Source organism: Anser cygnoides, chromosome 3 (assembly GCF_040182565.1).
Source record: "Anser cygnoides isolate HZ-2024a breed goose chromosome 3, Taihu_goose_T2T_genome, whole genome shotgun sequence".
In the NCBI taxonomy this organism is placed as follows: Eukaryota; Metazoa; Chordata; class Aves; order Anseriformes; family Anatidae; genus Anser; species Anser cygnoides.
Genome location: NC_089875.1, coordinates 106165425 through 106446461, shown reverse-complemented (window position 1 = coordinate 106446461; position 281037 = coordinate 106165425). Strand labels below are relative to the sequence as shown.

The window sequence follows — 281037 nt, the reverse complement described above, 5'->3', positions numbered from 1 at the left end:
GATTTGCTGAGATTACAAGTCCAGCACGAAACCTGGGACATTTCCAAAGGAAGGTACAGCAGCCTTGCAGTAAGGTGTATTTCTTAAGCAGAAAGATTTTGTTGCTGCTGTTGGAAGAACAGACATATCTATACAGTTGGCATGTACATGTTCCAACATAATCCCCCCTCGTCCGTGCGCTGCAGGTGCTGCTTCTTGGCTGCCCCTCGCAGTGAGCTGGGCGAGGGGCTCGCACCGAGCTGATACAGCAGCGCCTCGCCGCGCCTGCCTTCACCGAGGCAAGAGGCAGAACCGGCTCAGTACCTTATTTCTGAGATATCTGAGACTTATTCGTACTACTCAGGCGATAGTTCCTGTTTTATTTATGGCTATGCAGGGACTTTTACTCCAATCTCCCCTTCAGATCATTGGTTGGTAGTTATCTTTTTATTTTTGTTTTTTTAAGCTCACATATATTTTCAATATCCAAGAAAAATCTATTATCTGTTATAAAAAAAAATAAAAATCTCATCTTAAATGTACTAAAGATGCTTTTTGATTACTTTGCATTCTATGTGCTGAGCATTACAGTTTCAAAGGACAATTCTTCTTTAGTCCAGAATTTTATGCCTGCTAAACTGGCTGAAATTCCATGGACGCTTTTGATTTATTCCCAGGTACTGACGTTACAGTGCGGTATTTTCAAACAACTTTTACAACTTATTACATTTCAGTCTGACCAGATCTCTTAAAAACTGACAGAATGCAATGAAATGCAGCTCACTGGTATTGAAGGAAACTGGGATATGTGATCGACATAAGTTCACAAGACTCGGACAAAACTTACTTATTTTAATGCGAAAGTAAAAAACGGAGTACAAGAGCGGAAAGCACTAAGTGAAACAATTTTAACCTGATAGTTTACTATTATAAAGGTTGATGCTAAATTCTCAGTACAGATTATTTCAGTTAGCAGTAAAAAAAAAAAAAAAAAAAAAAAAAAAGATTTATTTTAAACTTACAAATGTAAATTTTTAAATATTTTTTAATTTTTAAAAAATATATTTTTTTAAGAACTGCTTGTCTAGCTATCTTTGGTTCTACTTACAGAATTTCTTCACTGTAAGGCAAATATATTTGACAAAAATGTCATGCAGCAGCAGGTCAGATGGGGTGCTACGTTTGCACAGCCCCAAAGTGGGGTCCCCGCTGCTTTGTAGGCAGCCCCCAGCTCCATGTTCAGAGCACAGGACAGGGACAACCCTCTTCAGAAAGGGTCACATCCCTTCTCCCTGCTCTTCCAAAGGCTCTACTTATATATAGTATTAATACACCCGCTGCATTTGGGGGCAAGGGGGGGGTCCGGGAACTTCTGGAGCTGCTGTCAGGCTGCAGCCACAGCAGGCAGAAGCCTTGGGGCTGTAAGGGGAAGCAGAAAGCAGGGCAAGGTGCGAGGTATCTGCCTTGTGGCACCTTTGGGCTCCGCCAGAGCTCCTCTCCCCCAGGCCTCGGTGGGAGCTGAGCCAGGCAGTTGCTGCTGAAGGCCTCCAGAGGGAGATCCTGCCCCTCGAAACCCTCGAAACCTCAGTTCCCCCAGCTCTTCAACTCCACCCCACAGCCCGGCAAGTTTCCCGAGGCGGGAAGGCCGTGGCCGGGAAGGGGAGGCCGAGGCAGGACCACCTGCAGCACGGGTCAGCTCTGTCCGCCATAGGAATGGGGAAAGCTGTGGCAGATGTGACCAAGCCCCCGGCTGAGCAGAACGAAACCTCAGAGCCTGTGGAGAGCAGAAAACAACAAAAAATGGTCCTGCCAAGCACCCTCAAGGGCCAGCATAACGTGACCCACACCCGCTTTCTGTCAGAGCAGCGCCAGAACCAAAGAGCCAATGCCGAAAGTCAAACTCCCTTCAAGACCTGCAAGAGCTGGTCAAATCTCACTGAAGAGTAGCTACGGGTTTGGGGGATTTGTTTTTTTTGTTTGTTTGTGTGGTAAATGGGGTTAATGTCTGGTGGCTGTCCACAGTTGTCACCAGGAAGGCGTGTGTGTCACCGTGTCCCTTGGAGCTGGTGAGCTGCAGCAGCTACTGGTCCCAGTTGAGGGGATTCCCGTTGCCACCCTTGCCACCAGGCTCAGCTGGTGAGGGAACCGAAAAATAGCACTTGAATCATTTGTCCTGACTGCTGGGTGGCAGGTGCACTGAGCTCATACCCCATCACTAAGGGAGATCTCATTAAATTTCGGCAGCTGAAGCCATCGACGATGCACCCCAAAGGGCTCTGCTCCTGCGTGGGGCCAGACTGACCTCAACTGCTGCATTTTTGGTCAAGTGTTTTAAGGACACTTTACTCCTAAATGAAAATATCCAGTTATTTAGCAAGCTTATATCCATGACTTCATGTGCTGGGTAACTCTGCCTTGTCTCTCTCTATTTGGTATTGCTGAGGCTCCATCTGAAATACAGCTTTCAGGGTGGTGTTTTTTTGTTTTGTTTTGTTTTTGTTTGTTTGTTCGTTTTTGGTTTTGTCCAGTTAGGATGGATGCTGAGAAAATGGAGGGGAGGGTGCTGGGACTGTTAGGGGCTCAGAACATGCCACCTACAGGCAAGAGAGCTGCACTTCTTTAGCCTGCTGAGAGGAAATTAGGGAGCGCCCTGCTGAAAAATGGAAAAAAGGGTAAGTTTAGTGGCAAAGAGAGAGAATTAATAGTAAAACTTTCATACGCTGATGCTAAAAATAAAATCTCCCTGAGGTTGCTTTATTTATTTCACCAGACACTGTTGCTGTGCTAGAGGGCTATAGGAGTAGGGATTGTAGAACTGGGTGCTCCATATAGTTTTATTTGTCTCGGATCTTTATTTATCAGATGCTTCTGCTGGGGTACTGGTGTACGTGTATTTGGACTCCGAATTTTGCCTTCTGTCAGGCTGCCGTATGCCCAGAAATCCCAAACAAAGGAACAGAATAAGGTACCTGGCTAAAAAGTGCATGTGAAATAAATCCTCTGTGGTCTACAGGCACACAGCACATCTGATGTCCAGCGGCAGTGTGCCTGAACAGGAAGACCAGCATGCTCCACAGGCTGCAGCATACCAACAGACCAGATTTTAGTGAGTTTCAGACCAAGTTCACTTGAGATTTCTGTATAAAAATGTCTAATGTATATGTAAGTTTGCAAGTACATCGGTAAAGTATTCCTTAGCCATGAGAAACTTCATATTGCTACACTGAATCAATTAAAAGTATTTAAATTAAAAACAGATTAAAAATAAAATCATTTATCTAGTAGATAAATGATTGTGAGGCTCTTATGTGTTGTAATGCAGCATATGCATATGTTGCATATGCATATGTTGTAAGGCAGCATATGACACTTCACACAGAAATAGAATTTTCAATTATCAAGTCAAAACAACATAGAAAACCTGCTAAATTCACAGGAAAAAAAAAGTAGAATGCGAAGTTTGATTAAGTAATTCTAACGTTGTGGTTGAAAATAGGAAATGTTTTAAGAAATTCCCACTTTGTGAAAAAATGTTTATTTTTCAATATTTTTACCATGAAAAATATTTGATGTGAACATTCTCCAGCAAATTACAGCTATGGTCTTGTAGTGCGAATGCCAAACTTCAAAACAAGGCTTTAGGCTTTTCCAGTCTCTGCAAAGGTTGAACATGTCAGGTGTGTTCTGCATGAGTTATTTTGTTTTACTAGTCTTGTCTCTGATCATCTGGTTTCAGGTAAAGTCAGGTTCATGTGAATTCCTTGGATAGTCCTCCATCTCACATTCTTCATTATCTGTATTTTTCCTTTTTAATTGGCATTCACCATCTTCATGTCAGCCAGGTGGCAGCTGGGTCTTTAGATGCTACAGAATAGTTACAAAGCTGTGGCTCCTTGCTTTGATACTTCCTTTTTTTTTTTTTTTCCCTGAGCATTTGATCCCGTACTCATGCTGACAGTCAAGACTGGTCTGAGTCACACTCTTGTGGGAATCTTTCTTGAAGATTTTGGTATTACTACAAGATCTGTCACAGTGTGAAACATAGCGTATCGTGTTCCTGTCTAGAAACGACTACCCAGAAAGCCGTGCCCTGATTGTGCATATGCAAACACACATGAGGACATCAGTACTTGAGTAACCCCCAAACCACTGTAAATATCTCATGCATAAAGCTGTTTGTATGAACATATGTTTGTAAGTTGCTGAATACTGCAGATACATGTGCTAAGATGATTATGATACAATCAAATACATAATTTGACACAATCTGGCTTTGGTTTAATAAGGTGAATACAAATAAATGAAGAAGGTTCTTTTATTCCTGAGCTCTTGAACACTGTTCTCAGCAGGTGTGAATTAGTTCAGGGTGGAGTGTCTGCCCCAAATATTTTATAGGATGGAAAAGGAAGTGAAGTACAGTAAAGAGGAGTGAAGTGCATCAGGGAACATCTGCAGCTGGCAGCATTTGTCCTCGGGAGCATTCACTGACACATTTCATTGCTTGGTGGAAGATGAACTCCAATCCTTTTCTTTATTTGCCGAAGAATAGAGGCTCAGTGAACACCACAATATCCAAGAAGTTAAATCCAGGAAAAACAGTGGCCCTCAAAGTGCAAGAAAGAATCTGATTTTCATTGTCAAAGGGTGGAGAAAGCACTAGAATTTTTAATTAAAAAACCATACAATATTCCTGCCTTAAAAAACAATCTTCTTGTATGAAGTATTTATTTTGCAGCTTTTATTTATAGCTGAGCCAGTTATAGTGATGCTCTTTAAGAAATGGAGATTTCTTCACTTGCAGGTAGATTGAGCTTCGATTTTACCCACCAGGGAAAGGTAGATGTTTTAATCTGCTAGAAAGATTTTAGATTCTGTTTGGAAACCCCACAGCATCCTCAAAAGGCCCAGGTCTGCTCCCTGTGATTATACCCATTGCCTTACAGTTTCTCTCTGGTTCACAAATCCTGATGTTCAGGAAGAGATGGGACTGAAGTATAGCAAGCACAGGGGACACTTTACTGAGGCTGTTAGGTGCAGGGAGGCAATATTTTTCTCAACTTCCCAGAGTAAAAAAATAGCCTGAACTGCGTGGATAAACACAGATGCTTGTCACTATCTCAGCCCAAGTAAGATGATCGCAGAATACATTAGATGTTCATTAAAATAGTACATAATTGATCTTTGAATCCTACATTTGTTACATTGGTAGACAAATAGGCAAAAACTATCTAAAGGAATAAAAACTACAAACTCCAAGAATTTAAAAATTATTGGGGCTGTAATTTCTGTATCTGGTTATGGAGAAATGTAGTCAGAGGCCACACCTGCCTGGTAAGGTCTGCAATTTGCAATGCCTTCTCGTGCCAGAGGTGGCAATAAATCAAGCTGAAGATTGACTGCTTTGGACAATTTATCTCCCAGTAGAGAGTGGTATATATCGAGTGTTTGGGCTTAATATTTCTAAACAATAAATCACTGCATTTAAGCTTACAGGAACAATCAAACACTGTGATTTTTTTAAACTTCATTAGTCTGATTTTTTTAATTACTCTACTGAGGTAAATTAAAAGTGTTAAATCCAATATTGAATTCCACCTCGGACTAAATAAATGTAGTTTTCTATGATGTAAGAAAACTGAGATGTGAAACCCATTCTGGTTTGCATCCAGGACCCTCCACCACCTGTTTCACCTCTTGCTGACCCAAATACAGTCACTAAGTTCGGGGCACTTCCTCTCATGAATGATGCAAGCCAAGCATCACACTCGAGTGAAACAGAAAATGAGGAAAGTGAGGAAAGGGGAATCTGTAGATAGGAAAATAAGAGGTAGTGGCCTGAATGTGTAAGCTTGAGTTAGTGAAACCTCAGCCAGTGACCTGGAGCTCATCCTGACAAACTTCATGCAGGGAGAACGGGGCTCCTCGGTGGCTGTAAGTAGTGTTGCACTGCAGGGTGCTGATGTTCTGCTCCTAAGGAGCGCTATCCTGGGCTTCGGTAAGCGAGGCATCCTGCTAGCACAGAGGCTGGTGGAGCTGAATTATGCATGGTGCTTCCAGTGCCCAGGCAGTGCTGCAGGAAGGGCTGTGCTCGGCCCCACAGTGCTGGGCTGCCTGGATGCCTCCTGCACCCAGCCACACACTCATACCTGTACCAGGACACACCTTGAGGAGCTCGTTCTGAAACTCCTTTGAAAAGTCTCAAGCCTGTACCTTTATCAGGTCAGGTAATGCAGTGCCAACCTCCATCCCAGAAACACAATGATGAATATAGCAATTAGTCTTCTCGGTGCAGTTTCTGATTGATACGGTAGATAAATTGAAGCAAACAGGCAAGTAATCGAAATGGATAATAAAAAAAAAACGTAAGAACTGATGCATCGAATCAGGCCAGAGGTTCATCTAGTTCATTAACCTCTCCCTGGCAGCGGCCAGGAAGCTCGCAGTGATTCTTCCCCACTTTGCCTCCCATCCTTCGCTGATCTGCAGTGGAACTGCTGAGAGGTGATAACTTTCTGTTTCAGAGCATTTGAGGTGTTTCTCTTCCATTAATCTAGTTATTTTCTGGACATGTAGAGATTATTACTGCCTAAAACATCCCGTGGAAGAGTTCTGTAACTTTTTACCTTGAAAGCTTGTTTAGTTTCCATTTTTTCCTCAACTTTATCATCCTTATTTTCTTCATAGTAGGCCTGATGTTTGTATTACATTCAGTGAGTTAATACACCAACAATTCATGGTGTGGAATTTAAGGAATGCAGAGGGGGTACTGAGGGGTTTAACAAGCAAATAAGTATTGGGAAAGGTGTAAACAGCAATGCAGCTGCAGAATGTTGTGCAGTAGTAAGAAAGGACATAAAGGGAGAAATCTGAGGAGAAACCTGATGTAGATGTGAAGGAAAATATTTTCCAGCACTGGAAATCTATTCCTATCTGAAACACCTTGTAAGAGATGGTGTGTATCTGAAAGGGAACTGGGCCAGAACCCTTCTGAGAGTGGGTGAGGATAACCCTGCACAGGCATTTGATAGCCACCAGAAGCTTTCTATCTTTGCAGTGAGGTCATTTACTTTCTTTCACCCATGGGAACCAAACAGTTTATTTCACGTTCGTGCCACTGCTCTTTGTGCTCTGGCATCTGACCTAGTTTGGATGTCGCTGCTTGGATCGTACGACGCCTCTGTCTAATCATCACCGTACGTTAGTGGAGGAAGTTATAAAGCCAGGTATCTGCGTGTCCATTTTATCTCCCAGCGTCTAATAAAGATACAGCTAGTTTAGGAAATAGGAGGAGTAAAATTTTCCAGTCGCAAGCTGCGGATTGTTAGCTGAATCCCACCGGGGGCAGGCAGTTCCCCTTCCTTGTGTCCCCTGGTCCTTCCAGGCCCTGGACACGGATGGCAGTGGTGTGGAATAACCCTCCCAGAGCTCCTGCTCCTGCGCTGCTGGGTTTTACATCTCCTCCACGCACCCTGCAGCACACAAGCTAACGTGAGAGAGAGAGAGAGCAGCCAGGGTTTGCATCTATGCGGATTTGCTGCTCATTAAACCTGGGAAGCAGAAAAACCACCCAGCATTTCTGGGGCTCGGCTGCCCAGACTGGAAATCTGACTAAGTTGATAAAAATAACCAGGGCAGGGAGAACTCGGTGCATTAGGTCTAATCCCAACGACAGCGTGGCATGGCCTCGTTTAATGCTGGGAACTGGCAGAGGCAGCAGATAAGGAGAGAGTGGTGACAGATGCCAGTTGGCACCACATAAGGAAGCTTGGTTTTATAGCCCACACTGTGAGTTAATAATGGATACAAAAGAGGACACACAGACCAAATTGTACGCTCTGGTGAAAAAGCTTCTTAAAAGTCAGCCCAGCCTAATGGAAGTGGAGGTTTTGTATGCTGCAGTGTGGCGACCGTGCCAAGAAGAATACATGTGCTGCTGCCAAGGTGATTGGCAAAAACTTTTTTCGAGGTTCCTTTAAACTTTCTCTTCTTTAAAAACAATTCAATAAAACAGATGTGGGGAAAAAAAAAAAAAAAAGGCAGGAACTTTTCGAATAACTGTGCCCTGTGAGTGCAACTTTGCGGTCCTTAATTGTAATGAGGAATGGTAAATGGAAATGGTAAATGGAAAAAGGGGCTGGGAGTCATGAATTTTTTAAGTAATTTTGAAAAGCAAGACTGTCTTTCTGAAATTACTTAAGCTGTATATGCATCACTTTATCAGCCCATAAAGAAGATGAGGTGAACTATATATCTGCTCCAGAAGTGTTATGCTTACAAATAACTGGGAGAAATTAAATGTCAGCATACACCTGGGTTTTTATTTCTGGATTATCAGAGTAAGCAGGGAAAAACTCAAAGTTTGCGTTACTTAACTTGCATGGAATGAGGCTGAAATCTTCATTTCCGTTGCTGTGTGTATCCCACCCTCTGCAGTGGTCTGGCACAAGGTGGGCACAGGTCTCATGTGGAGTTTACTGGAAAATAAACAGCTGAAGGTGAGATGTGGGACACAGCTGACATGCGAAGCTAATTGCTACACGATATTGTTAAAGAGAATCCATTATCAGGATTGTCAGAGATATAAAAGCATACATGTAAATAATTCGGGGTGAGATGTTGAGGAAATTATTTCATCTTATGATGGTTCAAAATGAGGATGATTATACCTATTGAGTAAACTAATTAGAGATCTAAACATAGAAAGCACAGTATGTTCCTTATGTGATTAAGACAGATAGCACCGAAGGGAAACAAAAGGGAACGCCAGCCCTTGCTCTGATGCTGGGGTGGCTGAAATGTCTCCACAGCATCAAGGTGAGGGGTGAGACGAGGAGTGCTGCAGGCACCTTTGCAGCTCTCTTTCTCCTTCATCAGCACAGATCCATACATCAGTGGTTGCTCAGGTGTAACTATCTAAATAGAAATGGCATCTTCTTCATTCTGGCCACTTGCTAACACCAGAATAAGTCAAACATTTCGATCTTTTGATCTGCTGTTCTTCATACGTTGCTGTGAAGACACAATTTGTCACTGATTTCAAATACAAGGCATGAGAGGAATATTTGATATATTTGATATCAGTAGTAAGTGTAAGCAGTATGTGGGGAGAAAGCTTAAGATGAAGTTCATGGTTTGTTTTTTTAAATAGCCTTCAAAATATTACACAATATCAATACAGTAAAGAGTGCGTGTTAATTGAATATGTTCAGCTAAAATTCAAGCTTGTTCAATAAAATTCAGCTGAAAGCTGAATATACCCCAATGAGATCTTGTAGCAGAGCTCAAATAGAAAAGCAGAGATCAAAAGAAGGCCAAAACCTGCAATCGCAGGCTAAAACACAATACCCTCCATGTTATTCTTTATTTCATTGTTGCAGATTGAAAAAGATTTAATCAAAGTCCATTATTTCTCCGTGCAGTGTGCAGCATACTGATCTCAAAAACGCTGAAAAGAATAGTAGCCTCTTGGTTTGGTTCTGAGTTTTCAGTTTAGGTAAGAAAAACTAAATGTAAGGTTTTGTAATTAATGTGTGTTTGTTTTTTGTTTGTTTCTTTGATTGGTTGTTTGTTGTAATTCATCTAATTAATTTGGAGGTAACGTAATATTACCTAATGAAAACCTACAGGGAAGGTCTGAACTGGGAAGGCATTACTAGTACAGCAATACTTGTAGTTCCTGTCCATAAAGTACTTGTGATATGTACCTGTCTTAGGCAGATAAAATTTCTTTCTAGTAACATGGCAGAATTTCATTTTTTCTCATGATTCTAGTGAAATAAATGATTTGGGAAACTGCCTCTGCAGTTGCCTGCAAAAAAGGAGACAAACCTCCGGGAAGGGAGATGTCTCCATTTCTGCACCCCCCTCAAAAGGACACCTTCAGGTCTTTGTCAGAATACACAGAAAAGGGTCCTAGCACTAAACCACTGCTTGCATTGTTTTGTGGTTCCAGGGTGAAAATCACAGCGCAATGTGTTATGAGAAAGAAATACGCTATTCTGGACGGATTTTTCCAAGTGGTGATAAACACCCTCAGACTGCTAAATCTAACGCTGGTGTATTTTCTTTTCTGCTTTCTTTAGTTTCAACAAGGTGGACAGGAGATTTGTTTTCAGAGGTTTCTTGGTAGCTGAAATCCCTTGCTTTTTATTTTATGTTTTACCAAAGGCATGCAATAATCCCCCTAGAATGCATTGCCTGTCATGTTCAATTGCTTAATTAAGTTACTGTGGTGAACTCATTAGGACTATAACAGTTTAAATCTATTATCCATAGCCAGCCAAACATTAGCAATAAAAAGTTAGTGTCTTATTCTGGAGTCTGGATTCTACCTTTCTGCTCGAGGGCAGAAATAATAAACTGACCGTGTAATTGAAAATATTGGCTCCTTTCTACAGCCCAGGGTCAGCCTCCTCGTTGTCTGTCCTTGCTTAACTGTTTAACAGTAACTGATTAAAAATAAACTAAGAAATAGTAAACAGTTCAGCAAGAGCCTGCGTATCATGGAGCACAAAAACAGATTGTCGGTGGTGAAGGCCAAGGAGTGCACCCATGGCTATGGATAGCTACGCAGATCACCACGTTTGCCAAGTATTGTTCCACGCCTGGTTGTGACTGTGTGGCTACGTTCTGGGCTGTATCTCAGTTCGGAATGAACAGAAAGAGAACAAAAAGGTTCACATAAAAATCTCAGTAGAGAAATCATCGATCAGATCATTAGTACCGGAGCAAGAATGATGCAGCTCAAGTGCTTTTGAGAGCTGAAGGGGACAAGAACTGGACATTGGTACTCGTAATTTAGCTCACCTATGGGAGAGGTGTCCAAACCCAGAAAAAAGTAACGAGACTTGCTGCCTTCTGTGGGCGTCACATCAAACTCTGCTGGCAGTGGTCACAGCACAGAGGATTCACTTAAAGAGCTGGGGCTGTGGTTTGGTGGTGAGAGGGGTTTTGGGGCCAGAAAGAGAGTACTCAGCACTTGGGTGGGCTTGCTATGTGTTTAAGAACCTCATTAAAATTGACACAAATAACTGTATATGTAGACGTCCTCATGAATACATCAGCTTTATCAAGTTAGTTTGGTGAAATAATGCTCTGGACAGCTTTTTTGTTTCTTGCCTTATCACAAAACTTTTTCTGCATGATATAAGGACCCTGCTACAGTGTTTATTCAATAAGGTCAGAGTCTCTCTGAAATAAGAGGGCATGATTACCAAATATAAGGAATAATTTCCTGAATGCTCTGGGCAGGCATAAAACCGATCTACAGCTTTCCATGTTGTGTACTCTCTGTGCTGGTCAGCCTGCATTCTACTTTTCTTGCTTCAGCTCAGCAGTATACTAATTTGAAGGAAAAAAAAATCAGTTTGTTAAATGGCAAGCCCTTGTAGTCCTTCAGGTGTGAAATTGGTGACCTTGTTCCACAGCACAGGCCCCATCCTGGTCAAGAGTTGCCCACTCTCATAAAGCACGGTAGAGAAAAGGAAGCTACATAATTGGGAAGAAATTTTATTTCAAAAACTAAAGAAAAAATACATTAAGTTTATCATCAAAATATGATTGTGGATGTATTTTGCAGGGTGGATTACATTAAGCTGAGTCTCTGAGGTAAATTCCATTTGTTTCAGTGGAGCTGCATAAGGGACGACAGTGACTGGTAGCTGCTAGCCAGGACTGGCACTGCCTCAGTGAATGGCTGTGCTAAATACAGGGGAGAAATGTCCCTCTAAAATATGTGCAAGTTATACTGGTGCTAGATAAATTCTAAGCAGAAACAAGGATCCCTTTTTAAAGGGTTCAAAGCATCGGGCATGGCCAATCATTGACCGTGTCGCTTGGAGAACACACCTTAAATGAAGAACCTACAGAAAACTTTTCTGTCCAGACTTCAGCAAAAAGCTTTTGCAGGCATAAAACACTGAGTTGGCTGAATTTGAATAGAGGCGAGGTAGAGACACCCACCCCTATTACTCAGATTGATAATTTAACTCCACTACAGAATTTATGTAGCTATACATTAACCTAAATTTTTAATCAGTCACCTTACAGACTATGTAAAATAGTTATAGCATATATCCCAAGTTGGACCACAAGGATCATCGAGTCTGTTAGTTGCTCCTAGGCTTTACAGAGAGGGGAAAGGTTACGGTCACACAGTGCAACGAAGTGTTGTAAGAAGCTTCCCCACACCTCTCTGACTCAGCTTCCTCAGCCAGCCCTACCAGCTGCACTTGCATGCCTCTTCAGTTATGACCAGCAGGTCATAAATTAAATAAATGCAAATAAATAAACCAAATTCCACTTCCCTATCTAGATCTGCTCCTTGCCGTTGATTGAACTGGCTGAGAAATTGTGTGCACTCCGGAGCTGGTGCGTGGCTGAAAGGAACCGGCCAGGCATGGGGACAGCAGGGAACATGGGTTTGTTCGTGAGCCTGTACCGAGCTCATCTGGAGCCAGCTGCAATATCCCTGTGTAGCACAGAGACTGACAGCATGGAAATTATGAATGCAAACCCGACATTTGTAGAAAAAGATCTGTATCACTTGATAGACAGAGAAGCATCCTGGATTTTAATATTGGCAAATAATTTAAGAGAATGAAAGGTCATGCTCATACAGTAGGGAGCAGTGGTCTTGAAAATGCTAACCTTGAAAGTGCCTGCAAAGCAGCAGTTATGGTGAATAACAGTTGAACATCCTCTCGCGATGTTCAGACACCGAAGGTATCAACAGCTGCTTGAACTGCCATGACGTTTGTCAGGCCATGCCTGGAATAACAGGCTAAGTACTTCTTCTTCACATCAGACTCCAAGTGTCTCATGTTATGTGCCTAAGAAATGAAAAGCAAAGACCATTTGCAGCTCGTGAAAACATTTGGCCTAACCATCCATGTACCCCAGGTTCTCCACCATTAAAGATTGGTAAAACATTTGCCTATATTGCCTAAATGGCTTTCTTCGTGTGCTTCAAGCCATGAAAGAAACAAGGGAGTACAAGTGATGAATAATTGATTTGATTTGATAATGTTCATTATGTTTTCCCCCAGAAAATATGTAGTAGGCTTCCTTTTGTGCCCTCTATATTTTTATTTTATCATCAAACTGTTCATGTTTACAAGATTGCTTTCTTCTTCAAGTATATTACACAGTGGTGATCTACAAATTCCATTAGTCACAATCTGAAACAAGCAAACAAGGAGCTGTTGCCCATCATTTATGGTGAGTATTAGCTTTACCTTTTGGTATCAACACCGATTGCCTTTACCTATTAATAAGCGATTTCAACAATTTGTGTTCACCTGATTGCCTTTCCAGGAACCTGCGAGCTTTTTCAAGTCTCTGCCTGTAACGGCCTCAAGCTAGCAGGTTTCAGCAACTCCACTCAAGTTAATTAGAAGATTCCTGTTTGAAATCACTTAAAATGCCAATGGATTTTGAAACATCTATGTAAGTACTGCAAAATTTGTAACTTTGTTCTCATGGAATTTGCAAGTTAAAAATTACTCCGAAGTATTAACGTAACCTATACTGCTCATCAGTGTTAGTGGACCTCTCTGTTTCATTGGAAGATAAAATTAAATTTTAACAATTAACTGGAAAAAGCTAACCTAAACGGTTGAACGATCAGTATTAAATAGTATTTCCCTTCTGTATCTATTATCATATTGCTATCCCCTGGACATCTGTGATGATTCAAGCATATGACATCTAAACAACTCTGTTTTATAATTGTACCAGAAATAAAGAGCTTGTGTTAATATATACTTTGAGAGAGTTTTCACACAAACAGAAACACACCCACAAGAGTTTTCCTTATTCTAAGAGACTAAGGCAGAAGTTCCTTTAAGTAGATGAATGGTTGCATTGCATTTGGAAAGATCATTTACCTGCATTTCACTAAACCCTAATCCTGCAAGCACACGGCGCTTCAGCCTGAATTAAGATGCCTGCTGACAAAGTTGCAATGTAGCATTGCAGGCACAATGGCAAAGTTGTAATATTAATCGCATTTATGTAACATCTGTTGCCTAAGTATCTCCGAGCACTTTACGAATGTTAACTAACAAGAAGCCTGCCCATGCCTTTTTGAAGTCAATGGCAGCCTTCCAGTTGTCCTCAAAGGGAGCAGGCACAGGCTCCGAGCCTCATAATAACGTAAAAGTAGGTTAAGGATCTCTATATTCACTGGAGAAGGGAGAGAAACAGAACCCAAAACGCCTGTCTCTAACTGTAGGGCTGCATTTCCCTGGAAGAAAAAGTAAAATCATTCACTAGTAAAACCACAAAATGAGCCGTGAAGAAGCAGTTGCTCACAAAGACTATTGTTGCCTTAGAATGTGACCTTTTTCTTACTCCAAAAGCAACAAAGGGAGACAAAGCTGGGCTTCTCCAGTGGCTGCAACTGCCCTGCAAATAGCTGCTCCTTGGAAAGGGATTTTGTTTTGCTTTCCCTCTCCTTCATTCTTTTCTACAGAGGTGTACAGCATTTCCAGATGTGTAGTTTCTTTGCCTTGAAGTTTTCTGTGTCTGTGACCGATGTGTTTTTAAATCAATGCTCTTGGCTTCTTGAGCCACGGTAAGTCATTTTAAGAGGAACAAAGTCAATACGGGTTTTCACCTTCACTCTGAAGTACTTTCCTGGTAGCAGCCCTCAGTGCCAACTCCCATTTCAAGCAAAGTCCTTTGGCATCTCATCTTCACTCCAGTTCTCACAGGCAGCCAGTGGAGCCCCTTCTGCATTGCATGGCTGTCTGCAGAGGTCCATGGGGAGGCAGGAGGGCCATGACGCTGTCAGAGGTTGGAGACTTCAATGTCTCTTGTGGAAAGATAAATAGAGTGCAGCTAAATAGCACCATTTCAACAGGAACTGGAACACAACTATAGAAGACATTATCAGTGCCAATAAAAGAAAGCAGAGGCTTTTCAGAGCCAATTCCAATGTTGTCCCAAAGCAAGAAAAGCCCCAACAGTGTCTCTGAAATTAAGGAACCTGGAAATAGCCTGTAGTAAATTTCCACTAGTCTGCCCATACTTTAGAAAATGTATTTATTTATTTTTTTGCAAATGATGCCACCATGGAACTTAAGACCTATGCACAGGTACCTACCATGAAGATGCACATGAAGACACTGGAAGTTCCTGTGATAACCCGTGTGGTTTATGGTCCACGTGCCTCAATGAGGAGAATTACTGCAGCAGGTAGGAGAAGCATGGTTAGGTTATCTGGACTTTACAGAAGACTGCTACATGAGCGTCCTCAGAGAAACTTGGTTCTGCTCAGCAGTGCTGCGGAGGGAAGGAATATTAGTCAGTATTACGCACCGCATTATGATTCATCTGCACAAGGGGATTTAAATCGGTGTGCTTTGTGGGTACAGACAGGTCCATCTTTCTGCCTTACCAGTCATATTACTCCTTTTCTTTTAATATACTTGAAATGGCATCAGCTTTAGAGATGTAAAAGCGTTACTTATCTCTGCAATATGAGCTTCCTCCATTTCTGGCCACGTTTTCTGCCTGCGTCTCACTTTGCATGCTGCTCACCATCCGTCTTCATTGACTTTCCCCCCACACCAACGCAAGATTAGAACACCACGGGAAATTAAACACACTGCATATAAATCATGTTTATTGTTGCCTCAGACACAGAAAGATAACAAGAATCAATAAGAAAGGCACGATGACTCACGGTTTTATTGGTATACTCATTTTTTCATGAAGCTGAGTCTTCATAAAGAAAACGGTTTAATTGGACCACTGAGATATTGAAGAATTCATACATTCCACGTAATCCAGGCTATTTATCTTCTGAAACCTCAGTTTCTGATTTTTCCATAGCACTTACAATCAGGAGGGAAAGAACTTTCCATCTTTCAGAGAACCAGATGGATTTCTAACAGATGGGGAGGTTTTGTGAAGGCCCAATCCACATCAGCTGCCATACCTGGAGCAGAGCGGTGGTGCTGCGGTCCCTGAACAGCCTTACCTGGAGAGGAAGCAAGCAGCCAAAACCACAGACACAACCGGTTGCATAAGGAACCCGTCACAGTGGGACTACCATTTCTCTTTGCCTAATTACAGGATCGATGGATCAGGAGAACCCTACTGGGCCTCTGACCAATCATGGGAGAAAACAGACTGCCGATACGAGGTTTTTGCAGCTGAGACTTTCTCCTGTCTGGCAGTGCTCCCCAAAAGAGGGTTCAGCTGGTGGAGAGAGCTGGACAGCTGGTGAAATGCCTCCTGTGAGGCCGAGCACTGGTGCAATGGATGAGGGGGCGAGCAAGCAAGAGGTGGGCAGTGCCTGGAGAATGGGAGACGAGAGAGACACCAACCGAGGCAACTCTGCGAAACAAAGACAAGTAATATTTTATAAGACATTGAACGGATGCGTGGAAGTGAGAGAGCTCACTACTTTTTCTGCACAATGCATGTGTCATTGGAAATGCAGAAGGCTCTGAACCAGATGTGAAAGGAGCACACTGGCAGCTTCTGGAAGGGCTGCTGTCTGTGCTAAAAATGTTCCAGGTTATTAGTGGGTATATGTCAGCTGAAGCTACAACAGTGCCATTCAATGTCTGTCTCTGTACGGCTTCTCAGTAGATGATTGATCACAAAACACAGTGACATGAGGTAAAACTTCTTTACTGTGAGGGTGACAGAGCACTGGAACACGCTGCCTGGAGAGGTGGCGGAGCCTCCTTCTCTGGAGATATTCACAACCCACCTGGAGGTGGTCCTGGGCACCCTGCTCTGGGTGACCCTGCTTGAGCAGGGGGGTTGGACCAGATGATCTCCAGAGGTCGCTGCCAAGCTCATCCATTCTGTGATTCTGTGATAACCCAGCAGTATGTAAGTTCAAAATAAATTTATCTACAGAATTACTTTTGGCTCAACATGAATGTTCCAAGCGTCTAACTTTTTATGTTCATTAAAGCTATTATGTTGGACCTAGTCCACAAACATAACCTTGTTTTCTACTTAGCTCAGGGAAAAGGGTTGTACAGCTTCATCCTCAATGTGTTCAAAGATGAGATTCAGCAGCCGGTCAGTTAGGAGAACATGTGCTGGAAAACAGCAGTCAGCGAAGGAATAAAAACACAAGAACTTGGAGGCATTAGCTTTTATTCTATAGCAAAGAGCTTTGGAGATTTTGGCCTATGCTTCACGCAACAGATTTTTAAAGTGCCCTGCAATGGTGGACTGGAACTAAACCATCCAAATTAGTGAGATACTCTCTTGCTGTTCTGGGGAGAAATGTTGTATATGACAGAATTTTCTACTGCTGTAACAAACCTATAAGCAACTATTTTGCCTGAAACATTTCATCTTTAATTGCACTTGAGAATAAAACCTTGATAAAATCACAATTGACTTGCAGTTCTTTATTTTCAGTATTTTTCAAGTTTTTGTGTTTTTTTTTTTTTTAGTATTTTGGCCAATTATTTCTAGCAAATTTTCTTATTTTTACACAACAAAGCTTACTGGCAACATCTAAAAGCAATTTCTTATTAGATTAATTTCTTGCAGTGCTTTGTATTCAGAACAATTTATCATAACTATAGCAACATAAGAAGGAGCCACCTAGCTGCACGGCAAAAGCTTTCCACCACACGTTTCTACCATATATTCTTGCTTAGTAAATACTAGAAAAAAATATTTCTACTACTGTAGTTATATTGAAAGATTTTGATAGGGGAAGATGTTAAAAAACACCTGGAGTGCATGATGCAAGCCTTGGAGTCTGCTAAAGGTGGGACTTACCTACCTAGTAGGCTGGAGTTGGTCACTGGCTGGTGAGAGGTTGTGATTTATGTCAGGTTGCACTGGAAACTCTTGTTTTGATTTTAATCACATTTTTACATTTGATTTTTAGTTGTAAGCCAAAATTGATAAGCCGCTCCAAATGCAAGTGCATCGTTTTCTTCTTAAGAATAGCAGAGCTCAGCAGGGGTTTTGCCAGGCTGTCTGACTGTGTTTTGAAAATGGCTTAAAATGGATTGAACAGCTCAAACTGCTCGAGATGTACAGTGTTTATTTAATGCCAGCAAGAGAAGCATACAGCTTTGTTAATCTGATCTCCATTCTTTCTTCTAAGAATCCATGAACATTGCCAAAGGAAAAGAAAAAAAATAATCCCATAATGCAGGGACAAGTGAACATGGGATTCTGGGCTGTCAATCCAGCATGCTAAGTAGCTAATTCAAAATAAGGCAGGAATGTATAAACAGAACAATTAAAGAAAAGACTTTAAACAAATACATCAAAGGGATAGCAAATGCACTTCACTGTAGTAAAATTGTTGCTCTTAGAGCAAATTACTTACACCGATATAACATCATTCTGCAGACAAAGTCACGTTCTGCTTTATTGTCATGTTCACTTTTTTTGTTTAAGCTTTTACAAAAGACTTTTTTAAATTTCATGTTAAGAACAAGTTCGTATCTGTAGGTCCAAATATCAACTACCAACATCAGTGGATTTTTTTAATAAAAGACGTAATAGAACCAGGCTATTGAGTAAGCTGGGTAATTTTGCAGTTTCTTCTTGCCATGTTTCCAATGGTTGCCTTTAAACTACACAATTAATAACTGGGGAGGGAGAGCAGGTGGCTAAAGCTTCTTTCTTCTTCCCATTCATGCCAGGCTGGCACAGTCTTTTTTTTTTTTTTTTTCCTTATTTTTTCTGTCTTTCTGTCTGGAATTATTTCAGGGCACCGGCACCGAGGGAAGAAATCAACACAGGGATGATTTAACACACCAAAAACAGCAACAACACCAGGTGCTCCCTAAGCACAGCTCTGAGTGCAGAGCTGTCAGTGGGAATGTGACTTTAAATTCAATTTTGACGTAAAGAAACACATGAAAGGAAGTATGCTTTTCAAACGCAAGTGCACAGCGGGTATTGAAGTACCCAAAGTGATTTTTAGTGACATTAGAACAAACTAGTGAGACTCCGAAAAAAAATTTCAAATGGGAATGATAAGGGCAAGCTGTAACAGTGCTTATAAATCAACTTGATTAATTTGCAACAAGAAATATGTAAGGACTGAGAGTGGCTGTGCTTATTTGATACTCCCTGCTCCTGTGTTGCACTTATACTCGGTGTTTCCCATTTCCCATCTCAAAGCAGATGCAACTCCAATGCGAACAGATGTCGAGCCCAACCTACTCGATGTCATATTCGATGTAATTCATCCCTTTCTGGAACCTGACAACCGTAAGAAAGAAATAAAGCGAGGAAATAAATCTCAGTTCAAACTTTCTGCCTTGCATTTACAGTGTCCCGCCCTAGCAACCTTCCAGGCGGTACAGTCTTTGCCCCTTGTCCCACACAGCCACTCCCCAGCTCCTTTAACCAGGTTTTGGTTACACAGTGAGTCAACGGCCTTAGGAAATCAGCGTAAACCATTACATGCTTACATCGTACACATGTATCACCAGACTTGTTTCACATCGAGTGCCAAAATCTGTGCTTAAATTTCCTTGGCACTGCAAGACTGACTCCATCAATATTTGTAAAGTGCTATGCACTTACTGGGTAAGAAAAACTCTACACATGCAATTAGTAGTAATTGCTATTGTTTATCTTTAAACACTAATTAGCATTTAAATCTGAGCTCCTGAGTAATCTTGCATTCAGTCTAGAGGGTTACTTCAGAACAGTGACAAGAAGAGAAATCAGAATACTACGGACAATAGTTTTATGGTAGAGTCACAAGTACTTAATTAGATCATATGTTAAATTAAGAAATCTCAGGCTTAAAGTCTGTGGGAAACAAGAGGGTAGTCACATAGTGATAATACATGCTGGATGAATCAGGATGATGTAGGTACTTCTGCCATGCATTTGCTGAGTTGCATGTTGAGAAGGCACCCAGTCTACTCTACAAAGCCTCCACTTGGTATAATGCCCCTCTTCCTGAGACTTCCAAAAACTGTACAAGTAAAGAAAATCCGTGTTGAATTTTGTCATGTTCAAAACCTTGTTTATGGACAAAGAAAAATTATACCCTATATATATATATAAGAGCAAAGACAAGAATTTATTATTAGTATGACACGGTTTAATTCAGGAATCATTAGTCTAGATCTAATTATTACAGAAAAAAATAATGATAATGCGGGTAGGATACTTAAATATACAGAATATTGCAGTAATAGCAATAATACAATTGAAATTGTAACACACTCTTAATTTCTACCCCTTTTCCTGGCATCATGCTCTCCTTTCCACTGTTCTTCTGGGTCCTAAGGGCAGTGAGTTCATGCAGGCGTTGGTGTAGGGGGATGTTACAGCAAGCTGGAGTACTTTGCCAGGAGGAATATGACGCTTATGCTGATGATATCCTCCTCCTTTCTCCTTTTCTCCTCCCTCTTCTTCCTTCTACTTAGGAACACAGATATTTGCTAACACACATTTACACCTTTATTATTGGTCTGCAGTTCCAGGTAACATCTGAATTTACGATATATGGTGCCATTTACTATTTCCTTGTTTTCTTTATTACTCCTAAACCCAGTCTTGTCCAGCTGCAGGCCTGCAGTCTCTCTTAGCTGGCCGTTATGGAGCTGTTTATAGCTGCAGGATCTCCAGTGCCTGCCTGTGCCTCATCTCTTATCTTCCTGCACCTGTGCTCCTCTACCTCGCACCCCACATCTCCGCTGCTCAGTGCCATCGTAGCAGCTCCCGCATTGCTGCGTGTGAATTCTGGCTGTTGCAAATCTCCCTGTCTAGAACAACCCCTTGTTACTGCTATCTACATAAAGCGATCAGGGCACCACACAAAGGCAAATGAGATACAGACACCTGGTCAACGAAAGAAATTGCTGTCCCAGCTGAACCAAGCAAAACAACGCTGCAGCCAGGACGAGAAAAGCTCAGGCAGAGCAGGCCTGGCAATGGCGAGGCCATCTTTCAGGGCTGTGTGGTTACACGTTTGCCTCCCAGTGTTCCAGATCCATCTCTCATGTGGTTTGCCCTCATGACCACACGGGGATAACTGCCTGCTCGGCTGGGCCTGGGTGTGCGCTCATGCCCACGCTTCTGCCCGGCTTGCTGAGCACCAGCCCTCCGTATCCCTATATTTGTTCTGTGGCGTAAGGGCGGCCTGACTCTGTAAGCTGGGATCAGATTGCACTTGTACACCTGCTTCAGCTGCTGTCTGCACTTGATCCTGCTAATTTGCACCGTGGCTGCAGCGAAACCGCAAGATGCTGGGATTTAAGCGCGTCCGTCCTTCTTTCACCATCCCCAGATCTCATATTGTTGTGCCTTTAGGACGAGCTGTCCCGTCCCACTACACTACACAGGCAGTATTTTACAACTCCGTCTGGCCTTCAGCCTGTCATCACCGAACTGGGCTGCCGGCCCAAATCGCGCGAGCAGGAAGGGCCCGGGCGAGTCCTGGCCGCAGCCTGACAGGGACACGCGAGGCCCCGCGCCTTCGGCTGGTAAATCCAGCACTCCGCAGCAGCTCCGTGCGGAGGCAGGCTGCTCACGGCATCCAAGGAGCGCAGCGGAGGCAGACCGACTTCCTGAGAGGCCCGAACCGTGCCTGGACGTGCCCAGGTTTCAAGCCCTGGCTACGTGGAGTCTGGTAAAGAGCTTACATGGCCCTGAGCACAGAGCTCTCTGCGATCCTGTATTTTTCACAAGTCACATTTTCGGAGGATCAGAGAAGAAAAAGAGTAGAAGGGTATATAACAAAGTACTACCAGGACACAGTCGTGGCCAGGTGTCATGAAGCAGTTGTCTGGAGCAACCTCCACAACAAACCGTTCCACCAGCAGTCAGAAAAATAATCCAAGGCCCCAGTGGACCCGGAGAGATCCCTCTGTGTCCTGAATGAGAGCCCCAAAGCAGCAAGCGCTGATTTACACCTCTGAGGGAAATTTCTGTGCAAAGGGGAAGAGATTTCTGGATAGATGACTGCAGGGAGCCACGCCGTCAGGAAGGATCCTGTTCTCCTGACAGACGGGCAGGCTTTGATCTGTGGAAGAAACCGAGCTATGGGTGCACGCCTGCTGCTTGCCTGGAGGACTGCCAGCCAGGGGTGTTTTTATATACATCAACTGAGCAATTGTACCACACAGAATTGCCATGGGGATTTTTTTTTTTATTATTATTATTTTTCTAAATTACGTAATCAAACAAGTCTCAGCAATTGTCACACAAAAGTTAAAATATTTTTATATATGCAGTTATGTGCATAAATCTTGAACTAGGGGAACAAGGCTGGTTTTGTACATTTTTAGGCAAGTGTGGTGAACTCATGTGGAAAGTAACTGTCGGAAGCAGCTGATGGCTTGTGCTGCATTGCTCGGTTTGACTGCTGCCTCCAGCCAGGTGTGGTGTGGTGATTTGCAAATGAAACTATAACTAGCCTGATGTCTTTTCCCTTAAATAAACTGTCTTGTATACTTGAGCAATTTTTTTTGCAGTGAGAGTTCTTGTATGGATCTGCTCTCTCAGAACCCATGAGAATGACAGGGCAGCTTCTCCAGCCCTGTCTCAAGGACCTTAACCAAAACCATGTAACAGCACCAATGCTGTAGAGCTTTTAAGTCAACCATCTGATGAATCTTCGTCCTCTTGGTGGGTTCATTTATGTTAATGTTATCTTTTTTTCACAGAAGGTTTGTCCCCTAGGTGAAGAGGGTTTACAGTGTGGGGAAATACTGCAGCTTGCGCTTCGCTGATAAAAACAATAATCTGCATAAGCACAGTGTTGGTGAACTAGTCTGAGGAAAAGTTTTACCAAAGCTAAGTTGTGATTTAGTTTTTCAGTTGTGAGGCTGCTTTGGTGGATGGCATTTGCTAAAGCTAAAAGTCACCAGAAGTCTGTACTGGTCTGTCTTACATGGAAGCTGTCCCAGGCAGCGCAGCAGCCAATGCTTTTTGGCAACGGTTCCTTTGAGCATTCAGTTTTCAGAGCTAAATCATGGAAGCTCCTGGTGATAAATAGCAACCCATTCACTTCTTCTCCCTCTGTGCCAGAGAAGCTGTGCTTGTGGGCGGGCTGCTCGGCAGGTATCACACAACAGGCAGGTACGTCGGCAGCCGATCGCTGCTCCTCCAGATCCATCCTGATGGCTGTGAAGTAACAGCTGCCGATATGTAAGGGAGAAGGCATGTTAGGAATGGATTTGGTCAATTAATAGTGTGCTTTGTGTTCAAGCTTCTGTGTAATTGAGAATGTATGTCCTTTCACTTACTCATTGTGTGTTCAGAAGGCTCTTAAAAAGCTTTGTGCAGGCTGGGAGACTGGCCGTGCTGGCCTTGAAGGTTTCCTCTTTTCCCCATTCAGGGATCTCTAGGACATCGTCTAACCCAGTGGCTTTTCCAGGTTGTGAGAAAGTCACACAGTGCCATGCCTGGGGCTCTCATCATCTGCTTAACCACATTAATGCTGAGAGGCACATCACTTTCCACTGGAAGTCAGTAAGCCTATAGAAGTGACTTAAACAAAGCGATAAATAAAAAAAACCCCTTCTCTTAATATGGTTTGTTGCTGCCTTGATACATTTTGCCAGAAACTGCTACAGACCGCTGAGATCAAAGATGAAATGACACAAAATAAAATCTGAAACCGTGATTCTGTATGTAGAAGTAAGTAATTCTCGTATTGAGAATCCATGTCTTGCTATCTGAAAAAGAATACAGAATGTGCTGTTTTTTCCTATTGCAGACATTACGAAAACAGAGGGACTAACCACCTAACCATCTAACTGAGGAGCATGAGCATGTGGTCACCATAGTGTCGGGCCAGAAGAAAATGCTCTTCTATATCCAAAGTGAGAGGCAAAAAAATAATTGCAAAAGTTATTGCAGGCATGTGATTCAGTGATGAAGGTCCATAAACACTCATGAAGGAATGAGGGTATGTGCAAGTCCCAGCACTGGCACTTTTGCCGGAGCTCTGAGAACCAGCCACTACGGACACAAAGACACACAATCCCTGTCTCATGGCTTTCCCTCCAAGTTCAGGGGCAGGCATCCAAAACTCTGAATCTTTGGTCTGTTTTTTCCCAGAGAATGAAAAAGACAAAGGCAAACATTTTAGGAGATGCTTGTGTGGTCTCACTTAATGGTCAGACGACCTCTTTAGTCCTTGCCAAATGAAGAAGTGTCAGGGAAAAGACCCTCAAATGCAGAAGAAATCACACCTCATACCCCAGTGCTGGCAATTCAGGTGCTTGAATTTTGACCTGTTTGCACACACTCCCACAGTTAGAAAGTACATTTACTTTTCCTTTAGCAATCTTACAGGGCCCCTTGAATATTTTCTTGTACACTCTGTGAATTTAGTACGCTTCTCTGTTTAAACATGTCATACTGCTCCCCATAGTAATTAAGCGCTTGCCTAATGAAGTCCAAAAATTAATCTGTGACAAAACACCGTAGGCAGAAGAACAGCCCTAGACACTAGAAGCTTAAGCAAATATAGACCACAAGGTCTGGAAGAAATGAGGGCAACGTGTTGCAAGGTATTTTGCAACTTAACACTGTACATGGTTGTAGGCAATTACTTATTAAAGTGGCTGTAAAAAGCAGGGAAGTAAACATGTTTGACATCAATTTCACTAGCCTCTCTTGGCCTAGGTCAACATTTCTTACATGATTGCTTTATGACTGTGGAACTCTGTTACCTTTGAGCAAGTAAGAACAAAATGTTTGGCACGTCCCATATTATCTGAGGATGCTTTCAGGCCACGTCAGGAGATGACAGGCTCACATCCCCATGAACTGTGATAGGGAGCAATACGCCTGGCAGGAGGTTTCAGCTGTCCAAGGAGGGCAGTGATCATTTGTTTCAGAACATGGGGAAGCAGAGCCTCATGAGGTGATTATGAACACTCCCCAACAGTCTCTTAATCCTGCAGGACAAAGTAATAATATTTATTGAGGTTAATGTGGCTCTTTCAAATGATGCAATCAAGTGGATATTTGTATTCTATTCCATTCTAGACCATTCTAAAAAAAAAAAAAAAGCTAATGTTTCAGATGTGTTCCTGGTAACATGGTTTACCCATTGTGTCTAATAGTGGACTTGCCAACGCCAGACACCACGCTGGGGTAGCCAGTCTCTACCATTTTCTGTCTCAGACATCGGAGATTTGAGGCAGGTTCCTCAGGCAAAGGTTCTGGGATCATTGGTATTGTTCTCTCCACAGGGAAAATATGAACAATGCAGGCAATGGCAGTTATCCTGCTCTGAAAAGCCCACTAGGTAGCCACGTATTCGATCTTCCACATCTGTACTGCATCCGCCCTTCCTGCTTTATCTCCTGCTTAGGACTGTACTGTCTTTGTGCAATGTGTCTGTGCATTGCTCCCAGATAAGGATACATGACTTGCAGACAAAGATCTATGCTTTTTTTCACTTCTTTTCTTTTTTATTTCTTTTCCACACATCAGTAAGCATGAAAGACTGAGTATTTTGCTAGGTCAGCAAAGTGCAGACTTGGGAGGATTAAAATAGTCTCTAGCTTTGGGTTAGTAAAGAAAGGCAAACCACTCTTTCCCAAAGGGAAATAGGCTGTTTTACTGGATCCTGTAGGAAACCTACAATGCTCCTCCCAGGATAACATAGCCCACAAGTTCCAAGCAGCACAGCATGCACATGGGTATTATGACCTGGGATGAATTCCAAAAAGCAGCATGGGATTTAAAATAAAAATAAAAATAAAAATAAAAATAAAAATAAAAATAAAAATAAAAATAAAAATAAAAATAAAAATAAAAATAAAAATAAAAATAAAAATAAAGCTTCGCACTTCCCAACTTGCAGGACAAACCAAAGTGTGTACATAAGCAAGGAGAATTGTGCAAGTAAGCATACACCATATAATCCCTTCAACACAAGCACGTCTGTCAGCAGGGTTTTTCATGTCAGGTATAAAACACATACCTATGCTTCTACTCTACAGTGCCGCAAAATTTAACATATGAGATTTTGACAGGTTTTTTAGAATCTATGGGAGGAACGGTACACAAGGTAAATAGTTATACATTGCCAAGATTGATGAATATTCTCTATCTTATGTGACCCAGCTTTACCTTTATTAAACTTGCTTACCTGTGCCAAGACTCAGTAATCTAACTGATTTTCATGACATGTCTCTCCTTTTAGTGTAAAATTTTAGAGCAAGAACCAAATCTTTTCATGTTTTTATATAGAACCATCATGCTGGAGACTCTGCTAGTCCTCTTCCATAACACAGTTTGAAGAAAGAGATCGTCAAGGAAGCAGATGGCTGAAAAATATAGGTCCAGTCTTTATCTTCTTTCCCATCCATGCAAGCACCCATCTGTTACTACAGAGAAAAGGGAAAGCCTTTGCAGTTGTTCTGGACAGGCTAGTTCACATTGACTTAAAAGAGACTATTGGAGACTATCAAGACAAAAAAAAGTAAGTTGTCGAATTTCTGTTAAGGCCTGCACAGATCACACAGACGATCCAAGAGAAAAGTCTGAATTGCTGAAGAACACGTAGAGGAAGAAAGGCTGTAGGATCTCTTACCCAAGGGAGAACCTGAAGTTTATGTGTGGTGTGCCTCTAGGTACATGCTGTGCCATGGCCCACAAGGAGATGGAAGGGGAAATGAAGGAAGAAAAAAAGAGAGAGAGAAAGAGAAAATGGAACTTAATCTTGAGTAGGTATAACCACGGCTAGGAATAAACTGCTCTTTTTCCATGGCAGGGAAAGGAGTGGTTTATCTGAGCAATACCCATAGCACTATCCGAGACATGGCACCAACCCAGACAATTCCAAAGGCCTGAAAGTATAAGTAGAGCTACTAAACAAGGATTCATTAAAAAGGTGGAGAAAAGCATCTTTGTGCTATTTCCCTTTTATTTACTGATATTGTTGTACATATACGTAAAAGCCACAGTTAGCGATTTCTTAAGTTAGGAGTTTAATCAGGTTCTTCAAATACATTAAAAATACAAGTCTATGCATGGTTGAATCATTGTTTCCCAGCAGGTTCCTTGAATTAACAGTTTTAAACAGAAATTAAGAAGGATTTTATATGACCTTTTCAGTCAAAAGCCTCCTTACCATTGGAAATTCCGATTTGGAGGTCATCTATTAGTGATTTAGCATAGCGTGCCAAAGGGAACTGTTGAAGTCTGCTCTTCAAGCATTTGTCTGTTTATATGTATTTCACTTCTGGTATGCACAAATCCTGGATTCTTGACTAGAAACTCCTGGCCAGCCATGAAACTTGAGGCTGTGCCTGGCTCCTTGTGCTGTTATGCTCCACTTGCAAAGAATGGAGTTTACCTCAAACCTTTGTGTTTACCCTGTTTAGGTAGAATCACAAAATAGTAGTATTTGAGGCTGGAAGGGACCCCATCAGACTGTCCAGTTCAAGCCCCACTGTGCTCAAAGCTGGATCAACTACAGAAGGTTGCTCAAGGCCTTATCCAGTTGGGTTTTGAGGATCTCCAAGGCTGAAGATTCCTCAACCCCTCTGGGAAACCTGCACCAGTGTCTGACTACCCTCACTGTAAAAAGGGTATTTCTTATATGTACGTGGAATTTGCTGTCTTTCAACTTGTGTCCATTGCCTCTTGTCTTTTGACTGGGCAACACTGAAAAGATGCTGGTTCTGCTGTCCTTTATTTTTGGTATTTCCACACATAGTTAAGATCTGACCGAGCCTTCCCTCCTTCGAGCTAAACATTTCCTGCTCTCTCAGCCTCTCCTTGTGTGACACATTCTCGTAAACCTTTGTGATCCTTCACTGAACTTGTTCTACTATGTGCATGCCTCTCTTGTGCTGGGGAGCCCAAAACTGGACCCAGCACTCACTAGAAAAGATGATTCCCAACCCTTGACCTGTTGGCCTTCTTTGCTGTTAGTTTACATTGCTGGTTCATGGTAAATTTTTTGTCCACCAGGAACCCTAGATCCTTTTCTGAAAAGCTGCTTTGCAGCCAGTCAGCCTTCAACATGTATTACGTGTGGGGTTGTTCCTCCCCGGGATCATTCTCGACATTTCCCTTTGTTGAACTGTGTGAGGTTCCTGCCTGTCCATTTCCCCAGCCTGTCCATGTCCCTCTGAGAGGCAGCACGCCCACCTAGTTTATCAACCGCTCCTCCCAGCTTTGTATCATCTGCCAACGTGCTGAGGGCGCACCCTGTCCCATCACCTGGTGCTTAATGAAGAGGTTAAACAAGTACTGGGCCCTGCGTCAGTCCCTGTGGTACTGCACGAGGGCCTGGTCTCCAGCTGGGCTTTGTGCCACTGATCACAACCCTTTGAGCCCAACAGTTCAGCCAGGTTTCAGTCCGCCTCACTGTCCATTTATCCAGTCTGTACTTCACTTGTTTGTCTGTGCAGATGTTATGGGAGACGATGTCAAAAGCCTTGCTAAAATAGGGATAAACGACATCCATCACTCTCCCCTTGTCTGCAAAGCCAGATTGGTCAGGCACAGTTTCCTCCACTTAAGTCCATGCTGACAACTCCCAACCATCTTGTCTGTATGCTTGGAAATATTTTCCAGGAGGATTTGCTCTATCACCATCCCAGAGACTGAGATAAGGCTGACAGGCTTATAGTTCCCTGGATTATTCTTCTTGCCCTTCTTGAAAACAGGCATGACTTTTGCTTTCTTACAGTCCCCAGGAACCTCCTCCAATTGCTATTACCTTTCATATATCACTGAGAGCAGCCTTGCACTCATGGATGAATCTCACCAGATCCTATGGACCTGTGTATGTTTTATTTGTTCCTACATTTCCTAACTCGATTTGCCTCTGCTGAGGTTAAGTCTTCAGAGCTCCAGTCTTTTCCACTGACCTCCACGGCCCTGAAAGCAAATCTTATCAGCAAAAAAACAAGGCAAATAATTTAGTTCTGCAATATAAATAATCCTGTTTTATTTAGCTGTAATATTTCTTGTATCTGTATAGAAGCAGCAAATGAACACAGGCAGTGGAAGAGGCTTACTTCTTGAGCAACCTGCACCTGAACAATGTGTGCCTAAAACTACTGTTCTCAGTGGTGAACCACACAGGGATATTAAAAGAAGAAAAGTACTTAGAAGTAGCCGAGTGCATTTTCCTGCCCAATCACACTGTGATATTGGCAATGTAAATTTAGTCGAGGGGAAAAAAGAAGAATGAGAAATCTCTAGCAAAAAGGGAATGACATTTTAGCAATCATAAAAAAGCCAGATTCCTCCTTGTAAAAAGAATATGAGGAAAAGCTGTTTTTTTTAAAACAAGAAGCACAGCTTTTATGCCTAATAACTGCAGATAATGCAAGAATGAAAGCAATCACCTTCATGCCTTCGAGAACTGAATTTTGAAGTTTCTGATCAAATTCCTGTTATTGTATTGTTAAGGAAGTGGCCTTGTTTGCTGAGCTGAAATGATACGAGAAGAGCTTCCTGTTTAAAGCAGCAGGGAGTGCAGCCCCTAGGACATCAATCATACGATTCACAGCATTAGCCCGACTGCAGCGTTACAGGAACAGTGCTCTAGTCAGCTTCAAGAGTCCCCTGTAATGCCACATACTGCAGGATCCCAACGTTAGGATTTCTCCACCGTGACACAATAACTCTGTAATAGAAATGGGTACAGTTAGGAAGAGGTGGAACACCTTCACAGTGCTAGGGAATCAGATCAGTGGTCTAGCATCCTCTCTGACGGTAGCTAAATATTTCAAAAGAAGTGCAAAAAATCTGAAAAGTGAACTCTGCAATAACATGCACACACATTTCTTCCTCAGAACAGATATCAGTTGCTTAGCTTGATAACTAAAAGCCCAGAGCTTAAAGATTTATATCCCTTGTAACTGTAAATGATATCTACTGTTGATGATACTTAAAATGCCCTTAAAACGGCTGTTATTTTCTGGCAGTGACTTTCACAGAACAACTATGTGTTTTTGAATTTATTGCCTGTTCTACATTTTCTCACAGGATTTCATTATAGCATGGTACTTTGAAATGGAAACTAAGAACAGTCAAGCTCTTCATTGTTCTCTCAATTTTTTAGTAATTGTACTTCATATTTAAATAAGAAAAGGAGATACAGCCAGTGTTCCTAAGAAATCTTTAGTACTCACAACCCCTTATTAAAAGTAATAAAGTCATAAGTCATAAAGTTCAATAAAAGTAATAAATTTCAATAAAAATATCAAAATTAAGAGCAGGAAGAAGTAAAACAAGCAGCAAGGTATCAGACAGATTTGCTCACTACACGAATGCTGTGTAGACAAAATGTTATGACATGCAGTTGGACTATTTTCATCTCCATAAGAGAGCAGAGCAAGCCGGTGTTATGAACTGTTTTTTTTTTACACACAGATATCTTACTTTTCACAGAAATGATGAAGTGGCTACCAAATTAAGAGATGGAATACTGCCTCTTAATTCAGGCTGTTTAAACTTTCACAGCCTTATTTCAAATATTCTCCACAAGTACAGTATATTTTAGGAACAGGTTAAATTTACTGTCACCACAAATATCAATTTCGGAAATCACGGAGGACATAGTCACCGAGCTCTGCTCTTACATACAGTCTAAGGCATCAAAAGAATGAAGCATGGTGCATGATATGTATTAAATATAATAAAATATATTTAATGTGATAATAATTTAACTGAGAAGGAAGAAAATTTGAATTTTTATATATGTATTAGTGTGATTAGTATGCTCAATTCACTAAAATGCTTCTTCAGTCTACTGGATAGGTTTTCTGCAAGGTAAATAAATAAATAAATATTATATCCTAGAGCATTTCAGGTTTGTGCACCGCAATTTTGGTGAGGCTGCTGTTTGACTGACAGGGTGGTCCAACAAACTCATGAATTTACTTATGCAAATAACACTGCACATATAAATAGAACATACATCCGAGCTTGTACATGACTTGAAGTAGCACTCAGAAACCTGAATACTAGCATGCATCTTTGGCTACAGTGCCCAGAATGTTATTCATTATAGCTTTGTGTGTTTTGTGGGGAGGACTACATTATTATAACTACATCTCACAAATTTGTGTTTGGACAAGGCCCATATGGTTGCAGAGGGCCACTTAACAGATGGGACATCGAGACACAAGTAACAAAATTAAATTGCAATGAAGTATTTTTATGCTCAGTGGCTGGCTGGTGCAAAGCTCCAGGACCATTTCTTCTCAGGTCTCCAAGCTGAGCAAGATTCCCTTACCCTGCTGCTCTGCACAGGGAAGGCTTCCCCACTAGGACATATGGCAACAGCTTCTTGCTTGTCACACAAAGCTGGAGAAAAGAACCGGGGAAGCAGGTGGGTCCTGGAACAAATGCAGAAACATTCAGGCTCTGACTCAAGTGACAAATTTAATTGCATTGGGCTGTTCCAGGCTGCGGCATCCCATCCCTAGTACCTCCTTTCCATTCACCAGCTGACACCCTATTGCTGCTCACACCATCAGTTTTGTCCACTGTGCAGCCTGACATGACTCACTGGCTGGCAAAAAGGAGGTACCTCGAGCTGCGCTGACTGCCGGAGCTAGAGGTAGCAAGGGAGGAATTTTAAGAGCAGGAGCTTCAAAACTCTGTGTGATGGAGACAGTGGGAATGATGACAGCAGTGGAAATGAAGTGTCATAGGACTAAACCCATCCTTTCCAATGTTGGTAGGTGCAGCTTTTAAACAGATTTTAAAATGAATGGCAGACAATAAAACTAGTAAGGTGTGTGGACTCTTAAGATGTCTTACGACAAAAACTTACAAAATCTTGCAAAAATAACAGCAACTTAAGCTCAAAAGAAAACACAAGGACTAACTTGAGAAAGCCCTCCAGGAGAACAGCAGTAGGATCAGGATTATGCACAAACACTCTTAAGAACAGAGAGGACCATCCTGAGCTAAGTAGCAATGGCCATAAGGACTCAGAAAGCTATTCAGGGCAAGCCAGTCCTGAGGGACAAAAAAAAAAAGTCTCACAGCTCTCCCTTTCTCCCTCTTAACTGTCAGCATGAAGCAACTGAAAGGAAAAAATATTTGGTAAGCATAATTTTAAATTGCATTTTTATTATATATTTCGCACCCTCTCCTACACTTCAACCTTTGCTCTTAGAGAAACCTTACTTTACTCTCTAAGCTTATCTTGGCATTAAAAGCAACTCTTAAGCAACTCTGGCAAGAAGAAAGTGCATTATTCTTTCAGAAACAATTAATCCATATAAAGAAGAGGCTTAGTCCTATCTTGTTGCACTCACCTAGGGCTAGTGGGAGTAACCCTGGGAACTGAACTCTCGAAATGGCAAGGATCAGTTTGAGAAGCTGTAACATCAGATATGAAGAAAAGTCAGGTCTCGCCTTTCAGCAAAGGAGACACAATACAAAGACAGCCCAGAAACCTGAGAAACCTGTTAAAAGCAGTTATTTCCATGGCCTGCTGTTGCAATATAATAGGAAAGTAAACTAAGTGATTTATCAATGGTACATTTATTGGTATGCATTTAATACAAATGTTTGCTTTGTTTTTTGTAGTTAAGGCCGTTAAACAGGTAGACTTGTCAGTTCTTTGCTATTGTTTTATAGACCGACAAGTAGATTCCTCTCCAGGTTACCACCAGCCTCTCCCATCTACCTTATGTCTCATAGCCTGGTACATACCTAACAAAGCCCTGAACGACTGCTCTTGAACTTGTAATTCAGCTTTGAAGCCCATTGCTTTTATTTCTGTTCTGAAAAAGGGCCTTTCCTCCCCAAACTTTTCAATCGCCAAAGTGACAACAATACCCCATTTGCACATGGCACTTCACCTATTACACTGTGAAATACTGTGCACTGTCTGTATTGCTTTCCCATAAACTATTTTATGAGTAGAGTTTGCTTTGAAAAGGCAACTCATTCCTAAGAGCAACTTCTTGTTGCTGAAGTCAGTTGTTTTGTCCTTGTCATGCAAGCATGAAGTTCCTTTAGTGAGAAAATTATCATTTCTAAGATCTGCACCTGAGAGCTGATATTTGCAGCAGTTGAAAAGGAAAGCGAGCTTTTCCTTGTCTGCCTTTACAAGCTCTGCTTGATTTTGTTAGCAGACAGTGTATAACTGAAACGTAAAATGGTCTGAGTGGAACAGGAGTTAATGTTCACGAGTGACACCAATGCATTTTCCTACCACAGAATTTAAGTACTTAGGTGAAAGAAAGTTGGCCCAAATCTGTTTTATGATAGAAACTGAATGCTGTCTTAAAAGCTGAGAAGCTTGTTTGCTTTCAGAACAGCTGTAGGAGTGAAACACAAGCACAAGTCAAAAATCTAAAGCCAAAAGTGTTCTGCTAAAAAAGTGAAAGGTACATTTGAGCTACTGACTGTAGAAAGGTACTTACAGGGTCACCTCCCACTACGTCAGGCTGCCCAAAGCCCCATCCAGCCTGGCCTTGAACACCTCCAGGGATGGGGCATCCACAGCTTCCCTGGGCAGCCTGTGCCAGTGCCTCACTGCTCTCACAGTGAAGGATTTCTTCCTTATATCTAATCTAAATCTACCTTTTTTTAGTTTAAAGCCATTACCCCCTGTGTCCTGTCCCTACGCTCCCCCACAATTAGTCCCTCCCCAGCTTTCCTGTAGCCCCCCTCTAGGCACTGGGAGGCCTCTGTAAGGTCTCCCTGGGGCCTTCTCTTCTCTAGGCCGAACAACCCCAACTCCCTCAGGCTGTCTTCGTAGGAGAAACTGACTTCATAGCAGAACTGACTAATTAGAGGTTATATTAGATTAGCAAACAGCCAATGCATGTGAAGCTTATTGTACTGGATTATTTGGAATATTCAAGCAGATGGCAAAAGACTGATTTGGAGGAAAGGTGAGACAAAGATACAGATGGCAAAATTTCGATAGCAAAATTTTTATGAAGAGTAATTCAGTTTGATTGGCATTAGCTTTTGCAGAAGTATTTTTCTCTTTGGAATTAAGTCTCAAATATTTTAGGCTAAGCAAAGCCAAGTAGGTAAAGCTAAAATAAGACTTTACTGTGGAAAAGTAATCAACTTGTAAGAAATGGTCCAGCAATTCGTGCCACTAAGGGGTTTTGAAGGGTTAACATTGAGGCCTGGGTTTAGGCGCGAAAAGAACAAGGGATTTCTTCGGAGAAAAACTACTGACTTTGCACGGATGTGCAGTAACTTCTGATAGCCGGCCAAGAGACCACCAGATAAGGAGGAAGAATGAGAGCCTTCCTGTCTTCCTGTCTCCCTGGACCACCAGATAAGGAGGAAGAATGAGGGCCTTCCTGTCTCCCTGTTCGAGCAGCCCCTGAGAAAGTAACAGAGACTGATAAGCAGGCGACATCGGATTCGGGAAACCAATTATAATAACCTTGCCTCTTTTAGAAGTAGTAATAAATATGTATTAGCCTAGGAGTATAAAAAAGTAGATGCCTTACGTAACGGGTGTGCGTCCCGGTGGAGCAGAGACTCCCGGCGCACCCAGCGCTGTTTGCTTGCCTCTATTCGTTTAATAAATTGTAAACTCTGATTGTAATCCTATTTGGGACTCAGTCATTTATAACAATTGGGGGCTCGTCCGGGATGGTCTTGGTTCCTGAATTCTGACTTGATCTAGGAGGGGCGCCCCCACCATTTGGTGGCTCCTGTTCGAGTCAGGTCGGGGCTAACACCATCCTGAACCTGAATAAGGGCAAGCAAAGATTTAGATTTTTTTATGAGCTCCCTTTGCCGGCTGCAGCACTATATTTTGCCCGTAATTCTGCGCGCGAAGATCCGAACGAAGACGACGGAGTCGTAAGTATTTAATGTGTATACCGTTCGGTTGGGTGGGATTCGGTTGCCTGTGTGTGTGAGAGTGTGATTGAGACGGAACGTAGTTCCGAAGCGATTGTGGAGGTCTTCTAACCGCGGTTCCAATCTCCCGCGAGGGACTTGGCCGGTGAAGGACCGAAGCGATTCCTATAGGATTCGTGGGTGGGTGATAGGTCCTAAACCCCCTGCAAGACACTCTCACTAAGGCAACCAAGGGCTGTAGGAATTGCCACAGTAAAATTCCTAGATGGGTCAGATTAAATCGAAGACCCGGGACCAGAGAAAAGGGAGCAAATTACCAGACATACCACCAGAAAGTCCATTAGGGATAATGATTAGAAATTGGAACGATAGGGGCCCCAGAAAAGGAAAAAGCAAAGTAAAAATGATTCAGTATTGTATGATAGAATGGCCAAAGGAGCCTTTAAGACCACATGTCTTTTGGCCTATTTTCGGATCTTTTGAAGACTGGGTTTGCCAGGCTTTAAATCTACATGTTAACTCAAAGGAACCTTTTAGCCAGGAGGAAAGTGATTATGCAGGATTATGGATCAGGATCTCACGTCCTTTTCCAGCCTCAATATTTACACTAAAAGCAGACGAGAAGTTTGACGAAGAAGAGAACAAAAAAATAAAAAATAAAAAAAAAAAAAAGGAAAAAGAAAAAGATGATGAATGGGAGTCATTGGATAACCTACCACCTCTATATCCTAACAATCCACCCCCGGTGGTGCATCTTGTAATCCTGTTTTGTTCTTAAATGTTTTGACTGTGTCAAGGAGGAAGGTGGGAGCATTATCTAAGTAACAGTTTAGAAGTTTGGGTATATTCGCGGTGGTGTTCGGTCAGTTTCCCAAGTATCGGGGGAGCGGGGCTGACTGATTATCAAAGTGGTAGAACGGAGAGTCACTTCTTTGGTGGTTCGGGCCTGAGCTCTGGGAATTTGGTAAGAAGGGGGAGAGCGAATTTATTTAGGCCTCAATACCTTTTTAAACCCCCATCTTGACGGATACACAGGAGTGATTCCTTGTTTTGTGTAGGCTTACTAACAAAGTGCATGAGAAAAATTAGCATTTGGCTTGAAATTCGGTCTTATTGAAATGTAAATTTTGTGGAAAAGGTGTTATTGTTTGTCTAGAAGACAGAAGGCTGAGTGCTTCAGGTGTTTTTCCGAAGTCCTGCGGATTTATGATTGGAATGGGGCTCATTAATAATCTGAAATAGTAAAGTTTGTATGTGGAAAGAAGAGTTTAATCCCAGAGAATTGGGACATTTGGGAAGAAGATTAGGAAAAGATAGTAAAAACCTGCAATAAAAAGGTTTGCGTGGAAATTGAAACAAGGGACAGTAACTAATATAAATAAATAAAAGGGAATGGGAAATCAAGGAAAAGGGGAAAATCCAAAAAAAAGGCGTCCTAAAAAAAAAAAAAAAAAAAAAAAGAAAAGCCTCCTTGGGTGCATAGTGGCACATTGGAAGGATATTGTTAGAAATGGGGGCACAGAAAGCAAGAGGACTTTCACTAAGTATTGCAATCAATGGTGGCCACTATATAAACTAAATGGCCACTTTATGGGTCAATCGACTATAACAGTGTCTTGCAATTAATGTTTTTGAGGAGAGAAGGAAAATAGGATGAAATGTTGTATAGTGATATGTTGTTTCAGCATGTTGGAGGGAAAAGGTTTGGAATTAAGTTGGCCCCTGACTGAGCCTTTGGTGTTGGCATTAGAAAAGTACGGGCTGGAGAAAGATAAAGGAAGTGTTAAAAGGATTGTTGAAGGTGTTAAAGGTTGTGTGGCATGTAGTATTTAACAGAGCTGTTTGAAGTTGAATGAGCAGGGAAAGAGGATGTAGGAATGTTAATAGTTCCGTCTCAACCCGAGGCTGAGATCTCTAAATCGCGGGTGTGAGCCCTCTGGGGCAGGGGGACCGTGATGGGTCCGAGAGAGTTGTCGTGGAAACAGAAAAGCAGCTAACTCTTGAAACAACCTGAGTTCCTGTGTGAGCTCAGGTTGCCAATGGGACCGCTCAGGGAACTTTCAACGATTGCATTCCCCTGACCGACCCCCTCACTGAGACCCTAATCACCCCGGAAATTATGTAAATACTAAAATCTGGTTAAATTGGCTATTGGGAATTGAGAATCTGTTCCAACAAGGTCCAAAAGAAACCCCTATGGAATTTATGGAATTTTTGAATTTCTGGACCAACTTTGAAATGCAATGAAAAAAAAAAAATAAAAAAAAAAAATGGACCTGGCTTAAAAAAAAAAAAAAAAAAAAAAAAAGAGAGAGAGAGGCAACTGGCTAGCCTCTTTCCAGGGCAATCAGCCCCTGATATCAGAAAGAAATTGTCTTAGGCTGCAGGACAAACTTACAACAGTCAGGAATGATGGGGACCTGGGGCATCTACCCTAGCAGGTCCACTAGTTGAGATAAAGCTAGGAAACGAAGACAGAGGCTTGAATTTTTTGTTGGTTATAGGAGCTTCTTTCTCTGTGTTAATTAGTCTGTAAATGTAATAGGAGCAACGTATTCAGTGTTAAATAGTTTAAAAGGACGATTAGGAACTAAGACAACTACAATAATTGGAGCCACAGGGAAAGAGGAAGAATGGTCATTCTTACGACCCCTTGATTTGCGTTTTGGGGGTGAGGAACTAACCCATAAATTTTAGTATGTACCAGAATGCCCGATGCCACTCTTGGGACGGGATTTATTAGCCAAATTAGATGCAACAATAACCTTTGAGGATGGAGAATTAATAATGAAGGTACCTGAGTCCAAAGTAGGCCAAATCCTAATGATCAAAGATAAACCCTTTGTTAATATTCCAAGAGAAGTAGAAAATGCAGTTATAGCAACAGTACGGGAAACAGATGTACCAGGGAAGTCGAAACTGGCACAACTGGTAAAGGTGGAATTAAAGGAAGGAGCCAAACCTGTTTGAATCAAACAATATCCACTTAAGATAGAAGCTAGGCACGGGAATAGTGAAAATTATTGACAAATTTCTCAAATATCAGATTCTGGAAGAATGTAAATCGGAATACAATACTCCAATTTTTCCAGTAAAGAAGCCGAATGGCGAGTATAGATCTGTACAAGATCTTAGAGCAGTAAATGAAATAACAAAGGATATTCACCCGGTAGTAGCTAATCCTTACACATTGTTAACATCTGTGAAAGAGAAATATAAATGGTTTACCGTGATAGATTTAAAGGATGCCTTCTTTTGCATACCTCTTGATAAAGATAGTAGAAAATTATTTGCCTTCAAATGGGAAAACGTATTGAAGTTTTTGGACCACATATGGTAACAACCGTTTTGGAACAAAGGGGGGGGGCACTCTTTATCACCCAGCCGGATGATGAAATATCAGGCAATCCTAACTGAACAAGATGACATAACCTTGAAAACGACTAACCTGTTATATCCAGCAGTATTTCTAGGAACCGTTCCAGAAGAAGGACCGTTGGAACACAATTGTGTGGAAATAATCGAACATAAGCCAGCCACAAAGATTTGAAGGATGTACCCCTTGAAAGGTATTCAGTGGGAATACCACACTCCGTGGCACCCACAAAGCTCAGGGAAAGTAGAAAGGATGAATCAAACAATAAAACAACAATTGGCTAAGTTAATGATCGAGACACAGCTGCCCTGGACGAAATGCTTACCATTGGCACTTTTAAACATAAGAACTAAACCACACAGTGAGACTGGATTATCATCATATGAAATGTTATATGGTATGCCTTATTCTCAAGGGATGCCCCTAGGGAACAATGTAGTTGAGGATCATAGTATCCAGAAATACATAATTACCATTGGAAGGAGATTACAGGAGATAAGAGAAATTGGGATGATGACTCAGACACCACCTTTAGGATTTGCTATTCATAAAATACAACCAGGAGACAAGGTCTTAATAAAAACCTGGAGAGAAGAATCATTGAACCCCGATGGGAGGGACTGTACCTTGTTTTACTTACTACTGAAACAGCTGTGAGAACAGCAGAAAGGGGTTGGACCCACGCATCCAGAATAAAAGGACCAATAACTACCGAAGCCTGGAGGGTTGAGTCCACTCCTGGGGAACTGAAACTGAGACTAAAGAGGAACTGATATCTCAGCAATGAGGTTCTGCATGAATTAAGGGCACTGGATAAAGAGGACAAGGCTGAAGGGAGGAAAGGGAGAAGGCAAGACCGGGGTAGGACCCTCCACTGCGGCGTGTATGGTCTACCGAGGGAGGCAACCCCTATGGGTATTGACCGCCGAGTGAGAGTGCCTCGACCGGACTTCTCCTACACCAAGATCAGTTTGTCCTGAGAAAAATAACATGAGAACCTTTTAAACCCATAATAAAATTGTGATTAGTTTTTCCAGGAGCTGGATCACCCTGAAGGGCTGAATGGTAACACAAGCTCTGAAAGCGGGCCCAACCTCATGATTGAAGGCGTTTCCCACACTCTCAAGATTGGACGGCGAAAAAGGCTTATAATATGACAGGTCGCCAAAGAGAACTGAATTGTGACTGTAAGTGGAAACCCAACGTGGGAGCTTGGAAGCGTGCATATACGAGTACAAACGGGGCAGACATTGTAACAGGACCACTCGGTAACAAGGACACTCTGTATTATCACGCCCCAAAGGGTAAAGATGGATGGGATGGTCATTTTCCAAACGGGACGTGGGCCCTAAAGAGACATTATTGGGTGTGTGGCAAACATGCTTACAAGAGGCTACCCGGAAACTGGTCGGGAATATGCTATGTGGGGTACATAAGACCCTTGTTCTTTTTATTGTCACAAACACAAGGAAATCATTTAGGAATAAGATTATATGATGACCTGAACAGAGTAAAACGATCTATTGATACTTCCTTATCCGGGGATAGTGCCCAAAAATGGGGAAAGGATGAATGGCCTCCTGAAAGAATCATACAGCATTATGGGCCAGCTACCTGGAACCCGAATGAGTTGGTATCAGGAGCCCGAGAACCTATTTATAATTTGAACCGAATAATTAGGTTGCAAGCTATCCTCGAAGTTGTAACAAATCAAACAGCGACAGCCTTGGATCTTTTGGCTGACCAATCCACTCAAATGAGAAATGCTATATTCCAACATAGAATGGTCTTAGACTATTTACTAGCAGAAGAAGGGGGAGTATGTGGAAAACTGAACGATTCTAATTGTTGTCTACAGATTGATGATAATGGAAAAGTGGTTAAGCAGATAACAAAAGAAATTAAAAAGCTAGCCCACGTCCCAGTACAAACTTGGAAGGGTATGGATTGGGATTTCTTTTCATGGTTGCCCGGTGGACCATGGGTTAAAAGGATGCTGTTTTTATTTTTATGTGGTGTAATGACATTATTGTTTATACCTTGTATGATACCTTGCTTTACGTTGTTGATACGGCGAGTAATAAATAGCACCCAATTTGTGATGACTTCAGTGGAGAGAAAAGGTGACGTGTCGATAATGATGCTTAAGAAGTGGACACCCCGAGAACTGACTGATGAAATCCAATTGTTACTGACAAAGGTTGAAGGAGAGACACGAATTGATGATTAAAAAAAAAAAAAAAGGAGGAATTGTAAGAAATGGTCCAGCAATTCGTGCCACTAAGGGGTTTTGAAGGGTTAACATTGAGGCCTGGGTTTAGGCGCGAAAAGAACAAGGGATTTCTTCGGAGAAAAACTACTGACTTTGCACGGATGTGCAGTAACTTCTGATAGCCGGCCAAGAGACCACCAGATAAGGAGGAAGAATGAGAGCCTTCCTGTCTTCCTGTCTCCCTGGACCACCAGATAAGGAGGAAGAATGAGGGCCTTCCTGTCTCCCTGTTCGAGCAGCCCCTGAGAAAGTAACAGAGACTGATAAGCAGGCGACATCGGATTCGGGAAACCAATTATAATAACCTTGCCTCTTTTAGAAGTAGTAATAAATATGTATTAGCCTAGGAGTATAAAAAAGTAGATGCCTTACGTAACGGGTGTGCGTCCCGGTGGAGCAGAGACTCCCGGCGCACCCAGCGCTGTTTGCTTGCCTCTATTCGTTTAATAAATTGTAAACTCTGATTGTAATCCTATTTGGGACTCAGTCATTTATAACAAACTTGATATAGCTAATGCTAAAAACTGTAGGAAAAAAAAAAGTGTACTACAAGGAGCATTTAATAACATTGTCCCACTGCCATTTCCTATCCTCTGCCGCAGACCTTCTCTGTTTGTTCTTCATGGGTTAGTGTCATCTGGTAGGACTAGTACTGTAAACAACTGACTCTCTTCAATGGTCATTCAACTAAACAGAGTTTATAGGAAGTGTTTGCTGCCTCAGTGTTACACTATTCTGACAGATCAAGTAACCTCTCTAGGGCTGAGAGATGCCTTTGTGCTCATTGTTAAACAAGAACTGTGAGCACTTATGGAACCATAAAAACTTAATCGCAGAACATCAAAAGTAGTTCATGCTATGCCAAGCCACTCTCCAGGGATTATTTAAATCAACACATCCCCTCCTGCACTTTGACTGACAGCTTTTGCTGGAATTTCCTCATGGAAGTTCTTGCTCATTACATGCAGATATTTCTAACAGCACGGAATTAAGTAAAACTGTCCCACTTATGCGATGACCAAGTTTTATAGGTTCACTACTCTGGGTACATTAGCTTCTTCGTCTCACTCTCTATAACCTTCTTTTTCATGGAATCATACAAAAGATTTTTGTATTTAACTTTTGGGACTAATTGCACTATCATCATGTCAGTACAATGTGGGATGCCACCTTTCTCCAGCCAATGCTTCATCTTCCCACAGGCAACACAATGTTTTCACAGAGGCAGGAAATTCTCTAAAAACAGATGAAAACATATGTAATGAATTAAAAAAAAAAAAAAAGCAGCAAGAGAGCTAGTTTTACTGCAATGCCTGTAAAAGTCCTCATCATACAATTTACAGCCAGTATCAAAGACAGGCTACATTTTCTACTGCAAAAGTTGCTTATTTTCCTGTTGCTTTCTTTCCAAGTGACATTTGCACGCTTCATTTCTGATTGCAAACTTCGGTTTCAAGCCCTGTGGGGCAGGATCCTTTTTCTTCTTGCACCTAACGTATCTGCCATGTCAGTACAAAGGGACTGTTATTTTCTGACTGTTTTAAAGATGATTTTTTCTGACATTGTCTTCCCCAATGCACACCTTCCTAAATAGCAGCGCAAGAGCATCTTCCCAAAAGACTGCATTTCTCCAATGGAAACTTGTGACAGATGAAATTATGTAACTTAAAGCCTTAGCTGCAAGCTGTTTATAATGATAATGTGGTTTACAGTATAGATATCATATCTTTCAAGTATGAACTCCTAAGATCCTGGGCATCATGTGAGGGAGCGTATTTTTGTATTTTCTCAGCACTGCAAGAACATGTACATTGAAAAAAGCGTGAAAATTAACGGAAAAATAAGGGTTATGTTTTGAAACCAACTGATATTTTATGCTGTGATATCACGAGCTTGTTTTCAGACAATTTGTTAATTGAAACCAAGATTTTCATTCAGTAGGTCAATTACTTGCTGGGAATATTTCATGAAACTCTCAGTAACACCACCTCCATGGATTTATATAAATGCACCAGAATCGTTCCTTGTGACTAGACTATGATTCAGAATTAGCTATCAGCCTTCTCTAAAGCAGCCCTTCTGCAGTTTTATGTGAGAATGTTTAGGTTAAGATTTCCAAAGATTTGTGTGTAGGTATATGTCTACTTATTAAACCAGGTACAATGAGCTTAGTCTTTATATGCATATATACATATGTATAGGCTAATGCAGACTGAGCCTAGTGGTACTGAACTCCCCTAAAGTTACTCACATGTATACACATTTGCAGGTTCAGATTTAAGGACCTGATTCAGAATTAATTGGGAGAAGGTGGGGGTTATTATTTTTTTTTTCCCTTTCTGAAAGCAACTCTCTTTCCTTTACTACAAAAACATCATGCAATTTCTTCTGAAGCTGCAGATGCTACCGCAATTGTAATTGCCTGTCACGCAGTGAAGAAATCTAATTAAAACCACTTATTTGTACCTATTAACCAGTCTCTTTAAATGCAGACAAAAGACCGTACCAGAAGCTAAAACATAAGTACAGAGTGTGGTCTTCAATTCAGTATGAGAAACACCGGATGTTTTCAGATAATTACACTTACCTCCATTTTCCAGCTACCACCAATTAGCATTAACTGTGAACTTAAATGGGTATGCAAATCACTCCACCTCGACGCTATTCCAGACTGGTTCAGGCTGTTGGCATGATATGGGACAAGGCATTTCATCTTTCACATACTTAAAATGAAATTCTCACTACTGGTTATAGCATAGCTTACAGATAAAATACACAATAATTGTAAAAAAGAATGTTTAATAAAGTGCAAGGAATAACCAGTTTTCTCTCAAGAGACTCAGGATTCTTGAGCGGTTATAGATAAGGGCAGTATGTTCCTTTGGGAGCTCCTTCTCCACATCATTTAGAACAAAAGTAATAGTTGATTTTATAAAACCTGAACACTAACGCAACAGAAAACTGTAATATAAAAGCAGGGCAGGGTACTAAACCAGAACCATTTAATTAATACCCTGCTGCACGACATCATCTGGCAGCGTTTGCTGCGTGTCCTCACGTCAAGTCACTGAAGACTTCTCTTTGTTTCATGTCACAGAGCATTCACTGGGCAGGAGGAAGAGCTGTGCTACACACACGTTTATTACTGCTGGTGTGATTCTTTAGGGAAACTACGGCTAGCCTGAACCTACTGGAAAAGCACTTGAGATTGTAGTGTTTCAGGTTTCTGTGTGTAAGAAACAGGCCCTTAATAAACTAAAAACTGTGGCTTATAGCCATGGTAGACAGCTCTCCTTAAATCAATGGGTGGTTGTAGGAACATTTTTGGATTTTTTCAAGAACTCTTTAGGATACTGTCAACTGGAGCAGGTCCTCTGTGAGGAGACGCTAAGAGAGCTGGGACTGCTCCCCGCCTGGAGAAGAGGAGGCCCAGGGTGATCTCATCAGGGTCTGTCAATACTTGAAGGAAGGCTGCAAAGATGGACCCAGCCTCTTCCCAGTGGTGCCCAGTGCCAGGACAAGAGGCAGTGGGCACAAACTGGAGCATGGGAGGTTTCGTTTGAACACCAGGAGCCCTTCTGTGCTGGGCGGGTGTGCCCTGGCGCAGAGAGGCGGTGGGGTCTCCTCCTTGGGGACATTCAGAAGCCGCCTGGACGTGGTGCTGGGCACCCTGCTCTGGGTGGCCCTGCTGGAGCAGGGGCTGGGCCGGGGGCCTCGGGAGGTCCCTGCCCGCCTGAAGCCCTCGCTGGACACGGGAAGCCGGACGGGGGCTGACACCCAGGGGCTGTCACCCCAGACCTGACGCCCTGAGGCAGCCGCCCCGGCCCTGCGCGCTACCTGCGCGCAGCGCGCAGCCCCACCTCAGCGTCCCGCAGCCAAGGCGGGGCCGCCCTGCGCTTCACCTCACCTCACCCACCCCATCCCCAAACCACCCCCATCCCAAACCCATCCCCACGACCCCCAAACACGTCGCCACCGCCCCCTCCCCGCGGCCACCTTCCGCGCGCACCTCCTCCCCTCACCCCCACCGCCGCCCCTCCCGCCTCCATCTCCCCCCTCCCCACAACCCCCTCCCGCCCAGCCGCTTCGCCCCTCCCGCGCCCCTCAGCGCCGCCTCGCGATTGGGCGGGCCCTCCCGTCACTCCGCCGCGGCTCCGCTCTGCGATTGGCCGGCGGCGCCGTCAGTCTGCGGCGGGGCCGCGCTCGGCCCCTTGTTGTCAGGGCTCCGTGCGGGGCCGCGGCCGCCGTTGTTGCCGTTAGCGGCGGGGAGGGCAGCGCTGCCTCCGGCCTCCTCTCGCGGGGAGCGGGGCTCCGCCGCCGCACCATGGCCACCAGCACCACGGGCTCCACGCTGCTGCAGCCCCTCAGCAACGCCGTGCGCCTGCCCGTCGACCAGGTGAGGCGGAGGGAAGCGCCCAGCCCCGCCGCTGATGCACCGGGGGGGGGCAACGCACCGAGCCCGGAGCCCCCTCATCGCCTCCCCCCCCCATCAGCCTCCCTTCCCACCCCGGGGCACGGCTGCTGTGGGGTGAAGGGGGGTGAGCGGGATCATAGAGTCGTTTTTTGGGGTCGGGGGGTGTGTGGGGTGACCCCCCCCCCGGAGCCACAGCCCCTGGTGGCTGGGCATTGTGTGATAGGAGGGGTCCTGGGGGTGCTTGGTAGGGCTGGGGAACGGGGGTTTGGGGTTTTTAGGGATTTTTTTGGTTTTTTTTGGGGGGCTGGGGTGGTGTGGGGTGGTTGTGGGGGGAGCGGTGTCGCCCCCCGGGATGTATGCGGGCTTATAAATGTGTGAGTAACTTGGAAGTGGCTCCTCTCTTACAGCACCGAGAAACTTCATATGAGGCATTCTTAGGGGCAAAAAAAAAATCTGTGTTAACGTGTGAATGAATGGAGCAGGTCAGGAGGCTCCCTCACGTAGAGGGAGGTGGTGGTTCCTCTCTATGAAATGCACCTCCTGAGTGGAAAAAAGCAATTGGATGCCGAACGCAGAGCAAGGAGCACGTTTAGTGACTTCTGGGAGTGCCCAAACTATGTTTTACTCTTTTCTTCCTTTTGTTCGAATGGAGGTGAGACAACCTGAGGTTAAGTACACCTACAGAAATGTCTCTTCTAGAAACCTGCCAAAAGCCGGTGAATTTGAGCCAAGCTGGTTGTGGAGGAGTGGATGTGGTGCACAGGTTGCAGTGCTGCCCGCATCCTGGGTCGGTGGCGCCACATGGCTCCGTGCCTCCGACGTGTGGACTGTGAGCCCTGCCAGGCAGGTGCCACACGTTTATTTCCTTTAAATGGGCAGCTCCATCAGGGTACCGTAAAAGAAATAATAAGAGATGACCGTCTCTTTGTGGCGTGATGCTGGTGTCGTGTAATTATCTATTCATAACAGCAGCCATAAATTTAATGGCTTCGTGACGTGGTGCTGCTTCTACCCAATTTATTTGAAGTACTGCTGATATGGCATTTTGATGGTAATGAAGTTACTTTTTATCAAAGCCTGGAAAACGTCCCTGTAGTGAATGTGTTGCAACAGATGCCTCTGGAAAGGCAAGATGGTTTTGTAAAGCGCTGTGCTTGAAGCTCTGAAGCTTTGGGGGATAATCACAATGGAGGGTGGCTAACCGCATGGTTTAAAAGACTTCCTGATAAGCAGCTAAAAATATACATGTTTTGTTTTTTCCACATCAGTGGACCATAGAAAATACAGGCCCAGGTGTGTACGAAGAGCCTTGTGACCGAAGCATGGAATGAAGAGTTATAGGATTATGCAGCACTGAGGGGAATGCACCTTTAAGTGATCACAAACAAGCGAAAAACCCAACACTCAAAGTCAGATTTCTGTAACCTCTCAGCTTAAGAGTCTGTCTTGATCGTAAGCTTGTAATACAGAAAGAATGTGAAATGTGTTCAGTGTAATCAAATCAAACGTGGGGGAGAATGAGGGCAGAGAAGAGAAAGTGCTGATACTCTGTGCTCAAAGGTTACGTGTGGCATTTAGTGATACTATACACATACCAGTATGAAAATGTAGCTGTGTGTGTGAGGAAAAAGAAATAAAGAAGAAAAAGGGGCTTCTGATTAGTAAGTAGGTTGTTTCTACTACCTCATCTGAACGCAGACTGTGGAGCAGGTACTTGAAATGGGTGCTCTAGAACGATGTGCTGCAGCAGCACTTGGAACCGATGGGTATAGATGGGTGAGATTTGTTTCTCCACTTGTATGTTTTGGTTTTGACCACAAGTAGATGCTAATTATATCTGAAATGCCATGATGGTGAGGTGATCTACAATTAAGCCGTTACTTTCTGTAATTATCCTGCTCTAAAGTTTTACTGAAGGCAGAGGTGTGTAACTCTGGGAGCCAAATCCAGATAGCGTGTGTCAGTGCTTCTCTGCTGCCCGGGTATTCAAACAAACGGACCGAGAAGCTCGCCTTTTTGGCAGTGAACGTAAGTGGAAACTTCAGTGAAAGGTGAAGCTTCTATCTCTAATTTCAATCTAATCAATCAGATTGGAATTCGTGTGGTGAGCATGAGGAATCAGTTACTTTTGGACTTCGTGTTTGGTGGAGCTGGAGGCACAGACCTGAGCCTCGTTACATGCTGGTTAGGGACCACTGTGGAAGATGCAGAGTGACAGCTCCACCAGAGCCCTTTGACATGCTTGTAAGAAGAAGAATCTCCTCTGTGCTCAGCTGTGTTGCCAGATAAAAGCTTTGTTTCTTTAAGATTGCTCTTCCTCGACTTTTCCTCTTGGTAGTGGAGTACCAGTTAGCTACTGGAATGGAGACAAACTCGTTTTCCTCTTCTGTGTGTATCCCCCAACAAGGTGTTACGCGATAACTTGCCCCTACCGTAACCCTTCCTTTAGCTGTTCTCTTGCACCAAGGTAACTGAAATGTCTGCTTGGAAAAGCTAATGCAATCCTCATGGGCTGCTTCGTTCATTGAAGAGGTTTTTTTTTCTTATTACTTCCAGTCCTTTGTAGCTAGGGAAGATGGTTGGTATGAGCAGCAACCTAGAACAGTCTCTGTAGGTTTGGGAAGGCAAACTTGCCTACTTTTTTTGGATTTTGTCATAGCAAAAAGTTTTTTGCACTCCATAGGGGTGAAAAGCCTAATCTAAGAACTGTCTCTTCACTTCTTGGAGCATCTAAGTTTGCTGCTCTTCGAAGGAAGCGTCCTGTTGATGACAACTGTCTTCTTTGGTCCTTAAAGTTAATGAAGAGTGAACGCACGTAATTGTACCGCTGTTCTCCTTCTGTCTTGTTGGAGGAGAGAGGGAATAAAAGTAATGTCCTTCCCACCCCTTACAGATAAAGAAGTGTGGCGAGAATTACCATGAAAGCGTGGCTGCGTGAGGATTGTATGTTGCATAATGCATCAGGGTTGCAACTCTAAGTGTTTTATTACTGTCTTGTTTCTCACCTGTGCCTCTAGTTTTCCTGGCTATACTCCTGTCATGTTTGTGTGTCTGCCACGTTTTTCTTTCTCCAAGGTGAAGCCTTGACAGGATAGCGTGCTGGGCTGTGGTCCACTTCTACTTCTGGCACTGTCTTGCTGAGTATGTGTTGGCAAATAGCTTCTATTGCTGATGTATCAGCTCATCTGCCGTTAAATTGGAGGCATTTAAATTTGTTCTGAAATGAGAATGGTCCTAGGAGAGCAGAGCTTTCTTGGCTTTGGGTCTCCTCAGGGTAAGTCAAGTTCAGAGCATAATCTCTGCTTTCGCTGCTCCCACCAGAGGGAGCAAAAAATTTTTCTTGTCTGAAAATTGGCAAAAATTAGTTGAAATATTCCTGCGGTTCATTTGCCATAGAAACAGCCAACTGTTATAAAGGAGTAGCTGGCAGGGGAGGTGGGAGGTCGGTTACCACAATACGTGAGCCTCAGCTGTCGGCGCGGTTGTCTGAGAGATGGATCTTGAGATATGGAGTTATGGGCTGGGGAACTGGATCAGCTAACTGTAGTGATCGTCTTCCAGATAAGAAAAGAAAGAGCGCAGCCGCAGCTACTGCGTGGAGAGTGTAGCCATGGTGTAACTACATGAAGATACGTGGATTGAATAAAATGTCGTGTGTGGTTATACGCTTCACGTAGGAAATAAAGATGAGCAACGTTTTTCAGCAGAAGTCACCAAATTTCCTTGCTATTTCTATACTTGTTTTTTCCCCCCACACTAATTTTAGCTTTTATTTGAATAATTTGCTTATTTATGTAGAATAGATGGAATTTTCTACATGAGCGCCACCAACATTCACAGAATCTAGTCTGACCTTTTTTTTTTTTAAGAAGAATAGGCATGGAAAGCTATGTGAACCATATAAACTTCCTTACTTCAGAGATTGCAGGCAAGCCTGCTGCATCTTTGCATCACTTGCAGCGTGCATTTCCCCGTGCAGATGATTTGCCTGAGTTCCTTTCAGCGTGCCCTGAATGCTTGGCGTGCAAGTGGTGAGCACTGACGTGCGTTGAGCCTTCACCTTTCTCCTTGCTCTCGTCAAGGAGAGTAGGCAAGATCTTATGCATATATGAAGGGAAAAAAAATGTTTGGCAAGATGTATCTGTTTTTTTGACTTTATTTGGATGCTTCGGAGATGAGCCGCAGCTGGAGCTTGTGTAGGAGACCAGGCTTGGAGCTGGTATCGGGAATCATTTTGCTTAGCAGCAGCATGCGCCTGGTTTGCCTGCAGGAAGCATCTGGACACACATCTCCTGTTATTTTCCAAAGTTTTAGGCATTTGTGATGCCTTAGTCTCCCTTGTTTTCTACCCGGGCAACCTAACATAGCCTCCTGAGGGCTGAAATGCCTTAGTCTAATGAAAGCCTTTTTGTTCAAATACAGAGGAGAAATTAAAAACTTTGTCTAGCCATCCAGAATTTGTGTTAGACCTCGTATTTGTGTTAAGAATTACATCCTGTGTGTGGCTGTGAAATATGAAGCAACGTATTGATTTCCCCCCCACCCCGATGTAACCCAGGAAACTTATGAGTAATGGAAGTGAGTAAGAGTAGTATTGATGGGTGTGTAAAATCCAAACACCGCAGATAAGGCAGCGGCAGGATGAGAAACCTGTGCCCCTACTTTGTGCTGGTCTTTCCTTATCTGCTGCTAGCAGCAGTCAGAAGAATGAAGGGTGTGAAGCGAAGCGAGATCTCCTGTGACAATCCACACAGGCTGCAGGGCGTGAAAAGAAGCTGAAGGAAGTGCCCATGTCCATTCTGTGCGTGCCGTGCCCAAGGAATGGATGGTTCAGATACTTTAGACTTGCTAGCAAAGCGCAGGGATGATATTTTTTACCAGTTTCTTAATTAACTTCCCTTGGACTAGTGGAAGGGAGGGAATATATCATCACGCAGGTCTGGTTTCTCTGCAGGGATGCCTTTCCTGGAATTTAGTGTTCAGGTGTTGACCTAACTCCTCTGGGTGTTGCTGGCTGAAATTGCTCTGTCGTGTGAGAGGTGTGGAGAAGGATGGAGTTGGAATAAAAGAAGAAAATCAATAGGAGAAGCGACTGCCTTGAAAAAAGGAGTGGGAGCTGCAACAGAACTGGAAAAGAAAAGACGACAAGACACTGGATACACTGCTGGAGAAGATGGATCAGTTGCTGGGTGGAGGAAAGTCTTGGTGCAAGAAAGGAGTACCTCTGATTTCACGTTTATAAATCTTGTTGCAAAGACTTAAACCATATGTCTACTTTAATTCTTAAATTTTTACAGAGACAGCAGTAAGTTTTCATTTTGGTACAGCCTTACTCACACTGAGAGTGGGGATTTCTCCCAGTTTTGGTGAAGTAGTGGAAACACTCAAATGCAATTCCAACCCAGGGTTTCTGCAGCAAGCATCTAAAATAAACAGGCTTTACCTGAACAGCCCGGAGTCACCTGCTTTGTTCTGTCAAACTGTTTTTCCCTTCCTTAGGCAATTCATTTAGCTGGTATTTAAAAAAAAAAAAAAAAGCTTCCTGACTTGGGTACAAGTCATTTCTGTCTTCAGAGTGCCGCTTCGAGATTGCCATAGGAACTCTGCAGTCCTGGGATGCTGAAAAGAAATACTGGGGTGGCCAGAGAACAGGCTAACAGAGAAAAAGCATTAAGGCACACTGAAGGTGACAAGAGGAACTTATTTTACTGCAAGCGCAGTTGCTACTGCGTGGCTTTGTGTTTATTTTTGAAGAGCTTCTGTTGTAAATCCCTTCCCTGCAGCTGTAGGGCTGGCTCTGCTCTGCAGGCTGGGGTGGGCACAGCGCTGATTTAAAGGGCGCTGTGAACATGGCTAAAGCTGAAACAAGTCCTCTTGGTCACTCACTAGCCTCAACGTTTGATTTTTTTTTTTAACTCCTGCCTGCCTGCTCCTGTTCTGACCTGATGAAGCTCTGCTTTACAGCCTTAATTATGGCATGTCTTTATTACGTTTCTCTTTTTTGGGTGATCTGTGCGTTTCATGAGGAACAGTTGCCTAGGTTTTCGCTCGTTTCCCAAGCTTTTGACCAAGGGAGTTTAGGCTGTGGGGCTTTGTTTTCTCTCAGAAGGTGGGGAAATTGCAGGTAGCCAGGTGAAAGCCTGTTTATTTAACGTGTGCATCGGTACAGTATTTCGTTTAAAAAGCACGTTGGTGCAGTTCTTCTGTTAGAGATATTTCACTTTCTTTACCTTGGAACATAGTTTAAGCTGGTGTGTGTGTGTATATATATATATTTTTTTTTGGTATTTTAGCATTCGTTGAAGTGAGCAGAGCTGTCTGGCTCTTTCGATTTGTCTGCTTATTGTAAATGGTTTCCAGCAGCTCAGCCCTCCTTGCAAGGGATCCATACCTCTGCCTTCTGTTCTGCAGTGATGCATCCAAAGGGGAAGGAGCTATTTCGGGTTGGCTGTAATAGTGCAATTTTACTGCCCTAGCTGGGATTTGAGTTTCCATTTACTTTGTAAGTGGCTTAAGCTGAAGACGAAGGTGCTGGTGTTTTGGTGCTTGTGGGCAGCCTGTTTGGTTGAATAGCTGCGGGGCTGTATTCTGCACTGCTAACGCTTCCGCTGTACAGAATTCCCGATCCTTCTGTCGTGGGGTTAAATATAAGAAGTTAGAGAAGGTATGTCAAGGTAGAGGCATAACTCTCATTGCTTAAGAGTTATTAGGTGTTACTTAATTCCATTTCCTTTTAAAACGCTTAAGTTGAAAAGCAATTACAGCTCTGGGTAGTGCCCATTGCTTCTGCAGGTTGTAGGGTGTATTGCAGGAGTGTATGGGGCTGTTCTGGCGCTTGGAGGCATTGGAGGTGGCTGACTTCCCACAAATGAAGATTTAGATTAGGTGTAAGGGAGAAATTTTCTCTGAAGGTGGTGAGGCACTGGCACAGGCTGCCTAGAGAAGCTGTGGATGCCCCATCCCTGGAGGTGTTCAAGGCCAGGCCACATGGGGCTTTGGGCAGCCTGGTGTGGTGGGAGGTGTCCCTGCCCATGGCAGGGGGTTGGAATTAGATGGGCTTTAAGGTCCCGTCCAACCCAAACCGTTCTGTGGTTCTAAATGATTCTGAATTGGGAGGAACAGAAGGAGAGTAGAAGCAGAGGGGAAAGGACTCTTAGAGGTGAACAGTGGTTGTTTAAGGGAGAGGGCACTGAAGTCTTTTTTTTTTTTTAATGGAGAACACCGAAGCTGAATTATGTTTTGGGGATGGGGAACGTTTGTTTCCCCTGCTAAGTAAAGGGACTAGTGCTGTTGCTGGATTTCTGCAGGCTTTATAAACAAGGGTCTTACTTTGTAAGCTTGTGTTGCTTGTTTTGAGCTGCATTTTGGTTTCAATTTCTCACATAGCAGAACACAACAGTACTGTCTGGTGAACGTGTCTGCTTCTGCTTATATCAGAAAAGGATACTCCCATAGATGGTAGTTTCTTGCTGTCTTTTTAAATAGCTAGAAAAATGAAATAAACTGAAAGTTTTTTTTAAAAAAATCAGGCTCTAAGTATTTAATACTGTGTTAAAAGCTTGTCATTCAAATACACCTTTGGATATGTTGTATGTTGCTGTGTCAGTAGAGGTTTTGGTGTTAGTCGTGATGTGCATGTGCGCTGTGTGCTTATGATAAAAAGGCACGCTTCCCAAAATTTAGTTGTAGACTTGGTCTTTGACAAAGTGTGCTTCCAAACAGTCCCAGGCTATTGTGTTTTGATGGTGCAAGCCTTTTTTCCTTGGTAATCTGCAATCTTTACCTGCCCAAACCAGTTTCTGCTCACCAGAAGTGTGAGGCTGCTACAGTTTTGAGGGGGAGACAGGGGGGGGAAAAAAAAAACACAACAAAAACCAGCATTCTTATTCCAATTTTCACCTTTGAAGCAAGCTTGCTTCCTAGATCTTGGCTATTGCTGTGAATATGTAGCTGTTCAAAGCTCAGTATCTATAATGCTAAGTCCTTATGAGCTGGTCAGAAAGCATACCCTTCAACGGTCCTCTTCCCATCCTTGATGAATGAGTGAGTGTTGGTTGTTTTTACTGTAAAACACATGCATGGTTTTACTGTAAGCCCTTAGTCCTACAGTTTTTCATACCTTGAGTGATGATTTAGTAAGCACTATTTTGAAAAGCTGGCTGGATTTGATGCTCATTTATTGTGTGAACCGGATTCATGGGGTCTCCATCATGTTTGTTCTTCAGGATGTTCTCCAGCACGCTGAAAAATTACATGCTAGAAATTGAAAGTTGATACTGGAAATAGAAATACTATTATTAACGTATGTCATGTCTGTCTTTTGTTTTGGACTAAAATCAGCTTGGGAAGACAGCATCCAGAATCTGAGTTAAGTCCTTCCAGCTGCCAGTAAATTTGTATGAAGTATATTAGTGTGATGTTGAAGAGTGCTTGCCAGTAGTGCTGAAGGTGGCTGACAATGGCTAGAGCACGGACTTAAAGCACGGGCTGCTAGAAGAGGAGCTGTGCTTGAAGGCCAGCCTGAAAATGACCATCCCTTCGCCTGGGGTGCTGTATGAACATGGAGTAACACAATCTTTGCTACAAAGAAGTGTCTCAACATTTTCCTATCCTGATACTACCCAAAATAACCACAGCTGCTTATCCTCCATTTCCTTGTATTTCACACATGAGGTGAGGTTGAGACGTCAATGCAGAGCGCTAATTAGTTAAATCTTCATCATGGAATATGCTTGGTATTATTTGAACCAAAACCCGAAAATGTGCTTGGAAGCATTGCCACAGGATTTACGACCTTTGAATTGTAAGAGGAATGCCAGCTTCTTCCTGCCAGTTAGAGAAATGTGCTCTGAATTGAACTATCAAATGTCATTTAACTTAATCTGTTTCTCTGGAATTCTTTCCAACTTTTCCCAAGAAATTGAAGAAAATTACTAAATGCTTTGATTTAGAGTCTTGTCATGGGATTGCTTTTTTTCGATTTTGGGGGAATAGTTGGAAAATTGATTGTTGCTTTCCAATAATTGTTCTCGCTCTTTGTTTCGTAGTGGTTTGGCAGTAGGCAGTTACTGGATAATTGTACAAGCTGTTTGTTCCTTTTCTTTCGCACTGGATGAAGGTTAGAAATTGGACAGCAGATGATCCATCTGTACTGCTCTGTGGTTGCTGTGGAGAAGCATCAGCTCCCCAGTGTGAAAAGTAACTTTTTGGGAACATCTGTAGATGTTTTCAAGTCTTCAACTGACTGCTTTGGTGGGAAGGGAAATGGCTTTGACTTAACTGGCAGCAAGAACGAGCTAATACTGACATCTGAGAAACCAGCCATAACTGACGCTTCACCAGTTACAGTAAGGTTCGGCAATTTATGACAAGTGTGTGTCACCAAATCCGATGCTTGGAAGGGTTTGTGTTTACAATGCTGCTGCTAATAAAATTTATATTAAAAAAAAAAAATCAAAGCCTCAGCTTGAAGATCAGTGCTGCTTTTTAAAGAAAGTGTACATTATTCTGTCTTAATGTGCTAGCTCTTGCAAGAGCTCTCTTCAAAGTGTTTGTATAATTGATATTCTAAAATGTTTTGGCTTTTCTCTCCAGTAACCATAGTTCTTGAAAAGACAGGAGAAAAAGGAATAATGCTCAATGTGTTTTACTTACTAGCACTATAGGGCGGTGTGGGAAACAAGGAAGATAACTTTGTTTGTGTGACAGAATGGGGAACCAAAAAATAGGTCTAGACAGGGAGATACGGAGTGATGTTGGCATCTTGCAGCTCAGAAAAATTCAATTCCGTGGAAGAAATATACCACTGTTTGGCATAAAGGGGGAAAATAAGAACTAAACTGCTTTTTTTTTTTCAAATGAAGAATTAAAAAAAAAAAAAAGGAATGGACTTTAATACATCAAAAGTGTGCTCTTGAGGCTATAGGCACTCACTGCAGCTTACAGGTTTGAATGTTTTTTTCTGATCTGAGCAGATTTCTTTAAAAAAAAAAAAGGAAATGAAGAAGCACGAAGAAGAGGTGACTTTAGAGAGATTGGGTGGATCATTGGCAGAGGAGAAAGTAAAACACAAAATCCCTCAATCTTTGGCACTCCCCACACCTTACCTTTTTTGCAAGGCACCTTACCATGTGTGTTGTATGTCCGACCACCTGCCCGTGCCTTCCAGGAGCTGGTGAGCAGAACTTCATACAACAATATTGCTGCTTCTCCCAGGAATGTAGGCTGTACGAGCTGCTGTGATTAATTTGTGCTATTCAGTTAGGAATCATCTATATCGGTAGCATCCCTTGCTGCTGCTTTGGCTGCTCTTTGGAACGAGGCGAATGCCTTCTGTGCTGTGAAGGAGGATCTGGAGGGTTTGGCTGCGACACTTGGCTTTTGGTATTGAAATACAGCTGATGTGAAGAGGAAGCTGGGCCTAGAGTCTTAATTAGTACATAAAAATTGCACAGCAGTATGTTAAAAATGAGTTTCATAAGAAAAATAATCCTCTATATTTCATTTTAACATGGACTTTAAAAAAAAAATATTAATGGTTTATTAAAGATGCTGACTGTGTCAGAAGGTTGGCGGTTTCTACTGTTCAAATGAAATGTTTTGCCAAAACTCCCTCTCAGTGATGAAAACCCTTCTGAGCAGTCACTGACCTCTCTCCTCCTCTTTACATAAAGAATTGTTCTCTCAAACACTTTTTTCCCAAGAAACAATTTTTATTACAAATGCATGTCATAATTGCATTTAAACTTCGAAAAGGCTAAAATTAATGTGTTTTTAAGTTTTATTATAAACTTTCTATTGACTTTTTTTTGCATAGTGTATGCAATTTATGAAATTTATGATGTAGATAGTTTAACACGGAGTTAATAGTGTAATGGATTTGCTGGAGTGGCTGGGGAAGAATAGTCCAAACATTGAAACTGTGAATTTGTCCTGATGGCTTACGTTTGGCACGAAGTGTGCTTATCAGCTGCACTGGCTATACAGCTGGGCTTGCACCAGAGGACTAAATTGCTCAAATACATACAGCAGGTTTTGTAATAGCTTAGTGTGTCAAAGTGGTATTTAACAGGTACCTACATGAATCACTGCCAAATGATAACTTGCATCATGGTTGGAAGATTTTTTATTCTTCTCTATACCTGTACAGCGATATGTAATTGAAAGCTGTCTGGGACTTTCAGGTGTCAGTGCCGCTATAAGCTGAGCTGTTGGCATGACCTGTAACCTGAGGAGGCCAAAAATTCTAGTTTTCTTATAAACTTGCTAAATTACAACTCTTTGGGGTGAAACTTGTCATTCCATGCACTGGCTCAGATTTTTTCACCCCTATGAAGTCTGAGCTTCAAGTGGATCAGGGCTTTTATTTCCTCAGTAAAACCAGAGCTGCTTATAGGGGCAGCTTTTATGACTCGGGGGAGACAAGTTAGAGCTTGGTTTGAGGAATCAATCATCCTGCTTTCATGAACGTCGTCTTTGTTCTTCGTGGGTGTTCTGCTCAAGGCTGACCAAATCACGAGGTGTTTAAGTTTTATTCTGCCCGTACTCAAAATGTTATACGAGTTTGACATAAGTTTGCAGAAGGTACACAAGTATATCGTTCCCAGATGTTGAGGTTACCGTATGTAACATTTGCAAACTAAATAGCTGCTTGGCTCCACGTGTTTTCTGTGGAAACTTTCAGGATGATCATGTCCAGCTCTGTCCTTGTACCTCCCTCCTCATTTGCTGTCTGAGTGGCTGTTCTCTTTGTCGTCAAGCCAGCTGGATAATTCTTGTGCTCTGTTTCAAGGCAAGTTGTATATCTGTAGATCTTCATGTAGCTCAGCGTGGAGCTCTTGCTGAAGCCTGATGCTGGGTTAAGGTGGGAGTTGTAATTAAGAAAAGGCTGAATGCTAAATTCTGGTTATCTTCACTTCAGTAAGAACTGCAGGGCAGTAGGAGCGTACCTGTTGAATGACCTTTTTGGCACTGAGGACCCAGCACTGGTGCTGTAATGATTTTGGGAAACCTAAACCTGCCTAGTTCTAGTCCATAGACTAAATGTCCTTTTTCCTTTGGAATATGTCTTCTGTAGTTTTTTAAAGCCAAACTGAACGAGATGTTTATATGAATTGTGTTATTTGGACTCTGGTGTACAATGCATGCCAAAGCATCTTTAAGTGAGGGTGATTGGGTGAGTTGCTTCTGATGCCATCCTGACCTTCACTAAAACACTGTAGGTGCTGAAATGCGAAGTGAATAGGATGGGATTTGGGAATCTTTGGTTCTCCTTTGACTTCCTATGTTATCATCAAGGGATTATCCTCATTTCCATGTAGAAAAGAGTTGCTACTTCGGATTGGGAGAGCGGTAGAAATCTGCGCTTTGGTTTGAAGCAATAACTGGTAATCGCAATTAGATAGAAGCACTGACTTTGTGGTTGAGGTGCTGGGTTTTGTTTCTGTTGAAAATGTAAGCAATCAGATATTCAAAATGCATACTAAGTGAATATTTAGCCGGTGATATCATATGCTTAAAAGTCAGGACAAGCATCAGATGAAGATTATCAATACGACTGTCATGCAGCCCCACAGAGGTCACAAACTCTTCCACGTGAGCTCCTTTCCCTGCTCAGAGTGCCAGTCCCTGGCTGGCTGGTTTCCACCTCTGTGTCTACCACGGAGTTTTGGTGATCTGGAGAAACCATGATATGAAAATGTCCTAAGGATGCTTTTCAATTTTCCTTGCATTTTGTGGTATTTTGGGCCTTATTTATAGGAATGCTGAATATTCATAAGATCAGCTGAAGTTATATTTTCGAAGCACAGCTTCGATTCAAGTTGTGTCAAAAGTACTGACTAAAAAACTAGACACTGTGTGTTTGAAATCAGGCAACCAAAAGTAATGGGCATCTATTTCTCACTTTGGCATTTTGTTATGTAGTCTTCCATGTTGTGGTCAGATCTGCATAAACACGTCTGGGGAAATGTAAGGTTTTGTATTCAGCGTAGGATGCAGATGTAAGTATTTAATGGGTTGTAGGGTGAGGGCAAAGACTTGGCAGTTGTCCATTTGCTGAATGAAGCAGAAATCCTGCTGGTGGAGAGCAGAACAGAGCAGCAGAGTATTACCAGAAGTAGGTACGTGTAAAGGCCAACCTGGAGGTATGTAGCTTTCAACTTCTCCGCTTTGCTATGGTAATCATAGGAGCCAGGTGATGACTCCTCTTCCTCAGGTCTTGCTGCCTTGCTTGCAGGGGTGATCTCAGAAAGAGGGGCATCATGAGGCACCGAACTGATCTGTGATTCAGCCAAGACAGGGATTTCTGGGTGTTGTAAATCCAGCAATGCTAACTTGTTCGCTGTGCCATCGGTTCTGGGCAGGTATACGTGCCCTTTTCTTCCCTCTGCCTCACTTTTGTGCCTCACTCACTCTCCTCACTTTTTTGTGCCTCTGCCTCACTCTCCTCACTTTTGTTCTGTATCTGTCCCAATTTTCTTCTGTCTTCTTCCCTGTCCAAGTCTGTCAGGAGTGCCAGTTCTTGAGGTCAGAAACACGATTGCTCTGCAGTACACGTAGCATGATTGCGGTATAAATATTCAAAACAAATGTCAGTACTGAATTCATAGTCAATTGCTTTGGCTCTATTTTTTCTTTCTTGCTCTCTCCTTAAAACATCAGTTTGTTTCTTTTTCAGGGGTTCATTAAACCTGACTGTTTTGTATGAACCTTTTCAATCGAATCCACAGACTCATCCCAAGTCATAAATCTGTTTCATTTGCATCATTACATATAATGGAGAGAAAACAGGTCAAGTTATGCCCTGACAGGATATCTCCTCTTTCACTTAGGATTCTTCAGATACTGTTAAAAGCATAATGTGAATGTGGGAGTACAAGTATGGATGGCAAAGTGTGTGTAATGGTTTGGTTTAGGGAACCTGCCCCTGTTTTTAGCAGCCTGTGTTCACAGCTTCTTTCCTTGCTAACTCTTAATGGTTTTAGAGTAGTATGGAAAAAGGGGAGTTCTCCTTGAATTTACAACTGGGGTATCTATGAAACTGTTAATGAGTTCTGCAGGTAGCTGGTGTTATTTAATTTATACTTGGAATACGTCCGTGGCTGTGCGTTCTCACACCTGTACCTGTTCCTGCTTGAAGCTTGGCAGAGAACTGAAGGGATGGGCCAGCTGCCTTACGGTGCCAGCGGTGTTCCCTGTGCGGCTGCAGCACCAATATTAGCCCTGCTGTCACAAACATAAAAATAGCGTCGTCGTTGGACCCTGTGGAATTAAGATCATGTGTATATTTCAGCTAAGAGACATCAAACAGGCTAAAATTGTTGTGCTAAGGGCTAGCCAAGCATGCTGTATGTGGAAACGAGCTTATGGGGCAAAGCAGTGGTCCCCAAGGTCTTGCTTGTGATGGCTTGGGATGCTGCTCTTAGGCAAAAAGTTGTTAAGCAGTTTTCTAGCAAGGAGAAAATCAGTGGTGTGGGAAATACTCCTTTCTAAATAAAGGAATTCATCCAGCTTTTTGTAGCTTAGACGAGTTTTGGTAGCAGTTGCTATATTTCAGGAAATTACTTCTTTGTCGTGTGTTACTGGTAAATTTTTTTCAAGGCCACATTCAGAATAATTCTTCTTACTCATTGGTTTGGTGTTTTTAATTCTGCTTTTGCTTTCAGTATCCTACTGCCTTTAAATATGTAATATACAGGAGACTTTCTATATTCTGGAATAAACACCCTGAAGGGAGGAGGAATTTCTGCATCCACTCTACTCTCTCTGTAGAGGAAGACAATGCGGTGTGCACCACATTTGCTTGTATACCACTGGAGGATGCTGCCATGGGCCTTGCTTTTGCCTAGGCCACAGAAGTGGTCTGCCAGTGATGTGTGTATGTGATGTGCATTTCCAAGTTCTATTAATTAAAAAAAAAAAAAGAAACAACATTCACACACAAAAAAAGAACAAAAAAACCCCCTGCAAATCCAGATCGTTGCATTACTGGGAGAGTATAAGTGATTCCATGGTTGAGAGAAGGCTGATTTGGCTGATTTTCCTGCAGAAAACCTGCAGGAAAATATTTAGAAGCTATAACTTCTTTTTTTTTTGATACATGCACAGGTTGTCTCTACAGGGTTGATGAATCTTTTCTTCTCCATAGTGGCTCATGGGAGGATTGGCTTGTGTTTTATGGAGGGATGGCTCTTGGGAGAAGCTCTGAAGGTGATGTGCTATGATAAGAGCCATGGGAGAGCTGAAAGTTCTGCAGATTGCTAATAGTTCATAGATATTTTTGTGAATTTCTAATGCACAGGCATGTGAGAATTTGTTTTTTCTTTTATACAGGTCAACTTTGTAGTGTGCCAACTGTTTGCCTTGCTTGCGGCTATTTGGTTTCGAACATACCTTCATTCAAGCAAAACTAGCCCGTTTATAAGACACGTTGTTGCAACCCTTTTGGGCCTTTATCTTGCACTTTTTTGTTTTGGATGGTAAGTTGCACTTCATTTTACTTTTCAGGGATTTGTAATTTTTTCATTTCTTGTTTGCAGCTTTCATATGAAGGAACTGTATTACGCGTGTTTTTTTAGCTGCTGCAAACGTGCAGAAAGGGGCTTAAATTTTGTGATGCAGTGCATGAGTTTTGAAAGACCTTCCATTTGTGAGCTGATAACTAACACACTCTCTTCCTGTGGTTTTGGGAGGATGGGACAGGTGCAGTTTGTTTAACTTGTACCAGTTTTTCTGTAAACTTGCTTGAAAAGTATTCTCCTGAGGCACTGCACAATGTGATGTCGAAGAATTTCTCTTTAATATTCTCTGCATGAGTTAACTCACCATGTCCTTTTCTGAATATTGAATATAATCTTACTTTTTGTAGGAAAAGTAACCAGAAATGCAGAAAGTCTTCTGTGATTGCTGCTTTCATATTTTTGATCTTCACACACCATAGCAAGACAGAATGGTGGTAGGGTTTATAAAGAGGATACTTTTAGTTTAGTAATACTTTCTCTTCAAAATTACCAAATGGCTCCTATCTTCCCAAGTCGGTTTAAGATGAATTGAGAACCAGTTTGGTTTTATTGCATGGTAAACAAATTGCTCCCTCAATTTTAAGTGTATAGAGGGCTTAGATTTATACCAACTTTTGTAAAATGTTGCTGAACTACGGGGAATTATTTCTCTCCCACAAGCTGGAGTGCAGGTGGGAAGATGCATACAGTGTGTGCACGTGTGGCTGTGCACGCACCACGTGTGCATAAATCTGGAATTCCAAACCACAGATTTGGCCTCTACATTGGCATATTGCAGAGGCTTCCCCACATTAGTTGGTAGATATTACTTTTAAATTTTGGAAAAGGAAAATCAGTAACTTATATTCTTTGGATTTACATATGCAATTTACTTGCTTATGTAATTGCGTAATTCCAATGCATGTATTAAACTTTTGGTTCTTGTGTTCTGATTTGAGACAGTGATCTGAAGACTTACAGCCCTTAGCAGGAAATCAGGAGAATGATACAGGAGACTTGCTAATGGGTGTGGTTTTCATGAGAGCCATATCAGTTTTAGAAGCTCGTTCTGTATCTATTGCTTTGGAAAAGGGAATCATTAACTGCAGCTTGGAATTCAGTGTTACCAAATATTCGTAACTCAAGTTGTGGATGGGAGGCTTGAGAAAGAAAGAAATGACCTTCAATCCCAACAGACATAAATGAAGATTATGGAAGACTCTTATTGGCAGTATGCCCTAAAAAAGAAACCAGAAAAGTCTTATACCATGGTAGAGATGCAGGTTATTCTAGTTAGTTCTGTATCATACTTAGAGCAATTATTTTAGCTATGAACTTGTATTTTACTAAATGCTTTTTTCTTATAATCTTGGAATAAAACACTTTTGAAAAAGGCAGAAAATAATTTAAGTGAGATATTAAAAGTACCTATTCTGTAAAAGGCTGATATTTGTGTTTCACTTGTGCCAATTCTTTTTCCTATTGCTGAAGTGTATATTGTGCAATGTTTTTTTGAGGTTTTTATGTTTTTGTTTTTTTGTAATACTTGTGATGATGATATCGGACAGGAAGAATTTTAGGTAATTATAACTTAGATGAGACTAGCTATTAGTGAATCATGACAGCAAATGCAGATTGGATCATATTTTCCATAAAAAGTCATAATTTTCAAGGTCAGTTAATACTGAAGTGAGCTGTCTTCCCTCAGTTCATCATGTTTAGACTTCGTAGGATTTTAGTTGGATAGAACTGGGTGAATGGCTTTGAAGACGTTTCCATGTGAATGAATGAGGAATGAAGTTGGGAAATAGCTGAAAAGCTGAAAAAAAACACAAACCCACAGTATCAGTATAACAAAATATTAGCTGCTCTTTAGGCTGCTTTTCATGGGGAAAAATTCCCAAACCAGATCAGTGTCACTTGAGCACATATAAATATGTTAGAGGCACCTAGAATGCTGAAGTGAGAGAGAATCAACTTACTGAACACTGTGTTTCTTCATCACTGGCAATGGTCTGCCACAAGTGTTCTACTAGCTCCTTTAAAATAAATATGAATATAAAAATATGAAAGTTATATTTAAATATGAAAATATACATAACATACACATAAAAAAAAGTAGAGAGGTGCAAAATGAGTAATATAGTTGGCCTTATTTGAGATCTGTTGTGGCAAACAGGCAAAAAGATACCATAAAACATTCATGTTATTTATACGTGAAACAATGCCGGATGAAAGTATTACAAGACCTAGTCTTTGTATTTTTAAGGATTATTAACGTTTGCTATGTTCTTGTTTATCAGCTGGAAAACTCTAGCTAAGTCTGTAGTCTTTGCTCATCCATGCTGTGCTAAAGGGGGAAGCTGTCAACAGAAGGGAGGGTTGCAGAAAACCTAAATAGAACTTTTTTTTGGAAGAAGTGATTAAGTTAGATTTTTGACAAGTCTTTTTAATTTTATATTAAATATGTGTATATATATATATAAATATAAAATAAATTTAATATAAATAAAATGTATGTGGTTTATTGTTATTAATAGACATGCATTGAGTGATTTATTTTTTTTCTTCCTAGGTATGCCTTACATTTTGTTATACAAAGTGGAATTTCCTACTATATCATGATCATAATAGGAGTGGAAAATATGCACAAGTAAGTATCCATTCTTTTCAAAAAAATAAAAAAAAACTTTTAAATAACGTTTCTGTTAAGCTTTCTTCTAACTGCGCATATATGCAGTGCTTCTGGTTGTATTGGAACATTCAGGTCTTACAGTGTTCAAATTCTGTTAACTGTGGTTTTATTTCTAGGAGAGAAAATGGTTCATCTGGGTATTTTTGCCGCCTTTTATGATGTCTGATGCTTGTTACAGTTGGCATTATCCCCACTGAGACTTTGCTTGTACTCTTAGCACCTGATTTTTTTTGCTATTACTTAGTAATCCGAAGTGTCTCACAAGTATGAGTTAACTGTACAGATGAGACTTGATAACATCCAGTGCTAGTAGAAGGAGGATGTCTGAATGGAAGAAAATTTGCATGAGATTTTAAGGTACTAAGTGTTTGCCCTCCTCTCTCTCCTTTCTTTGTAAGAAAAGCGCAGTATGAATGCTGTCTTAAGTTAAAAATATTGTCATAGAGTTATATTTGTAGGACATTATTTGAGGTTTGCATGAATACATTGGTTAGATTAGCAGTATCTGAATCTATCCAGAACAGAACTTCTTTTAAATCATTCTTAGAACCAGGAAATGCATGTCTCTTATTACTGTATGCGTATGTGTTAATATTCCGCTAGTTTAGAGATCAGAATCAAATTAGGTTCCCACTGAGTTAATTCCTGCATAAATGTTTAGCAAAACAGCAAATCTGTGCTTGAACAGGTTCCTGACATGTAGGAAGCTGTCAGGAAAGATGCTGGTAAAAGAACCAAAAAGGAAAACTGCTTTACACAGAAAGTGCAAAGCCAGGGCGGCTTTCATTTGTGATCCTGTCTATTAGAACACACTGCTGCTTTGTACCGTTACTGAATGTAAGTTTATTCTGGTTTTTAAAATACACCATGTTAGGCTCATATTTTCAGGATTGTCTTCAAAAGTTGACATCCAAACAACTACAGAAGTGAGAGAACATTAGTTGATCGGATGGCCAGTTTATTTCCTAGTAGTTAATTTGGTAAGAAGTTGCTCAGAAGCAACTATTGGTGTTGATTTCTCTTCAGAAATGTAAGAATGTCAATTACAAGTTATATGGCTTAATATTCTAAAAGAAACTATGAATACAGTTAAGTGCTGCAAAGGGAGGTACCAGGCAGGTCTGTTTGGGTCTTTGTTCTAACAAATTATGTATGCTTCTTGTAAAAAGCAATCTCGTGGTCATGTACTTGCTAGTAATTAGATAAGCATGAGTGTGTTTAATGTTCCTGTGTTGGAGCATGGGACCAACTAGCTCCTGATTCAACCCAAATGGTTCAATTCCACGTCCTGATCTGCTGAAATGGTTGTGCTATGCGCAACTCTTTAGGTATGTTCTCTTATTCCTAGCTGCTGCTCATGTGAGGGTAAAACCTAGATGTGGGTACCAGGCTTCTGCTGCTGTATCACAGTGTGAGTTAATCGGATAAAACTGGAAATCTTCTCTTTCAGTGGAGGGGAAAAAATGTAACAAATGGAGCAATTTTAGTTACAAAGCAGTTACTTCAAATTGCATGCATCACATGTTACAAGTAGGTTAAAACAAGCTTTACTCTTAAGAATGGTAAGGAAAACAAGTAACTTTTAAAGCAAGTAAGTTCTCATACTTCATGCTGACTAGAAAAATAGGCTTTATTTAAACTGCAATATTTTTGTTTCAAGTAAATATCCAATGAGCTTCTTTCACCAACCTTATTTTAATGATGCTATTTAATGAATTTACTTCAAGTAAAAAGGATAACACTTATGCTGCATAGTTATGCAAAATAAAATATGAAGACTGAACAGTAAGTCTAGAAATAGCACTTGGAGTACAAGATTGGTGAGAGTATTAAAGTCATTAAAAACAGGTGTCGAAACTAAACCTGAAATATAGTTCGCTTGGTGTCTAGTGTTTTTTATAAGCCTGTTCATAGTTAGGCCTTTCAGCTGATTTCTGCTGATACAGCAGAGTGAATAGAAATTTTAAACATCTGGGAGCATGGAAACACAACAGCTCTGCTGCTGGCTATTTTCTGGCAGCAGTAGAAAAATTCGACTTCAGCTTCCTGTATTCAAAAAACATATTGATGGTCATGCTGCCAAATAAATAGGACACAAAAGTAGGGCCAGGAAGTGAGCTTGAGTGCTGGCCTGTGGGTAATACCCGTTTGGTACAGTCATGGCCTCCATCAGCTAGCACTAGGGCAATGCTTGGATGCTGTCTAGGAAACTAGAAGAGCTGCTTCTAGGAGGTAACAGAAGAGACTGTACAAGGTTTTCTCCCTCCATTGCCACAGTATCCCAGGAGGAGTGAAGTTTCAGGGTATCCCTAAATGCCTGGACCTTTCTGCTATGAAAATGTTAATCTGATGACTTCGTAGGACTCACTCTGGTTCTGCAGTCCTGAGGCCAGGTGGTATGGCCCATGTCCTACTGGTGTGTGTGTATGCCCATCCCTTCAGATTACCGTTTATATATGCCTGCGTAGTTCAAGTTCTGGGATTTACTGCCTAGGTGGTAGAAGGGCCCACCCACTGCTGGCGGTCCTAGTCAGAGGTTACCTTTGTTGTTCATAACATTCTTAAACTTAGACCATAAAATATCAAATACCCGTACATAATGTAAATACAGATTCAGATGATTTTATATTAAAAAAGCACTTGCATATTGTACCAAATATTTTTCTGATTATTCAAATTAATTCACGGAAATAAGGTTCCTTCTTCCCCTGCCTGCTGTCCTGCAGGTGAGTACATGGATTGGGAAAACAATCATCCCTGTCCATGGGGGAAGGTGTGGGGGGGTTAAAAATAAATAAAAACACAAAGAAGGAAGGAAACCTTGCCTTTGTGTTTTAGCAACTTTGGGGATAAGGTTAATTAGTGGAAGGAGATCTGAGACTTGAATTTATCGCTTTTATACATCAGTCTTAGTAAAAGAGCATACTCCTGCAAAAGGTGGAATAGTGACATTAACTTTCCTGAACAGCTCAAAAGCTCTTATTTTTTGAATTTGCAACTGAGCTGTGTTAATATTTACTTGCAACACTTTCATGGCTCAGTTGTGAAAATGCAAGACATGTTTAACAAGTTCTCAATTGCAATAAGGTTGCATTTGGTAACTGATATGGTGTTAATGTTTTTTTCCTTATAAATCTTTGTTTCATTCTGTGGTGTGAAACTGCTACTTCTATAGAAGACAAAACCCCAAATGTCAGAGGGCTTTTCCTTAAAGCATTTGGCTACTGTTGGCTAGGAGTTATGTAAGCAGATCTTGCACAGGTGACTGGATGAGAAGCTTTTTAAGGCTTCTAGGCAACTGTTTCTCTTTTGACCTAATTGTTCATTTTATGGTTGGTAAATAATGTCCCTTGGCCTGTGCGGAAAGGAAAGTCAATTATAGGGCTCACAGTTGCTTCACTGAAGTCAGTAGTTTCTCAGTGACTTCACTGATAAGACTGAAGTCCCAGCTGTGTCTGTGTAGAAAGTAAATCTGTTCATTTAACATCAGTCCTGTCAAACCTTGTAAATCTGATGTAAAACCAAGCAATGGGTGTGCTGTTGGTGTCTGAGATGTTCTGCCTTATGCTCACAGTTGCAGGGTGACAGTTTTCTTGATCCAGAAGTCTAGCATTGAACTATGAAAACTTAAGAGGGTAAATTCTGGCTTTAGAAAAAATTCACTTAGCTATTGTCTGTCATATTTAAGGTGTAAAAAGAAAATGAATGAAGGACCTGGAAACTACTAGTGGTAAATATTTAATGAGTTGGGTATGTGTGTGCATAGAACTGATTATTTTTTTATAGAAACTTCTGGTTTCCCAGAGCCTTGTAAAGGTTTCAGACATTTGACTGATTGTTGCGTAGAACGCTTGTGTACATCTTTTATGGAAATACTTTCCTTTCACAATTATGTATAATACTTTTCATTTGGGACTATGTCACTTCTGTAGAATAGTAGTGATTGCTTATTTGGAAGACTATTTTTAAAAGATGATTTAATATATTGTTTCTTAGTTCTCTTTTTAACAGTTAAAGAAGAGAAGCCACCACAGTCACATTGTTTTCGGCTAACTTCAGTAGGTTAATCATTCAAATACTTTGTAGAAGTTGATCAAGTACTGGCTGCTGGTTGAAGGCTAGCATTTTGAGCTCCTAGTGTTTTGCCACAGATTTAATCTATAAATGTTGTGCTGAAGGGATTACAAATACAGTGTCCACCAGAGAAATGCAAATAAGTAAGCCTAATGATAATAGGGATGTCTTGCAGAAGTCTGTCTTCTTAATTTGGAGGCTATAGTGGAGAAAGGCAAGTGTGGTGCTTTGAAGGTCTGTGAAGAACATATGTGATGTAGATAAAGAATTATTTTTTGTCTTCAAAAGAGGATCTGATGAAGCATATAAAATTAGTCATCATCAAATAAACAGACTGAAATAACGACCTAATAATTAAGGATCTGAATAAGAAATGCTATCAATTTCTAGTAGTAATTTTTCGCCAAACTAGGATTGGAAGCCTGTCAACATAATTACATTTCTTTGAAGGCACGAGGGCATCCAGAGAACTGTAAGCTATCTGGCATAACTTTTCAGTTGAAGTTTGTAATTTATTTACGTAACTTAAGTAAAATGTCTGCTACGTAGGTAGCTGCTAAAGGACAGTGGCCATAGCACTAAGAATACCTGGATTCAGCATTCATTAAAGTATTAGCAGCTGGAAGCTGTTCTTCATATACAAACAAAATTTTTCTGCATTTCTGTTTCTACAGTTAATTTTTATATCATTCAGCCAAAGATAAATTCAAGATGGGCATGGTGTTGGGGGGGGGTGATATCAGATCTACAGGTTTAAGGTTTCTGTAGCCTTAAATAACAGAAAAAGCAAGTACTGTTTTGTCGCTGTGAGCAAATTTTGTTGCTTTATCAGATGGATGCTGTATGCAAAACAAATAACCCCAAAAATTCTGTTCTTAGGGAATGTGTATTTGATTAAAAAGACATCTAAAAGTAATTTCTGCATAGATGAGAATCAAATACATCTTATACTGTAGAAGTTACACTGTTTGCATAGCAGTTTCATCCTCCCCTATTAGAAATAACTTTGAAGGCTAATCAGTGACTGTGTTTAGGAGGATATTTCAATAGTTATCAACTAACAAGACTTAAGTTTTCAATTTTGAAGTGGCGTATATTTTTTTTACAGTGAAACTGCTTCAGCATAAGCAGTGTTGTAGCTAAAATACCTAATGCAAACTTCAAATATATGAAAAGATCATCCTTTTTTATTTTCTTTTCCATAAGTAGCAGTGAGATTACTTGGAGAGTTCTGTCCCATTCTAGTAGCCGTGATTAAGAAATGATTTGGAAAAACTGAATCTCATGGAAAGAGCCATAGCAGTGATTTGGGAGATTGAACCCAAGTATTGCTAAGAACCCTGTCAGGTCCTGTTTATTCGGTTCATTGAAGGACTACAAGAGAGTAAAGCATTCATACAGGAAATTAAATGGAGAGAAATTTTGTTTTAACCAAGCACTGCACAAAGTGAGTTAAAGGTACTGGAAGCAAGCTTCCCATCTCAGGAATGTAGCTGGAGACTGTTCTTTGCTATCAGAAATGCTAATAGGCTTCTGCCTCGCTTGTTGAATTGGTTAGCATGTTTTTTTTTAATTGGAAAGTGTATGGTCTGGTTCCTAGATGGTCTTCCTAGTTATGTAAAGTCTTTGCCATTACAAAAATCTTGAAGACTTGTTCGTTTGCAGAAGTGAGTACTAGTTTCTTTTCTGCAGGAACGTAGCTTAACTCTGCATGTATACTGAAAAGGTTAAAAACAGAGTTAAAAATAGAACTAACAGAGATAACTGAAGCTTGTGATTTGAAATAGGGTCTACGTTTTTGTGAACTTTATCCTAAAGAAGTTTTGTTCTTCACTGCCAAGTTACTTCTTTATGTGGTTAAATCAGATGACCTACTTGTGACTCTCTTACCCACGCACATGAGGCCTCTGCACGGAGCTCCACTATCCTCTTGGTGCTGCCTTGGTAATTTATGGAGTTAGAACTTGGATGGGGCATGTCCTGTAGTTCTTTAAAGTTTAATAGCTGCTGCCCACGTGCTCTCTGCATCTCTTCTACATCAAATTACTCATCAAAACAACTAACAGTTTAAAACTGACCAAGTTTTGAAAAACAACAGCAACAACAGAAGTACTAACAAAGCAAACCTTATATCCCTCTTTATTTTTGTGGAGGTTGAAAATTGTTTGTTAGTACCAGGGAGTTAGTTTGTTTTCCATCAAGTGTCCTTTATTGGTTTATTTATCCCCCAAATTTGTTACATTTTCTTTTTGTGAGCCTCACCTAGAGATCAAACTTAAGTATTCTGAAGAGTGTGCATGAAAACAGTGGCTAGCAACAGGCAGTGATTCTCTGTATGCTGAAGATTTGGCCGTTACAAAAATAGCCATGCAAATAGATGGCTGCCTTCAATGACTTGAAGTGAGCACTTGTCAAAGTAAATAGCTGTGAAGGAATTTCCTAGTAATCCTTGTGAATTTTTTTTTGAAAGTGCTTGTTTTAAATAGCTGCTACAAGCTCATCCACTTCAATAACTTCCTGTAACTCTCCTGGCTGTGTTTTGATAGAACTTAATGAGTTACTTAAAACAATAAAGGTGTAAGTTGAAAGCATTTTGATATAATATCCTTCTTAAAACCGAAGTGTTTGAATGGAAAAGCCTTTGCTGATCATATTTTTGTGATTACAGACATTAAATGAAAATTAGAACCGGAATTGTTATCTTTAACGTGTGTAAATTTTTCATTTATCTTTAGATGACTAAACACATTCAGTTTTCTTTTTTCCCCTGATGTTTATATATGAGGAGGAAGGAGGGACAGAAATTATAAAGTGTCTGCAGCTTTGTGAAGTTTGGCACTGAAAATAGGCTGGTAAAGATGACCAACTAGAAAGCAGTATGAATAATTTTTCAAGTCTTGTAGTCATGTTGCATTTAGGTCTTCAGTTGCATCGGTACAGAGGAGACATAGGCTGTTGCAGTGCAACTACAACAAATCTTGATTAAAATATGTATTTCCAGGGAGAAGAGTCGAAGTTAGTGTGTTTAAAATTTCCTACCTCTTTATTTCTGACTTGATTGCTGATGTCCTTCAAGGAAAGGAGTTCTCAGAAGAACAGGCATGTTAACGATGTTGCTGGAATGTAGAGCGTCCATCACACCTGAGGAAACTTCGGTGAAAAATTTCTGGACTTCAGTTTTATGAAGTAGCTATAGATCAAGTATTGATGTTTAATCGAAAGAGTTCTCTTGCTTCCCTAAACTAAATTGATAGGTAGCTTTTTTCACTCTGTGTACATCACTTCTATAAGCAGAGAGAGGAGTCTTTTGTTGGAAAGAAGCAGTAATGTAAAATGGCTGGGTGCGTGATGGGTGCGTGAGGAATCTGTTGGTACTGAGTAGCTGTTGCTTTTTGGCTTTCATGGATCTCAATTTTTTTTGTAATCTTTGTGCTTGAAGTGAAGCTGGGCACAATTAATCAAACAAAAGAGAATTGGTAGTGAGTGTAAAGTCATGTTTTCTGGGCAGCACAGTTGTTTGATAATCCTTGAAAGCTGTAGCATTTGTATAGATACTTCTTCAAGGCACATTACTCTGCCTGTCATGCTGCCAAGCAACTTGACTGCTAGCAAATGAGCTCTGAGTCATGGTATCATTGCTGCATGGTTTATTACCTCAACAAACTATCGTTGTCAAATAAATCAGGCTCCCTGCAAAATGAAATGGCAGAATAAATTGTACCTAGAAGAGTTCAGTGAAAGCTGCGCTTGTCTTCAGCTTCTGGCAAAGACAGCTGCTAATAAGAGTTGATTAAAAATTCTGGTTGTATGGCATTGACTGAACTGAACCAGTTGCGCCTGTGATAGAGGGCTTATATGCAAGGATTCTGTATATTGCAGTCAACTTTTTTTCTCTAAGAGCGTGCTTTTGCATACTTTTATTCTTTGAAATATTGTTGTGTTTGAGACAGACTTGAGTAATAATGGCAAGTTCAGCAAACAATCGTTTCATTGCCCTTAATGGAACTGTTGGCTGTAAATTATGCAAGTCCATTTTGCCTCCGGAACTGCAAGTGGTGGTGTATGAAGTGCCTGGGCTGGAGTTAAAAGATGGTGAAGAGATAAAAGAGCATGGCCCTTATACAGGTGCACGTTATTTTAAAGCAAACCAACAAACAAACAGAAAAGCCTGCTTGTATACTGTTTCTTTTAAGGGAAGCTGGATGTAAATAAAAAGGAAGGATATTAAAAAAATATGAACTTCTTCATTTTAAAATCCATTAACATAAGAAGTTTCATATAGTATCTTTATTAAAAATGCTAACAGACTTAGAAAGCTGATCAGTTTTGCAGATAAAATGCCTTTACTGGGAATATACGAGACCATAAAATCATGACATAGCTAAGTTGGGAAGTGTTTCCTAGTCCTGCCCTTCCTGTTTAGAGCAGGATCAACAACAGCAGGTTGTTCTATGAAACTGAAGCCTTCCTTAATGTGAACACGATCCTGGATCGTCCCAGTTGTCATAAGCATGCTAGCCATTTCCTTTTGGTGTCTCGCTTCAATGGCTGTTACAGCTTAGCATTTCTTTGAGGTGACTTCATGCAGGATAGCTTTCTGATCTGGGCTGACTACAAAAGCTTTATTTTTATTCTTTAATTTTCCTCTGTTCCATGATAGCCCAGTATTGTCAAGTTCCCTTGAAATTGCACAGATTTAGCTTTGTTAACTCAAGTGTACCAGGATCCTTTCAATTAACATGAAATGAAACAACTGAGACAATCCGTTTGGTATGAGGAGACCGTGTTAGGAAATGAATATTAAACCATTTTCCCGTCTTTCTTTCTGAGGAGAAAGTAAAACCAATAATAAAAAGGGGTGGGGGAGAAACACAAGACGAAGACTACAAGAGAAAATGTCTTGCATCTTTAAGTTAGTAGAAACAGGTGGAATCCAGGCTGGGTAATAAAGAGATATCAGAGGCAGTATTTGATATTTCAAGTTGTTTTTACTTCTGATTTGCTTTTCGATTGCATTTGAAGACAAATGTGTCTTCAATGTACAAACAACAAATTCCTTCTTTTCTTATATGCCATGAAATGATGTGTAAGAGATTTACTTTTCAGAATGGTTGGATTACCTGGAGATTTTAGGGTAATTGTGCAAAAAGAAGTCATGTTTACTTGTAGATCGGTGGCATAGTTTTTAGCTGGCAGACCTGCAGTTCTGATGGTAAATTTCTGACTCTGCTGTTTGAAAGTTACACTTGATTATGTTTTAAGAGAAGTGGATAAGTAATAAGAAAATAAATCGTGAATGGCTGGCTGTGACACCCATCTTTAATCTGACCTGAGTGTGATGGAGCTTTCCACGTCCTACTTCCTAACAGAATTTGACTATATGGTACTGAAGCAGTTTTTCCTCTGTGTCTGTCTTTTAAGAACATGCAAGTACCGTGAACAATGTAGCATGGTGTTCATCTTCAAAGCTGGAAATGAAATGTGAAATACTTAATATAGACAAGTGCTGAGCAGTTTGCAGTCATTACTAATCACAGGCACAACAGGAACTGTGAAGTCAGTAGGCTTGCGAAAGGAGGCTCTGGATATTTCGGTGCATGATTAGAGTGAGTAATGTATTTTATTAAGAGATCTTACATGAAAATGCACAATGCATACAAGTAACGCATAACTTTAAATAAACAACAGTCAAGTAAATGGCTGTCTCTTTCTTGGTATTCTGACCTTTTTGGGAGTGTCTGTGATGTTTTAAGTCCCGTATCCTGGAAAGTCCTTAGTAAGTCTCAGGCTTTTCAGTTCATCAGGAGTTCCCCCTCTCCTGAGGGAAGCCTCCACCGTGGTATCCATTTTTGATGCCCCATTTCATGTATACTGTGGCATCAACCCTGTTTAATCACAGTCTTCTGGCTATGATACTGAGGGCTATTTTTTTGTGATTCTTTTTTTTGTTACTGCTTCTGTAGAGAAGCGTTTCATCTGCCAAGCTTCTCATAATCTGTGAAATGTTTCAAGGACTTGCTGAGGTATGAATGAGATGGTGAGAGTATAGGGAGAACTAGTAAGATTCTGCCACACCTCTGTTAAGGTGCACAGATGTCAGATGAAACTTTTGGCAAATGTATTTTGATGTATTAAGAAAAACTGTGGAGACAGCTTTACTTTTTTTTTCCTTGTCCCTCTAAGATGTAGGTAGTTCTTTCTGATCAGCAGTGCTCTCTCTTTCTGATAGTAAAGAAAGACCAAGCTCCTCTGGTTCTCCCTCCACATGATCGTGCTGCTCTAGAAATCTGATCAGTACGTGTTGGAGGTACATTCTTTAAGCATAGGATATTTATTCCATGAATGTCATGTCTTGAGGCAGCTGTTTTTTCAGTTGATGACTATGTTAGTTAGATGGGAAGACTTGCTTGGAAATTCATGTAAGCAATGTAACTGTGATTTACAAAGAGTTGTCTATACAGCAACTGATTACTAGATTAGATGGGAACAAAATTAGAACAGGTCTACGTGAATGTAATGCAGTATGAATGGGACTGAAGGAGCTCTGCAGAAGAATGGAAGGGACTTGCTGCCGAGATGCTGTCAGACCTCCATCAGAAGCCAAGGGTTTCTTCATTTTTTATGACTGCTGGAGAGCAGAAAGATGGATTTTACTGTTTTATGTGAATGTGTGATATAACAACATCTACATCCAGGCAGGATATCTGCAAACTGAAATATCGAAGGCTTTCTAATCCTTTCCAAAGGGTGTGAAAGCAAACCCTGGTTCAGAAGCCACCCTGGTGGCTTCTGAAAAGGAGGTTGACAAAAAGCTTTATTCTGATGTTGCTTTGATATAAAGCGTGCGTCTTTTAGGAGCCAGTTTGTTTCTCTGGCACTTTTCCATGCTTCATGTTTGGGCAATTAGTGTCTGTGAGACAATTCAGCTAAACATTAGAAAGATCTGAAAGGAGTCTAAGGCACCTAGAAACAGACTGAGTTTAGTTTGAATAGCAACACACTGCTGACACAAAATGTAATTACTCAATGCATTTTTCAAAGATCCTGCAAAGGCCTTCCCTTTGCAGTGTAGAAGTGCAAGTACCTCAAGACTATGAAATGATTTCTGCTCCTAAATGCTATCATTATATAAAGTAGAATTAAAGTATCAAGGATGAAATAAATCATTTAGAATGCATGCTTAAATTGGATGCTATCGCTGTCCAGTTCTTATGGTAGGTGATCAACCTGCTGCTGTTAGTAGGAAAAAAAGGTATTTTAACAGTTAATGATGCATGTGATGCTTTCTAAACTTGGTAAAATGGGCAATATAAAAGTAATGCTTTTATGTCTAATACGTCCATTCCTGACTAGCATCACCTGCTTGTGTTGATAAGTAAAATCAATGAAGTAAAATAATTCTTTTTGCATCTTCTGCAAGATGCAAACTTTTGCATTTTCCATTTTAGGAATTAACTAGATATAGTTAATGCCTGCTGAGAGATTCTTGGAAATTTGTTCTTTGGGTCAGCACTGGGTACTAGTTGTTTAACGTATCTTTTATCAGAATGGTCACTGGGTACTTGTGTACATTGTGAAATGAAGCCATTATCTGATGATCCATGGTGTATTTCTCCATTATTTTACAATCACAATTTGATTTGATGTCTGTCTTTTTCTCATGCAAAGAGTGAAAATGTCAGCAATCAACAAATTTGTTCTTATGTCTTAATTGCTCTTACTCTTTTGTCGTACTCTTTTGCCATCTACAAACACCCAGGAACATGGTGGCAGAACATCTGGTTTATTCTTGATGGCCCTACTTCAGTTGCCATGTCACAGGACATTAACAGTGATGACACATGTTTGAAATGGCATTAGATCAAGTGACTGAACAGGTGCCTGACCAACCTGTGTAGGTCACTTTCCTTTGCTCTCCTTGGGAGGGAAAATTCTTGCAATGTTTGTGTCCTTGTGTGCGAACGTGATTAAGAATGGTAGTATGTAGTGATTAATAGGTAACTCTTGCAACTCATGGTTGATTTGGCAGCTGAGTGAAGATGGAGTGCAACAAGAGGAGACCAAACAACTCAAACAGAATAATTAGTATTTGAATTCTGGACTTTGTGTATTTATTGTTTTCCTGACCTGTTCGTCCCTTATCTTTGAGTACTTAGCCTTTGTCGTTGGGTAACTTCAGCAGACAATCCTTGAACTGTCAATGTGGTCAGTTAAGGATTCACTGCCATGGGAAATCTTTTGCAAGGGAGAACATTGATAGATTTGCTAGAGAAACTCAGTGCCTCATCTCTTAGAGGGAGCCTGAAGGATCCCAGCACGGGACTCCTGCCAGATGGACAGTGGTTGCTGGATGCTTTAGATGCCAAGAGCATTGAGGAGGCAGAGACAAAGAATGGATGATAGCCTCAATATAAGGCAGAAATCTCTCATTAAAGGCTCAACAGTGATCCTTTTCCTGCAGCAAATGGTGGCTTTGTATGCTCTGCCAGCATCTTATTATCCAATGGCAAAATTTTGGGCTTGGAGTTCAAGGAATGACTCACAGGAGCAAGTCCTAGTTTTCTGATGCTCACCTGAAGGAATCTGTTTTGTTAATTGTAACAGGCTGAAAAGTCTTGACAGGATCACAGAATGGTATAGACTGGAAGGGACCTCTGGAGGCATCCGGTCCAGCCCCTGCTCAAGCAGAGACACCCAGAGCAGGGTGCCCAGGACCACGTTGACGTGGCTTTTGAAGATCTCCAAGGAGGGAGACTCCGCTGCCTCTGTGGGCAGCCCGTGCCAGTGCTCCGTCACCTGCACAATAAAAGATGGCTTCCTAGTGTTCAGTTGGCGTCTCCTGTTCTCTAGTTTGTGCCTGTTGCATCTTGTTCTGTCACTGAACATCACTAAAAAGAGCCTGACTGTCATCTTTCTACCCTTCCTTCGGGTATTTACAGGCAAAGAGGGATCCTTGAACTTTTTCTTCTTCAGGTGAAGCAGTTCCAGCTCTCACAGCCTTTCCTCACAGGAGAGATGCTCCAGTCCCTTCATCTCCATGGCTCTTTGCTGGGCTCTCTCCAGTATGCCAAGGTCTCTCTTGTACTGGGGAGCCCAGAACTGGACACCGCGCTCTAGGTGTGGCCTCACCAGGGCTGAGCAGATCATCTGAACCTCCTGGCAGTTCTGTGCCTAATGCAGCCAGGATACTGTTAGCCTTTGTAGCAGCAAGGGCATGCTGCTGGCTTGCCTCTGATGTGAGGGATTATCGAAGTAGAAAGAACTTGGTTTTGGATAACAAACACTTGGATGTTTTCCCTTAAGGAAACATGTTAAGATATCTAAGACCATAAGCCTTGAAATAATCCTAATTTACTTTTCTATGAATCTTTCTACCTGCAGTATCTATTAGCCTGTTTGCTGTGTCTGAGGCCACAGACATTACTGTATGTTTGGTTTTGCTTTTTAAGCTTTTAATACTTGAATAATACTTGAAGCCACTTAAACATTCCCAAAGATGGGGTCTTCATTATAGTATTAATTGGGCTAATTGTTCCTCTACCATTCAACCCATTTCTGATCCCCTTCCCCTCTCAAAAATGGAAGCACACAATGGACTTTATTTTTGTTTTTTCCTTTTGTTTCTTAGCGAGATTAAGCTCATGCTATGCTTGTACATTTGAAATTGGTCAGCTGCTTCAGTCAGCCTGGGCATAAATTTGAGTTTCTTCAAGGTAACTTCTCATACATGTAGTGAAAATTGGATGCTGAGTGAAGAAGAGAGCTCCTACAGCCCTAAGACTGTGACACTTTCACAACCTTCACCCATCTCTTGTGGGCTCGCTTTGTCCTGCAGACTGAACTCAGTTATCCTCCTGTACCCACACAGGCTGGATCTTCGGTTTTCACTCTGAGAACCTGGTAGTGGTGGTGTTCCTCTCAATTTCTGCAACTCCTTGCTGTTTTCCTTCAGCCTGTTACCTGCTTCTCCTGTCTTGCTGTAGCACACTGGTGCCTTGACCTCTCATCAGTGAACTGCTGTGCATTTCTGTGCTCTCCAGTTTGTGGGTGGCTTGGTCATTTTTCTTGAATTTGAACTGGTGATATTTATCTGTCACGTACTTAGTGTTCCAGTGCTTTCTGGTATTCATGTCTGCTATAAATATTTCCAGCAGGTCAACCTCTAACCGAAGCTTGGGCAGAGGAAGACCCTTCTGGCTTCAGGCAGGAAAGAAGTTGTTGCATCTCTTTTCCTTCGTTTTGTGGTGATAAATGTGGAACTGTATCAATAAGAGCCTACTACTCCCAAAAGTTTTCAATGCTCCTGTTCTTTTCCAAAGGCTTAATTAATTCTTCCAAATACATAATGGTATCAGAGCATGTGCCAAAATTTCTCTCATTTCCTTTAGGATCCTTTTAAGATAGCATTTTGAGATGATCTTCCTTGCTTGGGATATCTTAGTTCTTAAACAAATAAGAATCCTTGCATGTTTGCTGTCCCTTTATCAACAGTCTGACAGATTAGCATAGCAAAAACCGAGAAGAGGATTAAGTAAAAAGTGAAAGGGAAGAGAGTAGGGAGGAAGTCTTCTGACATGATCAGCTTGTATCTGTACCTTGACAGTTGGTACTTTTTCTAGAAATGCAGTTTGTGGATTTTGCTTTTTCCTGATCTTTGCATCATAGAATTATAGAATCATGCTCTCTAGCTAAACCATGGGGAGGGGGTGACTTAATTTCTAAAAGGAGACTAGCAGCTTTACCCTTTAAATGTCATAGGCTATTTGGAGATTTTGGCTGCAGTAATGAAAGATATATCGTTCGTGAAACTTCAGATCTCCCTGCTACTTGAACTAGGTAAATACAATGAAATGCGGTTTCCATAGAGTACGTAAATACAGATCCAGCTCCAGAGGAAACACTTCTGGATAGTAGGAGCATTTCTGGACTTCCTTGATGTCTTGGAAGTCCCGTTCCTGCGTATTTCAATGGTACACAAAGCTGCCTGAAATAGAAGGTGGAGAAAGTCTACCAACAAGCTACTAATGTGCAGGTCATCATTTAAAGTTTTTAAAAGACAGGTTTTTATTTTCTTTATTTAAACTTCTACAAAGAGTTTGATTCTTAATGATTTGTCACTAGGAAAACTTGAATTGGAAATTCAAGTTTTTTTTATGTGGAGTTGAAATAAATTAATGCTTTCAACTTAGTTTCCTTAAATCACAGAGGCTTTCTTTGCTTTAAGTGCATTACTTTGGTTTTGATTTTTATTCCCCATGGCAGATGACATAGACCACTGGGAATAGGCAGGAGTAGACTAGAAACAATATTCTATTCCTACGCTGTCTTCTAGTTACTAGAAAGGAGAAAACAAGTCTTCTATGCCATCAGATTAGCACTGCTGGAAGTGCCTTTGAGCACTTCTAGTCTTCATCTTCCTTTATGCTTTTCTGCTTGCTGCTTTTTTTTAGTATGCTGATGAGGGTATGTCTTCTGAGAATCCATGTGTGGGTGCAGTTTTGCTACGGAGTCCAAGATCTTTGTTCACGGAGGAGGAGCAAGGCTTTTGATGTAATATAACTTCTGTTTTTTAAAAAATCTGCAAGTTCTTGACATCTGTTCCTGGGGTAAACATGTTTGTATTTGGTTTTTATTTCCAAACGTATATTTTAGGAATAGAGCCTTATGTAGGACTGCCATCAGTGTTGCTTTGGCCACAAACTTTTTATTCTTGTCCATAGTTCTCTTACTAGATTTGCATCTTGCTCAATATTTTCTCCCCTTTCAACAGAAATAAAGAAATCCAATATTCTGAGCATCTAACTTGGATTTTTGAATTTCTTCAGAGATCCTGTCCTCTTTGTTGCAGTCCCTGCTTTTCCAGAGGTAATGCTAAGAAGCTTTCCATGTGGCTTTTCTAGAAAAAAAAAAGCATGTGGGATGCATGCGAGATGCACATAGAGGGGAAAAATTAACAAATGTGTTTGACTCAGTTCAGTTTCCTATGTTATTCTCATTTTATTCTCACATTTCATGATGTGTGGCTTATTGCAAAGAAATATAATACAACAAATATTTGAACAGCCTTTAAAAGAAGAGGTTTTGGGTTACCTCCCTCTTACCAAACAAATATTTCTGAAATTACTAGTGCTGAAGCCTTGTTCTCTCTCAGGAATATTCATTTGCATTGACCAGAAGATAAGAGAGGTGTAGACTGCCTGCCCTCAAAGCAGAGCTGCGCTCCTTAATCAAACAACGCTTCACGTACAGAATGTGTTCAAAAACAAATAAATGATTGTGCAAAATGTGAATCAGCAGCACACCGAACCTTGGTTTTAGAAATATATAAAGGAAGTCTGGGTAGTAATAAAATGCTGTGTTACAAAAACAACTCCCATGGGTGTGTCTCTTGCATTCTGTTCTTGTGTTTGTCTTGCCAGATCATCAGCATCTTCACTGGCTCACACAGCTCTTCTTTCTCTTCATTGCGTCTCAACCCCCTAACAGTAAATTATGAATACTTCAAATGCAGGTATCTTTTCATCTACATATTGGATCTGTTTTAGCCAGATCCCTTTTCTCTCATATCTACAAATGTTTGTTTTCTTCAGGAAACAAAATCTGATAATGGAATCGTGGAAGAGAAGGCTAGAAGGGATTTGAGAGTTCTTCTGGTCCTCTACTCGAATGCAGTTTGAGATTAAGAAAAAAAATCCACAAAGAATTTCCACAGTCTTGTTAGTCAATCTGTGTAGGTGCTCAGTTAGGCTAGATTCTTCTAGAAATTAGCTTAAATCTAAATTTTCTGTAGTCTAAACTCCTGCATTTCTGTAGGAAGGTGTATTCTCTTGCTCTTCTCACAGCAGTCCTCTGTTTTTGTCTCCTTTCACTCCCATAAGGACTGACCAAGGCTATTTAAATCTTTCATTAGGCTGTGTTTTCAAGACTTCTCTCCATTTTTGTGTAGCTGCTTTTGGACTTCTTTCAGTTGTTCCATGTCATTTGGAGATGTGCTTTTCAAAACAGGTTGAGGCATTTGTAATGCTAAGCAGAATAAAAGCTTCGTCTGTCAGTTTTGCAGTGCTGTGCCTTTCCACAGATCCTTTTCTGCTGTAATGCTCCTTAATAGTTGGTTTCCATTACAGATTTCTATGGTTGATTATTTACAGCCAGAATGGTGCTTTGCACACAACTTAATTCCACTCCATCTGATGCTTTTAAGCCTGCCTTCATTTTCTTTCAAGGTAACTTTGTTTTCTGATCCAACTAAGAAAGTATTTGCAGTTTGTAGAATGTCCACCTGCTGATTTAATCGGCGTACTTACTGTAAACAAAATACTTAGTGTTTCTTGTTCTGGTACCCATTTCAGTCAGAACTGTATCTGATATGTCCTTATGACTTGATGCTGTGTCACTAATACCTTTTTGTACAACCTGGCTATTGTCAGGTTGTCTGCAGTAACTAAAACGTTAGGATTCAGTTGGAGTTCCTGGCTGCATACCCTTATCTCACACTGGCTTTGCTGTTTGCGTAGGTTTGTTCATGGCATTCATAAGGTTTTGGGTGTTCACAGGGGAGACAGCAACCTCTGTTACAGTCACCTAACCAAGTCATTAAATAGACTATTTTGATCATACTAATTCTGGACAATCCTATAGTTCAGTTGTGTTGTGCTTAGTACTTGAAATCAAATTTGCAGGTCGGTGATTTTCTGAGGTCCCCTTTCTGCTTTTAAGGGTTAAGATCCTTTGCCCTATTTTCCAGTTTCATAGAACCACAGAACATCCCGAGTTGGAAGGAGGGGACCCACAAGGATCATTGAGTCCAACTCCTGCCTCCACACAGGACCACCCCAAAATCAGACCCTATGTCTGGAGTGTTGTCCAAACACCTCTTCAATTCCAGCAGGCTCAGTGCTGTGACTACTGCCCTGGGGAGCCTGTCCCAGTGCCCGACCACCCTCTGGGTGAAGAACCTTTTCCTAACACCCAGCCTGACCCTCCCCTCATAGCTCTATGATGTTTCCTTGGGTCCTGTCACTGACACCTTAGAGAAGAGCTTTGAATGTTATTTCTGAAGTTGTTTTCTGAAATTGGCAATAGTATCCCTGGCTTACTGGCCCTTTGATTTATATGCTTTTGAATGTTTTGGAGTTGTGGTTATAAAGAAAGATCGATCAAAAGCCATTCCTTGTGAAAAGCAGGGTTTACTTGTTAGAGGCAAAGTATTGCTGTGGTTTGAATATTCCTACTAAAAGGAAGCTAGTAGAATTAAACATGGATGAAAGTTTAGCAAGCCCACATCTCAGAATTAAACGTACTAATGATCTGAAGGAGATTAGACACTGAAGATCAGAATTGCAATGGCTGAAGTTGGCAGGGTCCTCTGGAGGTCATCTGGTCCAACCCCCTTCTCTTAGCAGAGCCACCCAGAGCAGGTTGTCCAAGACCACGTCCACGTAGCTTCTGAAGATCTCTAAGGAATTAGACTTCACAATCTCTCTGGGCAACCTGTGCTGGGTCTCCATCACCCACATATTGAGTGCTTCCTGATGTTCAGACAGAACCGCTCCTGTTCCACTTTGTGCATGTTGCCTCTTGTCCCGGTACCGGGCACCACTGAGCAGAGCCTGGCTCCATCCTCTTGGCATTTCCCTTTGGGTAGTGATGGACATTGATAAAATCTTCCTGAGTCACCTCTTTTCTAGGCCGAAGAGTTCCAGCTCCTTCAGCCCTTACTCACAGGAGAGATGCTCCAGTCCCTTCATCTCTTTGCCCTTTTGCTGGACTTGGTACTCCATCCAGCTGTGGCTCATCAGTGCTGAGCAGAAGGGAAGGATCACCTCCCTTGACTTGCTAGCAATGCTCTGCCTAATGCAGCAAGTAATTGCAGATATTAGTGTTTTGCTGAGACAAGGGAAGAGTTTGAGGAACTTTGAAACTAATAGAAGTCAATAACTGGAGAAAAATGACAGGCTTAGTTCAACACCAGAAAAGCAGTCATTGGAGCTGACTTCATCTGGTCTTAAAACAGTTGGCTTGAAATTAGGAATGAGACCTGCATGTCATAGAAGACAGGTAAGACAAGCTTCATAAAACAAACTACACGAAGCCCCAGATTTGAAGTGGAGAATAACAAGGGAGACGTGATGCTGTCCCTATATGGATTGGGAATCTGCTGTCATATAGAGCTCCATGTCGAGGTCAGAACGCTTTCCCTCATGTGGAGTACCGCAGAATTACTGAGGATTTAGAGGTCACTAAAAAACAAGAGGCTTGGATGAGAAACTTGGATGAGAATTTGAGTACATTTGAGTTTATCTTGAAAAGAAAGTTAATTAGAAGGTGCATAAGGTCACAACCTACCTAAAGTTTGCACAGGTGAAACTGTTCTGTTATAGGACAGTTGGGAGGAGACTGGTAAGGGATCTGGGCTGGAAATCTAGATTTGATGTTCCTGTTGCTTCTGGGAAAATACAAGCCATGGGAGTTATGACTGCCCTGTCCAATAGGGGTACCCATTTCTAAAAATAAGTATTTTTGTTCCTGGTAATCTGTTGCTTGTAGAAAGTACTTACTTTTAATGCTATATCTAATTTGGGCTACGAATAGTGATGTAAATGAACATATAAGACAGCATGAGATTTTTTTTTCTCACAAATAATGTAAAAAGAAATTGTTAAAATTCCACTGCTAAAAGATGCAAGGGACTACTTCTATCTTAGTATGTAATGGAAATCTAGCTTTTAACTTTGTAGGATGTTCCTGGGGTGAAGGCCAGAGGGAAAAGCCAAAAAGAGCTTGAATATCCTTGATGAATTGAATTGAAAGGATGCTGGAAAATTTATTAACAATAGGCCTCAAAATCTGAAATGGCTTCCAGCTGTAAGAACAAGATAAGGTCTTCATGAGGATAGGCTCAACTTTTAAAAGGGAGTGTTTGTTCTTCCTACCTGGTTTCTGATATATAGTATAGGCATGGTACTTTTGACAGTTATGAAAACTAAACACTACTAATTAAATATATTTCAAGATTGGATAGTTTTGTGGAATATTCTGAGAGTCAGAAAATGGCTTCATTTAAAAGCTGATTCCCGTAATGACTCTTACTGATTCTAAACTGAATCTTTTGTTGCTATTTTCCTGGCATTAATTCTCGTTATGCCCACTTGTTGCCTTTTAAAAGGTTTCCTAATGGACCTCCTATTCTTTCACTCTGACAGTAACATTTGTGTTGTAATCAGATATTTTCTATTCTGAATTGTTGTGCCGTGGGGTTCTCCCAACTGCTTCTGCTTCACCTGGTGCTGGTAAGGGTACTGGTTTAAGTGAACTAGTGGTTTGATCCTTTATCTAAAATATATATATTTTTTAAACTAACAAAACAAATAGTGATAAACAAGCATTGTAATGTGGTGGATCTTCAATGAGGATGGGGAAATGGCTCTATCCTTCTGAGAGCTTGCTTAGGTATGGAGGCAATGAGGGATTGCTGCAATGGGGCAAGGGGGCAGCAGACGGAGATGATGCCCGGGACTCGTCCGGAGGCTGTGGGGCTTCAGAGAGGAGCCAGGAATGGGCAGCCAGGCTTTGGAAGGGACATGAAGAGCTTCCCAGGAACTCAGGGTAATGGAGCAGAGTCTGCCACCATTCAGAAAGCAACAGAGTTGGCTGGAAGCACGGGCTGGTCTGCCAAGGACACAATGAACATAGGGAGAGATGTGCTTTTTGTTCTGTCTGCCCTAGTTGCTCAGGGATTTTTTGTATTTAAAACTTAGGGTTCTGGTTCTTGTTCTAGCAATGCTTGGGGAGAGGGGAAAGGTTGTTTTTTGTTTAGCTTAAGTTCTGGAAAGCTTCCCATAAGGAAGGGATCCAGACACATAATTTTAAAACTGTGGCTAACTTTGGGTCCTTTGTTTAATTCCTGTCCTTATTAGACTAAGTGGTTTGGGGCATGCACATGTGGAGATTTTTTTTCTTAACTGATGTTTTCCCACAGCAAATCATAGTGGCTGATGGAGCGTATGGTCAAGTGAAGTAAATGATTTTTTTTGAATCCTTACCTCTCAGATACTCCCCTATCATTTCTTTGATAATTTATTTTGAAGCATCGTTACAAATCTTTAGTGTTTTTGCAGAAAATTCTCCATCTTTTTATTAATCTTTGATACTAATACTGAAAATTGCGATGATGCGTTTGCTCTCGTTGTTACAGGCATCCATAACTTACTGATATGTCTTCAGGACTAAATAATTTTGCCTTTAGGGCAGTAAGAGTAGAGCAGTAAGAGAAACCTGAGATGTAACTATGGTGCTTACAGCACAATAGAATTTCTTATTTGAATTCTTGTTTGGGTAATTTACAAATTTATATAGGAGGTACATGTTTATACTTGTGTATTTATATAATAAAAATATTACACTCAGTGCTTTTTGCACAATTCTGTAAATACAGTACTGTTTGATAACTTACTAGTTGGTGATGTGTAGATAATAGGCAAATGTACGTGCAGAAGTATCATTAGTATATTTATCCCATGTGACGACATCTCAGTTGTGCTCCAGGTTTGGAGCACTGATGACTACTGGTCTGCCTCACCCTGCATCCTGCAGTAATCTCACAAACTTCTTCTCTTGCAAGTGCTAGGAATGACTTGAGCTATTTGAGGAAAATTTGTTTTAGAACAAAAAAGCTACCAGACCCAACTACTGTATGCGCAGGATGCAGTTACTTCATCATTAGATGGCAAATTTTGTTAAGAAAAACACCGATTTTTGTTACCACTTTTTGTCTTAGAAAATTAACAGCTAACTGGAGCCTTTGAACATTTACTTAATTCAGGTGGGAGGAACCTGAAGAGGTCTCTGAGCCAACCTCCTGCTCAAAATAGGGTCAGCGATGGGGTCAGGCCAGGTTGCTCAGATTCCTGTTGGGTCTGGATAACCATCAACAAGTTAGGCTGTTCTCCTTAAAGCTGATAATCAGAAAGTTAGATGTACTAAAAAATCCAAGTGGACCTTGAGAACCAAGCTTTATTGCTTCATTGTTGAAATAAATTGAGACAAGTTATTAAAGAGGTGTATTACCTCTGTGTACCTAGTGGCAATAGTGAGTTTACCCTAAAGGCGTGCCAGTGTATTTATGATACCTTCATAGGGTGTTCTCTGGCAAAGACACAAATAACTTAAGGAAACACTGTGGGTTGTTTTTTTTTTCTGTCACTGATTTTAATTTACTAGCAGCTGAAGGCTGCCTTACGTGCGTTCAGTTGCAGTAGAAATGTCTGGTCCGACTAGTATGGTGGAGCCTTCATACAGGCTGGGAATACTTCAGTAAACCAACCTAGAAGTTGACAGCTCTAGGGGCTTTGGCCATTAATCAATTTATTATGAGTTGTGAGAAGACTAAGGCTCCCTCTTGTAAGTGTAGCTTACAGTTGATGCTGTATCTTAAGCAGCTTGAAGCAGAATGCTTTTTCACATGGTGATGTCTGTTACTTGTTTTTTTTTCTTGTTTGTTTTTCCCCTCCTATTTCGGTCCACACTTGGCTTTGCATCTCCAGAGACAGTATGACTTGAAGTTCTGGTGCTTGGCTGAACTCACCAAAGCAAAACACGAATGCTACAAGCTGTTTGCTTGTTGTTAATTCTGGGCTCTTCTCGCAACGCTGCCACCAACACTTCCCTTCCTCTTGCTGCTTTCCAGTTTGTGTGCGCTTGGGTAAGGTTCACTATGTGAAGGAGTGTTACAGCAAGCTGGATTTGTCCCTTAACAGCTAGGACAAGTTTGAAAAGCATTCAGTCTTGACATTTTTCTGTGATAAAACCATTTAAATTTTCTAAGGAACAAAAAGGCCTAAAGATGATATATTTTCAGACTAGCACTGTCTTTACAGAGTGCTTTCTCAACTGCTCTAACAAGATGGGAGGAGAGAGAGCGAGTGACTAGATCAGCAGGAGCATCATAAACCATTGCAGAAGGACTGGCTATTGAATAATTAAAATGGAGCTGTGAGTGGAGGGATATGAACGTGGGTACCTGGTGATCAAGCAATGAGTGGATAGAAGATGCTGTCTAGAAGTTATTTGCCTTTTGAAAATAGCATTAACTGATAAATAACTGAGGCAAAAATAGGAGTGTGAACCCTGGTTTTCATTTCACCAGAAGAGAGTATAGCTGATTCAAACACGTCCTGGGGGAGTGCTCATTACTGCAGTCTGTGACCATACAGATATGCAATGGGGCCCATGGCTCTCAGGGGTCAAACCAGTATGAAATTCTGTTCTCTTAAAAAATAGTCCATTTCCTGCTCAGCTTAAGTCGCTAATGAGTGTCATAAAACCCAAACACGTTAAGCTGTTTTTAAGGCATGTACAACATGGCATGCACGTTTAGCTGAAATTTTGCTCAAATTGGGTTTATAATGGCCACGCAGAAGGCAGCTTAGCAGCAGCGACACTGCTAGGCATCACAACAATGAATAATCAGAGATTGCACATTGTGTGCTTGCGTTACAGATTAGTTTGTCTTCACTGTTACAATATATGTGATTTTTCGAAGTCTTGACATTCCTGGCAAGTGCAGCGTAGGAGATTCTGGATGCGTGCAGAATTTCTGGCTGACTGACAATCAGTCTATTTTTAGGCTTAAGGGTTACATTGTGAAGCCTAACATGCTTGGAAGAGATCTCAATTTCATTCCATCTGAAAATTAGTCATTTTAATTAACTGGAACAGAATTAATACATTGCTACGTGTTTCATGTCTTCTAACTAAACTTGTTTTGAAGAGTGGATAAGTTCAGTGTTTAGGTATTCATGTAAGAGTGACCATTACTAAAGCAGTTCAGCAAATTGTCATCTTTAACATGCTTGCTCCTAGAGTGCTCTTGCGAGCTAGGTAAGTGTTTCTATTCATGTTCCATAGAGGAGGCAGTCGGAGGGACTGAAATGCTTCTGTAAATTTAGCTCCTAAATCCCAAGCTTCTGTGGATTTATACACTGGGAAATTGAATGCCTAAACAAGCACTACATAAATAGGAACACTTACATTTGTGGATCTTGGTTTAAGTCACCTGCTCATAGCCTTACAATAAGTATGTGATGGGTTTCCAGGCTGCACAAGTTGTGTTCTGTCCCTTGATAGTTCTACTTTTCTGCTTTGGCTGTTGAGTGGTGTTATGGTGAACTATCTAAATTGTTTATATACATATGCAGATCTATTTCCTGCTATGAACAAATAGGCATAAACTATTCCATGTAAATTACTTTCTGGCTGTTGATTTAACTAACTTGCTTTGAAGTGATAATATTTGTATTTTAATAGCCCAAACACATTTCACTCCATACTGTCTAGAATTGTGATAAAAAGACATTTCAGCATATTTCCTTTCTTAATTCAGTCTTGATTTTTATTTTTCAAGACCGATGCTAGACAAACTTTCTTCTCAGTCTCTTTGTGGGTTGTGCTTAAAATCCATAAGTTTATTTTTTAGATTTTTATTTTGACTGTTGTTACCTATAGTTAAAGGAATATATATAAATATTTAATGAAATTTTTCACAAAGGAAGTTTTAAACTGGCAAAATTATTGCCAGATACCTTTCTTGTGTATAATTTGTAGCCTGCAGTCCTGCTAGCAGCAAAAGATTTTTGTCACTGACAGTGACACAAAAGGTTCAGGAGTGAGAAGTTCATTTCCTTGGACACCCTGTTTGTGATGAGAAAAAGAACTGGTCTTAGCTCAACTGAAGAATGGCTCATTGTGTCTGGACATACCACTGCTTGTACAAAACAGAATAAACCCATAGCAGGAAGAACTTTCCCAGCTGCTCCATGAGTATGAAAAGTGATTGAATGCTGGGAGAAATAAATCGTTAAAGTAAGACTCAGATGACTGCTTTTATTTTTTACTCCAAGGAAGATTAAGTGAATTTTCTACTGAGTTATAAAAATGCAATGAATTGTAAATTGAGGTCTGTAGTGAGTTTTTAGTAAATATGAGAGGATAATTTGGGAATGTAATGGAACATGTTCATTAGGAGCTGTAGGCAAATGGCACTAATATGGGTGCACACACAGGTGAAGGGTTTGTGATTTTTTTGATTTCATATCTCAAAGGATAATTGGTGAAGTACCTGACATTCCTTATCTTTCTTGCATTGACACTAAAACTGCATTTGTATAACCTCTTCAACAAGCATACATTGTTATTAAATTTTCTGTTATTAAAACATCTGCTCGTTGACTTTATACAGCATGTTTCTAGGGACAGGTCGTATGATTCTTTTGGCTGGAGTAAACTGAGCGATTCTAATTTTTATTAACATTTTAGTTAATTGTGAGATAATTTGGTTGCCCAAAGTGTGTAAAAAGATCATCTTTACTGAAGAATGGCAGGATTACAAGGCTGGGTGCAAGCAGTTTAGCAGCAACTGTAGGCTGAACGTATGACTAAGTTCAAATGCATATGGAGAAAGGATCGAGACAGTATCCAAGTAAAACTAAGTACATAATATAAATATGTATAGAAAATATAGATATGTTATGAAAATACCTTCTAACTTAGAGATCATAAATGTAGCTTTGAATAATTGTTTGGGGTTAATGTGTGACACTTCCATGAGTGATTATGCCTTGTCTTGGACTGTCACTAAGTAATTAATATTCATTTTTCAGTGTCCCATTGTTATCTGGAATAAGGAAAAATGTTCCAAAATTAAATGCAGGATTTTTTTCATAAAGGGTTCCTTCTACACTTGCATGCAGGTACTAATTCTTCTCAGTAATCAGCATTTCGAAGTATCTCCATATTAATACGCAATAGGATTCCTATATATCACAAATAATCATTATGTGTACAGCTCACATGTGCTGACAATTGGTTTCCTGCCATGTTATTTCTATTGCATATCCTTTTTGTGGAGCAGCTCAGATTCGCTCTTGGAAATGATTCATTTGTGTTCCTTTCATGTGGGACAAAAGAAATCTGCATGAAAATGTAAGTTACCACTCCTGTTTTCAGGAGTAACTTGTCTCAGGCTTCACCATTTAAGAAGGAAAATGGAGGTACCGACAGGTTTTCTCCAGGCTGGGAGTAGGAGAGAGCTGACTTTGATCTCTAAATATGATTCTGCAGGAGCATATGACAAGGACTGACAGTGGCAAAGCTGATGCATCATGTGAATGCGTTATATCTGTTGCCATGCATTAATTAAAGGATGTCGAAGATATGAAACAGTTGGGTGATTGTGGTGATTTAGTTTAGCTTGGGGTGGCTGAGATGTGATAAAACCAGCCCAAAATGAAACAAGTCATCTGCAGGAATAGGTGTTTCCAGGTTTAAAGCGTATTGTGCATCAAAGCAAAGCAGGAATTTCATTCAAGCAATATTTTAAATAAATCAGATTTTTTTCAGATAAGCATTTATTCCAAATGCACTGTTTGAGGTATGTGCCTGACCACGAGATCACTCCCTTGTTGAGAGTAGAGTTGCAGATCTGGCGTAGGTTGGACTGGCTATGGGGCTTGCCGGTGAGAGGGCAGAGGGTTACTTGTAGCCTGTTGAAACTAAAGGGCTGTGTCTTTCCTTTCTGGAGAAGCAAGAAATAGGCTGGGAAATAGTGCCATCGTTCCCTCTGGTGAGTACCTCTATAAAACAAAAGCCGTTTTGCTTTGAACAGTTTAAAAGAAAATTCAGCAGTGTTCTAGATACGTTAGGCTCTTAACACAAACTCCTGGCTTCCCCGTGATACTCAAATCAATCAAATCCTCAGTTCCTGTAACTAAATTTGATTCCTGTGGCCTTTCCTTTTGCATATTCCACCTTTCAGGAATTGGGTTGTTTATTAATCCGCAAGCTGCTGCGTGCCCTGACTCTGGCTGCACAACCACCTTCTCTGCAAATCACATCCCCACAGCTGTTGCCATCCTTAATGCCTGTAGAGAACGTCTCCCGGCTGGCCAAACGCAAATTCCAGCTGGCATTACCTCAGGACTGAGCAAAACTATCCCCTCTCTCCTGGTGGGGTTGCAGTTGCCCTGTTTCTCTGTCTCAGGTGTTCGCAGAAGATGTGGGGGTGGCAGCAGAGCTGGGGAGGCTGAGACAGCTGGGACTGTGCCCTGGGCTTTGGCCAGGACGGACAACAGCTGCGACACGTGGGGGTGTGAGTGGGGCCTGGGAGGGGTGTGGAGCTGGAGCGGGGCGATGAGTGGGTGAATGAAAATAACAGCTCGCTGTTATCTTTATCCAAGGTGATACTTGCCAAGTACTGAGATTACGATGGGTAATGGGTTTAATGATTGACCTCATTGTGGGTCTGCCAGTTGAGAACTTGTTCCGGTGCACTTGCTCTAAGTTCTTGTATGAAACTTTATGGTCTGCCGAAACAAAATGTTTTAGTCTTACAAAATATTTTATATTTAGCAGTTCTAATTTACAGTTGCTAAACTATTATGGCTAGTAGGGCTGTCTTTTAAAATAGTGCTTTCTTATCAATAGGCCTACTACTGTCAGTGTTCTGTACTAACATCTTTATTTCCTTAAAAATATTCTACAGAAATTGTCTTGCTGCCTGCCTCCTTAAAGGAAACTGTTTTCCACCCATGGATTTCTGCTGGTTTGTAGAAGTAAAGGCACTGGGAATGCTTCTAGTGTTTATCACGTGGAAGAAAGAGGAAGGATAAAATCAGTAGCAAGCTGTGATGCTGCAATATCATAATATCATATAGACAGGCAAATACTGTATAGCAATATAGGTGAACAGCTGAAAATTCACAGCACTAGAATAGCAGCGTTTGTGGAATTTAGCAGCTATTTTATTTCTGAGCTATGCCTGTTCATCTTGATCAGAAGATGTGTAAGGGATCTCCTTCCCTCGCCTAGGGTTTGTAAGGCAGATTCCACGGTCAGAGAACTTTGCCTTTGTGTTTTGTGTGTGAAGCTGTTAGGTTTTCTTCTTTGTACACGTTTTTTAACTGTTAGATACTGTTAGCAGCTTTTTAAAATATAAAGGTCAGATCTGGTGCTCTTATCTACACTGTTTACTGTTACACTTCCAAGTGATTGCAGAAATAAGGGTTGGTATGACCCACTGTGGTACGCACTGGTGAGAGAGAACTTGTGTGACCTCTGAGGTATCGTCTCAGTTTAATATTAGACTTTGGACAGGATCAACTTCAGCTCTCAGCTTCTAGTCCAATAAGGGATAAAGCAATTTTTTCTATTCCCATCCTTCCTGGTTCCACGTTCCTTTGGAGACACACAGGAAGAATGAAGTGAACAACACATTTCTTCCATCCCAGGGAAGCAATGAAAGCACTCCCCCCACGCTTCAGTTGCGGTTGATGTTCCTCCTTTGTACAAGAGCCCAGAGCTGATCTCCTTGTCCTTGAGATGTTCCAGATTTGGAGGGAGCAGGGGGAAGAGGTCAGAAAGTGAGAGAAAGCACCGTGTGAGAGCATGTGGATAATAGCAAAATCTGAGTATTCATTTTTGACAAGAATGTCCGTGGCTGTATCTGTCATATGTTAATGGTGCATTTGGAACACGGCCTGCAGATATAAATGGACTGATTGTTTAATTTAGCTTGGTCTGAGATTTACTTTACTAGGCCACTACATTACCATTCTGTAGCAAAACATCAAAATACGTTAGGCGAGTGGTAACATCTCCGGCTGATCTGTAGTAAACAAAGCTAGCTCTTCCAGAGATCCCCAGTGCTTCTGGGTGTAGGAGAGCTAATGAAGCCTCCTTTCCCCTGGGTTCATGTGCCTGGCTGTATGCAGGAAAACCAATGGGCCTGGATATATTTCTCTGGCTGAGTGAATCTCTTACAGATGCTAATTAGCCCGGAGACGAGGCCCTGAGGCTAGGCCAGCTGCTAGGCCTGTCAGCGCCATGTTACTGCACCCTGCCTGACTGGCTGAGCAAGCCAACTCATGGCAGGTAGGCCGAGCAAATGACTTTGGAGGCCAGGTGCAGCTGTTGTGCCAAAAGCTATGTAGGACTGCTGTTATTTCTACATGTCCACTTGGTAAGCGTACTTTAGGATGGCCATCGGACCCAAAAGCCTTCACGTGGAGGTTGAGGAGGGTGGGATGACCAGGTTGCTCATCGCCAAAGCGTGATGGTAATAAGCACTTCCTTCTGGCCACAGACTAATAGGCAGTCTGATTTTGTCTCTTTTGACTTTGTTTCAATGCATTTTGGATCTCCACTTGAAGTAATGAGAGTACACACTAGCATATGGGTCAGAAGACTTCCAGATGAATTACAGGGATTAATATTGCTCACATTTTAGAGGGTTGTCTCTTGAAACATAGAGAGAACTGTGACTTGTTTAAGGCCACATAATCTGACTCTGTGACTGATTATCTGTACCCTAAAAGCAGCTCCATGTGCAAAGCAATCCAGAGGATGTACGTCAGTAGTGTATCTATACTTTGAACAGGAATTGTGTAAATAAGGAATCTCTTCTGCCTCTAACAACAACAGGTTGGGGCAGGCTAGCTTACCCTGTGAAATGTTACACAGTCAAAAGTAATTCTAATCAGTATTTTTATTGGCCTGGACTTGATGCTTACAGAATTAGATGTTGAGCTTTGGCACTTTGGACCTTTTTGCTTGATGTTTTTCCCTCAGAAGTTTCGCAAACATATTGTATGTTGTAACTGCAGTGAGTGAAATTTTGCTGTGTGAGCAATGAAAGCTAATTATTATGCTCATTAGAAGTGAAGCAGCTAATGTAGCTGTGTTTAATAACAAGTCACTTCTGACCCTAGGGACAAGAATTTATTTCTTAGCGATTTTTACCTTGGCACAAGCAATGGGAAAAAATCAAACCCCCCAACCCAGGCAGCAGCTTTCAGCACAGGGCTGGAACACGGCCACAGGGAAACTCTGAGGCTATTCTGTCACCTTTTCTGAAAATCAATTTCAGGAAAAAAATGTGGTGTGATGCTATGTGGTGGTCAGGTCTGCCTTTTAAAACTGTGTAACTAGACATTAAAAAAAAAAAGCCTGTATTGTTTCCTAATGTAATGGAAGGAATGGGCTTTGTCTGGACATGAAAGCTTTGTTTCAAGGCTAAATCTGTAGGATGTGCCGACTAGCTGGTGAAAAAGTGCCCTGGGTTGGTTGGTTTATTTAACTTTCTTCCAGCAAGATAGCGTACTATGCTGTTGTCCTTCCAATGCAAGGGAAGAGCCTAAAATAACAAAAGCTGTTACGACAGCTCCCGAAGGGTGGCTTTGTCAAGGTCATGGTTCCTATTTTCATTGGATTTTGTGCAAATAGAGATAGGTATGTTAGGTACTTGGCCAAATACTGTATTTATAAGATGACGAGTCCCCCCAGAAGTGTAAAATCAAACAAAAATGCAACTCCTGCCCCTGGTTATACAAATACAACCAGCTAATGTATGTTATGGTTAGCCTGGGACTGTGACTGGTCAGCATATGCAAAGCTCTGGACTTAACCTATGGATGTGGCTGCTCTTTCTTAGCTGGCAAACCAAAAACTCTGAGGGACACGGGGACTGAAGCTCTGTATCTGCACGTGCTTCTGCTCTACCTAATTTTTATGTAGTTATGCTGGAAACTTAGAAATGCTGAACAGCTATTTCTGCCCTGTATTTGGAGCAACAGAGGGTGGTAAAGATAAGGGTATGCATTTTTTTCGAGGAGTGGGGGGAGTTTATAGCAGGTTAGTAAATGTGTGGATGCCATGTTTGACTCCAGGCTTTTAAGATGCTGATGGTTTGGGTCTTGGAGAGCATTGGGAAGTAGTTTCTCTCCCTGGTCTGCTTGTGTGCTTGTGGGTATCTGCATTTAGCCCCTTCTGGGGAGGAACATGAACCTGGATGCTGGGCTAGATGGAGACGTAGCCTGACCTAGTACTGCTGCTTGTATGGGGCCTTCATATCCTTCTTTGTTATAGATGAGGTGCTGGGCAGAACAGCAGGATTATCAAGTGGAATGAATTAATAAGGCAATGCTAAATGGAAAAGGGTTTGCCTGTAAAAGAAAACTAGTTGTTCAACCAAAATCTGCTTATTTACTTCAGTGCAAGGTGGTCTGTGCTGGTGTGAACTGTGCTACTGGTTCTGCTGTGTTTGTGGGGACAATCAACAAGAGGGATTATACAGGGATGAGTTTTAGGAAGTATTATCCACTGGCAGAAATGATGCCCAGGAATCTATTAAATGTAGTCACTCTGGTTAACAGTACAGAGTGTAATAGAAAATATATATTGAATTCCACAGAGAAGTTGAGAAACCAAAAGAAAATCCATGTGGTGTAAAAGAACTAAAGCCTGTGCATATCTGTATGTGTGTTTATAAGTTTGTATAGATATATATATATATATGACATCTTTTGGCATACATATGTAGACTCGTGTATATATATACAGGTTAAAAAAAAAACTTTTTTTGATGTTACTCAACACCAAAAAAGATTGGACAAGAAATAATGCTATAGGGCAATGCATTTTCTTTGCTAATAAGAGAGGCCTTTGCATTTCTTTCTTTTTTAGCAAGGTTAAACAGAAATTTTCTCGATCTGCACATTCTGCAGAGTACCACTGGTAGAGGCAGCTTAGTATTTCTTATATATTATAAAATATATGCATGTGTATATATATGGAATGTTATATTTAATGTATAATATGTTAGAATATACTTAAACATATTTAAACTTTCATTACTTAACATTTTTGTTTTTAAAAGGAATGAATTTAATGGGGAAATATTACTATTTTTATTTGTCTGAAGTTCAAAATAGTAATGAATTAAAACATAATATGGCAAACTTGTACAACAAAAAAACTTCTTTCTAATGGGATATCTAGTCTCGTTTGCTTACAATCTATTTTCTGGTGTGTGAGGGCGTTGGTGGTGGTTTTCTTTTCTTTTGGTTGTTTTTGTTTTTAAACTTTAAAGCTGAAGTTAGACATATCAGACAATCTGTTCTGCTTTCTGCTATTTCATTATTGCAGTGTCTCAGACATGCCTGACTTCGTTGCAGCTGTTGATAGATAAGCAAGGTCATTTTGACAGAGATCCTGTGAATTAGTCCTAGACAAATTCTAAATTAATGTCTTGGTGTCTATTAATTATATATAGCACAATGTGCATTACAGATCACTGTGTCTCAGAGTTATTAGTATAAGCATATTGCAACTTGTTTTTAGTAATTTTTCCAATGTGAATTACTTCTGTAATTCTGCTCATGAGAACATTATTTACCTAGTAGCAGGTATAGGTAGAAGAATAACATGGATTTTTTTTTAAGACCAACAGCTTTTGTACTGGAGGAGAAAATTTAGCATTGAGTAATGTTGTATTCATGTAGAGCCTATGATTAATGTTGTGGTAGTTGGGTAGAAGAACTTGATGTATTTGAGCCCTGCAAAACTTTACTCATTTTTCTGATCTTTTCTGTGGGGTGTTTTTGGTGAAAGGGACCGTTAGCTTGTTTTTCTGGTTCCTTAACATCAGGGAAAGGTACAGGAAGAGTACTCCTGGATGTTCTTGAAGCATTTTAACATCTGGTTTGAATCCTTTCAAGTAAACCTGAACATGCACAGGAGTTGAGATGCTCAGCAAGTTGCACCACAAACCTGCAGGAGAAACAACAGGACTGATGCAAGCTGTTCTAAACTTTTTAGCTCTCCTCTGGGGAGAACACATTGCTCTACTTTCCCTGGTTAAGTTACAGTTCTCATTAACAAGGGATACGGTGTTGCATGGCAGAAGTGCCGTGATTCACTTGGAAAATGAAAACCATTGTATGGACTACTGCAAGTTCTTCAATCTCCCTCATATGTTAAAAATCTGAACTCTTCAGAGCTCTGTGTAATTTGGGGCTGGTGGTTGACATAGTAGGAAGATAGTTGCAATTCAGTTGTAACTCATTAACATAACACAGCAGTATGTTTTACTACTCTGTGGGAAGACAGCTTTGTTTTAGAGAAACCATAAAATGGAATCTGAAATCCCATCAAGAAGTCTGAGGGTTTTTCTTTCCATTTCTGCATGATAACTTTAGTGTGGACATCAGCTGAATGTGGCAAAAAAAAATCCCACCACGTAGGTCATGATGGCCAACATCTATTTCAAAGGTTGTCTGGAAGTACCCAGGTGGCTGATGCTTTGGTCAGCCGATAAATAAAGTTAGGTTTTGATTTGGAAGAGGATATTGGTAGGCATAGCAGATGCTGGATCTGTTGGATGTTTCTGGTTCTCCTTGAGGCAAGGTGCTAGTTGGGCTCCTGCTCAAGCGTCACAACAAATAACTCTTGTAAAGATGTTGGGAAAGATTTCTGTCCCATCCCCCCCACGGTATCATCTAATAATCTGTTAAAATAATTGAATACTTGTAAACCCCCTTTTTTCCTGCTAATTGTGTCATAAAAGCTGCATTATTTATTTTTTGTTACAGGATGATCACATAGGTACACTTCCTCAGCACATGGCTCTGATGCTTTGTTTTTTTTTCTGTCATTAACTGTGACTGAACTGCCTGTCAACTCCTGGTTGCTATGGCTGGGTTTGATATTTTCATTCAGTGGGGCTAAAATATCACTGGTTTCTCATTTAGTTTTCTTTTGAGTTGTATCACCTTGTTTCCATTGTCTGTCTTATTTAGAAAAACTTTAAATCTGATGAAGAAATGGAAAAAAGGGGAGAGCAAACAAGGAGCTTGTAGCCAGTAAGCTCTGGAGCTGTATGCATGGATTATTGAAAGATTCATACGCACATTTGATAGTCAGGTTCATTATGGGCAGGTGTCCCTTGTATTTCTAACCTCTCATGAACACTCAGAGAACTTACGATCTTGGTTTTCATCCTGGCTTCTGATCTTTGTTTTTCCTATATGGGCAGTGGGATTCACCATGGATGGTTATAGCAACTTTGTGCACCCTAAACACTTCCTTTGAATCTTGAACACAAACTTGGATTTGCATTTGAAGTAGTATATAATTCGTTCTATTTCCTCCTTTCTGGGAGGTAGCAGAGAGGGGAATGTCATTGACATCCCTTTTCCCAAATTTAGGGGAATGAGGGAATTGGCTTATAATTATGGATTTCTTTTCCTTATTTTTTTCTTATCTCTTGTAATAAAAATATGCCTAATTCTGTCCCGTTACTGTGTTTTACAGTGATGAACAAGTTTTTTGTTATGCTTAGAAAACAATCTTCTAGTTTTACTACCTGGGAAGTTTAAGTTCTTCATTGATAAGGTAAACATAAAATATTTTGGAAAGAACCAGAAATTGTCAGGCAAAATCCAAATGAAAAATAATAGTAATTATATATTGTAGAATTGGAGGCATTACTGCTGTGGTTCTTGGATTTTATTTATGTAAGAAATCGTTAGAGGATTACTGATATTTACTTTGGCCACTTGTTTTCTATGTCTTGCCATATGGTTCTTGCGATTTATTTTATTGTCACTGCTAACAGTAAGAAGTTTGTATTTCCATCCAGAAACAATCTCAGGTTTCTTTCAAGTCAATTTAGGTAGTACTTAATTATTGCTGTCTTTGCAAAGTGTGTAGTGTTGTTTTCCTGTTTTACATGGACCTGTTGGTCTGCCACATGACAAACTATAATAATCCTACTTAGACTTAAATGCCAAGTGTTGACAATGTCGGGTTATATCATGCTAGAAAGGTGTATTTCTCACTTGCACGTAAAGCAAATACGATTTTGAAATGGTAGGTTTCACTTGATGAAGCACCAAGTTTTCTATCTTTTACTTCTGTGTGTATTGATCTTTCAGTTATTACTGAAGGTCTTTGCATAGAATTATGTATCATGTTCAAACTTGCAGTGCTAAAGCAATAAATCTCCAGAAGCCTCTTTCGTCAAACCTGGCTGTGGTGCATGGTTGCGTCCTAACATATAAGATGCTGTTGTAGGTTAGCCCTGGCAGGCAGCTCAGCACCACCCAGCTGCTCGCTTGCCCTCCCTAGGCGCGATGGGGGAGAGAATTGGAGAAGTAAAAATGTGAGAACTCAAGGGTTGAGAGACAGCTTACTGGGGCAAGCAGAAACTGCCTGTGCAAGCAGAGCAAACCAGGGAACCCGTTTGCTGCTTCCCCTCGGCAGGCAGGTGTCAGCCCCTGCCCGGAGAGCAGGGCTCAGCGCGTGGAACGGTTTTGTGGGAAGACAAATGCCATCGCTGTGAACATCCCTCCCTTCCTCCTCCTCCACCCCAGTTCTGTCGCTGAGCGTGACACCCCATGGAGTGGGACACCCCTTTGGCCAGCCTGGGCCAGGCTGGCAGGGCAGCGCGAGGAGCAGAACAGCCCTGGGCAGTGTGAGCAGTGCTCTGCAACAGCTCAACCATCCCTGTGCTATCAGTGTTATGCTCACCCTAAACCCAAAGCACAGCACCATACCAACTAGCAGGGAGACAGTTAATTCTATCCCAGCTAAAACCAGGACAATATCCACCCCTTATTCCATACTATCCATCATCCTCAGGTCCCCCACTTTCCACTACATCCCAATTAATCACCCCCACCTTTCCTGTCCTTTGCTACATACACAAAGATAACTTTCCCTTAATCTATGAGCCATCCCTGTAAAATGTCTCTTGAGTTCATTTAATCCATGACTTTGGGCTCTACATCTGTTGTAGCAATCAGATTGTTGCTGAAGCCAGTTCTGCTTCCCTCACTGCTGTGCTTGTCTGGTTCTGTCAAAATCAATTTTTCATCGATCTGGGTGATTTTTACGGTAATACCATTGATTTGGCATATAGCAACCATAGCAGTGATGACATACGATATTATGTAGCACAAATTAGCACCATACAATTCAAATCATGGGCTATTCTCACCCAGCATCAGGCCCCTTTGAGATGCATGTTGGACTTCCCCATCCTTCCGCATTACCCACGTCCTTGGGCAAAAGCAGACCCATGGATGGGTTTGCCTTGCCTGAGGCAGGAATAGCCCAGGCTGTCCTCCCCAGCAGGTTCTTTATGTGCACTGCAGGGACATTTTCCCCTTCCACAGCACGTAACAGGTTTGATTGGGCAGGGCCAGCTCAGTTGGCAGACCCCTAGTAGTGTTGACTAACCAGGGGGCCTTTGCCAGATGTGTGTTCCAATGTTTGGATGTCCCAGCACCCATTACTCTCAGAGCAGTCTCTTTAACAGTGATGTTCAATTCTTTTTCCCCAGAGGCTGGTGCATGTTAGGGGATGTAATATACCCGCTTGGCACTGTGCTCTTTGGCCCAGGTGTCTATGAGGTTATTTTGGAAATGAGTCCTGTTGTCTGACTCGATTCTTTCTGGGGTGCCATGAGGAGCTGTGCTTCAGTACCAATCACTTCTGAAGCAGTTTGAAGCCCTTCATACACTGCCAACACCTCTTTTTCAGGCGGAGTATAGTGGGCCTTGGATCCTCTGTATGCCTGACTCCAAAACCCTAGGGGCTGACCTTGAGTCTCCCTCACCTCTTTTTGCCAGAGGCTCCAGCTGGGGCCACTCTCCCCAGCTGAGGTGTGCAGCATGTTTTTTTTTTTTTAACATCTTGCCCTGCCTAGACTGGCCCGAGGGCTACTGCATGAACTACTTCCTGTTTAATTTGTTCAGCAATATCTAAAGCCAGCTGGATGGCCTTCACTTCTGCAAGTTGGCTCAACTCACCTTCTTCGTCAGCAGTTTCTGCAGCTTGTCACAGCAGGGCAGAAGGGTCTCAGCTATCTTCTGCTGGGAGCTATTATATGGACTACTGACACGTGTAGCAGAGCGGCTGTCATACAGGGTGTGTGACGAGGCGTGTGCCCTGCTGTCTCTGTCATCCTTTCTATCACTGAAGCTGTGGTTTGGATGGGGATATTAATTAATAAATTCTTAGGCAAAATTCAGACACACGGAACGTGGAGTTTTGATGTCAAAGTCTATTTGACGTTTGACTAATCAAAGCTTTAAATTTAGCTTGCAACTGAATTCAGGTTTTGAGTCTTTTTTGGAGCGGACCCATGTTTCAAAGTTCATTGCTTAAGTTTTTAGGACTTTGGCCACTTTCTCTGGTAAAAATGCATTAGGTTTAATGCTGAGTATGAACCTCTACAGTTTTATAGGAAAATGGAAAAAAGGAAATCCTTTATGAAATGTAAGGCTTTTCTACTCTTCATTTTTAACAGCTTCCACTCTCAAAGAGCTGTTAATGTGTGCAGACAGGTGCTCCAGCATCAGGGAATGTCAGAAGTAGGATTGTTTGCCCTGGAGTCTAGGCTATGCACATTAATGCAAATTTATGACTGGATTATATAAGGATGTCAAAGTATAGTAATCCAGAGGTTGCTCAGTGTTTAAGAACATGAAATGTAAAAAAGTGTTCTTGTCATTGGACATTTGCGTAACAGAATCACAGAAGACCTGAGGCTAGAAGCGGTGCTTGGAGGCCTACCAGGCCCAGGACCCTCAGGTCCTCTTCTGCAGAGCTGCTGTCCAGCTGGGTGGCCCCCAGCGCGTCCTGGTGCCTGGGGTTGTTCCTCCCCAGGTGCAGGGCCTTGCACTTTCCCTTGTTGCCGTGAGGTTCTTGCCAGCCTATTTCTCCAGCCTGTTGAGGTCCCTCAGAATGGCAGCATGACCCTCTGGCATATCAGGCACTTTTCCCAGTTTTGTGTGATCAGCAGCCACACTGAGGGTACTATCCCATCATTCAGATCGTTAAAGAAGGTGTTGAGCAGGACTGGACACCGTATTGACCCCTGAGGTACACCACGAGTTACGGGCCTCCTACTAGTCTACAGGCCGCTGATCACCACGCTCTGGGCCTGGCTGTTCAGGCAGTTTTCGATCCACCTCACTGCCCATGCAGCCCATATGTCAACAGCTTCTCTGTGAAGATCTTATGGAGACGGTGTCAAAAGCCCTACTGAAATCCAAGTATATAATATCCACTGCTCTCCGCTTGTTTGCCAAGACAGTCATTTCACTGTAGAAAGTTAACTTGCTGTAGAAGTTGTAAGGCATTTAAGCAATTCCACAGCCACCTGCCAGTACCTTTAAAACTCTTGCACGTTTTACCGGTCCATAACCAGGTAGGATCATTGCCTCAGTCTGCGTTCCTAAGTGGAAACGTATAATGCAATTTGGTTTAAACTACTTGTTTTAGATATAAATAATGACTGGCCATTTCTGGACATCTTTCACAAAACACTTGGGGTAAGAGTTGTAGAAATAAAGAGCATTTGTGTGACTGAAATGTTCTGCTAATGTGCTTTCTCTCAGCTTTAAAAGAGCTGAGCTTGCCAAAGAATTGACCTTGCATCCACTGAGCTTAGTATTCAGACCTGCATAATTATTTATTTTTTAATTCGCTATATGTGGAATTGGGATAACACTGAGTATTGCTAGAATTCGTCTTAAAGAGGAATAAGAGGAATGCAATTTTTATGAAACACTTTTTTTAACGCACTGAGAGTAACAGAGGAAGTACTTCTGGGAGATCCCAAACTTCTCAGCTTGTGGAAGGTACACGATAAGTAAAACCACTGGGAGTCCTGAACTTGAATGCAAAGCCTTAAAGATATGCACAGTAATGACCTATCTCTATAATGAGACAGGAATTTTTAGTTGCATGTTCACATAGTGCTGCAGGCCTGTATCATAATGCCTATATAGAAACGAACCTAAGGTTTCCTCAATTTTCAGTGTTTTTCTTCTTTTAGGATATTTGTTTTTCTTCAGCTGTAGGATTGATGTAGCTTTTCTGCTTTGTAAAAAGAAGCCTTCATAATGTTTTGTTAAAAACTTGGTGTAAATGTACTTATAAGATAAACTATGAGGTCAAAACTGGTGCCTGCTTTTATTCATCTGATGGGATGTGACTGATCCACTAATGTATTACGTGTTCCTTCTCCTAACAAAGTAAGCATTGCTGCTATGGGTAGCACTGTAAGTTAGGAAGGCTGCAGTCAGCGTCATGTGTTATTCTGTTTATTTTAGATCTGTTGCAATATACGGTGAGTAGACTGTCAGTAATAAATGCATCATCTCCCTAGTGAGGATAACTTGAGACTTTCTTAAAGAAAACTACAGTATTTAATTTTAATTTTTATTTTTTTTCTTGGTATTTGTGGGTGGGTATGTAGGTATCCCTACATGTAACAAGTTATTTTTTGTCTGCGATTATTTAGTGTGTAAATCAAGAGGCTGGTAAAGCTGAAAATCATATTGGAATTTTAGCAAACAGAAGAACTGGGACCGATTTCAGAGTGGGCAAATCAAACTGGCAAAGTCATCATTCATGTGAAACCTGTGTGATTTTTTGGGAGAGTAGTTTTTCTTAAAATACTCTGTGAAAATTTTAATTCTGAACTCATTTTACAGTGTATCATGCTCCTGATATTGGCCAGCCACTACATACTACTTATTTGTGTGAAATTGTTTTCCTTGCTGAAATAATTCAGTAATGTTATGAGCCAATTATTGTTTAATTTTTGTTGGATTTCTGTTACACGCATTTTTGTGCCAATTAGCCACCCCATTTAATAGTTGTTTCTGGATTGTTTATATTGGTGAAAACAGGAAAGACTATTTTTTGCTAAAGCAGTCAACCTAAAGCTTTAAAACCACAAATAAGCATGGGTTAATGTAGCTACTGGTGTGTGTTATATATGGTAGGAAATAGTTCTCTAATTTGAAGGCTGGGCATTTGAAAACGTTAAGCAGTTCATACCTAGCACAATTCTTAACTGAAGGTTAAATTGCAAGTGTTCTGTGTGCCAAAAGTGGGTATCACTTTGATGTTGAAGAATAATTTCTAAGACTTTAGAATTTATTCTGTAAACACTGTTTTGCTAAAATAATAATTTGGAAAAGAAGGGAGAAGCCTGTTCCAAACTCCTCCTGTAGCATCCCTCGCTATTTCATCTAAATACAGCCCTAGTCATGATTTTCCATTTAGTGTATGAATATTTTCATTTTAACTGGATTTTGATTGTACAGCATGGTCTGCTGTAGGGGCTGAACATTAGTCTTGTGAACATTAAGCAAGAAACATGATTTCATTACCATGAATGCTTCATTAGTTGCATGGGAATATTCAAGACTGTAAAGTTCATATATAAAGTTTTAAAGAATTAGTGAAGCTTCTGCTGGCATTCACCATTCTTTTTGACTGCAAAGATTCTAGCAGGTTTTGGGAGGTATATTGGCAAATCAAGTCTCCATCGGTTTACCATTTTACATCTTAAAAAGGGGAGAAAAAAATGACCCGAAAAATGATATGTGAAATTAAACTTATAATACTTAAGAAAGGTTATTTTTATCTAATTTTTTATATTTGCAAGGATCGGCTTTAACAGGAGGCATAAAGGTGCATTGTTCCCTTTTCACTCAGATATGTTTTAACGTTGTGTATTTGAAAATCAGTCATATTTTCTAATCTCTGAAAACAGAAGCAGTGGGATTTGTGGTGCTGAATTTTAAATGTATAGAAGTACATTCAATGGAGATGATGTTCAATGTATAATTTGCCTAATTTGTGTACTCATATGGACAAAAATTAACTTTGATCTAAAAGTAATAGCTTCATTTTCTCTTTAGAGCTTCTGATTTTTACAGCAGGATTTAAATTATAAATCCTATGCTTGATGTGAATACAAATATGATAATGACAATAGCATTTGTAATTTAATACTGTGCACTTAAAAAAATCTACATGGTTCTGTAGGGTAAATATTAGCAAAAGTAGTTGGGATGAAAGTGTATTTGCACATGCAAATTATGTAATACTTGTTGGAGATAATTGGAGATTAAAAGCTAATTAAAGATTGCTGACTTAATGGAGAAATGTTAATGTTTTTTAATTGAAAAGCTTTTTTTTCCTCTTTTCCTTCCAGGTATTGCTTCGTTTTTGCTTTGGGATACCTCACTGTGTGCCAAATTACTAGAGTCTATATCTTTGATTATGGACAGTATTCTGCTGATTTTTCTGGGTAAGGAGAAAAAAAAATCTTCCCATCTTGCCTTGCTATGTGATGCTGTATCTGTTTTTTTTTTTCCACCCTTTACTACCACATGATGAAACCTGAATTGTGTCTGATGTACACGTATGTCTTATGCAGTCTGATCCCACAACATGAGGAAACTGAATGTTTTAAGGAAATTAGCTTTTAGCTTTGCTCTGTTTTGGGTTTTACGTTAAGTGTTTCAGAAAGTGAAAGCTGAGCAGAGGTGTGGTTGGGTAATCATACAGCCCTTGGAAATAGACAGCTATGCCTGTATGTGTCCTCATTTTATATAATGGGCTTAACCTATGTTTGGTTGGAGCTATATGTGAGCAAAATATAATAAAAATGCAAAGTAAAAATTAAAAAAATGGTGATTCTTTGTATGGCAGACAGAAACAAAGCACAACAATTTCTATAAATGTTTTCTCCTGATGGTGCTTTGATTTAAGGGAGCATATTGGAAAAAAAAGGCAAGAGAAGTGTTTACAAGTCTGTTTGGAAAAAAAATAATGCATTAAATATATTTCAGGAATACTGTGAATGGCATTGGTCTTTGTAGTTCAGTGGTACCTGTACTGTGTAGTAGAGTTGTGCGTGTTAGCCTCGTCACTTCTTAATCCTCTTTGGTAAGAGCCCAGAAACTAACTTTAGGCTGAAGCCTCTAGCTTTTGTGGTTAAGTTAATATTTTCTGTTGTTATAAGCTGGCTCTTAACCTTCTGAAACATCTTTCTGTATTTGTGTCTACACACAAGTGTCTGCCTTCAAGCCAGATATCCAAGTTCTTGTTACAGGCAGAGGAGATCTGATCAATGTAGACAGCAGAGCCTGGAGGGCACCTCAGCCGACCCACCACTACGTATCCACCTTGATGTGAACTGGATGACTTGACATATGCCCCTGACTGTATTGTCTACATCTCCGCTGACTTTAATGAGAGATTGTAATGCAGAAATAAGCATAAAGACACACAAAGCTAGATTACCAATGTTGAATTGAACGTCACTGTTACGAGTGGGACAAGAATCCAAATGCTGTCCCTCCCAGTTCACTGTAGGGCCAAAGTGGGTACAGCCTTGCAGTGACCAAAGCTCTCAGCTGTGTCGGGAAGCAGTGTAATTGCATTTGCTTGTTGCTGCTCTCAAACTATTAATAGTAGCTTGAGCACACTTGCTCAAATGGGACTGCATTGCTTTCAGATACCAGCTGTCTTTGTGGCTCTGTTGGTTTGGTGCAGAGATTTCTGCTAGGTCTAAACATGTCCGGAGATCCATGAGGCCCCTGCTCTGGATGGAACTGTTCTAAAGCCTAGATCTGTCTCTCTGATTGTGTGCTTGAGCTGCCTGATTTAAAATACCCTTTCATGCCTTGGTTTGGGAGCTTGGTGCATGCATATTGTATTAAGTCTCTGGCATAAACTGCATCTGCTCCCTTGAGGCCTGAGACAGATGTTACTTCCAAAACAGAAGGAGAACAACATGCTGCAGCTTGAACTGAAGAAGGCTATGTTCCACCAATTTTCTCTAGTTCCAGGGGAGGAGAGTAAGTTCAAAATTAACAAAAATGCCCTAAACAGCCAATGAATCCCAGCCCCATCAAGTTATTTCTTGGTACTGAAGAAATTGGCATGGCTTCATATAGTGGTTAGCCCTGACAGAGCTTTGAGTGGATACCTAGATATTCCTCCTAGCCCATTGTGCAAATCTGAGGTATCCAAGCCCAGAGAATCTGCCAAGGAAATTTGACCCCATGCTGGAGGTGCCATTGCTTGTGCAGAGCATTGCAGTCCTGGCTTCAGTAGTGACAGGTCCCAGCTGCCAGCAAGCCTTCCACAGCTTCCTTTGCCCTTCTGCCAGCACCTAAAAGGGAAATTAAAATTAAAATTAAAATTCTGCTACACAGCCTCACTGTTTCAGGAAGGGCTCTTCCTCTTTTAGTCTCTAGATTGCTGCTCCTCAGCCAAGTCTCTGAAGATGCTGGAATAGCCACCTCAGAAGGAAAAAATGCCAGGGTCTGCTATGATAACAATAACAGATGTTATGAGCTAGAATTAATGTAAGGTCTGGCCGAGCTCCTCTTGGGCTCCATCCTTCAGCCAATCTATGCTTGTCCATTTACTGAAAATGTCCATTTACGGAAGGAAAACCCATTCTGTTCGGAATCAGTTAGGGATCTGTGACACTACCAAGCAGGTCTTCAGCTTAAATGCTGGAAAGGGATGTGAGGGATTTCCCAGACTGCCTATTCTCCTTTGGGTTCTTTCCTTGCTGACACTTGCCTGTCACTCTAGCCTCGATAACAGGATTTTTAGGGCACTGATAATACAATGGAAAACTTTTTTTCCGTGATCACATTTTGAGGACTGAAAATATATTATTCTTTGAAATAACCTAAAACCTAAAAAATATCAGTTGACAGACTGAACCATCTGGTAAAATACTGTCAGTAAAGGAGGACTTGATGGCTTTTGGGTTTACTTTTCTATTGTAATTTAAATATGTGAAAAAAAGCTGAGTGCAGTCAAGACTTGAACAAAGTTACGCGCTCATCCTACAGTATGATTTATTTAGTCATATTTTATACAAATTATATCATATTTTATATTTTAAATATATATTTTTTATTTATATCTTCAGCTCAGATACTACTAGGCAAATAAAGTCTCCAATGTATTTTTAAGATCTGATTTCAAAGTTAAGTTTCTATATTCTGATAGCCTTCTTTATGCTTTTTTTCTCCACTACCCCTGTTAGGGGTTAGCGATGCTGGGATTTATATCAGTTGATAATTCTTAAATATTATGGAGATGGTTACCATTTCACAGTAAAGTTTTTGGTTTTCCAATACAGTTAAAGCTGAGTTACTTAGCCAGTGAATAATCTCTCTTGGGAAGCTTAAGATCCAATCAAGTGTACCAAATTCAGCACAAACTGAATTCCATTAGAGTCAGCATAATTATGCTAGGTTTTAGTTTTGCTAGATATATTTACTTGAAGCACATAATAATTGTAGTCGAAAAATTAAGCACAGGACCAGCTCTTAGGAGAAACAGTGAAAATGGTCTGCATATCTAAATAAATAATAATGCTGCTCAGCTTTGGTATATATATTGTCCTTTGCTTACTGCTGTAATTTATAATGCATATGATTGTTCTTACAGCGCTTTTTTCTTTACTATTCCTGCTGTTTAAAACAACAACAAGAACAACAAAAGACTATACTATTAGAAAGTAAATGTAGGATACTTTGGCTGTGTTTGTGGAACCTAATGCACCAACAAAAGACATGATTTTTCAAATACTGTATCTAAGGAGTAAATTATTTTGATAGTTTGAAAGGTCTGTAATGTTTTGACCTCTAAAAACTAACCACTTTGTCCTTGTATCAGAAATATTCCAGTAGAGAGCAATTAACCTAGTCTAGTATTATAAACTTTTCCCTGATATGTTTACATGCGAAAGAAAATTCAGAACTCTTTTTCTCTAAATGATTCTTTCTTTTCTCGTAACAGTCCCATGATGATAATTACACAGAAGATCACTAGTTTGGCTTTTGAGATTCATGACGGTAAGTTTTCTTTAAACCGTCTTTAATTTTCCATTTAATGTTCTAAACAAAATGAATTTAAGGAATGTTAGTCACAAACCACTACAGTGAGTTACTCTAGGCTAATTTGTGTTTGAGGACAAAATGTATTTTTATGTGTCAATTGATTCTTTTGGTGCTTGCTATAGGAAATATCAAGAAACATAGCTCAAACACTATACAAGCTCTGAAAGAGATGAGTGATGTTTTGGGGGTCAAATACCACTGACATTTTTTTGTGCCGGTGTATAGATCCTGAGAAATAATTTGGAAATAATTTCCCAATTCAGACATTACTGTAGTTGAGAGGTTTGTGGTACCTGTGATCTCTGTTGTTGAGCACCTCTTGTCTTAAAATGCTAACAGTTGATCTCTTCCTAATTTGTGATATGTATACCGATGTGTATGAAACTTTATATACATTTCACGTAGTTTATTGTCATAGCTGCACTCACTGCTAATGTGTGAAAGTGCAAACAGGGAGATTATATAATTGCTTTTATGTCTTTTCTCCTACCAAGTTTTTCCAGCAGATGAATGAGCCCTAGTTGTGACAAAAATGGATTCTAATGTTTGTTTCAAGGGTAGGGTATCTAGGTATTTAGTCACTTTTAAATTCAAAAGAGTAATTGTCTTTCTCTTAGTTTGAAAGTATCCAGTGAACCTATCTAATCAGCTTGAATTTCTTGAAACTTCAGCTGTCACCTGAAGATTTGGGTATGTGGCTCCAGACACCTGGATCAAGCCACCTGTTTTTCTGAGAAGTCTTTAGTAACATTATATTTGGAGTTCAATATATTTTTTGTCTCATGTGTACAAGCTTTAGTGCTGTTCTTGCGTTTTTTCCTTTCTCATAAGACACTGCCTAGAGAAGCCTGTAGGCAACAACATTCATAAAGATGAAAAGCCTGGAAAACACTTCCTGTATGAATTCTTGAATGAATGAAAATGAATGAATAATGCTAGACATGTCTAATTGGTCAAAAAGCTGATGTCTAACTTCCAGAGGAAACATATACGGTATTAGTTTTGCAAGCTATAATCAATTTGAGCACAGAGTATGCAGATTAGAGGAAACAACTTACTCTAAGGAAGTAAGAATTCTAGTATCAAAGATAAATGCTTCCTCCTACTATTATTTTGCTAGGGGAAAGAGCTATTCTAGACTTGCTGACATCATACACAAGTAGTGGAGTTGGTGTATGAGACAAGCATGTGGGTGTTTCTGGTAGTCTTGAAAAAAATATTTCATTTAGTCAGCTCTATTCTTAACTTTCATCACAGACTATGCTAGATTTTTTTCCTACTTAATACAGACAATTTGTAGTTTCCTAGTAAATCCAGGTTATTTTCTGTCTGAATTTCTTGGGGGTGTCATTGAATTCTGAGCATCAATCTTGAATTTTTTTCATTGCTGCCCCCACATCAGAGATCCTCCAGATTTTTTGTCAGCCTCTGGGGAGTAGCTGATAAAGTATTGGAAAGCTTTCTCTCTGGTTGCATTTGCAGTTTAGCAGAGCTCTTGAGCTGAGCTGGAGAAGGACAGCTGCTAGAAGCACAGTGTGAGCATGACTTTCAGAAGTTGGTGAGACCAGTATAAATTCAGGAGCAACTATGAGTCTGACGTCAGGAGATGCCAAGAAAAGATATACAAGGGAAAATGAGATTGTATTAAAACAATGATCTTTAACCCCAGAGAATTTACACAACTTATAAGGGATCCATCAAGAGAAATCAATGAAAACAGTTGGTTTTGTGGTAAAGGCAAGTCTTCTGGACCTGATCTTTTCCTGGCAGCCTATTCATTGTGTTCAGCTGGTTTTGGTATTACATATGAAGGTCCTGGAAAGAACCGGATGTAATCACAAAGTTCACTCACCCACATTGCATGCTAATGAGTCTTTCTAGTCTTGGTGGATGTCCTTGATTCCAAGTCGAACTCTAGTACTTCTGTACATAAACAGTGGCAACTCCTTTAACTGTTAGAACCCTGCGTACTTACTGTGGACTTTTTTTTATGACAATGAGACAATTCTATGCAAATTACATAGGAATAATTTAAGTTTGCTTTGTAGTGGAGTCACCGTCCCTGGAGGTGTTCAAGGAGAGGTTGGACGTGGTGCCTTAGGGACATGGTTTAATGGGCGACATTGGTAGTAGGGGGATGGTTGGACCAGATGATCTTGAATGTCTTTTCCAAACTTAATGATTCTATGATTCTTTTCAGAAGGTTATTTGGATCACAAATTTATACCCGCATAAACTTAGACTATGCCTTTGGTGTACTTTGATTTATGTTTTGAACTTAAGCCCTTGATAGTTCTTGCCTTCATACAGGTTCTTGCTACTTAAGTGAGCACTGCCAAAAATGAATAGTCAGTATGTTAAGTTCTTGCAGATTATTTTTGGCATCACACATGTACATTTTAAAGGCAGAAGTATTCACATTATTTGGAGACTGCTTGTGTCCATATTCATTCTTTATGGCAAGATTTAGATTTGTGTATTAATATAGATATAAGGTACAGATTTGTTAGGCTAATGACAGAGTTAGGGAGAAAAAGGAACTTTTTGTACTTCAGATTCTGTTTGAAGTACCTTTTTTCACCAAATTTAAAACTGGCATATTTTTGAGAAGCAAAGGTGCATTGCAGACGTTCCAGAAGCACGACGATAGTCTGCAGCTGGTTTAGAAAGGCTAAAAATGTGCATGCGAAATTCCTAGCTAGAAGATAGTGTCAAATAGAGAAGCCTTTGCAATTATAAGGTACCAAAAGTTGAGCAGAAGAGAAGAAAGATACTGTGACTGCTTAACTCCTGTAACTTGTGATGAGTTACATACAGAGTTCTGCGTTTTTTGCTTATAATGCACTCACCAGCACATGAGCCTCACTCATTTTCTGCAATTCCGTATGAGCTGGGGGATCTTTACAGGAAGTACCCGTATCAAAATCTAATCTCACTAATCTGTATGGACTTTGACAGCTTGTTTTTAACTCTAGTGCTTAATGAATCTTAAACAAAGAGTCTCTTCATCAGTTATATTCATTACCCAAGGAAGTTCTGGAGCTCACGACATACTTATTTTTAAATCAGCAAGAGATTCAGTCAGCAAAAACAGAGAACATTAGACTTGATATTTGCTACTTAAAAGGGGCAAAATGGTCACAGCTTCTTCCAACCTCATTCTTATTTCTTTTCTTTAACTTAAATTAAATAATACATAAACAGGAAAAGTAGTAACTTCTTAAATGTAATACTCATCTACTAAGAAAAAGTGTAATTCTTCCAAATTATTTCTCCATATTTCCATGTTGCATTAGTCAGAAAAATGTGTTTAGACAAAGGTAGGAAACCAGAACCATAACGCTCTTCTGTCAGCTTCTTCTTTGTTCCCGGGGGCTTATCTCTCATATGCTTTCTGACCACAAAAAAATAAACTTTCCTGTCCTGTATGCGCCCTTCTGCCATCCCTCATGTCTTGGTTTTCAGCTCTGTAGTTGTCGGTGCTTAAATGTGCTGTTCCTGGAACACTGCTTGCTTTTTTCTAATTATGATGATGTATCTGGCGCCCTCCATTTTTAAAAGCAGTAGAATAGACATTGATGCTGATCTGATAAGGCACTGCATTTACTGTGAGAGCTAGAAGGAGATGAGTTGCATATTCAGTGTACTCTAAAGGGCTGATTTCTGTTTGTTTGTTTTGTTTTTAGCTTCTGCCTTTTCCTCTGAATCATGATTTGGCAAAATATAGTTATATGATAATTGTACACCAATATTTTTTTTTTTGATCTCCCTACATTTACTTCACTTCAACAGCAGCATATGAGGACAATGGCTGGATTGTTTTGTGCTCATATTACTATTGTACTGTTATAGGGTTGTAAGATTTCCAAATTGGCCATTAGAGTTACTTTCCCCAGAAAATTATGTCTCTGTCCCATATGGCCCCTGGGAGGAAGATTTTAATGGATAGAAAGAACACATGGAAAAATGGAAAAAAACAGATAAGGAAAAAGAAACAAGCCTAAAGTTGGAGAAACTTAAATGCAAACACCATGTTAGTTGGCAGTGGTCTTGATTATCTATTGCTACCAGCTTCATACAGTCGTAGCAGTGCACCATACACTTGGAATGTTTTTAAGCAATATAATTTAAAAGAAAAAAAGGTAAATTCCTTCTTGGTTGGCAGGTAATGAGTAGTCCTATCCAAACTGCAGTACCTGCTGTCTTGTTAATAGTAGTGGTTTCTCAAATAACGTAATGCTGTCAAAAGTATTGAGGAATGTTTCTTGCTGTAGTTGATCAAAACATTCCACCTTTATTTTCAGTTAATTGACGCTTTACCTTTTACTTCCCTCAAAGGCAAATACTTACCATATTCAGTAGAAATGGTGTGGTGTGTTTTTGTTTGTTTGTCTGGTTTGGTTTTGGTTTTTGCTTTTTTTTAGTTATGATACTTTCTTCACAAGTCTAGGAATTGCTTTTGTTGTCAATTGTCTGTTGATCTTTATTTTTGTATGTCTTTTTTTTTTTAGTGTTCCCTCTTGTGTTAGTGACAACATGGCCATTATTGGAGTTACCAAATCACATTCACTACCTTACACATTATTAATGTGTTTAAAGGGTTATATTGTATTTCTCCACCCCTAAGTCTTTAAGTGTTGTTTTCAGCCTATGTTTGCTGGTGTGGCTTTCTGGATTTCAAAATTTCTGATTTTTCTTTCTTTTTTTTTTTTTTAAGTTTCTGTGCAATTTTATTCAGCTGGCATCTTTGTCTGTTTGCTTCCATTGTGCTAGTAACAACTAAAACTGTTATTGAATGTCTGTGTCTTCTTCAGGTCTTAAAACGTTTCAATAGCAGCATGCATTTGAGCTCAGCTGGTGATCCATTTCAGAACCTCAAATTAAAATTTGCTGTAGTTACAACGAGGCTTGTGATAGGATCTCCATGTTTAAGTATTATTAATGTAATATAATCTCATGTTTAAGCATTATTAATGAGTTATTGAATAGCCAGATTTTCAAGCAAATGTAAAGGTGGATATAATCAAGCAGCTTAACTACAAAGCTGGGGTAATGCCAGGATATGATGATAACGTTGTATTGTAATTGTGAGGATGCATGGTAGTAGTCAAAAACAAGCTTTAATAAAGCCTATTGGGAGGGAAGGATGTTGGCATGTACCTAAAGATGTTGATTTTGCTACCTTTAGGATGTGATCTCCTGAGGAGGAATGAACAGGTGCAGCTTCCTTATGATTTAGACCAATGGGGATAAATTTTGCTAGGGGTGATTTACAAAATTCTTTCACCAAGGAAGGAATGTAGGCTTGTTTCTTACTTTACAGATGAGAAAACTGAGTTACAGTTGCTGAGTGGCCAAATCATTTCTCCGTTCTAACAGATGTTCAATAAAACGTATACTCTCAAATCCCCACTGTGTGATTTGGTAGCAACTGAAAGATGCAGCCATTGCAGTAGTTTGGTGCTTTAGGACAGGAGAAAATACTTCTCACAAACCCCAGAGAAAAGTTAGAAAACTTCATGAATTCCCTGGCAGTGGCATGCTGATAAAATGGGGTTTCTTTATCTCTTGTGTGCGGGAACAGCTATGATTTGAGGCCTCTGACCCCATGGGCAGATACACTGCCTTGGAAATATTGAAAGAACTTGTATGCATTTAGCTTGTGTTAGATAAGGTTGGGTTTGATGGTCTTTCAAGGTCCCTTCCAGCCTGGGCTGTTCTATGATTTTAAAAGCACCTTATGCCCTTTTCTGTCAATTAAAAAGTGTTAACAGCAGCTTCCTCAAAGCTTTTGAGAGCGTGACACAGGCACTGAAAAGACATTAAAAAAAGCTCATGGGGAAAGCCACTGACCTCCACGAAGCTGATGGATGGAGTGAAATGTTAGTGAGACAGGGAGGTGAAGACTACAAGGAGGCTTACTTGTACACTGTACAGGTTTGAGACAGCAGGTGTATCGCCTGCCAGCTTATGTAGGTGGAAAGTAAATCCTCATATACATACATAAGTGTACTCAAACTCATTTTAAATATGCCAGCTCTTTACCCCTCCAAAATTATATATTGTATATAAATATGCCCTAAAGGGCATATTTCAGTGGTTAGATTATTCTATTTCAGCTTTTTTCCCCTCATTTTTCATAACATGTAAATGGTGTGAAATCTTTTGTTTGGCTAATTACCCTTCTTTAGTGGTTAGTCTGGCTTTGGGCAAGTTAATTTGGACACACGTGGTCACTGCTTCCTCCTTCTTACTCAGAGAAGAAGGTATCCACGTGGGATACAGCCGCTAGGGAGGATCCTGCTCTGGGCTGTTTTGTAAGGGCTTGTAAGTCTCTGTACAAGCTTCTTCCCTATACGGTTCATGTCTTGTGATCCACATCCTACATGAGTCTCTGTGTTGAATTTCTTTTTTAGATTGTGCTGAATTCCAGGATTCAGTACCTGAGACCTTAAAGGTTAAAGGACCTTTCAAGAAGCTTCTCCCACGTTTTTGTTCAGTGCAGTTTATCAGCATAGAAATCTTTGCTGTAGTATTAAGGAGATGTGATACTGTAATTGCGGGGAAGAGAAAGTGCCTGTGTGGAATTAGGGACTGTGCTAACATTATTTTTTTTTTTATTTTTCCCTTGAGTATGAATGAATGGGGAGGATCAGGAATGAAGAAGGCACTTTTTCAGGTTGTAGGAGACGCCAGTTTGTTAAGCCCTCTCTATTATCTCAGCTTTGAAGACTAAGAGTGCAGTTTTTAAGTCCTAAGTGTCTATAGGTCACAGTTCCTAGAGTCACACGAAGACAACAGGTACCTTCTCTTTAGATAACAAGTATTGCCATGAGTCATAGAATTAAACAAGTTTTGATTCCCCCCTCTTTTTCTTGTCTCAAACTTTACTGATTTTGATATCCTGCATATATATATAGTGTATATATATATAGTTTTTTAATATATATATAGAGAAAGACTCCAGTTGAGACTTTCCTTATGTAAGCTTACATCAAATATAAAGGCTCCTGTTCATGGATTTACTGGCATCAAGGGGCAGGCCTTGAAGGCAATCTGTCTGTGAGCGGAGGAGGATCTTTTCCTTCTATATTATCTATATAATCACCTATTTTTATAAAACACATTAGAATTTCATATCCATATTACCTCTACTCTTTCATTAAACTTGATTGGAAATTCGCTTTTGGGTTTAGGAACTGCTAGAGAGGAAGATAATTGAAGTGGGATTCCACAAGCTTAATTTCCCTTAGGAAGCGATGCTTTAGAAAATAAATTTTCGAGTGTCTGCAGTCACAAAGGAAGCTTGCAGATGTGAACAGCACAGAACGGATGCCCCCACAAGGGTCCGGGCTGGAGGCGAGCCTGCAGGAGGAGCTGAAGCAGCCAGGCCTGTTGGAAGGAGGGAGCTCGGCTTGTTCTGCGCCCTGCCCTCAGATTAACGTATTTTATAATTATTTAAAGCGTTGAAGGTTATATTGTTGACCTTTCTCTTTTACAGCAACATGAATTCAGAAACTTGTTTTTCAGGAGTAGGCCACCAGCATTTCAGAAAGGGCGGGGTATGACAGGAATGTGTCTTAGGCCTTGCTGCTGAATTTAGGCTTGGCCTGCCCCCTTCTGCTGGCAGGGGTTAGGGCTTCTGGTTAGGGCTCATGGAAAAGACTCAGGCACCCTTTACTGTCCTGTCTGCTTCACTGGACCTTGTTTATAATCTTTACTTGCAGCATGATGGTGGTTTTTAGGTCTGCATTGCGTCTTGGGTAACATAAATCTGGCTTGGACTGTGTTCATATACACATCAAAGGCGTGTGGCTAGTGCGGTGTCCCTGGGTTACTGCTGGGTTAATGGGGTTTGAAGTTCGCCTTCCCTGACTGGTAGTAAAAGGTTTTGAAACCTGTACATTTTGAAATCTTAAAAATGTAAGGGAACTGTATTTTTCAAAACTTATTACAAGACTTTTTAACACTTCCCTGAAATCTGTGTGGTTTCAGGTTTAGGCACTGTTGGATGTAACTGAGAATATGAAATTTTGTAATTTTGTCAATGGTAAGAAATGTTCAATCCAATTTCAGCGGTTATACGTGTTATAATTTCTCTGAAAGTACTTGAGGACGTTAAAAAAATACATTGTAGCATGAGGTTTGCTCTACTGATTAAAGACACTGATAATTAATTTGTGGTATTCTACCTTTTCTTTATTTTTCCTTTTCCCTGTGCTCTTCCCTAGGAATGTTTCGAAAAAATGAAGATTTGACACCATCACAAAGATGCTTGGCAGTAAGGTAGGCTTTCTGTGATCTGAGAGTTTAGTTTTAGGGGCAGGGAGAAGCCAGTGGTTTGTGTGTTTATTGATGCTTTATGAAATCGCTGCAGTTCATGTTCAAGATGGAGAATTTACAAACTCATCTAAAACAGGTCCATGCTTTGTATATTTGTAACTTAATTACACGCATTTATTCTCCTGGAAAATACCACTTGAAATGGAATGTTTTTCTTAAGTATAAAAACAAAGTTCTATGCATTATATGCAAATTAATGCCGGATCAGATAGGAGACTAGTTAACATTTAGTACACATATAAAGTAGTTGGTGAAGGAACATATTTGTCTAATTTCTGTTTTTCAGCATTTAACTTACATTTTCTCCTTTCTTTATTCAGGAGACTTGAAAATAATATGTTGTCCTGGGCAAAACAGTCTTGACTTGAGGAATTCTGCTTAACTTAATTTATCGTCAGTTAACACACACCTTTGTTTACTGATTCAGTTATTGAGGGGAAAAAAGAAAACAGAAACAATTGAACACCTAGGGAACACCCTTCCTTCTCCTTCCCCAGTCTCAACTTCAGTCAAATGCCTCCTCAGGGCAAGGAGAAAGTCACCAGAGTTAAAGACATGAGTCTGAAAATGCTCAGTACAGATTGGAAAGCAATGCTGTGTTTAGAATGTTTTAAGTTGTGATTGCAAAATACACATGAAGTGCTTTTCTGCGTTTCGTTCTTGTTGCAATGAGAGTGAGCAATGACATGCAGTATGACTTCTCCTACTGTGGAAATTTTGTGGAAACACACATGCCATCTCACGAGCTGCTTGTCTTTGAATTACAGACGCATGCCAAGTCTACTGGAGTATTTAAGTTACAACTGTAATTTCATGGGTATCCTGGCAGGCCCGTTATGCTCTTACAAAGACTATATTAATTTCATTGAAGGCAGATCGTACCAACTGCAACAGTCTGAAGCAAATGGGAAGGAAGATACAAAATATGAACAAACGGATCCTTCTCCAAATGTAAGATGTATGACTCTTGCAGTGCCGATGCTGATGTAATCATTGCATGAAAAGCTTGATTTGCACTGTTCATTTACAGGCATAACTTCTGAGCTGTATCTGGAGTTCATTCATCAACAGTACAGTTCTCTGTTCCAAAAGTTAAATACTTATTCTTTAGGGCAGGTTTTCTCCATGGTTTCCAGTCTGGATCTTGTGGACAAAAGCAAATGAAATTGGTGCTTCCTACCAAGCTTATATGGTAAAAAGCCATCTTTTGACGAAGCAGTTAATGTATCTTTTTTCTTCAAAGCATATACCGTGTACAAAAGTGTCCTGGTAAGGACGAACTGCACATCTTAACAGTTCCAGCAAAGTTCAGTGAAAATTCTTGAATGCTACTCTTTTTTAATGTCTGCATGCAGCAAGTAGAAAACGTTCATATGCATTAAGTTAAAAAATACTGATCAAAATAGTTCTTTTTTGCTTTTATTTTTCTAGAGATATACTAAGGATGGATGTATTTTTTATCTGAAGGTGTAGTAAAAGATGGACTAGCAATAATGCTGTGGAGAGTTTACAAATTCATCTAAAACAGATGCATACTGTAATGGACAGTCCATCTTTTACTACACCTTCAGATTAAAAAAAAAAGTAACTGTATGGCTTGTCATCCATACAGTCTATTTCTTTTCTCTTTGTTCTTTTGTTGGAAAAGAGAACACATCTGTACAGAAGAAAGTCCAGTTGACCACACTTTCTCTCTTGATCATACTCTTTCTTTACCAGAGAGATTTTATGGTTGCAGTTAAAATCAAAAGCTCCCAAAGCTTGTTACTTTTCTATTTTAATCCAAGGAATTAAGTGGATGTCTATCCACTTCCATCCTTTGAATGTGGGTGATGATTTTTTGCACATTCTGTTCTACGAGCCTCGTGTGGTTGTAGTAACTTGCACCACAGGAATGTAAACCAGTGGTTGGAGGATGATAATATTTGAAACTGTTTTACATGTTGACAAAGTACCTAAGGTCATAAAAATGTGCTGTTGAGCAAGTAGTCAAGAAGGGAGGAGGACAAATGAGACTTCCCTGCATCGATGGGCACTTCACAGTCTGTCCGTAGACTGCATTGATATGTTGTATTGGCAAAGTTGCACTCTTGTTTTTAAACGTCCTCTTGGCTCAACAGATGCATCACATCTTATGTACTAAAATCCTATGTCTGGAGAAAAATATTGTGTAGTAAATTTATTGCAAATAAATGGAACTAACCAGATCTGTCAATATCACTACTTCTGGACATTCATCTACTGAGTGCTTGGTAGGTCTTCATAGCTTTTTACCACATAATCTTGCTAGTGATTTGAACAAAGTCAATAAAAATAAAAGCATAAACCTATAACATATTCTTCTTTCAGGTAAGCAGTTTTCTTTAAAATGTATTGCTCTTAAAGTGCTTGACATTTTTTGCGATTTATGCTGCATTAGCTTTTGACATAAAAAATAAAGAGAAGCTGTCTATGCTGTTGATACTTCATCTCCTGACTGGTGTTAGAGAAATCTGGCTGCATTTTATAACACCAGAGAGTATTGTGTGCTTTTGGAGAAATATGGATGATATAATTTGTTTACTGCATTTGCCGCATCAATTAAAGTATTCATTGTTTTGTTCTAGAAGAATGCTTACAGCCCATTAACTTCATGTTAATATTTTAAATGTGTTCCTTGTTACTTAATTATTTCAAGAAGAATAAATTGTTAGGTAACTCAAAAAATGAAATATAAAGGGGATCAGCAAATGTTAATATAGTAAATGAAAAAAAATCCTTCAGCTGAGTTGAGTATAATAGTATAAGCTTCATTTCTTGTTAATTATAATTTATATAACAAAAGTAGTTCATGGCAGCCTCCTCCTCTATACTGTGTGTTGACTGCATGATATTAACTTGGTTTAGTATATTTGCTGTGCTCATTGCATGTTAAATGAATCAAGTCAGCATATTAAAACTTATTTCTTATATCCCTCCTATTGTGCCTTCTTGCAAGCTATCAATTGTTGGTGCTCAAAGTGGTGTCAACTCTCAGAAATTAATATCTGTCTTTGTAAGTTTCTTTTTATTATGGCTACCCTTAAAATTCAAGATGCCTGTCAGCAGATATCTGCTTTCTTGCATATTATGCAGACTCTTCCTACAAGTTATAAAGTTCTTGCTTAATTACCTGTAATTTTTAATTGAGGTGCTATCCTCCACAAAATGATACGCTTTAACATACTTCAATATTATATTGAGCTCCTTATTGTTTATCAGCCAAGAACAACAACAAAAAATATTCAAATAAACTTAGAAGATCCTTTTCTACCTTTTATATGTATTTTATATACATTATATTGTTCATACAGCGATATATTTGTATAATCTGGAGCTCAGTGAGTGTTTATTGCCTCAATTAGAAAGCTGTTCTGGAACTCCTTTCACTGATTAGGAATCCAGCTTTCAACCTGCTTGCATTGCCATCTGATTTATGCACATTTGTTTTTCTCCTGGCACTGTTTTCTACCTTAAATATCTTTTTCCCTTCTCGGTGTTAATCATATTTGATATTTTTATACAGGTATGCTCAATTTTTATTCATCAAAACTTAATGAGGCAGGCCCTTCTACCTTTTTGTTGTAAATTGTATATTCTACTTCACATGAGGTGAAAGATATCCTGCAGCTGATGTTCTTTTAATTCATTAACAAAACAATTATTTTGGAGTGCACTTTTTGAGTTATTCCACAATAAACAGGTTTTACTTTTCAACTTGATGCATTGAAAACGTTGAAGAGTGAATGAAATGAACTTCAAACTTTTTTAGAGTAGTTATTTCATCCGTATAAAGACCAACCAATCCTCCTATGAACGTGAAATCCAGTTATTACCCATTTATGCCTTGGCAAACAAGTTAATATCAATAGCCTAGTTGATTAAGTAAAATGATGTGAATCAATGCTTTACCGAATGCATTTATATGGGTAATTGAACAATAGATTACTGTGGTGTCAGGTGAGGGCTTCTGTTTCTGTGTAAATTTATTCACAACTTGAGTATGCTAAACAAGTCTCAGGCTGTAATTTTGTAATCTATTGAGGCCAACCCAAGTATCAACTTGGGGCTTCCGAGTCATTTGCTTATCATATAAATGCTAATGTGCATTCCATGGCATGGTGATCTGATTCGCATCATTTGATCCCATCTAAAGCTAGCTTGTCAAAAAAAAAAAAGTCAAAACCTGCAAAGGCTACCATTTCACCTCATTTGCTTCCCTAATCTGACTCACCAGAAGGAAAAACTTGCAGCTAAGGTGAGGAAAAAAGAAAGGACTGCTTCTTTGCATTGCAGCCTGTGCTTGGATTGTTCTTCAGAAACTCTGCTTCAACCAGTCCTGAAACCGCAGCTCCCAGTCTTTGTAGGGTCAGGAGATATCTCCATCCTTGTTTGCGAAGAACTTTAATACACCTGTACTGATCCCCATGAGTGGTGTCAGCATGCTTGATTGGGGTTCTGGGACTTAAAAGGATAGAGTGAAGTAGTATTTAAAACCCCAAAACAACAACAGCAAAATTAAATAATATGTCATGTTGTGTCTGGATATTATTATACTCGTCCCTGTAATTAAATGTTGCTGCTAAAAAAAAATGTAGAAATGCATCATTTAAATAAAAACACCTTCCTCCTACAGTACATAGGAGTTCTGCAACTACAGATTGAAAACTGCAGAGTTTATTTTGTAAAAGTACAGCTGTGTGAGCTCATTGTTTTTTCTTAAGATGAATTTCATTGAAAATTTCTTTGAAGTTAAGTCTTTGCAACTTGTCTTTGTTGTTTAGGATTGATACTTTTTTGTATTTACGAATAGCCAGCTTTTTTAAAGTATTAGATATTGCCTACCAAAATCAAAGATTGATTAGTGTTAGTAACAACTGAGCAACATTTGTTTCTATATAAATTCCTGAAGATAAGAAGTTATGCCAGCTGAACTTTCTCTTTGCTCTTGCAAAGAAGGAGATGGATTAATAGTTGCTAGAAAAACAAAGGAACACGTTTAGAAAGCTAATGCTTTCTACTTTGAACTCTCGTAATAGAGTAAAATAGTGAAAAGAAGATTATTAGAAAACAAGTAGAAAAAAATAACTAAAACCCCGCTTTAGCTGTTGATAGGTAGTTGCCTCCTGAATTATCCAGCTGGTTTGTTTAACTGGCTGGGTTTTCTAATCCTCTCTGGCGATCCGCATGAAATACATGCAGTCTCTAAAGTTAGCAGTTACCATTTTCCAGCTTTTCCAGATTTTTTGATCAGGCTGTACCACCTCATGCACCTGTGTGACTGAGGGAATCTTTGATACTGTGCATCTTGCAGAAACATGGTTTCAGTTGGGCACTTAATGCTGTATTCTGCATTATGGAACTGAGCTATTCTTTATTTTGGAGCTAGGTGCGTGTAGCTGCACTCGAATTGAACTAGGACCTTAAAGGTTTGGGTAGGTGTACTGGAAGCAGGATGGGCAGAAAAAGGCTTTTGGTTATCTTTTTGTTCCAATGCTTCAAAGAAAAATAGCTGTGTTGATTGTTTTCCTGCCAAGTTTAGTGTTGATAGAATAATAACATAAATTAAAATTGTAATATTTAAATTTAAATACTGAGTTTGCTTACAACAAAAATTTGCTAATTACTTTTAAATGCTCAAGCTCTCAAACTTCTCATCTAGAAGTGCTTGGTTAGTGTGTTCCTTTAGGCATTTGCACAGACCGTGCTGTCCACCCTTGGAATATGGATGATCCTAACTACTCAAAGCAGTGAATGTCATACATTAGTGTTCTGCATTTTATAACAGAAACTTAGAAATACTGGTTTCCTAAAAATAGCATACTATTTACTGTGGTGGTTACAGCAAATCTGAATTTTGGGGTAATTTGAGTCCAGATTCTAGCTGAAGAACTTATTTTTAACATGTCTGTGAGCGTATTATTTGCCTCCTTATAGCTTGATAATTCTAGTTGGGAAAACAGATCTTTGTAGTACTGAGGCATTTTGGTTGTAAATTCATAAATTATTTCTTTATTTTACTGGTTTAGATATTGTAATAATCCAACAGAGATGATTGATCCATTGAGTTGGGCAGCAATTGAACACCTGTATTACGCCAAAGATTACCAAAAATGCACTAAAATTTTGCCATTATTTCTGGAATCTCTGCAATAATTGTACTCATCTCATTCTGTGCTAGGTTATATTCTTTGTGTTGCGATGTCTTAGCATCTTACTTGGTTAGGTAATTTGACAATGGAATAGAAACTGGTGTTGCAGAAGATCTTCCCCTTATTGAAAGGGCCTTGTAGGGGCTCGGTGTGGTTGAATTTGTTTTTCTGTTTGCCAGAAGATGTGCTGCTCACAGTGTAATCAAGATAAGGATATTTCATGAACCTCTATAAATTGTTACCATCTATTTTAAATTTGGTAGTAAATATTACTGAAAAATTGATGTATATACACATCTGTTTAGGGAAGGAGAATTATAACTTGCCCTTGTTTCCATTAGACTAACAAAAAACAAAGCTTACAAAGTCTCTTATCTTAAACTTTTCAGATAGCTGTGGCACAGAAACTCTTAATCTGCGGACTCTCCTTACTCTTTCACATGACTATTACAAAAACTTTGCCTGTGGAATACAACATTGATGAGAACTTCAGAGCTACAGCATCATGGCCTGTAAGGTTTTTCTACCTATACGTGTCTCTTATGGCTGCCAGACCCAAATATTATTTTGCATGGACTTTAGGTAAGTACAGAAAAAAAACCCCACAGCTATATGTATTGAGTTTCATTTGAGAAGCTGCATGCTAAGTATCTATTAAAAAGTGACAGTGCCCTCTTGAGGCCTTAGGCAAACATTATTATATTTAAGTATTACAAGGGATTGTCAAATGTATTGAATGATGTCTTTTCTTTGTGAAACAAAACCTATCATAAAACTAAGCACAACGTTGTGACAGTATTGCAAATGAGATCATGGTCTACTGAACAAATCTGAGTGAAACATGAGGGTTTTTGGAGAGTGACAGTGTTTTAATGAGCAATGTGTGTTTTTGCTTTTTAAAAATTATGGAACTAGTTTGATGTACAGTCCTTGGGGGTGCTTTTATGGTTTTTTTTTTTTTGTTTTGATTCTTTGCCTTCAGCATGTCTGAGAAGTTATTCTTAGCCTCTTTCTCTGGTTCGTTAGCAGTAATTTGCTTGATGTTTTTTTCAAGCATGAAGGGAAAACGAGTATATTGAAATTCAGATGTGTAGTAGTGTTGTTAATAGTAGGTAGTGTTCGCAGTGGTTTTTCCAGAATTTGATGGATGACACTTCATTTTTAGTCTTTGCTTGCTAAAAATTCTAGTTGACAAATGACAGGACACCCATAGTCACTGATCTAAGACACTGAATAGATGATACAGTTTAAACTATGTTTTGCTTTTCATATCATGTTATTTAAAATAAAAACAAAACAAACAAAAAAAAAGAAAAACAATGCTGTATTTATATAAGTTGGCATATTGGATGTGTCTCACAAAACAGATTTCGTTGGTTTCCTCCTCCTCTTCAGTTTTACATATTTGTTTCATAAGTCTTTGGAGAGAAAATCTGTGGGAAACAATGCAATAAAGAAAGGCTCAGTGTAGCAGAGCAGCATGACTCATTTACAGCTGCTGGTTTCATTCCCGGTCAATGAATGAAGTGCTTTCAGCACGCCTGGATATAGTAATTCTGGGGCTTGTTGTGGAATGAAATATTTTTGAATATTATGGTCTTACGCACCAGTATCATCATCTGTCAAAAGCAGGAGTCAGCTGAAAAATGAATAATTTTCTTCTTTCCCCCTCTGTCATTCTTCAGATAGATTTCTACTTCTGTTTGCTAGCAGTGTAGTGTTAGCATTCTTTTGGTAAACTACTGCAAAAATACACCATATCAATTCTGTACTTTTGGTTTGCTAAGTAACTTTTTTCAACTTTCTCCTTCATCTAAACTTATAATGGTGTGAGTTGAATGTGCAGAGCCCTTAACGTTTTTATTGGATGGTATACTTCTGAGTTGCACGTTGCTATTCTTTGCACTTAAGAAAAAAGATCTGTTAATAAACTGAATACTTACTAAATGCTAGTTAATAAAATGACTACTCTAGCTGTAGTCTTTGTGCTCTAGCTAGCAAGGGATTGTGGAGTTCATGTATTCAGCTATTTCTAACAGCGTAAAATTGTTGTCTAATGTTTGCAGGTGACATCAGTTATACCAGATAGATATCTTTTAAAATTGTTGTTGATGAGGGAAAAAATATTATAAATTACCCTGTATTAAATCAAATCAGCCATCTTCAAGTCAGCCTCTTCAAGTCCTGTGAATAGTTGAAGAAACTCGACTTCAGGAAAGGAACTGTTTGAGTGTTTGGATCAATCACATCTTTTATTTTCTGAGTATGTTGGATTAGTACCTTGAAAAAGCTGTTGAGAAGAAAGGAAAATGAATTGATGAATTTCACTTACATATCACTATTATGTAAAATAAATTCTTTTTAATATAGTAATAAAAGTTGAGGATTTTTTCTTGCCTTGCTAGTTGTAATTTAAAAAGCAAGGGACAATCTGATTAGAGTGCTTTGGAAGAGTTGTGAGCTCACACAGAGGGCTAATGTCCTGTAACTGGAGGACTTGATCTGTATTGCTGCTGCAGAGCCTTTTGGCTACATTGCTTCCAATTCCTTAGGATTACTTTGAATTGTGAGAGCAATGGGCATTCTCCTCCCCATGGTCATTGGTGTAGCCAAGTGCCCCGTGGTTATGGTGGTTGGGTGCATGCACCCGATGCCTGGCTCAGCAGAGGCAATATTTGGGAAGGGCTCCAGCCTACATGTAAGTGGCCATCCTAATTTGAGAAGTTCAGCTGAGGAAGCTTTAGTGGCTGAGCTGACAAAGCAGAGCCTGAGGTGAGTACTGAAAGTGAGAGGCGGTGTTCAGGGTGAGACCTCTTGCTTTTCCCTGCACAATCCACATGATGGTAGCTGCTTTCCTGCAGAAGAATATTGTTTGTTTTGAAGTATTTGAGCTTTGATGTGCATTGTAAACATTCAGAAGTGGGATGTAAACAGCAGCCTTGTGCCATCAGTGGAAGTCTGACAAATTGTGCACTGCTTAGTAAATTGCTGTGTACTTCTATTAGGTCTTCACTGGTTACATGTGGTGGGTGCTGTGAATGTGCACCTAACGGAATCGTGCAGGTTTATCGTTGGGCTTTACCCATCACTACTGCTGCATAACAAACATTGAAGGCATGTACCTGAGAGTTGAGCTGCTGTCTCAAGTCATCGCAACCAGCCCCTGTTTCATAGTCTTGATGCATCTCATTGAGTTTGTTTTTCTGTCAAATTGCTCAAGCAGATCAAAGTAGGCTGTATAAGAGAGGGAGGCATCTGTAGTGGGAGGCAGATAGCAATGCCACCCATTCTTTTGCTTCAGTACAAGTCTTTTTAATTGAAAGCAAGTATGTTGCTTGGATTGTTTTCTGTTTGTTCAAGCATCTAATGCAGTGATCCTTAGTATTTAAAAATCTGTGCATAGCCTTTGAAATGTCACAAATATTTTGAACAAGCTCCATGCTGTGTACTGCACAATATTTGTAATACAGGCAGTTTATAATTCCTTTGTTTCTTTTTGTCCCATTGCAGCAGATGCAATTAATAATGCAGCAGGGTTTGGTTTTAGAGGCTATGACAAAAATGGAGTTACACGTTGGGACCTAATATCAAATCTGAGAATCCAGCAAATAGAGGTTTGTTCATTGCTCTTTTAAATAAAATACCTGCCCATGTATGTATTTAATTGCAATTTCATTAACGTTTTCTAAGCATTTTGTTTATCAAGATAGTGATTATGTTTTAAATCAGAAATGACAAGTTCACACCCTTAGGGAAGAATAGAAAATAGAATCTGCTTTGAATATGTTTTACTTGTCAGTTGATTTCCAAAATATTTTGTGCTTATAAATAGTTGAGTAAATTCCTTATTCAGTTAATCTCAAAATACTTTTTGAGCAGTTTATATGCCAGAATTCTGGAATATTTTGTAACGTTTCACAATTACTGAAATAACTGGTTTTGTTTTGTTTTACAGTCTTCCACAAGTTTCAAGATGTTTCTTGATAACTGGAATATCCAAACAGCTCTTTGGCTTAAAAGGTATTTATTTCTTAAAGGCAAGCTATTCTGCACAGAAGTTTCTAAAATAAATATTTCTTTGAAGATAATTTAGCACTTAAAGCTAGAGCCCGCAAAACAGTACAGTTGTTTAGCAACTGCATGGAACATTCTTCTCGTAATACTTGCATTAAAGCCTCTGAATTTTGATCACTTAGAGTAAACTGTCAGCTAGTGATGGAAACTGTTTAAATTCACCACTGGCTATAGGTAACGTAAAAGTATTAATCTACAGAGGAATCTCTTTTCTTTTTTCCCTGTTCCCATTCAAAGCTGTGCATGTAGCTGAGAGCAGTAGGCAAAGCATACATTTTTGGCTTCTAGCACGTGGAAGTTCTGAATTCACACAGTGATACAGGAACTTCCATACATTTCCTGAGAGAACGTTTTGCACTCCTTCTGTAATGGGTGCATGGGAAATATCAAACCGTACAATGTGCTATCAAAAAAAAATTTGCAAATGAATATCCCTCAGATGCATTTCTTCCCTTGTCTGGGAAACAGGCATAGTGCCCGGTGAAGTAAATCATTCTACTTCTACCACTTCTTTGTGGTAACTAGAAAGTAAAACAACAAAGTATTCTTGAGAGTAGTACACGGGTTTTGTTTCCCTTCTTCCAGTCTCCGCATAGATAATCTTTTATAAACAGGTGCAAGTTTAACCTAGACACCCATCTTGGGATCACTCCGAGGACTTTATCTCATTCTTGGATGGCTGGCAGCAGGAAGTTGCCTCCATCAAATTTCTTTATAGTCAGTGCTCTTTTTTCATAATTTCTTCCCTGATTATTTATCTGACTTAGTAATAAAATTTAAGCAAACAAACAAAAAAAACAACAGAAATAGAATTTCATGTGAATATTTTAGTTGGCTCCATAGGCCCTAGAATCTGTTGCTAGGACAGCAATGAAGAATTGTATGCCACAGTTATAAAAGTGTATCATTTAATAAAGTAAGTTTTAAATTTATATATAGAATAGAGGTTTATCAGTATTAATACTTAGTATGGTTATATTTCAGTAATCATTCAAACTCTTACATTGAATGATTTTAAAGGAAAATTGGTTTACTGCAGAAAATGTTACCATTTCCATTGAATTGAAAGGAGAAAAAAAGGCGAATCCATTGCTCTTAGGGTGACAGTAAAAGAAGGTGCCAAAAGAAATTAATGCATCTTCTTTAATAAATATTTTTAGAACAATTGGAGAAGAATCTTTGAGGATAGTCCAAATACGTATTGATTTTTGCCACAGTGAAAGGGAGAAAGGTGGAAATTTTTCTTAAAGTTAAATTTTGAGTAAAAGATTGTTTTAATGATTACATGCAAAGACTACAAGTAGTGGCAGTGAATATATGATACGAATACCTATCACTTTGCTAGTTGCAATGCTACAGCAGTTTAAATAAGATAAGCTCATACATTACTTTAAAGATTAAAAACTTAATATCTCACTTATTTTCCATTCATAGAAGTACCTAAAATCTTAGATATTTACCTCACAAGAAATACAGAACTGCCAAAAATAAATAAATATTGTTTCTGTTTCTTTTCTGATGCTCTTGGAAGCCATCAGAATTACAGGTTTTAAACCCTGATCGTGCGTAAAAAAAAAAAAAAAAAAACCACCTTTTGTAAAGACTGTTATTCAGCTAACTGGTCAACTGGTCATCATAAAGTTTAATGAGCATATCAGAAAATATAGCAGTGCAAAAGTATTATGGTTAGAAGCATACATTTCAAAATAGATATTTACACATTAGCATGTATCAACAATATATATATATCATGATAATGTTTCCTCATTGGGAAATTCCTCACCCTGTTCGTTTTTTTTTTGTTTGTTTGTTTGTTTGTTTTTTCCTCAAAGGAAACATCTAATTATGTTTGTAAAACCTCAGTGGTCCTTGTTTCTCTCTTCTGGCTTCTTCCCAGACTTCTTCTTACAGTGGATGTAGTACTTCTAAGACCTCCAAGGTCTTTCCATGGCTTGTTACAGGCAGAATGAATTATTAAAATGGCTTAATTACCTTTCTTTTCTTTAGGTAGCACTCCTGCTAGTACATCAGTATTGCATCTGTCTTTGTTTGCAGCAGCAATTGACTGTTTATTCGTGCTCAGCTGATACTCAGGTTTTCCATACCATAGTTTCATATTCATGATCATTACTTTTCCAGTAGCGTTACGTAGGCAGTTACTGGTTTGTATCTTCCACTGTTCTGAGGTGTTCTAGACTTTGGACTTCATCTTACCGATTTCAAACCATTTCAAATCTGTCAAAGATAATTTTGGATTCTAGTTCTTTATCTGGTGAGAATACAACGCACATCTTCTCTACCTCACTTTCCCTCCCATAAAGAAGGAAGGGAAGACAGGGAGAAAAACACACTTCTTAGCCTACCACCCAAGCTAGTAATGAACGTATAGAACGAGGCCGAGGACAGTACCTTGCTGAGCACTTGATGCATCTTCCCACTGCTAGAGCAAATCACAAATAACCTGAACAACCCACACTTGAACAGATTTTCTGAGCCTGTTATAAGGACCCTACTACCTTGGTTTGCTTTTAGGAATGTCAAGTGAAGCATTTGAACAGAAATTCTTATTGAAAAATCCACAGCGGAATTTTTAAGCTTACTTTTAACTCTTTGCAATTGAAACCTGATGATTGTTTCTAGTACGTATCTTGCCTGACTTGTGTTGATATGACTGATAGATGATTGATTAGTCAATGAAGTTAGGTTTTTAGCTCCTGAATTCCTTACAGGGGAAAATCTGCTCAGTTAAAGTAGCTTAAACTAAAGAAAAAGGAGTTTTAAGCCATTTATCAATATATTAATGATACGTAATTAACCAGCAGTCAGTGAAATACACATTCAGGATTCATGTCAGTACTACAACAGGTAACATTTTGTAAGAGCATGGTGTTGTGACTTAATAAACAAATTTCTAAACCCTCTTCTGTAGCTAATCCCAAAGAGTTTTAAAAATGCACGTACATGCCCACAGTTACATGCAGCCTGCCTACATGCCAAAAACCCTGCAGGTTACAAAAACACACCTCCTTTTTCGAAGTGTGGGCCCCCTGCTTGTGCACGCTGCCTGTGGGAGATTGAGTTCCCCAGTTCTATGTGAACCTGCTGATTCACATGCCAATTAGGAAAGCAGGCAACGAATTCACATGAATGCAGCTGACAGGGGTGAGATATTGCTCCCTGTGTATTGCTTACTGTACTGACATTCCCCTTGCTGGATGAAGGCTACTTGGTGGCCACTGGGAAGGCTGCTCTGTCTTAGCACTGGCAGAGGTCATGATGCTCGTGGGGTGACTTCTGGCAGCGTGAAACCAGGTTTTGACTCCCGGTGTTTTTATTCCAAGGCATCTCTGAATTGTTGCAACTTTTCATGCTGCTTTTGTACTTCTTTCAGGCTGACACCTTCTTTGTTTCAAAAGTCTCTTTGAAATTCCTGGTTATTGTTTAATCTGGCCAATGTTACTTTCTTCATTAAGGTTATCTATTTTGGGCGAATGACCTCAGATAGTTTAGTGTATTACTTACACAGGTATACACTTGCACCCTACTTAAGGCCCACATTCTTTTCTTAACAGCTGTTGTTAGCCAAGCCCTTTGGTGAGGGGAGGGGGCTGTACTGGTGCCCCACCCTGAAGAGCTAGTGAGATAAAACTCACCACATCTATTTGTCTGAAATAAATTAGCAGAATACAATTTTGATCTTTCCCTGTTCAGCTTCTGTCTTTTTACCTTCTGCTTTTTAACACCAACTGTATTACTTAGCCTTAACAATCTTTTGTATATATGGAAGTAGTAGTAAAATAGTTAAATAAATAGTGAATGTTTCGGTTTTCTGTATCATTAGCTTGTCTTCCTCTTTCAATAGTAGACTTGCATTCTCTTCTGTCTTCCTGTTACATGCTATGTATTTATAAAAACCTTTTCACATATTGGTGTCAATGCCCTTTTTTTAGTTAAAACTCATTTTTATATGTTAGTCTTAGATTTCTGTTCATGCATGCTTGTGCTGTTTATTTTTGCTTCACTTTAGTATGCATCTGTTTCCATATTTCCTATTGCTTTTTGGTTTTCAGATCATTAAAGAACTCTTGATGAAGCCATATCAGGACCTTACCATGCTTCCTATCATTCTTCCACATCATGATGGTTTGTCACTGTGTCATTTAATGTTGTCTTTTAGAAGCTACTACCGCTCTTGGATTCCTTTTTCCTTTTGTCCTTCTAGAACTCCTTATTGTAGGACCTTGCCAAGTAATTCAGAGTCTCAATTTTTAAACAGCGAAGTTCAGCATTCTCCGTATTTAATATTCTTGCATCCCTAGACTCATTAATTATCACTTCATCATCATGCTCACCTGATTGCCCTACACACACATGTACAACTACAGTCTCTCTGTTACTCAAAATTGAAGGTAGTTGTTACTTTTCCCCTTCACCCATAAGCAGATTCCATTTTATGGAAAATATATATCGGACTTACTGCAAGAGCTTGTGGGATATTCTGTGCCTTCCAGTCTAGCTTTTCAACATATTTTTAGATGGCTCAAGATCCCTTATTAATACCAACACCTGTCTTTGGATGCTTCTGTATCACTTCACTATAAATAAGTACCATAAATGATGGCACTCAGCTTAGGTTAGCACTGAGGGGTTACATCTGCAGCTGTGAGTAGCTTTAGATATTTTCTCTAGGTCATAATTTAGTGGCAATGTTATTAAATAATAGTAAACTGCAGTTGTATTGCAAATATTATGTTAGAGGCGAACCTGCTAAAAGTATAAATGTATAAATAGTAACAGGAGAGATTGATGATCTGTCTCTCATGTTATTTACCTTGGTTTGTCTTTCATTTGTTAGAGTGTGCTATGAGCGAGCCACCTTCAGCCCAACGATCCAGACGTTCATCCTTTCTGCCATTTGGCATGGGGTTTACCCGGGATATTATTTAACATTTTTAACAGGAGTACTAATGACACTAGCAGCACGAGCTGTAAGTACCAACCAAGTATCTTCTTAAATAATAAGTAGTTTTGTGAAAGAAAATTGAGACCATGTTCTGTAGTCCAGAGATGTGCTTTACAGATGACACAAACAGTATGTCTGATAGTGTTTACTTTTTATTTATGAGAACAGTGGGAATGATTAATTACAAAGAGGGAGTAATCAGCAGAATGAAGCAATGTACACATCCTATAACATCTTTGTAGCATATCTTTTGTGTAAACTCTTCCTCTCTTGTAACTGATCATGTGTCATTATGCCATGCTAAACAAGGTGTTACCTGGGATCATTCTGAAAAAGCCTCTCTTATCATTGATGATCATTAGCTTGAAATTTGAGGGTTAGTGCTAGATATTTATAGACTCCATCCCCTCCCTAATTTCTGTCCAATACTGTTATAACGATGGTAACTAAAGAATTCTCCCCCTCAACAGCAGATAAACATCTGTAGTGAAGTTACTACTTAAAATTGCCCAACCAGCAGCACAGTAATAATAAACTTTGCTGTTGCTATTTAGAGCAAAATGGACCCAGCAAATCTGTCAAAAAATTTCTCACAGTCCTGCTGGAGAAGCTGAATAAGAACAAAGGCAGGTTTTTCAGCTGCTCAAGGGGAAAGAGGAGCAAAATATTCAGATGTCAGCCCAGACCAGAATAGCAGACCGCTTTTCCATTGAAAGAGCCAGGAGACTGAGAAATGAAGCAGACTGCTCTTTCTTGCTGTGATAGCTAGGGGAAGGTGGTACTTCAGATTTAGATTGTTGCTAACAGTAATAAAACACCTGCTTCTCTTACTTCATGGAGATGTGGGTGTAGTCTTTGTTTGACAGAATTGACTCCTTTCTTTAGAATAAGTGTATTTCCCATCTCCATTCCAGTCTCTGTCACAGTGAACTGTGGCATCTGTCAACTAGGGGCAAAAGCCAGGGTTCAGGGACAGTTCACAGGTAGAAGTTGTGTTTTCTCAACAGCGCAAGTCCAGTAAATCAGACTGCTTCCTGCACTTAGTCCTGGGCTTTGCTAGGAAGCTGTGTTGTATTCCCATTTCATACCATCAATCAATAAAATATTGAATAAAAAGATTTTCAGTTTCTGTACAAACAGGTACTTAATACTAACTGGTAAGATATGTTAGAGGCACTTTAGCATGTTTATTATTTAACTCTATTAGCCTTTATTAAGACTGAACGAACTGGCAACTCCAATTCACATTTTCTTCTCCTGCCATGCCTAAATGTGTATTCAACTTGTTTTATTCCCTTTAAGCATTACATGCTTCATAATCAGATGTTTACTATGGGCAATTATAGATTTGTCTTAAATGTCATCCTTCAGGTCCTACAGTACTCCATTTCTCTACAAGAAATTCTGTAAAACTTGGATGAAGCTTTACAGAACTCAGGAGCAAGTCACTGTACGTGGTGATAGGAGAAAGCAGGGGAGATGACAGGCAGCAAGGTAGAAGGGTATGAGGCTAGAATGACTTATCTTTCTTAGCTTAACTAACAAAGTCTGAGCGGGAATGTGATACGTACATGGGAATATGGGTAAAGAGGGCAAGAAAACCGAAAAAGGGTTTTAATGTAAAGAAGGAAATCAGCATAAGCCAGCCTAGAATTATGTTTTGGCAGGAAGCCTTCAGAGGAGTGGTTAGTGGAACGACCTTTCATGGAGGGCATTAGTTAATTTTCCCCCACGTCAGTCCTAAAATCTTATTTGTCAGGTGCAGGAACCTTGTTGGAGTCTGGAAGTCAGCAGATGATTGAGATAATTTAGGAGTTATTTTGGAGGAAAATGTAATTAGGAGGAAAATGTAAACCTTAGAGGAATCCATTTTGTATCTATATTACCAAGAGGGGTTGATGGCATCCCCACTTAAGACACTTGTTTAGTGGACTCATATTAGAGGTTCTGTCTCATCTTAAACAAAATTGAACTCAAACCTATGCAGGTTTGGGATTTTTTGAAATACCTTTCCTATTCCATTATTCAAACAGGATTTTACAAACAAAAGAAGACTAAGCATATGAAATAATAAATCTTTTTATAATAGTCCCACTTGATTTTAGTTCTTATTAAGATTCCTGACATTTGTCATTAGAACTGACATTTGGAATTTTCTGGTTTCTTTTTTTTTATTTGTTTGGTTTTTGTTTGTTTGTTTTGTTTTTATCCCACTAGTCTTAAAATATATCTTAGCCATTTACATATGTTAGCTGCTTACTACACAGGGGCTTTCAGCAGAAGCCTTCTGGTTTTCATTTACTCCAAAACTTTGTATTCACAAAATGCGTTGGTAGAATAGAATGCCTGCCACATTCAGATAAGTAGTCTAAAGATGCACTGGATTTAGCATGGATGGGTGCTTATACATTCTTTTAATTTGGCTTAAATTCTTAAATAGTTAAAATTCCTGCACCGGATGAAGCATGCTATCCTAAAAGGCAAGGAATTTGAATTGACTCCCTTTGAAGTTAATGTATTTTAAGTATTTTAAATGGACAAGATGCTTGTCCAGACAGTAGCATTTCTATTCATCCTATGAATTTTATGGAAAAATTCTATACAGGAAGATAGCAGTAATTAGTTTATTACTAATCTAACTTACTATTATCTGCTTTTTCAGATAAGAAACAATATCAGACACTATTTTGTTGAATCTCCTACTGTTAAACTATGTTATGATATTGTAACATGGATGACAACTCAAGTAGCAATAAGTTACACAGTTGTGCCATTTGTACTGCTTTCTGTGAAACCCTCTCTCACCTTTTACAGGTAAGCATGTTCTGTTTCCTTTCTCTTTTCTTTAACTCAAAGGAAATGGATGTATTTTCTGTGGCAGAAGATTTCTGAATTATATTAGCGATAATTATCAGATTTGTCAGTTGAGCAACCTATTTGTATTCTAACATGTGAGCTTGGTTTTTATTTAAGAAACAATGAAGTGCTCTTGTTTTCCTATCATAATGGACTTATTTTTTCTTGCAGCGGGAAAATAAAACAAAACCTTTGAGATGAGTTTATGTCCTTGACCTATTTTATATCAAGACTAGATAATGACTTCCTACAAGTAACTTTTTTGAAATAGTAAAGAGATCAAAGCAGATTTCTCTTCACTTGGCATCTGGTACTTAAGAAATTTGGTACCATCTCTGATACAGCACTAAATACCATGGGAGACTTTATTTCTATTTCTCCCCTTACTACTTTTTAATTTAAAAAGAAAATATTCATGTTTTGCTTAGATATTTTATGTGAAAAGTACTGTATGCAAGTAGGTCTCCTTAAGTATCTCATAAGATTAGTCGAGAGTTTTGTTGAACTAGTGTTTTTACTTCTTGTTGTGGTTTTTTGTATTTTTTTTAGCTCCTGCTATTTCTGTCTTCATATTGCCAGCATCCTGGTGCTGTTGGTATTTCCATTGAAAAGAACTCAAAAAGGAAGTAAAAAGCATGAAAGCATCCAGCCTGTGTGGTCCAAAAAACTAGAAGAAGAAAATCTTTTGCAAAAGAACAGTTATTCCACAACAAATAATAGTTTCAGTCAGAAAGAAGAAATAACCTGCAGATATCAAGCACTAAAGCAGTGATTGAGAAGTACTATGATGAATATATTTTGTATGTTTTCAGAAACCCATTTTTAGCACCTTTTAAAGGGGTTTGTATTTGTTTGCAAAGATGTTTAGTATGAAAAGAATGCATTACCTAGGAAAATCACATACAATAGCAAGACTGGAAACAAAACAGATTAACCCCTCCCATGCCATGTCCCTGTGGGTCACGCCTTATATGAAGATATTACCATTATTTCAATGGGCACTCAGGACTTGCAGCGTATGTCCATAGGGTCATATGTGTGCCCTTTGCTGAATGTACGTTGTGTATCCCAAGGCACTGATGGGGTGAAATAAAATTGTGTCAATCTAGGGTTAACAAATGGAAATTAATTTTTCCAAATGAATGACTTGCCTTAAACCCTCTATTTACTGAAATATTGTTTCTAAGTGGTATTTTCACGATTTTGTGGAAAGCGTATTTCAAATATATGATCCTATATGCTATAAAGAAGGTAAAAATATGAAATGCAAAGTCATTAGAAGGTTTTCGAACCTCCTCTTTAAAAGGGAATTGCAATAAGCATCTCAGTATTTGGAGGGTTTTCTTAAAGTATCTCAAACAATTACAGTACATTATGGAACTGTAAACTTTACTGATGCCAAATTATAGTTAGGTTTCTGTGATAAAGAGTAATTACACATGACCCTTCTGAATGGATTAAAAAAAAAACACATACACCTGGAGGTTCACCTTTTCCAGAGCTTGACAGCTCCATACTGTTTCTTTTAATTTAAAGTATAAAACCACTACAAAACATCACCAAGTAGGCTTTGCAGCTAGAGAAGGAAAGGCAGCCATAGGACACTGAAGACATTGTGTAAGCAGCAGGACTTCAATGAAAAAGTGTTTTTACCCTTAAATACCAGAAATACTTGTTCTAGAATAGAACTATTTTACCAAAAAATGATTTTTAATACTTAAAAACAAAGTCATTTTAAATTTTAAGGCATACAGTAGTTAGTTGATGATGCTTGAGGTATAAAAATGTCAAAATTAACTTGAGATCTAATTCATATGGTGAAATGTGAAATCACCATGATAACCAAGTTCTGTATGCTTAATCATTGATGGCCCTTTATGCAAAGAAGTATATGAATTAGAGGAAAAGATTTCTCTTTAAATTAGGATTTAAAATGCAGATTTCACATAGTATTTGTGGGTAACAGTGAAAGAAAGAAATCCTTGAGAATATCAGACTAACTGAATTATAGAAGAAGGTCAAGGGAATAATGCATTGGTTATATCTATTCCAGATCATTTGTTGTGATGATTGTCCCTGCAAAAGTACTGTGTTAAAGGGCTACATATTGCTTATATTCTGTGTTTTCATATGATTTTATTTTAGTAAATCAACTGTTTATCCACACGTTGTACCAGTTTTAAAGCTAGAAAAAAAAATACTACTGGAGAAAAATAATGCAGCTTGTTGGTTAGTAACCTATGAATGAATGAAAAGTTTTATCATACTGTTTTGATCCTGAAATTTTTGATCAAGTATCTGGACTGGTGGGGTCAATATTCCTAATACCAGGGGAACTGTAATGGTCATCAGCAGCCCTCTAGGGACATGACCATGCAGAATTAGTCACAATACTTGTCTGACTTACTCTCTAAAGAACCAAATCCTAAGTCAGGTCAGAGCTGTTTCCTTGCTGTGGTAGTTCTGTGTCTGTCCTTTGTCTCCTTGCTTAAAACTCCAGGAGGAAAACACACTTTTAGAAATTATTACATGTAGGTTAGCACTACTTAACTGACACAGAAAGGTGGAACTAAATATGGAATGAGTCTTAGGTGGGCAGGGACGTTAAGAGTTTCAGTGACAGCTGTATTATCTTTAAAAGAAAATAATCTGATTTCTAAATCCTTCTGTTGATTACCCAAGTAGACCTCCCCATGGTGTTGCCGTTGTAATCATTTGTCTCTACAAAATGACATTTTTTTTCTTCCATTGTTTATAAGCAAGGGCACACTAATTTCTTTATGCTTATTTATCCTTATTAGAGCTAGAATCAGGAAAGACATTTTCCACTTTCTGCTCTTGGAAGGACATTCACGTTAAATAACAAATAGAACTGCACATTTCTGGGTGGGTGAGTAGATTTTGGGTTGATTCTTTCAGTATTTGCTGCTGTTCGACTTGAATTCCTCTTCTTGTTGGTGCAGGCTATATATCTACTCAAACAAGCAGTTTTGGATGCCAGTACATCTCATGTGCCATTTTTCCATTAATAATCTGGTATTCTCTTCTTGTCTTGGCAGAAGTGCCAATACATGCGAGGGAGGCTTCTGAATTCTTCATTAAGAAATACAAAAGCAATTGCAAGCACTCCCAGAAAATAAGCAGATTTAGGCTAGTGAAGTCCAGTACTTCAGCATGAGTGAATTCACAGATACAGTTTTGTTCAGAACTCACATGCAAGTTAAAACTAATAAGAAAATGTGCTTGCTTTAGCTGGTCACAAGTAGCAAGATACGGGTTTCAGAACTGGACATGACTGGTTTCTGTGTGCAATACAATTAGTTTTTTCTTCATGATTTGAACCCCTTAAATAATTGCAACATAAGAAAATGATGACAATTTTATTTTGCGTAGAATTTCTTTTTAATTGTAGTGTCCTAAAATTTAGTTTTTTAAATATCATTGTGGAATATAGAAGTACTTGAAGTACTTGTAACAAAAATTGCTCCTTATGCAGATGAGTTCTCTTGAGGACTACATAAGGAGGTTTTTTGGTTTTTCTTTTAAATGGCAGCACTCTGATATTAGTCAAATTGGGTTTTGGTCATTGTTTTCCCTCAGCTTTGCTAGTGTTCTGCCTTGCTACCACGAATGAAAATGTGGCACTGGATCCTTTTTATTCGGTCAGTCAAAAAGACAAGAGCAGCCAGCCCAGATGCTTTAGATAATCTTCAAGTTTTACACACTTAACTTCCTAATAATGAACTTGAAAGGATGATAGTGATTTACTATTACTCTTGCTGAAAAAAAAAAGGTGGAAAGCAAATTGACTAGAACCATTTTGGACATAAAGGAAACGTGGTTTTCAATGTTCTTTCACTTAACTAATGTATATCGAAAAGACAGAAGTCTTTTCTGTATTCCAGATGAGCACTCTTTGAAAAGTAAATGTAACATATTATTCATAATTTTATGGTGCTTTGCAGATATTTGCCTATTGTGAACAATTCAAAGAGGCACTTAATGAGTTAATATTAGTTACTAAATGTAGTCACCCTGCTAGTAACTATTCACTTGCTTAACCTTTTTTTAACCTTTTATGCTTCTGTATTAATGAAAGAGATATGTGTTATATATATATTTAAAGACTAGTTTCAGTGGTGCCTACTACTGTTGTAATAGGGAAGGCTTTGTTAGCTTTACAGTTACATTATGCCCTTCCTGAGGAAACTTATTCTGTGGCCATTCCTTCCGCTGACATGTAGACAAGGTTTCAGTAATAGGTGACACTTTAAAACATATTATCATGTAAAAAACATTATCATGTAAAAATATTGATATGCATTTTAATATGCTCTTAATAGAAATCATGCTTTAATGAGAAGACTTTGCAAAGAGATCTTTGTGTATTCCGTGCTCTACGCTGACTTGTGATATGAGTTTTACCAGTAGAGTATATCAAATAGTAAAAGAATTTTACACTTACTTAACTTGTTCCCTTTCCCCTGTGGGAATAAGTAATATAAACACAAGCACTAAGCTTGTATGACAGGATGGACACGAGGTAGTTGTGCCCCTTTTACTGGCATTCATCTAGTTGGTTGTAGAACTTCTGATGCAGATGAGATCTGTTTTGCAAACACCCCCTTGTGAGAGCCTGGCCTCCTGTCAAATCAATATCAAAAGTAATTTTAACAGAGTCTGGATTTTTCTCTCGGAAGCTTTGCAAACAAATTGTTGACAATTTGTTTAAGTACACGGGCAGGTGTATACTTGTGTTTGCATACAAATGTGTCACTGTTGCTTACATGTAAACTTTCACGTGTTCAACTTTATAAGTTGACCTTGAGAGACAGAGAAATTTAAAAGCACGAGCTAGAATAATTTTAGGCTTTTTTTCCTTTACCCTTAACTCTTTCACTTTGTAATTTTCATTGAATTCTGAGAGCAGGTTTGATTTTTTATTTTCCCAGTGAATTTGGAAATGCTGCCATTTATTTTGTAAGGTGATCAGTGTTAGAAAAACAGATGGAAATAAATTTCAGCTTTTTATTATGATGCCAACCCTACATATAAAAACATGTTCTGTGCTGATCCATCACAGCATTTAAGTACGCAATTATTCTTTATTTATTTAGGTCCAGTAGCGCTCAGAACAGCACTTGGTATATTTTTAAGTGCTGGCAAAACATTGGCTGGCTGTAAGTGCTGCAAGTTAAACAAGTACTTAAATGCTATGCTGAGTAAGTATCTAAGCAGATACTCTACTGAATCGCACCTACTCTCTGCCCAGATTACCAGATCTGAGGTCTGAATCTCAGCTAATTGGCACCGTTAGCCTTTCCCCTCCTCACAGCTCACAGCTCCCTGCACAGAAGTCCGTGCAGTCTGAGCGTGTCGCATCAGTGGCCTGGAGGGTTTGGCACAGAGTTCCTGGGGTGGCTCACGCTGCTAACGCTACAGGCAGGGCTGGACAGAGGAGCTTCTTGCAGCCCCAGCTGCTGCTGCTCTGCGCTAGACCTGCCTGGAACTGTGGTGGGTGTTGCTATCCTAACCTGGACACTTTGCAAACACCACAAAATACAGGCATCTGCAAAGTTTCCTTGAGATGTTTTAACTTCAAATGTTGCAACGGTTACTTATTATGATTAAAACTAAACGATTATTTTTTTTTAATTTCTTAAAAGCGAGTTTTGAGATGAGCTTTTTGTGTATTTTTAACAAAACCTATCACGTGTAACAGTTTTCACCCCATAGAATAATATCTAAAACATAACCTGCTCACTTTGCAGCTATACAAACGTGCAAAAGCAAATTTTGCCAGTTCACCCTCTTCTGTGAGTTAGTTCAGTGTGCAGTGACACAGGCCTGGTTTTGGCTTTAGGCACTTTTAGATGGCCTGGCTCCATGTGCATATCCATATAAACACTTACGAATTGACAAGCTGTAGCTGCCTATGGTGTGCATAAATATGTTTAAAACAGGTCATATCAATATTTACATGACAGTAGCATTGAGCCCGCCGGTTGTATGCTGCATCTGCTGACGTCTGTTCAGCTCTGGTCTTGGAGCACTAAGCGTTCTGCTTCTGGAAGTGCAAACAGAATCTGCTGGTTACGGCTTGAGTGGAAGGTAAAGGGCTTCCTTCAGTTTGGGTTTTCTGCTGCAGACCATGTAGGCAAAATCGGACTGCAGATACATGACTGAAATCTGAGTTGGAAACTGGGCCACTTGTGTAGGAAGCTTTTTCTGTTAATAGTGGCTCGGTCTAGCACCTTATTCCAAAGGAACCTCTGGGCAAGAGACACCTCTGCAGAATCTCCTTCCTTTTGTTCTGAGGGAGAAATACCCCAGGCTGGATTTACATTTAGGTTTCCCCATGATCCGTAGCATGAACAGACAGTTGTGGTCCATGCTTTAGTCAGACTGGGAGGGTACCTTTCTTCCGTCCAAATGGTGAAGATGTAATCTGAGATACAAAAAGTAGTGAAATCTGAGATAAAAAATAGGGTGCCTAGAGACTGGCAATCACAATAGTGTAACACTACATACTAAAGGTGCAACAATCTTTTGTCACAATAAGTTAAAGGAGTATTTGCCTACGCATATTTTGCCTTTCTATGTGTTTCAGCTCTCTTTACGTCTTTTCTTTGTACCTTTTTTTTGTCCAGTGGTATTGACTATTTCTCTGAAGAACCTTCCGATGTGTCTTACTGTGACAAAGGTGTCAAAAATGATAAATAGTAACTAGGTAGTCATTCTTAAATCCCAGACCTCAGATGTATTCTAGATCAGTTAGAAGAGAACATTCAAAATACATTGAATGGAAAAATAGTATAAGATGGGTGAAAATAGCATTATTCGAAGATGTTGTAATAAGTTATTGAATTTAAGACTTTAAAATACAGAATTACATTGTTTCCTGCCTTGGTCACATGTTCAAGGGAATAGTTTTACCTCAATGCAGAAGTAGTAATGCCTCCAAATACCCGTATGTTCAGATGAGAAAACACCCCTGAAAGTGTGGATAGCTACAGTATTCCTAAATTTGCCTTTCCTGATTCAGAATATAATGCATTGTCAGTGAATTTCATTTTTATTATTCCAAAATATATATTTTTAAAAAAGTGTTATTTTTCAACAGATCCATAAACTAAGTGTTGGTGTATGGTAAAATTAAAATACCACTGTTAGTTACACTGTGATTGTGATATTTTAATAATTACTTATTTCTAATTTGTCTCAGCAGTGCTGCAGAAGCAGCATGCTGTTATGTTTTAAAGGTGTTTTTAACTTGCCTATAAATGTTTTTTTCTAATTTGTGTCTTTAAATCTGATTAAACTGTAGTTTAAAAAAATGTGAACTTGTTTTTCTAAATTCATTGGTGTCTGTCTGTTTTTAATGAGTGCTAAAAATGGAATTATTTTAATGCAGTTTCTCCTTTATAGATTACTAAGCATCACAACACACGCATTTACACTGTTATTTGGAGTATTCTGTTTAAAAATTGTTTTTATCCCATATGTTGTCTGGAGCTGGCATACAAATGTATACATATAATTATTTTTCAGTAGAGCTGGTAAATAGAATTTCAAAGCCAGCTACTTGTTATTTGGGAATTGTACTTACACAACTTTAAAATTCCATCTAAAAGCCTATTGCTACCTCGTGTGCCCTGTTTCTGAACGTGACAACTCAAGGTTTTTTTCAGCTGGTAACTTCATAACTAACGAACCAACATCAGTGTTTCAAACAAGTTGCTTATTTAATTGCTGACTCAAAAGAAACAGGACTAAATGTGTACTATACATGTGCATTTCTTTTGCTGGTTGGAACTTCCCTATTAGGACTCCACTGCAAGAGTTGGCTGGTGATGGTATATTAAAGCAGACTGAGACTCCTTGACCTATAGGCTCTTTACCATGCACCTGTACATTGTTACAGGCAAGAAGGTATATAGTATGCCAGTACTACTCAAGTGCTGTTTCTGTTGCTTCCTATCTAATAATGAATCATTTTCTCCCTTCTCTTTATCTGGTATTAATGATTCAGAGCGTACTTGGAAAAACCAATATAATTTTGTGAAGAGATCTTTACAAATATGTCTCTGCTTGGAGCAACACTAGAACGTACGTGTTGGTCTCTTCAAAGGCCCAACTGTGCTAATGATATTTTTAAACGTTGTGTTTAGAATTCCCCTTTAGGAAGTCGTATCATGGGAGATTAAAACAAAACAAAGCAACAAGGACAAAAAAAGACTTGCCATTTCAACACAAAGGACTACAGATACAGTTATAGAAACTCTCGTGATTTGTCATTTCAACCAGAACGTAGATACTGCAATGGAAATTGCCTCCTCAGGTTCACAAGGGTGGGGGTCACCAGTCTGAAAAGTATTCCCATGAACTAAATTAACTAACTAACTGATTTATCAGTGCATTTAGTGAGAAACATATGAACAGATTAAGATAAAATATAGTTTTCTGGTACCACTTCAGGACGATGAGATTTGTTGGTGCATCTGATTTATTCCTATGATGGAAAACTGTAACTCCACTTTTTTAAGATACTGAAGAAAAAGTCCTGATTAAGAACATCCTGGAACAAGCAGATATTTTCCCGTGCCTGTAACTGAACTTAATTCCATCTGAGTAACCTCCTGATAACATGCAGGATGTTTTAGTACAGAATGCAGAATTAGTTCCAGGGGAAGATATCTCCAACCTACTTAGTGAATTAGAAGTGGAGGCGTGTACCCTCAGTGGGGTTTGCCAGTAAATCTTACAGTTCTTCCTAGGATGGTCGTATCTCATAGCAAAGAAATGTTTCTCCATGTGGGTTATTCACTATCTTTCCAAACTAAGTAAACGATAACAGTAAAGGGAATCTCCACATTTTTATTCTAGTTATTCTGGTGTTACAAAAAAAAAAAAAAAAGACATTTAAATATGAATCAAGCATGATATAAACAAAACACTCGTATTTCACATAACTAAAGTGATGTTTTCCCAGTGAGTTCTCCATGGGATACCTAAGTTACTAGCTTGGTAATTAATAACTTATTTCACTGGGGGAGAATTCCTTGCTAGCTTTTCTTTTGTTTGAAACACCTTGGCCTTCATGTCAAATCTTCCTGGTTTGCTCTCAGTCTCCTACTTTATCATTTGGCTCGTTACAAAATGAGTAATGTACTCCATCCCATGATAGCCTCTTCCCATATTAATGCTTTGGTCCAAAGACAAAAATATGCATGTTAAGTGGTCACGATTTTGATCGATTTAGGTTGAGGAAATCAGATGAAGGAAAGAAAACAATTCAAGTATTGTAGTAATTATAATCAGTAGAATAATAAGCTCATTAATCATTAAAGTACAGTAATCATCTTTAATGTTTATTTGTATTGGGCAAATGTTGACATCTGATACAGCTGGGCAATTGTGTGCCTGAGACAAGCTTGTTTACTGTGACAGTTAAACTTTTCAGTTGTTTAAAAATTAAAAATCATACATGGATGAGAGAGGCAAATAAAAAGTTTTTAAATGCACTTGATGATTTTTCGGTGAGTCTTGCTAAGTTTCATCCATGATTTTGGAGTATCATACATCAAAAGAGATCAGACTGGAGAACTGTGGCTGTGATAAAGGAAAAACTGTAAGAATAAGTGGGTAAGAGCACCTCCAGACTTAGATGAGAAAAATGTGTTCCAGTGGGGAAGGAATTAAATACCTGCTTTTGATGAATTGACCTGCTGCTTTTATAAAGTCTCATTGTTTTCATGGTGCTCTTTGAGCTCTGGGTTTTCATACAACAGTTTTGTTCAGTTGTACTAATTATTTCATTGAGTCTCATGTGTTTCTAGGCTGTTAATTAACTGGTGAGCCTTACCTCAATCCCCAGCAAGATGACCCCTGCTAATCTCAGAAGCCATTTTGAGGCATTTCAAAGTCAAGAAGGAGACTGGAAGTAATCAGCGTGGATTCACCAAGGGGAAGTTGTGCTTGGCCAACCCAACAACTGTACGATGAAATGACTGGCTCGGTAGATGAGAGCAGTGGGTATTATCTACCTGGACTTCGGTAAGACTTTTAGCACTGTCTCTCATAAGATCTTCACAGAGAAGCTCATGAAGTATGGGCTGCGTGGGCAGTGAGGTGGATCGAAAACTGACTGAACAGCCAGGCCCAGAGTGTGGTGATTAGCGGCACGTAGACTAGTTGGAGGCCCGTAACTAGTGGTGTACGTCGGGGTGAATACTGGGTCCAGTTCTGTTCAACACCTTCATTAATGATCTGGACGGGGTGCACCTTCAGCAAGTTTGCAGATGACACAAAACCGGGAGGAGCGGCTCATGCCATCCAGAGGGACCTCAACAGGCTGGAGGAATGGGCTGGCAGGAACCTCGTGAAATTTGACAAGGAGAAATGCAAGGTCCTACACCTGGGGAGGAACAACCCCAGGCACCAGCAGATGCTGGGTGCTGCCCGGCTGGAAATTAGTCTCTCAGAAAAGGACCCAAGGGTCCCGGTGGACACCAAGTTCTTTGTGCCTGTGCCACGAGGAAGGCTGATGGTATCTTTGGCTGCATTAGGCAAGACATTGCCAGCAGGCTGAGGGAGGTGAACCTTCCCCTCTGTTCAGTACTGGTGAGGCCACCCCTGAAATACTGAGTTCAGTGAAGGGCCACTAAGATAACGAAGGGACTGGGGCATCTGTCCTGGGAGTAAAGGCTGAGAGAGCTGGGGCTGTTTAGCCTGGAGAAGAGAAAGCTCAGAATGGATCTAGATGATCTTCAGAGGTCCCTCCCAACCTCGGCCATTCTATGATTCTGTGATCTCATCAGTGTGTAAAAATACCTGAAGGGAGTGTGCAAAGAGGACGGAGCCTGGGTCCTTTCAGTGGTGCCCAGTGCCTGGACAAGAGGTAATGGACACAACTGAAACATGGGAGGTGGCATCTGAGCACTGGGAAACGGTTTTTTGTTTGTTTTTTATTGTCTGTTTGACAGAGCACTGGGATAGGTTGCCCAGAGAGGCGGTGGGGTCTCCTCCTTGGAGGCCTTCAGAAGCCGCCTGGACGTGGTGCTGGGCACCCTGCTCTGGGTGGCCCTGCTGGAGCAGGGGTTGGACCAGATGCCCTCCAGAGGTCCCTGCTAACCTCTACCATTCTGTGTTTCTGTGAAATCCTGTAGAAGATGAATAGTAGGAAGGAGAAAAGATACTTTCTTGGCATAAGATTAGGTTAGATTGTGCACTGTACTGCAGCAGTTTAGAAACTTCAGCATTTATTACCCTTTTAAAGAGCATCATCAAATATTTCTACGCTGTACAGACTGTGGAAAAATACTACTCCAAGTTGTTAAGTGTCACTGAAACTACATTTGTGATGTGAGTGACAAAAGTATTTGCAATAACCATTAAGAGATTATTCATACATTTAATTTCATACATATTCATTTAAAAAAAATAAATATGAGAAGCGGAGTGCTCTGTGTGAAATCCTAATTGTACTAGATTCCAGCTTCAACCCTTCCATGGGACCACGTTTCATTCTCAGCGTGAATTAATCACTGATGGGAAAATGTTCCTCATGTAAGGGTAGGGTACGAGAGGAAGAGCACAAGACAGTGTTTTGCAGTTCCTCAGATGAGATCAGACGGCACGAGCGTGTCAGGAGTTGGCCAGGCCACAGTGGGACAGCTTTGGGACTGCAACAGTGAGAAGGGAAGAAGGTGAAGCACAGAAAGCTGCCTTCCCTGCCAGCATGTGCAGGTAGGTCCCTGCCTGACCAACTTGTAGCCAGTTTGTAGAACACAGCTCATTTACTGATGGGTGGAAAAGCTAAGGTAATAGAGTGATGATAAGTGACGATGTCATAAAGTTAGACACATATATATATATATTTGTATGAACTCTGGAAACCAGCAATATTTTGAAAATATTTGAAAACCCGTCGATCTGCCGAGGCTGACAGAAGGAGTCTCAGCGGACAAACACTTTCTTTTATTAACATTTGATGGCAGCACGCCGGGGTGCGGTTCCTCCCGGTGCTCGCCGTGCTCCCCGTCAGCCCGGCGGCCGCACCTCGCCTCGCCGCGAGCCCCAAGCCGCTCCTTTGTCCCGGAGGGCCCCGAGGCGAAGCCACCGGCCCGGGCAGGACCTCCCCTGCCCGCCGCCACCTCAGCCGCGGCCGGCGGCCGTGCCGGGGCGCCGCGGAGCGCCGTGACTCACGGCCGTGAGGGCTCCCGGGCAGGCTTTTTCGGGTCCCCGTTATTACCCGCTCGCAACCGCTTATTAAAGCAGCGGCGGCGGCCCCGCGGGCTTGTTCAACCCGAGGAGGCTCCGGCCAGCCCCGGGACACGAGGCGGGGGGCAGGCGGACTCCTCCCCGGCTCTGTGAAGCCCATTCTGGGGTGGCGGAACCCTCCCCGGGGCGGTGGCGCCCGCCCCCATGACGCGCCCGCCCGGCAGCGGGGCAGGGAGGCAGAGGGAGGTAAAATGGCGGCCGCGGCCGCTGCCCGGGGGAAGTGAGCGGCGCCGGGCGGCCGCAGCCTCCCCGTCAGGCTCCGGGGAGCCGCCCGCGAGGGGCCGAGTCCCGCCGGCTTTGGGGTGAGCGGTGGCGGTAGGGGGACAGGGGAGGGGTGAGGAGGGCGGGGGGAACGCCGCCTAACAAAGGGCGCTGCGCTGCGGGGCCCCGCGGCGTCACCGCTGGGGAAAGGGGAACCGGGGGGTGCGGGCATCGCCCCCCGGCCCGGTGCTGAGCCCCAGAGGGACTCAGAGCGGCCTCGGTGTGCCTCGGGCCGGGCCGGGCCTCGTTACCTTCGCTTCTCTCTTTGGGGCGTTGTAGGGGGGACCGGGCATGGCTGTGGGGGTAAGCGGGGCCGCGGGTTGCCCCTCCGTGGCTTTAGGCCGGGGGCTGCTGAGGGGTAAGGTAGCGGAGGGCAAATCCTCAAATTGTGGGGTTAGTCGCCGACACCTTCCCCCTCTTCGAATAATAAAGGGGTGGAAAGATGCAAGGAGTGGGTTTTTCTTTTGTTATTGTTTTTTGTTTTGTTTTAAGTCGGGTTAGAACGCATAAGTACCCCCCCCACGTATTTGCTTTTGACGTTTACGCTCTGTTCTGCAACTGGTTGTTTTAAAACAACTCCTTTATTAAGAAACATAAATCTAATCAAAATCGTGTGTGACTAGTGCTTCTGGAACACGGCCATATTCCTTTTGAAGTGTTTGCAGCAGAAAGACCTCCATTTCTTGAAGTGGAAGTTAGGTTTTTGTTGTAGGAGGCTGGGTCTAATGAAGCCTTGATCTCATAAGGAGAAATACCCTGGCTTCGTAAGGCGGAGTGAGGTGGTGGTGGCTTTCTTGCTGCACTTGTGTGTGTGTTTTGTATGGATTTTGACAGATTGGTTCATACTGGTTGGTATAATTCCTTTTGAAAAGCTCAGTATTGATATGTTTCTGTTTACTTTCTTTTATTTGAAGTATTTAAAACCTGAAATAGTGTTTAGTAGGATTGAGCATTTTGTATTTTGTACAGCCAGTGAATTATTTTCTAAAATTCAGATGGGCTTAGCAATACCTTATTGTTCGTTGACCATATTCAAATTCTGTCTTAAAGGTAGAGTGATTTCTCTGGCAAGGTTTAAATCATCATTGTCAGGTACTGCACGAAATCCCTATTTTGGCTGATGATTTTAATGAGGATAGAACATAGACGTATCTCATAGTTGCTATCCAATGACAACGATCTCTTTTTGTCTTAATACATCCTGTGATTCTACAATTCTACTACATCTTGGCATCTGTCCGGTCTTCTGGATGTAATCCCCAGTCTTGTTTCTCTTAAAAATAATAAAAAAAAATCCTGTCAGTGCAGTGTTTGGAATTGGCAGTTGCCTTGAGTGCATAAGATGGAAGAGATTGGATGTAATGTCTTGCTTATTTCCAGTTTCCCATATCTTTTGCTCTTTACTATAATAATGATTAGAGCCATAGGGGCCTCCTTTTGTGCAAACCTCATTTGGTTCTGTTTGTTACGGGTTTCAGAATAATCATGTCCCTATCTTTAGTTCTCTTTTTGGCTCTCAATGTTTTCTAATTTTACTCTTTGTTCTTTGATATAAAGCAACAAAAAGTGTGGTAATCTATTAAAACATTTCTTGTTTGGCTAGCATGAGTGTGGCTAGGAGAGGTAGAGTAAATGTTCCCGGATAACAAGGAAAAGCCGAAAATCATCATGAGGTCATTAGTCAGACTGGAACTTCAGGCACTGGAGAAGTGGGGTAGGTAGGGTTTCCATTACTTATGGAAACTTAAGATTTGTTGTTTCTTTCTTCCTCAGAGTACCAGAAGGTATTGTGTTCAAAACACATTTCAGCTGTTTCAGAAATCTGGTATTTCAGCAGAATCCTGGTTGTCTTAGTCCCTGTAGAAGGAGTAATTAAAAATACTTACCATTTCATGTGATGCCTGACTTGTTACCTGTTCTAACATTTATGAAATATGCACAGTAGGTATTGAAGGAGTTGTTAAAGATAGGCAGCGCTTGTATCAGCAAGGTTCCCCGCAGGGTGAGCAAAGACCATGTTCCCGTTCTTGTTTTACGTAGTTCTATGCCACTGCAAAGTGCAAATTTTCATTAATCTTTCATAACAAATTTTATATATCCAATTCTTCTGTATTCCGTTTCCCTTTAAATTCTAATTTGGCAGAATGGCATTTCCAGCTCTCCAGGGCGAGATTCCCCATAATTCCAAGTCTGATTTCTGCACATCAAGATTTCAGCAGCACCAGTTACTTCTTTTACAGTTATCTGAGAGATCTGTTGCAGCACTGCGTGTTGGGAAGGTAGCTTTAATATCAGGAATAAAAGGAAACATCTTAAAAAGAAGGTGACGATCTTTTTTTTTTTCATAAAGTGTGCATTTTATGTAAGTCACTATGATCCTTACCTATTATAAACAAAGAGTCTCCTCAGTAATGTTAATGTTTGAACTTGGTGGTCACAGCTCACAAAATAACCAAAAATTACGGGAGAGAGCGATGAAAAAGATGGCGGTACTTCAAAAGTTTAGTGTGTAGTAATATTAATCCTTTCGATGCAGGTAGAAGCTGATACAAAATACTGAGAGTACGTAAAAATCTACAGGCTAGAACGATCAGGACCTCTGCTTTCAGTATTGTTGCAGTTGAGAGACTAAAGTTTAGTAAATCAGCAAATTTTTGCAGTCTTTCCAAAACGGTGATAACATCTGCTTCAGCTCAGGATGGGAGAGCCAGTTAATGAAGCACAAAAACAGGTTAATCCTTGTGCAAATGTTACCTTCACCTGAGCGTTTGTGCGCTTAGCGTGTCTTTTCCTTGCTCCTGGTGTGTTCTTTGTCGTACAAAGTACCAGGCTTTGCTGCCTAAGCATGTTTTTTTTTGAAACTTCCAGGCTTATAAGTTAGGATGGTGAATGAAGAGGAGGTTCATCAGCTGGAAATTGGTTTGGTTCTGCATGGGTGTGGGGGGGAAACAAACAGAATTAATCCTGATGGGAAAGGGGATCAACTGCCAAACAGGTTTCCTGATTTTAATGATGGAAGCAGGGGTATAGGTTGTAGAAAATACTTGTGCTGTGTCAAAAGAAGGAAGTAAATATTTTTAATTGAGCAATTTCTCTCTGGATGTACTGGGTGCTCTTGGACAGTATTGTTTTTGCACTAGAATTACCAAGCTTGGCAGGGGTTAAGTTCTCATTTGGTAAAGGAAGTGCTGTTGAGGTGTGGAGTGGTGGTGGGGTGTTTATTTTATATTTTGAAATGAGTAGGAATGCATGCAGGCTTCATGAGCTTTTACATTTGAGGGGCTGGGATGAATCTAACTTTCCTGTCTAGGGACAGTACCTCAGTCTTGATTCAAAGCATTTCCAATAATTTGAAAGAAACCTTCAGCATGGGAGGAAATCACATCGTAATGTCTAGCGCCCCTGCAGACTTTGAGCACTGCGCATAATTTTCATAACAGTAAAAACAAACACATTTAATAATAGGGTGGACGGTGATTGTGCTCAGCTGATAGGGAGTTGGTGTAAAATACCATGAACAAGCTTCAGCATAAGTTCAGGCATGTTTATTGTTGAAGAAAAACAAATGTGAAACATCTGAACATCTTAACACTAACCTCTTCTATATGTGTGTGTGTATATGTGTGTGTGTGTTGGCTTTTTTTGTGTGTTTCTTTTTTTTTGTTTGTTTAGTTTGCTTTAAGGATGAGAAGAACACTAACCCATATATTCAGCTGATGAAGCCAGGTTGTGTTTCTTAAATGGAAATTCATGTTGCTGACTTGCTAAACAGTGCTTTCCTAGAGCCTCGTGGTGATCTTGATCTTCTGGACACCGAAAATCTTGCCTGAAAAGTGTCAAGTGAAAGCATGAGGATGTGGAACTCAGGGTTTTAATATTTCATTTTTGCTGTTCTTGTCTTTAGAAAGTAGACCATTATTAGCTCTAAGAAGGGACTATTTTGTGACAGTGAAGCATAAATGACAAAGACTGTCAGTATCATCATTGGAGATGGTTCACCCCAAAAAGACTGTGACTATTTAAAAGTAGTATTAACAGAGCGTTTGCAAATGCAGCTCTGGATGTGCTTTAGCATGAGGTGCTTTGCTGTCAGTCAAAGGCTTAAGGTGCACCTAAGGATTCAGACCTACATTAGGGCAGAAGCTGTGCAGTTTTGATAACCAAGAAATCAAGTAATGATTTCTGGAGCCGTGTGCTTATCTACGGTGCCTTTGCCTCTTTGAAACGTGGCGGTAAGGAACATGAAGGAGAGAACTTGCCTTTGAGGAGCAAGGGCTGCTGAATATCCTTTTCCTTTGCCAGTAAACTTTCAGCTGGTGTGAAAACATCTGATTGCAACTGCACGGTAAAATATGCTCGGTAAGAGACTGTAATCATGTTTTGCTGATGTTTTTAAGTGTATTTTTCCGTTTACTATTTGGTGGGGAAGGTAGCATGAGAGCCAAGGCACAGCTACGGGAGGGAAGCCGGGAAGCAGCACGGGGAAATTGGCAAGTGTCTGTGCCAGCCCTGCAGCTAGTGGCAAGTTGCATGTCATGACTTTCCATCAGAATATGTTTTAAAGAATCAAAAAAGACAAAGATGGAAGACATCCAGGTGCCCCAGTGTGAACATCAAGTGTTGTTTTGGTTGCCCAAGAGAGACGTCTGGGTAGGGCTGGAGGGGAGCAGCAGGTCACGAGGAGGCACACTCTTCTGGAATGGCAGCCGGGTGCCAGGCAAGATGCTGACTTTTCTGCTATTTTGGTATCTAAAATGACAGTAAGTGCCCATGTGTGGGCACTGAATCACTCCGATCACTCCAGTTCTTTTCAGCCAGTTGTTTTTGTTGTGGTTTGTTGTGTGTTGTTTTGTTTTGTTTTGTTTCTCTTTAAGTTAGCAGCCTCTCAGTTAGCACTTGCTCCTCCTACCAAAACAAACACCCGAAAAACCAAACCCAAACCAATTATGTGATGCCACCGTTGTACTGTTTATCCCCCTTTGTGTGATGGTACTGAACTGTTTGGTAACAGGGCATGCCTTCTGTGTTTGTCTGTCTTGGGGCAGAGGCAGGCTGTTTGTACAGGGCCTTGTAAAATTGTTGCTGGGCTTTGTGTGCCAGATCTGGACTTCTTTGGAACAGTTTTTAGGTTTGGCTTTAAAATAATGTCTGAACCATGCAATTTATTTTTATTTTTATTTTTTTAATTGCAGCCTGGGTTATAAACCCAAGTTTAGCGGTGTGATTCACAGGCCCTTCTTTCCCTCTCTCCTCCCTCTGATGTTCCTCTGCTTCCATCCCTACAACTTACACATTTCGGAGCTTCCTCTGGCACTGAACCTTTGTGTATCCCTCCAGTCCTTCTCCACGCACCCAGAGCTGCTGTCATTTTAACTGAGCCCGTTTGCAGCTTTGCTGGCATTTTTCTGAACCGGGCGTTTCTGTGTCAAAGTCCTCTGGCGGCTGCGGTGCTGCGAGCGAACTCAGGTTGTGTCTAATACGTCCTGACAGCGGTGTGCGTTTGTCTATATATATAACTCCACTGCTGCAGGAGGAAGGATGGCGTGATAGTGTTACAGTCTAAGCAATTTAAACTGGAGTTAATTACTTAATTCAGATTTAGAGATTTATATCAACTTCTCTGCTCTAAACTTAGGGAAATTCCTGCTAGCTGCTTCTTGTCTGATTTTTTTCTTTTTTTTTTTTTTTTTTTTGCTCATGTTCCTTTTCAGTTGGGAGTGTAGGAAAATTTGCTAGCTGCTTTTATGTGAAAATAGAAGTTAAAGAATTTGCCTGGGAAAGCCACGGGGTTTTGGCTTCTGCCTGGTGGAGAATAACCTAACCAGCAGGCTTCAGCTAACACCAGCCTTGAGTTTTTCTTCTATTCTTACAGTGCTGTTATGCAAGAAAAAGCCACAGAGTGCAAACATGTCATCTGTGGGTGAGGAGAAAGGTGGTGGTGGGGGGGTCCATGGAGTCCTGCATTTAGCCCTACAATGTGTTCTGTACCAGTGAAACTTAACTGAGACGCAGAATGAATAAAATAAACTTCTGGAGCTGTGGGTGTCCGTCTGGTGCAGTGGTGCTGCTGGTTCTTTCAACTTCCTAGCTCACGGCTTCATAAGAAGTCTTATTGTTCCTAATGTTCTGTCTCAACCAAGAGCAATCTCCCGTGTCTTAGCTACTAAAGGTCAAAAGAAGGATACAAGCAGTCAACAGAAGCTATGTTGAGTTTGAGCAGTAAGCTAACAACGTGCCATCACATGCAGGCATGGCTGGATGAAGTAGATGATAACTCGTGTAATAAATGGTGTTCCTCAAAGTTCTCTATGGCTGTAATTTAGATATTTGCACTGCGTTTCATCGTGTTGAATGGTCTCAATGTTCTGCTTATCTGCTTGAAGGATAAGGGTTGTGTTCTAAACAACTTGTACACATCTCTAGGGTATACAGGTATTCCCCTAATGTTGTACATGCAGAAAAAATATATGCAAATGAAAGGCTGCTGTGCAATCCACTCGAAATACATAATTAGTCAATACCTTTAAAATAGAATACTGTTTGTAACTAAGAACACAACTCACTTGAAATGTAGCGTAGGTTTAACGTCCAGAGTGTTTTGTTGGGGAGAGTGGTCGGGCTTTGCAGCCAGCTGCTGACGTATTGGCACATACAATTTGTTCTTACTAATATTAAAATTAACTCTCATAGGGACTTTATACTTTAGTTATGTTTTTTTTCTTCTTTTCTGGAATACAGGTAAGCTTTGTTATAGAAGCATTTCAAATACTGTGCGAAGATGGCAAGCCTGATGAGTCAGAGTCTGTTGACCTACGTAGAAGAAGGAAATGTTCCTGCTCTGAAAGCACTTCTCGAGAAGTGCAGGGATGTAGATGAGAGAAATGAGGTAAGATGGTTTTTGTGGAGGTCAGTTTTGTATTTTTGCTCTTTAGATGTAGAATGAATAATCAGCGAAATTGCACTGGTTATTTAATATACACATTTCAGTTTTATTTTCTACTGTTTCCTTACTTTTGCACAGACTGAGCATGCAGTATTCAATGCAAGCACTCTAGTATCCTTCATTCCAATTGTTTTTTGAGTGTTCTGAGCTGGAAAGCGCGGATCCATCCTTTCTTTGTGTATGGAGATTATATCTGTATTTCTGCAGCTGGGAATTGCTTCTTAGTTCACAGATCCAGTTGCGTGTGCTCTCTTTCCCTGTCCATTTTGGATGAAACCTGGGATGATAACCCCTACATCCTGGTTTCCAGGCAAGAAAAGCTTGGTTATACAGTCCAAATAGGAGCATATTTTGGAATTTAATCTGAACAGATGCTCATCTGGATGAAAAGATACCAATCCAGAAGGTAAGTCTAGGTGTAACCAGGAGGATTAAATGACTTTACCTGGATTACACAAGAAGCCTTGATGGACAGTAAGAGGTTGAAACGTGGATTACTTTGAATCCTGGGATGGTGTGATAATTGTTAGTTGCTGCTTTGCCATTTCATTTAGTCTTATTTGAGCATATCACCATTAGCAACTTAATTTCATTGTACTTCATTAAGGCTTCCAGGGAGTTCTTCAGGAGGTTTGGCTCACACAAATATTTGTTGCCAGTGACTGTTTCCATTGTTTTGTGTGATGTTTACAATTCAGGTTGTCGTGTTGCACTGTTATGTTTTTTGTGTGCATTTTAAAAATAAGCTTAGATGATAGGAGTAACACATTTCATCTTCTTTAGTAGACTTTCTGGTTTGTTAGCGTCTGGACTTGTATTATCAATGCTAATTTCAGTTCTGATTTCTTAGACGGTTTTGTGCACCTAGAAACTTTCCAACTTAGGTAGCATCTTCAGAGAATCAAAGATTCGTAGAAAAACCCAGGGCAGAAGGGACCTCTGGAGGTTGTTGGATTCAGCCTCCTAATTGCAGGGCTAACTTCATAGTTAGATCATGGTGCTCAGGGATTTTAGCAAAGCAAAATTTGGAAGTCTTCAAGGGTGGAGATCCTGCACCCCCTCAGGACAATGCTGCAGTGCTTAACCGGTCTTTGTTTAAAAATGTTTTCCATGTGTGTTATTAGGGTATCCTTTGCTGCATCTTGTGACTGTTGCTTCTTGTCTTTTTTTTTCCTCTCTCCCACTCAAATCTCTGCATTTGCCTTTGCTGAGCTGCGGGAGGGTTGTCAGCCTGTTTCTGCAGCCTATCGAATACTGTGAGAATGGCATCCCGGCCCGCTGGGGTGTGCACCACATATGTAGTGTGGGGGGCAGCCTGTGAGCTTGCTGAGGGCACATCCTGTTCCCTGGCTCTGAGCCTTGATGAAGATGCTACGATGTTAGCCCCATGTGAAACAGTCTCAGCCAGATGCCCATAGTCTGGCATTCCCGGCAGTTTTTTCCTTGTCTTGTAGTGTACGGAAGGCTGGCTTTCCAATCCTCTTTTATTTTTTTAAAACCTGCATAAGATGAAAAAGAATATTTTGGAGTGGAAACTTTCAAATGGGATGTATTAGTCAAAACCAAACTATCCTATAAATGTGAAAACAACGTACAGAATTTAGCCTTTCTATAGTTACTAGCTCTGATTTCCCTCAAGACAATTTTCGTTCATTGTCAGCATGTTCATTCATGCTGTGTGTGTGCATGTGCTGAAGCATTTGAGATGGAAAAATTCTAAAATTTCAGACTATACACAGCATGCCAGGTGGTGAGGCTTATGTATATCTGAGAAAGAGAATGACCTCGTTCCTCTGACGGTAATTCTTCCCAGCAGCATGGCTGAAATCAGACCAGATAGTTAGTCTTTGTTGGCTTTATCAACAGTGCCACTGCCTTCTCTTCTGATTTCTTCCCTTAGTGATGGCACTAAATACACTCCTGGGTTTCAGTAAGTGCCTTTTTTTTTTTTGTTTAACAGAAATCACTTCCACAATACTTTTTTTTTTTTTCTTCAGTCTTCTGTTATCATTGCATTGGAAAAGGTGATTTCTGGACACATGTATGGTTTGCATCAGTTTTAAACCCATGAGGGAGGTGTGTGTCTGGAGGGGGAAGGGGGCACTGCCTGTATGTAGCGATAATAGGACTTTCTTTAAAGGTTAGCTCTTCATTGGAATTCAATTGCATTAAGTGCAATTCTGTTTCTAGTTTTAGACTTGCCAAGACCACTTTTTCTTGGGTACAAACAAAATAATGAAGCAGGAATGCCAGCCCCAGGGGAACGTGTCTAAAGAGATAGCTGGTGAGCCAAGGCTCGCTAAGTGCCAGGACCTCCCAGGCTGCAGTGACTTGGCTGGTGGTGGGATTACCCACGTTGCCACCAGCCTTGAGCATCTTGCCTGTATTTGTCAGGAAAAACTCGGATGTTCCAGTCAATTTGTGCACGGATGGTTTTGTTGGATTGATGTCAGCCATTTCGGTTAAGTGCAGCAAGTCTCAGTCTCCCTTCCCCATGTGTCCGTTCCCTGTGTGCTGTCTCCTGAACCAGTGAACCAGATACCTTGATTACTTAACAGCTGGTGGTAGGTGCTTGTCCTGTGTAATGTACTTTAATCCTGACAATCTGCAGTTTTCTTTAAGGTGTCTTTCCTTCTGCTCTTTTAGTCTCGATACTTAAGTACTTTCTGAGCCTTCAACGCGGACTTGAAGCTCATCTGGTTTATTTATTTATTTTTGAGTACTTTATTTTTTTTGATGACCAGACCTAAATACCACTGTTTGTTTTTACTAAATGTATTTTAGAACCTAAAAGCTAAGGTATCTTTTTGAACGTATACAACAACATAAACTTTGATAAAACTTTACTTTCTCCCTTTAAACAATTGCACTGCTGGCTACTAGGTTATATCGTGAATAATGCTGATGGTTAGCCATGTCCTGGGGAAGGTTCTGTGAAAACCAATTAGAAAATAGCTGATGGCCCAGAATGCTTTTTTCTTTTTTCTTTTTAATTCTATCAATGAAGTTTAGTGAACTTTGTTCTGGTTCTGCTTTGACACTTCTTATTCTTTTCAGGGAAACTGCTGATAAATAACTCCTTAAGTGTAGTGTTTGCATTATTTATCAAATGCTTTTAGTAGACTAGATAATATTGAGTTTTTTTATATGGTACAGAGAAAAGATAAAGGGGAGGTCATCAAAGACTATCCATTTATTGAACTTGTTAAGATTAAGAGTTTTACTGCAAAATTCATTAAAACTTAGCTTTTATCATGCAGAACAATTGTATCTGAAGGCTTTCTGTTTGTGGATAATTCTGAAGAGAAGTTCTCTGATGCAAAATAGGATGATGAAGGGTGATGGATTGTAACTGGCTTTTGAAAGATCTTTCAAGGCCAATAAACCAGCTTTTGTATCTTTTATCTTCCCTGAGATGAGGCTGCTTGTTAAGAACCTGTGTTGCACAGGAGTTGAGTGGTTTCTGTATTTGGTATACTACCAAAATATATCTTTTTGCTATGTAACTTGACTGTTTTTTCCTAGACTTCAGCAAGAAATCTCATTGTTACTCTGAATCAGTGTGGATGTTTTTAATGTCTGTTCTGCTTCCTAGGCTAGTCGTACTTATTTGTTTTTAAATAATGGGATTGAATTACTTCAAGATGTCAAAATGTAACAGGCAGTGTTAGAGACACTGAAAATATTTTTAACCCTGTAATTTTTTTGATAGCCATTTTTAACGTCTGAAATGTGTGGGTGGTTTTTTTATCTGTTATGGGACAGGATGATTTTAATTGTATTTTAATTGCAAGTTTACTGTTTAGTTTATAAAAACAATCCTTTTCACCGCTTCTCATTGACAAAACCTGGAAACTAAACTAAATGTTCCTTTGTAGTTTTTGGTCATTTATTTTCAGTGTATGTGCACAATTTGCTTCGCTTCCCAATGAACTCCTTTTGCCTGTCGCTTGAATTTCAGAATGGCCAGACTCCCCTCATGTTGGCTGCCGAGCAAGGCAATTTAGAAATTGTCCAGGAGCTTCTCAAGAAGGGAGCTAATTGCAACTTGGAAGATGCGGTAAGTATTGGCACTTTGTTAAAGTACCTAACAGCAGAGGAAGAAGAAATTTCAAGTCAGGGAAAGTAAAGATGTTTAGATGGGAGTTCAGGGGACAGGGAAGAAGAGATAATGGAAGATGATGACATATAAGAGAAATTCAATCCAGAATTGCCTCTCTGTCTTCCTCAGATTAGACTCCTTGTAAAGAAAAGGTATATCTAAGATTCTTTAAATATCTGAGAGTCTCTGCTGAATGCTGCTGCTATTTTTTTGTGGGAAGTTAATACTAGGAAGGAATGGTAATGGTATTAGCAGTCCTTGAGATAAAAGTATAGGTGGAATAGAGAAAAACTGTATCAACAGGGAGGCCCAAATGATTTTGGTTCTGGCAGTAGCGATGTGGTATGTCTGGGTTGTTTTTGTTTGGTTTTGGTGTTAATCAGTAAGTATTGAGGGAGAATTTCAGTTAAAGGATTATTTCAGGTGAAAATCAGAACAGAGAAATAAAGAAGGGTGTCAAATTTATGAATCATCTTTCTGCCCTCAAAGAGGATGACTGTAGGTGAGAGATGTCCAGAAAGGGTGAAGAGGACAGAAGTGTTGAACAGTTTTGAAAGATGTATATATTTCTAAGAAGAGTGATAAACAGAAAAAGAATGTTGTTTGTTTTGAAACTAGGTCATTTATTTCTCCTGCACATAGTTTAATTGCAGCAGCATAGACATCCGGGAAAGATCTGGTATAAAACCTGTCATTTGAGAACAAAAAGGAGACAGTGAATGCCAAGCATTTTTTCGAGACTTTTTCGTCTTCTGTAAATGATACAGTTCATATACTTAGAGAAAGAACAGTTACCATATAAACTGTTGCTGCATTTATATATACATAGCTCATAAAAAAACAGTCCACACCTGCACGTGGTTTGAGCAGTGTATGGAAGGTGAGTGTAATGCAAGAAGAAATTCATCGCAGGCTTCTGGACCTGTAACAATGGAAATAAGTCTGATCCTCCTGAAGTGATCATAAATCCAAGAAGCAGGGCTCCGACCCAAACTCCTCTGTGTATTAGCCCCTTCAGTGCTGTCACCTATTGTATGTGGAGACAGACCACCACCATTTTCTGTGGTCTTAGTCGCTGTCTAATCCCAGTCAGCTGTTCTGAATGTCTCGATATTATTCTCTAATCCTTTGTAGGTGTTGCTTCCTCTGTAAAAAAAAAAAAAAAAAAAAAAAAAAAAAAAATTTAACTGAGGAGCAGAGAGTGGTGGTTACTGTGGAAGAGAAGAGAATTTGCAGTGGCTGCTGGTCTGTATTTTCAGGTGTAAACTATCAAGTTGCCTATGAGCTTTCTTTTTGTATTTTTTTTAAAGTATAATTCTTAAGGAGTTGTGGATTTCCTGTCATGCGAATTTACACTTGAAAAACAAAGTGATTGAACTGAAATATTGAATGTCATTTAAAACTCTTTTCATTTTTTTAGGATAACTGGACAGCTCTTATTTCAGCAGCTAAAGAAGGACATGCAGCTATTGTAGCAGAACTACTCAATTATAATGTCAATTTGGAGCATCGAGATCTGGTATGTGTTGTCTTAGTGTAAAAATAATTCTCCATACTTTTAGTGAGAAGAACAATTTAGTGAGTTAGCAACTTTCAGTTCTGTAAAAACAGGTCACTTTTTTTAATGCTATTCTCCAGTTGACTACTCAGTGCCATTAAAATGGGAAAATATATAATTAAATGCTGTTCTTACAGTTTTGAAATAGTTGCTTTAGTGTTAAAGTCTGCTTTGGAATGAAGCTAAACAGAAGAACAGTGGTTGTTTTCTTGTGTGTGTGACTTTTCGTTGTTACTTTTTTAGTATTTTCATAAAATACATGTTAAATCTTTCCCAAAAGGTATCTGTTTGTATTTACTTTTTCTCTGTACAACTGTGATTATTGATCCAGCAATCCTTGTTCTCAGTATACTGGGACTTGATTTCATTCATCTTGCCACATTTGTAATATGGAAGAGTGGACGCTGTAGTCCAGTCCACCTGAAGAATTACAGAGATTTCTTATGTGGTTAATGAAGGTTTGATGCCTCTGAAGAGCTACAAACTCCTCTATTGATTGAAGAGGGAGTTGGGTACCTCCAAGAACTCATTTCATTCTGCCTAAATAGTAAACCACTGGGAGATTTCAGAGTGGAACTTCAATTATAGGAAGCTCTTGAAGGCTGCGGCATGTTGTGATGTCCAACTTTTTCATAGCATTATAGTGTTGGTCACACCTGCATGGCAAGCAGTACCTTTCTAGGCCTCTGTCAGTCTTGAGGGATCTTTAACGTCTGAAAAGATGTATTGTGGAGAAATGAAATTGTGTTTACAGTTAAGAGGCATACTGTTACTTTAAAATTAGTTTTGGTTACCTGACCAGTCAGGTGCCATAGACAGTAAAACCTCTGTTTCCTTGCTTACAAACTTGAATGAATGAACCATTAAAGTTTGAAGTTAATTGCTATTACTACTCCCTTGAGAGGACATAAGACCGCTTTCATAAAGAAGGAAGTCATTACATAGTTACTTTATGAAGGACAGGTAGGTGTCTGTTCGACAAATCAAAAATAAATCCATCAAAGTTAATTGACTTGGATTCTAGCTTTTTGTTTTCAGATAATGCTTTCTCTTTGGTTTGTGTAGTTACTGGATTTTTATGCACTTGGAATTGGGCATTTATGGGGAAAATTCAGGAACATTTAGGATAAGATATTCTCCCAGGCTTTGCATATAGCAGGAAATCAGTACTTCCACACATGGATTTATTAGGATTATAAGATTGTGTAGTCAGTCTTTGTTAGATCTTGGACTTGCCAAACAGTCTTGAGACAAATGCCAAACTAGAAACCTAATTATTGACTTTAAATTAAAGAGTATATTCCGCTTATGTTGTTTGTTTGAACTGTGCTTGCCAGGGAGGATGGACTGCACTGATGTGGGCATCATATAAAGGCCGTACTGAAGTAGCTAAGCTCCTACTTGAAAAAGGAGCAAATCCAAACATCACTGGAATGGTAAGTGGTTGTTTGTTTTTGTTTTTGAAAAACAAACAAAAAACACAACCTCTCTTTCCTCTTCTGACAAAATGTTTAAAATCCTGAATCCTGTGTTAATCTTATCTTGACTAAACTTTTAGTGTTCATGGCAATACAACACCAGTCATTGTTTTACTCATGCAAGTGGTTGCTTTAATTCTTTATGACAGCCAGTGTTTTTTAATGAGAATAAATGAATGCATACCTCTTAGTAAGATTCAAATCAGCAAGAGAGGAGATAAGTACTGTATGTAATGCTACTTGTATAGCAATTGTCATTTTTCTGCATGTGTGAGTTTATGGAGTAACTAATATGAGCAGTTTAGAAACAACAACTTGTTTTCATTGGTGCAGAAGTTACCAAAGGGGCTAGATCATATGACTGTGCCATGCTAAGATTTTGAGATTTTTTTTATTTTACAAGGCTTTCGGTAAAATACGTGCATCATGACACTTGAACAAACAGATGTGACAGTATAATCAATTTGGTGTCTGAGGTGACAGTGAGCAACGGAAAAAAAAAACAACAGTAGCGACTTACCTATTGCAGATTAAATCTGCTTTGCATATGGAGCTTCTGTATGCATGATACGATTGGTCTGCAGCCTTGATTATTGAGGGGTAATGTGTACCTGTTTTGTTTCTCACTTACATTACAAATGTATATTAAGATAAGGGTATGAATTTTTAAACCTTGTTGAAGGAGTTACAGGATTGTTTCAAAGCAGCAGACCTTTTTCTAGCCATTATCTCGACAGTGTACTAGGCAATAGTTACTGATACATTACTAGTTTTAATTTCATAATTTCCTTCTGTGGGTTTATCATCTCTTGGAACATTTTTATTAATATTGGTCGTAAAAAAAAAAATAATTATGACTTTTATTTCATATGGTTCGTATTTTCTTTCTTCAAAGCAATACAGTGTCTATCCAATTATTTGGGCAGCAGGACGAGGCCACTCGGATATAGTACATCTTTTACTCCAATATGGAGCTAAAGTAAACTGCTCTGATAAAGTAAGTTATGTTTATGTAATACTTAGTTTCTTTAATGCTTAGTACAGTTCTTGTAAAAATGAGTTCTGTTATTTAGCATGTCATATCCTAAAATAATTTTAGTTAAAATTAAAATATATCAAGTAGTTTCTGACTGAAAAACACCTGCTGTTATATCTTGCCCATGAGATGAGAATTAACGTGTTAGATTGAGTCAATATACTTGCAAGAGGTTTTTCCATAGTATGGTTAAGATGGCTGTAAACACTTATTTCAGTGGACCATATCTCTGTTTTCTAAGCTGTTGTAAACCTTGCTACATTAGGTTGCATAGACAAATAATTCTTACAGCTAGAAATGTACAAAGGAAAAAAAATGGGTTTTCAGATGCATTTGTTAACTTTTAAGACCAAATTTGATCTTTGTAGTAGTAGTGCATTGAAGTATAGGACAAATGCTAAATTGTAGAAGATACTAAATAAAGAGGCGGTTATGGAAAAAATGTTAATAAATATTTTTGCAGTATGGAACCACCCCATTGGTTTGGGCAGCTAGGAAAGGTCATCTGGAGTGTGTGAAATACTTGCTGCAAATGGGAGCTGATGTTGATCAAGAAGGAGCGGTAAGTAACTGCTCATTTTCTAGCAATAAAATGTGGGTACATCTGTGTCTTGTTTTAATTTTGTAATGTAACTAGCAAAAAAAAAAAAAAAAACCGTGAAAAAAGATGAAATGTTGATGTTGGAGTATGTTAGTTTCCAGCTAATTGCAAACTACAAAGAAACACAAGGAATCTTTTGAAAATAATAGTGTTGCACCTTTTCAGAGCTTAGGATTTTTTTTAAGCTTTTAGCTGCATTTTTTTCTTATTTTTAAATGAAATAGGTTTTTATTATTTATGTAAGATACTAGATAAACTTAAAATACTAATTTAAAACAGAATATAAGTAAATTTAATTGAAAAACTATGTAGGACAACTTGATATTCATATGACTATTCCTGAAGTTCTTTGAAAAAAACCTTTTTGAACAGTATTGGCACATGTGGGTGCCTTGATAATAGTAAGTTCTCATATGGCAGGAAAGTGATTGTACAGTGCATACGACATTCAGCAATTAAAATAAATTGACTAGAGCTTTTTTATTAGTTTCTCTCTTATTTTAATAGAAAACATAGCAAGTGTACTTTAAAAGATAAATCTGAAATAACACTTAAATGGTTAAAAATGTAACATCATCGGGTGTTCTTTTGTTATTTAAACTGCTGATATAATGATGGTTTCTGTACCAACTGTACAACAAAAATATATATATTTTCTGTTTAAAGAATTCTATGACTGCACTTATTGTAGCAGTGAAAGGTGGCTATACTGACTCGGTAAAAGAAATCCTGAAAAGGAACCCAAATGTGAACTTAACAGATAAAGATGGAAATACAGCGTTGATGATTGCATCAAAGGAGGGGCATACTGAAATTGTGCAGGATCTTCTTGATGCTGGAACTTATGTGAACATTCCTGATAGAGTGAGTACATTTTCTTATTTCCTTATTGTGGCTTTACTATGTGTATAATAATAATAATGTAATATATGTTTAAATTCTAGTATATGCAGGTTTGCAGATACACTTCTAACTTTTCTGCCACCTAGGGGCAGAAAACAACATTACACAACAAAAACAACATACTGCAACTATTTTAAGTGGCAAATGCTGTTATGAGAATGTGAAAGAAAATCACTTTCTTCTAAGAGTTCTTTTTAACTCTTTTTCTTTGAGTTTCTTGAATTGAAATGCCATATGGAAATTTACAATATTGTTGTATGTTGCTTGTGTCTGTAACATGAGACTTATACTGAACTATCATGCAGCTTTGGGGCATTTTTTTGGTGTATTAACATACGTGGTAGTGCTGTTAAAATTGTAAGTCAGTGGATGTCATAACAAATAACGTTTCGGCATCTGCCTACATCTTTGACAATTAAACTTATTAGGATTAGGAAATCTGCATCTATGAAAGGGAGACTTCAGCTCTGATTAAGACATGTAACAGTGACTGTTAAAGGTGCACTGTGTACCTCTGAGTGACCAGAGCACGAATCACTAGCTAGCCATGCAGTGCTTTATTCAGTTGCTTATGCACAAGTACCGTAGACTGCCCGCAGCATTGCCTTGGTATTCATTTTTTCTGAAGTGGCAGGGGCCGGCTGAGCACTGCAGCCTAGGGTGTTAAAGGAGTTTAGATAGTGGGTGTTAAAGGAGTTTAGATAGCTAAACTTATGTGCCTCTGTCAAGATTGGTATATTTCAGAGCAGTAAAAAGGTTTTGAGGTGTTCCTGTCCTAAACTGAATTGCGTGGGAGTTGCAGAGACATGAGGAAAACCTCCTAATGCTTGCTGTGTAACTTGGAAAGGATTTGTGGATGCATTTTTCCATATTTCACATCAGCTTTGTGCATTTCTTAGATGGTTTCATGCCAAGCTGTGGTGCTGCATGTGACAAAAACTTTTCTTTCTAATAACAATACTATATGTAAACAGGATAGCAGTATAATGTACACACGCACAAATGTACTTTAAGATGGGGATCTATTTTTCTTTGGTGTTTGTTTTGCCCATTGATTTATATTTAATCTATTTGGGAGGATTGAGAGGGGAGTCCAGGAGTCCAGAATTGTTTCTTATATATACTTTTTTTCTTTTTGCCAGAGTCTTAATCTGTCTTCTATATTCTATAACATTTTCCTTTTTTTTTTTTCCAGAGTGGAGACACAGTGCTGATTGGGGCTGTTAGAGGTGGTCATGTTGAAATTGTGAGGGCCCTGCTCCATAAGTATGCTGATATAGACATTAGAGGTCAGGTAAGTACAGCAATGTAAACGTTAGCGTAGTTCTTGAATGCAAGGTGAATTTGGGTATCAAATAACTATATCATGTTTCTAAAAACAGCGCTTTAAAAACTTGCTCAAATTCTCCTCTGTGGGGAACTCAGATTCCCATCAAACATGAAAAACTGCACTGCAACATGACACATTCTGTGATATCTTTAAGCTGTAAGGCATATGTAACTGTAATGATATGCTAAGCAGCATTTTCTTCAGTTACTCTATATAATGGTTGAAAAGCAAAGAATGCTGAACTTAACTTCACCAGCGCTTACTTCACCAGTGCAGATTTAAAATTGTGAAATACATTAAATAAGCAATTTATTTTAATATTCACTATTTTTTTAATAGTAGTATTACATTAATATATGATACCCCTTAGGTAATATCTGTTTGCAGTGGTGTTTAGCCAGTTCTGTTGCTATGCTTGGCTGGTTCTCTTTCATAAATTTCCTTGCTTACATTGAGCAGTATTGTCAGTAGCTTCCATATTTTCTACCTACCCTTCCTTTCATTTTTTTTGTCCTTTTTAACTAAACAACCAAGCAATCCATGAGTGCAACAGTTTTATTGGGATATGCCATAAAAGAGACAAGAAAATTGATTTTTTTGGAAGGCCTGGAAGTGGTTATTACCTCTGTGTTCTAATAGGATAGAAATCTTTTCAAACAAACAACCCTCCAAAACAAACAAACAAAAAAGAGAAACATAAATATATAACAGGGGAAGAAAGAAGATGCTGTGGAAAAAGTTCTTTTTATTTGATTAGAAAACGTATATATTTGATTTACAACTGAATACCCGTGTATAATTTGGGAGATACGCTTTGGAAACTGTTTCAAGATAGGTTGGCTCTGCTCGTATTGTTAAAGCTCAGGTTTTTAAAATAGGTTTGCGCTTTATAGCCAGATTTCCCCACTGAGTTCCACTGGTGTACCAGTTAGATTTGGTAGTGTTTCCCTTTGCCCTGAATTGTGCTAAAATTCGCTGATTTGTGTGCTGTTTTCAATATGATTGCATTTTATATACAGGTTTTGAAATTAATCCAGTTAAATTTAAGTGCTAATAACATGTAATACCCTTTCAGGATAATAAAACTGCTTTATATTGGGCAGTTGAGAAAGGAAATGCTACAATGGTGAGGGATATCTTGCAATGCAACCCCGATACTGAAACGTGCACAAAAGTAAGTATTAGAATTTTGAGGACATGATTTACTTGGTTTGACATCTGTTGTTTTCCCAGCTCCTATGTGATATTAAGATCATAGTACCAAATTCACTTTTTTTGTCAAGTGTGAATACCTTGCATGCTATTTTAGTTGTGGTTTTTTTTAAATAATAATAAATTCTGCATTTTGGAAAAGAGGTGTTTCCGTTATGTTAATGTCCACCATTGATAAACATCACTTGCTATTGAAACTTAGTAGGAGGAAATCTTTTGGATGCTTTACCTCAACAACACTGACACTTGAAATAACAGAGCATCTGCTGCTGGAAAGTGAGGAAAGAGGTTTCTGATATTACTAAGTTGGGTTAAGATTGCCATTTATTGCATTGTACAGGGATTTAAAAAACAGAGGATGTAGTATGTATAGCAGCAAATTAACTCTTCCATGCCTCAGTCTCTTTTCAAATATCTTTTATTATATCTGAATCCACTCTTTCTCTCTTTGACACCTGTTAACAGAAATTTATTTTGCACTTGCATTTTGTGCTGTGATTTGTATCAATCTATAATAGTGTCTGTGGTTTTTTTTAAGAACAGATACACTGAAGGGTTGTTACCTGCATGCAAACATATGTAACTAAAAAGTTCTCTTAAAAGTTTAGGATTTATTTGTTACACTGTCACTAGTTTTTGCTTGTTTTGGAGTATACAGGAAAGGGCTTTTTGGTTTTTGGGTGTTTTTGCTTTCCTTTTTTAATTAGGCTTTTTTTTTCCTTTTAGGATGGAGAAACACCACTTATCAAGGCAACCAAGATGAGAAATATTGAAATAGTAGAGCTTCTTCTGGACAAAGGAGCTAAGGTCTCTGCTGTAGACAAGGTAAAGAACACTTGGTCATTTACTTTAGAATGTTTAATCATTTTAGTTTAGCAGCAAAATTTTATAGTGAGCTGTCGAGGTTAAAACAGGAAGAGAGATCAACTTTGAAAAAGATAGATGAGGATTTTTTTTGGTAAGAATTAGTTAGGAATGACACAGAACAAAGACTGAAGCTAACACTGGTTCTTGTTCCATTTATATGCTTATATAGCTTCAGTCATTGAACTGGTTGATTTTTATTTATTTATTTTTTTGCTTGGATCAGATGCCTTTTTGTTGCTAGCACATGTTTTGATGCAAAAATTTAAACTTCCAATGTTCGTTGTTAAGTATTTACATACTTCTTTAAAGATAGCTCATGCGTCATCAATACCAAAATGTCTGTTTCTTACTTCTTGATTTTTTATATGACGTAAGATCTAGAGGGCTTAGTCTTCCCTATGCTTAATAGCTGAAATGATCAGAATGCTTAAGTTTATTCCCATAATTAGTATTTTGTGTTTTTTTTGTTTGTAAATAGGGTGCTTTTAGTCATATGCCAAGAAAAAATTTCACATCAGAAATGAGAATTTCAGATATGAAAAAATGAATCTTGATATGCTCGAAAAGAGTGTAGAGGTTGATGATGTTAATTGTCACTCATGTTTATTTTGATTAATAGTCATTAAACTAAGCAGTGACAGGGACAAAAACAATTGTCATCTGGTGCGTTATCTACTTTGGTAGATCTCTGCAATACATGAACGCTTATTTGATACTATTGTAACTTCTTAGAACTATCTTATACCTAGAGCAAATAAGTAATATTTTTGATTTGGTATAATAAGGAAACTTTTAGCAGAAAGCTTTTTGGAGAAGTCTGAGAAGATATTGAAATAATTCTAATAATTGAAATAATCTCTTATTCTAAACAAGTCTCTGAATTTGTTTCTGTCTAAATAGACTACAGTTATTGTGAACCTTAGATTTTGTTTATAAATATTTAAGGAAGAAGATAGTGACTTGACTTTAGCGTGATAAGAGCCTATGCTTTTCCACATTTTTTAAAAACTTTTATAGTACCTTTTTGAGGGGAAAAATACTTGCTGTAAAGCTTTAATGCTGTTGTGAGTTCCTTAAGATGCATTTCAAATACATAATGCATCTGAAGGGTTGTAGAATATATTGGGTACATGATGGGACTCAGGTCAGGTTGATGATAAGACTTGAAAATCTTGAAGGTCTTTTCCAGTGTAAGTGATATTGTGATTCTGTGATATGGTCATTACTTCCTATGAATTTATCTTAGATATTACTAATTTTTCACTGAATTGCAGAAAGGAGATACTCCGCTTCATATTGCCATTCGTGGAAGAAGCCGTAAACTTGCTGAACTACTTTTACGAAATCCAAAAGATGGTAGATTGCTTTATAGACCTAACAAAGCAGGAGAAACACCTTACAATATTGACTGTAGCCACCAGAAGAGTATTTTAACACAGATATTTGGTGCCAGTGAGTAAAACTGTTTATCTTTTCCTCAGATCTAAGTTTATACTGAAGAAAATTTGAGCTTTATTTATTGATAAGTGATGATCCAAGTGATTTATCTTTAATCACTTGCATATTGAGAATCCAGTTAATTCCGTATTGGTAATCAAGTTCTTTTTTTAATGTTGTGATTAATGAGAGATTTTTCTATTACAAAAGACACTTAAATTGGCAGAAAAAATCATCCTTCTGAAATCCTAATGAAGCTCAAACATTTTATTTTTGACATTTGCCTTTTGACATTGGATGCTGTGCAACTTCTGTTGGTATTTTTTTTACTTAGATCTTGCTTATGTGAGAATTTTTTTCTTTCATTTGTTGTGATTTGGGATTTTGTTTGAGTCTTTTGTGGTAAGATCTAATAGTTACTATTATATAACATATATATGGACGATTAACATTCCTTGGAACAAGAATGTACTAATACTAACACAATGTTAATAACACTTTAGTAGTATATGGGAGGAAGGTGTATACAAATACAAGTAAGCCTATCATGGTTTTGTGTATGAAAACTGTCATAGCGAGAAGATTTCCTAAAACAAAGCTCTGTAACATAGTATTCCTGTTACAGGACACTTGTCTCCCACGGAATCTGATGGTGATATGCTGGGTTATGATCTGTACAGCAGTGCTTTGGCTGATATTCTCAGTGAACCGACCATGCAGCCACCGATCTGTGTAGGCTTATATGCTCAGTGGGGAAGTGGAAAATCTTTCCTGCTCAAGAAATTGGAAGGTAAAAATTGATGTAGCCTTTTCTGTGTAGGTTTAAGTCCATCTGTAGAAATGAGCCGTTACAAAAACTCTCTCATGTGATGTTGTTCTATGTAGTGCTGTATCTAATCTGTTTCTGTAACGAAAACATCTAAATTTTACTATCAATAAAATTCATCAGTTCAGCTGTAGTTTGCCTTATTCAGTTAAGCAATGTTAAGACATTCCAGAAGTGTTGCTGTCTATTGACCTGCATTAGTGAATCTATTCTTTACAAACTGTTGAAAGTATGGCTGCTGAAATACAGCTTGGGGATGAGGGTGTCAAATCAGGTTCCAACATGTAGGAGGCACAAAGCAGCAACAAAACATGTCTTTTTATTTTTTTACTCAAAGTTTAGGAACAAATTCTAGGCTATTAATATTTTTCTTTGTAGTGTATTTTCTCTGCACCAAGTTTTCTTCCCCTCTTTTATTTACTTTGAGCTTTTTGAACTTTCTGAAATGATGTAAGGAATGAAATGCAATATATGAAGAAAGCCATTGTTATCTCCTGCATGTATACATGCCATTCTAAATAATCCTTCTGGTTGAAATGGGCATCTTATTTACAATGTAGGTATTTTTTAACAAAGGATATTTTTCTGAGATGTTTGTTTAATTCAAAATGCTTTCAATAGTCTTGATATTTCCTATTTTCGGTGATTTCTGTGCTTTAAAAGCTTCATTTATTAGTTGAAATGAGGTCTGTTCTTTTTGTTCACATCATGTTCCATGTCGTAAGCAAAGTGCTGTGCGCACTTTTCATTTTTGAGCGTGATGTTTATTGTTAACTCCTGTGTTTTGAGAACACTTTTTCAGCATTTCGTTCCTGCTCCTTATTCATCTGGATTGTGCATTTAGTATTTCTTATTCAATAGATCCTAAATAAATTTCTTAAACAATTCCTGTTTGAGCAAACACGCATTGACAAACAGGTGTTTTCACAATAAGATTAAATTTTACTGTTATATCCAATGATTTCAGGAATGATTTTTTTTTTTAGTGTTACGGCAGATTGCTTTTTCTTTGTGTCATAAAAATGTTTTAGACTTCTGAAGCAGAAAAGGAAGTATCTTTAATGAGCGTTTAAAAGTAGAAAATCTGCAGCAAACAGTGGAAGAATTACATATTTAAATGGTTTTGTCCATTGCATGTATTGAAACTTACTTTTTTTCACTCTTTCAAGGGGTATAGTCTGGTTTTTTTGGTCAATGTTAGGAACAAGTTAGCCCAGGAAAAAATCTTCTAAAATCTGAGGATCATTACAGTATCTTTTTTGCTTTCTGTTTTAAAATGATTTAACATCGTAATTCATCTTTGTCTTTTAGATGAAATGAAGACTTTTGCAGGACAGCAGATTGAACCTCTATTTCAGTTTTCCTGGCTTATTGTATTTCTCACACTTTTGCTGTGTGGAGGCTTGGGTTTATTGCTTGCTTTCACAGTGGATGCAAAGCTGGGAATAGCAGTGTCACTCAGCTTATTAGCAGTGCTCTACATTTTCTTCAGTAAGTCTATTTTATATGAAGTTTGTGATGGCTTCTGATTAGTATCTGTTCTTAGAATCCATTATTGTTTTGTAGACATGCTTTGTGCTTCAGAAAAAATATGAAGTGTTTTCATAGAAAATGAGACCTCCTGGCTCTTTTCTTGTGTTCTGCATGTAATTGAGAAGGCATTCTAGAAATCAGAAAAGCTTTGTATATTAACTTCACTATGTTGCTCTTAGCCTTCTCATTTTTAGTAATAACTTACAAATTCATTCGGCTCCATGCCTTATCTGTGTAACCTTTGTGATTCTCTCAGTTGTGGATTTTGACTGACATATAAACTTTTTGTTTCAGCTGTAATTTATTTTGGTGGCCGAAGGGAAGGTGAGAGCTGGAACTGGGCCTGGGTGCTAAGTGCAAGATTGGCAAGACATATTGGATATTTAGAGTTGCTTCTCAAGCTCATGTTTGTGAACCCACCAGAGTTACCAGAGCAAACCACTAAAGCTTTACCCGTAAGGTTGGTTATTTCACTTATTTGCTCTTGAATGAATAATTCAGGTTCACTTTGATACTTTGCAGACTGTGCTTTTTAATTATCATGTTTATCTTCCCGTGAAAAAGTGTTAAGATTCCCGTTTGGAGAACAGTAGCCGTAGAAGCTTATGCAGTTAAAATCTTCAGTGTGAAAAAGATGGCAATTATTTCAAGAAAAACTTTGTACCAAAGTCAGTAAAAGTTACTGTTTATTTATTTATGTTTTTGACAAATTTGTAACAGACAAAATAAGGAGTTAATAGATGGTAAACTGTGCTTAATGCTTGTTCCACTGGTTACTGCTGTTAAGGTCTTTGTGTTTTTGTTTGTTTTTTTCTCCCCCTGTAAGAAGTAGAGCATCAGACTGCTCAAAACTTCCTCTTTACCGAAAAGCAAGAAAAATTTAGATCATGTGTTTTGTGGTCTTGTTTAATCCTATCATTTAGATATGATATTTTATTTTGTGTGGCTTGTTCTTTGTTTTTTCTTCCTCCATGAATATTTGAAGATACCTCTGAAGGCAATTTTAAAAATACTTTTCAATATGATTTGGTATCATAAAGATATTTTTGTTGCTGTTTGGAGTGCCATTATTGATGCAGTTGATTCTACTTATTGAATAAATCAATTTTTAGAATAGAAAGTGGGGTGAAGAAGTTGATAACAGGAGAAGAAATAGGTAAAGAAATAAATATGCAGTTTCATGTAGAATTTTTAAAAGTATTTTAGCTTTTCCTTCATTTCAGAAGAAAAACCAAACCAAAATGAAAACTTTCAGTTGCAGATATGTAGAAGTACTTTTGCTTTGGTTGCCCCCAAATGCTCAAAGCTTTCCAAAGTGTACAACATGTATATTTTTCTCTTTCAGATTTTTGTTTACGGACTACAATAGACTGTCCAGTGTAGGTGGAGAAACCTCATTGGCTGAGATGATTGCTACCCTCTCTGATGCATGTGAAAGAGAATTTGGTTTCTTAGCAACAAGGCTATTTCGAGTTTTCAAGACAGAAGATACACAAGGTTTTTATTACCTGAATGACACTTCTGATTATACCATTTCAATGCACTGTTACTATGGGTCTGTTTCTCACATTATAAGGTCTTTTTAGAAACTGTTGTAGTCATGCAGAAATTCATACAGAAGGGGAAACTCTCCTTCCGTTGTCTTGGAGAGAAAAATGCCCTATTTTCTTTGCTTACCTTGATTTTATTAATCCCCAAAGGAATATCTCTTGTAAAATATAGTTGTCATATGTGACAATTGGAATGTATGTTTATGTTGCATCCTCTTAGATGTGGCGTAGTGTTTTCTGTAGCAATTAAGTAGTTGTGTCTGAGTTAGCAGGACACAAAAGCATACTTTTATCTAATATAAATTTCTGTTTAATTAGATCTTTATTCAGAGCTTTTTTGAATGACCACTATTTATTCTTGGAAATGATAAATGTTTTGAATATATTAGCCCAAAATCATAAACGGCTACGTGTGCTAGTAAGATGGGATGAAGTATTTCTACTTAATCCAAATGGAAGAAATTTTTTTTACTGCTGCATCTGCAGATTACAAAAAAAAAAATATATATATATATATATACAGAGCAGCATATGATACTGTGAAGAAAGGGAGTTCTTGAGTTTTCAATTCATAGAAGGCTTATTTCTGCTTTGAGTTTGGCTTCAGTTAATTATTCATCATTTATATTTGATCTTGACCACACATTGAGGAATCTATGAGATGTTGTCTTCTCTCACAAAATGAAATGTTTAGTCCCGTACCTTCTGGAGGGTAGAAAAAACCGTTCTATTTGCTGAGCACAACTTGTTCTTCGTTATTCTTTTTCAAAATCACTGTATGTTCTTTATGAAAGCGATATCTGGATTTTTTTCACTATTATTTCCATATTAGACATTCTCCAGTTTTTCTCCATAATTTCATTAAAATAGCTTTTATGATGCTGTAATTTCTCCCCAAACAGGATTTGGCTTAACAAATGGCAGTGTAGTGCTGGCTTCTTGTGATTGTCTGCAGTAAATGCCCTTTCCCATTCATCTGTAATCTTACCTTTGTCTTGTATTCCTTGGCTCTGTTGCTGTCCTGTGCTCTTCCTAATTCTCTATTTGACAATCTTGCGACATCGTCTCTGTATCTCTAGATGTTCATAGGTTTCTTGTCTGTAGATGCTCATAGAAATTCCATATGGGTTTATTTGTAATCTTCTGCATCTTTAACTTGTGTTCTGTCTGTACACTCACAGACAAACGTATTCAATTGTCATTTCACTGTTGATGATTTATAAGTCTCTAATCCATTTTTGTCTCTATTTAGAGAAGGCTTGCATTCCTACTTAAAGATGTCTAGAACTGATTATAATTGTAACTGAGCTGTTGTTCTTCCCTTCTTGCCCTTCACTCTTGTCATGATGCATTTCTGTTGCTTTTCTCTGTGTTACAAACCAGTCTGTCATGTCAGCAACGTGGAAGATTTTTCCAGCTTAAACCCGGGCCTAGAATATCATACGTGGTCTGATATTCTTTTACTGTAGCATATTTTATTTTTAATTCCAGTTCAAATAGTGATTTATTTTTTGTTTTTTAGCTTTAATCATTTTACATTAGATAGTTCTGTTCTTTGGCACTAATAAGTTTTGAATTTCTGTGTTTGTAGAAACCCCATAGGCAGAGGCTGCTGCTTTGGTTAAAACAACCAACCTTTATCTTGGATCATTGCATTAGCTCTGTTAACCCTCTGACTGCAATATTCTGTCTCTTCCATATCAATCCTGTGGAAGCCAAGTTGTTCATACTCTGAGGCTCTTGTAATCTGTCTAATCCTTAATGTACTGCCATATTCTGTTGTTTGGGTGTGTGTTAGCATGCAAGAAAAGGTAGTCCTGGGGCTACAATATCAGATCGTATCTTGATACTTTGAGTTAGTTCTCCAGGGGCACTATTATTATTAGATTACTGAAGCATCATATTTCTGTTTCAAACCAGGTAGTTACCATGCTGTTTGCCTAGAATTTACTTAAGTAAATAAGCTGCTGAGAGATGTCATAAAAGGGGTGATTTCACTGATGTGAAATCTACTTAATAACGATAACTTACAGTCAGCGTGGTTTTCTTGAAACAGTGGAAATAAACTGAAGATTAAAGAAATAGCTCTGCTTTATGTTTTTCAAGAATTTAGGTAAATTTAGGTGTGTTTTTTTCATGTTTGTAAGTGGATAGTAATGCTACAGTAATCTTTTGTGCAAATTAGTGTTTTATGGAAAGTATGCAAGTTAATATGCTTTGAATTCAGCTGTAATGACGTTTAAATTCATTTTAACAGCAAATATTTTTTTCCTAGGTAAAAAGAAATGGAAGAAAACGTGCTGTCTCCCATCCTTCGTGATTTTCCTGTTCATATTGTCTTGTGTTGTTTCTGCAATTGCCCTGCTGGCAATTTTTAATGTAGAACCAACAAACATGACTGTGAACGTTATTCTTATAACAGTTACATGTGTTGTTGGTTTGGCTTTTATCTTGAATTGTCGCACTTGGTGGCAAGTGATGGATTCAGTTTTGAATTCTCAAAGAAAACGTCTTCACAATGCTGCCTCCAAGCTTCACAAGTTGAAAAGCGAGGGATTCATGAAGGTAAGCATATATATGAATTAATCATCAAAAGAAGTGAAATGAACCCCCCAAACCTGTAGCCTTCTTAAGATGGGGTACTGTTAATTTCATTACGCCAAATTTCTCAACGTTGAAATGAGCCTTTTTTTTTAGGAAGGAACACTTCTGGTCCACTTGTTAAACTTAATGATCTAATGTTAGTGACCTTAGGTGATTTGCCCAGTCAGCTGGGAGTGTTAAATTTGGATTATGTTTTCAGGAGGAAAGCATTATGAAAACAACTGTTCTAAATGATTAGTATTTAATAGAAGCTAACTTTAGATTGTAAGATTAGAAAGAATAACTTCTTAAATATTCTGAAGCCAAATAGGCTTGAAGAACCAAGCCTAATTGGCTGGCTGGCTGTAAGACCTCTTTACCAGGAACGGAATGGTAGCACTGAAAGAACATTGATTCTGAAATGGTTCACCTATTTCTTGATAAATGATAGAAAATAATACTGTTTTTCAGGGTTGCATCTAAACTACGTCCATCAGACTGTCATGAAATATCCTGTGTGCTCCTATTTGAAAATAAATTTTAGTATCCTGTTGGTTAACTCCACAGATTACAGCTGAAGTGTTGTATAACAATGTATTGTGTGAATCTTTGTGTAGCACAGAAGACCTCATCTGTGTACTGCTACTGTGCTTCCTGAGAATTTTTTGTTTTGAATTGTATTCATCTTGCATTGCTTCAGACATTTAAAAGTTGTGTTTCTCCTTTGCAATCCAATTAGAGAGATGGGCATTTCTGGGGAGTTACTCATGTGACATCTCTTTTTAATGTGTGCATTCAAGATAAAGCTAGGGGAGAATCGATTTAAATGTGTAGCTGGTAATTGCAAAAATAAAAGCAGATGAATTCCACCTTTGTTTCTGTATTAGGGCTAGTTGTTACATGTCTAACTTGATGTTCAAAACATTAGACAAAAATGAAAAAAAAAAAAAACAACTTTCAGATTTTATATATATATATATATATATATACACACATACTGAATAGGAGTGACTGAGCCTGACAGTAATAGTACAGTTAGTTTGGATGGAAGGCAGATAATTTTATTGTACTTCTTATGCAAAGCAGTTGGGGGGGGTTAGCTGAAACTACAAATAATCTTTTGCTTACTCTGGAAAAATTGATTTACATAGCATAAATATTACTTTAAATAAAATGACTGTAATGTAATTTAAGAATAATTTATGTTGAGGTAGAATATGCTGTTCGGCTGTACATTTCTGTGCAAATAGAAAATAAAATTTTGGGAGTGATATTTTAGGACAGTTGTACTTCGAGGGGAGAGTTCAGTATTTTTAAGCATTAATTTTTGTAATCTTACTTTAGTATTTTTGTGGCAGTTAGCAATTGCAAAAGGAATCATATACGTTTTTATGAGGTTCAAGTATTATAAAGATGTTCTTTTTTCTTTTTTTTTTTTTTTAGGTGCTGAAATGTGAAGTAGAGCTAATGGCCAAAATGGCAAAAACCATTGACGGCTTCACTCAGAATCAGACAAGGCTTGTTGTAATTATTGATGGATTGGATGCTTGTGAACAGGACAAAGTCTTACAGATGCTTGATACTGTGAGTTAGATCGCTTTATAGAGATGATCTCTGGCTTTATCTCTTCCATAGATAGACTCAGATGCATCCAGCTATTATGTATTTTCTGCAGATGGAAAGCGTGTATATAGAGTTTGTGTTGTATTGGTCTTTTTTTCACACTTGTGTATGCTGGCATAGCTATAACACTAGGAGCAATGGCTTTCAGAAATCGGAAATTAAATCACAGCACTAGACATGTTAATTTGCTAAATATTTTCAAATCAACAGGTGTACATTATTGAAAATTAGTATCCTATTGAAACAAACTTAGATTGTTTGGAGAGGTTTGTCATACTTACTTTCAAAGTACTTCAGGTGAAAAATACTTAAATGCTAAATATTTGAGGGGGACGGAAGGGGCCTATGACATCCACCCGTAATATTTTCTTGGTAATGACTTCTACTTTAAGTACTTTTGCTGATGTGTTAAGTATGTTTATTTCTAATTCTGTACGAGTACCTAACATTAGATGTCAGTTATTCCAATATGAGATATCTTTGTGCATCCATTGTCCTTTCAAGTTTATAACTAGGACAGAGTGAATATAACGTGTTGAGTCAGATGTTCAAATGATCCACAGTTACTAACAAGGCTTACTGTCTACTTTCTTACAGGTGCGAGTCTTGTTTTCCAAAGGCCCATTTATTGCTATTTTTGCAAGTGACCCACACATCATAATAAAGGCTATTAACCAGAATCTCAACAGTGTTCTACGGGATTCTAACATAAATGGACATGATTACATGCGAAATATAGTCCATCTGCCTGTTTTTCTAAATAGCCGAGGGCTCAGTAATGCGAAAAAGCTGATGGTAGCTTCAACAACCAATGGAGATGTTCCTTATACAGATAATGCAGGTAAAGTTACCCAGGAGGATGGTACGAAAGTTACAAAACCAGCGATAAAATCCGTTTCCTGGAACAAACTATTTAAAAAATTGGTAGATCATTAATGTTACTTCATAGTCAAATATATGTGAATGGAGAAAATGCTTTTTTTGTCCCCTCTGACAGGGTTGCATGAAGAGGTTGACAGAAGAGTTTCTCAGAACAGCCTTGGAGAGATGACCAAACTTGGTAGCAAAACTGCTCTCAATAGGCGGGTGAGAGAGATTTTATACTAAAACGGCTAATACTAGTAATACTTCTTTTTTTCACCTCATGTTTCTTTAATGCATTTACTGGTGTCAACTTTGAAGACTTATCAAACCATTCATGTGAAATTAATACATGATACATTAATACATGAACACATTTTCCTACATGATCCATGTAGGAAAAGTACATTTTTAAATCAGTAGACTGATGCTGCCTCAAAGAGGATAAATATATATAGATATCACATATATATTTAGAAAGGTTTTAACTTTATTGTAAAGTAAAATTCAGTTAATTTAGAGTACATAGAAGTTCTTGATACTGATCAGTATTCCTTTCTTTTTTTTCTGTAAGGATACTTATCGAAGACGGCAGATGCAACGTACCATTACCCGCCAAATGTCTTTTGATTTGACAAAGCTTTTGGTTACAGAGGATTGGTTCAGTGATATCAGTCCTCAGACCATGAGAAGATTACTAAATATAGTTTCAGTGACAGGTAAGTGTGGCCCATAATTTTTTTGCTGTGAAAAGCCAATATCAGCTTTCTAGGAATGATCAAATTCTGTCGTTTTCGGTGTTCCAGGCTTTGTATTCTGAATGTTTATGAGTAGGTTGTAGACCCTTGTAGAAAATTACCTTTGTTCACACTAGTGAAACAAATAATATTAACAGTTTCTAAGACTAATTGGAAAATGTAAGGGATACACAGATCTATCAGGTGTATTGTCCTTAAAACTTCAGAATATTTTAATACTATTTAACTTGCATATTTAGTATAATAAGTTACGTTCATTAGATAGGTTAGGATCCAAACAGGTAGGTTAATTAAGGAGAACATCTTGCCCCTGGTAAACAAACTTCATAGCTCATAAAATTGAGTAGCATAGTAATTGAGCAGACAGTAAATGGTTATTCTTCTACTTAGAGCTGAGTTCTGTGAAAGCACAGTTAGCATTTTTAAGATTTGAAATAGCTAAGAGAAAAAACGTTGCATTTACTGCACATATGTTTGCCTTTGTTTTCTTTTTTTCTCTGCATCTAATCTTACAGCAATTGTAGCTTTCCCACTGGCCCCTGAGATATCAGTGGTGTTCTAGGGTCAACTGTTGTACCTTTGAGCTCTTCTATAACATTGATTCTAGTTACAGATTCCTATGCCTCATTTTAGAGGGGGTCTTGAAAGATTATGTTAATCCTACTGCCTACAGCTCCTCTGCTGCAGAACTCTTACCTTGAATAAAATAGTTTACTTGTTTTTATGCCATTTCAACTCTTTTAATTTGAGGACCTGGTCTTATGGTAAAAGACCTCACTAAATGATGAGTAGTATTGCACTGTACAGCTGGAGAACAAAGTGAATAATAGTGTGCTTTGAAGGCGAAGAGCACTGCTCTATTTGAACATTAATCAAATTATCATAAGCTCTAGCGTATGTTGATGAAAATAGAATTCTAAAAGTTCTTACTTCAGTATGCCTAATGAAATTTGATTGCTAGGAAGACTATGATCCAATTCTATCCTACCTACCTTATATTAGCAATAAAAGGTTATATTAAATGACCTGTCTTTTTAGATTAATACTTAATGCTTAAATAATCTCTTAAATTTCTAATGAGAGCTGAATCATTTGAGGGAGAATTTTAGTAATAAAACTTTAACAGGTGTGAAAATACTGCAATTCTCTGCATGCGTATTAAGCATGGGTTCAACAGATTCAGCATTAAGTTCGACATCGGGTGATTGTAGCTGTATTGCCTGTGCTGGGTACAGGTCAGAAATCACCCTGTCACCATTGCATGGCACATAGCTGGAGCTAATAAACCTGCTGCAGCTATTGCGGGTCTCACGTAGGGTGTTTGTTTTACCAGTGGGTGCACAGAGTAATGATCCAAGCCAAACTTGAACTGATTCTCGCTGATTTATTTAGCTGCAGAAACCTGCTACAGCAATATCAGTGCTGCATCCAGTGCCCATTTTAACACTGCATTCGAGAGAACAAAATTTCCTGATTGGTGGAACTGGTTCAGGTCTGATGTAGACTTGAGGTGATCTTCTCTGTGGGAAGTATGACACAAAGACGCAGTTGTATGTCTGTGAGCTGAGCTTCAGCTCTGTCCAACCAGCTTGCATAACACAGAGTTGCTGGCTGTCTCTGAAGTTGCATTCCCAGTGCTTGCATTGTTCAGAGAAATTGTCTGAATATCTCAATTATATTATTATAATTGAGATATTAAGATGATAATATAATTGAGATAGTCTTAATATCTCAATTGTAATAATATAATCTTAATATCTCAATTTATATACAATTTCTCTTGAAATATCCGTACACTCAGATTATAAAGAATTGAATGTAACTGCTGTTCTAAAATAAGTAAAAATACAAAAAAAAAACCAACAAACCAAAACAACAAAAAAAAAACTATGGCTTGTTTTCTGTTCCATTAATTTAATGCTAATATAATTGATAGAAGAATGTTAATGGCTTTTTTTTCCTGTTGATCTTTGTATCTAGTGATGACTTACGTGAAAACAGACCTTTCAAAAGGGAAAGTGTTAAAAAAAAAAAAAAAAAAAGCACCAACCTTCCTGTGTTTTTTTCCTGCTTTCTTGTTGTATTAGGTCGCTTATTGAGAGCTAATCAGATCACGTTCAATTGGGATAGGCTGGCCAGTTGGATCAATCTCACAGAGCAGTGGCCGTACAGAACATCGTGGCTCATACTGCATCTTGAAGAGACTGAAGGTGTTCCAGATCAGCTGACTTTGAAAACCATATATGAGAGGTAGGTGTTATTCTGATAATAGTATGTACTTTCAATTATTAAAATAATCATTACTAATGTTTATTGGAATAGCATGGCTTTCCAACAGCTACCAAGTTGTAATCTAGAATTTGTACAGTCTTACTCTCTTCTGTTAACTTCTGGCAACTTTTAAAATGACTTTCATTGCTATGTAATACACCACGTAAAGATGTATGCTTTATATTAAAAGCAAAGAAAAATATATTGGAATTCTTTTATGGATAGCTGGCTGTGCTTCTGTTTCATGATACAATTTTCATCTTTACCATGGTCAGGACAGAAGTTTTTTCTAGTTAGAAATCAGAATCTGAACTGAGTTCTATAGACTGTCTTTACTGGTAAAGATCTCTGGAGTTTCAGTGCTCTCTAGGTGTGCTTGAGGATATAGCAGTGCCTTTTGCCGCAGCTAAGAAATATGCGGGTTAAACATGGCTTTCTTTCTTGGTTGCTGATAGAGTTGCTGTCCATAAGTGCTATCCAGGTATTGCAGCTGAGAGGAAGTGGTGCCTGTGTTGCCAGTGAATGCGCCTCTCTAGAACCTGGCTGCTTTTAAGAAAGGAAATGTGAATTGTGGCAGATGACTTGGTGACAGGAGGAGGAATAAAAAGAGAGAATGTGGCTGGGAGTTAGGCCCTTTGGGGGGCAGGGGTGCAAGCAGAATCTGAGGATTAAAGTTAGTGAAAGGAAGTAGAATTTGACTTTTTCAACACATTTCTGAGATGAGCTGAAATGGTTGAGGTAAAGAGGGAAGACTGGGACTGACTGAAGAAGTTGCCAGAAAATCCAGAGACTTTTCTGTCCAAGTTTATTCTCCTTTGCATTCCTTCCCTGGACACTGCAAATTTTGGGAAGGTGCTCTGGGCTTAGAGCTGAGGAATGGGAGAAGATGAATTGGATGAGGGTCTGGGTTGGGCTGGAAATGGTTGAAGTGTTATGACAATAGAACTAGAATTGATTGGGAAAGAAGGCTGGGATGGTTTGTGTTGGGAAATGCAGTCAGAGAACCCAGAAGGAAGAGGGACAAGGGGGAACTGGTCATGATGAGGCTGAGGACTGAAGATGGATGAAGGCATGTAGTAGACTGGAGTGGCTTTAGGTTGAAGGTGTTGGTGATGAAATACCAAACTTAAGAGGTAAATAAGTGATGATTTAAAAACAAACAAACCCACTTTCCTCTAGAGAATGAATCCACAGTTTCTAGGTCTTGCATTTTCTCTGTGAGTGTAAGGTACCTGAGAAAATGTACTGATTGAAATATGGGGTTCATAAGGCTAGTGTCAGAACTATTTATGTGATCCAGGTGAGTACAATAATTCAGAATCCCTCTCCTCTCATACTCTCCAGTACCCCTGCTGTAGATATTTCTAACTTTATTTAGATTTGCTGTATGGCACGTTTTATAATTTTGTATTTTCATTTTTTATCCAACTATGCTTTCTTACTTAAATGCAGACTGCATCCTTGTCTGGTCTTATTGCTACTAGTCAATGAACCAAGTTCATTGACATTGTTTTTTAGCTATCAGAATCATGTCTGGGGCTGAGCAAACAACTTAATTTTAAGGACAGTTCCTTCCCCCTGCCCCTAATGATTTTTAATTCCAGATCAGTCAGTATGAGAGAAATACATAGGACTACGGATAAGGCCTTGTTTTGTCTTTAAAACTATGGAAAATAGGAAAACCTCAATTGTCTTTCCTTTTAAAGTTATTAAACAGTTTTACACTAAGCCATTTTAGGGCCAAACGAACAGGTGATTTTGTCCTGAGGAAGAAATACAGTCTGTGCCACTATTTCTGAAGGACCTTAACATTATATCTAAGCAAAAACTTTTTATGGATACAGATTCTTTCCTTTATTTTTTTTCTTCATTCGCTGCTGCCATTTATTGCTTAAGGCAAGAGGGTAATCAGCATTGTCAGGTAGTTTACCTGCTGAGGTTTTTTTTAGAATGATTTTTCTAGTCACGTGCAATTTAGTCTCTGTTTTACAATCCAATTTGTACCAGTACACAGTAAACATGGGAGATTCTTACTCTGAAATAAATATGTAAGCACTCCCTTTCCAGTAATGCTAAATTCCAGTTATTTCTGTTTATTTCTTCACCCTGCTGACAGGCTGTATACAGTTGCTTAGCTCTCTTACTTGGGATCTTAATCCTTTCATCATATTGGGTTCTCCTGTAGTGATGTCTCTTGTACTTAGTATGTTGGGACATTGTCAATCTTCTGCTATGTACAATAATACTCTTCTTTCACCAGAGAGCCTTTACATGCTAGCTACAAAGGTATACCTGGAATTAGTTTGTGGGGCTCATTACTGCCTTTTGATTATTAGCAACAGCAGTAATGAATCACTTTGGAGTGATCCAAGTCCAACGCTGTCTACAAGATATACCAATGTGTATGTGGTTTCTGATGAGCCAAAGTAAGTATGAGAGAGCTGAATTATTCTCAGAAACAGGTAGTACAAGTCATTCCAATATAAACTGTTAAATTTGTGGTAAACCACCCTGAGGAGAAGGAAAGGACAGTCATGACTGAAGGTGAAGGACTTATTCGGGCTCTGGATTGTTTGTTGTTAGTAGAGAGACTTGAATGGCTGGTACTCAGTGCCAACTGGAGTGTGTGAGGATTCATTAGTTCAGGCGTGGAGGGGTTGCATGAGTCCTCTTGTGCTGTTTTGCCTCTTGCTGCGTAGGTTGTGTTTGGAAGTAGTATAGCCACTGGAGTAGCTTGCCGATGCATTACATAAGCATTAATAAACTTTTAAATCCATTTATAGTGTGTAAAGGATCTGTAATGTGAAGAACCCTGTACCATACAGTGGAACAGGGAAGGTAATGATCGTCTTCAGGTAATGCTTGTTTGTATTGGTATCTGCAACACCAGGAAAGCAAGGGAAAGGCCAAGAAGACCTATATTCAGGATCCTCTTCTGCAAAGAAATACCAACAGGACAATTTGATATGGAAATAATAAAAACTACAAGGAAGTTGGCTATTTTTAACCAATAAAAAAAAAATCATAACATTGCTACATGCTCAGGAAGAGAGGTGATGTCTCTCTCACCCACTTCTGTTGAACCTGTGTAAGGAACTAAATATACAACTCTCCTGATGTAGTGATAAAGCTGAGGTCTCATCTGTCTGATGACTTGGATGATTATATTTACCATATGCTGAGTATGAAAAGGTCTATGAACTCTTTTCCAGGATTATCTGATGCTCTAAAAATTGTTTTATCCAAAATAATCCTTTCTATGTCATTGCTGTTCTTTATCTACTACTGTTTGAAATAATTTGGCTTGAATATCTGCTTCTGTATCAGTTCAAAAGGGGGTATTTAGTTTAGCTCTTCTTTTAGAACTTCAATTTCTGTTTCCTTAGGTTTTCTAGTTCGTAAAAACAGCTTTCCCATTTGGAGTCTTGTGAATAGATACCAATTTTGATACTTATATAATTTCTGCTCCTGAACTGTGTTCTTGGTACTACTTCTCTGGCTATTATTCTGGAAGGATTTTTTGAGAACATTTCAGTACTTTAGAACAGGATCAAGAATATAACTTGCCTAGTGTTGAATAGCTTGTGTCAGAATACTTCTTGTTGTGATGCTGCAAATTATTCTTTGAGTTTGATGCATTTCTTAATCCTGAGTGTGTGAGGAGAGGGCTCTGCTTGGGCACCTCCTTTTGAGGGTGGCAATTTTGGAGGTTCTGTTAAACCTATAGGAGTCTTCAGCATTTGATCACTTTCTCCATATGAGGAAAATGCTTTAATATTATAGTCACTTTTTTTCAACTTGAATAGTTCCTGTGTTACAGAGCTTATGAGTTGCAAAGCTTCCCTTACAGTCAGAGCTCTTCCTCTGAGCGGCAGATCGTGTGGGGCAGGAGGCTAACCCGACGGATAGATCTGCTATAGGTACCCGCAATTGAAGAGTTGCAACAGATATCTTGTGCCTGCGCGGAGGGTATGACAGGTGGTAATAACATCTTGTTTTACTGCTGTATCTGTGGAAGCAGGTTACGGCCAGCTTTTCAGTGTGCAGTGCAGTCTGTGCTGTAGGGAGTGTGATGCTGTGGGGCTGTGCCGGCAGGTGGCACTAGCAGAATACCTGTCTGCCCCATGCAGCGCTCACAGCTTCTTGTTCGTCTGAGGGTTGTCAGTGTTCATATTTAAAATTAGTGATCTTCTTCACTAGATGCTTTTTCTTTTCCAGTATTATTTCAGAGAACAAGGAGTGCATTCACAGCATATAAAACTAAAGGAAAAGAATCCAAATGGTCATCAAGCATTAAGAAATGGAAGAATAAAATCAGTGCATACACAGAAGGGAATTAACTGCAAATAAAATACATGATTTTAAATGATCATATGCTATTTTTCCACAGAGGAATCTTGTCTTGTAATATCCAGAACTTAATTTTGTAAACTCTGTAGACAGGTATGTAGCAAAGGGGAGGGCCGCTTTCTGTCACATCTTGCTGTTGTCTCTCGTAGTTCAGTGGAACAGGAAAACTAAAGTAAGGGAACTGAAAGCTGCTCTAGAACTGTGTGTCGGAGTTTGTGTGATGCTGTACTTAGTCACCTCTATCGTACCTTTCACTTGGATGGTATTTGTACCTCTGGAAGATGGCATACAGCTTATGATTCTGTAGGCTGATGTTAGCGAGTGTTGAGTATTGAAAGCTGTGTCTGAAGCTAGTGGGAGCTCTGCTTTCAGTAGCTGAAGTGCTCTGGAAGAAAAAATAAGTATAAAATTTATTGCTAAATAAAAATATCTACATGTCTTTGTTTCGGCTTAAAAAAAAGCTAACTACTATATTATCATGAAGGATTGCTGCAGAAAATAAATTTGCCAGTGCTTTTCTATACTGTGCTGGTGAGTATGGAAGACTATTGATGAGTATGAAAACAGTTCTTCAGGAGTCATATATTTCCTATGTCATACTACTCAGAGATGGGAGATCCTATTGAATGTTGCATGGGCAAGATTTCCCTAAATTGTATAAAACAAAGCAAAACAAAACCCAAGAAAATAAGGCTTCAATTTGCAACACAGGCACATCTCTGTGGACAATCCTTGTGGGCTGGAGTTGCTTAGTTCTCCCTTAGTAACAGGTAGAGGTGCTGGGTTGTAATTTTCCTTTGTTAGAGAGCAGCAAGCACGTTTTGTAATTGTGTCCAATTTTGAAACTAAAAATGTTGAGTCTGTGTTGAATTTCAGTCCAGATTCTGCAGAAAAATATCTTTAATCTTCTTACTGCCTTAAACTGACTTCTTGTGTGGTCTCATTTCTATCCTCTTACTCTCCAGCTATTGCTGGTCTGGATCTTTATGTTCAGCTTTCCAGTTGGTGTACTGATTAGCACCAGTATTTACTGTCTTGGGTTTATCTGTTCCCTTTTCAAGTAATCTTTCACCAACAGGTTTTTCATGCAGTCTCTTTCCTTGTTAGGTTAGTGTGCCATTTTGATTTCTCATCTATTGTGTTCTCCTTCCCCTTTGGTGTTTAGGTTATTCTGTGGTCATTAGCCGCATGTTTTTCCTGGTCTGATTTCATTGTTTTTACCATTTTATTTATAACTGTAATACGCAGTTAATATTTCTCTGCATTTACGTTGTGCTGAGTTCTCTTCTGTGTTGCTGTGAAGAGTCTCCCTAATGTCAGTTCTGTGGCAAAATGGCACGTAGAAGTTGCAGAAAAAAATGTTTTTAAAACCCTGAGGTGTAATAAAATACTTGGGCATTCTGTAAATGAAGTTGTCAGAGAATTAAGTTGTCAGATTAAAGTAAGTTTCTTTTGAATGTTAGCAACCGATACCTCTCAGACTTGTAAACTGGCCAACCATGGGAATGTGCTCTTGTTTGAAGACTACATAAAATATCCATGACACCAGAATGAATATGAGTGCCAGGTCTAAATAGAGGATATACTGGGAAAAGCCACAGTGGCTTTTGTAGAGAAGATACATTTCAAGAAATCTGAATTCTCAAATGAGTCAGTGAGTATGTAAAGAATGTGATATAATGTTTGGAAATCTTGGAAGTTCTAAATACTCTTAGTTCAGGATCTTGGTTAAAATCATAGAATCGTGAAGGTTGGAAAAGACCTCCAAGATCATCTGGTCCAACCATCCCCCTACCACCAATATCACCCACTAAACCATGTCCCTAATACATGTACAAATATTAAAATTGAGGGTAATAGCAGTCAAGATTGAGGAAAGCAGAAGGGGGAAGCAAAACATAGGAGACTGATGAGAAACTTGCAGATAAGGTTTAGAAAGATAGTACTTGAGCTCTTTGATGTACCTGTAAATTCTTGGACAGAGGGAGAAAGTACAATGTGGAGAAAAAATCAGGACAACTGTTTTGTGGAGGGTTGTGAAAGTAGCTATGAGCAAATTGCAGATGCAAGTCGTTGTGGTTATATGTATCATAGCATAGCAGGGAAAATGATCTCATCTGTAATCCTGCTAACGTAGTAATGGGCTGTAAATCTGTACCTAGGAAAGGAATTCACAAATCCGTTGCTGATGATTCTCTGAAAAAAAAATATGTTCCGTGCTCAGCAACAGTCAGAAAAGGAAATTGTAGGAATTATTAGCAAAGAAATAAAAGGAAATTATTTTATTAAACAAATCTGTTATGTATCTAAATTCTGAATGCTGGGACTCTAGTCACTGCATTTCAAAAAGGATGTACTAAAGTAGAAGAGATATTACAGAGGATGAGAAGAGCCCTAGTTTCGCTTCATGTTTTTCTGTGAATGTCATCACTGTCCTACTTCCTATGCTGCGAGGAATCCTAGTTTTGCTTTTTCTTGAAAAGAATGTTTTCTCTTCCTTGTTTTGGAGTCTCAAGTTTTCCTAGAGTCTGAGCTGTTTGAGTCATTTCTTTTCCATAGAGACCTTAGTTAATCATTTCAGTTTGAGCTTCTGAGCCATCTTACGTTGTTTGGTACTTTCTACTGTTTTAGGCTATAGAAAGCAGTGACTTGATTTTGATACCATGTGAATTTAATAGTCTTGATGCTAAAACTGATTGAGAGGGAATATCTTATTTTCCTCATTAAGTTTACCCAGTAAATGAGATGGTCTATATAATATGTAAACATCTTTTCATGTCCTCACCATGGCAAGAACTAAAATCTGTTGTGCTTTGTCTATTGGGGGATGTTCCTAGGAGTCACTGAAGTGATTTTGTAACCATCTTGCCAGTAGGCACTTGTCCTTCTGAACTCTGCAGTTGTTAATGAGAGAGGCTGCATGTGTGAGCTACCCAATTCTCTTCTAGATACGGTGGCTTTAGCAGCCTTGTCACTTTTTAAGGCTGCTTGAGGCTCAGCTGACTCAGCTGATTGAAGTCTGTTCCACGTGCTAAGGTTTACATAGTTTTAATAAGGTAAGGTTTACACAGGCACGTATATGCTCTTTGAGTTCAAGAGTGCAATTCAGAAAAAGATCAAACAAACTTATAAACACTTGAAAAACTGCAGATGTCTAAATTTTTACTCCAGAAGATCCTGCAGCATCTACAGTTCTGCCAGTGTGAATGGCCAGAACTGCTAATGAGGGGCCTAAGTTGAGTCTTGCAGTGTTTTCCTTGCATCTAAAGCCTGTTTGGGATCCTTGAGAGACAGTAGCTGATGCCCTTAAAAAGTGAGCACAACTAAGTAAGTATCTTGAACATTTTTACAACAGGAGGAAAAGATCAAATTCAGCATACAACACAGCAGCTAAGGCTAATTTAATTCAAAAATACATATAGCAGGGGAGGAGTGGCGGTGACTATTTTATCTAACATTCTGCGTTTAAAGCAGTTATGCCAGGTGCTGGGGCAGGCTCTATGGCCAGTCGCAGAAACCTTCAGATCCTGGTGAACCTGATGGGTTGCCCAGGCAGGCCTAGACACTACAGTGGAGTGAAATGCCAATTCTCCTTTGAAAGGAAAATGGCAGGGAACAGATTGTGGCCTACCAGGACAATTTAATGACCTGTTTGCTGTGAAGGGCCCCTTGGGTAGGAAGGAAAAAGTCAATGTGAAGTTGATGTTAGTCTGTAAGAATTTCCTCATGGTCATGTCTGGATACCACCGGGGACAGAACATTGACTCAAAAACTTGATATATCCGTGGTGAGTATTTTCCTCTCTCTCATGCAGATGGGATCTAGGTGACTTATCGTTCTGAATATAATTCTAGCCATTACATGGTGAAACAGTAAGAAATAAAACTGAAAACTGGTGTCTAAGGAGGATGCCCTAAGGGAGACCCTGACTCACTATGTTAGTGCTTGGAGAAGAGTCCTTGTCCCCAGAACTGAACTTACATTTTGTTCGATGACACAGTATTTAGGTATTCACGTGGCCTTCTGCTCAAGCGTTTCCTACCGGCTGGTTTTGATCTTGCTCTGCTTGTCATGAGGGATGTTGTGAGGGACATCTTAACCGTCACTCTTTTCCCAGGCTTTGCTGAAACCGAGCTTTGTGAGGATATTGGCAAGTTGTTGCTGGTCCCAGAATTTCTGTGACATGCCTATTCTTAAACTCGTTACGTTCAAAATATTAGAACATTATAGCTTGGCTCAAGATAGAAGAAACTCTCACAAACCATCTGTTCAGATTAGGAGCTCCACCCTTTACTTAATTTCCTTGAAAACATGCTTCTTGGAAGCTGAGGAAAACTATGGCAATCAAGAATCTTAAGTCTTTGAGTTTGAAAAATGAGATATGTCTTCCAGAATGAGAAAATGGTTGTGCTTTCCTCAGTGCCCTAAGTTGCTGTTGTTTTAACATACAATTCATAAATCGGTCTGGCCGAATTTAACCTCTACAGTATTTGCACATACATAGGCATGCCTACCTATAGTGGATGGCAAATCAATGTGCCAAAGCAAAAAACACCAAATTTAGAAGAGTAACATAATAGCTTTCTTTTACTCAGGATTCTTTTTGTCTGCAGGACTAAAGGATCCATGCCAGCCATAGCTCACTTAATACTTTTTTAATGGTTTTACAACTGTTGTAACATTCTAAGGAATAATTTGTAGAAGACATCTGCTCTGTCTGATACATAAATCATGGAAAGTATTGGCATTTCCTGTCTTCATCGGTTCTAGATACTGTCTTTCCAGTTTTAGTATGGGTGTAAGATTTTGCTTTTTTTTTTTTTTCTCCCCAGTCTTTTTATTGAAGGTACCCCTTTTTGGAATTAGACATAGAAACAGTTACCTCTGCTAATGGTAACCAGAGAAAAACTTAGTCTCTTGTTAGTAGACAGTTACTGGACAACTCATCCTCTTTTTCCCCACCCCAGGTTAAATTGGTAAAGACTAATTTAGTAGCAAATCTAACAATGGTTGATTATTGTGAATTTGGAGTTGTATCGCGTGGTTTCACGGGTGCCGTATTTTACTGATAAGTTCAAATCTTTTGTATGATAAGCCCATGTGAACTAAATCAGGAAGTGACTTGGGTTAAAACACTGCTGTTTTACCTGTAGTTGAATATTGGTACTTCATTGTTTACTACTTCAATTCAAGAAAGTGTATTTACAGTGTACTAAAAATACCACCAAGACATAAATGAAATCAATTTCTTTAATAAAATAATTTCATATCATTTAAAAAAAAAAGGAAAATAGTATTCAGTAGCACTAGTAGTAAAATTTATTTTTCCACATATAAAGGCTCATTTATTTTTATAGCAATTTGATGACACATCTGCTTGCTTTATTCAGCTGAAAAGAAAATGTTGGTTCTTGGTGTTTTGTAAAATTGCTTTGTTAAATTATTTTCGAAATCGTTCAACTTTTAACAAATGACATTTGATACTAACATTGGAAAGCAATTTCAGCTAATTAAGTAGATCCTTCTGTAAACCATTGGAACATTAAGATGACAAACTGTTCATTCAGGATTATTTTAATTGGTACAATTATTGTAATTTTGTTGCAATTATGTGTTGAGCTAAAAGCTTTTGTCTAAATCATTTGAGTTTTTTTGTTAATATACATAAGTAAGAAGAAACGGAGTAAAATAAAAACTGAAGATAAGCATTATCTGTCTACTTTTCCATTACAGTGCTTGATACAAGTATCTACTAAATTATTCTTGTAAAAAGTATGTTACATGTTTTCTGCAAATTTCTAGCAATTAAAAATGAGCAAGATCACTTGAAATGTAACTTTTCTAGAAGGTTATTATATTAATTCCAGTTTTGACAGTGTTTAAATACCTTTTAATAGAAAGGGTGAAATTAACTTTTGAGGGATTTGCAACTTGTCTAAAATCTATTGATGTATTAATTTAAGAAGCGTAGCTTTTTAGTGATTATAGAAACCAAAGGTGCCACGTTCATCGCTCTGGCCATAATGTTCTGTGCAATAATCTTTTACCCAGGCCAGGCTTAAATAAATCACTTCTTTTAAGGAGACAATTCATTACTCTTGTAGACCTCACAGTGAGGCATTACCTCTAAATATTTAACCTGCCTTTTGTTTTTTTTCTTAGTTTCCTTTGATTGTCTCGTACTTATAATGTAGGGCACATAGTTATGTTTCTCATGATGCAAATAGTGTGGTCTCAATATTAATAGACAGCATACCAACTGAGTAGTAGATCATCGTTTCCCAGACTGTGTACTAAACAGACCTGCATGAGGCGTGACGTAGCAGAGGCAAAGAGAGTACCAGAGGGCGTGACAAGTAAGAAGGGAGTTCAGATGAGAAGATGCTAGGGAGAGAAAAGGAGTGGAGGAAAAGCTGATCAGAACAACACAGGGAGTTCTCCAAAGCTCTTTTGCCTTCTATTTTTATCTTTGTAATAGACTCATAGAATGCTTTGAGTTGTAAGGGACCTTAAAGATCATATGCTTCCACCACCCACCATGGGCAGGGACACCTTCCACTTGACCGGGTTGCCCAAAGCCCCATTCTTCCTCGTCCTATCCTTACACTCCCTGATGAACAGTCCCTCCCCAGCTTTCCTGTAGGTTCCCTTTAGGTACTGGAAGACCTCTGTAAGGTCTCCCCAGAGCCTTCTCTTCTGAAACAATTCCCTCAGCCTGGCCTCATAGGAGAGGTGCTTGAGCACCGTGGGGGATCCAACCTGGATCCCCCACGGGCAGCAGCTCCTGCCAGGTCACCTGCTCCTGCGTGGTCTCCTCTCCACAGGCTGCAGGTCCGGCCCGGAATCTGCTCCGGCAGGGGTCTTCCACAGGCTGCAGCCTCCGTCACTGCAGGTCCACCTGCTCTACTGTGGTCTCCTCCACGGGCTGCAGCGTGAAACCCTGCTCCGCCGTGGTACTCCATGGGCTGCAGGGGGACAACCTACTTCACCATGGTCCTCGCCACAGGCCGCAGGGGACTTCTGCTCCGGCGCCTGGAGCACCTCTCCCCCTCCTTCTTCACTGACCTTGGTGCCTGCAGGGCTGTTCCTCACTGCTCTCACTCTCCCAGCTGCTGTGTGGCGCAGCGTTTTTTTCCCCTGTCTTAAATATGCTCTCACAGAGGCACAAAACAACATCACTTATTGGCTCAGCTCTGGTCAGCAGTGAGGTCCTTACCAAACATGGGGCAGCTTCTAGATCTTTCTCACAGAAGCCACCCCTATGGCCCCCTGCTACCAAAACCTTGCCATGTAAACACACTACACTTTCTTGTGCTGGTGGCCCCAAAGCTGAATGCAGGACTCCAGGTGGGGTCTCACGAGAGCAGAGCAGAGGGGACCTCCCTTGCCCTGCTGGCTATGCTTTTTTGATGCAGCCCAGGGTACGGTTGGCTTTCTGGGCTGCAAGGGCACATTGCCAGCTCATGTTGAGCTTCTCATCAACCAGCACGCCCAGGTCCTTCTTCTCAGGGCTGCTGTCCATTCTACACCCAGCCTGTATTTTTTCTTATTATTCTGAATTAATTTCCAAATAATTCTTTAAATGCTTACAGAATAGTTTTAATGTGCATTAATGACATCTCTCCCTCTCAAAAAACCAAAGCAAACAAAAAATTTGTGTGTATTTCCAATCCCTGTAAACTCTACTGAGTGATATTAGTTTAGGGTAGAACACAGAAGCCTTAATTTCAGCAACACAAGAAACGATTTCTGGAAACAAGTCTTTTATTTTTAGCCATGTAAGTCAGTTCATGAGGCTTGTGTACTTTGGGGGGAGTCAAAGTTGGGAAGTAAAATTGGAAATAATATCGCTTTGTGCCTGCTGAACATACTTGTCAAAGTTAGAATGTTTATTCAAAAACTCAGAGTATGAGAAAACATTGTGGGGTAAGATGATAAGCTGTAAATGCATCCTTTAGCTATAGACGGCTAGTGGCCTGTGTCTTGTCTCTTAATCTTCAATAAATGCAGTGTATCCGCTTTCTCAGGAAAAACAGGAGATACAATACTTGCTTCATATTCTGAAAAAACTTGTCCTATTTCAGTGGTGTAAAAGCATGTGAGCAGTAACATGGGGTATCAGATTCTTTGGGAGCTGATGGTATTGCTTGCAATGACTTGCTCATGTCACCATGCAATAAATATGTCTCATAGGAAGCTGCTTCAGATGGGCAATGTATGGAGCGGCTCAGGTAATCCAAAGGCTGCATGAAGAAAGTAAAATGTCTTTGGTCCTAGTTGACTTGAATGTTACTAACCTATTGAAGTTCATGTAGTATTAGTGATTGTACCTTTTTGCCTTCCAATTTTGGATGGTGTTTGCAACAGCTTGATAGATTGGTGTCCTCCTTCCTCTGAGAAGTGGAACTCGTGCTTCTGTGAGTGAGGTGTTTGCCCTGGGCTTCCGGAGGAGGACTGCTCTTTTGCCCAATTCTGAAGTTAAACTGTATGCTATGAGGTAGCCCCAGAAAAGAATCCTGTGCTGGAGACGAGGATGACCCATAGCAATTTCTAATCCTATAGGACCTGCAAATATTTGTTGAAATGCTGAAGTCCTACAGGTGAAGGTCTTGAGAGAAAGAAGCCCTGCATAAAGCCGTGAAGTAGCTTTGTAACTGATTTTCTTTGGAGTAAATGCTGAAAACGGTATTCTCATATTTCACTGGTGTGAATGATCTGGTGGGACTTCTCAGTTAGTGAGACATAACTGCTTTTTTGTTTACAGAGCAGTTTTGAGCAGTCTTGAATTCTTCTTTGCTACTCCATTTTGCTGCTTTTCCATTTGTTTAATAAATATATCAATTTCTTAAAATTCTTTTGTCTAGTTGGTTGTGAATGAATTCAGGCAATTGTAGCTGTATTAACATTTTTTTTAATTTTAAAGAGTGCTGAGGTATTCTGGAAAGTTGAATTAAAATCAGACCTTTGTAATATGGATCAGTGGCATCAGCCTTGTAAGGATCAAAATGCTTTTTCTTTCTGAAGTGATCAAAACCAGAGCACTTAGAAGAGGTGCTTCATCTGCTGTTACTTGGCTTGGATACTTAGTTTTGCAAAGAAAGCCTTCCTGAATACCTATGGTAATAGGAGTTTTTAAATAGCTATTGCATCTGTTCAGTGAAGTCTCTGTACTACTTAATATGCACTGAGGGGTTTATAATTTTTGTCTAGATAGCTATGTGAACTATAGCTTCCTTTTTTGCCTTTATTAAAATAAAGCATTGATTCCCTTTTAGTGTTGAGTGCATGATGACTTTTTTTTATTCCTGTTCTTATACAAGCGTGTATGTGAACAAATGTTCTCTTCCAGTGTCCAAACTATCTGTTGCAGTTTGAAAAAAATACTTGCAGTTCACTTGCAGCTCTATTCTTAATATAATGATAGTACTTTAAATGTTACAGAGTGTTTTGTGTGAGAGCTTTTAATCCAGAAGAAATAACACCCTTGTGACTGCAGATACCATCGCTTTTCTGAGCAGATCTGAGAAGAACAGGATAAATAACTTCAGAGCGAAGCATTATATTCTTAGTATCAGTTTATTAGATATTAAGATATCAGATATCTAATTATCAGGTTGTTAAGCATGAAGTTTTTATCTTGCATTCCAGAATGGCCCAGATCTTCAAGGTTTATTCTTAGCATCAGACCTATAGGGAAAAAATGTTTTTGTGTCATTCTGAAAGAGAAATGATTTCATTGTTTTAAGCCTTATCTTAAACTATATTGAGAGAAAAACTTAAAAGGCACGTAATAAATAAAACATGACATGCCTTCTGTTTCTCTATCGCTTAATATTTTTAATTAATTAGGTGTGTTGCTTTTTATGGAGTGCAAAAGTTAAATGACTCTTATTTGCCTGGTTACTTGGTGCTGTAAAAAGCTGAGGAAAAAAAGTTTCGGTGTGTGAAGAGGGAACTTGTAGGATGCCTTTTTTTTCACCTTCAGGGGGAGAGGTTTGGGAAGGGCAGGGAGAACGGCCCTTCCAGGTGTGAGGTCTGGCAGAAATCAACCTTCCACCCGCCAGGGAGCATCAGGACAGGTTGAACCACAGGAGGAGGCAAGCTGGGAGGCGAAGGTGATGGCCAGGCAGGCCTCAAGTTGCGCCAGGGGAGGTTTAGGTTAGGAATGAGGAGACATTTCTTCTCAGAAAGAGCAGTCAAGTGTCGAAACAGGTTGCCCAGGAAGGTGGTGGAGTCACTGACCCTGGGGGTGTTTAAGGAGAGGTTGGATGTGGTGCCTGGGGACATGGTTTAGTGGATGACATTGGTGGTAGTGAGATGGTTGGACCAGGTGATCTTGGAAGTCTTTTCCAACCTTAATGATTCTTTAATTCTATTATTCTAAGGCTGCTCAATGCTTCTGTGTTTTGACCACCACCTGGCTTGGTGGTGCAGGGCCACATCCTGGGGTGGTGACCGTCTCCAGCAGCAGATGGTGAAAGGGCCGGCTGTGTCATGTATAGCCTGACAGCTTAGCATCTTCCTTCAGCCTGTGCCAGCAGCAGTCGGTGCTGTAGGACCATGGTGGTCATCTTCTAAGTCAGTCATGGAAATGCAAGATGAACCAAAGCTAGAAAAAGTTCAGAGCAAATTCACAGTCTTTCGAATGGGAGATAACATGATTTATCTGTGCATCTTTATAACAAATTATTTTATTGGAGGAAAAAAAATCAAGAAATAACCGATCATTATTGGATTATAACTTTTAATCCACACTGAAAACAGTTTTTAATTTTAATGACTAACAGAAAGGCATGTGGAATGAGTTTTTAAGTTTTACTTCTGTCAATGTAATGTTCCATTTTGGTCCCATTCCTTGTAATTTCAGGTAGTTTCTAATGGAAGCAGGCACTCAGCAACACTGGTATTTCTTTTGATGTTTCAGATTGAAAGAGTAATTTTTCTGCTTCAGGAAAATCTAGCCCCAAAAGGAGAATAAGGTGTTCACAGCACTTAATTTTTAGATCTGTGTGCTTATATTCCAGCAAAAGCAACTCTTGAAGTTCTTTACCTGCTAAACTTTTTTTTTTTTCATCTGAGAAGTACAGACACCTATGATTTTGGTGGCTTTTTGCCAAAAGATTATCATTTACATAAATATGTCTTGCAAAGACGTAGCTTAAGCCGTTGAGCTCAGGAGGTTAGAATAGAGACTTCAATCTGTACACCAGCAGTGCGCTATTGGCTTCTGAACAGTAGCTTTGTTCATCATAGTCAGAACACTGTTCACATTCAGACTTAAGTAGAACTGGCATTAAAATTCAGCTAATTTGTTTCATGTGATTCATCAGCTGTGTGTTTTATTTAAATCTGTGTCACATTCTTTTTCGGCATTCTGTTTTCTAGATTTAAGTGTCGAACTAGGCCACTCTTTAACTCTTCGGTCCCTGCCTTAAAAACTGACTTAGTTTAAAACTGGCAAAATGAAAATTCTTGCCTAGAGTACTCAGAGTAAATATGAATAACAGAAATGCATGTTAATGTTCCAGTTTAAGATATATGTTGTTTGATTTAAAAACGTGCATTTAAAGTCAGTTTAATTATAATTTGACCTAAGGCAAAATGGAAAACCCTAAGGTAGCAGCCAAATATTAATGTAAAATAGACAGTTCTCAGAATTTGAGTGTGCAAGTTTTACCTTGATACTGCCCCATGTTAAATTTCTGTCTTTTGACCATTCATTCATTGCTGTGAGGATCATTTAACTCCTGTTAGATATTTCTTTTTTTAAAATGCTAATGGAGGATGAACCGTTTCCATTCTTTGAAATTGTAACCTACTTTTGAGTCTCAAGTTTCTCTTTCTACAGAAACTTCACCTTCTGTTCTAGGGCTGGAGCCCTTGAAGCCTTACATATGGCTTATGTGAATAATCTCATAATGTGAATAATCTCAGTGCTATCTGAAGTGCAGCTCATAATGTTTTGCAGGATCACAACCTTTGTTAGAATAGACTACACCTGCTTTTATACTTGGTTACTTCTCCAGTGTAGGAGTATGTAATATCATTGTGAATAAAGTTATTTGTAGATGATGCTTATAACAGCGTAGTATAGCAGTAGCCTCCATTTCTTAGGTACATGGTCCATTCAGACTAGGTGTTTTCTTTAATACCTAGTAAAATTGAAAGGAATTGAAAGGAATGTAATGCATCAACAGTCCATCATATTGATCATGTCTGACTGTTTTGTTGTTCTCCTCTGTTATTGTATACGTGTGACTTCTTGCCTTTTAAGGAAGGTGAATAATTTAAAAGCAGGTACTGTTTTTTCGTCTCTTTTACTATGAAATCACTCACCGTTGGATTCTGATTAATGTCTAAGATGCCTGACTGTTCCTGTTGGAAGAGATATTAGTTTAAAAGTTAGAATTTTAATTGTGGAATTTCTAATTTATTTATTAGAGTTTGAATGAATGTTTGAGGTTAATGCGGACACATGCTAGCTTGCCCTTACTTCGGATTTGATTTTACTGATCTATAAATTTCTGATCTGATTTTAGTCTTCTGTATGGCTTCTCTGAGATTTCTCTGCAGCTTGCAGCTAGATCAGACTACTTAGAAGTTTGATGGTCTTTTCATATTAGTAAATGCTAAACTGTTCTTTCTGAAGACCATGCAGGTTTTTATAGATTCTCTTCATTTTCCAGCAAACAGGAGAACAGATGCAACTGTACTGGACAGTCTTTTTCCATAGTATTTCATTATGAAAGTCAGAATCTAATGTGGTTTGTTTATAACCTATTTATATTTTTTTCAACCAGAATTTCAAAGAATATCCCAACGACTAAAGACGTTGAACCTCTGCTTGAAATTGATGGAGATATACGGAACTTTGAAGTATTTTTATCTTCCCGAACACCTGTTCTTGTAGCACGTGATGTAAGAACATTTTTGCCATGTACTGTCAACTTAGACCCTAAGCTACGAGAAATCATTGCAGGTGAGTATGCTTTTTCAAATAAATAGAAAGTGACAACTGTATTATTACTTTTCATTTTAGGTGGAGCTACTCTGCATATTACACAGAACACCGATTTGTTCATCAAATCAGAACTTCCTGTCATCTGACCTGGCTTCAGTAGGGTTCATTTCACTCTGTAGCTTTTCTGTAAAGGCCAAATCATAGTAGAGCAAAGCATCTCTTTAAAGTGGGCAAGGTACAAGCGGTAGTCAAAGACAGCTTCAGCAGTTGTGGAAAAACAGCACGTGCTGTCTTTATATTACACAATATTTTATTAGTAGAAATGCGAGTTTACTTTCAGGTCATTGTTAACAATTTTGAGTAGCATCAGTCAGATTCTTTAGAACTGGAGCCAGGGAAACAAAATGGAATGTCTCCTTTTGATGTATTCCCCTACTAGACACCTGTGCAGTTGGTACTTACCAGTCATTTTTCAGTCTGTGTTAGAATGACATTTAAACTGCTCCTAGAGCAAGTATCTGTTTCACAAGTTAGTGTAAACTAGCTTGTAGTCTCAAAAATGAAATCAGATTCAGGTATGTGCTGTTACGCAAAAATGCTCTGCTCAATGACCACTTGCTGCTGAAGTGAACTGCTGTGACCTACAGTATGGCACTGCTTAGGGATTGCTGTTGGGTCTGGAGTAAGGCTAAGGCATCCTAACATGTCCACCTGTTTAAAGATGCTAAAGCTTTGTAGAAAACCGTATCTTTAAAATAGGATCCTGATGAGTTTTTGGTATGGCAGGATCCTAAGTGGGATCTGAAGTTAGGTATTAATGGTTTCCTTTGCTCAGCTGTTTTCTATGTGAAACTTACTTTCTTCAGTCCTCAACTGGAATTCTTTGACTTTTTTTTCCCTAACTTCCTTCTCTGCATTTGATTGCTGCAGTGGGATGGCATGATTTTGTTCACAGAATCACAATATAGTTATGGTGGGAAGGGACCTCCTCGAGGTCATCTGATCCAGCCCCTCTGCTCAAGCAGTGCCACCCAGAGCAGGTTGCCCAGGATCATCTCCAGGTAGCTTTTGAAGATCTACAAGGAGGGAGACTCCGTAGCCTCTCTGAGCAACCCATGCCAGTGCTCCATCACTTGCATAGTAAAGAAGTGTTTCCTGATGTGCAAACGGAACGTCCTGTGTTCCAGTTTGTACCCATTGCCTCTTTTCCTGGTGCTGGGCACCACTGAAAGCCTGTCTCTGTCCTCTTTGCACCCTCCCTTCTGGTATTGATAGACATGGATAAGATCCCCCTGAGCCTCCTCTTCTCCAGGCGGAGCAGCCCCAGCTCTCAGCCTCTCCTCAAAGGAGAGGTACTCCAATCCTTTCATCATCTTGGTAGCCCTTTGGCCTCAGACTCTTTCTGGTTTGTCCACATCTCTCTTGTAGCAGGGGGCCCAGACTTGGACACAATTCGCAAACAAATCAAAACTTTTTCAAATGTTTCAAGTTAAATCTCCTGCCTTTTTTGTTTTTCAGATGTTCGTGCTGCAAGGGATCAGATGAATATAGGAGGACTTCCTTATCCCACGTTGCCTCTACATGAGGCACCTGCCAGAGCGACATCTCTGTTCAGTCAGCCTTCATCAGCTTGCTCTTCCACAACCTCGTTCAACGGACCTTTCAACAGCGGAGTTTTATCACCCCAGCCTCATAGCAGTTACTATAGTGGTATGACAGGACCTCAGCATCCATTCTACAATCGGGTAAATAATTGAGAACCAATTCACGTTCTTTTCATTTAATCTGGTAATATTGCAGATGTAGTCTATAAAATATTTAAAAGACCATGCAAATTATATTTGGAAATGGAGTTTTGTTTGAAAGCCCCAAAGTTGGTAAACTTCACAGTAATGTTCAGTCATTGTAGTCTCATTGAGAAATGCGGTAAATTGCATTAGAAAAACAAATAAAACAAGGGGAAAAAAGGTCAAATTGTTTTTAGACACGGCTCAATTGTAGGATACTGTAGATATTTATTTATTTATTACTTCTTGAGTGGTAAACTGTGCAGTCCTTCCATACCTGCTTACAGTTGTTAGAAGAGATTCTGGCTTTTTCTTGGTGACAAGTTAAACTATACAAAAACTCATGTGAGGAACTACATCACAAGAATGTATCTAGACATGTCTTCCCTTTGTCTCTCTTATTTTGGGATCTTTTCCCGTAACCAATGTTGCACTAGTTTAAAAGAATTAAAATAAATTGCATAAATCATACTTTTTTTTAGTTCTTTGTGGGCATTAGAAAACATAGTCCTGTGCACAGCTCACTTGAAAGTTGCAATACTTCACTGTATAGTGCGATTTAATCTAAACAATGTAAGATGAACTATTTTTGACATTGCTCCAAGTTGCTGAGGTATACATATATCTGCTTATTAGATGAGGCAACAGTTAAGAAGAATGCTTTTTTAGTTGCGTTTTATATTAAAACTTGTAGTACTGATCTATTTAGGGTGATTTTGTTTATAGTTGTTTAAACTCTGAGCACATTCCACAATTAATTTGTTACTTTCTATTTTTGTGGAATGTATTCAGTATTTTTATTTATTTTTTGTTCTTTTCTGCAGTGCTATCAGGGAAAATCAGAAAGCTGATGTAATTCATGGCTTGCTTCTATATATAAGAAATGCCCTTAGCTTTAACTAACAAAGTTTGATAGTATGTTATGTTCAAGCTAATAAGCTGGAAAAATACTGAGTTATCCTAAATCAGTGTTTGTTGACGAAGGCAGAAAAGTGTACATGTAGCACAGAACCTTTTATCTGTTCTAAAATTATTCTTATTTAAAACCGTATTGAGCATATATGCTGTTTCATTGAAAATAACTTACAACGACACGTTCTTTGAAGTAGTCCAGTACTGATCAATGCTTATCACATGAATCTTCCTCCTGTTAGTAACAGCTTTGTTAAAGTGAGCTTTTAATTGGAAGTCCTGGTTTTGTCTGTTACTGTACATGACAAGGTTAAAAGTGTGTGGTAATATACAATTGAAACTTGTATGTTTTTATGCCTCTAATAATCAGTACAAAAGCAATTATTAGAGAGTCATAGCTGTTCTTACAAGCAATTTATATATTCATTTTTATTATGTGCATATATGGACTTAAAGATATGCTTATTTTTTTTCCTTTCTGCCTACTTAAGACTAACATGTTTCTGTTTTGGCCTTCCTCTGGATTTTTGTACTGCCCTTCTAGGGTATAATCGTTTTTAGTGGTTCACACTTCCAAATATTGACACGAACACATTTATTACATTCTTCTATGGAGTTATGCTGTCATGAACACTGTATACTGAGATAAATGAGGAGAACTTTATAATAGGAGAAAATTCAGACTACAAAGTAGTTTTCTTCAGGATTTTAGATGGCGTTTCACTTCTCAGGTTTTTGTAAGAATAGTATATAATAAAATAACAGTAATAGAAGAATAGGCTCTCCCCAGTAATATAGCAGAAGTATATAAGAGAGGTCTTGGATATTTGTATGACAAAACACAACGGAGTCAAATGCTACTCTGGAAATGCCTGAATTTTATGGCAAAGTGCTCTTAAGTTCTTGGTATAGATGCATTGCCATTTTTCTGAATAGTAAATGGTTCCTGTCCTGTTGTCTATAAGCAATCATTTGTCCTTAAGGACAAACAAACAAACATTGAACTATTGGGAGAAGCTCAGGTTGCTTATTTTCAGGAAATACTCTTTATTATTGCTATTATTATTACTCTGTATGTTTCTGCTTTTTTCTTCAGATGTTCCCGTGTTATTCTTGCACTTCCAGTCACATAAATCTACTTGTTTTTGGTTTAAAGCCCCTTTCTCTGTGTGCATAGCTGTAAAGGAGGGATTACAGTCCAGTTTAGCAGCTCTTCAACTTGGCCCTCTGGCTCTCAGTATTGGACTGTGATCGAGATGTACAGATTACTGTCCAGTTCCCTGACAACAAGTTGGACTCAAGTTTGGCTTCCCAAAATTGCTGCTGTCACAAACCATTGTTGACATCACATTTCCTATGGGAGAGGTCAGAGCAGTAGGCAAGTCTAATCGGGATTTTCCTGAGCGGGATCTAGACTTTATGGTATGTGAGAATTTTATTTTTTTCAGACCAGCAGCAAATTCTTTGATATCTTGGCCAGACTTGTGCTTCATAGGCTATTTGCAGACTTGGAGAACAGCTCTGCAGTGGCTTATGCCCAACATGGATTTATACTCATCTCACATTTTCATGATATCTGTATTATCATACTTGGAGACTGCAGAGTTTAGGCTTATATTGGAGAATTGATTCCACAGTTTGGAAGCAGTGAAGCAGCTGAAGTGGGCACAAGGCATAAATAGAAATTGTGAAAAAAATTATGGTATAATTGCCTTATTGGAAACATTTTTTCATCGCTTCGTAGCTTGATGACTCGCAACCAACAAGCAGGTGCTCACGATGTTTCAGAGGATAGTCTTTGCAGTGAGAGCTAGGCACTTGGATGCAGTATAATAATTAAGCCTCTCATGCCTTGTGGGTTTTCCACGTGGTTTAAGCTGTTAATGGAAGACTGAGGCATTTAATTATTTAAGAAGTAACATAAAACCCTTTTCAAAAAAAGTTTATTTCCGCAACATACCATAGAATGTGTGCTTTATGACAATGAGATAAATTTAAATCAATGTATTTTCTGAATCGTTCTGTACCAGCCAGTAAATGTATGGCAAAGCCTAGATATTGTTTCTTACCTATCCAAGTAAAATTAAAAATCACACAAAAACATACTCCCACAGTTAGACTAATGATTACAATGCATATCACATAACTTCGTATGTTGGAAGAGCATATGAAATTTTTGTGGTAATTGTATACGTGTGTGTCCAAAGACTACCTCTTGCAGCTAAGAACAGGGAACAGTTTGTATTTTTTCATAATTACTCAAAGTTGGAGCATATGCCGTCCAATTGTTGTACACAGGAAGTAAAATTTAACTTCTCTATTCATTTACAACTGCTTCTGAACGCAGAGTTCTTTGCTTGTTTGTTTTTTGTCCTTATTGATAAATCCAAAGTGGAATATTTCAACACATTTTACTCCTCCCTTGTAGTCATAAAATTAATTAGTCTACACTGAATTTGGTGCAGTAGACTACTCATAATCTTGTCATGTGCAGAAACACAAACCAAATACTATGTTTTGTTTGTTAAATAGCTATATAATACAATTTTAAAATGTTATGTATGAAAATATATTTTGAAGATTTTTTTTTAGGAACTGGGTAATGAATTAATAGTATAATAATAAGGAATTAATCAATAATCCTGCTTATCCTGAAGTCTGAGCATTCTGTTGTTTCCATTGCATTGCTTTAAAAGATAACTGATAAGGAAATTAAGGTCTTTATTTCAAAACATAGGTCAAATTCACAGATAAACAAAACTTTAACAGTATTAGGAAAGCGCTTCTTAAACGCACTACTGGCCACAAGGTTTGCCATTCTCAAATGCGTACACATTTTAATCGCATGCCAGTGGGTAGTGTGTGGATTTCAGGAAATGTGTTCGTACAATTAATTTCAGCACTTCAAGGATTGGAGCACTTCGTTAAAAAGGAAGTGTGTTTGTAACTTTTAGATCCCTGTATCTCTTAGAAATGACTTTATTCATAGTCCGAGTTCTCCTTTGGACCCCTTACACTGATATGCTGTTAAAACTTGGAAACTTGGGTAGCTGCTTTTCTTTAAACTGATTAGTAAAAAGGGATAAAGGCTACCTGGTTACAAGAAGTGTGATTAGAGTTAAGTTGTATTTGTGGGAAACAAAATGTTTCTGTTTTTAAAAAATGTTTCCGATATTTGTTTTATGATGATTAACATTTTACTTTAAAATGGTACTTGTAATTGAACAACACACACAGGCATATTTCTAACTAAACAAAGCCTAAATATTTTCAGCTATAATGTTAAAGTCTATTATTTGTAGAAGAAAAAAACCCAACAAACCTCCAGATCGGTTACCATAAGCATGGGAAGCTCCAGTGATGCTTTTATATATCCATTTTATTGTGTATAATTATTTTGTCCTGTGAAACATTCTGAATTTTACTGAGAATCTAACTTTGATTTCAGTAGCTCTGAGATTAGTGAAAGTATCGTAAGTGTAAATCCTTTTCACATTTTCAAATCAGATGTTAGTGTCCAACTCTGTTCCTCCAGCAGACCGTGCCAGAGCACCCACTGCCATTGAAGGGAGTAGAAGGGGGTCAGTTGCTGAGGGGTTTTGAAGAACTCGCTTCAGTGCTTTTGATTGATTTCTGTTAAATGCAAAAAGTAAAGAAAGCTGTTAATAATTGCTCTTTTCACTTTGTTAAACTCAACTACAGGATGTGCTTTGTTGAAATAAGTTTTATTTTATTATTACATTTTGATTTGTGTAATTGTTTGTCCCTTTTTTGTTACATTTTTTTTTTCCCATAGCCATTCTTTGCCCCATATCTTTACATGCCAAGGTATTACCCTGGCAGTTCTCATCTCATCTCACGTCCACCACTAAAAACGAGTTTGTCCAGAGATCAGAACAATGGCCTAGTAAGTATTTTGAAGGATAATTCATATACTAACCTAAACAATAAATATAGCGTGTAATGCGAATGAAGGTTATTAATGATGATTGGGTATTAGACAACTGCAAGCTCTATCTTATAAATAGTTTAAGCAAAGGTGTTATTAACATGTAATTTAAAATGTATTTTGTTTTAACTTTACAAATTACTTAAAGATGAAAACTAATTCTGACAGCCAGGTATCAAGGCCTGTACTATTGGCAGGAAAATATTTCAATAAACATGCCAACTGTGCTATAATAAATTGATATAGCATGTTATAAGAAAAAGAATGCTAGTGGTAAATTTGTATTCAAATTTTTGTAATACAAATTCTATGACATCTGAAGAAGGTAAAAGGACATTCCTTAATGTTGTAAAGAATGCTACAAATTGGAAGCCAAAGTTAAAAGCAATGTTTTAAATATTCAAGTAGAACAAAATACATTTTATCTTAAGTGTGCATTAGATACAGCATGATTTTATAAGTATAATTCAGCTTTATCCATTGAAAAGGAAGAATGAACAGACTTTCTTAGCTTCCTATTAATGGTATTTATTTTTCTGATAGATGGCTGTTCAAATGGAATTAAGAACTAAAGAAAGCTTAAAAAAAGTCAGTAAAAACCTCACTTGTCAGTTGCTCTAATTTTAGGATATTGATATGTTGAGCAAAGCTATCAAAAGGTTTTGAAATCTTTCTTTAATCACTAATGGAAAACAAATGTGTGTGTCGTTTATGTACTGTTATGAGATCATTCTCATTCATTGTTTGCTTCATATTTTTTGTTTAGCCCTTGATTATTTTACCCAAACCGTAATATTTTGTTGTTGTTAGGATGTTATCAAGGAGGATGCTGATGAGGGGCTTTCTTCACCCACAGACCCCTCAATGGTAAATGAGTAGTCATGTGGTGTGGAAATTTTAGCATCTCATTGCTTTTCCAGCAGTAATGAGTGTGCATTAATCATAACTGCAGTTCACTAACACTGCATCAGTGGCTTTGGTGGGCAAATAGAGTAGCTGAAAACTAATGTAGTTCGTGAATGAATTTAAGAGCTAATATTTCACTTATAAGATATAGTACATTTTTCCCCGTAGTTTTCCCCTTACCTTTCTCAGTAGCTCTCGTGAGTATCGTGGTAGCTAAACAGACCGGAGAATGAACTTGGTTGTGTGTAACTTAGATTCTAGAATGAAGTAGCTGTGTGTTTCTTGTTTTAGTCAGCTCTGTCACCTGAGCCCTACTTCTTTAGCTGGTGGCATAAAGCCATCGTTCAGTGGAGGGCCACAAAGATGATACGGGGCCTGGAGCATCTTCCATGTGAAGAAAGGCTGAGACCTGGGTCTGTTCTGCCTTGAGAAGACTGAGCGGGATCTTATCAATGTTTATAAATACCTCAAGTGTGTGAGACAGAGGGATTTGGCCAACCTCTTTTCAGTGAGGGTGACCTCTTCACGGTGAGGGTGACGGAGCACTGGAACAGGCTGCCCAGGGAGGTTGTGGGGTCTCCTTCTCTGGAGATATTCAAGGCCCGTCTGGACGCCTACCTGGGCAGCCTGCTCTAAGGAACCTGCTTTGGCAGGGGGGGTGGACCCAATGGTCTCTGGAGGTCCCTTCCAACCCCTACAGTCCTGTCATTCTGTGATTGCAGTTAACACAGTATAAAGCAACGTTTCATGGGAATAAACTAAAAATAAAATTACAGGTCATAAGTTTATTCTTGAGTCAGAATGCTGACATCTGCCTTTTCCACGATTTGTTTTTGTTTTATTGTAAATACTGGCACAAAGGTGTCTTCTTTATGGATATCAATTTTAATTTTAACTGGGAATCAGTGGAAAATCATTATGATTTACTACCAAAGCAAAGAGGTTAATACAATTTAAATCATTTTCATAATTATTGCTGCCAATAGTTGTTGGCAACAGTTATAGTTAGATCTCAGTGGTGGTGTTTTTTTTTCTTCTAGTAAATTGTTACAAAAAAGTATTTTCATTGTACAATGAAGAGGGGGGGGGGGAAAAAAACACAAAACACAGACCCCAGAACTGCTGTTTTTAATTCCACATAACCTTCATTTAGCAATTATGGAAACGCAATGGAGAACTTACCCTAAAGTTCTCTTTCCCAGGTCATCAGGTACCTTGGGTGAAGGGATGACTTTGAGGTAATGTTTTCTTGTAGTATATTTTTGGAGATGCTGATGTCTTCCCCGTGTGTGGTTCCTTATCTCAGTATCTTCTTGTCCCATATCTCCCAGTCCTTTTGCATCTCCTCAGTGCTTTATTGAAATTTCAGTTAAAAAGAAACAGTATTATACTTGCTTTAAGTATTGCAGTTATCCATAGGTGATAGATACAATAATTTTATCCATCTAGTTAGGTAGCTCTCAATTGATGGATCGCTGCCACTAGATAAATAATACAGTTTTTACTTGTATCTTAAATAGATTAGTGTATGTAAAGTAATGAAATAACTTAAAAAAAAAAAAGAAAAAAAGGCAACTGTATAAAATAATTAATGAGCACCAAAATGTGTAACTGGTTTGATGACTAAAGACAAGAAGGGCGTATAGAATCAGAATTGCCTTTCATGTAAATCTGGAAAGAAGCCAGAAATGTTGCAATTTTACTTATGTGTAAAACATAATTAATCATTATTTTTAATCTTACAGAGCAAGAAACAGTTACTTCAGGAGTATCACTTTTTTTTTATATACAGGTCATCATGCTACTCCTTGCATGAGCTGACAGCTGTGCTGAGGATTTTATGTGATCTGGCTAAGGCCCCTGCTGTTGTTCTAAAATTTCAAATCTTAATCATTAGTCTTGTAAAATCAATGTAAATCTAGATTAGCTTAATGAAAATCAGAAATACCTTGAGAGCAGTCAGTCGTGTATAAATAATCTGACTTGTGCTACCATCTACTTTTGGATTTTGTTGATAAAAATTAATTTATCTTAGACTATAGTTTACTATTCTATACATAGATGTCAAACCAGTAAGTTTACCAATACTATCTATGTAGTTGTATCAAAATGTAGATGCATTGCAAATTTTAGGGTATCAGCTTAAGTCACACCTAATTTCTTTAGTGATTGGAGATATCAGCTTCTGCCCATCTGTGGTGGAGGCTGCTGTGGGTTAGCCCCGGCAGGCAGCTCAGCACCACCCAGTCTCTTGCTTGCTGTCCCCAGGTGCCATGGGGAGAGAATTTGAGAGGTAAAAGTGGGAGAACTCATGGGTTAAGACACAGACAGTTTGCTAGGACAAGCAGGAACTGCCTGTGCAGGCAGAGCAAACCAGGGAACCCGTTCGCTGCTTCCCCTCGGCAGGCAGGTGTCAGCCCCTGCCAGGAGAGCGGGGCTCAGCGCGTGGAATGGTTTCGTGGGAAGACAAAAGTCATCAACCCAAGCATCCTCCCCTTTCCTCCTTCACCCCAGTTCTGTCGCTGAGCATGACACCACATGGAGTGGGACACCCCTTTGGCCAGCCTGGGCCACCTGTCCTGGCCGTGCCCTCCCAGGCACCTCGCTGGCAGGGCAGCGCGAGGAGCAGAACAGCCCCGGGCAGTGTGAGCACTGCTCTGCAACAGCTCAACCACCCGTGTGCTATCAGCGCTATGCTCATCCTAAAGCCAAAACACAGCACCATACCAACTGTTAGGGAGACAATTAATTCTATTCCAGCCGAAACCAAGACAGAGGCAAATATGCATTTCTGCTGACTTTACTATGCCAATACAAACTATAGTGTTTTTTTTTGTTTTTTGTTTTTTAATGTATTTACTATACTGTACAGATGGTGATTTCTGACAGGAGCTGCAAAAACTTCTAGAGTGCTCTTCTAAATAATTTCTCATTGAGTTGAAGTCTTATCCATAGTGTCCCCTGTTATATTAGAAACCAAGCTAGCTTTAGAAGTGGTTATCCATAATAATCTTAGTTGGCTGTTTTAGTTTGCATTGTTAATTATGACTTGTTAGGATACAGCTTGTTGCAATATAATTGTTGTTTCAATACATTTTTCATGCTGCACAGAATGCGTAATAACTTAAAATATAGTGTGCGTCCTTTGGTTGAGAGCTAACGTGGCCCAGTGCATGCACTGTAGATAAATATAGAATACCCTTTAAGAAACGAGAATTGCTTTTCTGAAGTTTGAGCATGAACGAACATACGCTTTTATGTGGCATTGTTGCGTTTTGAATATTTACTCATTACTCTTGCTATTTGTTATTAGTAGTACCTTTTAAGAGCTATGGGTGGTGGGATTTATTTATTTATTTATTTGCATGCTTAAGTACAAGGTTTCAAAGACATTTGAAATGCAGGTAGTAGAATGTGATCTTGACAGGAGAATGTGTTTAACAGCAAGATTTTCCATCGGAAATACAGTGTAAAACTCTTATGCAAGCAAAATGCTGTGCTGTTGTACACGTCCAAAACAGACTAGTCTGCTCATGGGAAAATGGTCTTCGTATAGCATATCCTAAATGGGTACTATGAAGGTCTGTCCTAAAAGTTTCACCAAGTTATGAAAGTATCCCTGTATGGTACCTTTCTGTCCTAACACTGATTTCTTCTGTTTCCCTGAAAGCATGCCATCTGTATATTCAGTCTTGTTGATGTCACTTTAAGCTGTTGTTTCTTCTCATTCTGTTTTGTTCCTCCTCAAAGCCGTGTAAGTCTGGGTTAAACAGACAAAGACAGGTACAGCCACTTTCTGTGAATTACGCACTTTTTAGAGTCATTTCAGAAGCTGTCGTACTGGCACTTCATGCTGGGCTGTCTGTAAACTAATGCTCATTACTAGCCTTGAGGTTTGTTTTGACAAGCTGCTTTTAGCTTTTGCATGGCAAATACTTTTCCGACTAATGTTCTTTAAGCATCTTTAACAAAACCACTAAGGCTGAAAAATGTGTCAGTTTAAGTACAGTTTTAATTCACTTACGTGATGACAATATCCCTAAAGCTATTGCATTACTTACTCTTCAGAGTGCTTTTTATAAAGAATGATTTGGATTAATGTGCATCTATTTCAAACAGTTCACGCTTTAACAAAAATAGTCTAAATATTAGACTACTTTTCCATATATTTTTATACACAAAAAGAGGACTTTCTAAACTAACTCTTAATGCATGCAGAAAGTATGACTTGTTCTTGACTGTTTAAAGAAATATTTTGATCTGAAGGAGAACTTAAATTAAAAGTCTTAAAAACTTCATTTATTTGTAGATACTGATAGATGCTCTATCTAATAGATTTAGTGAACAAAGGCAATTGCTTATATGCATTGCTTAGGGACCATTTCCTTTAGCAGTGCCACGATGTAATTCTGGCTTCAAAAAGGTAGTTATGATTTGAATTGACATAATACCTTTTGTTTATCGATGTGTTATACTCATAGCAATAATTAATAGTGTGCTTATGGGAAAATATTAGACAAAACTGTTTGGCAGTCTGAAGAAAAAATGAAAATGATTTTTTTAAAAGAGGAAAACATGGATTTACAGAAGAGAAATATGCAATAACTAGCTTGTAGATCAAACTCTTTCCTGTCAACATCATCAGTTTGCTGGTTGGTTTCTATTTAGGTAACTAAATGAGGATTTTACTTGTACTAAAAATCAGGTTAAATTGAGATCTGAATTCCCTCCTTTAGGTGCTTAATATGTTAACTAATCAGGTGTTGTAGGCACGTAATTAGGGAGACACTGCAGGATCTGAAAAGTAACTGGCTTGTCCTTGGAAGGAGTACTGAGCCACTAAGCCAGGTGCCTGGATTGTACTGAAAGTATAATGCTTAATTTTATGCAATAATTTAAGTAGACTACCTGCTCAGAAAATAGGAATGTCTCTTATTTAGTGTCCAGTTGACATCTAATATCAGTTATATAAATGGACGAAAGAAGAAGCCCCAGCTCTGTTTTCAGCCAAGTGTGCTTAGGATCCCCACCACCTCCTGTAGTGTTTTTGAGTGAAGTTGATTGTTCGCCTGTTTTAAGACCATTTCAAGCATATCTGGCAGAGAACTCGGGGGGAATTACATGTCATAGCATCTGAACCTTGAACCTCAGAGCAGCTTAGGTGCGAAATCTGCCAGCCTCCCCAGATGAGGATATCTCCAATAACAACAAGATAACTCTGAGGTTAACGTAGTCGAGAGTGAGTTTGGGGTTTGCTGCCTTTATAACTGAATAGTGCGTTCTCAAATACTCAGGTTTTAGACAATTTAGATAAGGTTAATGCCATTAAGCGTAATAATTCTTGCTTTTGGTAGGTAATTATTTTGGATCTATTAATTTATTAATTCTGCAAGATTAGATAAATAACTTTGAGGTAATTAAAAATTAAAAACAAAAGCAAAAACAACATATTGGGATTACAAAAATAGCCTTAATTGGTGATTAAGAAATATAGCCTAACTTGATTAATTGAACTTTGGAAATTCAAAATGTACTTTTAAATTTACGCATGTGGTGATGAGCTCTGAATCTTCAGAAGCTATTTTCCATCCTCCTAAAATGAGCTTCACTTTGGTGGATGGTTTACGGAGCCCAAACCAAAACTTCATGTTCAGAAAAAGGGAAGGTACAACCTCCCCCCCCAGAGGAGGGTGGAAAACAAACAAACAAACAAACAAACCAAAAAAAACATACCTGGTGGAACTAGTTCTGGTTTTGCTTTTAGAAATTGGGAGCAACTGACTTGTTCAGATCTTTGCACTTTGCCCATCCAGGAATAATGTGGGTGTTATTTTTTTGTTTTTTGAGAAAACACTGTCTTAATATGCTGACTGTGTGCAGATGTATTTGTTTCGGTTTTCCACACTTTCCTGGAAATTCCCAGAAGCTGGCAACGTTATCAGGGCAACTTCTGTGTTACAGATCTGAGATGTGAATGATTTCTACATAAGTCTTGCCAAAGCTCCAGACACATGAAACATCCTTACAGTATCTTGGAGGACAGCAGCAGTGCTGCACTGTATTTCCCTGCTCTGATAGTGATACCCCTTGACTGATTTTACATAAATGAACAGATACTGCTAAAAGTACCCAGTGAATCCAAGTAATTGAGGAACTGTGTTTCAGGTCATCTTTGTCTAATGGTAAACCAGGAATTTTTTAAGACAGGAAAAAGTTGTCTGGGTTATTTAAAAAATAGCAATAACAATAATAATCAACATCCAAAAACAAACTAACTGCTAAAATCAGTGGGAAACTTTGAATAAAGATGCATTTGAAATTGATTAACCCTTACTTAATATTCCTGATTTTTGTTTTTCTTAAATAGGATTATTTAAGAAGTTGTTTTCTCACATAGGCAGGACTCAAGATGCTCTGCTTTTTCTCATATAAAGACTGAGGGTTTCCCAGTATATAGATATTCTGATATTAATTAAAAATGCCTGTGCTTTCTTGTTCTCATCTCTTAATTTTAAAATGTAGTTGAACACAGTTTGGCTTGTGCTAGTGTGTATTGAGAAATTCTGGGTGTACTGAGTATTTGAACATATCTTTTATGTATGTTTTCTCGCTTCTTACAGGGAGGAGGAGCAGGCACAGGATCGACCACAGGAGCATCGCATGTGTCTCTGAGCACGATGAGCGTGGAAGCTGTTTGTGAGAAGCTAAAGCAGATAGACGGTCTGGACCAGAGCATGCTACCTCAGTACTCTGCAACTATAAGAAAGGTATCTGCTGAATTTCATTAGTGCATCTAATATCTAAACACAGACATAAACATGAGAAAGGAAATATTTAGCTGCTGCTTTTCTTTGGAAATGTTTGTTGAAACACATTGAATATCAGAACATATTAATTTGTGCAAAGTTGAAAGGGCATTTTAAGACAAGTCTGTGTTTCTCAGAGAAAAACCTCCTAAAAAGAAAAACACAGAAATATACATGTTGATGAGACTGATTATTTTGAGAAAAGAAACAAGAAAACCAATTTTTAAATTGTCATATTTAGATGAATAGTATTGTAAATATGTTCTACATCCAGGTAGGAGCTTATTTTTTTCCCTTGAAAAGTTGTCTAACATCTTTTGTTGTAAATGAGTAGTCAAGACAATTCCATTTCGCTCCTATCACATTCCCCATCTATTTGCTTCAGAACAAGGCCAGTGTACATTTTTCTGTTCCTACTCTTTTCTGTGAGATATTAAAACATTCATTTTTGTGTTTATTACTTTTTTTCACCATTATGTGTGCTCTTTATATGAAGAAAGAAGGGAAAAATACTGTAAAAAAAGATTGTAATTAGTGAATGGTTTTGCCAAGCTTGATTTGTGCCAGCGCCTATCATATCTTAAAATACTGGGAGATTGTTGATTCAAGGCATAGGAGACAAGTTCATCACCAGAAGCATCAGCAGTGTTGCTTAAAGCAAGAAGTTGAACGTGAGATTGCAGCTCACTAGGTCTAGCTGCAGAAAATTCAACTGCTTCAGTGGCTCTATGGTGCTAAAAGACTGTGCTCCTCAGTTATTTCTGATGAGATTCCTCTTATTTATTTCATTGTATTTCTTACTATGAGTGGTTGAGTGTAAACAGGAAGAAAGAAAATGGCTCAGTCTGGTCTTTTTCCTGGTTTGATTAAGTACATCTTACTGAGATATGGCAGCTGACGCACTGAGTTCCCTCAGACTGAGCAGAGTGATCAACTCAAGCCTTCCATTTTGTAGCTACCCTTGTAAGACATGATTCTGCTGATCCTCCAATACATGGTATAAAGAAAAATACCCTTCACTGTTATGCTGCGAAAATGGCTCTATATTGAATTTGGTGCTGTTTGAAGGAATTAAGTACAGCGTACTTAGGTCCAACATAAAGAATTATGTTATTTACATAAGTCCAACATGAAGAATCACCTTCTTGGGATATAGGTGGTGTTTAGGCACTTCTTTGTTGATCTCTGAGTTATGAGGAAGATTGGGGGGAAAAAACAGAAATCTGGTCTTCCATCCCAGGGATTTCTGATGATGGCAAGAATGTGAGCTTGTATTTGTGCAGGGAGGGAGGTTTCTGGGTGTAGATCTTGGATGCCTCAAGCCAGGGATCAGGCGATGCTTGGGACTTAGTAGCCTAATAATCTTTGTATAACATATGTATATATGTTTTTATTATGTAGGATTGGACTTAAAAGTGATGTTGAGGAATTTCTGTAGTAGTCCCCATCAGTATATTCACCTTTCTGGTCTGTTACCATCACACGACAATTCTTGTATCAGTAACTTACGTTATTTAGTTTTACTTTTACTTTTTCAGGCAAATATAAATGGACGTGTCTTGGCTCAATGCAACATTGATGAACTGAAAAAAGAAATGAATATGAACTTCGGTGACTGGCACCTGTTCAGGAGCATGGTAGGATCTCCTCTTCAGAACTTCAGGACACCATAAATTAGTCTTTTCTGTTATGAACCTTATCTTTTTTTTCGTATTGCTTGCTTGTTATTATGTTTAAAACGATAAGCAACATCTTAAAGCATGCATGTGTTTATTATTTTGTGATTTTTATCTTTTTGTCTCGAGTACTTGCAACCAAGAACTGGTTGTTTATGAATTTGCGTCTTACTTGATTGTGAATTCTGAAGTTTTTCCTCCTCTTTTTGTAAGATTTGACTACTTCCATGAAATGTCAGAACTTAATTCTCTGAGGCCTCTGTCTTGTTAGTAAGGGAATTCAAGGTGTATTTGTGAGAGGAAGTGGACGGCCAGGCTGTTAGAAATGCATGGCGCACAATTGCGTAAGCACAGTTTTTAATGGAACTTAAGCTAAAGGGGTCAACCCAATCAGATAAAAGATAAAAAAAAATAAGGGTAATATTTTATTGACACATACTTGTATTGAGTGCAGCATTCTCACATTATACTACTACTGAAGCATATATAGATACCTAATTTCCCCCTTCCCACTTTGAGAGTAAATATCAGTTTTATAGTGAGGGATATACATCACAGAGAATTGTGGCTTATTTTTAAGTATTTTTAGTACATTGCCAGTTTTCTTTCTGAAAAGTGCAGTATGTCTCTGAACGGCTGAATCAGTTTTCAAAACACTGATAATTTTAAGACATTTATTGTTAGATTCAGGTTGATTAAAGCTATAAACCAGAATGTTTGTTTTTGTTTAAAGATCTGTAATTTATCACTGTGTTTTACAAAAATTTATTGGAAGTGTTTTGTGGCATGTAACTTGGTTTAATGGTCTGAGTAATAATAAGTAATTTTGTAAATACAAGAAAAATCTGTAATATGAAAATGTGGTTTGTAGTAAAGACAATGAATGTACTAGGTCTGTAAACAGATCTTTTTTCATAGTTTGCCATGATCGCAACCACATATTCAAGTATACTTGTATATGGAATTTGTGAATTGCTTATTTGTATATGTAGCAGCCCTTCTTTAACAATTTTGATTTTTTTTTTTCTATTCATATGATTACATTTGCACCTTCTCTTTTTTTTGTGTGTGTGTTAAGATACTTGAAATGAGAAATTCAGAAAATCAGGCTGTTCAGGAAGATCCTCGTGGAACAACTGAGCATGCTACATCTGCGATTTCTCATAGTGAACTTACTCGTCGTCCTGGGCATAACACTGAGTTGCCTCACACTGAGCTTACAGGTCTTTCTGGTCAAGCTCCCTACACGCTTAACTTCAGCTTTGAAGAACTCAACACAATTGGTCTTGATGAAGCTCCTCCGCGCCATAGTAACTTAAGTTGGCAGGTATTTAATAGAGGAATGTATTCTACGTGCTTATCAGTATGGTAAATGGCTTTTTACATTCTGAGGTACAGACAGGTCAAGAAGTAAGTCTGCTGTGACAGTTCAGGTACTTCCAGTTCTCAGTCTTGACAAAGACCGAAGTGCAGCAGAGATGAAAACTCTTAATCATACTCTCTGAGAGTCAAGGGCTTTAGTCTTTCCCATCTCAAAACTGTTCCAGTAATCACTACTCAAGAAGAAAAAAATCAAAGCTATTGCTTATAGTAATGTTTTGCTGGATTTCTGTTTTCTGTAGTATGCAGACTTTGTGTATGATATATTTTAAGTATGTGCTAGACAGAAGTTATATTGTTTGAAAGATTACTGATAATATTTATTATTTTTTTAAACAGGCAATGCTCCAGGACATTGGAGCTTTGTTTTGACAATATGTAATCTAGTCATAGACTCCACAGCTCACATCCTTTTGTACCTATAGTTTCTGCCATAGGTTGTGTATGGTCAGTTTTCTTTTTTATCTTATGTAATTACCTTAAGTGTGTGCTTTTCTTTTTCCTTTTTTAAGAAACAAGACAATACAGTTAACGAATGATTAGATGGTATTAAAATAGTGGTCATAATTTCCCCCCAAAATCCATGTTGCAGCTTTTTCATCTCTGATTTTGAAGGCCTAAATTAGAAAACCTTGAAAGTCCATCAAAATAGGAAGACATCTCAAATTACAAGCTATAGGCTGTATTTTTAGTATTCAAAAATATAGCTGAACAGAGGTTTGGGGTATATATCCCAGATACATACGTGAATGCATATATGCACACGTGTATGTAAGATCCTGATTACCCTTAATCCATTTACAGCAACTGAGTATCAATGTATGTTTTTCAAAACCTAAGTGGCATGAATCAAATTTTTAACATTGTTTTTGTCTCAAAAGCACAGAAGTGTAAGAAAATATTTTTAAAAACATTTTAAGATGCAAGTTTAAATAAATAGTTGATGTCCGTAGAGTTATCTGAAATTAAATTGAAAGAGCGAGGAAGGTAATTTGTCCTTCTTGAGAAAACAGGGAAGGAGTACTCCTGGAAATGTACAACACAATCAAATAATTCTCTTGTTAGTGAAGAACTATAGCTGCTGTGAGTATGAATAAAAAGTAGTGAATAACGCATAAAAAATCAAGTGTTGATATTTCTGAGATTCTTGCATTTTGCTGCGTGCATTGAGTTCATTAGGAGTCAGGGCATATAGAAGTCCCTTAACCAACATTTTCTTTTAGTTTTTCATGTTTAGTTGTTCCTCAGTATTCTAGTATGTACATAACATTGTGGATTTTACAAAAAGCTGGCAGTAATCCTATAGTAAAGTAATAGAAAGGGAAAAGTGGAACAGTAGACTAAAGATCTTGCATATGTTGCTTGCTGAGGGGTTTGAGCATATAACATTGACAATTTCAGTTGCATGACCTATTCATAACAAAAAAAATTAAGCACACACTTTATACTTTGTTACTTAACTTAGAATGATCAATAAAAGTCAAAATAAATATTTCATATAACTATTCTCTCTCTTTTTTTTTCCCCAGTCACAAACTCGCAGAACGCCAAGTCTTTCAAGTCTTAACTCTCAAGATTCAAGTATTGAAATATCAAAGCTCACTGACAAGGTACAGGCAGAATATAGAGATGCATATAGAGAATATATTGCTCAAATGTCACAGTTAGAAGGAGGTGCCAGTTCCACTACAGTAAGTGGTAGGTCTTCCCCTCATAGTTCAAGTGCTTTCTATATGGGGCAGAGTACATCAGGGGGTTCCTTGCATTCGAGTGCAGAACAAGAAAAAGGGAAAGATGGTGAGCAGAAACAAGATGATGGAAGAAAGTCCTTTCTGATGAAGAGGAATGATGTTATTGATTACAGTACTTCAGGTGTTTCTACTAACGATGCATCTCCTTTGGATCCTATTACTGAAGAAGATGAAAAATCTGATCAGTCTGGTTCCAAGCTTCTGCTAGGAAAGAAGTCTTCAGAAAGAACAAGTATTTTCCAGGCTGCAGATTTAAAGCTTAAGGGAGTTACTCTCCGGTATCAGAAGCTTCCAAGTGATGAAGATGAGTCAGGAACTGAGGAGTCAGATAATACCCCACTTCTTAAGGAAGGTAAAGATAAGAAAACAGATGGAAAAATTGACAAACAACCCAAATCTCCAGAACATGGATCCGAACCTATTAGAACCTTCATCAAAGCAAAGGAGTACTTGACAGATGCCCTTCTGGATAAAAAAGATTCTTCCGACTCTGGTGTAAGATCAAACGAAAGTTCTCCCAATCATTCCCTCCATAATGAAGGAGCAGATGATTCACAGCTTGAAAAGGCAAATCTCATTGAGCTTGAAGATGACAGTCATAGTGGAAAGCGAGGAATTCCGCACAGCCTTAGTGGCCTTCAAGATCCAGCTGTGGTTCGTATGTCTATTTGCTCAGAAGATAAGAAGAGCCCATCAGAAAGCAGCTTGATAGCAAGTAGCCCAGAAGAAAACTGGCCAGCCTGCCAGAAAGTCTATAACTTAAATAGAACCCCTAGTACAGTAACCCTAAATAATAACAGTGCTCCAAACAATCGAGCTAATCAAAATTTTGAAGAAATACAAGGTATCAGAGATTCATCTCAAATTATCTTGCACCCTAGCTCAGGTTCCAATTCAACTGCAGTTCAGAATGAGAACCTGAAGAGCGCTGCTCACAAGCGGAGCCAGCGTTCAAGTTATACTAGGCTTTCAAAAGATTCATCAGAGCTCAACACTGTTACTGCCTCAGACGGGGCTGGTTTTGGAGAAGAGAGAGAAAGTATCCTGTAAAAAGAAGCCAGGCTAAAACAGAGTACACCCATGATTTGTAGTTTGTTTGGAATTCTTTGTCAGTGTGTAGTTACACTAAGCTATGTAGTTTTAAGTTTTCAGTACTGTAATAGAAGGTCTAGATTACTTTCAGTCATTTTCTTGAAGAGAAGAAATAGCCTTTAGAAAAAAAACAAATTACTTCAGACCTTCCCCAGAAATAAAACCAGTATTTGTTAGGATGGAAAAACAGTTCCTTACGACACTGTGCAAAGGTTAGGTCAGGGGCACATGTTACAGAATTAAGTATGGTTTAATTGTTAAAATGTGATTTTACTTTTGTGTTGGGATATGTAATGTTTATCCCTCCCAAACTTTCCATGTAAGTCTTACATACATACGTACTTACAAATAAAGTTAAGACTGTGTCCTTGCCATTTGACATCAGAGATATCAGAAGATAAAATATCACAACCTGTGACACCCTTATCAAACTTCGAATTAACTAGTGGATTAGTGTGTGCAACATATATTACATATGTTGAAATTTAAATGTTAGGGTACCTGTTTGGCTATGTGTATACTTTTATTCTCTGTATGTTCGGTAATTGCTGTTGACTTTGTGAACTTTGGATTGAATGGTGATAAGGATTTTAAGGAACATTGTCTTGATGTGTCATTGGACTTGGCAGTTATTTATAAGGTAATGCCTTATCATTGATTTAGTGAATTCATTATTTATTATAGTTACAGTCACTGGTCTAAATAGATGGAAACAACTGAGCAACTTTAAAATATTGTAAGGATAAAGTATGAATATGGTGTCTGAACTTAAGGAATATCGATTGCTGTGCATGATCTTTCCTTGGTACAGAGTTTACCATTTGGTTCCAGAAAGAAAAAATGAGTAGTTTTTGCTGTTTTGAAAGTAATACGTACTTTTTGGAATCTAGTCTGAGCTGTATGCCAGCTCCTATATTCCTGAAGTACAGTATTTGAAAGTTTTTGTCATCTAAGTAATGTACCTGAATGTTACTGTAGTAAATACTTGTACTGTCCAGTGAAATCTGCATGATTTTGAGGGGAAAAACTGTTTGAACTAGACTCCGGTAGTACAAAGAGAATAAAAAATAAATTGGCCTATTGACTTTGTGTCCATATTTCTATTTACAGTGGTATTTTGTTTCTTCACTTGATGAAAATCTTTTGTGCATGTTGTTTTGATTAAAGTACATCACAGATTTAATTGAAGAGCGCAGTAGAACAATACTGTTATTAATACAATGCTAAATAAGCATCAAGTATAAAACTACATTTGATATATGGAAGTGACAAAGCAGACATTTCCAAAGGAAGCGCTGAGCTGTGGAGAGGGGGCCACCTCCCGCTTTGGATCTAGTGCATCTCCAAGCAGATGCCCCCAGCGGGACCCTGTGGTTGTGGCCTTTGTCATCCAAATCAAGAGAATGTTGACTCTGGCATAGAAAAGCAGAGAAAGACCAGCTTTATTTTTACATTCCATGGATACCTAGTACTTAAAGATCTGGAAACTTGCTCTTTGCACTTTTGGATTCTGTTAAATTGCTGCGTTGTTCAACTGAATTAAAATATAATCGGTGCATTTCAGAAGTACTGGGAATCTGTGTGCACATATCTTTATTAGACAGATTATTAGTTTAAGGTAGTTTAAAAGGTACTAGTTTGGAAGTCTCCCAAAACCGAATAAGAACCCCCCAAAGCTGTAGCTTCATGGTATTTTGCTGAAAGTTTGGGAACAGTTTTTCAGTTTATGACCTTCCTGTGGAAGGGAGGGGAGAAGTGACTATATATCACTCGCTTTTCTGGAATCTTTGGGATGAAGAAGGGTTTCGTTTGTTTTGTTTTGTTTTGTTTTTGTTTCAGGAAGATACAAGCATTGGTTTTTAATAGAGAAAAATAAGTTTAGCTTTTTTCATTTAAAGATATTCACAGTATTGATAAAAGATACCAATTATCTCAAGTCATTTTGTCTGGTGAAGTCCTCAAATAATCCAAATAGACTAATTTTTACATTTCATGTGGTTTTGAAATCTTTTGATCCTTGATAGTTTTCTCTTTAGTCTTCATAAAATACCAGGATTGGGGTGAAATAGGCAGCTGAGTGGAAAACTCTTCAGTGTTTCTAAATTACATTAATATCAGTGTAATTGCGCACCATCACTAAAAGCCAGTAGGAGCAAAGTGTCTGTCTACAATTGCACAGGGCTTAATGTTCTGTCTTCCGCTTTCTAGGCACTGTCACAATAAAGATGTGGGTAATAGGAAATTCCAGAAGAGAACTATGCAGTTTCCCATATTAGAAATTACCCAATTTTGTATGAGACTGATTTCTAGTCTATTTGAATTCTGCTCAGCATGGGATGTGGGTGCCTAAAATAATTTAAGTTCTAAGCAGTAATTTAGTCCTGCCCCTTTTTAACTGCTTTAACTCTGTGACATAGTAATGCATGCTGTAGTTTATACAATCCAGTGTGTTCATGGGCTCATTAGTTAATGGCTTCCTTGGGGTTCCTGGAATCAGCAGAATGCAAATGTTTCATGTACAATTCAAGGGCAGTATGCTACAAGAGCTGCTCGTTAACAGGACAGTAGATATGACTGATACTTTGAGTCTTTTTGCATTAAAATGACTAGACGGTGCATTTTTCTTCTGCATTGAGGCATCTTTTTAATTTGTCTTAATACAGGTGTAAGCAAACAGAAGAAAGCGTAGTGCTCTGATAAAGGGAGAGAGGAAAAGAGACAGAAGAGAGAAACGGAGTACTTAAAACACAGCACAGTAGTAAGAAGTATCTTTTAGTATGTAGTAGATACATGTTACTGCATAGGTTTTATGTTACAGGTAGGTTATGGAAGAATAGCATTTGCAAGAATTAAACTGCAGTTTCGTTGCTGAAACTTGTGTTGGTGTTGTTTTTTTTTTTTTACCACAGTTCCTATGGTTACTAGTTGCTTGGTTTTGTTGCACAATTCTTGGAATTAAGGGACCATAAACAATTTCCAGCGTTGAAATATGGAATGCTAGCTGTGTGACTTGTGGGAATCACGGAACCCAAGAGTTCCATGGAGAGTGGAAATGAATGAAGAGTATAAAATAAAAACACAACTGCAAGCTTATTTCTGGTACTCACCACTTTCCAGAACTCTTGTAATGAGGGTTTATGTATCCGTTCTGGTTCTGGATGACTGAACACTACAGGAACTTGAAACCATAACTTCTTGCCTAACTGAATCTGAAGAGCACAGTTTGGCTTGTTCTCTTGTTCTGGTGCCTGGATATGTTTGTATGGTACAGCGAAAATAGTTTTTGAAAAGAAAAAAATTGGATGCAAATAATACTGCAGGGTTTATGTAACTCTTTTATGGCTACTCACCAGCTTAAACCTTGTCTTTTTTTTAAGCTTTCTGAACCTACTGGGAATAATACGAAAAAATCTCCGTACAGGCATGAGAGCCACAGGCAGAAGATCCCAATAGCATCCATTATTCTTAGTTCAGCATGTTGCACCCCATGGCCTTGATGCTGTATAGCTTTATCACCTATGACAGGTTTGTTTAGGTTTCTAAATACATTACTAAGAAGTCGCCAAATAAAACAATACCTGGGTATTTCTCTTAATTGAAAGTAGCAATTGTGGTAAAATAGAAGTGTTAATACCTAGTTGTGAATTTTCAGACATGTAAGAGAAATGCAACGTTAATTATACTTGACATGCTAGTGCTATAAAATGGTTGTGTTATATAAGGAATACACTAGCTAATTAGTTGTCTTAGATAAACAGCTGTTGGAATTTTGGCACACTTTTCTGTGCCAAATGATAGCTATGGTGGGGAAAACTTGAAGAAAAATTCAAATTCAGTTAAATAGAAAAAAAACCACCAACCTTATGTACTTTTTTTAGTTATCCTTACGTGTTGCTTTTTAGTTTTCTGTTGCCTTTGTTAAGGGCTCTTTTGTCAGTATAAAGGGGGTAAGGATAATTTCTTCATGAGAATATGGAAGAGTTTCATGAACTTGACGTGTTCTGACAGGTTTCTAAATTTCTATGAAAAGGAGAAAAATGAATAGATTGAAAATTTTAACAATATGAAAATATATTTTTTTCAAACCATTTCCAACAGAACTAGAATTTTCTAGAGACTCACTGGCACATGAAAACCTATCAAATAGTTCTAAAAAGATGATTTAAAGTATTTAATATCTAGGTAACTTTTTCAATAAAGATGTCAGTCATGCAAGCTAACTGAGTATCCAGTACAGTTTGCCCTTTGATTAACAAATAGTAGTTACAGAAATTTAAAAAAAAAAAAAACTGATAGCTTTTTTTTTTTTCTTCCCTGTAGTGGTTTCTTGGTATATACGTTTTTCCGGTACTACGCTTAGGTAACTTATCCTTACCTTCATTAAAATCTTCACATGGAATTCCGTAATAGGGGTGTTTGTTCATTACAGCTTAGTGACACTTCTGGCACTGTAGTGATTAAGTTCTTTTGTGTTGAAACATAAGACTAATGAAAGAGGAAGTTTTCTTTACTGAACTTCGAGTCTGATGTTTGTATTTTGATTTTTCAGGTCTGATTCCTGTAATGCACTTATATTTCTAAAACAAAATTTAACAGTATGCCTGGTCTTCCAGAAAGACTCAGAACTACAACGTGGTTTTTTTAACAATGTTTTCTCAGTCATGAGAGATTATAGTTCATTAATAAGATGTTCATAACACCAAGTGTTTGGGCCTTAAGAAGCGTTAAAAGGTGCTTCTCCACTCTGCCCCCAAGTGTATGTGTTACAGCAGAGATACTGGATAAGATTATAAAAAGAACATGTTAGTTGATTTCCTCCTCTTAGTTTAACATATCATAGGGTCACCTTCTTCAGAAGTGGAAAACAAAACAAAACAAAAACCCACCTTGTAATATTTTAGAAGAAAGTGGTCTTCTGGAGGAAAAAGGTAGGTGGGAGGTTGTGTGAGATTTCATGTAACAAAAGGTTATATTTGAGAGTGTGTATATTTCTCTCAAAGATGGGATTCTAGCAACAGAGCATGCTTTGTTATGTGAACTTTTACTGCTGCTATGTGGTGCAGTGTACAGAGCTTTTTCATGTTTCAAGTCTTTTTGAGTATTAATATCATCTATCATCATTACTTCTTACAGAAGGAACCTGGATTGCGGAGTTATCTCTAAATAACCCAAAGGGAGTTTATCTGTCATTACTTGAGTATGTTTGTATTGTTAGTGAAAGAAAAGGAGAAGAGGAGAACAGTAACAGTCCATTAAAAAAAATTTGTGTCCAAGATTTCTCATGATAGAAAACAAAAGGAAAAGTGTGAATGGTTTGTATGTGTCCCTGGAACCTAGAAATAAAATCATAGGCATAAGATACTGACTGTAGAGGACAGTAAAACTAATGGAAATTCTGTGATGCCGTACTGCACTTCCTCACTAATTAAACTATAGGGAAGCAATCAGAAGGGAATTAACTTTTATTTTGTTAAAAAATATTTCTTCTAGAATAATGTTGTGGCTAGTCCTTGGCTAAAGGCAATATAGACTTTTGAATCAGTTTACGTATCCTAGCACCTTCAAATCTTTCTAAATTTGTTGTAGCAGTTTTGAGAGGCAGCAACATTATACTAGCCTCGTTTTGGACACCAGAAAAATACAGCAGTGGTAGAACACAGAATTACACGTATTTTCTACTACAGTCAAGAACTGAGTACTGAGATTCCGTCTGACAGTCAGGTTGGACTTCTATTGATATCAGAGGTACCCTTTACTTTATGCTCATTTAAACTAGTAGGAAGTCTTGACATCTAAATCAGAGATTTTTATTAAGTTAGCTTTCTGTTATCACTCAGCATTTTTGTTTTCCATCCTCTTGATGTTTTCTCGTTGTAAACTGTAGCTTGTTTGCGGCCCTCTCCCTTTTTAGCAAAAACTTAAGTTTGTAAGTTCAAGCTTCTAACTTCTTTTGCATGGCAGTCATTTTGGACTGAAGAAACTTACCTCTCCAACTTCATCATAACCTTAGGACTGTTTTACAATGCAACTTTTTCCACTTCAGCAGTGGCAGAAAATGCTAGTCTGAAGGGGGTGGGGGTGCGGGTGCTGCTTGGGTTTTCGTTTTTGTTTTATCCGAGGTGGGTAGGGTGTAGGTTCTACATTTTTTTCCTTCCCTCTCTGTCTTCTTCGCTACTCAAGAAGCAACCTTTGACTTTCAGATATTTTTGCTCTCAAAGATGAAGAGAAATCTTGATATTTCATTTTTCTTTGTAAGACAAATCCTCAAACCATAACCTGTTTAACTTCAGGACTTATTTACAACTTTGGAATATAAAGGAGGGTTTAGAGACTTTGTCGTTCCTGGATACCTTCTGATCTTAATTTTCAACATCATCTTTTTAGTAGCTTCTTTCAAGGTGTGGCTTAGAATCCTGAATAATTTCTTTTGTCTTCACCATCTGTGCTACCTTCTGCTTCTCTTCTATCTGATGGCAGACTAACTCAGCTTCACCGGATCTTTTTATTTGCTAATATGAACTGGAGTCCCTAATTTTGTAGTCCATGGCTGTAGTGTTCAATAACTTTTTTTTTTCTCAGCCTTCACTTCAACTTTCAAGGCTCTCTGTACAGTACTTTACAGTACTTAAGCATGTGGTGGGTTTTTTGCAATACTGAGGCCAATAGAACTCTCTGCATGACAATACAAACACTTTACTACCAAGCAAAAAGTACAGTAGTGATTCAACTTACAAGAGAAGGCGGCATTTATGCTTTAAAATCAAACTCTGAAAAGTTAATCCCACTTTTTTTTCCCCTCAGTATATGAAAGTAGACAGTTTTTTGTTCTTGTCATTGAGAGTACTTGAACTTTCAGAAAGAATGCAGATTACTTCTGTTTTGACTACTTGTCTTTAGCAAAGACTCAACAGTGATGATAGCTCATCTGAGATGGACCAGGATTCCTTTGCCTGGATGAATGGCTTCTAAAAACACATTCTAAGACCAACTTGCTTGGGTTCTGTAAACTATTTTATCATTCTTCAATTATTTTTATCTTTTTTTAAGGGACAGTAGACAAAAAGATAAAAAGTCACCTGAATCACCTGTACCTAAACGGTCCCTGGAGTGCAATGGCAGGGGAAGAGAGTTTTGGTTTTGTTTTGTTTTTTCTCCTCAAGATTCATTTCAGGCTGTGAAAAGTTGGATAAAGTAGCTGGACACTCATCCTCCTATGATGATATTTGTGGTCGTTCTGCAATACCCGGAAAAACAACCCTATTTTTTTTGTTTGTTTTTTTATACTTATCAGCACCTATTTTCAGGTCTAACTGTGAATTGTGTAATTCCGTGGCATACTTCTAGAAGTTGAGAAGTTTCTGTGATAGTGACACTCAAACATTTCATGCAAAAATGTCTTTTTCTGCGTATTTTTATTCTAAGACCATAACATGTCATTTCTCAGTGAAATGCTCAAACTGAAAACTAATGTGTGAAGAGGGGAAATTCTGTTCATCAGTATCTCAAAACTTTCACATTCAGAAACAGCATGTTCAAGTGGCAATTGGCAACAGCAAAGTGGATGTACTGTGTCAACAAATAGTGTGGCACAAGGTCAGCTCCTCACGGTCCAGAAGGCCTTGGTTTTGATACAATGAGTACCATATTCACCTGCCTATTCCTCTCCTGAGTGCTTAAAATGTGTGGTGACTCAAGTCATAATTGGGAAAAGAATCCTAATTTCTCTGTCCTGATTTTGTGTGCAAATATATCCTGACTTACTTCATTACATATGTTTTGTCTTGAACATAAGAAGCAAAGCTTTCTGCTCCTAAGGTGTCCATATCCTTAATTTCTGTTCTGTACCTTTCTGGGGCTATAATCAGAAATTCAGCATACACATTTCTGGGATTTCTCACATCACATTGTCAGATTTTTTTGATTTGTCAAAAATCACAAAATTATCTCATTTGGATCTCTAATGAGAAATTCCTTACCTGTCCTAGTCCAAGTAACCTTCCTATTTAAATGCGAGTACTGAATGTTTGTCCATATTAGAATATGGATGTTTCTGTGCTATGGCAAAGATCCTTATCAAGAACATGAAGGGCTCTATGAGACAGTTATCTACAAAGCCTCCTGTCAGTTCTCTCTTGAATAAAGCTCCAGTTTCTGGACTGTATTGGAGCTAAAGATGCATGGCCATCCACTAGTTTGTTTTGCATTGACTTGGCAAAGTGATCTTGGTGCATCAGTATTTGTTCAGTGTTCACAAAGGTTCTCTAGGTTTGATGAAATTGTTTCCAATGTTTGTGAGTGCAATGTGAACATTGCCATTCATGATCATGTTTCTTTTCATGCTGTAGCATTGTTCAGGAGAGCAGGTGAAATCCACACCTTTATGGCTGTCTCTGCCACTTTTTTGGATAAAGCACTTATAAAGACATATAGCTTCTCCTTCTCCCAAGTGATTCTACATCAAAGTGTAATTTTAAGTGCCCTATACCTAAGCCATTCTTCCATGACCAAGATGTCGAGAGGGGGTGACTTTTTCATGATCAAGTCAGGACTAAGTTAGTAGCTGAACAAAGTCTTCTAAACAGTGTAATGCCATGTGAGGTGGTGATGGTAGAACCTCTTCATAGTTGCACACTTCCACAGAACTGTGGCAGCCCTTGAGGAGAGTCTTCACCCTTAGATAGTTGTTAAGCTCATCTCTGCTTAAAGCAGGGCCAACAGACTGAGCCAACGTTCAGCAAGAGTTATGCTACTACACAGGTATATAGAGGTTCATGCTGTGCTTGAAAAATTAATCAGTCTGTCAGGCTTGGTATGAGGACTTGGACTTGCTTTTCCAGGTTACTGAGAGGGATGCATGGAGATGCTTAAATACGCATTTTGAAGTGGAGAAAAAAATCTTATTCATAGTTTACCCTAGAAGTCTTTCTGGTAGTTGGAATTCTGTAATGGAGCGAGGACTGAGATGAAGAAGCATCTAGAGTTCAAGGGTAAATTGAGGATGTGGTATGAGCACATGCCATGGATAGTGCAAAAGTTGAAGATTCTCAACTACCCGGGAACACGTGCAATTACAATATAAATATGTAGATGAACAACACTTCTAAGAATGTACATCACAGTTGGAAGAAAAAGATTTTGGAAAAAAAATTACTGAATGTAGTCACGAAAACCTTGCAAACTAATGTAATGTAGCACTGAAATTTAATCAATTCAGATGCCTTAGAATTATTGGGATGTGAAAATACTGTTAAGAAAACATCATCAAAATGCATTCACATTTCAGTATTGTAAGGTTTTCTGTTTAAAGCTCTTGGGGGGGGGGGGATTGACAACAACAACAAAACAGGCAGAAACAGAAAAATAGTTCAAGGTAAGTGGATTCCATATAAATGTTTGGCTTGTTATAGGACAGCACCAGGGGTTAGCTTTGAATATTTTTTATCTTCTCTTCAATTATTTTATAAAGCAAAATATACAGGGGAATTGTGTAATCCCAAGAAATTAGTAAAATTAGTAAAATACTAACAGAAAGCTTTTGAGATCCACAAATCAGGAAGATCCAAACACTTCAGACCTAACATACCGACAGTTTTTAGTTCAGATAGTAATTTAAGCATTTTTTTTTTTTCAATGATCAGCTTAAGTCAGTGTGGCCTCTTTCCTGTTGAAGCTAAGGTTCCAGTCAAAACAACCTATAAGCTATGGTTATTTTTGTTTGTTTTTGGAGGGATAGCTATAGTATGGAAATACAGATACTGAAGGACAGAAAAGGACAGATTGGAACCCACATTTAAGGGAAGAAGGAAGGCCTAGGTAGTTACCAGTCATCTTTATTTTGCTACCTGCAATAACTTTGTTCATCAAGCTTTTATTATTCATCAGATGTTTAAGCTTCAAGTATGGAAGTCAATATGGAGTTTTCAGGAATTACCCTTATCAATTTGCTCAAATATTTTCTTTGGTTTGGTAAGTGGCTTGCAGAAGACAGATGTAGCAGATGTGGTATGTTTGACTGTTGTAAGACTTCTATGGTCAAAGGCTAAGCGAATGCAATGAAGTGAAAGCAGGCTTCTTAAAAAGGTAGATTTGGAGCGATTGTCAATTATCTCATGTCAAAATAGGGTCACATGGGGGCTGTTTGGTCCATTTTTATTTAGTATTTCTGTTAGCAACCTTACTGGCAGACTTTATAAGTTTATTCTTGTCTGAACCTGCCTTACCCTGGAGAACAGAATCAATTGATACAGGGGATTGTAAATGAACATGATGTCATTAAAGGCAAGTATAAAGTATTGAACTTATCACAGTGAAATCAAATGCATGAATATAAAGTGCAGTATAACCCACTAAACTAGCACAGAAGACAATAGAGTTTTAGCATGGTTAGTAAACTAATACTAAGTCAACAACGTAAGCGATACTGTTGAAGGTGGAGGGAAGAAAAGGAAATCTCTGAGGGATATACTAATGGAAGTATTGTACGATGCAAGAGAGGTATGGAGGTATGCCCCGCTGCTGAAGAAGCTCTGTGTCCAGACCTAAGCACCTTTAATAAGCAACTGGAGAAGAATGGGGTAGGGGGGAAGGGGGGGAAAAAAGTGACCTACAAATATATAATAATGAAAGAATTGGATCAGTTGAGTTTAAAAGAAGGGAGACCGAATGGATATAATTTCCTGATATGAAAAACATTGTTACAGAAAGATTATAAGAAGTTCCATCATTGGAGCATAAAGTAATCAACTTCTGATTTGTGGTGGAAAAAAAAAAAACAAAACACATTTAGAAACAAAAAACATTCTTAACATAATTAAAGTAATGTTAGGGTTATCTAGGGAAGTTGCAGAATTTCATTCACTGGTAGCTCTTGAGAGTAAAACAACTGAACAAGAGGAATCACGAGATGACCCCTGGCCATTCTGGCCTACGCTTTTTGGGTTTAGGCAGCGTAATGAACAGAGGTTTGGTTAAGGCAGCGGTTGTCACTGATGAGACTCCCAAAGGGGTAGGCCTGGGTGTAACTACCTGTGAAAGAGCAAGAGTTGCAAAACTACCCCTCAGAGGAGCAGAAATAGAAGTTCAAATACAGAAGTTCACGTTTTAAAGCTGTCTTTGCAACTGAAATAAAGTAATATGGGGCACGTGTCTGGTTGGAGGCCCAGTGGCAATGCAACAACAAAAGTGAAACCCCAGACCATTCCAGTCATATGGGATACATATGATCGTAGCTGCCAACTCAAATACAGAAGTAAAACAGGGTATTTTCCTTGTCAGGCTAATAACTTCTTGTATGTGACCCTAATGGGCAGGCTTCCAGTCACAAGTTTGATTCCTGTACTTTGCTCAGTGACCTTAGGCCCAGCTGCTCTTCGTGTTGGGTTTCTGCTTCCATGTTAAAATGTTATTAACATTCATATTCAAAGGTGTGTGTCTGGAAGAATCCAAGTGAAAATACTTGCTTTTTAACCTCTTAAAGAGGCTAAAAAGAGGCCTTTTGCACTTCCAGTGCTTTGTCTCCCCTTTGTCACAGGATGGTTCAGGCTTTTGTTTTGCCTCTTTACATTGTGCTGTTCAGTTCCTCAAGGGTTTGCTAAATGTAAATCATCTTTGTCCTACCAGAGGAGGATGAGAAAGGAGAGAATATGTATCTAACACGCTTGTTTAAGCAAAATACAGTTACATAAAATGATCTTCCTTATCTACCTTCAGGCCCAAAGAAACAGTTTTTTCCTTACGTAGGGGTGTGAGTGTGCCCAGTGCTTTTTGCTCAGCTATTTATTTAGTAACGTAAGCAAAATGAGGGCTTGAATTAACACAACGAGCTAATGACCGTTCCCTGGCCTACTGCAATGGAATTTCTGCTATCGATACTGATAATCTCTCTTGAAAACAAAACATGATATTTAAAAACTCTGGGAGGGCTTCTAGGCCACGTTAACTCCCTAGTCATGACTGGCAATTGTTCGAGCATGTGGCAGGTACAATTTCAGAGGATAAATGGCCAATTTTAATGCCCAAGAATGCTGCTGCTACTGTTCAGTTTAGTGTTACAAAGGCAGCCCAGTGTCCAGCCACTTCAGACATGCTGATTCATATGAATTCCCAAGAGAGAGAGCTGAACTTCCCATTTCTACACGTGCACAGAAACATGAAGGAGTGAAATGACTCACGGAGGTCACATACAAAGTCTGTGGGAAACCGGGAATAAGAACCATGTCTTGTAATTCCCAGTTCAAAGTCTTAACCAGGAGATCATTATTTTCCCTCACATCAGTGAAGCTCTGTTTCATCACTTTCAACAGCTGATAAATTACTTGTTTGAGCTGCTTAAACCCCAGAACTTTGAAGGGAAAGGTAAGAAGTGTTTGTAGCCTTCAAGTGTTTTCACGGATACCTTAAATCATTCACCAGCATTATAGGCATCAAATGAAATAGTTTTCCTTCTTGACTTGTAATTAAGTGCTTAAGAAATGTGTGGAAGCTATCAGTTGATTAAAAAAAATAAAATCTATAGTTCAGACTAAAATACAGTAAGGTAGTAGGTGATTTGTTCTGCGGTGTGGTTTTGTTGTGTTTTGTTTTTTAATACTTGAAATTGATTACATTTATGAAGCTTTTTTTTCTTTTCCCCTTCAGGAACCTGACAACTGCCTATGTATGCCTGTTGGATGAAATACTCGGTTACATTAGAGGCTCCAGCTGAAGGTCTCTTTGCAAGTGTTCATTTCCAAGACCTTTGCCTGTTATGCCTTACATCAAAGTGTCACACAGTTACCTTACAATTACCATATAAATTTACATTTCAGTGTTACAGTGCCTCCAACATAACGATAGATATCTAGTAATTGATTAGGCAAAGTAATAGTTGCAATTTTTCCTTCACTAAAGCCCTCCAGCATTTGCTTTTGGGTATGTCTGCACTGTAACCCGATGGTGTTAGGGCAGCTCACACAGATGAGTATGAACCAACTGCCTGAAGCATCAAGAGCAATAAGATTTAGATGTCAGTACAGACATGTATTTTCCACCTTGCTTTTATCTGTTGGACAATATTGCTGACCTTAAAGCCTCCTAAGATAGCAATAACAGTATTAGCAAGCACTCAAAGCTGCCAAAAAATAACGTACTATTCACTATTAGTGACAATCTGTTTCAGATTTTCAGTTTATGAGAACTTTCTTCATGCTGTCAATAAACTGCTAATTGCATGTTGGATGTGGTGTGTGCTTAACATACACAGCTTTTATGTATGTGTTGATTACAAAGCTCCAAACTTCCAGTTAACCTCTTTTTCCCTCTAAGCATGTCTCTTTTTTTTTTTTTTTAATCAGATCGGTGGGATAGAAAGATCCTTAGATAGGTGCATATAGAAACATTTGTCAAATCAAATGAATTCAGTCCAAAAGTTCAGTCTCTAAGGAGCTCAAAGTTTTTTGAATGACTGAAAAAGTGTATTTACAGTGGAATTTAGGAATTTGATGTTATAGTTACTTTAAATTTTAATACTTAGGTAATAGGTGAGCTCCAACCAAGAGTTGCAGCTCTTTCTGTAAGAGTGGTAAGGGTAATGATGGCATAATCTGAGCAAAATGAGAATCAATAAGGACTGGTAAACAGCATGTGTCCACATGTGTAGCACCTTGCTTCATATCTGTTGGGTGGAAATGTTTATGTGCAGTAAAACAGCTTTTTAACAAGAACCAGACTGAGTTTATAGATGTGACATGTAATTCGCTCTGCCTCCTCACTGTTATGTCTTTTGAAAAGTACTAATGGGAGGTTTACTTAACGTGTTTTACACAAATTTGTTAATTAAAAAAGCAAACTCCCAGCACTAGCACAGTTTTTTTTTTCATGTATTTACAAGCAGAAATACAAAAGCACAAATGAGATACTTTTCCAAGAAGTTGTGAAAGAGCTTAACCAGTTTTTGTGAAATAGCCTTCCCCTTGCCTTATGCCTTGTATATTAATTTCTGTTGAAACTTAATCTGAACCTTTAAAAAAAAATGTTCATACTCTTGGTCTTTTTTTTATATGTTCTTGCCCTGGGGTCAGAGCTCTCTTACCCTTAACAGTTAGAAGATGGATATTTTCTGTCATCTTTTTGCATCTCTTGTTGTTAACCTTCTACATAATGATATCTGTGTAACATTTTATCCCATTTCCAATGAGCTGAGTCCCTGTGCCTTTCTGACACCGTATGTGTTTGTCTTTTCTGGAGTGCATTGATATGTCTCATTATGAAAATACAGGTCTGAAAATGGCAGAAGTCTCAGCACCAGTGCCTGCTGCCTCTTCTCTCTACTTCAGTTTCCATCAGACTGCCAAGTTAGTGGATTTCCTTCTCTTTGAGTACCGCATGGGCCTGTCAATGAGTTCCTAAAAGATCATACAGAGCATGCGGATGAGCCTGAGATTTACAGAAAATGTGTCTGAAGGACACTTCCAGGGGTTGCATTTCCCTTGGATGCTGATGTCAGATCGGAGCTAAACCCGCATAGTTCTGTGCGATGTAAGAAACTTGGGGCTTGAGTGTAGTGCTTGGTGTGGGCAGGAAGCTGGGGGCTCTGCTCATGGCTTCTTGAAAGCAAGGTATCCTGCTTTGGTCTTCCCATTCTAATGTGTGTGAGATGTTTAGTCTTGGACATTAACTTTGTCCTCCCCTTTTCTTCCTGCCCTCTCTCTCCACCTTCTGAGCACTACGCCTCTTCTCGGGATGAGAAAAATTAAAAACGATGGGTACAATTTGGGTAGGGTATTCCAGTGCTGAATATACACACATGAAATATCTGGAAGCCTGTTCTCAGAGAACATGAGATGCTGCAAGCATGTGGAGGAAGCATCGCTTACTGCTGCTCTCGTGCTCTTCTAGACACCAGCTGCTGCAGCTGTCGGTGGGAGTGCTGCACTGGGTGGGCTGCAGTGCCCCGTGCCTGGCCAGGTGCAAGACGGTAAGTAAGTAGCAAAGTAATTCCATTTTTTTCAAATGCAAGTGAAATTTAGCATATTTTCAGTCCAGTTGTGTTTTTTTTATATATATTAAAAAAAAAAAAAAAGCTTTTTGTGACCATTGAAAGTTTTGCCATCAGCAGTAAAACTTAAGAGCCGGCTCAAGCTTTTTGTTTTATGTAGAAATACCTGAAATATTTGTAAAACTGTTTGCCACAGACATGGTGTAATTTATGAGGTTATTTATTAGAATTATAATTACATTCTTTTTGGCAAAAGGTACTGCTAACTAATGTAGTCGAATTGTTTTGAATCTGGATAGGTCCAAAAACTTCATTTAATATTGTGCTATCTGTCTATTCATCACAGTGTTGCGAGGACAGACAGGAGGTAAAGGTTTGGCTCCAAGGGCAGCTAGCAGCAGTAAGTTTGGCTTTATTTACATTCTTTCTCCCGTGTCCCTTAATTTTTAATATTTTTTTTTCCCCTAGGAAAGCAACAAACTGAAACATGAGTTCCTCTCAGTTGCTGTGATTGATTCCAAAAGCAACTGCATTTGTTTCCTCTTTTGTTTCCCCCTTCAATTTGCTTTAGCATGTGGCTTACACAAACATTGACTACTGCTGTGCAATATAAGCTTTGTTTCATTGAAGTACTGTTTGCATTTGGTCCTTACATTTTAGAATTACAACTTAAATGGCTTTCCTAGAGAGGATGATGTTAATGTAGATAAATTGGATGTCAAAGATCAAACATTTCCATTTTTCTGTAGAATAGAAAATACCAATCCTTTTGTAGAATGGTGCTTTTAAAGAGTACATTTGTAAAAACTATTTTCCAACTAATATTCAGTGCCAATGTTTATACAGCTTACTCAATCTTCTGCCACGTGACAGCTGCATTCTACTGTCCTTCTCCCTTACAACTTCCAGTAAAGGCTGTGTAAATCATTTCTTGTTGCATGTAAGCAAGCAAAGACAGTGGTAAACAGGAAGAGATGCTTACTCACAAATACAGTATTCTCATTAGTAAATCATTTAATATATTTTCCACATTGCATAAATTGATCCAGATTGCAGATTTCTATGGGAGAATCTCACACAGAAGATTGTGTAGAGGATGTGTTTTGCTTTCCAGAGTCAAATATAACCTTCATGACCTAATGCTTATCAAATGGTACTTTGCCTTTTAACAATACGGCATTTTATGCAACTCTTCCTTCAAAATTTTGGGACCATTTTACTTAGGAGCGAAATTCTCAGCTAGCAGAGCTGAATTAGCTAAATCATCCTTGCCCCGTTGCAACTGCAAAATGAGCACGGAAGCTCGGGGCTCTGGTATCTCCTCATAAAGCATAAAGAATCGAGCGATTCATCCTTTTAACGGAAAAAAAAAAAAAAAAAAAACAAACCAGCAAATCTGTGTCTGCTCTGCACCCAGCCGGCGGGAGGTGGGTGCCGGAGAGGAGCTGCTGTCCCCGGCCGGGCCAGAGGGTGGCAGTGGCCCTCCACGCACCCGGGCCACCGCTGGAGGAGAGCGACCCAAGCCTCGGGTACCTGCTGGTGTAGCCGGGAGTCAGCTTTTGCCCTCAAAATACTCGCACGGCTCCTCCGAGTGGCTGGGCTTGGTGCAGGAGGCACGGTGGAGGGCCGCTGGACGCATCCCCTACACCTGGTGGGCGATGGGCCCGAGGGAGTCGTGCCGCTCGAGTGTGCGAGGGGGATTTCTGAACTCCTCCGGTACACACGTGCGTTAAATGCCCGATAACGCAGTCCCTGGATGTCCGAATGAGGCGTCTCGGTGCGCGTCCATGAGGCGTCTCGGTGCGCGTCCGTGGCGAGGGCAGCCACAAGAGCTGGTCCCACTGTTGGGAAGGGACCAGGTCTGGAAGACTGGGGAGGGCAGAATCACCCTCAGTCTCGTTAAATCTTTTTTTTTTTTTAATTATTATTATTTTTTTTTGCATTTGCAACTTTCGTGCGTGGCCTACTCGACGTTTACAGCGTGTAAATGTGATCGTTGCCAACGGCTGCCCACCAGCGCGTAGCTGGGTGTGGGTCTCCTGATGCGTGTTCGGCTGAGAGTTAACGGGGATGCTGGCAACAACTGGCCTTCCGCTGGGGAGTTACGGGGCCAGAGAAAGCGGTGACAAGTTCACAGAGTTCCCAATGTCTTCTGGGGGTACATCGGCAATGACAGAGAATAAAGAAAGCCCAGATCTGTAAGGAAACTTTGAAGCCTTAACATAAATTCTTGCGCACTAAGCTTTGACCTTGCTGTTTATTTTTGCGTGACAGAGTCTTAAGAACAAACCCAGAGAGGGAATCTCCTAAGTTAGAGCACGCGGGGTAAGCTCCTAGTTCTGAGCAGAGGAATGCGGTGTGGAGATGATGAATTAGTTAATTGTGAAAGAGGAAACTTTTTTTTTCTTTTCTTAATTTACAGTTTTAAAAACATGTTTGTGTTTTTTCTTTTTCTTCCCGTTCATTTCCCCACACCTCATAAATTGTGAATTTCTCTTTTGGCTACGCATGACGAGGAAATTTGTTTCATTCTACGAGTGTATTAATCATCCCCGAGCTTAAAAATATTGAAGTTGCAACGCCTCAGTTTCCGAAGGGGTTGATCTGCCTGTTGCAGCTCTTTAACTTCATAAACTAAACCATGGGTTTAATGTGACATTCAGTGTGCTCTCACCCTAAAACGAACAACAGGGTGAAAAATTAGCTTTGAGGGAGAAATGGGGTGGTGATTATGTTAAGATTGTTACTGTTTTGAAAGGACTAAGCCCTCAGCACTGACTGACCCCCCGAATCTGCTACTGTTCGCATCGGTAAAATACCCACAGAAAGGAGTATTTCAGGAACTGCGACGTGCAGAGCTGTAGTGATGAAATCTGTTACTACCGCGCTGTCAGGGTTAAACGTTCATCGCCCCAAGTTGGGACAAACCGAGCGCTGAGACAGTAGCAGGGCTCGGCCGCAGGAGGCACAGCCAGTGTTTGCGATGGGGAGAGATTTCCTTAATCGCTGCTGGATGCGTTGTGAGAAGATCATCCCTGGCCTTCCCCCCTCCCGGCTGAACCCTTCTGTCTTCTGATCGCGTTGATCCTGGGCGAGGTGCGCTGCTGCGGCTGTATTAAGAGATCAGCGCTGGCTTTCTCCCAGCCGGCGCGAATGGATTTGGTGTCAAGGGCAAGGAAAGGCAGCTGCTGCCGCTGCCCCCGCGCACCACTCGCCCACCTGCCCGCTGGTGAAAGTGCTGCTGGCCCCAGGTGAGGCTCCTGCCAGGTTCCCCAAACCCTAAACACGCCCAAAGCGTGAGGCCTGCCAGGGAGCGCTACTTACCCGAAACATCAGTGAAGTTTCCCCCTCGTTTGTGATCCTCTTTTAATTCATTTGTAGGACTCAAAAATCTAGTTCCTGTGTGAGGTGGGTTTCTAACTGAGCTTAAATTAGAACATCATCTGATAAGGCACAGTTCCCACATCCCGTCTTATGACAACTAAAGAGATGTAATGAACAATGCTCGTTAGAGTGGGCTCGGAGGGTACGTTAATGCCCTTCAATAAGTAGGGCGGATTGCACAGTTTCTGAAGGCAAAAGAGAAAAGCTGTTACTGGCTTTCAAGAATTTAGAGTCCTATTTCAAACTTAATTTAATTCTTATGGAGAAAGAGTTCCTTTAGGAGCAGCCAAAGTTTAATCAGTAACACAACAGTGATTTAAGCTCAATTCTCAGTATCTTAGTCATACAGAGCTGCTGCTGCAACTGATTAGAAACCCCATTTCATTGAAATACTGCATGGAAGCATGAAAATTCCAGTGTGGAAAGGCAACAGTCACTTCATCATTTCAGATCCCATGTTAACGCATCACCAGCTCGCACATTCAAAGCCTTTTTAGAGAAATTTAATAGTTGGGGGACTAATAACCACCCACAACCCCCTAATTCGGAGCGATTACTCTGAACACAAATTAACAGATCCGGGGCATCACTACCGAGCACTAAATCATCTGTAGGGGTGGGAAAAAAAAAGTTACATTCCATGGGAATGTCTCAGGATTAACCGCTTTTGTGTATGTTTCCAAACACTTTGTCAATAGCATCCCCTCCATAATAAATTACTTTACTAGCTCCTTTCACTCTGTTTACAGACAGATCATTTGGAAGTTTGTCATACACATTCAAATAAGACTTTCCAGGTTACAAGAATCATTATTCACTTCAGGTAATTTTATTCTTTGTATTCTCTACATATTCGAGCTTTTACTCAGTAAAACTGTAACAGAATGTTTAAGTATTTTTAAAAAACAAACACCACAAATCATAGCCAGCCAACAGTTGGTCCCCAAAGAATAGCCAGCAATCAGTTCAATAAACACACTTGATTTATTTTGTATAAAAAGGGGTTAAGTTTACAACTAAACTTTTATAAAAAGTTTAGCATGATTAAGTACATCATTACACTTTTTGCAGAAATTTACATTTCTGCCACTATACAAGAAAACTCTAATTAAAGAGTTCACAAGGTTTCACTCATATATATATATTTATATATAAATATATACACAGCATTCAGTCCTAGGTTTGTGTCAGAAAGGTAATTTCTGACCACAGACTCTCCTAAAAAACTGAACACTGGATCCTTCTGGTACTCACGCTCCACCTTTGGAAAAAAAGGCAAAGTCTGCTTTAAAATGGGCAACTCCTTGTGAGATTTTGTTTCGCTCCCCACGTTGGGAATAGTATATAAAGGAAGCCTTCCAACTAGGGAAAGGGTATTTAAGAGTCTCTTCATAAATAACTAGGTTCAGTCCAAGTTGAAGAATGGGGTGGGGATAAAGATCAATCTTGATTTTTCTTCTTTAATCATTTTTAAAGGTCCTTTTAGTTAACGTGGATTTCCCCCCTCCAGATACAGCTGAAAAATAAATTCAGCACCTCAAAAAAAAATCTTGTAGACATTTTCTTGTGCAAAAAAAAAAAAAACACTCATCAGTGGAACACCTGCAAGAGATTGAAAAGAGGCATATTTAGGAGAATGCTAACAGGGCAGAGATCCGGACAGACTGGCGCCAGAGAGGAAGCCACAGTTTGAACATTTAACCAAACACTCAAAGATTGGGCAAACCCTGGCGTCCAGATGCAACACATACACGCTCACACACTCGCTCTCAAGAGCGCAAATTGAACATTAAAATAACATACACTCAAGGGAAAGGGTAGAAAGAGGATTCTCAGCCCAATCTCTATTTAGATCTCTGCAAACGCAATGCTCAGAGGCGCCAGTCTGCCTCTTAGAGCAATTATTTGATTAAAAGCAGTCACTTATTTAACTGATAGTGCAGACGATCCCACATCACAGAATTCACGGAATTGTGCCAAGATTCCCAACTTAATCAGTCACTTTGGCCCAGGAAGTTAAGACTTCAAGAAGAGATAACCAGAGAATTTGCTTTAAGCAGTAGCAGAGCAGACAGCCTGTGCTGCTTAATGAACCCTAGCAGCAAGATACACTTTGGACTGCAAGACTCAGTGGGGAGGCTAGTTTTTTTTTTTTTTTTTACAGTTGGATTAGGATTATTGGTAACAATAAGAGGATTATTGGCAATAATAAGTTAACTATAAGTGAACTTTTAGGAGTTATTTGTTTTGCAAGTGACAGTCATGCCAGGGTGGGAAATCCCATTCAAAGCCCAACCACTTTAACCTGAAGTTTTTATTATTTTTAATGAAGAAAATGAGGCGTATTCTACTCACCGTCGGATTCAGCCACAAAGTGCTTTGCTGTCACTTGACATGAGTTCTGAGGGGAACTCGGCTGCCTGCAAGGAGAGAGCAGAGACAAGACCCCGCCGTCAGCCTGCTGAGCAGCCCGGGCAGCCTTCTGGTGGGGATGTCCCGGCTGCACGACCCCCGGGGAGGGCAGGGAGAGGGGCTTACCTGTAGGGAGAGGATGCTGATGTCTGTGTTGAGGGTGGTCAGCGGGGTCCTGGAGGACGGGCTCTGTCCCGGCCGCTGGTGGTGCAGGCTGACGATGCTGGGGTGCGAGTCCAAGGCGATCTGCAGGTCCAGGATGTAGTCGATGACGTGCTGGAGGATTTCCATCTTGCTGACCTTCTTGTTCTGCGGGATGCTGGGCACCAGCTCCTTCAGCTTGGAGTAGCAGTCGTTCATGTTGTACAGCAAGCTCATGGGGTCGTCCACCGGGGTTTTGCTGCGGGAGATGCCCAGGTTGTGCTCCGAGAGGCTGTTTTTCCGCACGGACCTCACGGGGCTGAAGGCTTTCATCGCTGAAAGGCGGTGAGGGAAGAGAGAGGGACGGAGCGGAGCGAGCTGTTTGAACGCACGGGGGGAAGCCCTGCGGAGCGCCCTGCCGGCCTCCCCTCAGCACGTCGCCGCACCTCGCTCTGAGGCGCGGGGCCGCGCGGCCCCCCCTTTTATAGGCGCCGCGCCGCCGCGCCCGGCCCGCGCGCGCTGCCATTGGCCGCCGAGCACCCGTCCATCAACCTGAGCACCCGCCCAATCGGGGCGCAGCGACAAGGGGAGGGGTGGCCGCTCGGGCTTCCGCGTGCCCAGCCAATGGCGGCGCTGAGGGGGCGGGGCCCGGCCGCTCAGCTGAGGGAGTAAATAGTGCGCGGCGGGCGGGCGGGCTGAGCGCACGGGGCTGCGCGCGGCCGGGCGGCTGTTGGGACCGTTAGAGCCGGGCTGGGGGAGGCCGTGAGGGAGCTGCCTCCCGCCCGCTCCTGGGGGCTGCTGCCGGTGGCAGCAGCCAGTGGGACGTCAGTGAAAGAATAAAGCAATAAATTACTTATTTTTGTTTAACTGGAGGGTTTATCTCAGGGTTTTAAGCTGAGATCCTTCGCGTTTTCCTTCCCCGTACTCACGCTCAGCAGCACCCGAGGGAAAGCCGGCTCCGGCGGGGCGGCCGCACACGACCAAAAGTGACGAAACTTGCCCCAAAAACGATGGAGCGCGGCCGCGCGGTGCTGTGCGGGCGGAGGGCGGGCGCCAACAACCCCGCAAAGCCGCCCCGCCAATTAACATCCCGGTTAATTACCCGCGCTGCTCCCCCTTTTCGCCTCCCCCCCCCCCCCCCCTCCTTCCCAAGGGGCGCCCGGCCCCGCCGTGGGGGGCCCCGCGGCCTTTCCCCCCCCCCCCCCCACCCGTCCCCCTGCCCCCCGGGGGGGCCCCGGCGCTGCTCGGCCCCGCTCCTCCCCTCCCTCAGCCCGGGGCCGGCCGGGACTGCGCGGCGCCAGCCCCGTGACATCAGCCCCTCGCCGCCGCCCCCCCCTCGGCCCGCCCGCCCTCGCCGCCCGGGCCCGGCGGCGCCGCTCAGGCGGCTGCCATGGCGACCGGGGCTGCGCCCGCGGCGGCGGCAGGCAGGCGGCAGGCAGGCGGCGGGCCCGGCCCCGCTTCCCCCTCCCGGGCGCACCTGCAGCGGGGGCAGCCGAAGCCGGACGCCTCACGGCCCGCCTCGGGAAGGGGGGGGGGGGGGCTGCTGAGGGGGTTGGGGGCTCCGGAGGGGCTTTGGGGTTTTTTTGTGAGGTAAAAAAACGCGCCCCCCCCCCCCCCCCCTCCGTCAGCCCGCTCGAGTTTTGGGGCGCCTGAGGGAAATGGCGGGGGGAGAGAGAGAGAGAGGAGGGGGGGAGCACTGCCCTTGTGCCCCGTCGCTGTTAGTGACATTTATTTATCGAGGAATAAACGCAAATGGATTTAATTGCCTCAAACTGGACTTGAAAAAAAGAGAAAAAAATCCGTCAAACTTGGCCCCTTCCCAAGTCATTGACACCACCGCGTAGGTTTTGGTGCGGGGCTTTGCGACGCGCCAGGTGAAACACCTCGCCAAAGCCCGCTGCTCCCGGCTGCCCGGTGCCTTTTGTTCGCCTCACGTTTCGAATTCATTCAAAAGAAAGGAGTTTTAAGAAGTTTGGTGTGTGTTTTTTTCTTCCCCCCCCCCCCTTTATTCCTTTTGAGCGGGAGGGGAAGAGAGTCTCTGCATGCGAAATATTTAGTTACAACTTCTGCGAAACGCACCGGTCTGTAACAGCGTTTTCTACTTTCACAAAGGATTTTCCTGTTACTTTTGTTCCGGTCACAAAATTAAAAAAAAAAAAAAAAAGGCAAAAGAAAAAAAAAAAAAAACTTGGGGGAGAGATAAGGTCTGGAAAACAATCTGGAATTGCCAGGCTGTTGGTGGGAGCTCTGCGGGGCTGGCGTCAGGAAGTCTGCGCCGCCTTCTATTACTGTTGATCCAGCTTTGTGCAGCTGCACTCAGTACAATTAGCTTGTAGAAACAATCCTGCTGTAGGCAGCCTCTTCCCTTCAAAGTGCTTTTCTATACTGATCCCCTCACATCATGATGCTGGAAATCAAGTCACAAGCCGACCACTGTTTGGCCAACATCATCTGTGGGAATTCATTAACCTCCATCCCAGAGATGCAACAAGAGATTGTTTGTCCAGAACTAAACTTACAGCTTAATATGATGTAGCCCATACAGGAAAAAACCTGTGTCCCCATTTTTTTTTTTTCGTCCATAACAAGAAACACATTGTGCAGCTTTTTTCTCCTTTTTTTTTTTTTTTTTTTAGGGGGTGGGGAATGTAGCTGAAACCAGGCGTGAGCCGGCTCCTGCTAAAACTTTGCCATCAAACTGTTTTTTGGTTCATCGGGCTGCAGTTTCCATAGAAGCAACTTATCCCCGCGATCATCTTGTTGGGTGCACTTTGCAAGCTCATTTCCCGTCTCTGAGTTTGCTCTGCTGCTCTCAGATGCTGCAGCTGACACATTTCCTCCCCGTGCACTTTGCACCCACCTCATCCTTGCCCAGATGCTCGGGGCTGATTGTGCCTAAAAGGGGGTTTCATTGCACTCTGCAGCTGCCTTGGGGGAAGGGATTCTTTTTTTTTTTTTTTTTAATTAAATTCTGCTTTTTCCCCTGCCTCAGTGCCCTGCTCCGTGCCATGCCAGCGGCAGGCCGTCCTCGTTCCCCCTGCTCCACCGCCGCTGTGCCTCGCAGGGAGCCACGTGCCCGTCGTGTGCGGCCGTGTGCCAGCACTGACGGTGGCTCCCTGGGAGAAGCAGCGGGCAGCACGGGGACATCTCCCTGTTCCCAGGGCCTTTGGGGAACAACCCTGCTGCTGGGGGGGGGCTGAACCCTGCATCCCAGCACCCGGGTCTTCCCCCCCAGGGCCCCTCAGGTCCCCCTCTGGCAGCACCTCTTGCTGCAGCAGGGCCCCTCATCGCTCCCAGGTGCCTCACGAGGACACGCATCCCCGTGTCCCTTCCACCTATGCCACTGTGAACCCCCCATTCTGTCCCAAGGATGCCTGTCCCCATTCAGCCTTGCTTCCGAAATGCTCCGTCTGTTCCCCTGTCCCCAGAGCCTCCTGCCGTAGGTCCTGCACCCCCGACACTCAGACGTCCCGCTGCCACCCCCAGCTGTGCCTCCCAGCATCCTGCCTTGCTGCAGGTGAGCCTTGGGAGCCCCTGCCTGCCTTCATCCCCCTGCACTCTGCCGCAGGGATAACTCCCCCCGCGCTTCCCAGCAGCCACGGTTTTCTTCAGGCAATGCATGGACGCACCTTCTCTGAGTCCCTTTTCCAAACGCCTTCCTTTGCAGATGCCAACGGCAAGATCTCTTCTCCTCTCCCCCCCTCCCAATATGCTTTTGAATAACGTTGCTTTTGTACGGTGTCATTCCCCTCATCCCAACTTCCAAACATCCCTCATCTGCTGTTCTTATATTCCCGAGCTGAGAGGCTTGGGAAATGTTGTGCCAAAACACATGTATTTTCTACTTTCTTCCTAGACTTCTGCTTTTTGGCCCAAAGTGTAGGACTGTAGGATAGACAGGCCTCTGTTCTAGTTGAGTTCTGACATGCTTACTGCTGTACAATCACTCTCCCAAGTTTGCAGGAATGCCTTTTTGCTCAGACTGCGTTTTCTAGCACCATCCTGCAAAGATGGGTGTCTCTGCAGGAGTGGTGTTGTTCTGCAGGGACATTTTTATGAAGTCCGGGTCCAGGCACTTCAGCTCTAACGTCTTCTTCTGTCGTGTAGGGTTTCTCATTTCTATAAGCAGGACCGGTGCCCTGAAGGCATTTCTGTATGTAAACTGCCACCTGCACAGGGCTGCTGCTTAGCTGATGCTCCTTGAAGAATACTGCCATGAAATCTCTGAAAGCAGCATCTCGCTGGCACAGTGTTATTGCTGGGAGGTGTATTAAATCCAACAATTAACTCTTACCTATTTACCCTCCCCCCAAAAATCATTTTAAAAATATTTTTTTTTACTTTAAAAAATAATAACTTTTTTAATTTTTATTTTTCTTATTATTTATTTATTTATTTAATTTTTTATTTTTATTTTTTTTTTTACTTTAAAAAATAATTATACTCTTTGACTACGGAATAATTCCTACTGTTGTAATGTCTGTGTTTTAGTTAATTTAGGCAGCGTGTCTTCTAGAAGTGCTTATAGAGAACCGGTGAGGTGTCCCCGTAACTTCTGTGGCTGTGCTAAAATCTGGGATCAAATGAGTTCCTCCCTTCGCACGCTGCTTACGTAGCAGATGGTTTTCATCTACCTTGGCTTGTCTAGAGCTACTTTTAAATTAATATAGTTCTAAAATGTCGCAAGTTTTGTACCCTTCAACAATTCTCTAAGAAACCCGTTTTAGATGGAAAAGAGAGGAGAGCCAGTCATGAGGCTGCTGACAGTAGCTAGCATGCGCTGAGGAATAAATGAAGGAATAAAAAAGGGGCTTGTTATTTCATCAGTTACCTGCCTGGCAGGTCCAGTTCCCCCAGCCTCTCACTCTGGCCTGACTTTGATTTTTAGGTTCGGGTCTGTGTGAATAAGGTCTGATAAGGATTAATGCTTGGCTTAATGTCACTGGGAAAAAAGGAAGGATTGGAAACTGCGTTGGTGGGAGAAGGTTTTAAATAACTCTTGCAGATAGGGTCCTGCCACCTCACTCCCGTCAAACTGTAAATTTATATTTTTAAGAATAGATGTGTTTGTATAGCGTGCTCTGTGCAGTTGTTGTTGCTCTGTAGTAATAATATTTCATATATTTAGGGGAAGAACGAAGGCTGTACGGCAACTGTGGTCTAATGGCTGGTGAATCTATGATCTCGTGCTCCTGCTCACTTTGGTCAGGATACCTCACTCAGGTGATGGAAAGCCTCGTGGGGTTAAGCAGGCAGCACTAATTCAGTGGTTTCCAAAGCTATTGTTGTTGGTTGTGTCGGGACAGGACCCACAGCGTTCTCGCTGCTTTTTACCTAACGTGTAGAGCAGAATATTTTATGGTCTGGGGAGGCTCATTCCACACAGGGCTCGGATACTGGAAATGCAACTTAAAACGTGTGCACCCAGTCCCAAACGCACGTGCAGCCGCAGAGGTCCTGCTGAACCACGTGAGATCTGGACAGCTCTCTGGCTTTTAAAACTTTGCTTTGCTATGAACTCGGAGTCAGCATTATCTAGGTTCAGCTGGCTTTCTTGGCCACTGTCTGCTGCATAAACCCAACTGGAAATCACAAAACAGGTACGTGTCTAAATCTCTTGAGCGGCCTGATCCAGGAGATGTGCTCAGATGATGGCTAAATTCCTCTGGAAAGCTTAGGGGGAGAGAAGGCAAAGTGCTGCTTCTCTTTTATAAACTTTTTCTCGTGAGATAACTTACCCTGGTAGTGAGAGCCTCGGATTCAGTGCTCTCCTCGTCAGAGGAGATATAAACCCTCCTGCTTGCAACGCACCCCCAACAACTAAAGATAAGACTGAGGTGGAGGATACCCACCCGTCCTGTTGAAGCTTGCCACGGTAAAGAAAAGGATGCAAATTTCAAAGGGCCAGAGGGGTTATAAACAAGAGGGAGCCTGCCACTGTAGCTCTGGGGCAAAGGTATCTCCTGGATGGCACGGAGCTCAAATGCTGAGCCTGGCCTGGCAGACTCACCCATGAGGGTGAGGTTCATCTCACCTTATCTTAGCTATTTAGAGGGCTGGTGCCTTGTCTCTCTGCAGCGGGAAGAGAGAACAAGAGACACCTGCAGAGCATGATTCATTCAGTGCCTGTTTGACACCTCTGGATGGAACGAATCTCCTCGCTGGGGGCCGTCTCTCCCCGGCAGTTCTCAGCAGAAGCTAGACGACCAGTTTTGGTCAGAAGCCTGACTTACAGATGCCAAGTGAGGTGAATTCCACCGTAGATGACTAATTTTTCTCAGTCATCATACCTGATTTTAGTCTTTAAAAATCGGGTATGTTAGTCATTTTAGTTCTCTCTCTGTACGATGGCAACTCCTTCCCCTGGAAGGCTGGAGACGGACTGCTGGCGTGAATTATCTGAGCATGGTACTATTAAAGGACATCATACAAACTTCTTTTGTGGACGGTCTAAGTGACTATGTACTATTTTAATTTGAGAGGTGCCAGTTGCACAAAAATGTGCATTAAAATGTAGGAAGATATAAAGAGGCTTCAAGTGGGACTTTCAAAAAGCTGAAATGCTGCTTATTTAAGTGAATGCAAGTCAGGTACTTTGGAAAGTATCACTAAGCTTACGTTGCATTTTAGGCACTGTCACCCAGAAAAATCTCTCTTCAACTACTAAAACTGAAGGCTAGATGCCTTTAAAAATGCTGCCTTTAATCCTAGCCCCGAGGAGGTGACCATGTAATTTTCAGTTTCTAAAAGTTAAAGTTTTTCATTTTTGATAACGTGGAGTAATGCTGAGGTGAAGCACAGGATAAACCCCAAATATGTACCTCATTGTTTCATCTGAGATCAGCAAAAGGTCACCGAGCTTTCTTATCAGATTTCAACTGTGCAAGTGTTCTTTTTTTTTGTGCGTGTCTAAGTTTGGTGCACATACAATCTTTGCAAATAGGTGATTGCAGGAAAAGACAAGCTGTGTGTTTTTATAATTTAATATTTGTCGGAGGTCCTCTGAAGGTTATGTCCAGTCATTTTCAAAATCTAGATGGTGGAGGCGATGGTGTTCAGTTTGGCAAAATTAAAGTCATATGTTCTTCTGATGGGTTTTTAGCTGCAAGTGTAGTTGGAGATGATTCCACCACATTGTTCGTGTCAATCACTCCAGAAGGCTGAGTGCCTTCAAGTAGTACAAGACACATGCTCGAGGAGCCCTTTTACTTCTTTTATCAAAATACTGAAATTATATGTGCGCTCAAGATGTTTAAATTTGGCAACATAAAAGTAATTGGGAATGGACTCAAAATTAAATTACTTAAGGCCTCGAGCTATTGTTTCCAGCAGAGACAAGAGGTCTGAAAAGATTAAAAGGATACACAAGCTTTTTAGGATATTTTAGGCCAGAACACAACAGCTGGTTTATACCTTGTTGAGGATCTCAGTTGTTCTTCTTTAAACTTGGGTCAGAATTTGGACTTTTTGTAGTTTCTTCATTTCCTGCCGTGTCACTCTGCTTTCTTTTCACTTCAGTAGGATGGGTTTTGTGCTTTTGTGCTCCTTGTTTTCTTTCACAGCCCTACAGGTCTCTGGATTCTGGAGGTGGGATTCATCTCACTTGACGTAGGGCATAGTTCTGGTAGATGTCTACAACTAATCCTGTCTTTCAAGACTGGTTACAGACAATTGATAAAATCATTGCTTTTGCAGTGACTTTTCTCAACCTAATGCACACGTTTAAAAACTCTAAATCTATCCTGGTACCCCCTTGGCTTCCGAGTCAAGCTCTGCTTAGCCCAGCCAACGTGAGGTTTAACTGGGTACCGTGGTCCTCATGTGGATGGCCTGTGCCAGGGCTGCTTCTCAGACTTCCTAGACACCTGAAAATTCTTTTTTTTTTTTGTTTTTTTTTTGTTTCCTGTGTGACTTGGCACATTTTAATTAAAACTCCTGACGACAGACAGAAAATGAACAGTGATTAATGGACCTTCACCAAGAATAAGTTCTTGTTAGGGTCTTGTGCAGTACTGGGGATTTACAGGCCGCAGTGTGTAACCTCTAGGCTAGATGCTCATAGCTGTAAGCTTTATGCATTTCTGAGCCATAGTTCAGCCTGGTTTTGGCTGTGGTAACTTCAGTTATGGCACTGCTTATTCATTTACTGCATAGCTGTGACTTACATAGTGAGGGAGGTTGCCTTCTGTGGGAGCCCTGTCTCAGTTATTGCAGCAGTACATGCACAGGGCTGTAAAAGAGGCAAGATGCTCCCATAAAACAGCTGAATTCTGCTGTGGGGGACTTAATTCAATCCATGCCTCTGCTACAAAGTTGTTTTTTTTTTTTTTTTTGTGTGTGATGACGATGACAGACAAGTCATTTAAAGCAGACTTTGGTCAGGAGACTGCGTACCACATGGGAAGTCAATGGGAGTTGTTCTTAAATATCTCAAGTGTAATGAAAATGCCAAGCACTATGAAGTAACAGGTCCCATCTATCACAGGCTTGGCAGCCAGAACTGCCGTTATTAACCAGGACATTTTCTGGTCAGCTGCTTCACAAATGACCATTGGTTTAAAGTTAACAGATATCATTTTTTTTTTCCTTGAAAAGGGAATGTCCCTTCTGAGGGTAGGACAGAGGATATTCTAGTAAGTGATTCTGGGGGCGACAGACGTTCGCTGTAATAAGGGACATTCCAGTTTCCAGTAAGGTTTTCAGAGCCTACAGATTGATTTTAGCTCTGATTTTAGGCTGGATGGGGCTTTGAGCAACCTGGGCTGGTGGGAGGTGTCCCTGCCCAGGGCAGGGAAGGTGGAGCTAGGTGATCTTTAAGGTCCCTTCCAACCCAAGCCATTCTGTGGTTCTGTAATGCCCGCTCTCCAGCTGGGAACTCACAAGGCGGTGCAGAGCCAGCGAGGTGACTGTAGGATCCAGGTAAAGCTGACAGAATGGAGAAGGAAGAGTGCTGGGTTGTTTGGCTTGAGCTGGAGGACCAGGGAAGGTGCCAGACACATCTGGAGTAGGACTTGGAGCACAAACAAGGATGTCTAAGGATTAAAGGGAAACGGGAGAAGGAGAATTCAAGGTTTATATATCCAATCATTTCTTTCTTCTTCTTTATTTCTCTTCCTTACCCATTTGAAATCAGGAACTAAAATAAAGAACACTGCTCAGAAAGTGAATGCCTCTGAAGATGTTTCTTACATTTCTGTGTCCTGTTATAGGCAGGACCACTTATGAAGTAAGTTATGGTACATTTAACCCTAGCTAGGTAAGTCCTCTAGTCTCTGGGAGATACAAGCTCAAGACTGATACAATGAAATCCATATAAAGTTTCACATAAGTTGCCAGGGAAGAGACTCCAGAAGTGGTTGCGTGGGGCATTCATCTGGTACGCTGGGAATCCCAAGTTGCGGTCTGAACTGGGGAAGGCCGGGCTATGAAGCACTGGTCTTTTACACATCAGGTCAGTTCTCTGAGAATTTTCTGAGGAAATATTCATGACAATATTCTTGGGTTTCTTCTAAAGCATGATGGTAAGACATCCTGAAAAGCGTCCTGAAGAATGACGGGAAAATTGTTCTTCCTGTGTCCGTTCAGTATAATTTTGGGGTACGGGACCTTTCCATTATATCCAGCATCACTTTGAAGTCATATCTGATGTAAAACCTCTGCTGAATACTTGCTGCTATTTGACTATATTTGCATAAATTGTTTAGTACAGAGTGACTATGTTCTGCTTTGATGGTTTCTTCTTTTCTGTGTGAGCTCCTGCTCTGTCTTCAATAGTGTTCGTATAGATTCTATCAAGAAAAAACAAATGTCATGGGAAAGTTTTAGGTAATTTTTTGCTGTCTAGGTGTTTTGTTTTTTTTTTTTTGCTGTAATGTAGACGTTCCTATTTTAAACCTGGTAAAGGCATTGCCATTTTGGGAGATGATCCTCTCTTCTCTGCACTGGAGCAGCAGCACACCTTTCAGAATTGGCAATCTGCAGTATATCAATCGCTCTCTTCTCCGCTGTTGAGGAGAGTTAAGCACGTGTGTGTAAGCTGCAAATGCACATTCCTCTATAGGGTAAGCAGGCTGCCCGCGTGGATGAGCTGCTGTAGGGGTGGCCATGGGTGAGACACGACACAGGCCGTAGATACTCCTTTGATGGAGACCCAGTGATCGTGATGCTTTACTCTTGTGGGGCCTGATGCAAAGACAGTGAAACCCAGGAAGCCTTTCCCTGTCAGCCCCGCAGCTCTGGATTCAGCTTCAGGTGAGTTTGTGAATGTATATGAGGGATACAGCTGGGGTTTGGCTGGTAAAGCTGTTGCCTGTGAGAGCAGAGAGAAGATTTGTTTCAGTGCTTTGGGTTGGCAAGTGAATTTTATCTAAAACTTGCCACTTGCACCTAGCCAGCCTGCTCAGGTTCTAAATAGATTCTGTCCTCAGACTGTAAAGAACAAGATAATCAGTTTATTTTATGTACTCGAGAGCTAAATTATTTTAAAAGTCTTAAATTAGCAGGCGAGGAGGAATTTATTTGCCAAAGACATTCAGAAGCAGCTTGGGAAACCTGTCAGAGCCCAGCTTTAACTGCTTAGCTGGTGACTGCTCTGCTTAATAGCTCTCAAGTGTGCTTATAGTATGAGAGAGACCAACACAAAATCCAGGATGCATGGGATTTTCTTCCAAACACCAAAAAAATGCAATCAATTCCCAACCCATATAGTTAAATAAGGGGAAAACCTGCACCTACAGCCACTAACATCACGCTGCATCCCTCCACTGGCTCTGCCCCTGTGCTCCAGGCGAAAAAGAAGCTTGCTCTTGTTTCAGCCTCTCGTTACCCATTCTTTCCAGCTCTGTTAACTTAGCGCATTGCTGAGCATAACCTTTGCTCATAACCTTTGCGATGCCAGCCTTTGCCATGCGTTGGTCCTTTTCCCACCCAGATATCTTCACGCTTTCCTGCATCCTTACCCTCCACGCGTGGAACAAAGTCTGGAAAACTCTCTCCAGCTGTTCTCCTTCAAATCACTCCTCAGGATGCACTTCGACCCCGATGCCTATGGGGCACTGCTGATAACGGCCAGGCAGAGTGCAGGTTAAATTGTTTTCTAGCCAGCCTATGCGAAAACACGCTCGCGTTATTTCTACTGCGGTTTTCCTATCAGCCTCTTTCCTGCTGGGGAGGACAAGGCCATAATGCCTTTTTGGTAATCACCAGCTGTCATTGGAAGCTGACACAGATAAGAGCAGCTCTCAGCACCCCCAGTCGTTACCTTCCCTCTCCTCGAGTCACGGCTCCACCAGCTTGCTTTCAGCCACCACGCTCATTTTGTTCGTCGTGACTCTCGCACGTCTGTGAATTCAGCTCCCCGGCCGCACTGAGGGACTGCTTCAGTGTCCACCCTTTCAGAATATGTTAACACGTCTTGGCTCCGAGCATCAAAGGTCTGTTTTGGGGGGAGCCACACGCGGGCGCTGATCTTAACCCTTCGCAGAGTGACAGAAAGGCTGCCTTCCCGTTGCTATTACTTGCCTAAATGCGTTGGGAGCGGGCAGGCATCCTAGCTGGTCGGAGCTTCAGACGGGCGACTCTTCAGATTGTTTTAGGGTTTTTAATTAAAACTGGAGGCTCCGACATCACGTGGCAGGGAGCCAGCATCCGTCATCTGACAATAGCCTTCGCCGTTGCCCAACAATGAGGGAATTCCTCAGCGTGTGCTGAGGAGGCTCCTGAAACGCCGCGAACAAGCGAGATCGGTGTTTGCAAAGCACCCTGCAACATTCAGCCCTGCGGGTCTGCTGGTTTTTTAAAGCGCATAAACAAAACCCTATGAGCCCCACGTAGCACAAAAAAATACCGACTTCTGTTTATACTGTCCGGATCACAGATGCTGAGCGTGAATGCACGAACAGTCCCTTTGTATCACGTTTGACACTTCCCGTGGCTGTCTGCGCTGTTTTTTTTTAATACACAGAATCCCTGATTCTCCACTGCCTTGCACCCTGTCTATTCATTCTCACCCCTGCAAAGTGAGGGTAAAACACTATCAAAACAAAATGGTGCCATTTTGCATGTTTTCCACTCAGTTTGTACAGGTGTAAATGACTACAGAAAGAACGGGGCAGAGCAGAACCTGACCCGCAGTCTGTCTCTCGGTGCGTCAGGGGTCTCGAAGTGGGGGGATGACAGAACAAACACAAGCTGTTACCTTGCCATTTTTGCTAGTGTTTTAAAACCAGGCAGCTTGCAGGGATGACAGATGCAAAAGTCAGGCAGTGCTTAGTTCCTGGAGTCCTCACGTGATGTCCTCCCCTACAGCAGAGAAAGTGTCACCCGTGGCACGGGTAGGTGCTTGTGATAGCTGCTGTGGCAGCACGATTGCAAACACAGTCATCTTTGGGTTGTTTAGCTGTTGCAGTGAGGCATAGAGAAAGAAAAATCCTCTTTTCTCCTTCTGCTCTTTGTTATGTTACCTTAGCTTTTATAAACCATTGTAACGGAGAGTGAGTTCTTCAAGCAGACTTCTGGGTCCTGGACATGAACTGCACTCTTTTCCTTGGTCATTATAGCAGCGGAAGGCTGTACTCATCCTAAGTCATCTTAAGGCATCTTCTGATACTGCCTGACACAGGTCTGCAAGCACACACCCAAGCCTTCTCCAAAAAACCAGCAGCTCCTTTCTGCCTTTCTCTTTGCACAAAACCCAGCTCTCCGACACTTGCTGACTTCCCTGAGCAGCACACCGGACCATGCGAGCCCAAGTCCCCGTTTTTACCAGGACACACAATTTATTTATGACACACAGATATCATTATAACCCCCTTGCTGGATATCTTTCATAAATACATATCCTGCTTACTCTAGGCCCCAGACTACACTAACTTTCTCTTTATTCATTTGATTTTTTTACTGCCAGAAATCCTGTCCAGTTACAGTCCTTCAGCTTCGGGTGTTACCTACAGTGCATGCTCCTTTTGGGCTGACTACGTGCCTGTAACAGAGGTTTGCCACCCTGGTGTTTCCAGCAGGTAGGAGATAAACCTTCAAGAGAAGGCCCTTGTCTCTGCAGAGCCTTGTGTAATCAGTGGGTGAGCGCTGCTCCATGCCCTACTTCAGATAACCTTCAAGATGTCTCACAGTGCTGTTTTTAAGCGTTGTCCCTTGAAGGGAGGATAAGAAAGTCAGCAGATATTGTGGCCGCAAACTAGAAAGCGATATAGATATAATGTACTTTGCCATTCATGCAAGAAAAATAACGTTGGATTGTACCAAAAATATTCACCCTCCCACCCAAGAAGAAAAAAGTAATCAAAGCTCTATATAGATAAACACTGGCGAGATCTGAATTGAACAAATATTACCCAATTCAGAGGCTGTTGTAGTAGGTGGAAGGGATGGGCAGAAGTTAAGGTCTCTTTTGAAATCAGAGCAGTAAATATTTTTGCTTATCTTCGATTACAATCTCAGTCTTGCCATTGCATTAACATATGCACTCATTTTTAGAAACTGTGTGAATTTTCCTGACTCATTTGAGTGCTCTGTAACTATTTGTATGCAAATGTGACTCGTTAAACATTCTCATAGGCACACATTTTACCCTCCCATTGAAGAGCATACCAAACAGTTAGGAGTGGTGGTGATCCTTCTCCTTTACATTCCCTAAACAAAATCTTGTGCCTTTTTCACGTTTATGATAATATTTGAAGAAATACTTATGCGTGCAATTTCAAAGCTGTCTTAAAATGATAGGACTCAAAAACAGAAATAATAAAAAAAACCCACTTTATTAAAAAAAATATTGAAATGACACATTCTCACATCTAAATTTGAGAGGTTTCAAAAGGGCTACACATTTCCTTCTAACTTTGAGAAATAAATAAATAAATTCTGGCCTGAGACCAAGCATGTGAAAGTTCAGCTAAAAGGTAATGTATCCGTCAATGCATGCAGAGACTTAGAATGAAATTGCCATCTCAACCCTGGCTAGAAAAGACGCAGCTGATGAATAAATGTATATTGGCTAGAATAAATACAAAGTGTAATGCCAGATGTGGGCAGTGCAGAATGGCAGTAAACTGAGTAAACATCAAATGAAGGATTAGCCTTCATTGTGAGGTATCGTTTCCAATGAGAAACAGCACTGCGAATCTCTTTGCCCCAACCCAGCTGAGGCACCTTTCCTAACTAGAAGAGAAGCTGCCTGATCTGTCACTACTATCCCATCTGAGGCTTTTCAGCAGCGCCCTGCTGCATAAAACATGCAGTTCAAAGGCTGCTTTTTTGCTTCTAAATATATCTGGCAGGTCTGTGGGCTTTAGAGCTCAGCAAATTTGGTTTGCAGCTTTTGTCTGGTTTTGCAGAATGCGCCTTTCTGTTCCCTGTAAACATCCATAAGACCTTCTGCAGGAACATCCCCTGCAACGCAGGCACACAGCATGTCTCTTTGTCAGTGGTGGGAAATACATATTTACATTTCATCTTCTCACAAATTCCAAATGACTCTAATGGTGTCTTCCAAAATTATTTGTTTAGGAGCAAGGAGTTCAAATGAGATGCTTCACATAGATGTGATGACTCCATGTGTTTGTGTGCTCCTCAAAGTGTTTAAGCTTTCCAGATTCCTTTTTAAAAGGCATTTCTAAAGCCTTTCCATCTAAGACAACCCTTGAAAGTATAAACCAATTGTGAAGGTTAATTGTGCATTGGACATTCTCCTGCCCCAACCCCACCAAAACTATGGTGACTCTTCTGCTGTTTCTAAGAGGTCTACAGTGTCCCGTGAAACTTATTTAGAAAGATGCCTCCTGAAATCATCTTACATGTTCATGTACGTGAGGGTAGGACTCACCTCACACACTAAGACACCAATGTTTAGAGGGTTGGTTTGAGTTGCTCACATATGGGAGTCCAGCACCATTTGAAGTGCTCAAGTCTCCAGTCTGGCCTTCAGCTGCAGCTCCATATTGGTAAAGAAGTCCTACTGGTGGTGTGCCATCATCACCAGCCCTACATGGTTTTTTTGGACACCTAATTGCACCTCAAATGACACTGACTGCAGTCAACAGACATCTAATAAATGCACTCAGAGGTTTCTCCAGGGAATGCCCAACCAGCTGCTCCAATGTGCACATCTACTTTTGAGTCAGTTGAATGGCTCCCTAGCCTTTTACCACTTAATTTGACACCTGCAGATACACACTAAAACTATTTCTCTTACTCAAGCAGCTAAATTCCACCCTAGCTATCATTTGTTCTGTATTGCCTTTCCAAAATGGTCTGTGCACTCAGTGTGGGAAGAAAGTGCAGAAATGAGCTGAAGCCCTGTTACCTTGGCCTACAGACAGAAGAATGCACACCCAAGCGTGCACCCACTCCTGTGCTGCCTGATACCCTGATGGTTCTCCGATGCTCTGCTCATTTGGAACATTTTCTCTGTTTTTCTGCTATCATTTCTAAGGAGTCCAGGCACAGGTCTCTGCTATGGTTGCAGTTAATCAGCTAAATGGGGGTGAACTCAAGTATCTTCTCCTTGACTCATGTCTGACGGTTAGCTGGGTGGTCAGTTGGAGGGCAACTAAAGTTTCTAGGCTGACATAAAATTAAGCAAGTTGCAGAAGATGTATGTAAACAAACTGTAAAGAAGAAAAAGTAGGGACTTGGCACCCAATCCAGCTGTGAGGTCCAGACTGACTCATAATCTGCCAATGTGAAGCTCACTGCAGGAGCAGGTCTTACAAAGGAAGCATTCCCTCGCCTATTAGTGACTGCATCATTAGCAGTGCAGTTATATAGATATCTTAAATTAATAGTGCAACAGATTGTTCCTGCTGCACTTAACAAGCAGTTCAATGTAGCAGCCACAAGCTAAAATATTAACAAGTTTGTGAACTTCAAAGCAAACTTTGCTTCTTTTTTAAGAGTTTTACGAACAACTAAGCACATTTTCTCCTACCTCATCTTTAAAGAAATTACAAAAGAATGTATACAGCAGGCCTGAAATTCCTGCCAGTCCTTCATCTTGCTTTTCTTGGCATCTTGGTGGGGAATCTGGACACTGAAGCTTGCTCTTAATGAGTACCTTATTTTATGGATGTGTTCTTGTTCTGTGCATAATGCTGATCTGAACCGTTTGTGCTCTTATGAAGGGCCAAAAAAGACATCTTGAAGTAACTGGTGAAAATTTTTACTTTTTTGTTTGTTTGTTTGTTTTACTTTGGGAAGTGTAGTTGGTAATTAATTGTGCTAAATTTCTTTCTTGATTTATGTATCAGTGTATCAGTTGATTGTAATTCTACAAATTATCTGCAATTTCAATTCTAGGTCTACACAATGGAGGAAAAAATATCTCTGCAGTGGCTTGTGATGGATTAAATGTAGAGGCAGAAAATATTAGGGAGCTGTTGGTCAACGGAAACAAAAGCTGCAGGTAGTAGCTTGATTGGAAACAATGGTTTGGTTGAAGTGTGCCTAAACACAAATGTCAAGTGGAAAGCAGGAATGTAAAGAAGTGGCAAGGACAGCAAATTTGGAATGGAACAGATAAAGGGAAGCTGAAAGCACTTGCCTAGAAAAGAAAAAACAACAACAACCAGCAGTAGGCAAGGATTAGAACAAGTGAGATAAAAATTAATAGCGCTGTACACTTACGGCTGATTTCCGTGAATCACCAAGTGACTGTTGTTAAATGCTGGACTAAAACCAAGGGAGGTGAAAAGTCAGAGCCTCTTTGATGGGGAAGAGAAATAATGGGTCTGCCCTTTGAAAATCAAAGGCAAGATTTCTACCGGTTTCATCAGTGCTGACTTGGACCCCCTGTGAGCTAAGCTGAAGAAAAAAATCAATATGTTTGTCTTGTGGTCCTAAATTTATACACGTGTTTCAGGTGTTGTTTGCCGTTCTGTAAACTGTTTCCACACATGAAAATTTTCAGGACTGAGGACCGTGCATTGTCTTTCCTTGTTCCTTCACTGGTGATGGGGAATGGCAGCTTAGTCTCCTCCATACTTCATGCTTCTGTGCCTCAGACACCAGACACTTCTAGCTGGGACAATGTTGTAGGCTCTGTTAGTTTGTGTCCATGAATAAAGCTGTTATTCATGTTGGGGATTTTTTTTTTCCAGCTCATTAGTAAATCTGGAATTAACTGTGTAACTTGCTGCACCAAAATACTGACCAGATGTGGGAAGTCGTCTAGCAGTAGACTCCATTTCAGCCATCATGAGATGCCCTGAGCAAGGTTTCTGGATTTTTTTCAAGCAAGGATTCTGCATTCCTTTGCAAACTTTTGTTGGTTTGACTCCAACAGGAATTATCTTTTCATTTGTTTTCGTTCAGCCGTGAGTTACATTCATGCAACCAGGATTGACAGAAGGGCAAGGTGCCGCTGACTTCTTGGGGAAGGGAGAGAGGGAGTGTGTTTCCTGTCTCGTGCAGTGTCACTAAATCAAACGGCCCATAACCCAAATGGGAGTTGCAGTGAAAGTTACAAAGGAGCTGGAATACAGGTTTCCACCTGCAAGTGTAGTCCTGGTTGTCTGAGGAGACAGATTCACCTCCTTAGGTCCTCCTCACACTCTCTGGGTTAGAGCAGCGCTACGTGCAAGTATGGCCAACGTCCCGTTTCAAACCAGTTCCCTTCAGCAGCATTTTCGTGTGCGTAGAGGGTTTATAGCTCTGTGGCAGACAGGGAGATGCTCCACAGCAATCTGAGAATAATAGGTGTAGTGGCTTTGTAAATACTTTGTATGAGCTGTTCGCAGACCTGAATGTTTGTACACTGGGTTAAAAGACTTGCTGGCATGGTTGCATTGTTCCTAATGGCAGCCTATAGGAACAAGCAAGCAGGGGAGATGCATAACACCTAGATAATAGGTAAGCAATCTCTTTGCAAATATTGGGGAAGCAATTGCAACACAATGCCATACATCCACGCCCCAGGCTGTATTTAAACAGCTATTCTGTCTGAGTTGGGAATAAAGGGGTCTAAAGTGCCTTGAATAGTTAAAAAGCTCTTGCCAAGAGAGGATGAGATCAGTTCCAGACACAGAGAATGCCCCGAATCTGTAGCATCAGTCCTCAAAGAGCTGGTGCCTCTTCCTCACCAGCACTGACACGTCTGCCCTCCCTGCTGCCCCTGTGCTGCTCTCCCGGGGGGCAAGCCAGCAGCTCAGCCCCGTGGCCTGCAGGAGAGCTTGGTTTTAAAGCCAGCTTGGAAAATCTGCTGCCTGGGGGACAGGAGGCATCATGTCCTGTGTGATTTCTTGAGGACGGCGATTACATTTCCTCTTCGTAACCGCCTGGTGCCAAAACCTTGGTAGAAACCATCCCGTTGGTGTGTGAGGCTGCCACGGCAGGGCTGGCCGACAAGGACTTGAAACTTGCCTCGGCTTTACTCTCGGTTCCACATTTTTGCTGCAGCAGTTGTGTCAAGGCCCAGTATCACTTCACAGGATGGGGTCTGTCGCAGTGTTTTGTCTGAATTCAGAGGGACCAGAGAGGCCCCTAGGTAGCACGGTATTTGTCTTTGCTCAATATGTCGTGCTCCAACAGTTAGCATTGTATTAGGTGGTAGAAACTTTAGTTAGCTTGAAAGCTAAAGCGAGGACAAATGGAGTGGGCTGATTCTGACTGACTCAGCAGCTGTTTTTCATGGATAGGTAAAACAAAGTCTTTGTGGGCAGGGTATTCTTTTGCATAATCCACTATAGAAGTTCCAGATGTTATTTCTTTGCAATGTGTTTTTTTTTTTTTAGATTTTTTTTTTTCTTGCATTTCTTCCTATTTCCGTAGAAACAAAAATTTTTCCCAAACTGCTCTAAGTATTTTAAGGATGTTGTACATGCTCATTAAATGCTCCTTTATTCTTCAAGGGACTGTTGTCATGCATCCCAGGACAGGTTTGGATGCATCCAGGGTCATTTTTCCGAATAACTGTGATGGTGAAGCTGTCACTGTGCCTCACAGCTGTCTATGTGGTATAGAAGGAATATCCTCAGACTTGGACCTTTGTATCCTTAAATATATCAGACTTAGAGATGTAAGGATTGCAGACGTGCCTGTTCAGCTATTCCTGCTAATAATGGATACTTTTGAGTTTATTCACCTGTGGGAAGCATGTGTGTCCTACTAGTATTTTCTGTTGCTCCTTTTGCAGATGAACAGGAGCTACATCTGGAGTATCATGACAGTGCACCTTACCTCACCAAGCACAGACAAGAATACTTTTCCCCAGGAACTAATCCAGCACAGGTGCTGTCACCTAGATATACTGCAGCATCTAGTTGAGGCATCAGTGACTGTATGTGGTCCCACATCTCCCTGGGATTGTCTGATACTCAGCTGGAGCACCCCAGTGAGACAACCGTAAATTGTTGCTCAGTAATAAAGCATCTCTTCTGTTACTGGAGACACTATGAAATATTTACGTCGGGTGAGTATGAGAGAGGTCACAATTTCTGCTCCAAAGCTCTTCCTGATGGTCTTATGCTCTATGTATGTTTAGACAGTTTGTATGTTTGCTTTGAATAACTGGTCCACATCTGATGCTGGTTTTGGCAGAGCAGTCCCATGGTTGTTGTTTAAGTGGGTTGAATGCCGATCTACAGGATCTGAGTGACAGCGGGGTGATATTCACAAGATGTAAAAAAGAGCTCGAGAATGACACTAACTGGGTCAGGCCAATATCCATTTGCCCTGGCACTCTGTCTCCAAAAGTGGAAACGAGAGATGGTATTTAGGGAGACCGTACTAGCCTGGCCTCTTTCTGCAGTCCGTTTCCCCTTGACTTCCCTAGCATGCAGAACAGTTTTATGAGAAATGTTAGAGTACAGCCCTGCTTAGTACTTTTAATATTTGCTTATGGACTCTTTGTTCATGAAGTTATCTCTCTTCTTATTTATTTATTTATTTATTTATTTATTTATTTATTTATTTATTTATTTATTATGATCCTGTTGATGTAGTTTCAATCCACAGCTGTTCCAGAAGTTCAATAACTTCTGTGTAAACTACTTTTAGATCAATCTCCTACTAGTTTTGTCCAGTGACCCCCAGTTTGAGTGTTGCAAAAATTGTTGAAGAGTTCTGCTTTCAGCTTTTCCACTACCTCTATGGTTCTATGGACCTTGATTCTACATAAACCTTGCTCATATTCCCTCTCTCAGCCACCTCCCCTCTAACCTGGAGCCTAGTATTTTTCAGTCTCCATTCCTGCCTAGAACAACCACTTTGACTGCTTCAGTTGCCCTTCCCTGTACATGCTCTAACTCTGTTATATCTGTCTTGCGATGCAGGGACCAGAAATATGAATGGTACTCAAGAGTTGAGCTGGATAACACAGGCAGTTTTGCTAAGAACCTTTATTCACTTTCCCCATAAATCCATTGTAACTCTCATCCTGAGGTGTCTGTTTATCAGCTGTACTGCTTCCCTCCAAGTTACGGTGTTGGATGGATGTTATTCTAGGGTGCTGGAGGGGAATCATGTCTGTCATATCTTTCTGCTTTCCAATCCAAGATGCCAAAGTCTACTGGGACCCAGAGCTGGGTGATAAAGTGATAAATGCAGACCTGAAATCTGCATGTATTGACTGATCACCTACCTGCTGATCAGAAGTGGAATATTTGCTGACAAACCATCTCAAAAACCTATGCTAACTGTAAATATCTGGCCATTCTCTTAAGCCGTTATGTGGCTAACCTTGGGAATACCCATGTATAATGATACCTGCTTTCGTAGGTCAAGAGATATTGTTCAAATACAGTATTACTACGAGAAAGACTTAGTTTTCCAATAGGAACACCTCATGTTGTCATATCAAGGCAGTACCTACATATTTATTGCAGATAGGATATTACAAAAATAAACTTACATTTATTCTCTAACTTCGCAAGTATTGAACCATTGGCATTAAAGTTCACATCCATACCTGGGATGAACTGAAGGAAACTCTTACAACACAGTTGTAAATTGTAACACTCTCCTTTTAGCAATTGTTTATATCGATGGGCCTAGCATTTTGTTGTTAAACATTTTATCGTCCTGGAATATTCCTAAATACACTTTCTGATAAAAAGCAGAAAGAAAATGAAGTTCATCTTGTGTATACAACTTTGGACAGCTCTAGCTGGAGAAAAATAAATATAGCAGATATAAATTAAAAGGCAAGGGGACAAAACGATCTGAGCTGGAAAGAGAAGAGTGCAAGTTTATTTTATTTCCTTGGTTGTGTAGGAGTCTTGTTAACCAGTATGTAATGCATAGTCATGTAATAAAACATGCTAGACATTAAAAGGCAAAAACCCAGTTCACAGATGTTGTAACGTTATGAGATAATTTTAGGGAGTGAATGGGGTGAAAAGGCTGGATTTGTTAGAGAGGAAAATACCTATGGAGGCCTTTTCTGTGAGCAATACCATGACTTCATTACCATGTCAATTCTGGGAAAAGGCTCTGATTTAACACAGCAGTTGGCTGGATCCATATGGAGCTGATGAACCTCTGAATGAATAGTGAATGGAAAAACTGCTGGAATCTGCCTTCAGCTTTGTTCCCAGGATGACCAATGTAAAAGGCCTAAGAGCAATACTGCACAGATGGTGTAAAGAGGTAAGAAATCTGCAGGATTTAGTTTACTTTTTCTTATCCTACACTGTTTGGTATTTTATTTTATTTTATTTTATTTTATTTATTTTTTTTAAACATATTTCAGCTTCTCCAACGTTATTTACTTAAATGTCTTTACCCACAAAAAATGTAAAAAAAAAATCAGCTTTGGGAAAATGAAATCAAAAAGCATATGTGGCACTAAACATTTACATAAAAATACAATCTAAAACGTTGAATTTTGTATGGTATAGAAGTAATTGAGAGCATAATTATGAAATAGTGAAAAAAAAGCTAGTTAAAATTTAACAAAGAACTTTGGAATTACTTCTTCAATTCACCCTATGTTGTGGGAATATGCAGATGTTCACATTTACACAGTCATGTATGTCCACTAGGGTTACATGCTTTTATAGTCTGAAGCATCATCACAAGTGCCAATACAGTAAATCAAAAGACTCTCTGGCATTATCTAGTTTCCTTTCTGGCTTTAAAAGTTAGAACAGATGTCACAAGAGAGGACAAAATGGATTTTACCCACCGAGAGGAGCTTTTCTTGCCATCATTAATAGGAGGCTCCTTGAAATGCTAATGTACACAGTTTGTGTTGCCGGGTTTGCATAGAGATGGTGGGAAACAGCTCTGATCCCAACAAAACCTTTTGTTATTAATCAAGAAAATCTGCTCTTCTGAAACAGCAAAGCACTGAAATGGTGTGGCTACTTGCAATGCAGAGATCTCTATAGCAATCTCCAATGAACAAAAATGTAATAAAAACTGTTCGACAGTTCTACGAGATACGGCACATGTAGCAATTTATTTTCAGTGATTTTTGCATACACCTTCTATTTTCCTTTGTCATTTCAGCCTGGATATTTACAGTGGGAAGAATATACTGTTTCTCTAATTTTCTAAATCTCTACTCTTCAAAATCTTGTTTCATTTCGTAGTAAATTTAAAAAGCAAGCTTGGGGCAAAAAAAAGTTTGAAAAGTGATCTTTTTCTTGAAAAAAAAATCTATCAGAGCATGACTGTCTGTTTGATTTAATGTTAATATCATGTAAGATATTCTTCTTCATTAAAATATAGGATTATGAGATCTCGTGAGTCCTCTATCAGTATAAACATCTTCTGCAATATCAGGGCTAGTATGCTCCTCTGGTTCTAAACAGACCCTCATATTTTTTTAGTAATCTTTATGAGGAGCAGTTCAGACCTTGGCATTGCTTCGTGACACATGCCCTCCTATTTTTAAGTAATACCTAGGCAATTAAATCACAAAAGTACTAACTGCTGTCAGTATTCATTGCCTTGTTTAGGATGCCTCAACAGAAGCCTTCTTTCCTGAAAGTACTTCAAGTATGAATTAAAGCCAAAAATTCAGGGAAAGCCTGAATTAAAATGTAAATTCTTTGCCTGGTATTACTCATCACTGAAATCTCTGGCCCAGTGTCTGATCAGAGTTACATTAAATTCCCCATCAATTTATTGTGCACCAGTTCCACGACACATTAATGTGTCCTTTCACAGATTCATTGTGCTGAGACTTCAGTATATAGGCACAAGAGAATGAATTAGCGATGAAGCATTAGCTCAGAGTTTAAGCCTCTTTTAATTTCCTTGCCTCTGTGGGTCTAGAGCAGACACTTAACATTTTGCATTGCCATAGATTATTACAGTTTAATTTCCATTGTGTTTTTTAATGATGGTATTAAACAGATAGGAAAAAATAAATAAAAATAACTTGTTATAATTCATGCAAGATGTTTGAGATGACCATTGAGTAGTTACGGGATAGTACAGTGTACACAGCACATTTTAAGAGGGGAGTGTTTGTTTTTTCATAGCGCTGTCTGATACAAATTTGGTAAAGACAGCAGGAAATAAGGGAGTGGGATAAGAGGGGATGGGAAGTTTATGTGGGGAAAAAAAAAAAAGTGAACGATCACTGATTCCATCACTGAGGAGCTGTTTTAAGAGTAGGAAATACTGTAAGAGGCATTGTGAGAGATCTATAGGTGAATCAACCAAGCCTATCTCCAGATACTTCCTACAAAAGGATAATCCATTCTCTTAAGTTTCAATCTGCAGAATTTTTCCCAGTCTCTGTTTTCCTTTCAGCTGCAGAGCTAAACTTTTGGTTTCAGGAGAGCTGCACTTCACAGGGGTGCGGCGTGCCCGTGCCCCAGTACCACGGGGGCTCCACCACCGCTGCTGCTGAGCACGGGCCCTCGCTGCCCCTGCGAGTGTGGCCAGATTAACTTGTGTGAGGTTGCGCTGAAAATCCCAGTGGGCATGGAGGGGGTACTGTTCATCCAAAATAACAAGCAACAACAACAAAAAATCCTACAGAGCGTGCTTAGTGGGACCTGCTAAGGCTTTTGTCAGGGACTAATGACTTTGACCTCACTGTCCGATCCCTCAGCACAGAGGTAAGGATGAAAACTCTTCTGGGGAAAAATCTTGATTAGGAGGGCTGAACCGTTCTGTATCAACAAAATATCCTACAAGCCCCTTGTCTTAACAGCACTGACACAGTAAAGCCACTGAGCACAAACATATTTAAGGCATATTGTCTTATGTAAGAACTTCTTTCTGCTTGTAAAGTTTCGGTGATTTAACAAAAGACATTTTGTTCAAAAAGTACTGTACTTAAAATTGCTTCAAAACTTTGCAGAAACACAAATATATACAGATCAGCGTGGCTAAAATCTATAGCTTAGGCTGTATTGCTCTATTAAGAGCTAAACTGATATATAGGTAGTTTGAAATGCATCTGCAAAGGGATTTTCAGATAACTGGTTTTTAAACCAATATACATTCTTTGTATGGACTCTAAACCTGAGGATTTTCATCAAGGATTAAGTGTTAACTGACTTCTTCACTGTACAGTGCTTGCCAAATTTTGTTCTCACTTCCTCTGGTCCTAAGTAATTTTACGGCATTTGAAGTGGTTATTCTAATTTTGTACCAGCGTAACAGACCAAAATTTAGCTTTAAGAGTCTTTGGAGGAACACGATCTTCTACCGATGTGTTTATAGATTTTGGGGCTAAGATTGTGGAAGAGGTGAGCAGTCCAATTCAGGTGTGAACTCCTTCCCTACACTGCCTCGTAGGGAAATCTTGTCGAGGGATTTATATACCTGAACTATGGGTGGGAACTGGTATCAAATCAAAACTTGCCTCTTATTCCTTTGGTAACATTTTACAGTCAGCTTAAATAGGCAAGGTGCAAGAGATCAAATCCCATTTCCCATATGGGAAGCAGTGCTCCCAGCGGTAAGTGTTTATAAGATCAAATTCCTTTTTGTGGAGTTAAAATAATAATTTTACAAGTCAGGCTGTATATGTAAGTTATTTAGGGATAGATCATCAGTGGGGTTTCTGAAATGAACCAAGTATTTATGATATGAGGGCCTTTAAGCTTTAGAAAACCGTATATGGGCAAGCAGTGAAAAAGGTCAATCTTTTTGTGTATTTCAATCAGTCTCCAAATTACTTTGAGTCTTCCATTATTTCTGCTTTCTCCGTGTCTTTTTTCTTCAAACTTCTGCAGTCAGGTAGCACCCTGCAAACTGCGTTGAATCCGACACCTAAGATAGCCTTATAAACCCTGCGGACATTAAACTACTGGAAAACAGATTGGGTTGGTAAAAATAAGTGTGCATGTTCTCACAGAACCTGAGAAAATCACACCTTCACTTTGTTAAAAAAAATCTGTTTGTGCCACTCCAGTAATCACTTCATAACTGGTGGGAGAGCAGAACATATGTCTCAGAAGTGGTAGAATATAAAAGCTTCTACCTCTAATCCTATTTTCTCTAAGAGAGAAAAAAAAAATAATAAAAACAACAACAAAATATCCACAACCCTTTTAGTATGTCATCTGTAAAATCGGTGCCAAGGGTTTTCCGCTTAAAAATCACAAATGTGATGTAAATTGCTCATGAAAGCAAAATGAAACAGGTTTTTTTTTTTTTTTTTTTTTAATAAGGTGTGTAAGGTAGTAGGATCATGCACGAAAATGCTTGCTTGAGGCAGGGACAAAGCTTGGTCCTGGCCTCCTTGGTCAGGTCATCTCTTCACTTGTAGACAACTTTTAAAAGATGCTTCAGCACTACTTCAACAACGTGCTGACCAACCCCTCTGTCCAAAGGGAGAGCCCTCTCAAACTCAGGTGCTAGAGCTCATCCCTGGCATTTGTAGTGAGGATTCGTCTCTGTTCAGTTCTAGTGAGTTGTGCGGGTTAGAGTGAATACACCTGAATCCATCTTCTTTTGGAAGAAATGCACTTTAAAAGCATTACCACAGAAGCTACATACAAACTATCCTTTAGTAGAGCTGGTTTTACTCTGCTTCTTGAATATAGAAAGTTGCAGTAGCTGTCGTGATACCCAAACTGTTATTCCAGAAACGTTTCAGTACCTTACCTACCAGTAGGTAGCTATGCCATTCTGCTTCCCACTTACAAAGGCAAGGTAGCATCAGGAATTCCTGAGCCGGTGGGGTGATGTGCTTTGCTTATGTGGATATTAATTTCCCCTTTTCCTTTGCAATTTTGCTCTGAAAGTTTTGGAGCTTGAATTCAATTCCTTGTGATCAATTTGTTTGTTGACGTGAATTTGTTCTGCCTTCTGCCCCTCTCCTCTGCTTTAGGAAGAAACTTTGTGTGCTCCAAGTATGCAGTGATTTGAAAAGGAATTTGATTGCATCAGGGCAGCAAGAACAGGGTTATAAAATATATTGTGGTGATTTCTGTGGAACTCCTCAGTTAATCCTTTTGCAGTTTTATGAGCAACCGGGGTCCTGAAGAAGTGTCAACAGGGATGTTGTGAATGGCTTTTTGTAGTCCTGCTGTAGCTAGAGAATCCTACGTGCCTGCTGGTCCTGAAACATTTCTGAGTTCGTTGTTTATGAGGGCTGAAACCACCTCTTTTCAAATTTACCTTTCGGACTCTGCACCAGCGTGGTAAATATTAGGTAACAGGATATTTGCAGAGGGGTCATTTCAATAGGGAAGGGATGGGGCTTGAACATTGATCTGCTAGGGAGGGAAGGGGAAAAGAAAAAGGCTTCTTTTCTTTCAGGGGGCCGGGTGGTTAAATGGTTAGCAGCTTGAATGCTCTAATGTGTGGCAAGGCTACTGTTTGAAATGAATACTGAAGAAGAAATCTCAGCCTAATGCTACAAGTATAAAGAGGAGATGATGGCAATTTAAAATGCAATCAACAGAACAAACATATCCCACTTTAACACTGTTGAAATCAGTGTGGTGACAGGTTGTGCCTGGGAGACTTTGGTCTGGCAGTGTCCAAATTAAATGTGAAAATACCAACTAACTGCTGACATTAGAAATGGGTCCTAGGAAGGTTGTTTTTGTCAGGATTCGGTTGCTCTTTCATCTTCCTTACAAACCCCATCCATCTCCTCTCTTTTCCCCTCGTGCTAATCAGTGAGGTCAGACAATTGGAGATGCTGTGAAGCCTGTGTGAGCCCCGGGGCTGTTTGGTGATCTGTGGGTTCCCGAATTGCTCTTTCCTTCCCAGCCCTGACCTCATCCTTCTGCTGGTTTCACACAGGTTAACACTGGGTTGTAGATCTCATCTGAAAGACAACACCTCCAGCAGCATCTTGTCCTTGGCTTCAGGTCTGCCCCAGATGGATAAATGCCGCTGGAGGAGTGACTTGCACCGTAAACCACACCACCTACTTTTAATCTTGGATTCTTTCCAGCTCCAGACCTCGCATCTCTGTTACAGGCCAGCAAAGTGTCCTAGGATCCAAAAAATATTTACCTTTAAAACCACACTCTACTAAATAAATCTGTTTCAATTGATACATGCCTCTGATAATTTCTGTTGCACAGCAGATGCGTTAATGGATGCATGTTGTGTGGAGATGAAAGCAGGCACGTTACTGTGTGTATTCATAATTTCTAACAGCTATTTATTCAGTTAAATAAGATTTTACTCAGCAGTACTCAGCTATGCTTAACCTTCATTAATAAAAATAGTACTTGGTGTGGTATGATTTCTTGCAGTCAGCCCAAAATAGCAGCAGAAAGAATAGGTAGAATAGACGCTGTCACAAGGATTATAGCGTTTACATTCTGCCGATGATTATATGTTCTAGATGCCAAATCAGATTGTATTATAGAATTCTAAATTAAGAAAATATCATACAGAATTTTATTTTCCATTATTGTAGAGCAGGTTTGGATGGAAAATATTCATTTTTTTTTTCTTTTTGCTTGAGAATAGCTATTATACAACTTTGTGCTCTGATCTTTTCTGCTTCTTCCACTTCACATGGCTTCTGTTCTTACTCAGAACAAGAAATGTCACCGATTTCTGTACACCTTGTGTATGAAGAGTACAGATGCTGTATTAATCAGTGCCCTGTTTCCACTTCTGCCTCCCTTTCAGATAAATTCTACTTAGCAGTTCATTTCTGTTTAACCTTGGTAGTTTACAGTAACCTGGAAATCCTCAGTAAATGCTAGTGAATAACTTTAAACAAACAAATAAACAAACAAGCCAAAAAACAGTAAAGGAGGGTAGTTTGTCTTTCTGTGTCTTTAAATTTGACCTTTATTGTTTTAAGTTGCATTTGAAAAAAAAAAATGTGTCAAGCTGTTGAAAAATGAGTGCACTCCATTAGGCTGTGCTCAAGGCGCTGAGAAAATCCCATTGAGTCAGTAACACCAGCCAACACTCAGAGCACTACAACGCATTTTAATGCATAGTGGGAAAACAATAACGAATCTTCTGCATTTAATATTGATATAGTTAATAAAGGATAATTACAACAGATGCCAGGGTTTCTTTTCAACAGCAACCTAGTTGGCTGGTGGTTGTGATGTACCAGGTCGTGGCTGGAGAATGGAAATGCTCTTGAGCCATGCACTTGCACGCCCAGGTCCTTCCAAGAACATGGGTCCAGGCGTGGACACAGGTGGAAGAGGAATGTGGCACCCTCCTCTGTCTCCCTTCCTCTGCGTTTCCTCTGACTCATGCTGATGTCCTGAGGTGGATTTCCTCCCTTCTTAGACTATATCCCAAGTTCAGACCTATACATGCTCATTTCCCTTTGTTTCATGCTTCTTGGAGAAGGGAGATGTCACTTAAAGCCCAGCACCACAGTTGCACACTGGGATTTCAGTCAAAGTGAGTCAGGCCTACAACAGTGTCGGTGGTACTGGGAAAAGAATTTCTTTCCCTAGAGTAAAGGGAAAAGTAGAAACAAGAGAATCTCATATAATGAAAGAAAGCTTAGTGTGCATGAAAACCTGGCACTTTCCAAAAAGACATACCGAGTCATTTAAAACTGGAAACCAAGTTACTATAGTCCACGGTTATTTGAATGACATTTCTGAATAGTTTTTTTTTCCCCATTAATTGTTGAATAAATTACTCAGAAACACATTTGCCCCTCTTTGACCAGCTTTATGTATGGTTGAATACTCTCCTCCAAATAAATTATTCATAAATTTTGAGCAATCAGTGAATAATTTATTCAAAATATTTTTTTTTTCATTATTCAGTCCTCCATCCCATGGACTGTGGGGGAAACTCTGACTACGTTAAAGTTAGTGAAAAATTTCCAAATGACTTGAACGGTGCCAGGACTTCACCCAATTAAAAGCCTTTTGAGAACTAAGTGTTGCTTTTACTTAAGGAACTTCAGTTTAAATATTAACAGTAAATGCCTGCCTGTGAATTTGCCAGTGTGTAGAAAAAACTGTGAGCAAGAATTACTTCAGTTTTTATTAGGCTAATACATTTAAGTTATCATTTAAATGTAGATATACGTGAGCACATAGCTAAATTATTTTTTAAAATTTCCGTAACATATTTCCTGTTATCTTAAGTCACAGTTTACAATGAGTAAGGTCCTATGGCAATTGTCAAAGAGTGGGCTCAGGTTTTGGCTGGTTTCAAGTTGTGAGCATTATTAAACATATTCAGGAGTGGTTTTTTTTTTTTGTGTGTTGTTGTTGTTTTGGTTTAACTGCAGCAATCTTTTCAAGTGTTCAGAATTTCAGGTGTGTTTAACTGTTCTGTTCTTTAACCAGATAAAAGTGGTTTGAATGCTTCCAAAATTCTGGCAAAAAGTGTCATTTTTATTGAATATTTATTTGCAACCATTTCGGGTAATTATAATATGCCAGCCTTGATTCTCCCTGGAAATATGACGTGAGTCTTCACTTCCTGTCTTAAATTTGTGTTGTGTAACTCGGTGCAATTAAAGCATGGCTGGCATTATGCCACTGTTAGTGGGTGAAATGATTCCTATGTAAATACTTCATTTTGTACAGTTAATTGGCAAATGATATCGAGTGCTTTGGGATCCATCTGGAGAAAAGTTGCTGCATATGTGTATGGTCATTATTACTGTGTTATCTCTTTACTTGAACATACATGGCTGCTTTATTATCTGCTGAGCTTCAGGAGAGTTCTTGGTACCATAGAAAGGTAGAGGGAAAAAATACGATGGCCACTTGAAGCTCGCGGTAGACTTAGCTGAGTGAGACAGTAGGTATTGAGCTGTGTGAAATGCATAGGTTGGATATTCTCATTTCTTATTAATGGAGATTAATAGCATTGTGGTTAAGATACTTTGTGGGAGAAATGCACTCTAAGTAAACGACAAATGAGGAGAAGAGTAACTTGGTGAATAACGAGAGCAAAACCTAAAAGAGGGTGGAAAGTGAGAATGCGAGGAGGATTCACATGGGGCATTTTAGAAATATCTGGGAAGGAGGGAGGAGATGTTGGGAAACTTGTGCCATTCAACAGTTATGATAGAGGGAGAGAAGGGGGTTGTAAAGGAAGATAAGTGGGTACAGAACAAAGCAGAGCAGTGATTTTAGTTAGCACTGTGATTTGTGTTGGGCAATGAAGGTACTGGCGATCTGCAGATTAGTGGGTTGCATAACTCGGGAAAATGATGACTACTGATGTCTGGAGATGGAGAAAAGACGGAGAGAGTTGGTAAAGAATAAAGCTGCATAAGGTATAGTTTCAAGAGCCTATGTAATACAGAGGACTGTGATATCCTTTTAGAGAAAATAGAGATGTTTGAAATAAAGGAAATTCAAAAGTTGATGTTGTGATCTTGTAGGAACAGGTGATGTGAAATTTCACTGAAAGAGGAAGAAGAACTGAGATAAAAGGCTGGGTTTGGATGTGGGTAACTGAAAATGTGGCAACCATTTCAGGAGCTGCCAGTTCATTAATTAGCAGTTTTATTAGTTGGCTTTAAACTCAGTCAGACCTTTCTCTAAAGCTGAAAGATTCAGACAGACCTTGTCTTTAGAAGTAAAGTAGAAAAAATCTTCTGCTCCATTTTTTGTTGTTGTTGCTTAAAATTCTTGATAGATTTTTTTTCCCCTCTCTTGCTCAAAGACGTTGCTAAAACTGGTCAAGCCAGACATTAAGAATCCCACATCTTTGCAAGCACATGTTAAAAAGGCAGCTTAAAAGTAAGACACCAGACCAGAGCTCTGAGAACCATTCATGGTTTTCCTTAGGTGCCAGTTGGGATTTGGGACAAGTCACTACTTCTGAGTCTCATTTCTTCATATGCAGTGGACATAATATTTTCATTTGTCTGGTTAATGTGTTTAAGATTTGAGCCCTGGGAGATTTTTGTCTTGGATTTAGCTTATCTCATCAAGAGTATGGCAGCTGCAGACATGACTGAGATCTGAAGTGATTGGAGCGATGATCTTGAGGTGTCTTTCAATTTTTGTTGGCAAGACGTGAAGCAAAGGGAGATAGTATTCCAAATGGATACCTCACAGAGATGCCTGCATTATATAGGATCAGCTCAGATCTGGACTGTGTCTGTGCAATGCAAAGCATAAATGGGAATACAGTCTTGGGGTGTTTAAACTTCATGGCCCTAATTTAAGAGTCATGATTACTTCTATTCATTGACTGCATGTGGAGTCAGGCCTGGAAGCTCTGGATGGGTTATCTGAAGGGAGAGCTAATCTTGGAACTAGGACAATACACTAGCTGTGATATCTAAATTAGCTGTGTACAGGTTGAATATAATCCCACATTGAAACAATGATATTGATGTAGCATAGTAATTCAAAGACTCAAAATTAAAAGGGCAGCCTAGTGAAATCTGTATCAGATGTTGTGTCTGAAATACCTCAGCTTTCTCTAGAGAGAAAAAAGAGTTTGCTGTGGCAGTGGCATGGTATCAGTTGTCAAACAACCTTTTAGCATAAACCACTGTATAAAGTCTTTTTCTGATGTGAGAAATGATACTTTCTGTAAATATGGAAAACAACATTAATCTTAGCTGTAAACACTATCTAGTGTAAGTAGGCTATGTGGATTGATGTGGAAGGCTTAAACAAATGAGAAGATCTGTTTAAAGTATACAGTTAAATTCACTTAATATTACCTTGATTAATGGTAGGTTTTTTCATGCATCAGATCATTTTGCACTAATTCAGTACAACTGTGTCTGCTTAATAACAATCAATAGTAAATGATTTCCTGCTTAAATTTCAATTGAAAATCAGTGATTTCCTGCTTCCAGCTGCACTTAGTGTCAATCATTGCACATGGCACTGTTCAACACAAGTGATTTGTCTATTAACCGCATTATTTATATATATTTAAGTCTGGTTTCGCCAGGACAGGCTCTGGGAGGCGATTTATGTTGAATTGTACATGACCAGTCTCAGTGCAACCAGTCATGCAATAAAGATACCCTTTTACTACAGTGAGCATCTCTGGACCTGGCCCATGACTTGCTGGATCAGTGATTAGAAAAATCCTGAAAGTTGGTTTTTCTGTTTTATTTTGTTTTCTACTCCTTTGTAGATGAATTAAATGAATCAAACTCAAATCAACTTTGATGATTTCTTTCTGTGCTTGAGTAATATCAAGCCTCTTACTGTAAAAGCTGGCTGCATCAGAAATGTGGCAAATAGATGTTGGTGAAAGGAAAGCTTGGAAGTGTTTTTCTGACTGCTTTTCCTTGTGATTCTGTATTATTTTGCTTCCTGTCCATTGCTTTTTGTGAAAGATGAACCAAAATGGCTGACAAAATCATAGGCACAAGGTATACATGAGGTGGCATTCTGGGCTGGAAAACCATCTTACAGCTATGCACAGTACACCATCCCTCTTTCCATATGTCTTTGCTTACTGGTGAAGATGAGTAGGTGTTGAAGTAGGAGGCACTACCTGAATCATCTGAGGGAGAACTAAATTGCTTGGGCAGGCAACCACCCATCGTCCTATCTGCAGGTAGACAGGTACCTCGCATTTGAAGTCCTCAGGTGGCTGCACTTTGAGAAACGTACTTCTTTTGTTGGGCTTTATTTTCAGTTTTTGAACTGCCTGTCCTAAATGACTACACTCCTTACAGGAGATCTTTGTTAGTCTCAAGCAAGACAGATGCTTTGGCTTGAGCTGGTAATAATGCTGTTTGGGGGCTGACAAGCTGGGTGAATTTGCAGTGTGGTTGTATACATCCTCTTCAGTCACCAGTGCTGTGTGTTTAACTTCACAATATGTTCCATCTGTGGTAGCTAACGTGGGTATGGAATTTATGACTGCAAAGACTATAACATACCACAATACAGGAGTGCCTCTCGAGCTGAAATGATGTTTTTAATCAGTGCATTAAATGTTGTAGTTGATTGACAGATGGCTTTTTCTATTTTCTGGAATGAATGTACTTTAAGTTAATTGTAACAGGGATATCACATCTTGTATAACACCTTTCATGCTAACGGGTATTACAGAATTTTAAAATCCACGTGCAAGGAACACTTCATGCACCATGGAAATGCAACCACCTTGGGTAAAATGCAGAGAATTTAGGTAGAGAGAATGTAATTACCCATGCTGGAATTTGGCCAGCACACTGAGATTAAAGCCCCTAATCTTACAAAGAGTACCGTGGGATCTCTAATGACCACAAATGGTCAGATCACAATTTTATTTCTCTGCCTATAATGCTTTACTACAACAAGGGTATTTCCAATTGTATAGTGCATTCATTATAATTATGCAGCTAATTTTATTCTCATTGTAATTTCCAATAATAAAGTTACAAAAGTGCCACTAAAATGTAGGAACAAAATGGTATGATGCTATATTATGTTAAATACATTTTGGGGGCATATTCTGCTCTCATTTGTGTTGGTATGTTTCTTTGTAGCCAATGGAATTCCTCCAGATTTGCGCTGGAATAACTGACAACAGAAGTTGTCTTTACAAGAGAGCATTTTTATGCACATGTATTGCAGATATGTTTAAAAAGTTAAATATTTATATTCTGTCCAAATATGGGAGATTCTCTCTTCTTTTATTTTTAAACCCGTAAAATTGTTAACAGACCCATGGAAAAAAAAAAAAAAAGAATATTAGGGCTCTATGTCTGTTGGTTAACCTTCACCACAAAAATTGATCTGTGGGAATTTCTCACAGTGTAACATACTGTATCCAATTCCATAGTTATTACTGTAAACCTATTAGTGCCACCTGGGTTTGCATATCCGCAGTGCTGTCCAAGTGAAGACAGATTAGCTCTATCACATGTTATGCCAGAGGGACAGCCTCACGAGGAGTCTGCCCTCAGGGAGAAAAAAAAGGGCTCAGACCTTTAATGAGAATACAGTGCTTTATAATAGCATTTGGTGGCCTAGAGATTTTCTGTCAAGTCATTTCAAATTAAATTGGCAGCCCTGCAATGTACAGCACATATGAGTTTTTGTGCTGCATATATTGCTAATGTTAAACCAATTCTCACGTAAGATCAAGAGTACATACAGAGGCAATGTTTGCTTCAATTCCTCCTTCTGAAGTGTGGGCCTTCATAAGCTAGTGAAAAATGCTTTTTCCAAGGGCAGAATTTAACTTTGGGCTGATTTTTCATGTGAAAATTCAGGCCATTTATTTGTGAAATTATTTGTAAATTATTTGTAAAGTATTTGTAAAATCAATTCATTTTTTCTACGTAGTGTAATAAGGAAATTAGTACCAGACTAGAAGTGAACCGAACAACTTTGTTACCAATTAGAGTGACTTCACTCCCACTCCTTCCGGCTGACTCCTACTGAAAGTGTGCAGAATTTGGCCCTGAGAATGCCATTTATTTCTGGTACTTCCAGGACTTTCCTTTTTAAAAATGTAAAACGCGTGTGATATTTTAGTCCTACTGTCTGAAAATTTAAAAAGCAGATGATATTTGAAGATAAATTACTATCATCAGGCAGAAAGCTTTTTCCTTAAGGTTCTCCCACATTTTTCATTCAGGGCACAGGCTGAAAACAGACTTTGGTTTTGAGCATGGACGGATTATTTTGGTGGAGACACCCTCAAAAGTAGATGAGTACTGTGTCCGATTGAATTCAAGGAGACCTGGGTGCCCGAATAACTATGGGGACCTCAGTTTACACTCCCAGTTATGCAAAGTCCCAAGAATACCTGACAGGATTTTGAAAGCTCATGAACTCAGTAACATTCAGTGATAAAGGAAGTAGTTTTGCAATTTGTATGTCTGCTTTAATTAGCTGTAACTAGCACAAGATAGTATTAGATGAGAGTTTGATAGGCTTTGTAGGCAGGAAAGTCTTACTCATTGAGATGAGGGAAGAAAGGGACTGTTTCTATGTTTTGGAGCTACAGGTGTTCTTAGATTATTATTGTACAGGTATTAGATGAGTAAGAGTAGTCATCTAATAATAAAAACAGTTTTTGCTTTTATTAGGAAGCACATATTTTCCATCCTTTTCCCTGGAAGGTTGTTAAGATCTTCCATCCCCTATTAGGTACCTGTACGTTTGTAAATCAAGCATGATTGATTACTTTTGTTAGAGTTATCCAAGTAAAACTGGAGCACTACAGTCATGAAACAAGCTTGTATTTCCCTTTTTATTTAATGTAATCCTTGTTTTGGGATACAGTCCAATACTGTGATTTCATAATATCCCCTACCCTGTGTATTCTGTTTTGAAATTGAAGGAAAAGTGATGACAGAAAATCTTCCTAATGTGATCACATTCTTATGTGTAACTGTAAAAAGAAACCTCCAGATCTTGCTTCTCCAAATTAAGGAGTAGGTCCACTGCATTTGGTAAGAGATTTACACTGCCAGAGCAAGCATGACTTGATACTATGTGGTGTAAGCTCAGTTTTTTCGTCTCTGCTAAATGTTTAGAACAGTTCTTACTTCAGTGGATGTGCCTTGGGGCAGAATTTAGCTCACTTTTCTTAATTTGCAACATTGGCCCAAATTCATCTGTGCTGCAATTCTATTGACCTCTTTGGAGTTACTAAGTAATTGGATTTGACCTAATACACTTTTCACTGAGTGCTATCTTGCTTTTCAGGGAGGTTAACACAATAACCATTTTCTATTTCTGCACCCAAACATGATCGCCCTTTCTTTTTTTCTTTTAATTCCTGCTAGAGGGAGTAGGGAATACAATGTTCTGCTGTAAATAGTGCTAAATAACTAAAGGGTCTCCACAATTGCCTTGAAACCTCACTGCATTGGTTCATGCTGAAATCAGCAGTAAAACTCTTGACAGTAGGATGGCAGGAATTTTCTCACTGTTGCACCTGGCTATTTTCCCAGTCAACTGTCCTTTACAACTGGGATTCCGCTCACCTAAAGGCGATACCCTGAAGGGTCCTGTCTCTTTGACGGTAGAGGAATCTTCAGTGATTCACTCCCAAATAGCTGAAGATAGAGGTAAAAAAAAACCCAAAGTTAAATGTTAAAGTACCTTGTCGATATCTCTAGTGGTGCCTTTGAAGTTCAAAAGCTAGGAGTCGCATTCTTCAGTGTGCCTTGAACAAGCTGTGGCCGATATGGGAGGGTGGATAAGGGTGGATAAAGTCTCTCTGAGGCTACATGGACTGGCTTGGGCTGATTTTTTAATCTGAGCTCAATGTTTCACGTGGTGAAGCTTGGTAACAGAGCAAGAGGATGCACGAGCCTTTCTCTGTGAAGTTCTTGATCTCCTTTGTGTGTCTTGATCTCAGAGTGGTGATTTATGCATAAAGGTTCACTAAGTACACGGAACACGGGGGTTACATGAAATGCTCACATGCAAAGCATTATGTGTATTTATGTGAGTATTTGCAGGTTTGGGGATTTAAGAAAAAAATTCCCTCTGGTAGCGTTAGTAAAAGTTCATGCTTTCTTTGGAAAAAAAATGGCCTAGGAAGGCATTATATTGTGTAGGATTCTAGGAAGCTAATTTTAAATATATCTTTATATGTCAGGATCAAATATATATTTAATAGATAATAGGAGTTACGGTTGATTGATCTGATTAGCTGATAGTTGATTGATCTGATAAGATTAGAGATACTGGGCCTAATTCTGTACTTCCGTAAACTTGTGCGATCTGCCTTAACCCATGTGAGATGGATATAAAACCCATGTAAGATGGATGTAAAAGCCACATAAGATGGATGTTAAGATTTTATTTCCATTTTACACAGGCATCAGTGTCCATTAATTATGAAGAACCTGGAAATTAAGGCCCCAATACCAATGTGCCTTGCATCCAAGGCGATACAGATTGTCGTGCCCACACCAGCGAGCAGTGCAGACCTACAGCGACAGAAACAGAAAGGAGCTGTGGGTGCCCTGGACCTGGTGCCCACTCTGCACATTTCAGGGGTGTCCTTCAGACTGACGATAGTCTAGTGCTGTGGACTGAATGCCAGTAAGCCAAGCGAGTAACTGAGGGCTCTCTGGGAACACATCCTTCTGGTTTACCCCTGAGACCACTTTGCAATGCGAGCTAAAGAGAGGTAAATGGGGATGGATCAGGAGGTTTGTCTCAAAAGGGTCTTTGTGATCCCAGCTAAAGCAGTACTAGAGATGCACCCAAGTGGAGTATCTTGTGAAAGGGAGTCGCTCACTTTATTATGTGACAACTCTTAGATCTGAATTTGTCTTTCTTGAGACTTTGTCTTTAAATTTTCTGCTGTCACCAGTCTGTTCAGGAGCAGCCAATGCAGATGCATGGTTGTGAGCATAGACCAAAGGTTTCTGCCTCTCTAGCCTTGTTGTAAAAGTGTACTAGCACGAGTAGATTAGCAGAGATGATGTGGAATGTAGCTGCATGATCTGAATGTCCTTACTGAGTAGGCCTTGATTAGCCAGTCAGCATAGTGGTGTATTTTAAATCATTTTTTTGTCCTTGTGAGAGGTATTGTTATGCCTTGGTTCACTGAACGTATCCCAGAGCGCATCACCCTTGAATATCACAAAAACACCTACTCTGTATGGACTGCAGTGAGGCTTGTGGTGCTTCTGTCCATGCAAACAAGTAAGAACCACAAGGTGGAAAATAAATTGTAAACTGCATCTTGCTGAGGAGGGGTCCTGCAAATAAAATAAATCCACTATAGAAACTGGATCCAAACACATTGCTCATTTTCCCTCTGCAATTCTCCTTTAAAACTTCTGGTAGGCTTTAAACTGTTGTACTAATGTTTCGAAAGAAATGTAATTTTACAGAGTGACTTGTCTGGGAATAGAATGAGATGGAACATCTGTCCTTCTGAACCGTTGGAGTTGCTTGACTGAAGCAAATGCAAGATGAAAAAAAAAAAAGGAGATAAAAAGACAGTTGAAAAAAATAGGACTTGTTAATCTTTTCTCTAAAACACATACTAAACTTTTAAAGTTAAATTTACACATACTATTTCCTGCTATTTCATACTACTACATCTTCCCACATAACAACTGAGTTAAAAAAGGAAAAAAGCAAGACCGGTTTCAGTACTGAAATGACAGCATATGCTAGGACAATTGAAAAAGCCTGATGCATTTTCTGATCACAAAATACAGTTTTATGTTTTAAAATGATGTGAAGGAAAACATTTAATGATCTAGACTCCTGTTTCATATTGTTAGCATCTCCAATAATTATGATGATCCCTATTTTGTTCTAAGCTTGTGCTCTAGAAAACATACAGGAACAAACAGCCATTGAGACTTCCAAGCCAGAAAGCATTTAAAGACTAGTAAAAGGTAACATTTTATTTTTTACATGTTTTTATCAGCCAGTAATCTATTTTCATGGTGTTCTCTAAACCCTATTACCAGGACTGCAGATTCCTACACATGACCAGTCTTCAGTAGTGAACAAAAATGGCATCTAAATCCCAAGTGACACTCTTAAGTACTTGGCAGCAGAAGGGCTCTTCTGAGGAAGATTAAGTTAATGGAAGCATTTGGGTAACATCTGCATGACTCTTCGTCCTGGTATGGCCAACTCACACTGCTGCAACACGTGAGGGAGGATTTCTTCGATTATCACTTAAGAACAAAACTGGCTGAAGTTCCTTTTCGAGCATTCATCGGGCTGCGATATACGTGTGAGGGCATATAGGCACAGCTATGCAGGCAGGCCCATGCAGACTTTGAAGAGGACTTAATAAAAATCAGATTACTTGTTTAGTGAAAAGTAAAAAAAAAAAAAAAAAAAGGGGGGGGAAGATTTGTTGTTGTAGCTGCTGTTTATTTGTCTTATTTACAGCAAGACATACTGTCTTTTCCAATTGAGTACTGCCGCAGGCACACAGAGCCTTGTTAATGCCGGCGATTAATGCACTTGTCCTTCACCTCAGTTGACCTGGGTTTAAATCTGTTATTTTGTTACCAGTTAGAGGAGTTTATTGGCCTTTCTTCAGCCCCAAGCTGGTGCCTTTCCACCTCGTAAAACCACTTCACAATTTGGCATAAGTGCTGCTTTCTGTTGTGAAAAGACCCCCGGCTGCAGCAGCAGGGAAGAGGCAGGTTCGGCTGAGGGCAGCCTGGGGAGCCTCCTCCAGGGACTGATCCTGCTGGGCTGATCGTGCTGGGTTTTGCAGACTCCCATCTGAAACAAAGGAGATCTTTGCTTGTCCACATGCTGCAGCATTGGTTTCTTTGCCTAGGTTGAACACGAGTTACCTGGTTTCATTTCCTGTAGGACTAATGTTAAAATAAAGATGGGTCAGGGGAATATGAAGCAGCCGATTAGACTAGTACAGAATGGCACAATTTATGTTTGTTTTTGTTTTTATTTTTTTTTATTTTTTATTTTTTTTTGTCAGTAAGGACCTGGCAGAGTTGAATGTAAGTCTTAAATTATTTGAAAAAGATTTTTGTTCTTTGCTGGTTGTTCCCACTCCTTCAAGCCTTCCTTCCTGCAAAGTCCAACACTGCACTCATAAATAGGTGACTTTTGTCAAGTTACAAGGGGAACTTACAGACCAATGCACACTCCACAGAAGTGCCTCCTCATCTTTATTTCAGGATCTGTTTAATTGGAAAATCGTTTTCACTAGCTATTCCAGGATTTGGGATAAAAGGTGACATATTACTGCAAGTCTGAAATGAGATCCACGCTGAGAAAAGCTAAAAAGCTCAAAAGTTATTCTTTTTTTTTTTTTTCTTTTTTTTTTCTTTCTTTTCCCTATTGGAAGGGAGTGTTTTAGAGGAAATTGGCATTTTACAGAAAAAGCCTTGGAAACTGAATTTTAAATTTGTTTTTTCTTTTTTTTTTTTTTATGAGCAAAACACAGCATTTTGGGCAGTTATACAGAAAAATAAAATGTGAAGAACATAAAAGCGCCTGAAATTTTAACAAACTTTCAGACTTTCACAGGAAAGAACCACAAATCAAGGCAGAAAACTTGCTGTGGCCAAACTATGCCGTCGAGTTACTATTCAAGACTGAGTGTTAGAAAACTGCAATTCAGATCTCACTGCAGAAATTTACTGCCTTTTTCCTTAGCTTAAAATTCTAACATTACCAGACAGAAGTTGACTAGTTCTTAATAATTTCCATAACCTTATTTCCAGAAAGTATCTATTTTCTCCAAGGCATGTATTCGTAGAGCTTCCCCAGATTTTGTTTATGTAAAGGAGGAGTAGTTTTTCATTGCAATTATTTTCTTGCTTAATATCTTCAAAAGGAAAAGCATCAGCAGGCAAAGATTGGTTTTGCCTGAAGATTTCATCTTTGGATGATGTTTTGTGTTTTAGGATGTGGTAGACATCCTCTGTAGAAACAGCACTCTGGTTTCAGATGTTCTTTCTTTCTTGTTGCTCGTTACCAATATTTATTTATTTATTTATTTTTTATGCTGTTGCCCCAGCAGATCCATTTGGATAGAGACAGTGAGAATCTGCTTCAGGGCAACGTCAGGCAGTTTAAAGTAAAGAGCTTTCATTGGGTTAAATTAACCTGTTAGTTTTTGTAACAGGAAAGAAGAGGAGCTCTGTGCTGGGGGCGGCTACCTCATTCAGAGGGATGGTACCAGCCAGCTGAAGAGGGGATCCTCTAACAGCAATTTCTTCAATGACCAATTAACCACTGCTTGTAAAGATTTGCAGTGTTTATACTTAGAAGTTGCTCCCACTAATGACGCTGTTTAATGTGTCATCAAATTGCAGTGCTTCTCTGGGTGGTAGGATTCCGGATACATCACAGGTCCATGGGTTTTTCCAATTAAATGTGCAGTGAATTAAGGAGTTTACATTTCTTGAGAATGAACAGATGAGTAAATGAGTCTTCTTATGAACCAGTTTAGTAAAATACAACAACATCAACAACAACAAAAATAAACAAAAACGCCAAAAAAAGCAAAAAGCCAACAACACAGTCTGTATTAATAGCAGATTTTATTTTGCAGCCTTTACTAAACTTCTGATCCTAGTGACCTACCCAGTGACTGGACAAAGAGACAAGGAAACTATTCTTAAATAGAGTTTATTTATACATTTGCAAAGATATCAGCATGAAAGTAAAGCATCTGTCTGAGAAAGTTAGGTTAGGAAGGCGTAAGAATCAATGGCATTTGTAGTGAAGCCAGGCCTTCTGTCAGTCACAGCCACATTATTACCAGCCTCATCTCATAATCTGCACTTCTATGGGGTGAGGTTTAAAATCTCAGCTGAGCTTCACGGCCTTTATTTTCCTGAATTTTCATTTATTAATGAAAATTGATAGACCTTGAACACCAGTGGTCTGGCAATACTGTGTGTTGGTGTTGGCCTGAATGCCTTGTGGGTGAGCATAAATGGTTGTTGTTGTATAAAAATGCTGAAGACAAGTCACCAACTAAACGATGTTCATTTCCAAGGCAACCTTAACCTTGTTAATCTTTCAAAAGCTATCCCAAAAACTGATGTATTTCTGTTTCTGATGGAATGTGTTACTTGGGCCACATCCTCAGATGCTGCATACAGTTGTTAAAGTGCTGAAGTCAAGAAAGCTATGATATTTTGCAACAGCTGAAGCCTTGGGTGCCTGGGGGTGCATACGTATGTTATATGTGGCCTGGGTATTTATTGTAGGGCTGGGTTTCATGTAGGGGATCTGATGGTGGTGTGCCAAAAGGAAAAAGAGAGAAAATTCCTTTTCCACACAGTGCTGTCAAAATTCTGCTTTTGTACTTTGAATCATCAGCTCTCATGCTTTTAGTCTTGCAATTGTTTAAAGAGGTCATAAATATTTCTGATATTCTGTTAAATGCAGTCTGCTTTGATTACCAAACTTTGCTTTAGTATTGCACTCAGGGGGGTAATGATAATATTGATTTACCTACAAATAGTATGTAGTATATCAATGTTATCAGGCATGACTTTATTTTAGTAGAAACTTTACAATACAAATCTAATCTGATAGTTTTATACGATCTCTGGCTCTGGATGTTGGAAATAGGTTGCAGCTTGTGTTGTAATGGTTTTGTTTAACATAGCGTGAGGCTTTTCAAAAGCATTTGAGGGCTAACCTTTACATTTTTTTTCGTTCTTACCCATGAATGGCCATTGTAATGATGACTTGCAAGAAAGTGTTTGAAATGTTTTAGAAACCTGCTGCCCTAACTTTGATATTCTTGTCTGAAGGTCACCTTT

General features: G+C 39.7%; 3 protein-coding genes and 1 long non-coding RNA gene across 10 annotated transcripts; 2 read left to right on the top strand and 2 right to left on the bottom strand.

The window, feature by feature from the left end:
• Positions 1-40372: 40372 nt before the first annotated feature.
• LOC125183647 (uncharacterized) lies at positions 40373-43704 on the bottom strand. The gene is made up of 2 exons (XR_007165980.2): positions 42967-43704; positions 40373-41615 (listed from the first exon to the last, which is right to left on the bottom strand). It is a non-coding gene; the product is annotated as an uncharacterized lncRNA (long non-coding RNA).
• An 856-nt stretch (positions 43705-44560) lies between these two features.
• MBOAT2 (membrane bound O-acyltransferase domain containing 2) lies at positions 44561-141378 on the top strand. The gene is made up of 13 exons (XM_048071344.2): positions 44561-44775; positions 60127-60272; positions 62869-62946; positions 103913-104008; positions 107533-107588; positions 115865-115919; positions 116744-116927; positions 122536-122728; positions 125657-125760; positions 126102-126166; positions 131076-131208; positions 133846-133997; positions 134589-141378. The coding sequence occupies exons 1-13, from the start codon at positions 44704-44706 to the stop codon at positions 134809-134811; spliced, it is 1557 nt and encodes a 518-aa protein (XP_047927301.1). The 5' UTR covers positions 44561-44703; the 3' UTR covers positions 134812-141378.
• A 4390-nt stretch (positions 141379-145768) lies between these two features.
• KIDINS220 (kinase D interacting substrate 220) lies at positions 145769-220476 on the top strand. Of its 7 annotated transcripts, XM_066994908.1 has the most exons (32): positions 146465-146623; positions 153321-153468; positions 157487-157585; positions 159048-159146; positions 160523-160621; positions 161559-161660; positions 162163-162261; positions 162967-163164; positions 164399-164497; positions 165609-165707; positions 166472-166570; positions 167887-168064; positions 168675-168839; positions 170187-170366; positions 170703-170868; positions 171754-171905; positions 174234-174523; positions 175985-176125; positions 176762-177005; positions 177162-177250; positions 177600-177744; positions 179871-180033; positions 197205-197383; positions 198884-199110; positions 203861-203971; positions 204824-204880; positions 208670-208702; positions 211540-211686; positions 213264-213362; positions 214480-214728; positions 216311-216391; positions 220288-220476. In XM_066994908.1, the coding sequence occupies exons 2-32, from the start codon at positions 153361-153363 to the stop codon at positions 220291-220293; spliced, it is 4203 nt and encodes a 1400-aa protein (XP_066851009.1). In that variant the 5' UTR covers positions 146465-146623; positions 153321-153360; the 3' UTR covers positions 220294-220476. The 7 variants fall into 7 exon arrangements, with proteins under 7 accessions (XP_066851007.1, XP_066851009.1, XP_066851005.1 ...); XM_066994906.1 differs by lacking the exons at positions 146465-146623; positions 220288-220476 and adding an exon at positions 145769-145787 and having other exon boundaries at positions 216311-218708; XM_066994904.1 differs by lacking the exon at positions 220288-220476 and having other exon boundaries at positions 146466-146623; positions 216311-218708.
• Positions 220477-236789: 16313 nt separating this feature from the next.
• On the bottom strand, positions 236790-239000 carry ID2 (inhibitor of DNA binding 2). Its single transcript, XM_013172597.3, has 3 exons — positions 238521-239000; positions 238338-238402; positions 236790-237584 (listed from the first exon to the last, which is right to left on the bottom strand). The coding sequence occupies exons 1-2, from the start codon at positions 238866-238868 to the stop codon at positions 238346-238348; spliced, it is 405 nt and encodes a 134-aa protein (XP_013028051.1). The 5' UTR covers positions 238869-239000; the 3' UTR covers positions 236790-237584; positions 238338-238345.
• Positions 239001-281037: the final 42037 nt, after the last annotated feature.

What these genes read in the sequence shown, in the direction of transcription:
- MBOAT2 (XM_048071344.2), top strand. Translation starts at nt 44,704, where the DNA reads ATGGCCACCAGCACCACGGGCTCCACGCTGCTGCAGCCCCTCAGCAAC. An exon ending in GCACTTTTTTGTTTTGGATG is followed by an intron (nt 60,273 to 62,868) that starts GTAAGTTGCACT and finishes TTTTCTTCCTAG; the next exon opens with GTATGCCTTACATTTTGTTA. An exon ending in TTATTTTGCATGGACTTTAG is followed by an intron (nt 122,729 to 125,656) that starts GTAAGTACAGAA and finishes GTCCCATTGCAG; the next exon opens with CAGATGCAATTAATAATGCA.
- KIDINS220 (XM_066994906.1), top strand. Translation starts at nt 153,361, where the DNA reads ATGGCAAGCCTGATGAGTCAGAGTCTGTTGACCTACGTAGAAGAAGGA. An exon ending in AAAGCGAGGGATTCATGAAG is followed by an intron (nt 174,524 to 175,984) that starts GTAAGCATATAT and finishes TTTTTTTTTTAG; the next exon opens with GTGCTGAAATGTGAAGTAGA. An exon ending in GCTACGAGAAATCATTGCAG is followed by an intron (nt 197,384 to 198,883) that starts GTGAGTATGCTT and finishes TTTGTTTTTCAG; the next exon opens with ATGTTCGTGCTGCAAGGGAT.
- ID2 (XM_013172597.3), bottom strand. Translation starts at nt 238,868, where the DNA reads ATGAAAGCCTTCAGCCCCGTGAGGTCCGTGCGGAAAAACAGCCTCTCG. An exon ending in TCAGCATCCTCTCCCTACAG is followed by an intron (nt 238,403 to 238,520) that starts GTAAGCCCCTCT and finishes CTCTCCTTGCAG; the next exon opens with GCAGCCGAGTTCCCCTCAGA.